Raw genomic sequence first — 288,358 nt, 5'->3', positions numbered from 1 at the left:
CTTCCCGGATGAAAAGGTTTCTCGACGATGATGAAGTCCAGAGGAATACAGCCAGGTGGGAAATGCAGAGATGGCTGGCCTGGTACCTTCTGTAAGCAGATGTTCTGGGAGGATCCCTTCACTCTCCAGTCGGAGAGAGAAGTAAGAGCTAAGAGTCAGAGCAAACCCAGAGATGAATGGGTTATACCAGTGATAGAAACAGGAAGTCAGAAGAAGTTGGATTTGGAGAAATGACAAATTCTGTTTATAGATATGCTGAGTTTGAGGTACTACTTATTAGAACTATGCTAAAATAAATTTTAAGTGAGAGCCTGAGGGCTTTTCCTATGAGTAAAGTACTTGGACTTTGCCACGCCTACTCTTACTCCCAAGCTGAAATCAGAAATGTTTGTTTTATTCAGTTATTTCAGTCCTGTCCAACTCTTTGTGACTCTATTTGGGGTTTTCTTGGCAAAGAAACTGGAGTGGCTTGCCATTTCCTTCTCCAGCTCATTATATAAATGAGGAAACTGAGGCAAATAAGGTTAAGTGACTTGCCAAGGATAACACAGCCAGTAAGTATCTAAGGTCAAATTTGAACTCAGGTCTTCCTGACTCCAGAAATACATTTGCACATATGAGAGATGGTAGGATGAAAATTTTTATTTCAAAGTAAAATTTTAATATCTGCTTGCAATTATTTGTATTTAAAGTGCATTTGTACAAATAGGAAAATTATACTAAATTATTAAAAATCCTAGTATTAATTGACAAAACTGGTCATTTGCACCTGGTCCTTCTAGTATTAGTGATAGCTGGAACAAATGAATGAATGAAAAAGCACTTATTAAGCACTTAGAGATACTAAGAGCTGGGAATACAAGTTAAAATTTCATTTTACTGAAGGTCAGGGCACTTAAGTGATTTGCTCAGGGTCCTATGGATAGAGAGTAGCAGAGCTAGAATTTGAATTTGCCCTATTGGACTCTGGGTAGCACAGTGGACAGAGCACTGGGCCTGGAGTCAATAAGATCTGAATTCAAATCCAACATCAAACACTTACCAGTTGTGTAATCTTGAAAAATATCTTAACTTTATTTGTGTCAATTCTTTCAACAGACCCAGTCTTCTTTCTAGAAAGTCCAGTCTCCCAGAAGTCCCAGGGAAACAACAGGGAATACAATGATATAGCATCCTTGGAATTACGAGATTCCTGGGGAAGAGGCAAAGGAAAAGGGGTGGCAAATCAATTAGCTCTGGAGGAGCGATGTAAGGTAAAAGCCTACTAGACAGAGGTCTAGGCTGGAAATCTGGAACACATGGGTTTGAATCTTACGTCTGATCCCTATTACCTTTGCCACTTTGGGCATGTCATTTCACCTCAGTTCCCTTATCTATAAACTCCACTACCTCCCTCCCTGGGTTGTTGTAAGGCTCAAATGATAACATGGATATAACGGGCTTTGCAAAAGCATAAAGTGCCACCTAAATGGCATCTGCCATCTATCTACCTCTAATGGATCAGGATAAGGACCATGGATAAGGACTGGGCTGGAGGAAAGAAAGCAAAAGCATAGGAATTATAATACCATGGTAGTCTCATGGTCCTTCTAGCTCAGTATTTTGTTGGCTCAAAACAAGATAATATAGAAGCTCCAAGGGATATAACATCCTTCTTAATATCCTACTAACCTTAATGGTAATGGACTGCCTCGCTTCTCTGAGTAGACATTTGGGGACTCCGTCACTCAGAAATTTGCTCAAAACTTTTTGAGTTCTCTCTGTGTTGCCTTCTATTTCCCTTCTGTATCCTGGGCTGCCTCAAGAGATCTTTACTGTGTTGGACTAGCTCAAGACTTCCGGTAGTCCAAACTAGGTGCCCCTTAAATTTTATCACACCAGAATCTGCTATCTCACTTTCCCCAGCAACCCAAGACACTAAACTTACTTCTCGCTCAGTTTTGGGGACCATTCCAAAGCCGTGAGGAGAGCAGCACTCCCTTCACACCCCCTGATCCATTGAAGCTATTGTCAAAGATAGAATCCTGGCTGAATAGATTCTGGCGAAAGCCCAATGCATCTATTTGTATTGATTTCACATCCTTACCTTCTTGGTGTTTCAAATGAGGGTCAATGAAGAGTCACATTTGCTCCAAATTCCTAGATACCATAATAATAGGTGCAGGATGAAAGCACGGAGAAACTAGGGGTTATCATTGACTCTTCCTTCTCCATCACCTCCCCAGTGCAGTTAGCTGCCAAGTCTTGTGGATTCTACCTCCAGGGCATCTCTTGCACCTGGTGTCTACCTCCCCCGCCCCATTCCTTCCTTAGCACAGACTCTCATTGCCACCTGTCTGGTCAATTGCAATAGCCTGAGAAAAGTGCTTCCTGCCTCCTGTTGTACAGGTCTGGGTGATTAGGCAAATATAAGAGGGGAGCAAAGGGATAATGAGATCAGGAACCAGGCTGGGTTGGTAGTGAAATGTCTGTAGACTGCTGAAATACAAAAGGCTAAGATGAACAAGGGGGAAAAATTGTTGTAGTAGAGATTCAAGACCACATCAGGAGACAAAGAGTGCCCAAGAGACCACAATCTAATCATTCGTCTGGCTTAAACAATGATGTAAATCAGGAATTCTTAACCTTTTTTGGTATTGTGGCCTCCTTAGGGAGCCTGGTGAAGCCTCTGGACCTCTTCTCAGAATAATGTTTTAAAATGCATAAAACCATTATAAAGGAAACCAAATTATCAAAATATAGTTTTCAAAAAAAAATTTAAGTTCATCCACCCTAGATCAAGTCTTATAACCTTCCTGGACATCTATAAAATTAAGAGGGCTGAGCTAGATTATCTCTAAAGTCTGTTCCAGCTATAATCTAGGATACTATATTTCTCCAAAGAATCTTTTATGGTCTGTCATTCCCTGTTGCCCCACCAACCCCACTCCAAAGCCAGGGTCCACCATTTCCCCTCCTTAGTCAGTCACTGCCATCAGACTGTGGGCTGATATTTCTCCACTCTCTCCCTCACCTCCAGTCCATCCTTTATTCTTTCTTGCGTATGGATCTAGTCACTTGCTCAAAAAATCTTCACTGGCTCTCTATTGCATCACTAACAAAGTCCTTTGCCTCACATGGAAGGCCCTCTATGATCTAACATCATCCTGTCTTTCTACTCTTCTCTCCTAAGATTGCTCTCCACACACTATATTCCAATCTAACTGAAGCACAAAAGACAAAAAACAACAACAAACATATCCTGTACTTTTCTGCCTTCATACTTTCTCACATTGTTCCCTCGACCCTGGACTTAGACTACCTTCCTTCCTTCCCTACCAAATTCCCTCCATCCTTGAAAAACTCAACTGTCACCCCAATCCCCCCCACCAGTAACAAGCTTTCTCTTTAGACATCATTTATCATTTAACTTATATTTCCCCAATGCTTTTATCAAATAATTTCACACATTACATTATCCGTGTTGGTGCTTTATCCCCTCAGGCTATGGTAAACTCTGTGAGGGCAGGGACTCTATCTCAACTAAGCCTGTGGCACAGCAGACCCTTAACAAATGGCTGTTGAATTTGGATTTGAACTTGAGTTACACTTGGAATCCCATCCAGTCCAGAGGAGGTGGAGTCAAAGACACAATTGGGAGCTCAGTGCCCAGTCCAGCTTCCAATACAGTGAAGGCTGTCACTTTATGACAAGGGAGCCTGAGCTACAAGAAGAACAGACAGATGTGGGGACTGAAAGGCAAGAGTAATAGAGCTCTGTGCTCAAAGAACAGTCTTTTTAATCCGAGGCCAGGAAAGAATTTAAAAAGAAAAAAAGAAAGAAAGAAAAGTCGTGTAAGTTCTGGAACTTGGCCGTGAGGATCTCCACGCAGGCGCACGCCTGGGCTTTTTCATCAGTGGTCCACATTGTACTGCCTCTCCTGGCAGGATTTTTGGCTCGGATTGAATGCTGGCACACACACACACACCCCTGTTGGCTCCCCGCAGACCTTCCCCGACTGTTCTCTTGTGAGTTTATAAGCCTCGGCCCAGGCCTGATTAAAGTAGCGGGGGCTTTCCCTAAAGATGCCTATAGGGGATTTAAGTAGTTCTAAAACAGCCTAATTGAGTGATCTCTTGTATTCCTCCCTAAACTATGCATTTCCTGTTTACTGCTCCTTCCAACCCACACAGGGCCACTTTCAGCCACGTGGTGTAAAGGTCTGGGTAAGCCAGGGACTAAGTCAGGGATGGCTAAGAGATGCAGCTGGGGGTGATGGGATGGGGTTATGATATTTGCGCTGGACCCTGTGGTCTTTTCCTTTTAGGGGTCCAGTGTAAATCCCATAACCCTATCACCATAGCCACATCAGCGCTGACCTGGGAAAACAAAAGACCCAGTGGCTCCTATAATGAGCCCGGCTCGGGAGAACATGTGACTCCTCCTGCGTGAGAGGGCGGCATGCAGATTGTTTCACCCTGAGATGTGATGATTGCCAGTTATTAAGCCTGTCTGGGGATGGGAGAAGTGGGAAACAACAGGAAAATGGAGATAAATGACTCCAGAGGAGTGAGGATTGTGGAGGAAAAGCAGCCCATTGCTGGGAGCATAAACACCACTTAATTTTTCCAAATCATTGTCACTGGAGATAATAAACAATTAAATGCTGGCAGGGGGTGGGATCCAGAGCTGAAGCCACTGAAATCCATCTGGAGGAAATATTTGTCAAGACCCCTCTCCCCCACTGGCCTCCGTTGCCTGTGCTGTCTTTCTTAATAGCTTTCCCAGGCCCAAGTCTCTGATGGCACAAGGGGCATGTATTCTCTAAACCCTTGGGTTTGAAGTACCCCCTGAATCCCATGGGTTGGACATGGGGAAAGCAGGGAGACTGCTAACCTTCCACGGATTTTAGGCACTGACTTTCAACTTGGAAGAAGAAGAGAAGGCGGAAGGGCATAAACACAGGAAGTTTCAGACAACTGTAAACAGAGAGTGGGCCAGGGTAGCTTCAGGATGCCACAGCTTGAGGTGGGCAGCACTCTGTGCTTAAGGAAGATGAGGTTATTTAGCACTGCCTCCATGGAGCTGACATTCAGGTCACCTTATACAGGCTGCTGCTGCCCCCTGGAGGAAGAAATGTGCCCAGTTTGCCAGTGCTGTTCCCTGAATTCCCTCAAATTAGTTCTCTTTCTTAGGTCTATTAGATCTGTGCTATCTTTTGGCATAACCAGTTGGAGCTATGATTTTTGAGACAGGTATTGGTGTATTCACATACTGCAGGTTAGTCATTTTCTCACCTGGGCTATTGCAACAACCTCCTAATTGGACTCCCTGCTTCTAGACTCTACCTCTCTCCAATTCATCCTCCGTATGTAGGCCAAATTAACATTCCGAAAACACAAATCTGATAGTGTCACTTACCTACTCAAAAATCCTCAGTGGCTGCCAATTGCCTTTATAAAAAAATTTTTTTTAATCCTCTATCTGATATTTGAAGCTCTCTTCTATCTGCCTCCTACCTACCATTCTGGTCTTATTTCATATTATTTCCCTTTCAGCGTTCTCCATTCAGTCAAACTGGCCTACTAGTCCTTCCCCAAAACCAATATTCCATCTCCCTCCTCAGTGTCTTTACAAAGTGGGTCTCCCATTCCTGAAATGCACTCCTCACTTCCATCTCACAGACCATTGATTCTTTCAAAGGACAGTGCAGATGTCACTTTGTATACTAGTTCTTTTCCTGATTTCCTCTCCCATAATCAGGGCTCTTGTCTTGCTCAAATGACTTTGTGGATACTTTTTATTTCCTTACCTGTATCTATGTTGTGTCCCTTCCTCCCAACGAAATGTAAACTCCTCAAGAATAACGACTGTTTTGTGTTTTTGTCTTTGTATAATCAGACACACAAAAAGAGAGTGGATAGATGGTAGATAGATTGATAGACACATAAATGATGGCTAGATACTAGTTAATGATAGACATATAATAGATACAGAAAGATGACAGAGATAGCTCTAGACAGATAAACAGTTGGTAGATAATAAACTGGTAGATGATAGGCACAGACAGATGATAGATAGATGGATAGAGAGATGACAGACAGGTAGATAGATATATAGAATAGAATCAGATAAATAGATGATAGATACATACATGCATACATCATTTAAGTGCTCACCATATGTTAGGGACTTTACTGAACACTAGGGATACAAATTCAAGCAAAAAGTACAGTCCTTACCCTCAAGGAGCTTACATTCTAATGGGGAAAACAACATATAAAAGAGAGTTATGAAGGGGAGAGGGTGGAGAAGGAAGAGGATCTGCCCATAGGCAAGGCTCTGGGAAGGAGGTAGAAAAGTTTCAAGAGCATGGAACAGAGTTAGGAGTGAACTGAGCATGGCCTGGGTACCTCACAAAATGGAGGTCCAGACAAGGGATTCATCCATCAGAAGACTGGCTCCAGGGGACAAAACTGCTGATGAGAAGGTAGAAAAATCTGTAACCCTTGCCTTGCTCATAGTAGATACCTAATAAATATTTATTAAATTGAATTGAGTTGAGAGTAGCATGGGATCCTAGGTTAAGTTTAGACTGCCAGCTAAGATGGCAACATATTAGAACCCATATGAATCTAGATCCCACACGAACATGTCCAATAAAGCTCTAAAAATACACTGGAAAGAACAATAAGAAAGAAAACCAAAGAGAAATGGCCACAACCCCCTTTATCCAGTATAAGACTACACAAAAAGACTCCAAGGAACTTGCGGTAAGGGAAGGCATGTGGGCAAGCAGCCTGGATCCACAGCAGGGAAAGGGCCAGACTAGCATGCATATAGCCACTTTAACAACAAACATAATAAAAACCATGTGAATATATCAATAGATGCAAAAAAGCTTATGACAAAATTCAATACTTATTTCAGTTAAAAATACTAAAAAGCAGAGGAATAAATAGATCCTTTCCTTAATATGTTAAGTAGTGTCAATCTAAAAGTAATGGTGCAGGGAAGAAAGGGAAAAAACATTATAACCTACAATGTGCTAGGCACTGGGATAAGCCTGTTTCAAATATTATCTCATTTGGTCCTCACAGCAACCCTGAGAGGTAGATGTTGTAATTATCTCCATTTTACATCTGAGGAAACTGAGGCAAATGGAGGTCAAGTGACTTGCCCAGGGTCACACAGCTAGTAAGAATCAGAGGCTAGATTTGAATTCATGAAGATGAGTCTTCCTAACTCCAGGCCCAGAGCTTTATCTTCTGTGCTATCTCATTGCCCTCAGAGTAAATATCATACCAATCAAACTATCAAAGGATAACTTTAAAGAACTAGAAGAAAAAATAAGAATGAAATACATGTGATGGAAAGGAAGGGAAATAATAATTTTAAAAAAGTGGGGAGGAAGGAGGCCTAGCAGTACCATATCTCCAACTATACTACAAAGCAGTAATCATAAAAATGATTTCATCATAGTTAAAAATAGAAGCTGATCAGGGGAACAAATTAAGGACATAATATGCTGAAGCAAATAAATGATAGTGTTTGATAAATCCTAAGACCCCAATGACTGGGGTAAAGACTCACTAATCAATTAAAACTGCTGGGAAAAGTGGAAAGCAGTCTGGCAGAAATGAGGTAAAGACTAACAAACAAACCATTTACCAAAATAAGCTCTAAAAAATTCATTAAGTGGAGAATCTGAAGCCTCAAGGCCCAATGTGGCCTTCTAGGTCCTCAAGTGCCTGGCCACACTTGAGGACCTAGAGGGACACATGGGGCCTTGAGGCCACAGGTTCCCACCCCTCCCTAAATAGACACATGACTTAAAGGTATAAAATCACATCAAACAAATTAGAGGAGCAAGAAGGAAATGCCTTTGCAACTATGGATGAAGGAGGTGTTCATGACCAACAAGGGATAGAGAGAATCAAAGAAGATGAAGCAGATGATTTTAATGACCTAAAATTTAAATTTAAAAGGTTTTGCTTAGGTTTTAACCATCACAGTTAAAATCAAAAGGAAAATAGTTTAATGGGGGAAAAAACTCTTTTCAGTAAGGTTCTCTGATAAATACTTCATAAGGTATATATAAGACTTGATTTAAGTATATAAGAGCAAGAAACATTCATTTTCCAATAGGTAAATGGCCAAAGGATATGAAATAGGCAGTGCTCAAAGGAAGAAACCTAAGCTATCAATAGGGAAAAAAATGTTCCATATCACAAGTAATTAGAAAAATACAAAATAAGATAAGTTTGAATTTCATCTTCCTGTCCATCAGATTGGCAAGGATGACAAAAAAAAAGGAAAATGATGATAATTTAAGGAAATACTGGAAAACAGTCACACTATTGGTGGAGATAAGAATTGGTTTAGACACTCCGAAAAACATTTTGGAACTATACCCAAAAAGTCACTAACCTGTGCATACCCTTTGATCCAGCAGTACCAATACTAGGCTAATACCCCAAAAGAGATGAAAAAAAGAGTAAAAGAGTTTATGTGTATAGAAATATTTATAGGAACTCTTTTGTTATACCAAAGAACTGGGTAACAAGAGGGTGGCCATCAATTGGGGAATGGGTAAATAAATTATGGTATATGAATGTAATGGAATATTATTGTGCCAAGAGAAATGACAAAAGTAAAGGTTTCAGGAAAACGTGGACAGATTTGTATGAACTTACGAAGAGTGAAGTGAACAGAACAACTTAAGAAATCTGATCAAACCAAAAGTCAATGAAGACTCCAGAGGACCTTGGATGAAGCATATTACCCAAAGTAATCTCAAAATACAGAAAAATAAATATGTTTTCAGACATGGTCATCGTGTAGATTTTTTTTTCTTTACCTGCTACAAGGCTTTTGTTTTTTTCTCTTTTTTAATTGGGGGAGGGGGAATGGTGAGGCAGGATACTTGGAGGAATCAAACAATCAATAACTAAATATTTATTAGGGACCTACTATGTTCCAGGTGCTGTGCTAACTACTGGAGATACAAAAAGAGGCAAAAGGCAGTCCCTGTCCTCAAGGAGCTCACAATCTAATGGAGATGACGTGAAATCAAACATTTACTGAGCAAGCTATATACAGGATGAATAGAAAATAATTAAAAGAGGGAAAGCACTGGAAGGTGAGACTTTAGTTGAGATTTAAGGAAGCCAGGAGGTGAGTAAAGAGGAACTAGGAAGAGCGATAGTAGTGATGCTTCCCCCTCCCCCAAAAAGAGGACCATTGAAACATTATTAAAAATACACAGAAAAAATAAACAGAAAGAAAAACAAACATGACAGATTTGAAAGTTATCTGTTGAATTTATTATTACTAAAAGGAAAAGCAAGTTGCATGTAATTGAGATTTTGTGTTTGAGATTGAATTTCATGTACAAAATATGGAAATGCTTATTCTGTAGGGGTTTTTTTAAGTTCAGAATTTTTTTTTAAATTAAGAGATTGATTGGACCTGAACACATACAGGACTGTGTAGAGATGTGTCTAGACTGCAGTTAATATGAAAAAAGATCTAAGGAAACAGTTGAATTGACTGAAAGCTTAGTACAACAGGACAAGGGAAAAGCTAGTATAGCCATTTTCAATACTTGATCCAATCATATCACCTTCACACCTTGGTAGATGGTCATCATTAGTTGCTATGCCCCCAAATCAACACCTGGAGACTTGCCTTCTCAAGGTGAGCCTCTCTGTTCACACAAAGTCTGTCATCAAATTCTTACCTGAAGCCTTTTCATCTTGGTAGGGGCTGTCAGAGTTTGGGTTTTCCTGGCATAAACCTTGACATTGCTGTGAGGCTTCAGAGGAGGATTTAAGGGGTGGGGAGAATGTGACCTTCAGGTAATATAGCCAGTCCTGCTGCTCTCTGCCCTTGTCAGGCCATAACTGGAGTATCCAATCACCTCAATTTAGGAGGGGCATTGATCAATTGCAGTGGATACAGAAGAGGAAAGCAAGGACATCAAGTGGACTAGAAAGCAGGACATATAAAAATTGGGTGAAGGAATTGGGGATTTTTAACTTGGAGATGATAAAACATAGGCAGGATGTGAGTGCTATTTGTTGAACACTGGGGAACTGCCAGCTATGAATGGCTAAGAAAGATGCGGTGGTTATAATGACTAAGATGGTGAAAATAGGTTGTGAAGATGGAGGCTGGAAAGCAGGGATTTGCATGAGCTCCCACCCAGATCCCTCTAAATGCCTATAAAAAATGGCTCTAAACAAATTCTAGAACTGCAGAACCCAAGAAATAGCAAAGGGAAGCAGGGCTTCAGCCCAGGACAGCCTGGATGGTCACAGGGTAAGGTCTATCTCATGGAGCTGGGAGCAGAGCAGAGCCCAGCATGGGCTACGTCTGGACCAACCAGACTGGGAACCAGGTGAAACAGGCCCTAGCACCCTGAATCAGTGAGCTGTGGCAGTTACCAGACTTCTCAACCCACAAACGCCAAAGACAACAGAGAAGGTTAGTGGGAAAAAACTGCAGGGACAGAGTGAAAGGAGTTCAGCCCCAGGGGCAGCAGAGGTGGTGCGGCTACAGAACTGCAGCTGCAGTTGCTTCCAGCCCCAGGCCCACCTGGTGGGAGTAATTAAGTGGCATATCTGAGCAGGAGTGCAGAGCCAGCTTAGATCTGAGTCTGGTCCAGGTTGGCGGTTCTTGGAGGAGGAGTAGTGCTGGTGTGGCAGAGCTTGCTGTGTAGCTCTGAAAACAACAGTGCGGCCCCTCAAGCTTGGGACAAAGTACTCTATACTCCACAAGCAGTCATACCCCAATGAAAAACTCAAGGGTCGAGTAGTTGGCTGGGAACATGGCCAGGCAGCAAAAACGGACTCAGATGCAGACTCAGACTTTGGAATCTTTCTTTGGTGACAAAGAAGACCAAAACATACAGCCAGAAGAAGTCAACAAAGTCAAAGAGCCTACATCAAGAGCCTCCAAGAAACACATGAACTGGTCTCAGGCCATAGAAGAGCTCAAAAAGGAGTTGGAAAAGCAAGTTAGAGAAGTAGAGGAAAAATTGGGAAGAGAAATGAGAGTGATGCAGGAAAACCATGAAAAACAAGTCAATGACTTGCTAAAGGAGACCCAAAAAAATACTGAAGAAAATAACACCTTAAAAAATAGACTACCTCAAATGGCAAAAGAACTCCAAAAAGCCAAAGAGGAAAATAATGCCTTGAAAGGCAGAATTAGCCAAATGGAAAAGGAGGTCCAAAAGACCACGGAAGAAAATACTACCTTAAAAATTAGATTGGAGCAAGTGGAAACTAGTGACTTTATGAGAAATCAAGATATTATAAAACAGAACCAAAGGAACGAAAAATGGAAGACAATGTGAAATATCTCATTGGAAAAACCACTGACCTGGAAAATAGATCCAGGAGAGATAATTTAAAAATTACTGAACTACATGAAAGCCATGATGAAAAAAAGAGCCTAGATATCATCTTTCAAGAAATTATCGAGGAAAATTGCCCTGATATTCTAGAGCCAGAGGGTAAAATAGAAATGGAAAGAATCCACCAATCACCTCCTGAAAAAGATCCCAAAAAGAAGACTCCTAGGAACGTTGTTGCTAAATTCCAGAGCTCCCAGATCAAGGAGAAAATACTGTAAGCAGCCAGAAAGAAATAATTTGAGTATTGTGGAAACACAATCAGGATAACACAAGATCTAGCAGCTTCTACATTAAGGGATCGAAGGGCTTGGAATATGATATTCTGGAGGTCAAAGGAGCTAGGATTAAAACCAAGAATCACCTACCCAGCAAAACTGAGTATCATGCTCCAAGGCAAAATACGGATTTTCAATAAAATAGAGGACTTTCAAGCTTTCTTGATGAAAAGACGAGAGCTGAATAGAAAATTTGACTTTCAAACACAAGATTCAAGAGAAGCATGAAAAGGTAAATGAGAAAAAGAAATCATAAGGGACTTACTAAAGTTGATCTGTTTTGTTTATATTCCTACATGGAAAGATGATGTGTATAATACATGAGACCTAAGTAAGACCGAGGGCATTGGGTGAGTTGAATATGAAGGGATAATATCTAAAAAAAAAAATCAAATTTAGGGATGAGAGAGGAATATATTGAGAGAGGGAGAAAGGGAGAGATAGAATGGGGTAAATTTTCTCACATAAAACTGGCAAGAAAAAGCAGTTCTGTAGGAAGGGAAGAGGGGGCAGGTGAAGGGGAATGAGTGAATCTTGCTCTCATCAGAATTGACCTAAGGAGGGAATAACATGCACACTCAATTGGGTATCTTACCCCACAGGAAAGAAGGAGGAAGGAGATAAAAAAGGGGGGATGATAGAAGGGAGGGCAGATGGGGGAGGAGGTAATCAAAAACAAACACTTTCAAAAAGGGACAGGGTCAAGGGAGAAAACTGAATAAAGGGGGTTAGGATAGGAAAGAACAAAATATAGTTAGTCTTTCACAACATGAGTATTGTGGAAGGGTTTTACATAATGATACACATGTGGCCTATGTGGGATTGCTTGCCTTCTTAGGGAGGGTGGGTTGGGAGGGAAGAGGGAAGAGAATTTGGAACTCAAAGTTTTAAAAACAGATGTTCAAAAAAAAAGTTTTTGCATGCAACTAGGAAATAAGATATACAGGCAATGGAGCATAGAAATCTATCTTGCCCTACAAGAAAGTAAGGGAAAAGTGGATGGGGGGGAGTGGGGTGACAGAAGGGAGGGCTGACTGGGGAACGGGACAATCAGAATATATACCATTTTGGAGTGGGGGGGAGGGAGAAATGGGGGGAAAATTTGTAATTCAAACTCTTGTGAAAATCAATGCTGAAAACTAAAAATATTAAATTAATTAATTAATTAATTAATAGATGAAAATAGGTTGTAACTTTTAAAGAACAGATTTGAGGAGACTAGAGATAAAATCAAGTCTCTTACCCATGAGGTTTGATTAGTTCTGTCAAGGAAGATGACTCATTTAGTTCTTTGGAAGCTTTTAAAGTTTGGAAACTATTTTATCTATCTGGGTCGACGTTCTTCTCCACCGTAAGAAAAGAAGGTCTACTTGGCCTCCTAAGGCCCCTCTCTGTTAATGATAATAAGGGAGACTTGGTGGTTGGTTCTGAATCAGATAGGAATTTGGCAGTCTTGGAACATCAACACCTCCATCTACTGGTCAAATACCAGAATAGCATCCAGCCTGGCAAGGAACCCCCCAGGAGTTGTTTTGTTTTCAAATTTAAAAAGGAAGGCTAGATTACATCTCCTCTTAAGATCAGAAAATTTGGGAGATGGAAAGGACCTCAGAGTTCTCATCTAGCCCAGTGCTTTTATTTTACAATTAGAAAAATAAGACCACCAAGAGGTTAAGTGATTTGCTCCAGATCACAAAGGGACCAAGAAGGGATTAGAACCGACACAGAACCTCTTGAGCCTAGTTCCAATGTTCCTTTTACTATTACAGTTTCTTATTATTGGAGTTTGATCTCCTAAGCCAGTGATCTCCAACTCTGATTATACATTGTTCCCAACAAGGTAATTGGTAGTAATGGTTTCCAAAAGATTCAGAAAATAAAATGGATTTAAATTTTTTAAAAACTATATATTATATTAGTACTTTGTGAGGGAAGGCAAGATGACACAAAGACAAATAGATGAAATAGGGCAGCAGATCACTTGAAAGATGGCCTAACCATCTTTTGGACAAAGTTCTGTTGATTATATCCTCTTTCACCTGTCTCCTCCTTTCCATTGCTGTGGCTACTACCTAATTCAGATCATCCCTTGTATTATCTCCTAATTGGTCTCTCTGACTCTAGATATTCTTTCTCTCTAGTTCATTCTTAATGTAGTTGTCAAAATGACCTTCCTCTCTGAAGAAGATGTGAGAAAGTTGGAACACTAATTCATTGTTGGTGGAGCTGTGAGCTGATCCAACTATTCTGGAGAGCAATTTGGAACTATGCCCAAAGGGCTGTAAAAATGTGCATAGCCTTTTACCCAGCAATATCACTTCTAGGGCTGTATCCCAAAGAGATCATAAAAATGAGAAAAGGATCTACATGTACAAAAATATTTATAGCAGTTCTTTTCGTGGTGGCCAAGAATTGGAAATTGAGGGGATGCCCATCAATTGGGGAATGGCTGAACAAGTTGCGGTAGATAAATGTAATAGAATACTATTGTGCTATAAGAAATGATGAGCAGGTGGACTTTAGGAAAACCTGGAAAGACTTATATGAACTGATGCTGAGTGAAGTAAGTAGAAGGAGGAGAACATTGTACACAGTAATAGCCACACTATGAGAGGACTGATTTTGGTAGACTTAGCCCTTCTCAACAATTCAAGGACCTAAAACTTTTCCAAAGGACTCATGATGGAAAATACCATCCACATCCAGAAAAAGAATTACGGAGTCAGAATGCAAAGTGAAGCAGACTCTTTTCTCTTTTATTTTGTTTTGTTTTGTTTTCTTTCTCATGGTTTCTCCCATTTGTTGTAATTCTTCTATGCAACATGACTAATGTGAAAATGTGTTTAATAGGAATGTATGAATAGAGCACATATCGGATTGCATGCCCCTTTTGGGGAGAGAAGGGGGAGAAAATTTAAAATTTAAAACTTATGGAAATGAGCAATAAAAACTGAAAATAAATAAATTAAACATTTTTTAAAATGACCTTCCTCATCTGTAAAATGGATATAATAATACCCATAGTATCTACCTAACAGAGATGTTGAATAAGAATGTGATAAGCACTGAATAAAGTGGATCATCACTGGAAGAAAATTTTTCAGTGGTTTTGGGAAATCCATTAGTGTTTTTAATTATCTCAGTTTTTAATTATTTTAATTATCTCAAAAATTCTTCTTTTAATTATCTAAAAAATCAAAATTAATTTAGATTTATTCCAATTTTTAGTACCTCATATATGAATTTTAGGAGTAGGATCACTCACTCTCCCCCCCCCTCACACACACACACACACACACACACACACACACACACACACACAGAGGACATATTATCTTCCCATGGGCACAACTTGTCTCCTAATTAAACTATTAGCTCCTTAAAGTCAAGGACTAAATGAGTATAAGCTGTCCTTTTCCCCAAAAATCTATGTGTATGAAACCTAAATCAAGCTTGTACTTGAATTCTTAGTGCTGTCAGTAGAGAGGATAACAAAAAGAAACGATAAACAGAAGAACAATGATGAAATAAACATATTTATTCTAATGGAAAGACGTTTAAAAAAAGAGTCACGGCAATTGTGTAGATTTGAATATGCCCATCAATGTAATTGTTTTTTCTGTGTATACTTAATTATTTTCCTTTTCAAAGATGTCTCATTTTAGGGTAGTGGCCTAGATAGTCAGAGTCTAGATTCATACATAGCACTTCATTATATTCCCCATAGGGGGCTAGCACAGTGCTATACAGGATGACAGAAGTTCAATAAATATTGGATGAATAAGTAACTCATTGAATGAATGAATGAATAAATAAATGAATAATGGGGTTGGAAGAAATAGAAATGTTTAACCTAGGAATTAGGACATACCTGGCTTCTTTGACCTTCACAGACTTCCCTTCCTAAAGCACTCACTGTCAGAGTACCGTGAACCTGAAAGTGACCTACAATCTCTCACCAAAAGCCTGAAGAATGATTCCCTGGACTAAACTACAGACACTCCTGTCCTTCCCCTTCCACATTTAATGTCCAACATGGACAATCTTAACAGTTAGCACTTACATAGCAAAGTATGCATATGTTATCTTATTTGAGCCTCACAACCACCGTGTGTGATCAGTGATATCATAATCTCCATTTTGCAGATGAGGAAACTGAGGCTAAAAGAGATTAAGTGACTTTTAAGAAACTTCATGCCCAGTGAAAGCCTATCCATCACATCCAGAATACTATTGTTGTTATTATTTTGTTACAAACATCAAAATTTTATCGATTTCTGCAGTCTGGCTTCCTGTCGACTTAAGGCTTCTGTCTCCAAAGTTACCAATTATTTCTCATTTGTCAAATCTTTCTCAACCCTCACATTCCTGACCTTCTGTGCATCATTCAATGCTGTTATACACATTCTCTTTCTAAATACTCCATCCTCTCTGGGTTTTCATAGCACTGCTCTTACCTGGTTCTCTTCTTACCTCTCTAACTATTCCTTAGTCTCCTTTCCTGGATCATCACTCATGTCAGATCCACAAACTAGGGATATCTCCCAGAACCCTGCACTGATCCTCATTTCTTTTCCCTCTATACTTTAATTCTGTAACCTTATCAGCTCCACTGGGTTCAATCTTCATCCCTATGCCAATGACTCCCAAGTCTATATGTTCAGCCTTAGTCTGTCTCCTGAGCTCCAGTCCCACATCATGCACTGCCTGTTAGACATTTCAAATTGACTATCTCATAGGCAAATCAAACTCAACACGTCCTGAAGAAAAGCTCGTTATCTTTATTTATGTTATATTTCTTTTGCTCATCCCTTTTCTGAGCTTCACTTTCTATTAAGGGTACCACCATCTTTCTGGTCACCCAGGCATGCAATCTCAGAGTCATCCTCATCTCTCTATTTTCCTTCACCCCACATCTCCAATGAGTTGCCAAGTCTTGTCATTTCTATCACCACACCCCTCCCATCCATCTCCTTTTTCCTCACATGGCCACCACTCTTGTCGAGACCCTCATCATCTCTCACCTACCCTAGGGTAATAGCTTCCTAATCATTCTCCCTGGATTCTTCTCTCTCTACCTTAATCCATTTTTCTGCACAGTCACCAAAGTGATTTTCCTAAAGTGCAAGCCTAACTATGTCACCTCTCTACCCAATAAAGTCCAGTGGTTCCCCTATCACCTCTGTGATTGTATAGAAACCTCTCTCTTTGGCATTTAAAGCTATTTATAGCTTGGCCTCCTTCCGGCCTTTCCAAATGTCTTACACATTAGTCCACTCTATGTGCCTTATGACCCATCTCCCATTTTTGTCTTATTGCAATGGCTGTCAATTTTCCTGGAAGGCATTTCTTCCTCAACTGGACCTATTAGAATATCTAATTTTCATCAAAATTCTTGAATGAGGCCTTTCCTATCCCCTCAGCTACTAGTACCTTCCCATCTGAGGTTACACTGTGTAGCCCAGGCATGATATAGATCCCCAGTTCCCACCCAGAGCTGGCTCCCTAGCCCATACTTTACTTACACTGTCAGGTCTGGCATTTCCAGGGAAGGATATACCACCCTGCTGTAAATGTAATCTTTCCTCAATTATAAGATGGAGTTTATAATAATAGCACCTACCTTACCAGGTGGTTGTAAGGATCAAATGAGATAATATTTGTAAAGCACTTAGTATGGCACCTGGCACATAGTAAGCACTTAATAAATGGTTGTTCCTCTTTCTCCTTAAAACTTAAAACACTCTCAGGATCCAAGGAGCAACTCTAGTATATGGGAGATATACTCCTACTATTTTTTGTTTTGGCTTCTGTTCCCCAACCAGTGTGCTTCCCATTTACATGAAATCCATCACAATAGCACCATTAACTCTTAAAAATGGTAAGACTAAAAAAAAAAAAAAGGTTTTTGCATGCAACTAGAAAATAAGATACACAGGCAATGGGGCGTAGAAATTTATCTTGCCCTACAAGAAAGGAAGGGAAAAGGGGATGGGAGGGGAGTGGGGTGACAGAAGGGAGGGCTGACTGGGGAACGGGACAATCAGAATATATACCATTTTGGAGTGGGGGGGAGGGAGAAATGGGGAGAAAATTTGTAATTCAAACTGTTGTGAAAATCAATGCTGAAAACCAAATATGTTAAATAAAAAAATGGTAAGACTAAAAAAGGAAGAATCATGATATTTACTTAATAGAAGTCAAAAGTAGAAATCATTGTAACTTTTACCCAATAGGAGGTGAAAGCAAGAATAATTGAACCTGACTGGCTACCCATAAACCTGAGTCACACTCTCCTTCACAGTGTCCAATGCACATAGTGTCCATGGGGGAGAAGATGCAGCTACTTATAGAAACTTTGCAAGAAAGTTGAGTGGAGAAACCAATGTAACTGGGGCAATTTACAACTCTGGACTTCTTGATGTCCTAAATCCATTCAGGAACAATCTATAATACTTTGCAAGCCACTGTGCCATGAGCTGTTTGTTCCCTTTCAGGTACTCACTCCTCCTGCTGAAAAAAGACACTCCTCTCCTGTCAAGCCAGTAAATTTATGACAAGCTCTTTTTGCTCACAGCTACCCTTAATAGGGTGTTCTGAAAGTGTTATGCCATTGTAGTGAAAAACTACCAAACCCCTCAAATCCTCCATTAGCAGGAGATTCTCCTTTGTCCAATCAGTCCCAAGCCATTTTCTAAGTACAACTCACAGAAAAATAGTTGCAAAGCTTTTTGAACCAGAGAGAGCAGAAGAGAGTCCTCTAAGAGTCCATAGATGGCAGTAGAGAGTATTGAGTTCAGATAGCTTCTCAGAGAGGCCCAGGATTCTGGTCCCTTCCAAACAGCCTCCAGCAACTGCAGAGTCTATCAGGCTTTAGGCAGTTGGCTCATCTCCTGTCAGTTCACTGTTTTTAGTCTTCTGCAAAGCAACTTGCCTAATCATCTCCTATGCTTTCTGTCTCCAATTCCTTCTGTGCTCAACTTTTCCAGTTTCTCCTTCTCCTTTCATTTTCTGCTGTTTTTTTCCCATAGCTTTGGTTTTCTTATATCTTCCAGTGCCTCCAATCAGAACCTCCTGGTGGTCAGTGACTCATCATATCTTTTGAGATAAAACTCAAAAAATCCATCTTCCTATCAGATAGAAACCTAAGTCCTAATGCAATCTTCTCAAGGTCCCCAAACAATTATTTGTTTTATAATTTTGTCATTTATATTGGTCAATCTCTTATACAAAGATGAAAACTACAGTTAGATCAAGCCTAGAATTGCCCATCTGTATTTTTCCAATTAAAGTGAATTCTAAATTACTTTCCTAAGAGATGGGTAACTAAGGCATGTAGCACCCAAGGTCTTTAATCTGGGTCAGGCAGTGGATAGAGGCTAGGCCAATAGTCAGGAAGACCTGAGTTCAAATCTGGCCTCAGACACTTCCTAGCTGTGTGACTCTGGGCAAATCACCTAACCTCTGCTTGCCTCAGTTTCTTCAACTGTAAAATGGGGATTATAAAAGCACCTACTTCCCAGGTAGATGTTTTCAGGATCAAATGAGACAATAATTGTAATGTGCTTAGCTCAGTTCCTGGCTTATAGTAAGTGCTATATGATTATAAGCCATTATTATTCAATCTGTAAGTTACCATCATAAGAGAGGAATGTGGGAACATTGTCAGTTTCAAAATGTGCACATACAAATGTTTTTAATAATGATGCGATTAAACCTCCTTAGTTAGAACTGCTTGGACAATATGATAGATCTGAATTAGTGACGTGTATGCATTACAAAATCTGCATCATTAAATGCAGTTCAATACTTCTCAGGTATACATAATAATTCAAAACAGGCTAACAGTGCTGCCAAGTAGATGTCTAAACTTATGGATGTATGTTGGATGGTTTTGCCATTTCAGACTTTGATTCACTCACACCCTAAGTGATGTATTTGAATATTATAAAGAACGCCAAACAGGAGTGGCCATTAATAGCTGGTAAAGGAAGTATTCACATCTTTTTGCTCCTTTAGGAGGTATTAAGAAATTTTTCCTTTAGTTTGATGGAATTATAGGGAGGCTAGATTTGGTTGTCTAAAGGACCAGCACATCCTTGACAGCATTCAAAAAGCCAGCTGGGTTTGCTGATAAGGACACTCTCTGAGGAGTCAGTCAAAAAAGGAGCTCTAAAAAAATAAATAGAAAGATAGATGAGTAAAGGAGAGAAATATAGTTAGTCTTTCACAACATGACTATTATGGAAGTGTTTTGCATAATGATACATATATAACCTATATTGAATTGCTTGCCTTCTCAAGGTGGGCAGGGAAGAAGGGAGACAGTTAAAACTCAAAGTTCTAAAAACAAATGTTAAAAAAATAGTTTTTACATGCAACTGGAAAATAAGATATATAGGGAATGGGATATAGAAACCTATCTTGCCCTACAAGAAAGTAAGGGGAAGGGGGTTGGTGGGGGAGGGTGATAGAAGATAGGACAGACTGGGGAGAGGGGTAATCAGAATACATGCCACCTTGGGGCAGGGGGGATGCTAGAGATGGGGAGAAAATTTGTAACTCAAAATCTTGTGGAAATGAATGTTGAAAACTAAAAATAAATTTTAAAAATTTAATTTAAAAAAGATAGCTGAGTAAAAATAAGAGACAAAAAAAGAAAAAAATTTAAAAGACAAAAAAGAAAAAAAGTTCTAGTAGTCTAGATGAGAGGACAGCTGCAAAGTTGAGTTGAACCATGGAAAGGAGGAGGCCCAGAGAATTCAGTGGAGGGATGTGTGCAACAGATATATTCTGCCCATGAGGAGTAGCATAAGGATACCAGGAGAGGAGAAAAAACAGTGCTGAGAGTGTGAGTTGCCTTGACCATCTGTATTACCTATGTTTGTGCTTCTCTACTAGTGTACTCTAAGTGTGTATCTACTCTTCTTTCCAATATTATGTGTAGTTGTAGAAGAGTGCACCCCAGGTTTAGGGAAGAATGTTTTGCTTCTACTGTTTGTGCTTTCAACTAATTGTGTCCCCTGGCTGACTATTAAAGGTAAGCATACTCATGGGGGCTAGTGGGCTATAGTTTTTAGATTGAAGACCTAAAGTATACTTTAAACCTGGGGTATCCAGTACAAACCAGGGGACCCAATATGCAAATGTAAGTTGAAAGGGTGGCCCAGAGGGAGTACTTCATGATTTTTTTTTAAATCCAGACATATGATTTCATTCTTGGAACCTCATGTTTGAAAAGTTTCCAATCTCTTTTCTTATTAAAAAAATGCCTAGGACTAAAAGCCTTAGAAACAACTGTGTCTTATCACCAGCACCTGCCAAAATGTAGCTGTCTGCACCAGGCATCTACAGCTAGCACGCCAAGAGTGGAGCCTACACTGAGATTGAACCCATGTTTGTAACTTCATTAGTACCATGGGATTGGTTGTATTTGCTCTAGTAACACATATCATATCAGTCCATGTCAGACCACTCCTCCCCCAGCAAAATCAGGCTTAATGCAAGTCTAAGCACGGCCCTATAACCATACCCTTGATACCAGAGGAAAAGAAGATATGGTTTTTAAGATGAGAGAAGTATTTGGTAGTTTTTATAACTGTAAGAAATAATATCCCTCAATGTTATCACTTGTGGCTCAAAAAAATATCACAGAATAACAGAATTTCCAAGTTGGAAGGGACCTCAGCAGCCTGCTAGTCTAACACATACCCATATGGAATCCTCACAACTATCTTACCTGATGATGCCATACTACCCTTTGAAGGCAATGGAAGGAAGAAAAGGAAGAAAATAAGCATTTATTAAGTTCCAACTGTGTGCCAGATACTATGTTAAGTGCTTTACAAATATTATCTCATTTAATCCTCACAACAACCCTGGGAGATAGGTATTATTATCCCAATTTTATAGATAAGTACACTGAGGCAGCCTGAGGTTAAGTGGCTTGCCCAGGGTCACACAGTTAATAAATGTCTAAGGCTAGATTTGAACTCAGGTCTTCCTAACTCCAGGCCCACCACTATACCACTATATCCACTATACCAACTAGCTGCCTCCTTTTTAGCATCTAGGTAATGAAGATGCTATAATGTGAGAAGGTCAGGAAGAGTAAAAAACAGATCTTTCCCTGTCACCACCAAGTTGAGTAGGAGGTGGGAGGTTCCTGGTGCACTCAAAATTCAGCTTCACCTGGGGAACTGCTTCTTTGGCCAAGAAAAGCATTACTGCTAGAGGTGGAATGGACATTAACACTAGAAATACTAAAGACCCTACTCGTCCAAGATGGACCAGCTAGTAGAATTCATGAAGCTGCTAAAACCTTGGACAAATGCCAAGCACAACTTTGTGTTCTTGCTTCCAACTGTGATGAACCCACGTATGTAAAATTAGGTGAGGCCTTATGTGCCGAACACCAAATCGGTTTGATCAAGGTGGATGACAACAAGATGCAGAGTGACTGGGTAGACCTCTGTAAAACTGGTAGAGATGGAAGGCCCCATTGGTGGCTAGCTGTAGTTGCTTTGTTATTAAGAAGGATCCAAGGAACCTCAGGTCAAAAATTTCATCGAGGGGCAGCTAGGTGGCACAGTGAGTAGAGCACTGGCCCTGGAGTCAGGAGGACCTGAGTTCAAATCCAATGTCAGACACTTGGAACATTTACTAGCTGTGTGACCTTGGGCAAGTCACTTAACCCCAATTGCCCTGCCAAAAACCAAAAAAAAAAATTTAAAAAAAATTTCATCGAAGAATATTTTAAATGCAAGAAATTAATCAATGCAAGCCTGGGTCTGATTTGAAAAATGAAAGTGACAAAAATAAAGACAATAACAAGGAAAAAAATAAGAGGAATATCTTTATTTGAATGAAAGAATGGAAAATAAACTGTCACAATAAATTTGCACTTTTAGTATGGTCGTTTTAAAAGTTTTTTTCAGTGCATAACTATTTTTTTTCTTTCAAAGTTTTTGGTGGGAATAAGGAAGGAAATAGTTATTTACTAAGAGCCTACAATGTTCCAGGCACTGTGCTAAGCACTTTACAGGTGCTTTATTTCACTTGATCCTCCCAACAATCTAGTAAGATAGATGCTATTATTATCCCTGTTTGCACAGTCAAGGAAACTGAGACAAACAGAAGTTAAATGTCTTGCTCAGGGTCACACAGCTAATAAGTGTTTGAAACCAGATTTGAACTCGTCTTTCTGACTCCAGGCCAGGTGTTTTATCTACTTGCCTTTCTAGCTATAATACATGATTATACACGGTAATTGCATTGGGAAGCTTCATACAAAGTTTTCTATAAGTTCCAGGGACAAAAAGTCATTATCAATTGGGATCAGAGAAGAGTTTATGGGAAGTATAGCATTTGGCTTGGGTTTAAAGGAGAGGCAAAAAGTGGAGGGAGTACGTTCATGAAAACATGAAAGCCATCGTCAAGTACTTGAAGGGTTGTCATGTGGAAGAATTGTTTAATTTGGCCCCAAGAGTTTGTTTTTAGGGATGACCTATATCTGGGACACTATTTTATCCTGGTACTGGTACTGGTAGGGTAATGCCGCGAGTTCCCACTAGAGGGCAGCCGAGGGAAAGAGACAGATGAGGAGTAGCTAGCTCATGAGATCCTTAGGCCAGCTCTCAAAACACGTGATTCCAAGACCAGAAAACCGTAGCAGTCGAGGATAGTTGCAGTTCTTTGGAGGGCAGTACAGAGACAGAAGGAATGAAATAACCAATTTTTTTTTAAATGTATGGAGGACATCAAGAGGGAAAGGGGGAGAGGAGGAAAGATTGCACGATGCATCAGCTTTGGTACTCCCTCTTCATCAGCACCCTCAATACTCTCTGCCCCTCTGATCAGAGGGCTGGAGGGTGGAGGAAAGAACTCCTCCCAAAGTATCTATTTAAAGAGAGTTCTTAGGACAACCGTTTCTTTACCTCCTACCAGATTTGGACTGGACTCCACCGTGCCACCTCCCAGATGGATAACTTCTTCCTCATCGCCTCCTCCCCTTTTTCAACTTCATTGTTTGTTTTCCTTTATTAGATTGAAAGCTCCTTGAGGATGGGGACTGTCTTTCTTTTTCATATTTGTGTCCCTAATGCTTAACACAGATCCCGGCACACAGTAAGTGCTTAATAAATGTTTATTGACTGACTGACTGCCTGAAAGAATAAAGCAAATCAGGGATAGTATATGGGTTTAGTGAGGAACACGCATAATGATAAGTTCTTTTCAATAAATATTTGTTAAGTGCCACTAAGTTTAGAGAATTGTGCTAAATGCTAGGAAAGTAACAAAGTTCAGGTTAGATTTAGTCCTGCTCTTGTAGATTTAACAGTGTATTAGTAGAACATAACCCATATAGTATAATTATAATACACGAAATACATGGAAGACATAACATTTGACTTGGGTTTTAAAGGCTGATTAGAAATTCAAGGGGCAAAGAGAGAGAGGGAAGACATTCATGGGAATGTGGAAGTTGTCCTCAAGAATTTGAAGGGCTGGCATATGGAAGAAGGACTAGACTTGGTTCACTCAGCTCCAAAGGGCAGAATTAGGAATACTATGTAGAAGTTTCTAGAAGCAGATTTTGGAGAGCAAAAGGAGAGTAAAAAGAGTAAAAAGAGTAAAAAAAGAGTAAAAGGAGAGCACTTCCAACCATAAGTAAAATGGGTTGCCTTAAAAAGCCATGCGTTCCCCATCACTGAAATTCTCCAAGTGGAGGCAGGATAATCACTTGTTATAAATGACGCTATAAAGGAGATTCTTGTTCAGGTACAGATTCTGGGATTCTATGGTACAAGGTTTGGAGGATGAAAGTATAGAATGGACTTGGTGGACTGAGAGCAGTCTGATAGTGTCAACTAGAGCAAGTCAGATATCATTCCAGGAATCAACATGTAACTTATAACCCAGAATCCTTCCACCAACCCCCTATGAATCCATTGCTAAGGAGTAGGTCAAGTTTTTGATCTTATCATGAACATAAAAGCAGAAAGAAAAATTATTTTATGAGACATTTATTTATCTTTTCTTGGGCATTCATGATATATGAGCAAACCAATCACTATGAAGATAATTAAAGCTTATGTGTTAACACATGTGTGTTAACATAGAGTGAAATAGGGAGATTCTATGAAAAATTTGATAAACTTCAAATGAAGAATCTCTCTCTATATATATATATACACACACACATATATAAGTATATATATACACATATTATATATATATATATATATATATATATATATACATATATATATATACCCCTTGTCTTTCAGTGGCTGCAAGATAGGTACAGAGGTGGATATCTTCCAATGGAAAGTAGAATTCAAATGCTATCCTGCCTCCAGATAGAGAGGTGATGAACTCCGAGCGCAAATGGAGATGATTTTTTTTTTGTGGCACATGGTCAATGAAGGAATTTGTTTTGCTTGACTATGCATGTTTGTAAATGGGTTTTGTTTTTCTTGCTTTCTCAATGCGTGTATATGGAGAGGGGATATGGGAGTGAGAGAATTCAGACTTAAAAATTGAATTTTTTTAAAAGGAAAATATAGTTCAAGATAAAGAAAGACTACAAGACATGAATACTTCCTTCAAGAAGAGAGTCAGAAAGCACTGGACATGGTGAGCTCCAAAAAGTATCACAAAGAGTGAAATTAATTATATCTTAATAGACAGGAAATAAATGGTTACTGATGGGAGTAATTTCAGAATCAACTCTGAGCAGGCACGTCTCCTCCCTGCAGGGAATTTATTTATTGGTTGAGAAATTCACAGGCCTTAACTATAGGAAAACATTCAATAAGAGCCATAAGGGGAATCTTCTATTCTTCCCCATCATTGACAGGGTCTTCTCATTTCGGTTGCTCCCAAAATGGGAGGTGAGTTAACTTCTGGGGACTGAATGAGATCACCATCCACACCCATTACTCCTTTGTATCAATTTCTGATGTTTTGGCTTCGGTTTAGGATTTACACTAAGTTGGATTTGCAGGGATCCTAAAACTTCCTCGGAATTAGGGCCAATGATAAGTGGAAGACAGACTTTTGGATGTGGTTCAGACATTATGAGCACATGGCTCTGCCCTTTGAGTTAGCTCACACACCTGCAATCTTCTAGCATTTAATTAATGACACGTTAGTGGATCTTCTGTCAACATTCTGTAACCTACTCAATCTCTTCCCAGTGTGAACAAAAGCACCTCCCACAGGTTCTCAAAGTACTTACTGAACTCCTCTGTAATGGTTTTTTACTGTGTTTTCCACCAGAGTCAAGTAATCTTCCTGGGATTTATGCTGGAGCCAAAAGGGTTACAAACTGATCCAGCCTATATGAGTCATACAGGACTGGGTTCCACCAGCTGGCCTGAAGTGTTTCTTACTGGTGGTGAACATTTACAAACAATTCATCTTGGTGTGCTCCAACCATTGGATCAAGGGCTCCCTTTTTTTCTGAGAAAAGGGGTTTTATACAGGTCAAGAATACCGTAGGAAGGTGCTTGCTAGTGCTGAAGAGAGCTTTCATAGGGGCCTCTTCGCCACGACCCTCAAATGCTAACTGTCTGTAATTTGTAGAAATAGATATTTTGGCAAAGACTAATAGGACAGACTCGACTCATAAGCAATCAATAAAAGGAAGATGGATCGGAGCCTGAGGCCGTTTACCTCTTGTTCCTGCATTACTCTTGCCAGTTAACTCCAGTGGAATAGAATTACAGCATGATGAACTAGGTGCTGTTAATCATCGAGACTGCCCTGAACGCCGGGCCCTACCACCTGCAGGGGGCAAGACATCCATCATAAAAGACCCCAAGAATTTAATATGCATTAAGAAGGTCTGAATCCTATCAGGTCATCATACCCCTAGGATCTGAATGAAGAATGCTTTTCTTTAATGCACAGTCACTGTTTGGAACTGAAAAAAGAAGAGGCCTGGATAGAACCATTATTTGTCCCCCAGTATAGACAGAGAAATTATAAATAAAAGGAAGTAGGTCAGGCTACAATGCTTCCAGGGGCAAGTCTTTCGGGTTTGTCATGATAACTTGTCAGACAGTCGTCAAGGGAAGAGAAGGACCAAGAATTTCATCCAGCAGCATGCCTGACTAGGCACATGATATCCAGTGTTATTTTCAAAGGCTGTGATCAATGCACACAAAGACATCCAGGGCAACTTAGTGACTCAGTGAATAGAGTGCTGGAACTAGGAAGACCTGAGTTTGAATCCTGCCTTAAGCACTTACTATCTGTGTGCCCCTGGGCAAATCACTATGCCCCTGTATGCCTCGGTTTCTTCATCTGCAAAATGGAATAATATTAGCACCTACCTCATAGGGTTATTGTGAGAAACAAAAGAGATAATATTTATAAAATGCCTAATAAGTCTTAAAGCACTATATAAATGTTTTTATTATTATGATAATTATATCCCAATGGGAAGCCAAGGGCACTCTTACACTAATTCATGATGGTTTCTCAACCATCATGTGAAGATTCACCTTATAACAGATTTATCACCTTCCCAGGAGAGCATTATTATACTAGTGGCTTTAGATCACAGGTGTCAAACTCCATGGCTGTGGGGACCCAACCAGATTAAAATGTAATTTTTTAACAACATAAATAAAAATACAGTATGACCTAGATAACGTTAATTTGTGATTTTCTGATCCTTTCTATTTAAATTTGACACCACTGTATAAATCATTCATTTCTCCAGAATGTGCATTTGAGTCCCACAGACCAAGTTGCCATCTGCTTCTCAGAACACATTGTGTTTCTTACTGAAGGTTTTTGGTGACATGGGTTTTCCATACAGTCTTTTCAGTTGAGATCCACAGTTCATTGCTACCTTCTTGAGAGGAATTCAAAAGAATCTAGTAATCTAATTATGTATTATACAAAACTCAATAGACACGGAGAGTAAGCAAACCAGGCCATTAGTATGTGTGTGTGTGTGTGTGTGTGTGTGTGTGTAGTTGTACTACACATTTGAAGTAAGACTGGCGGGCAGCTAGGTGGTGCAGTGAATAGAGTCTTCTAGTTGGAGTCGGGAATACCAGAGGTCAAATATTGCCTCAGGCACTTGCTGTGTGACACTGGGCAAGGCGCTTCACCTCTCTCTGCCTCAGCTTCCTTATCTGTAAAATGGGATAACTACACAAGGTTGTTGTAAGGACCAAATGAAATAACACATGTAAAGTGCTTTGCAAACTTTAAAGTGCTGTAATAAATAGCTGTTATAAGACTGAGGTCCATTTCCTGCCAATGGCAGAGTTTGCCAAGAAAACAATATAGTCTGACCTTGGAAAATCACCCTTTCTATGAACACAGGACATTCAAAGGGGAATCCAGTTCATTCATCAGGCTTTAAGGTGGGCATGGAAATGCAAAAGTGACAAGGAGATAGAAGGAGAAAAAAAATCCCTGGTGTGAGAACCTGGAGATCGGGTCTTAACAGTTTGCACATACTTTCCAGTATGCAGGCACTTCTGGGCTTTACATGATTGATATTCAGGGCCGCTTCCCATCACCTGGTGACTGAACACAGTGATTGATGAGCCAGAATTAGCATGGACCTGGGAAATTCACCTAATTTTTCACATTTCAAATCTCAATCCAATACACTCCCCTGAACTCTTACAGCGATATCAGAAATAATTCATCTCCTTCCTTGCAAGTAGGATCAGGAGATGAATATGAGGTATGAATATTGAAGAATCTTACCCAGAAGATAATCAGAGGATCATAACAACAACTAAGAGCTAGATTTAAAGTTTGCAAAGCATTTTACATGCATTATCTCATTTGATCTTCAAAAGAATCCTGCAAGATAAGTGTTGGGTTTATCTTCATTTTACAGGTGAGGATGAGAGGTTATGTAACGTGATCAGGGTCATGTAGCCAGTAAATTACAGAGCTGGTATTTGAACCCACTTTATCTGATCACAAATCCGGTGCTTCTGTCCATGCACTCTCTTTAATTAGGAATTTCACCAGAGACATGAAAAGAAGACCCAAAAGCCTTATGTTGGGTGAAGGTAGTAGGGAAGGAAGAACAGGGATTGTTGGATGGAGATATCGTCAACTCCTTGGACAGAGGTGATAGAAAAGCCAAACGCTATGAGTTGCTTCAGCACTTGCCAAAAAAAAAAAACAACAAAAAAAACGATGATGTGTAATTTGCAGCTGAGAGGTATCATATTGCCATTTTGGATATAGAGGAGCGGTGAGGGAGGGGTGGGGGGAGGTGAGTAGGGTTTATAAAGATGAACAGCTGACTTCTCCCTCCAATAATTAGGAAGTGGCTTCTACTGTGTGAAACCTTGTAGTCATTTTTGTGATTTTGGGATGACAATTTGGAGACAAGGGAACATTCAAGGTTCAGGAAGAACGTGGAAATATTGTAGAGATCCCTAATAGAGTTCCCTGATGAGGATATATCACTGTACATCTTGCTGGCCCCTAAGCAGGACTCTGGGGTCCAATGTGCAGTCACTGAGGCAGATGGGATCAGAACACAGTTCCAGAAGTTCTGAACTCTAGCCAATGAGTAGGTAGGTGATGGTGTGCAAACTGTCTGCCTAGACCTGACCAGCTACCCTGACAATAAAGATATCCTTCCCCATCCCCACTCTACCCCCCCCAAAAATAAAAGCATTTAGTTCTAGCTATTTCAAAGAGGAGAATTCAATGTTGAGAGATTTGATGATAGAAAGACCTTTCCCCCCATTAAAACAGTCAGTCAACAAGCATTTAATAAATGCTTACTATGTTCTGGAGAGAAAAAAACCAAGCAAACAAACATCCTTGCCTTCACAGAGCTCACTTTTTAATGGGAGAGACCAACAAATAGTTATGACTATACAAGATACAGACAGTGTAAATGGGGATAGGAGGTAATCTCTGAGGGCAGGTGCTGCTTGTTAATATAAGCATCTACTTGTTTATGTAAGAGTTATCTGCTTGAATAGACAAAAAGGTTACAAGCCTCTGAGATAATCAGAAGGAGGCAGGTTTATCCCCATAGACAACACAATAACTAGGATAGATAATTTGAGCTTGTCCAGGATATCAAAATTTACGGGGCACTGATAGCACTTAAAGTCCTTCACCCATATAGAAACAACTAAGCTTAGCATTGGGCTGGCAAGAATACTGAATTCAGTTAGGAAGTTACTAGATAGTGTATACTTCCTATTCCTCTCAGGCTCCCCACCCTCCACCCTCTTGCTATGCTCCAAGTGACCTTGCTCCTTCCCTTCCACTAAATTTGTCTTCAAAAGTTGATTTGTGTGTTTTGAACATTCTTGCACAAGTTAAGAAATTTGCCCAAGGAGTGAAAATGTTCATTATTATTTTGCCCACAGGTACAAGGTTTATGCTACCAGCATAGGTATGCATAGAGCATGGACCAGATTTGCTTACTGAAAGGCATCCTCAGATTGTGCCACACCCAGCCCTGGTATGGCTTCTGGTGAGGGGCAGTGGAGGAGGAGAGAGAAGGAAAGGAAATCACCACAGATCAGCCACTAGGCTGAAGATGGGGAAGCAAAGATTGGTGCCCCACAACAAGGGTGCCAGTAACTATTATGGGTCAGTGCACAATTGAAAGGGATAAATAAAGTGTAGCAAAGCGATAACTATTGTGGAATGGGTCCCTTGTTATGAAAAATGTGTCATAGTGGCCAAGAGTACATATGAATTTGCGAGGCTGACACTGATCTCCTGTTTGATGGCAGAGCCCTTCATTCTGTCTGGTGTGGCCAAGTAGGGGCCACTCACTATGTGAGACTCTGGGACATGGTTAGAGAAGCACATACGTAATGCAATAGATAGAGTCTGGAGTCAAAGAGAACTGAGCTACCACACTTACCCTGAATCACCCTGAACAAGTCATTTGACTTGTTGGTCTAAGTTTTCTCAACTGTAAAATGAGGATAATAATTAGCGCCTACCTCTTGGGGTTATTGTCAGGATCAAAGGAGATAGTATTTGTAGAGAGTTTAGCACAATGTAGGGCATAGGAAGTGCTTAAATGCTTGTTTCCTTCTTTCTTTCTTTCCTTCCTTCCTTCCTTTTTTTTTTTGGAGGGGGGAAGGCAGGGCAATTGGGGTTAAGTGACTTGCCCAAGGTCACACAGCATGTCAAGTGTCTGAGGCCAGATCTGAACTCAGGTCCTCCTGACTCTAGGACCAGTGCTCTACTCACTGCACCACCTAGCTGCCCCTCTTCCTTATTTCTTTCATTCTCTATTTCTTTCCTTCTTTCCTTCCTTCCTTCCTTCCTTCCTTCTTTCCTTCCTTCTTTCATTCCTTCTTTCCTTCTTTCCTTCCTTCCTTCCTTCTTTCCTTCCTTCCTTCTTTCATTCCTTCTTTCCTTCCTTCCTTCCTTCCTTCCTTCCTTCCTTCCTTCCTTCCTTCCTTCCTTCTTTCCTTCCTTCCTTCTTTCATTCCTTCTTTCCTTCCTTCCTTCCTTCCTTCCTTCTTTCATTCCTTCCTTCCTTCCTTCCTTCCTTCCTTCCTTCCTTCCTTCCTTCCTCTGTAACCCTTAAAGTCACAACCAGTGGGTTGAGAACCAACAGCCAAAAAAGTGGAACATATCATGGATGGCCCTTCAGATAATCCCAAGCTGTCCTCTGCCACATTCTTATCATTACAGTTGGTTAGTTATATTATTATTATAGTTATAGTTAGCCCTATAGTAGAGTGCTTCCAGGTCTGCAGAACTTTACAAGTATTATCTCATTTGATCCTCACAACAACCTTATCCAGTAATGCCATTATTGTCTCCATTTTATAGACAAGGAAACAAACATACCCAGGATCCCACAACTAACAAGTGTGTAAGGCATCTTTAGAACTCAGGTCTTCAGGACTCCAAGTCCTACACTCCACCCACTCAGGAAACTAGCTGCTTCCTTTTTAGAAGAAAGTTTTTCCTCATGATTCCGTATGGTGGCAAATCATGGAAGACCACAAAATCAGGAGAATCAAAATGTCAGCTGATCTCCTGACTCCAGGTCCAGCACTCTGCTCACTGCACCACCTGGTACCCATGACATTAAAAGAACCAGAGGTTGGGGCGGAGCCAAGATGGCGACTGGAAAGCAGGGACGTACCCAAAGCTCTCCCCCAGGACCCTCCAAACACCTATAAAAAATGGCTCTGAAAAATTCTAGAACTGCAGAACCCAAGAAATAGCAGAGGGAAGCAGGGCTCCAGCCCAGGACAGCCTGGATGGTCGCTGGGTAAGGTCTATCGCATGGAGCTGGGAGTGGAGCAGAGCAGAGCCCAGCGTGGGCTGTACCCAGACCAACCAAACCAGGAGCCAGGTGGAACAGGCCCTAGAACCCTGAATCAGTGAGCTGTGGCAGTTACTAGACTTCTCAACCCACAAACACCAAAGACAACAGAGAAGGTTAGGGGGGAAAAACTGCAGGGACAGAGTGAAAGGAGTTTGTGATTTGGCCACTGCCCCAGGGGCAGTGGAGGTGGTGCAGCTCTGAGGATAGAACTACAACTGCAGTTGCTTCCAGCCCCAGGCCCACCTGGTGGGAGGAATTAAATGGCATATCTGAGCAGGAGGGCAGAGCCTGCTCAGATCTGAGTCGCAGTCTAGGCTGGCATTTCTTGGGGGAGGAGTTGTGCCAGTGTAGCAGAGCTTGCTGTGTAGAAAAAGCTCTGAAAAAAACAGTGCAGCCCCTCAAGCTTGGGACAAAGTACTCTATACTCTACAAGCAGTCATACTCCAATGAAAAACTCAAGGGTCGAGTAGTTGGCTGGGAACATGGCCAGGCAGCAAAAACGGACTCAGATGCAGACTCGGACGTTGGAATTTTTCTTTGGTGACAAAGAAGACCAAAACATACAGCCAGAAGAAGTCAACAAAGTCAAAGAGCCTACAACAAAAGCCTCCAAGAAAAACATGAACTGGTCTCAGGCCATAGAAGAGCTCAAAAAGGAGTTGGAAAAGCAAGTTAGAGAAGTAGAGGAAAAATTGGGAAGAGAAATGAGAGTGATGCAGGAAAACCATGAAAAACAAGTCAATGACTTGCTAAAGGAGACCCAAAAAAATACTGAAGAAAATAACACCTTAAAAATTGACTAACTCAAATGGCAAAAGAACTCCAAAAAGCCAATGAGGAGAAGAATGCCTTGAGAGGCAGAATTAGCCAAATGGAAAAGGAGGTCCAAAAGACCACTGAAGAAAATACTACCTTAAAAATTAAATGGGAGCAAGTGGAAGCTAACGACTTTATGAGAAATCAAGATACTATAAAACAGAACCAAAGGAATGAAAAAATGGAAGACAATGTGAAATATCTCATTGGAAAAACCACTGACCTGGAAAATGGATCCAGGAGAGATAATTTAAAAATTATTGGACTACCTGAAAGCCATGATCAAAAAAAGAGCCTAGATATCATCTTTCAAGAAATTTTCAAGGAAAACTGCCCTGATATTCTAGAGCCAGAGGGTAAAATAGAAATGGAAAGAATCCACCAATTGCCTCCTGAAAAAGATCCCAAAAAGACTCCTAGGAACATTGTTGCTAAATTCCAGAGCTCCCAGATCAAGGAGAAAATACTGGAAGCAGCCAGAAAGAAATAATTTGGGTATTGTGGAAACACAATCAGGATAACACAAGATCTAGCAGCTTCTACATTAAGGGATTGAAGGGCTTGGAATATGATATTCTGGAGGTCAAAAGAGCTAGGATTAAAACTAAGAATCACCTACCCAGCAAAACTGAGTATCATGCTCCAAGGCAAAATATGGATTTTCAAAAAAATAGAAGACTTTCAGGCTTTCTGGATGAAAAGACCAGAGCTGAAGAGAAACTTTGACTTTCAAACACAAGATTCAAGAGAAGCATGAAAAGGTAAACAAGAAAGAGAAATCATAAGGGACTTACTAAAGTTGACCTGTTTTGTTTATATTCCTACATGGAAAGATGATGTATATAATTCATGAGACCTCAGTATTAGGGTAGCTGAAGGGAATATACATATACATATATATATATATATATATATATATATATAGACAGAGGGCACAGGGTGAGTTAAATATGAAGGGATGATATCTTAAAAAGTAAAATCAAATTAAGGGATGAGAGAGGAATATATTGAGGGAGGGAGAAAGGGAGAAATAGAATGAAGTAAATTATCTTGCATAAAAGTGGCAAGAAAAAGCAGTTCTATAGGAAGGGGAAAGGGGGCAGGTAAGGGGGAATGAGTGAATCTTGCTCTCATCGGATTTGACCTGAGGAGGGAATAACATACACACTCAATTGGGCATCTTACCCAATTGACTCAGGAAAGAAGGAGGAAAGAGATAAAAAAAGGGGGGATGATAGAAGGGATGGCAGATGGGGGAGGAGGTAATTAAAAGCAAACACTTTCAAAAAGGGACAGGGTCAAGGGAGAAAATTGAACAAAGTGGGATAGGATAGGAAGGAGCAAAATATAGTTAGTCTTTCACAACACGAGTACTGTGGAATGGTTTTACATAATGATACACATGTGGCCTATGTTGAATTGCTTGCCTTCTTAGGGAGGGTGGGTGGGGAAGGAAGAGGGGAAAGAATTTGGAACTCAAAGTTTTCAAAGCAGATGTTCAAAAAAAAAGTTTTTATATGCAACTAGGAAATAAGATATACAGGCAATGGGGCATAAATATCTATCTTTTCCTACAAGAAAGTAAGGGAAAAGTGGATGGGGGCGGGGAGTGGGGTGACAGAAGGGAGGGCTGACTGGGGAATGGGGCAATCAGAATATATGCCATCTTGGAGTGGGGGGAGGGAGAAATGGGGAGAAAATTTGTAATTCAAATTCTTGTGAAAGTCAATGCTGAAAACTAAAAGTATTATATAAATAAATTAAAAAAAAAAAAAAGAACCAGAGGTGGCTCTTCTATAGGAGATTTATGGAAAGGTGTGGATGAGAAGACCTGTGAAGGATTGGCCATCTACTCCAGGGGAGAGATTACCTAAACTGTTGAGATCATGAAAACATCAAAATAATTTATAACTTTCGCTAGCATTAAATATATCCTTCCATGGGGAAAAAAAGAAGTAAATATAACAAGATAAACATGGTATGCTTTGTCCCTGTCACCAAAGTTCAGGGGAAAAAATTCATCAAAAATGTCCTAAGTGGTGAATTGGCCAATAGATGGCTTTTCTTAAAACTGAACTTTGTAACAGGAGAAATTCTCTCCCAGTGAGTGAAAGCTCCTGAGCCAAGTTTAGGCAGAGGGAAAATTTTTATAGAATGTCAGGAATGAAGGGAGGGAAAAGCAGGGAAGCAGGGAAGTTGAATGAAGAAGGGGGGGATGTGTGAAGCATCAGAATCCAGATTGCTTTAAATGGCCAAGCCAAAGTTGACGAGAACTCAGGAACTGCCCCTCTGCAGAGAGGCCACTGAGCTCTCCCTTCCTGTCTGGCCTCTAGAAGCACAAGCCAAATATTACAAAACATCCTTTTCCCTCTAGCCAAGAATTCAGCTCTGGAGACCAGCCCCTTCACTGTCACTCCCTATGCCTCTCACTCCCTACTCCTTCCTCTGGATACCTCACGATCACTGGTCAGAGAATCTCCCTGCTTCCCAAGGAGCAATGAATATGGTGTAGAAGGTAGCACAAGGGGGAGAGACAACTACCCTCCACAACCCCACACCCCGGGAAAGCTGCAATCTCTGAGGTACGAAACCAATTGGAGAGTAGAACTGGGAAATTCTTGCTGGCACTGACTTTCTGAGAACCAACAATATACTAGGCAGACACTGTGTCACTAGAAGCCTTTTAAACACTGGGTTGTGGGTGTATTCACTGATAAGGGAAGGGTGCAGAGAGTGGGATAGAATCTGGGTTGTATTAAAACTGAGTCCAGGATTCTTTTTTTCTCTTTTTAATTTTTCTTCTTTCAGTTTAACTCTAATGCATTGGTCCCTTGGAGTGCAAGTTTTGTTTAGGAATTGGTGTGGGAAGTGTTTATTGAAGAATTCTGGGAAACAGATGTTGTCAAGGAGAATGGGATTTTCTGATTGCCTGAAATGTCAAGTGGCATTTGTAAATACTGTAAACTCTGTTTGTATCAGGGAAAAGGAATTGGGGTGGTGTAGTAAAGCCAGAGCACTGGGCTAGGATTCAAAAGACCTAAATTTGAGTTACAGCGATGACATTAACCAAGTCTGTGATGTTGGACAATCCGGATGTCCTTTTTTTGAGCCTCAATGGTCTCATTTGTGAAATGGAAGACACAATGGTGTGCAATGGAAAATTAGAGGACCTGGAAAATAGGAGACCTGTGTCCTAGTCTTGGTTCTGACACTGTCTATATAACCTTTTCGAAATCATTCATCCCTTCTGGGCAATGTGAAGTTTGAACTAAATGATCCCTTCTAGCTCTAACATTCTAACAATAACCTCTGAGATGACCAAGAAAAAAGGGGCCGGAGGCTCTGAAGAACTCCAGCAGTCTGAAAGGGAACTCATTAGGTCATTGGTACATCATCCAACATATAGCTAAATCAATAGCAAAAACATTTTACATCTCTTTTATCTCATTTGATCCTTACCAAAACTCTGTGGTGTATATGTGATTACTTTCCTCATTTTACAAGTGAGGAAACTGAGGCTCACAATGTAAGTGACTTGCCCAGGGCCCCACGGCTAGGAAGTGTCTCTGGCAGGATTCAAACCCAGGTTTTCCTGATCCAAGCCCAGAATTCTATCCACTACCTACTTCATATATGACTATGCTACTTACTCAGCATCATTGGAAATGGGGGCTTTGTGGGTCTCCCCACCGCCAACAGTGCTGGGCTGTGTGGTAGTGAACAGCTTGGGATCACTAAAAGTGTTTTCTATGATATTTTCCATTCTCTTGGAGGTTAGCCTTTAACTCACTAGTAGTCATGGCCCAAGGGTTACGGAGTAATATGGCAATTTAGTATCTAGACACACTTCATTCCCCTCTTGGCCATGGCGCCAGACAGAGAAAGCAGCTCTGCTATAAACTATAATGGAGAGAAAGCCAGTCCCAAAGTCCGGAAGTTTTTAAGTTTTAAGTCCTCATTTTAAGTCCTGCCTCTGACACAGTCAAGTCATTTAACTTCTCACAGCTCCGACCAACTATTTAAAACTGTAACTTGCTGCATTGGTAGGAGTTTCCTCACCAGTTCTGTGGTCTCTAATTAATTTACAGATTTAGTGCTACCAAGAGTTGGTTTTATGGAATTAGGCAAAATACTAATAAAATTCATTTAAAGTAACAAGAAGTCTAGGATATTTAGGAAAATAACAAAAAGCAATAGTAATGAAGTTGGGATAGCAGGACCGAATTTACCTGTATTATGAAGCAGCAATCACCAAAATGATTTCCTACTTGTTTGAAACTAGGAACACAGATCAATGTAATGGACTAGAAAAACAAAAAAGCAGGAACTGGAAGCAATCACAATATTCCATTGCTTGATAAACCCAAGGCTAGCGAAATAATAGGTCCAGAGAGGGAGGTGGGGGGAGAGAGAAGACAAGGATGTATCTGTACTGAGCCATCTGCACTCGGATTCAGTGCTTCTCACGACTAAGGACTTGCATTTGCGAGACAGAAGGTTGGGGTGAAGGATGCTTTCAGTGAGCATGAGAAAGGGCAAGACCGACTGACCCACAGCAAGACTGACTCCGTGGCCTTAGTTTCATCAGCACTGGACTTTAAACAACTGAATGGATTGCTTCATAACACAAACACTCCTGCCAGAATGAGTTGGAGATTAGCAGGGCCCCTGCCCAAGGGTAAATTTAGGCAGATTCCTGTAGCATTCCACATTGTGGTATCCCATTTCTCTGAGCTCCTACAACACTTTGTATTAGCATAGGATCATAGGACTTAGAGCTGGAAGAGACTTTTAGAGATCAGCTAGTCAAAACACTCTCATTTTGCAAGAAGAAAAAATTAGGTCTAGACAAAGGAAATGACTTGTCCAAAGTCACTCAGCTGGTAAATGGCAGAACCAGAATCATAGTTTTAGAGCAAGGAGTGACTTTGGATGTCATCTCTTTTAACTCCCTCATTTGTAGATAAGGACACTGAAGTGCAAGAAGGTTGTGATTTGCTCAAGATTTGGAACTCAAAATTTAAAACAATATGTAATTCTCAAGTAATTGGGAAAAAATGAAATATTCTATTTTTAAAAAGATCACAGGCGGGAAATAGCAGAATCAAGATTCAAACCCAGGACCTTTAACTCCAAATTCAGAGCTTTCTCCATTGTTCCATGCTGCTTCTCTGATTTAGCATTTAATCTAGCATTGCTGGCATAAATGGTTGTGGTAGAATGAAGAGAGAGGTGAAATTGAAGCTATGAGAATGGAGTTTGAGTTGTGGACCCTCCACGTGTTAGCCATGGGATCTCACATGAGTCTATAGGCCTCAGTTCCCTTATCCCTAAAATGTGGACAATATTACTTGCATTGAGTACCTCACTGGAGCTGAAGGTTGAGGGAAACTATATTATGGAAAAGAGAATCAAAAAAAACACACATAAATGAATAGCTTTTCTGCATATTACTAACAAAACCCAAGAGAAACAGAGAAATTCCATTCAAAATAACTACAAAATGCATAAAATATGTGGGTGTTAACCTAATAAGACACATGTTATACTTATATAAATGCAACTACAAAACACTTTATAAAAAAAGAAGATCTAAACAATTTGGAAAGACATTCAATGCTCATGCCCGGGCTGTACCAATACAATAAAAGTGATGAGACTACATGAATTAATTTACAGATTTAGTGCTACCAAGAGATTGTTTTATAGAATTAGGCAAAATAATAACAAAATTCATTTAAAGTAAAAAGAAGTCTAAGATATTCAGAGAAATACTGAAAAGCAATAGTAACGAAGTTGGTATCGCAGGACCAGATTTACCTATATTATAAAGCAGCAACCCTCAAAATGATTTCCTACTTGTTTGAAAATAGGAATGCAGATTAGTAGAACAGAATAGAAAAAGAAAAAGCAGGAACTGGAAACAATCACAATATCCCATTGCTTGATAAACCCACAGGAAGCAAACTACTAGGAGAAGCAATCCCAGTTCAGCAAGTAGAGCTAGGAAAACTGGAAGACAGTTTGATGGAAATTAGGTCTAGTCCCAGATTTTGCGCTCTATGCCACAATAAACTCCAAATGTATAAATGACCTAAATATAAAAGGTCACATTATATAAAAAGTTGGAAGAGAAGAGAAAAAGATACTTTTCTGAGTTCTAGTTAGGAGGAAGGGGCTCTTTTTTTCTTCAATTTTTTTAAACATTTTTATTTAAAGTTTTGAGTTCCAAATTCTATCCCTCCCTCCCTTTCCACCTCCTTGAGATGGTAAGCAATCAGATATAGGTTATACGTGTGCAATTATATAAAACATTTCCATATTAGTCATTTTGTACAAGAAGATTTGAATAAAAGAAAAAAGAAAGTTAAACAGTCTATATTCAAACATATCAGTTCTTTTTCCGGAGGTGGATAGTATGTTTCATCATCAGTCCTTTGGGATTGATTGTCTCAAATCATTGTATTGGTGAGAATAGCTAAGTCATTCACAATTCTTCATCGAGCAATATTGCTGTTACTATGTACAGTGTTCTCCTGGTTCTAGTCATTTCACTGTGCATCAGTTCATGCAAGTTTTTCCAGGTTTTTCTGAAATCATCGAGCTTGTCATTTCTTCCATTACAATCATATACCACATTAGCCATTCTCCACTTGGTGGACATGCCCTCCAATTTCCACACAAAGAGCTGCTATAAATATTTTTGTACAAATAGATCCTTTTCCCTTTTTTTGGATATCTTTTAGATATAGACCTAGTGGTGATATTGCTGAATCAAAGGGTATGCACAGTTTTATAGCCCTTTGGGCATAGTTCCAAATTGCTCTCCAGAATGATGAGATCAGTTCACAACACCAGCAGTGTATAGTGTCCCAGTTTTCCCACATCCCCTTCAACCTCTAATATTTCCCTTGTCCTATTAGTCACTCTGATAGGTGTGAGGTGGTACCTTAGAGTTGTTTTAATTTGCATTTCTCTAATCAATATTGATTTAGAGAATTTTTTCATATAACTTTAGATAGCTTTGATTTTTTTTTCATTGAGGAGAAGGCAGACTTGCTCAGCTTTTATATTACTTCTGTTTCTCTTCCTTGGAAAATAATCTCTGCATTGAAAAGTCCAGAACAAAAATGGCTGATAGGAAGTTGGAATCAGTATTTTAAATATCTTAATAACCCAACAGAACACACACACACACGCACACACACACACACACACGCACACGCACACACACACGCACACACACACACGCACACACACACACGCACACACACACACACACACGCACGCACACACGCACACACACACGCACACACACACCCAAAGTCTGCTTCTCCAACTCATAGTCACACTTGCAGATTGGGTCCACAGAGAAGCAGCTGTTGTCTCCAGTTTTAGGGATAACCCTATGGGCAGTTGGGGCAGCTAGGTGGTACAGTGGATAGAGCACCAGGCTTGGAATCAGGAAGACTCATCTTCATGAGTTCAAAACTAACCTCAGACACTTATTAGCTATGTGAACCTGGGCAAGTCGCTTAACCCTATTGGCCTCAGTTTCCTCATCTGTAAAATGAACTGGAGAAGGAAATGGCAAACCACTCCACTATCTTTGCCAAGAAAACCCCAAAATGGGGTCATAAAGAGTCAGACACAACAGAACATTTATTAATATAGCATAGTAAGAACAGCTGGTACAAAATTATGCCCCACCCACCCAAAAAACCGTAACTGCAAACCCTACCTCTCCAAAAAATATACACAGAATCTATGAGAAGAATTGTCTTTGTTTATCTTTCATTCTCTAAGAGGACCATGGCATCAGGAAGGTGCTGTCATGACATGCAAGTGAATTGGATTTAAGTGAAGGAGGGCTGTGCAGTTACCAGCCTCACTTTCCTTTCCAGAGCCATCTGGGTCTAGTGGCCTGATATGGATCAGGACAACTGGAGATGGCCCCAGATGCAATGGGAGCATGAGAGAAGTAGGCTCAAACTTAAAGTACAATGATAGTACTATGGCAAAAATGCAGACATGTGACAAAGGGTAACTCACAAGCCTGTAACGCATCGTCTAGAAGTCCTTTCTCTCTTTGTAAAGTCCTCTTGCAGCAACCCTGAGGCACAGTATCTCTGCTAGGTGGACCATTCAGCTGGGCTCCTAGAGGCAGTCCCTATCTTGAGCCCATCACCAGCTCTCTTCTCTGCTTCTGGGGGATCATACTTCTTGAAATGGCCAACTACGTTGGATTATTATCTTTCTGTATCCATGTCTGTCCTCCCATGGGTGTTTCTACTCCTGGCTAAATGCTTTCTCTCCTACTGGTCCAGTACCTCCTATGAAATGGCCTATGGGAATTAGGGGGAGTTTTGGGTGGGGAAACCTAGGCTCAGAGAAATTAGATGGCTTTCCCATAAAAATAAAGTTAGCATTGAGAGGTCCACAGATTGCTACGTTCGACCTCATATTTAGCTTAAGCATCTGATTTATTGACTTTCTCCTATGCCAGTGAACACCATCACAGGCTTCGACCTGTTCTCAGAGTGGTCCATCTTGGAGTGATAATGCCCTTAGCCTTGAGGAAAACTGTCCTCAAGTAGTGGGATAAGAAAGGGGGAAGGAGCCAAAAGAGTACCTATGTTCCTTTCTGGCGTAACCTTAGCACAAAAGGGAAAGCAGTGCATGTGAGCAAAAGGTAAAAAGAGGAGTCATTTTTAGCTCTAACATCTCTGCAAACACCCAGGGATACGTCCAACCAAAATATTTAGATAGATCAAGCAATGGAGGCAGTGCGGGTATATGGTACCAGCCTCTCATGATACAGTGAAAGGCAATTGTGAATGAAGGAAGGAAACAAATAGGGTTTTGGTTTGCAGGATCACAGAATTTGGAGCTAAACGAGACCTGAGAGATCATCTTCTTAGAGAGTAAGAAACAGGCCGCAGAAAGGAAGTGACTTGCCAATATCACATAGGTAGCAAGTGACAGAGTTGCGATTCAAAGCCATATCTTCTAATTCTAAATCCAGCAGCGTTTTGGTGCCCCTAGGGTCTGCCTTTCTCTTAGACTATGTCATGCACTCTACAAGTGTGGCTCCCCTCAAGAGAAGATGGCAGTATCTGTGTTTGCCCTTAGGTGTCTTGTCTGTCCATGGGCTGTGGGTTCTGTTGGTACCCTGCCCCAGAGACCTAGAACAAGCAGCATCATTTCAGAGGAATCAAAAATGATCCTTCGGGTCCAGTATATGCAGCATTATTACTTAAATATTCACTGTTCCAGCATATGCAACATTATTACTTAAATGTTCACCATTAAATATTCACTATGTCAAAGATGTGTCTTCAGGCTAAGGAACACAACTGGGCCATGCGCTAGACGAGCAGCACGGGGTCTTGGAAAGAATGCTAGACTTCAAGTCAGGCAGATGTGGGTTTAAATTCTGTCTCCAACTGACATACTTACTAGCTTGTACTTGGGCAAATCGCACAAGCTCTCTAAGCTACAGTTTCTTCAGATGTAAAGTGGGGGGTGGGCTGGGGTGCTAATATCTCTAATATCAACCTCCTAGGACTATTGTGAGGATCAAATGAACTCAAGTGTGTATAGAACTTGTCAAACTTTAAATCCCTCTATAAACATTAGCTATTCTTATTATTACAATGTAACACTGTACCTGGTACAGAATAGATGCTTAATAAACACCTTTTTCATTGACTAATTACTAATAACCTCTTTGAGCTTCAGTTTCCTTGTCTACAAAATGGGGCTGATAATATTTGCTCTACCAACTTGGGCAACTAGGTGGATTCCTGGAATCAGGAAAACCTGAGTTTAGATCCGGCCTCAAACACTTACTAGTTGTGTGATCCTAGGCAAATCACTTAACCTCTGCTTGCCTCAGTTTCTCATGTATGAAACAGGAATAATAATAGTACCTACTTCCCAGGATTGTTGCGAGGATTAAACATTTATAAATACATATAATATTTATAATATAATTAATTATATTATAATATATAAGTAAATATATTATATTATATAATAAATATAAAGTACTGAAAATGTTTAAGTGATATATAAATACTACTAGTAATAATAATACCAACTTGACAAAGTTTCTATGAATAGAAGTACTTTGTAAACCGCAAAGCAGTATAGACCTGTGAGTGTTATTGTCATTATCAGGTCCTATCTGAATTACTCCAGCCTAGTAGGGACTTGGCATGACCTATATACCACTAAACAGAGACCCCTATGAGTGGGGGGTAGAGCCAATATATCCCATTTCTGAACAAGACCTTCCTGTATCTGTCTTTAATATTAAACTGCATGGTAAACAAGCTCCCCTAAAATAATTATAGCTGTATTCTAAGAGTATCCATGTTTGTTAGTGATAAAAAGAAATCTTAATATAGTTTTAGTTGCTCCCATATTTGGCTAACAGATCACCCTGGAGATGGGTGGGGAAGAAATGAACAATAAAACCTGGGCTGTTCCAAGGACAGAAGCCAAAAGCTTTTTGAAAAACAATGAGTATTCCATTTAGTGCAATAAAAAATTGAATAAGGGCCTATTGTCAAGGTCTGTCTTGAAGATGCCCACCGCTAGACAAATTCAGTTTTAAAGGATCAGTTATAAAACTCTGGGGCAAACACTAAAGAACACATCATCACCACTTGTATTACAAATAGAATATACTTTATGCTCAAGCAGAACAAGACCCAACCATGGACCACACAAGACAATGAGGAACCCTCTGGGCTATAAACGTAAGGAGAGGGTGTGCTGGATGGATTGGGTCAGGAAGCCCTAAGCTCAAATCCTGCCTCAGACACTTGCTAGGTGTGTGACTCTGGGCAAGTCATTTAATTTCTCTCAGCCTCAGTTTCCTCAGCTGTAAAATGGGGATAATATTAACATCTACCCTCCAAGATTGCTGTGAAGACCAAATGAGATAATATTTGTAAATTGCTCTGAAAACCTTAAAGTGTTATAGAAATGCTAGTGATTTCCCCACTCCAACACGATTTTCATATTAAATATCCGCAGGGAAAATAAAAGAGTGAAAACCCAAACCAACTACAGATGAGCATCTGCAGGTTTCTCAGAACCTTCTCACCATCCACTTATCAGTCTCTCTCACACACTTCCCTGTAACTCCACAGAGGTCAGGTTGTTCTGACCAAGGTGTACTAGCCCTGAAAGCAGCACAGAGCTGAATTAAATACCAGCTCCTGCCCTACTGAATATGGGCAGAGTTCCTAATGTTCATTTCTGGTGCATAAACCCCAGTAACAGCAACATTGTGCAAGGATCAACTTTGATAGACTTAGCTCTTCTGAGCACTGCAATGATCTAAGACAATTCCAAAAGACTCATGATGGAAAATGCCATCCACATCCAAAGAAACAACTATAGAGTCTGAATGCAAATCGAAGCATACTGTTATCTTGTTTTTTGTTTTCTCTTTCTCATGGTTTTTCCCTTTTGTTCTGATTCTTCTTTCACAACGTGACTAATGTGGAAATATGTTTAATATGATTGTACATGTATATGACAGATTGTATAAATATACAGACAGATTGCATGCTATCTTGGGGAGGGGAGTGGGGAGGGAGGAGGAAAAATTTGGAACTCCAAATCTTATAAAAGTGAATGTTGAAAACTAAAAACAAATTAAAATAAATTTTTTTAAAAAGAAGCAGTCCTCGAGCTCCCAACAACAAATGAACACAACTGAAAAGAGTTAATGTTACATAGAATGCATTATAATTGGCTAGTCCACCAAGTAGAAGTATGGGGCACCTTCATTGGTTGATAATATCTATAAAAGGTTAGTATTTTTGTACAAAGTTGAAAAGTATGGGAGAAGTTACTTGATCAGTCCTGACCCAACCCAACCTGATCTTACTCTACACATCCTTTCTTAATGTATTCCTGATGGTATGATTGAATCAAGAGCAATGGACCACTCATATTGCTACAGTTATTGATCTGCCATAACCATGGGACTGATGACAGGATGTCCCTTCAGGTAGAGGAGCACCTACCCCATAGCACATATGGCAAACTTTGTAAGAACCAACTGGTGAATTCCAGCCATTGCCAGCTGTCTCCAAATATCTAGCTGCATCAGCTCACTAAGTCCTAGTCCATTGCATTAGTCCTATATCTGGATTGCACTTGCATTGTAAGTAGAAAATTTCACCATCTTAGAGCTTGGGTCCGTGAACTAGGAGTCTTTGCTCTGAGGACCAGCCTCACTAAGTTCAGAGAAGTTCATCCCTAGCATGGCCAAAGAGTGATGAATTTTTTTGACCATTGGGACTCTCAAAGACCAACCACTAAGATGTAGAGGGGTAGTAATCTGTATAAATGAAAAGAATGCCTAAGCTGATGAATCTACAGAACCTCAAAGGATGAAGGTAGGAGCTTTCAAAGATCTGACACATTTGTCATGTGCCTAATGTCTGCCATAGTATGTAAGCTCCTTGGAGGCCAGAGACCTTCACTTTTGTCTTTGTGTTTCCAGTACAGTACATACATACAGTACATAGTACTGTACATACTATACATAGTACTATATAACACTATACATAGTACTATAATAATACTATACATATATACTATAAGTTCAAATCTAACCTGAGACACTTAAATAGCTGTATGACTCTGAGCAAGGATCACACTTAACTTCTGTCTGCCTCCATTTCCTTAACTGTATAATTAGGAGGATAATAGCACCTACCTCCTAGAATGTTGTGATGATCAAAAGAGATACATTTGTAAAGTTCCTAGCACATAGTAGGTACTTAATAAATGCTTCCTTCCTGCCTCATTAACATTTTGTCCATCACTTTCTTAAGTCTAGACAATCAACCAAACAATAAATCAAGGCCTGATTTATAGCATTTGCTTATTTATGAGGTGTAAATCCTCACCCTGACAATTCAATAACTGGTTCTTGTGAACAGGTTAGAGCTGGCTGCAGCACATTCCTAGGTATAAGTCTAGTAGTTAATTGCTATGTCAAAGAATATGCAGAGTTTAGTGACTTAGGAGCCAGCTTCTGCACACCACTGCTTAGGTGTATCCTCTTCTCCAAACTAAGCCCAAGTAGAACCTCATTTCTAGTTTATAGCCTCAACTGTATTCTTCTGCTACTGTGGCTATTGCTAACATAGCAATGCACCTGACCCAGGATAACCTTGATACCTTCGAGGATGACACAAGACAAAAGTCTCAACATCATGAGCACCAGACCTAGGCTGTTCCCACCAACCTTAACTGTACTCTCCACAATCACTCATACCTTTCACTCCCATCACATATTCTGCTCACTACCATGTATAGGTAAGAGTGATACATGCATGAGGTACCAGCCCTGTTCATACTATCAATCTCAGCTCTATGTAATCTACCTTTTGGAACTTTACCAAAAGTCTTGGATATAGAGCATAGGGAGATGGGAGAAGAGCTACTTGTTTTCTCTTTCCTTTTCTTTATTTTTTGTTCTTGTTTGTTTCTTTTTCCAATTTTATTTTTTCCCTAGTTGTTTTGGGTTAGAGCAGATCCTTATAAATACTAAGAAAGTGGTCATCTATGACAAACTTTATAAAATATTTATTTTTTCAATCTGCATACTTTTTTATTTAAGAATGATTATAATATCCATGCCCACCAACCCTCACAAAAGGCTGCTAATTGTGGCATTATCTAAGGGTTATACTCAATGGACAACTGGAACTATTTAAATGGCATTGAAGAAGGCATTAAGAACTTTGCCACAGGGATTTTGTTGAGACTCTTTAGTGTAGGGGACTAATATAAAACAATACTTGAGTTTCCCCATATCCCCAGAGAACTGGCCAGAATTCGAGATATGGACAAATGTGCCATACATACCCCAGGTTTGCTAAGGAGAATGAATATTTAACTGGGAAAAGAGTGTAATAGGTATAATATGGGAAACCTCTACCCTGACCCTGACTTGTTAGACTGGGACACTTCTCCTGGAGCTGAGTAAGCCTTCCAGCGAGCAAGCTACTTCCAAAGGACATATGCAACCAGAATCTCCCCCAAAACACCTACAGTTGGAGGTCTTGTCAAAGACAATTGGGAACTGGACAGGAAGAGCTCCCATTTAATAGACTTTAAAAGGAGAAACGATTTCCATCCTCAGTTTTTCTCCTCCTGTCTGTCAAGGCTGTCAAGATACTTCCAGTTGATCTTTAGACTAACAGTAAGAGGAAAGGACAGAAAATCTCATTACCTTCCTCTCCTTCCCCATCTCTGTCTCCAGAATCAACGGCAGCTATACCCATATTGTAGCAAGCACATGGGCTGGGCTCAGTGAGCCTGAGCCTGGGCTCTAGTCTCTGGCTTCATTTTCTGCTTTGTGGTTTTTACCCTGAGCATGGACAACCCAAAAGTGATTCTAAGATGGGTATTTCTAGTCTACATAGCAGCCTCATGAAGGGTTGGGAGCCTTCTGAATGTAGGTGCTAGTTGTCCAGGCAGAGATGATATTTGAAACAGCTTCTTGAAGTAGATGATTGCCACCATATTAATGAGCCCAATCTATGCACAACTAGCTTTGAAATGCTTATTTAGCAGTCCCACATAGTGTTTCATATTTTAATGTCTTAAGTGTCAGTTTCCCAGGAAAATATAATGTATGATGAGTTACTATATCATGCTTTAGGTTTTTTTTTGTCAATGTACACTTCTAAGTCTTTTATATTTTAAGTTTCTTTTGTGGTGGAAGAAATAAATAGCTGTCCTATAACTGATCTGTTTGGTACCTTGAATATCATTCTAGAACAGAATCTGGTCATCTTTTAGGGCGAGACCTCAGTGATGAGCTGAATCTAAGCATGGAGAGATTTTCCCTGGGGCTCCAGCATGGGACCAAAAAGACTCAGAGAGCACAAGAAAAGCTTTATTCCCCTTTCTAAAGGCCAGAGTCCCCCAAGATTTAACTGAATTCACATAAACAAAGAGTAAGGGTCTCTAGGGGGAAAGGGTACCCTTCGCACCCTGGACTCGAGAGTTTTTACATATCACCTCTAGCTGAAGTACTAGGACCATTTACCTCTTCTCAATTAAGATTCTCTGGAACCTCAATACCATTGGAATGGTTGAACAAATTATGCTATATGAACAAAATGGAACATTGTCGCATAATAAGAAATGATAAATATGAATAATTCAAAGAAATTCAAGACATGAACGGATGCAGAGAAAAAAGCAGAACCAAGATAGCTAAAAGGCATGTTCACTACTACAATGTAGTTAAACACGGCAATAACAGTAACAATTCCTTTCTTTGTATCCTAAGTGCACTTGGCATATAGTTAGTACTTGATAAAAGCTTGTTGAACAAGCTTCTCTGATAAATGTCTCATTTATAACGTGTATAATAAACTGATTCAAATTTCTAAAAATAAGAACCATTCCCCAATTGACAAATGATCAGAGGATATGATCAGGAAACTTTCAAAGGAAAAAGTCCAAGCTATCACATATGAAAAAATGCTCTAAATAAGCACAAATTGGAGAAATGCAAGTCAAAGCAACTCTGAGATCCCCTTTTGCCCCTATCAGATTGTCAAAAGTGACAAAAAAAGAAAATGACTAGTGATGGGCTGCAGGAGAACAGGCACATAATTGCGCTGTTGGTGGCACCGTGAATTTGGACAGTCATTCTGTACAGCCGTCACTGAATTTTTAATACCCTTTGATCCAGAAATAAACTACTAGAACTATGCCCTAAAAAGATCAAAGAAAGAGGGAAAGGCCCCATAATTGCAAAAATATTTATGGCAGCTTTTTGTAGTGTCAAAGACTTGGAAACTAAGAGGATGACCATCAGTTGGGGAATGGCTGGACAAATTATGGTATATAAGTGTAATGGAATATTACTGTACCATAAGAATTATGAAAGGAACATTTCAGAGGAACTGGGGAAGATTTATATGACATAATGAGAATGAAATGAGCAGGACATCATCTTTATTTTGGAATATGTTCCTCCCCTTCCCCTACCGAATAATTTGTCTTTTGTAATAAAGATTTTTTTAAATTGGAAAAAAAAAATTTTTAAAGCCAACCAATACATCAACTAAGCCTGGCAGTGTATACAATATTCAACACCCATAGACACCCACCACTGCAAAGAAGGGAGGACGGTACATTTTCTCAACTCTTTCCCAGGGCCAGACTCCTTGGTCATTGTAATTATACAGCTATTTTTTTGTTGTTGACATTTTCATTGCCATGGTCATTGTGTAAAGTGTGTTTTTAAAAGAATTTACACACTTTACAACAAAGCATGCCTCTTCAAATTGTGAGGGATAAATTCTCTTTCATTCCCCATGAACAAATAGCACAAAAGGATAGTGGGGATTTGAACCATCACATCATAGACTTTTCTAGTTGGAAGGCACCTGAGAGATCGCATAGGCTAGCCAATACCTAAACAAGAATCCCTTCTGACAAATAAACTCCATCTTTTGCTTGAGGACTTCCAGTAATGGTGTCCAAGTAGACCATTCCTCTCTCAGAGAGCTCTAATTAGTAGGAAATTGTTCCTTAGATTGAGCTAAAGTGGGCTTCCTTGTTATTTTCCCCGAATGGTCCTCATTCTCTCCTCTGTGGTCAAGCAGAGCAAGTCTAGGCAATGTGGCATAATTTGGATTTGGAGTCATAAGTCTCAGATTCGACCAATTCCGCTTTGGCATGCTCTCCTGTGCCCTCACTATCCTGGATGCCCTCCTCTGGACATACTGCAATGCACAGGTATCCATCCTAACGTGTGCTGCCACAGACCATCACAATATTCCAGGTAGGTTTTGATCAGGGCAGAGGAGAATAAGACTTTTGGGGAGGCAGACCTAGAGGAATCAGTGAAAAGAACAGATTTGGAGTCAGAGGGTCTGGTTTTGCCACTTACTGTGTAACCTTGGACAAGTCACTTAACCACTTTGGGCCTCAGTTTCCTCATCTGTAAAATAAGTTCCCTTCCATGTCCAAATCTATGACCCTTTAATGTCTCTCATTCTGGATAAAATATGTGCGTCTCTTAAAGTAGCCTAAATTAATTTTTTTTTTTGGCTGCAACATCACATTCACTGCTAACTCGTTTAAAGCTAAATAAAGCTTTGGGTGACCTAAAGTATACCTTTCTCCTACGGCCATGTACCAAAATATTTCTGACTTTTTTTTCCTGGACTGAGAATTTTCTTTTTTGTATATAAAAGAAAAACCAAACCCTTAAAAGCAAATGATTCTATTTTGACTATCTTTTCAACCAGAAACAATTTTTTTTGGAATCTGGATTTTTTCAAGTACCTTTTCACCTGCATACTCAAGAAAATGTGGTGCCTCTATATCCCATAGGAGAATTTAGAGATGGAAAGTGCCTTAGAGGTTATCTCATTCTACTTCTGTATTTTACAAAGGATGAAATGGAGACTCAGAAAACAGAAGTGATTTGGCTATGATCATACAAGTGGGATTCAGATTCAAGTCCTCTGACCACAAATCTGTGGTGTGCTGGAGCCAGCTCAGGGACCAGGAAAGCCAAATTGTTAAATCTCTAATGTGAGCATTGACACCTCTAAAATCAGCAAAGCTACAAATTAGGATTTAATTTATTGTTTTCTAGACTTAAGAAAGTGATAGAGAAAATGTTAATAATGCAAATTAAACTGCATGCAATATTTTGGTGGCAGGAGAAGAGCTAGTTGTTAAACATTTACCAGCACCCTTGATCTAAATCTACTGCCCTTTCCAGAACATCAGGATGAGGCACAGGCAAAATTGCCAAGCACTGGAACTTGTTTTTCATTAGCCCCAAGACTGGCCCTTCTTTGCTCTTGTTTCCCTTCAGTGATTCTGTTGGCTTTAATGTTCTGTTCTTAACTGAACCTGATAGAAAAAGTCTCTATTTTTTACAACTGAAAGTTTTATTCAAAATTTAACATGGACATAAAATTTATGGGATGTAGCCAAAGTGGTACTTAGGGGGCAACTAGGTGGCGCAGTGAGTAGAGCACGGGCTCTGGAGTCAGGAGGACCTGAGTTCAAATCCAGCCTCAGACACTTGACCCACTTACTAGCTATGTGACCTTGGGCAAGTCACTTAACCCTAATTGCCCTGCCAAAAACCAAAAAAAAAAAATTATCCAAAGCAGTACTTAGGTGGAAACTTGTATCTCTACATGATTACATCAATAAAATAGAAAATGAGCAGATTAATGAATTGGGCATGCAACTAAAAATAATGAGACAAAGAACAAATCCCCAATTAAATAGTAAATTGAAAGTCCTGAAAATCAAAGCAGAGGTTAATAAAATTGAAAGAAAGAAAGCCGGTGAATTAATAAATAAAACTAGGAGCTTGTTTTATGAAAAAACAAAAACAAAATAAACCATTGGTTAACTTGATTTAAAAAAAAAAAGAAAACCAAATCACTAGTATCAAAAATGAAACACTTTTATTCATCAGCAGTGAAAAGGAAATTAAAGCAATTATTAGCAACTATTTTGCCCAATCATATGCCCATAAATCTAACAATGTAAATCAAATGAAAGAATATTTACAAAAATATAAATTGCCCAGATTAATAGAATAAGAAATAGAATATTTAAATAATCCAATCTTAGAAAAAGAAAATTAACAAGCCATAAATGAGCTCCCTAAGAAAAAATCCCTAGGACCAGATGGATTCACAAGTGAATTCTACCAAATATTTAAGGAACAATTAATTCCAAATACTATGTAAGCTATTTGGAGAAAATGGACAAAGGAGTGCTGCCAAATTCCATTTGCAACATAAGTATCATGCTGACACCTAAACCAGGAAGACCAAAAACAGAGAAAGAAAATTATACACCAGTTACCCTAATGAATATTGATGCAAAACTTTTAAATAAAATGCTAGCAGGGAGATTACAGGAATACATCACAAAGATCATACACTATGATCAGATGAGACTTATACCAGGTGTTTCAATATTAGAAAAACTATCAACATGATTGACCACATCAATAACAAAAACAACAAAAATCATATGATTACCCCAATAGATGTAAAAAAGAACTTTTGACAAAATGCAACACTCAAAAAAAAACAACACTAGAAAGCATGGGTAAAATAGAGCTTTCCTTAAAATGATAAATAGTATCTTTCTAAAACCATCATAATCTATAATGAGGATAATTTAGAAGCATTCCCAATGAGATCAGGGGTGAAGCAATGATGCCCATTGTCACCACTATAATTTAATACTGTACTAGAAATGCTAGCTATAGTAATAAAAGAAGAAAAAGAAATTAAAGGAATTAGAATAGGCAATAAGGTAATAAAACTATTACTCTTTGCAGGTGATATCATGACATACCTAGAGAATCAATTAAAAAACTAGTTGAAATAATTAACAACTTCATCAAAGTTGCAGGATATAAAATAAACCCAGATAAATAATCATCATTTCTATATATTACCAACAAATCCCAGCAGGAAGAGATAAAAAGAGAAATTCCATTTAAAATAACTGCAAACAATGTGAAATACTTGGAAGTCTACCTGCCAAGGCAAACCCAGGAACTATATGAACACAATTACAAAACACTTTTCACACAAATAAAGTCAGATCTAAACAACTGGAAAAATATTAATTGCTCATGGGTAGGCTGAGCCAATATAATAAAAATGACAATTCTACCTAAATTAATATATTTATTCAGTGCCATACCAACAAAACTACCAAAAAAGTGTTTTATAGAGCTAGAAAAAATAATAACAAAATTCATCTGGAAGAACAAAAAGTGAATAATATCAAGAGAATCAATGAAAAGAAAATGTGAAGGAAGGTGGCCCAGAAGTACCATATCTTAAACCTTATTACAAAGTGATAGTCATCAAAACAATCTGGTATTAAGAAATAGAGTGGTGGATCTGTGGCATAAACTAGGTACACAACACACAGTAGTAAATAACCATAGTAATCTAGTGTTTGGTAAACACAAAGATCCAAGCTTTTGGGGCAAAAATTGCTGGGAAAACTGGAAATAAGTTGGGCAGAAACTCAGTATAGACCAACATTTCACACCATATATCAAGACAAGGTCAAAATAGATATATGATTTAAACATAAAGGGTGATATCATAAGCAAATTAGGGGAATATAAAATATTTTACCTGTCAGATCTAAGGATAAGGGAAGAACATATGACTAAACAAGAAACAGAAATCATTATGGGATACAAAATGGATAATTTTTATTGCATCAAATTAAAAAGGTTTTGCGCAAACAAAACCAATGCAGGCAAGATAGAAGAAAAGCAGAAAACTGGAAAAAAAATTACAGCAAGTTTCTTTGATAAAGGCTCCATTTCTCAAATATATGGAGAACTGAGTCAAATGTATAAGAATACAAGTCGTTCTCCAATTGATTAACGGTCAAAAGGTATGAACAGGCAGTTTTCAGAAGAAGAAACCAAAGCTATCGATAGTCATGAAAAAATGCTCTCAATCACTATTGACTAGAGAAATGCAAATTAAAATGACTCTGCGGTATCACCTCATACCCTTCAGACTGGGTAATATGACAGAAAAGGAAAATGACAAATGTTGGAGGGGATATGGAAAAATTGGGACACTAATACATTGTTGGTAGATTTATAAACTGATTCAACTATTCTGGAGAATAATTTGGAACTTTTCCCAAAGGGCTATAAAACTATGTATACCTATTGACCCAGCAATACCACTACTGGGTCTGTATCCCAAAGAGACTTTAAAAAAAAAAGGAAAAAGATCTATATGCACAAAAAATTTATAGCAGCTCTTTTTGTGGTGGTTAAGAATGGGAAATTGAGGGCACTTCCATCAATTGGAGAATGGCTAAACAAGTTGTGATATATGATTGTGATGGAATACTGTATTGTGCTATAAGAAGTGACAAGCATGATGGTTTTAGAAAAACCTTGGAAGACTTGCATGAATTGATGCAAAGTGAAGTGAGCAAACCAGGAGAACACTGTATATAGTAACAGAGATATTATATGATGATCAACTGTAATTGACTTAGAGATTCTCAGCAATACAATGATCTAGACAATTCTAAAGGACTTAGGATGAAAAATGTTATCCACCTCCAGAGGAAGAACTGATGAAATCTGAATGCAGATCAAAGCCTACTTGTTTTTTGTATAACTTTCTTTATTTTTCTTGTTGGGTTTTTTGGGGGTATGTGTTTTCTTTTGCAACATAAGTAATACGAAAATATATTTTGCATGACTGCACATATATAATCTATATCAAGTTACTTGCCTTCCCAAAGAGGGGGAAAGGGAGTGAAGGAAGGAGAGAATTTGGAACTCAAAATTTTAAAAAAATAATAATGTTAAAAATTGTTATTACGTGTGTGAGGTAAATAAAATGTGAAGACTTCACAGGGAAGATACATATATATATATATATATATATATATATATACTAAAAAATGTTTAAAAATCAAGAAATAGGGAAGTGGAAAATTCTGAGGCCATGAGGGTCTGACGGCTCAGCCTCTGAGAAAGTTTACCCTGAAACTTTCTGTTCTTTCTTCTGGTTCTGGTTTAAAGATTTGCTCAGTAAGAATAGGGTCACTATGATCTGCTTTCCTTTACTGTAAAAGTACTGTAAGAGAATGGAGAGGGTCTCCCCCTCCCCTTAGCCTATTCTCCTTCTTTAGATTTATAGATGTCACCTCAGCTGTAATCATTAACTAAGGGAATGGGAATTGGAGTTTCTGTGCCTCAATTTCCCAGTTCTTTGTCTAGCTTTTGTGCTCAGATTGTAAGCCCACCTCCCAGCCAATGATGAGAAGGGTCAGAGGTGGGCAGGAATTCTCTTGTGTTAGGTATAATTATGGGTGCCTTGTCCCGTGTAAAGCGCCTCCCTTGCTGGATTTGTTCTAGCGGGGGATGCCCAATTCTCGAGAATTGAATAAAATTTATTTCTGTCCCTGAGATGGCTCCTTATTATAAATTTAATTGGTGATGATCTTTCATCCCACACACATGTAATTTTTTAAAATAGAATATCAAATATGAAAAAACCTAATATGACAGTAACACTACCACTAATGATAACACTAACAACAACAATAACAGTCCTACAGATAGTTTATTTACCTGGTATAATAAGATCACAGAGTTAAGATCTGAAAGGACCGTGTAGTCTGGTCTCTAGAAGCTCCACTAGTCCAACATTCCTACTTTACAAATGAACGACTATTTACAGAGTAATACCTTGATTTCAATGCTTAAATTACCATAACAATGCTTCAATAGTTCCCTCTAAGTCTTTGTCTATTCATTCTCCTCTAGAGAGACTTTTATTCATACTAAGATGTAAGTGATTGATAACAACTATAACCCTCCCACAAGTATTTTCCTGGGTTTCAAGTTAAAAAGATGAAACTCGGGGCAACTAGATGGTGCAGTGAGTAGAGCACTGGCCCTGGAGTCAGGAGGACCTGAGTTCAAATGCCGCCTCAGGTACTTGACACATGTACTAGCTGTGTGACCTTGGGTAAGTCACTTAACCCTAATTGCCCTGCCCCCCCCCTCAAAAAGATGAAACTCTAGCAACAATATTGGGCATGTAGCTGGTAGAAAATTTGGGGTGGGGGGTAACATATAGCTTTCTTAACTCCCCCAAAGTTATTCAGAATAAATGTTTTCTACACTGCGTACTTAAAATTCAGGCTCTGATTCCATAGTATTTTAGTCTTTTAGGAGGACATGGCACCAAGAATTCAAACTAGGAGAGTTTTACTCTTACTTCCAAACACAGGCCACTCCCCAAAATAAGTCTGTGGTGCATCTGGGTGCACAAATCCCAAAGCAAGGTGAAAATCTGTACTATTTGTTCTGTCCCCAAACTATCTATGTCTCTTGTCCTTTCGCTCTCACCTATCTCTAAGCAGCTCTGTCACCTCTCCCCAAACTGCCACTTGGCCCCAAACTCTTTGTCTTGTCTCCAAACTGCTGCTTATCCCCACAACTGTCCCAAATTCTCTCCCCTCATTCCAAAAGTCTGTCTCTTCTCCCCAAACTCTGTCAACTGTCCTCAAAGCAGCTCTCAGCTCTCTCTAGGTTTCACAGTCCTGGAAGAGAAACAAGTAAACCTCGTTTTTTGGTCTCACCTACAGTTAAAAGGGTTTTTTGAAAGGGTTCAAGGAGGCACTGACAGGAATAAGAAACAGACACAATACTGAGCCATCTCCCCTGGGAGAGTGAGAATAAAATACCCCGAGGCAAGGGGGCAGGCCTTGCTATGTCCATTGCTCAGCAGGGGCTGTCCTTGGATATGGAACTTTCCACGCCATGACTTTCTGGCTAATTATTACCATCTGCTTCATTTTGGGCAGCAGACCCTTTCCAGGGGCGGCTTGTGAGTTAATTTGCTGGAGATGCAAGAGGAATGCAACCAGTTATGTGTGACCAGCTGCTTGTAGCCCACACATTTTCCTAAGAAGAAGCAAGGGTGCTGCTGTTCGGATTGCTACCTGGACTTCTGAGTAAGTAGATTTTCTAAGCAACTTTCTTCCACACTTCTCTGATCTAATGCTCCAGGCCTCTACTCTGGTTTTCCAGTCTCACTTTCTGTTCTCTGGCATGCCTGGGAGAACAGTCAGTTCCTTTCCTCTGGACAGGCTAACCAGCATGCACTGCACGCTTCTCCTGTAGAGCTGCAAGCCAGAGCTACGTAATATGGAGAGGGAGGCCCGCGGTGTGATTCAGTCAACGAACAGCAATTTATTGCTGTAAGCAGATTTCAGCCTCATCCTGATGAAGCATTTTCTGGTCTTATGAATGATAAACAAACATTTCAGGGACACTTTCCAACTCAAAGAAACAAAAGGCCGTTCAGGTTGTAGGATCATAGATCTAGAACTGAAAGAAAATCTAGCGGCCATAAGGTATATTACAGGTACATGGTTATACTGTCTAGGGATTAGTGGGAGGAAATGAAAATTTTCAGGTAAGTGACACTCTGGTAAAAAAAAAAAAAAGGAGCAAGTAGGACAGACACTGAAGGATTTCCTGGATGCAACTGTCCTGGGGCCAATGGTTTGGAATTCCCTGCTCTTGTTGAAAGCAACACCCAGACTCTGGAGATCGTAAGTTTTAAGTGGTCTCTTCAGCATGCACAGACAAAAGAGTACTAGAATTTTGAGTCAAAGACTTCGAATTCCAGCTTGCTATCTGTGTGACCCCCGAGGAGGACGTTTAACCTCCTGGGCTTTAGTGTCCTAGAAGGTGCCTAGATGGTCATCAGCTATAATTCTATGGTTCTCTGACTCAATGACCTTATCAATCTCTGTCTGGCAATGTGATTGCTTTTTGCCAGTCCCATAATTAAACCACGTTGGTTTGCCAACAACTTTTCACCAAGAGCCCATGAGAAAAGCACTGTGGGAGACAGGATGGTGGTATAGGGAACAGGATTGCTTTGTGAGAAATTATCAAAAAAGCAACAGGAGAATACAGTGCAAGGATCGTCTTTAAGTGTTTGAAGAGTTGGCACCTGCAGGGGGATTAGATTGTTCCACTTGACCCCAGAGAGCAGAACTAGAAACAAAAGTTAGACATTCTTGAGGAGGATTTTGACTCAATCTAAAGAAAAACTCAGGGCAGCTAGGTGGTGCAGTGAGTAGAGCACCAGCCCTAGAGTCAGGAGGACCTGAATTCAAACCCAGCCTCAGATACTTGACACACTAACAGCTGTGTGACTTTGGGCAAGTCACTTAACCCCAATTGCCCTGCCTTCCCTCCAAATAAAAAAAAATACTTAAAAAAAAAAAGAAAAACTCCCTAATAATTAAAACAACCCAAAACTAAAGTGGGCTATCTTGGTAGGTAGTGAGTTCTCCATTGTTGGAACTCTTCAAGCTGAGTATGAGGAATGTCGTAGGGAGGATTTCTTTTTAGGTACAGGTTACACTAAATGACCTCAGTGGTCCCTCTGAACTCTGATAATCTGTGATTCTGTGGCTGGATTCTTGCCTCCAAAAACAGAATCACAGAATTCTGGAGATGCAAAGGATATGCCCACCCAATGACTCATCAGAGGTCATACGGTGAGTTAAAGGGACAACCAGGACTAGAATCATGGGGTCGTAACTGGAGGAGATGTTAGAGATCATTTAGTCCAGTCCCCTCATATTTTACAGATGAGAAAACTGAGGCACAGAGAGGCAAAGGGAGTTGTCATGGTCACACATATTTCTAGTCCTATGCTCTTTACACTGTACCAGGCTCTTTGTGATGCTAGATTCCTAATATGAATAGTTTAAGCCAAGGCTTATCTAATGGCTTGTGATAGACCACAGGCATTGGCATTGTGGCAGGTCATAATCATGACACCAGCAGAGAAACATTGTGAAGAAATGTGGGTTGAATGATGAGACAGATGGTTAAGTGGATTCCCAACTCATTGAACATTACCCAAAGAATGTCTACAGATCTCCTGCCTCTCTGAATCACAAAAGCAGATAATAATAATAATAATTGGAGAAGGAAACGGCAAACTGCTTCAGCATCTTTGCCAAGAAAACACCACAGATGGTATTGGTGCTATGGTCCATGGGGTCATGAAGAGTCAGGCAGGACTGAGTGACTGACTGAACAGCAAAAATACCACTACTCACAGGAGTTCACTTTTCTATAGGACTTTGTGCCGTACAGAGTACTTTTCTCAAAGTAGAACTATCCTGCTTGGGTAGTGGTTCAGGTGTTATTTCCAAGTATTATTCAATAGATGAGGAAGCTGAGGCAGTTACTTGGTGCAGTGGTTAGAAGTGCTGAGCTTGGTATTAGGAAGACACTCAACTAGCTGTGTGACCCTGAGCAAGTCACCTAGCCTCTCTCAGCCTCAGTTTCCTGACCTGTAAAATGGGGATAATAATAGCGCTTAACTCACAGGGAAAGAGTCTGGAAGGAGATAACATATGTACGGTGCTTTGCAAACCTCCAAATGCTACATAAATGTTGGCTAGTAAATAATAAAACCGAAGGAACTGGGAATGTTTAACTTCTAGCATTTGGCCTAGCAGATTCAGCATCACTCTTTAACCATTTGAAGAATTGTCTTGTAGAAGAGGAAGCTGACTTACTTAGTGTAGCTATCTAAGTCAGAGCATCACAGAGCAGAAGATGGTCCACACAGGAGAGGAGTAAATAAATGCCAAGGGATATAGATATAAAAGTAAGGATCAATGCTGAGTACTTTGGGTGGGATGTGGCTGGAAGGCCTGAATGTGAGTGAGAATGAGCCAGCTTTGGCAGAACAGATTCAATATTCATTCGACTTGGAACCAAGAGACTTGGATTTGAGTGCTGGGCTTGGCTACTTATTAGCCCTGCAACCTTGGATGAGTTGCAACCCCTTGATAAGTCTGTTTCCCTATCTGTAAAATGGATTTTTTTATACTTGTGATTTCATTGGTTATGGGAATCTCCCATTGAGGAACCTCTTCCACAGTAGACTGGCACCTATGTGGCAACTTATAGTCCTAGAGGTACAACAATGAATAGAGTGCCTGGCCTGGAGTCAGGAAGACTCATCTTCCAGAGTTCAAATCCAACCTCACTAACTGTGTTACCCTGGGCAAGTCACTCAGTCCTCTTTCCTTATTTGTAAAATAAGCAGGAGAAGGAAATGGCAAACTACTCCTGTATCTACGCCAAGAAAACTCCAAATGGGGTCACAAAGAGTCGTATGTGACTGAAACACCAAAAAGGATGAACAATAACATCGAGTCTTAGAGAGTTGCCAGGGGCACCCAAAGGTCAAGTGACTTGCCCAGGGGCACACAGCCAGTGTATATCAGAGGTGAAACTTGAACCCAGCTGTCCCTGACTCACTAGGAAGTTCTCTAGCCACAACTCCACCATGCCACTCCAATAGAGAGAAATACATCAATAACTGACTTTTATGTAGTGCTGCATGTGAGAGCACTTGCCACGGTCACATAGTTAATAAGTGACCAAGCTGAAGAAACCAGGATTCCTTCCAAGCTATGTGACCCTGGGTGAGTCATTTAACTTTTAACTGTCCCAGACAACCTTCTAAGACCATAAATTGCAGAGAAGGTGCTGATCTACATATGGAGAAGTACCTCACCTGAAGCTCTCCCTTTACTGATGAAATAACAGGTCCAGGTTTAAAAAAAAACCAAAAAGTCATCCAAAGTGCCTCCAAATTGGGACAAGGGTGGGGCGGGGTGGGGGGGGGGTGGTGCAGGGGACGAGGCGGGGAAAGCAGCACTTACGCAGATATGGATGACACTGAGCAATTGTTGCCAAAGCAGCCTTTGGCTTGGGTTTCCACTCCATTAGACCTGTCATTTTCCAATCCCATGAATCACATCTTGCTCCCACAGCCTCATGGGCTAATGCAGAGTCATCATTCCATCGTGGGCCCTGGCCTGTTTGCAGAGTGGCTGAACTATTCCAGCCTACTGGGGTCAGGACTACGCTATTTATTCTGTTCTGCCCACTCTTGGTGTTGCTTTTGTTCAAAAGTCCTCTTCTTAAGGTCAGATGCTTGTTTTAGCTAGAAGCAGTGTTCCTGTGACTTGGCAGGACTTTCTGGCTCCCACAAAGCTAAGATAAATAACTACCGTCCCTCCCTGTCCTCTGAGTACAGCCTAGAATACCAAACAATAAAGAATTTTTTACCTTGACTTTCCTTACACATTTGATTTAAAATATGCTTCCTTCTGATCTTTTAAACTCAACATGTCCAAAACCGAACCGATTATCTTTGCTGTTGTTCAGTCGTTTTCAGTCGTGTCTGATTCTTTGGGATTTTCTTGGCCAAGATACTGGAATGATTTGCCATTTCCTTCCCCAGCTCATTATACAGAAGAGGAAACTGAGGCAAATAAGGTTAAGTGACTTACCTAGGGTCACACAGCTAATAAGTGTCTGAAGCCAGATTTGAACTCAGGAAGATAAGTCTTCCTGACCCTTGGCCTGGCACTCTATCTAACCATACTAGCTGCCCCTTCATTACACCCCCCCCCAAAAAAGTTCTTCCATCTTCCTAGCTTCTCTGCCAAAGACATCGCCACCCTCTTAGTCATCCAGGCTCACAACCTAGCTGCTCTTCTTAACATCCAGTTTCTCTCACCCCCAAAACGCACATGGAGTCCCAGAAACAGGGAATGATTTTCTCAATGTTACACACACAAACAGCAATATAATATAAAGTTCATATAATAGATATGACCCCTGGGGTTTGAATCCTAGCCCTTCCATCCTTTTGAATTTAGCTGATCACTGTGCTCAAGGAATATATGATACGATGGAAAAAGCACTGTATCTGAAGTCAGAGGATCTCCCCTGCCATCTCCAGGACCTTGGGCAAATGACTGAACCTCTCTGGGTCTCAGTTTCCTTATCTGTACAATTAAGAGTATGGACTGGATGACCTCTGTGGTCACTTCCAACAATAAATCCTATGATTCTCTGACTCTGGGGACTTGGTTTCCTTACCTATAAAATAAAGAAATTAAACTGAAAGATCTCTAAGATCTTTACCAGATCTAAAATCCTATGATCCTAACTACTGGGTGATTTCAAGAGGCAACATGAAGCAGTGACCAGGGAGTCAGAAAGACATGGGTTAGACATCACTCCTGACAATTATTAACAGAGTAATCATGAGCAAGTTACCTTCCAAGAACCCCAGTTTCTCCATCTGTAAAATGGGTATGATATTCGTAATGCCTACCTCACAATGTTGTTATGAGGCTCAAAAAACACAAGGCAGCTAGGCGGCCCAGTGGATAGAAAACATGACCTGGGAACAGGAAGCCCTGAGTTCGAATCTGGCCTCAAGACACTTAATAGCTGGGCAAGCCATTTAACCTGTAAAATGAGAAAAATATGACCACAGTCCTGGCACTTAGTAGGTGCTATACTAACGCTTATTCCTTTCCTTTCAACTCTTGATTATCTCCCATTTATCTCTGTTCCTATCTTATTTATAGAGTTGTTTACATGTTCTCTTCACCCTGCTCCTCCAGGGCAGGTATAATTTTTGGTTTTCTTTGTATCCCTAGCACTTAGTACAGTGCCTGACGCATAGAAGGTGCTTAATAAAATGTCTGTTTATCACTTGACTAGCTCTGCTGAATTTCAGAATCCCTACACACAATTATATTGGCCCAAGACAATGACAATAATTTTTATGTTCCTGATTCTATTTTTAAATGTACATGTTGTTTAAAATTAAGGAACACTCTCCCTGCCCCCCCCAATTTAAGAATTTCTTATGAAAGCAGGCCCAAAGTTCCTGCCAGGCCAGAGGCAGTCCAGGTCTGCTTTTCTTGGGAGTCAGGAACCTCTTGTATTAGTGGGTGGAGAGCAATGAATTTGGAGGGTAAGGACAAGGAGTGTTCTGGGAGGGCTGTTTTCCTCTTTGGCTCTGAAAGTAGGAGACACCCATGTTAAATAAACTGAGTCTCTTCCAGGTCACCAGGTAAATAAAAGCCATTTTAATTTGTTTTGTTGTTACTGTTTTAAAGAAACAGAAGTAGCCAGTATTTGAAGCAGGTATCTGTAGTCACAGAGTCCTGAAAGTTTGAGTTATGGGCAAATTCCATTCTGACAATGAATGGCCAATGAATGGTGTGAAAAAAAAATTTTTTTACATTTAATAGTATTTTATTTTTGTAAGATTTTGAATTTTAAATTTTTCTCCCTCCCTTCCCTCCCTCCCCCAAGAAGGAAGCAATCTGATATAGATTATACATGTACAATCATGTTAAACATATGAAAAGAAATTTTAATCGATAACTTAAATGAAAAGCCTACAAAGGCCAACCTATCACTGAACCACTATGTAGGAATAAAAGTAACAAGAAAGTGAATTATCGAAGTAAATATCTTGTTCTCCTTCTCCTCCCAGGGAATACACATTCATATTCTGGTCAAAGTGTTCACTTCAGCTGCCCCAGAGGAGGAGTGGTAGGCCCCCATATCTCAGATGCCCTCTGGGCAGGAGCTGATGTTCTTGACCACCCTCTTCCCCTGGTCTCACTCCTCCTCAAGTTCCCATGACACAGCTCTCTCCAGTCCTCCTCCCACCCATCAGATCTCAGTGTCCTTTGCTGGATCACTATCCACCCATGTCCCACATGCTTAGGTGTGGGTTCACTCCAGGACTCTGTCCTGCCCTCTTCTACTCTGTCTCTGCTCTCTTCCTTTCTTTGATCTTCTCCATTCCCATGGGTTCAGTTGTCTCTACTCAGACAACTCTCCCTTTTACACGTCCAGCACTCAAGTCTCTTCTAAACTATAGTCCTGTATCACCAACTATTGGGCATCTCTATCTGGAAGCCCCAAAGGAATTCCAAAACTGAACTCATTCTTTCCCCCCCATCCTGACATCCCCCCCGAAAAAAACATCAATTTTCCAAATTTTCCTATTTCTGTTGAGAGTACCATTATCCTTGCAGTCTCTCGGTTCTTAGTCTTGTAATCATCCTTGATTCTTCACTCTCCCTTACCTTTCATAACTAATTAGTTGACAAGTTCAGTGGATTTGGCCTCCACACTCTCTCTCCCATCTATCCCCTTGTCTCCTTTTATACAACTCTGACTCTAGTTCATCCTTCTTGCCTAGACTATTGGCCTAGCTTCATTAGTCTCCCTACCTCTGGTCTTTCTCCTCTCTTGTCCTCTTTTTCTTTTTTTTTTTAAGGGCATTAGATCTGTGATTTCACTGATATTGACTGAGGAAATTACTTCCACCAAAGCAGAACAGCAATGCTCTGCAACTTATAGAGAGCTGCCCAGGGACATCAAGAGATTAAGTGACTTACCCAGGGTCTTGAAGTCTGTGTCAATGTCAGAACCTGAATCCAGGTCTTCCTGACTGATGCCAGCTCTCTATTCACCAGGCTAGGCTGCTTCTAAATACAATCTATTTTTCACATGATTGTCAAATTCCCAAAGCACTGATCTGAACATGTCACTCCCCTCCTCAAGAAGTTTCAGTGGCTCCCTATTATCTCTAGGACAAAATTTTTTTTCAGTGGTTATAGATCTCTTCCATGAGGCTCTGTAATGTTTTAGGACTTAATACAATGAGCATAATGTCATCTACAAACAGGAACGTCTGGATTTTGTCACCATACACAGAAATTCCCTCTCCAACTTGATAACAATAATGATGATGACGACAGCTAGCATTTATATAGCCCCTACTACATGCCAGGCACTGTGCTAAAGGTTTTATAAATATTATCTCATTTGATCCTCACTACAACCCTAGGAGGTAGGTGCTATTATTATCTCCAGTTTACAGTTGGGGAAACTGAGGCAGACAGAGGTCACAGAGCTAGTGTCAGAGGTCACATTTGAACTCCTGACTCCAGGCCCAGAACTCTATCCTCACTACCAATTCCAGCTCAGGACTGGATCTGCTGCATGGTTAATGAACACCTTTTATGAGCGTACTTCTTTATGTTTTATGTCTTACTTAAGACAGCATTTTGTTCTACCATATCAACTGCTTTAAAAAAAAATCAGAGGGTCATTGAACAAAGTTGTCTCTGTTGTTAGGGGCAGCTAGGTGGTGTCCTGGAAAAAATGCCAACCCTGGAATCAGGAAGACTCATCTTCTTGAGTTCAAATCCAGCCTCAGACACAACACTTACTAGCTGTGTGACCCTGGGCAAGTCACTTAATCTTGTTTGCCTCAGTTTCATCATTTATGTAAGGAGCGGAAGAAGGAAATGGCAAATCACTCCAGTATCTTTGCCCAGAAAACCCCAAATTGGGTCACAAGAGTCTGAAAGGATCGAACAATCTCTGTTATTCTACCTCCAACCACTAGGGGGAGTGTGTGAGCAATAGCAAAAGCTCTCTAGCTGAAAGCAATAGCCGCTTGCCAACCCTTGTTAAAAATTCATGCATCTCTCTAAATTACTCCACTTCTACTGAGGCCAGGCTTTCAGCAAGGCTGCTGCAGGCCCACCACAAAGTATCCTCAGGCGAAAAGTAGCTGCTTTCTTCATAGCTCAGTTTTCTTAGCACCGTTTTTTCCCTCACATTAGATTCATCCAAAAGAAAAAAAAAAGCTAATGTCAAGGGCTTGAATAATCACCAATATGTTGCTAATAAGTTACATGGAGTCCCTCTTGTTCTCTAATTGGCTCTAAGGAAAATTATCAACTGTCTCTTTAAGGATTTTAGTTTTCACCACCACCACTGCGTTCTTACTCCACACAACCAATAAGCAAACAGTTCCAATGATATCCATCAAGCTTTTATAATAACAGTTTAGATAGCACAGAAATTGAAAGTAAGCCATTAAAGTATGACTTGCCTGAAAACCAACTGTAGGAACTGAAAGGAGACAAAGTTGTCTTTTTTCCTCTCCAGGCCTTCTCCCCTGAATCAGATGGGGGCAAGGGAAAAGCAGAAAGTAAAGGATTTTTTGGTAAATGGAAAAATGGTTTTCCCTCATGAGAGGGTTGGAGGAAGGAAAATTGAAGGAGGGGGTGTTATGAGACTGGTAATTCCCAGTAGCCTCGGGGCTAGTTTGTTGCTGCCTTACTTCTGATGGGTTTTGCTTGGTTGCTAATTTACCCGACTCAAATTGAGATTTTGAATGGTCTATACACCTTTCCCCAATCTGCTTCCCTCTAAGCCTTGGGTCTATAGCTTCCTTGAAAGCTCAAGGGAGGACCACCCACTAAGACCCTGTTTCCTGCTCTAATAATCAAGATGCAGTCCTGGTAGTCACTCCTTCCTCAGAGGTTCCTTAGGCAAAGTGGAGACTCCTCATATCCTTTTTAGAAGTCAGTTCAATGTCAAGAACAAAACTGCTGAAGCACGGGGAATTCTGGGTAGTCTGCCTGACTATAGGTGGATACCTGGCCCATCAAGTTTCCATGGTAACTACTAGAGATAACATATTATTCAAGGAGTCTTGAATAATTTTAATACACGGATAAGAGACACCTTGTTGGAAGAGAGGCTTTAAGGTAGCATTTTGGTCTACTGAATAACTGCTTTAAAAAAAACTAATGATAAGTCCTAGATGCGCCTATAGAACAGGGGTTCTTAACCTGGGGTCCACTCTAGGTGTTCATGAAATTAGATGGAAAAAATACAGTTTTATTTTAACATAATTGCCTTCCTTTGTAATCCTACGTATTGTTTTTTATGCATTGAAAAACATTATTGGGAAAGAGGTACACAGGCTTTGCCAGATTGACAAAGGAGTAAGAGACACAAAAAAAAGATTAAGAACTTCTCATATAGAGGAAGTAGAAATGGCCCTAAAGGGAATAAATATGGAAAGAATAGATGAATGAGATTAAGTGTGCATAGAGGAGATCTAGGCTGGAGGTGACCTAATTTTGAGGGCATTGATGGATTGACTCACAAGGTATCTGAAAGAGGGGAAGACACTAAATTCATGGAAAAAAGTCCTGGACCTTATTAATATTGGGAACAAAAGAGTGACCTAGAAAAAAACAACAACCATCAACCTTTATGCCTACTTCCTCAAGTTTTATGAGAATCACAAGGGCATCCTCAGTAAGGGCATTAGTAGGGATCAGACAGCAGTATTTTTGCAAGTGACATTCTGTACTAGTCCATATCTCTATTATTACACAAATGAATGAAAGATGTAGTACATACAAAATTCCCACTGTGACTTGTATGTAGTAAGTGCATAATAATTGCTTGTTCAATCAAATTGAATTGAAAATGGTCCAGGGGCAGCTAGGTGGCATAGTGAGTAGAGCACTGGCCCTGAAATCAGGAGGACATGAGTTCAAATCCAACCTCAGACACTTGACCCACTTACTAGCTGCGTAACCTTGGGCAAGTCACTTAGCCCGAATTGCCTCACCTTTCCCCCTCCCCCTTGAAAAAAAGAAAATGATCCAGTGGATTTTTTTTCTTTTTTCTGCTTTTTGCAAATGTTAGTAACATTATCTCAAAATACGGAAGTCAAAAGAAGCTGGATCATATTTTTCTGAAAGTAGTTCAGCTGTCCCAAGGTGGCATTCTTCAAAATGAAGGTTTAGTGGATGGATTATCAGAGGAAATTTAAAGCTTAGCCCCAAGCAGAAGATACTTGGCATAGACAATTGAATTAAAGCGCAGGCTTGTGCATTTTACTTGATTCCAATTCCTCCCAGTCCCGTGGGTTACAAGGCCAGAGGATAAAATCAAAGGATTGCCAGAGCTGGAAAGGACCTACCTTTGAAAGCATCTCATCTGATTCCTCCAATTATATAAATAAGGAAACTAAGTACCAGGGATTATCCTTAGCTGCTAGAACAGTCTTCCTTCTGACTAAATTGTAAAGGAAGCAAGAGCAGAACGTGAAGGGAAAACCTTTTATTTAGATGGCAGATGGCTTACTAAGTATTTACTGATCAACTGAGTGATCGATTAGACCTTTGGGGTGTGGTAGGATGGTTTTCATTAGAATCCTCCTTTTTCTCACTGAAATAACAGAAGGGTAAAGATTTGGATTGACTATTAAAAGAGGAAGATGTTATATAGGTCTGACTTTTAGCATCTTTCCATAGTGGTGTCTGATAGAACCAAAACCAATGTATGAGGTAGAATCAGAGCAATGGTCAGAGACTTCATTTCCCCAGAACCAGAGACTGGTTTGCATCCTTAGGGAGGGTCAAGGACCTGAGCAAAGCATATTGAATGGGTGCTCTCTTCTCATTTTTATACAAGTGACATCAGACAAACATCAAAGAAAATGTTAAAGGAGAAAAGAAGTTGAAATGCAGGCTGAGGAGTGTTCGGTAAAGTTTGAATTCAATCAAAGGGCCTGTACTTGGGGACCTAGAGGGCCACATGTGCTAGAGGCCACAGGTTCCCCACCCCTGGCATGGGGGATGGGATGAAAGGGACATAGTTATCAATTATTCTTAGCATCCAAAAACTTAGAATTAGATCTTTGAGATCATTTAGTTTGAACCCTTATTTTACATATAGCAAGTATATTCTGGCTCACTGTCCCAGAGTCAGATGAGCTGCACCTGTCCTTCAGGATGTTAGAGGTACCTTGAAGATTTTAGAGTGTCTCTTCTTTAATCCCATAATCCCCACCCCAGACCAACTGTATTTTAGGTGCCAGTGACTAGAGCCCCAGTTCCATTTGACCATGTTAACATCAATCAGTTCTTATAAAGAGATATTTACTTTGAAGATATAGCAAGAACAAAGGGACACACATTTCTCTCCAATATCTCCGCAGCACCTGCTGCTTTCCCTTATCTCACTTTGGTCTCTAGGTAGAGTGGGCTCAAGCTTAGCTTGGGTTTTACTTATCATTGGTCCTACCAACTTCATACCCAAATGTGGCATGGCTACCAGAGAAGTCTTTGTCTTAGCTACTGTTGGGCTGAGTCCCAAAGGTCATTTTTGAAGGTAACTATTACAGGAGCCATCAAATGCTGGGCTATCTGCAAAACCTGGATGCTACAATGCCAAAATCTCTAATTTTTTCACCTAAAAATAGAAAATAACAAGGACCTATTTCCAGAAGGTCATGTGGTTTGCAGCCTTAGTGGCCATTGACCAAAACACTCCTAATTCTGGCTATGCAGCCAATCAAAAAGGCATCTTCTAACCATGTGGTCAGAAGATTAGAACCAGCTGCACAATGTCTCTGCGTGCTCCATAGTCTCTCAAAGACATTTCCATTGAACAACATCGTCACTCTCTTTAGAGCAGGCACTTTAGCCTCTCCATGTGGGCAGATTCCTTTGGAAATGTTCTGCGCACATGCCAGTTTCTGCAGGGGATGAATGGAAGAAACCAAGGTCCGGAAAAGTTAAATGACTTGTCTAAGGTCACAGATTAAAACAACATTAGTGAAATCACAAATCTTTAGAAATATAATTTTGTACTCAATTAAATCCAGGAGATCTGATTCCAAATCTAATATTCTTTCCACTGTAGCACACTACTATAGGTTCAGCAGCCAGTCAATAAACATTTATTAGGTACCTATAATGTGCCAGCTACTGTGCTAAGTGCTAGGAAGACAAAGGCAAAAAACAGTCCCCTTTCTAAAGGAGTGGCCAGGAGGCAAAAATGAGGAGGGAAAGAATTCTAGACACGGTGGGGGCGGACCAGGAGATGAATTGTCTTGTTCAAGGAACAGCAAAGAGGCCAGTGTAACTGGATTGCAGAGTAGTGGAGAGGAGTCAGGTGTGAGAAGGCTACAAGAGTGAGGGGCAGGAGAGGTTGCGATAGGTTTTAAAAACCAGACAAATTTTTAAAAATTTGATCCTAGAGGTGATAGAAAGCCACTGAAGTTTATTGGTAGGGAGTGATGTAGTCAGAGATCTGTCTTTTAGGAAGATCACTTTGACCGTGTCGACCTGAAAGTTTGGTTAAAGGAGGCAAACAAGCTAGGTGATATGTAAATTCATATTGTTTATTCCTTTAAAGCTAGAGAAGCTAGCAAACTTGTATGTACAAGGAGTCAGAGCTCAAGTTCTGACTATCTGAACAAAAGAATAAGAAGGCTTAAATACATTTTAGAACACTCCCAACTCAGCATGTCTGTCACTCAAATTTATGATCTCCATATATGTTTAACCATGGTACGAGAAAAGGACTTTTCTTAACAGAATATGTTGTAAATACAATAAGATAAGAGAGTTGACAAACTGTCAATTGAAATTATGATCCAGGACATCTGTATTTTCTTTACCATTAACATACCATAACATAGTAAATGCCCATAAAATATTAAGATAAGAAAAAGTCACATTATTCAAGATAGTGTCTCGGGTTAAGGGTCTCATCCTTAATGGCCACAGACAGAGGAAAAGAATGCTCTTAAGTCAGCTCCATCTGGCCTTGTTGACATAGGAAGAGGTGTTCTCTGGGTTTACTCAGAGAACAAAGAAGCTGTTAGGTCCAGGGTCTTCTTCTGGTTGATTAGTTCAGGCTCTGGCGCTTATTGAAGTTATTAAATTGATATTAAATAATTATCAACAGCTGAATGGAGGACAGAGTGAGGAGAGATTTATATCTAGGAGACCAACAAGCAGATTATTGCAATAGTCCAGGTATGAGATGATAAGGGCCTGAAACAGAATGATGAATGTCAGAGGAGAAAGGGAGGCACCTACTCCTCCCCAAGGATAGTATTTGGAGCTAGAAGGGTCATAGGCTCACGAGGACCTCAGAAATACTCTAGTCCAACCCCTTCATTTTACAGATGAGGAACTGAGACCTAAAGAGATAGAATGACTTGCTCTATTAACAGTTAAGTGGAAGATCCAAAAATCCCATCCTGGGTCATTTGACTCTCCTAATCCAGCATTTCTTCCACTATCATATACTGACTCCATTGCCTGGTTGCAAAGGCCCCACCAAAGCATAAGGTATGGGTATAAAATTGATCCAGTCTCTCCCTTTCCCAGCTGTTCTGATCAGAATAGCACCTGAGCTTCTACAAAGGGGGCTGAAAGGAGGCAAATTCTCAATCTGAGGAGCCAAGCAGCCCTTTTCCTTAATGCTACCAAGCCTCCATTACATGCAAAATGTTGTTCAGTCATGTCCAATTCTTCATGACCCCTTCTGGAGTGCTTTGCCATTTCTGCCTCTAGCTCATTTTACAGATAAGGAAACTGAAGCAAACAGGGTTAAGTGACTTGCCCAGGGTCACAGAGCTAGTTAGTGTCTGAGGCCACATTTGAACTCAGGAAGATGAGATCAGATGGAGCCCTCTATGCACTGTGCCATCTAGCTGGGGGCTGGGTTTTTTGGATGGTGACTGTGAGAAACAGGAGTCCCTAGTAACAGAGGCATTCTGCAGCTGCCCGACAGCAGCAGAGTTCTTGAGCCAAGCTGGAAACCGCATGATTGTGCTGAAAGATGCCGGTGGCAGCCCACAGACGATGGCAGTGACCAGCAGCCAGGATAAAGGCAGTGAATGCCAAAACAAAGGGAAAGCAGATCCAGGAGCGAAGTCCAACTCTCATTTTACAGCTGGGGGAACTAAAGCCCAATGAAGTGACTTTCTCCAGACCAAAAAGGAATGAAATGAGAAAACCTAGATTAGAACTCAGTCTTCCGACCCTTAATGCAGGGACTCGTTGCACCGTATCACATCGCTCTAGGCTTAGCCTCTGGTAGCCTACCTAGCACCAGCTGCAGACGGATTACCTTCTAGCCCTTCTGAGTCTACAAGGGGCGGGATAGAAGAGCCCAACATCCTTCTCGAACTTGAGCAAGCATCATTGACCTGCCGAGCCCAGAAAGCACCCCTTCTTCCCCCCGAGGGAGATCTGATTTTCCAGCTGCGCCTTCCACTCCTTGTCCTCGGTTACGTTTGAGGAGGAAAGGGGAAAACAGAACAACTGCGCGGGCTTTGCTCCACCCGCTGGATGAGGGGGTATGCTGTGAAGCAACGCAGCTGTGAGGTGTTGAGTAGCTGAGTCCCGGACTTCGTGTTCGAATCTCTTCCCTGCTATTTACTGCCTGTGTGATCGTGAGCAAGTCACTTCAGCTGTGTGGCCCTTAGTTTTATCTGTCAAATGAGATAGTCAAGCTAGATAATTTCTAAGGTCCATTCCAGCTTTTAATTCAGGGATTCTTAACTTTTGGGAGAGAGTATCATGGACACTCCCCCCGCCCCAAATCTGGTAAAGCCTATGGATCTCTTCAGAACAGTGTTTTTAAATAATTGAAGGAAACGCTAAATTTCAGCCAGAGGTTAGTGAAAATAAAGATATAAATTTTTTTGTCCATCCAAGTTCTCTGAAATCTATTCGTGACCCCAGCAGGCTAATAACTCCCACGTCAATACTATATGTTTTCTATCATGACCACCCTCCCCAGCCGCCACATCACCCCCTCTGTTTAGTGGACTGGTTATCGCTTCGCTTCTCTGGGCATTCACTCCCGCCTTGGGTGATCTAGGCTTGGGGCGACTGAACGCTACAACTGGCGAAGTTGGCAGCGGTTCAGGCCATCTCCCGCCCACCAGACAATGCAGTTGCCCCGCAGCGAGGCAGCCAGAAGGTCCTGGGAGCCTTTCACTGGGGTTGGGGCAGGGCTCAGGACCCTGAGGAACGGCTGCCCCCTCCCACTCTCCCACCCTCTGCTCCACCCCCTCTTCCTCCCTCTAGTCTCCAGTCCCGCCTGCTGCAGGGCTAGACGAGGGGCCGAGCGGGAACCAACTTCGCACTAAGTTAAGAAAAGATGGGAGGCTCCTTCTCCCAGAACCCGAAAGACGCGGCTGGGGAGAAGCCCCAGAGACCCAGGGAGCCTGTGTGAGTCGGAATACCCTTTCTGTTTCCCGGAGCTTAGGGAGAGTCCGCCTCGTTCTGGGGCCCCGAGGGGGAAGGAAGGTGGCCAGGGCTGGTTCCCGAGGAGCCAGGCAGCGCCGGGACGTGCCCAGCTGCTGCAGCTGCAGCTGCCGCCGCCCCGCCCTCGCTGGGCGTCCGTCTATCGGTCCATCCGTTGGTCAGTGCTTCCAGCCTAGCTTAGGCACTCAGCAGCTCCCGGGGCCCCTGGAGCCACCGGCTCACTCTGGGGGTGAGGCTGGAGGGGAGACCTGGCGGGGTCTCAGTGCTGGTGGTTTTTTGGTGTCCTGCTGGTGTGGTGGGACGGCTACATATGAACTACCCTGGCAGGTCAAACTGAGCTGTAGTATGTGTGTGTTTGTCTGGGGGCGGGGGGGGGGGGGGGGGGCAGGTACCTTGCCCTTCGAAGAGGAGGCACAATGCTTCTAAACCCTAAATAGTCTGTGATAACCATATTTCATTATAAACTTTAGACCCTGATGGAGACCTGAGTTGAAGAAACTGAGGCAAACTAGAGCTGGTTTCCAAAATAGGACTCCAAATTTCAAATTCTTTTGACAACTGCACCATGCTTCCTTCCCTTGTGCAAAAGGCACTTTAATATACAATTATCCACTCCAATCCAACAATTATTTATTAACCACCTACTATATACTTATGATATTACTTTACTTTAATACAACCTGGAGAAGGATAAAGGGGAAGAAATAGTTTCTGACTTTGGTTTTGCTACCCCCCACCACCCCCCAGTTTTCTGGAATCCTATAGCTTCCAAGGGAGTAAAATCATGTTTTCCCTTGATTTGGAGGTACAGGTGACAGGGTTTTGAGGATTGACTTTGTTGCTTTCTACCTGTATGACTTTGGACAAGGGGCTTGACTTCTTTGAACTCAGTTTCTTCATCTATAAAATGAGAAGTTAGGTGGCACAGTGGATAGAGTGCCAGGCCTGGAGTCGAGAAGACTCATCTTCCTGAGTTCAAAACTGGTCTCAGACACTATCCAGTTGTGTGACCCCTGGCAAGTCACTTAACCCTATTTGCCTCAGTTTCCTCATCTGTAAAATGAGCTGGAGAAAGAAATGGCAAACCATCCAGCATCTTTGCCAAGAAAACCTCAAATGGGAGCACAGTGAGTAGAGCACCGGCCCTAGAGTCAGGAGGACCTGAGTTCAAATGCGGCCTCAGACACTTGACCCACCAGCTGTGTGACCTTGGGCAAGTCACTTAACCCCAACTTCCCTGCCTCCCCATCCAAAAACAAAAACAAAACAAGAAAACCTCAGGTGGGGTCACCAAGAGTTGGATACCACTGAACAATAACAATATTTTCCTTACCTCCCTGTGGTTATGAGGATCAGTTTCTCATATGCAGGTTTTACTGCACTAAGACTTTTTGAGCACCCTGCATATTGAGAAAAGCAGTATATAAATATGAGCCATTGTTATTTTACAAAGGATAATTTAAAAGAAGTGACTAGAAAGTAGTGACTGTGTGGTTTGGTGAATAGAATGTTGGAATGAGTTTCAGGAACATCTGAGCTGCTGGAGGTAGTTTCCACACAGGTCTTCAACATGATGACCTTTGACTAGAAAAGGAATATAGGGAAGAAGGTTTTCCTAACTATTAAAGCACCAGAAAATATAATGGACTTGCCAAGGAGATCAAGGAGTGGTGAGTTCTCCATCACCAGAGGCACTATAGGTATTGTAGAGTGGATTCATGCTTTGCTTAAAAGTTGAACGAGATGCATGTCTGAGAACTCCCGAAATTCTGTTTTGTTCAATCGTTTTTCAGTCGTGTTGGATCCTTTGTGACCTCATTTGGGGTTTTCTTAGCAAAAATACTAGCGTTGTTTGCCATTGCCTTCTCCAGCTGATTTTACTGATGAGGAAACTGAGGCAAACAGGGTTAAGTGATTCACACAGCTAGTAAATGTCTGAGGCAGAATTTGAACTTAGGAAGATGAGTCTTCCTGATTCCAGGCAGAGCACTCAATCTACTGTGCCACCCTATCTAATTGCCCCAAATTGTGACTCCAGGCCCTTGGACACCTAGATGCCCTAAGTTCTGCTAATGTGGTCTTAACGATGAGATGAGAAGGCCCTTGCTTGGCTTGCAGAGTTGGTGCTATTAAGTTAGGCAGTCTAGAAGAACTCCTGATGATTACAGTTTAATTCTCTCAGGAGATGAGTATTGTTTTGTAGCCGTTCCATTTTGAGAGGGAACATGATGTGGATTTATTAGCAATGATTTCAGTAACCCCAAAAGCCAAAATTCAAACTGACTTTGCATAAATGAGGTGGTGTGGTAGAGAGAAAAGCCCAGTGACCTTGGAGTCAGCAGAGGCCTGTGTTCAGCTTCCCTTACTCTGCCACTCTTTCTGACCTTCAGAGCCCTCATATGTAAAAGAGGCATAATAACTCCCATATGCCTACCTCCTAGAGTTGTTGCAAGGATCAAATGAGGTAATATAAAACACTAAGCAAACCTTGAGGCATTACATAAATGTCAGCTTATTATTATCTAGTAAGCAGTCTAGCCTGAAAATGCCTTCTCACCCTCGTGGAGAGAAAGATACTAGGAAACACCCATAAGAAAAAAAGTTGACTTAATTAGGCTTTTAATTTTTAGGATAAGTTAGAATTGTTTTGAGGGTTTTAGGTAGGTTTGGGTTTTTGGGTGACATTCACTTCCTTAGTGCTCTTCAATTTGATTCCACAAGTGGCTCCTACAAACATTTCGATGAGAAAATTTTATGGGCCCTAAAGTAATGGGTTCATGTCAAACTCATGACTTTGCAATGCAACATATTTTGAGAGAGGGAGAGAAACTGCACTATCACAAGTGGACAGCCTGTGTTGTGGTGGAGAGACTCATAATTATCTTTTCTAAGGAAAGTTTCCTTAAGATTCATATGCTATTGATGTGGAATTTTGAATGAGTTTTGAATACACTCCATGACCAAAACTCATTTCTGGAAGTTAAAAAATAAAACATCACTTTAGGATTTAGAGCTGGGAAGGACTTTAAGGATCATCTGGGTCTTTCGACTTACAGTTCTATTGCTTTTTACAAATTGCCTCTGGGTGTGTCACTTTTGACATTATGCTACTTTCTTTTGGGGAAACAGCCTTGCTTGTTTGCTCTTTGTAAATAAGGGCAGGGTTTATTGTGTATCTTGAAGCCTATTGAATTAATTCAGTGAGATCATGTTCTCACTACAGAGCTCCAGAAATAGACACACTGCTGTCATCTCTGGAGTTTCTCAGTTTGGTGAATTTGGTGATTAATTACAAAATCTGTTCTTCAGCATCTTGGTGGTAGATTTGAGATCATCCTCCCTCATATGGTTCTGAAAACCCCCTTCTCAAAAGAGCACACATCTAGCCTCAGGAATGATGAATATAAAACCCCAAAGTGGGTCTCTTTAACTTAACAAACATTTATAAGCATCTGCTGTGTGCAGGGCTCTATGCCAGCCAATAGGGATACAGAGCTGAAAACCTCTGGTTCCCTGGGCAACTTACATTCCACCTTCAGTGAACATTTGTTAAGTGGCTATTATGTGCCAGGCACTGTGTTAAGTGTCAGAACCACAAAAAAGGCAAAAGGCAGTGCCTGCCCTTGAGGAGTGCACAGTCTGGTGGGAAAGACAACATGTAAACAACTGTGTAAAAACAAGACAATATACAAGATAATTTGGGAGAAGTCTCAGAAGGAAGGCATTGTTGAGGAGTATGGGATGTACACATATAAATATAAGCAAGGGAAGGATTACTATATGGCTGCAGACTACTTCAGTGCACTCTACTTTCTGGCCAAATTGCCCCCATTTAATATCTTTCGCGTGTTCCATCTCCTGTGCCTTTGCATCGACTGCCCCCTTCCACACCTGGAATGTACTCTTTCCTCACTGTGCTACTTAGAATCTCTGATGTCCTGGAAAACTCTTTCTGCTGGTTCTGAGATTACCTTGGTTGTACTTTGTGCATTTTGTATCTGCTTGCATATGTACATATTGTTTCTCCTAGCAGAATGTAAGCTTCTTAAGTACAAGGATTGTTTCACTTTTGTCTTGATATCCTCAGCACCTAGGACAGTAGGACAGTGCCTAGCACATAGTAGGTGCTTATTAAGTACTTTTTGTTTGATTGAAGTACTTTAGAAAGATTTGAGGGGAGGGAGGGAGGGAGACAGAGAGAGAGAGAAGTAATACGAGCCAGGAATGGGGAAGTAAGGTATTTGTATCTGAGCATAACTTTTGAGGGAAGATAAAGATTCTGAACTGCAGAGTTGAGAAAGTACGTCTCAGGTGTAATGGAACACTTATGTGAATATAGGGAAGCAGAAGATGGGATATTGAGTTTGGGGAACCAGTAGTTCAAGTAACCTCAGTTGACTTGATAGGCAAATTGAGCTGGAACGTGAGGTGCGTAAAGAGTGGCAATATGAAATAAGGCTAAAAGGATAGATAAGTTGGAGCTAATTTGTGGAGGGCCTTGAATGCCAGGCTACATATTAATGTTTTACCTCAGAGACAGTAGGGAGCCAAAGAAGTTTTTGAGCGCTAGAGTGACATGATCAGGCCTGTGCTTTTGGAAGAACATTTTGGCAGCTCTTTAGAAGATAGATTGAAGAAAGAGATTGGACACAGGAAGTTGAAGCATGAAGTTTTTTCACTATATAGTCCAAATAAGGTGGGATGATGAGTGCCAAAACTAGGGTTGAGAGGAGATTCAAGGGGTTAGGTGTGAGAACAAGCTCTTGGGGAAGTATATTGTCAAAACCCAAGAAAAAGAGTTGAAAGACACCTCAGAGATCCACTAACCTCTCCTATATGTGAGCATGAATTCACTTTATAACATTCCCCAACATGCGGTCACAAGACTCTGCTTGAAGATTTCCATTGGGTCTCCAATGTGTCTGCTTGAGGAAGGTGGTGCCTTGACTCAGGTAGCAGTTACAGCAATGCCTGAGAGAGGATCATCACCATTATAGCATTCCTGGCATCTGCAAAGGATGTGATAACCAAGACCAGTTGGAATATGAATTGGAGCAGGCTTAAGAAGCACAGTACAAATAAATAGTCATAGAGCCCACCCGAATTGGCCACAAGACTGCCCACTGATCACTACTGGGAGGTGCCTGTACAAGGCAGCTGTCCCAGCAGGCAGTGCCTGCCTCTTTGCCCCTTTGTTTGGCACTTCTCCTGGCTCATTCCCACTACATTTCTCTGCATGACTGTGCTGAGAGGGGCCAGTTGCAACCTCTTTGAAGTTTGACCCCTGCTGCAGGTATTGAGGTACCTATAAACTTTCCCAGCTGCCTTTGCATAACCTCCCTTCCTCCACTGCCGAACAGTTGGTGAAGAAACATGACCTGGACAGAAGGAGACTGCATAATGCAAGAGCACTTTCTGCCTTGATATGCTACATAAAAAGGATTTGCAATCTCTATGCTATATTATTTTCAGTAGAAAAAGAGCACTAGACCTGGAGTCAGGAAGAGCTGAATTCAGACCCAGCCTCAGATGCTTACTGGCTGTGTGCCTTTGGACAAATCACTTAATCCCTGTCTGCCTCAGTTTCCTCAGCTGTAAGATGGGGATAATAATAGCACCTACATGCCAGGTTGTTGTGATGATCAAATAAAGCACTTAGCACAGTGCCTGGCATGTGGGAGGTTCTTGATAAAGGCTAGAATAGTGTATTAAAGATTTCCATGGTAACATCACAATGAATATTTAACAATTGGCTCCTCTAGGAGCTGGCCCTAACATACCCCTGGCACTAGCAGCTGGAGGGATCAGAAAGTGTGTCACATAGAAAGTTGGAGTGCTAGATCTGATGGTTGAAGGAAGCCAGAGATTCTTAGAGATGGAGATGAGAGATAAGAGAGCATTTAACAACCAGTATAAAAGACTCACTTCTAAAAAATGGAGAGAGAGAAACTTAGAATTGGAAGGGATCTTAAAAGTCTTAAAAATCATGTCTTAAATACTGATTTTCAAGATTTTAAGAATCTTAAAAGTGTTCTAGTCTCCTACCCAATGCGTGACTTCCTAGCATATAGTATGAAAAAGATACTTTAAAAGCTACCCTGTTAATAGAGGTTTAGAAGACAAATTCAAGCACAAAAGAGAGCTTGTGGCTTATTTAATACCTTCCTTTTGCAGATACATATAGCAGCCCAAGCCTTCAAATATTTCTGAAAGTGGAAGGATTTAATCTTCTCTCAGAGGAGGTTGCTGATATCCTGTTGGGACACATGGGGAGACTCGATAACACTGACCTCCAGGAAATGCCCCTTCTCAGACTCAAGGAACTATAGAATCCATTGTTTCTTTGTGAAGTGTTTTTTTTTAAGTCACTCTTGAGGCCTCCAAGTTGATTAAACTCAGAAGTCCGTAAGGCTGTTGAAGTCATTGATGCACCTGAATATTCAGAAACAATATTTCAAAATATTGCTTATTCAGATATTAAAAGTAAGAGAAGATAAAACTTTCCTCTTCCCAAAGCTCATGTGTAAGAGATATGAACATAGATGTAGTCAAGTAGGGAATTACTGAGTGTTTAAAACGTATCTTTTGGTATTCATTTTTTAATTTTTTTCTCCATTTTATTTTAAAAAAACTTTTAAAAATTTTCAACGTTTACTTTTATGAGATTGTGAGTTCAAAATTTTTTCTCCCTCCCCCCCTTTCCAAGATAGCAAACAACATGATATAGGCTATACATGTACATTTATATTAAACATATATCCACATTAGTCATGTTGTGAAAGAAGAATCAGGACAAAAGGGAAAAACCACAAGAAAGAAAAAACAATCAAAAAAGAGAAAATAGTATGCTTTGATCTTCATTCAGACTCCATAGCTCTTTCTCTGGATATGGATAGCATTTCCCATCATAAGTCTTTTGGAATTGTCTTGGATCACTGTACTGCTGAGAAGAACTAAGTCAGTTAGAGCTAATCCTCGAACAATGTTGCCGTTACTGTGTACAATGTCTGTTTCTTCTCACTTTATTCAGCAACAGTTCATGTAAGTCTTTCCAGGTGTTTAATACATATTTTAAAAATTAATTTGCTGATGAACTAAGGCAATTCCAAGAGACTCATGATCGAAAATGCTATCCACATCCAGAGAAAGAACTATGGAGTCTGAATGCACATCGAAGCATACTATTTTCTCTTTTTTTTTCCATTGATTTTTTCCTTCTTATGGTTTTTCCCTTTGGTTCTAATTCTTCTTTACAACATGACTAATGTGGAAATATGTTTAATATGATTGGACATGTATAGCCTATATCAGATTGCACTCTGTCTTGGGGAGGGAGACGGGAAGGAAGGGGAGAAAATTTAAAATTCAAAATCTTATAAAAGTGAATGTTGAAAACTAAAACTAACTAAATAAATATTTTTAAAAATTTAATCTGCTCTCCTAGCTCCAAACACAAAGAATAATGGAATTAGTAACTCATTGAGATCCATCACGGTGGAATCTAGGAAGACGTTTTCATTTCATCTAGTTCATTTGTTTATTCTTTTATTCATTCAATTTAGCTTAACCACTTGTTTACTATGTTACAAGCTCTGTGCTGGGCACTAGGGATGCAAACAATGAAACAGTCTCTGCCCTCAAAGGGTTTCTGTTCTACTAGAATAGAATTCATTCAACAAGTTTTGTCATATTTTTATTGATATCTATGGCTTTGTATCAAACCTCTACCCCCTTCCTCAGGGAGACATACCTTGCAACAAAGATCAAAAAGAAGAAGAAAGTAGTTCAGCAAAACCAACAAATAACTATGTCTGACAGTGTATGCAATATTCCATAGGCCTATTCCCTCACCTCTGCAGAAAGAGGAGGTAAATATGTGTATGTGTTTATACATGTATATATATATTATATATATATAGTATGTGATATATACGTATCTATGTCTACATATACATACACACATATATATGCATGCACATATATGTGCGTGTGTTTTCAACTCTTACCCATGACTGAACCTGGCCATTATAACAGCATTTAGTTTTGTTCTTTTCCTTTCTGTTTTTATTCAAGAAATATTTTTAAACTAAAGCTATATTATGACAAGGACCCTTTAATTGTACACACATGGTCTGTAGCTGCCTAGGCCAACATCATTTTGTTAATACATTATAATCAAACTCTTCTATGAAATTTTGACAGTTTACCCTCACACTGGCCCAATATTATCTCTGTGGAGCTCACTGCACCACTGTGATATTTCACCCAATGTATTATGTATAATGAGCCATGTTTCAGAATCATCGAATTTTAAACTGGAAGGGGTAAGAGGGACAGAAGAAGCATTTATTAAGTTCTGACTGTTTCGAGGCACTGTGCCAAGCACTTTACAGTTATTTCATCTCGTCCTCACAACAACCCTGGGAGGTTGGTACTATGATCCCCATTTTACAGCTGAGGAAACTAAGTCAAATGGTGGTTAAGTGACTTGCTCAGGGTCACACAGCTAATGAGTATCTGAGGCTGGATTTGAACTCAAGTCTCCCTGGAGTCTCAAGGCTCTGGGCATTTTGTAACCTAACAGCTATCTAGCTCCATATGCCCATTTTACAGATAAGGTTATAGAGGCCCTGAAAAGGAAATTTACTAGCCCAATCTCACACAGGTAGTATCAGCCAGGGTTCACATCCAGGTCCTTTGGCTACCAAACTAATCCTCCTTCCACTCAACAAACATGTTTCCAGAACCAGTGAACTTTGTGTGGAAAGGTATGCCTGTGACACAGAGTGGTGATCACCAAGAAACTGTCCAAGAACACTGGAGATCGCAGATTGAGAGCTGAAAGAGACCTCAGCAACCGTCTCATTGAACCCTCTCATTTTAGAGCCTTGGAAACCAAAGCCCTAACCTACCTCTCTGCTGAAGTATCTTCTATATTCAACTCAACCTGTCCAAAATTGAACTCATTATTTTTCCCCCAAACCTCCCTCTCCCTAACTTCTTTATCACTGCTGAGGGTGCCACCATCCTCTCAATCACCAGGGCTTGCAGCCTACGTGTCATCCTCAACACCTTTCTCTCATTCTCCCTTAACAATCTATAGTCAAGATCTGTCTATTTCACCTTTACACATACCCCCTTTCTCTCCTCTAGTACCGGACCCTCATCACCTCACACCTGGATTATAGCAATAGCCTGCTGGTTGGTCTACCTGCCACAAGGCTTATCTGCTGCTTTCCTACTCCTCTCTGTCCTCTACTAGGTTGTCAAAATTATCTTAAAGTTCAGATCTGACCATGTCTCTACTTAGTAAACTCCAGCAGTTTCCTATCACCTCCAAAATCAAATATAAAATCCTCTGGTTGGTGTTCAAAGCCCTTCATAACCTTACACATACACACACACAAGTTTTCCAGCCTTCTTATACCTTAATCCCTTCCTCTCCCCACAATGTACTCTGTGATCCAATGACACTGGTCTCCTTGCTGTTCCTGGAGCGAAAGTTTCCATTTTCAGACCCCAGGAATGTTCACTGACTGTCCTTCATTCAGGTAACCCTCTCCGTCCTCCCCACCCCCTTCTGGCTTCCCTAGTTTCCTTCAAGTCCCAAGTAAAATCCCATCTTCTGCAGGAAGCCTTTCCTGATCCCCCTTGATTCTATTACCTTCTCTCTGTTGGTAATTTCCAATTTTTCTTGCACACAGCTTGTTTGTATACAGTTGTTTGCACGTTGAGGGGTCCATTAGATTGTGAACTCCTTGAGAGCTGGGACTGTCTTTGCCCTTTCTTTGTATCTCCAGCAGTTAGCACAGTGTTTGGTACATGGTACATTATTAATAAATGTTTATTGACTGACTGACTTGCTGAGGCCTAGGGAGGTTTCCTGCCCAAGGTCACCCAGATGGTAAGAGGCAGCATAAAGCCTCACTAAAGGAAAGCTTCCTGAGAATGTTGTGAATTAAGTTTAAAAACAGGGAATAAGGAGGAAGGCTAGAAGCCCACATGGGATGAGTCTCTCCAAACATTGGTGAGGTTGGTCTTTCGGTAGTGAAAATTGCTGTTGTCGACACTCTTGCAGTCAATTTGGCTTGGTAGGACCTGTCAGAGTTTGTGCCCCACTGGCATAGACTTTGAGAGTCCAGAGTTGGTGATACATCATGAAGAAGCATCAGAGAAGGTCTTAAATAGAGGGGAGTATGTGTAAGCAGCTAGGTGGTGTAGTGCAGCACTTCTTAAACTGTGGGGGTCAAGACCCTGGGGTCAAGACAAATCTAGCAACAGTAAAAGGTTTCTGAATGCACAATGACCAAAAATTAATTAAAAATCAAAGATGTAATGAATGTAATGAATCCAAGGTGTTTCTGGCAGTGCTTGCCCAAGTTGCATTATGCAACTTCACTGCTGCCTTGCTTCTGAACACAAAGCATGCATATTTTGCACTACACATGCCCTCAGGCCACACAATGCCAACAAATGCTGCAGAAACTCAAAAAGGGGTCCTAAGTGAAAAAGTTTAAGAAGCTCTGGGTAGTGAGTGGATAGAGTGATGGATATGGAATCAGGAAGACCTGAATTCAAATCCAGCCTCAAACACTTAACTATGTGACCCTGGGTAAGTCACTTAACCTTGACCTCGGTTTCCTTATCTGTAAAATAGGGATAATATTAACACCAACGGTCATGGTGAGAATTAAATGAGATGATATTTGTATAGTGCTAAGGCACAGTGCCTAATCCCTTTCCCCCATCTTAAGTTCCCATTTTGTAGACGAGAAAAGTGAGACTTGAAATGGTCTGCTCCAAGATGACATTGTAATTGTTAGAGACAAGGCCATAATACAATGTTCTTTCTGTATATCATATTGACTCCTTATAAGGAAGTGCTTGGTTATGAATAGCATGGTTAGCACTGGTTCTAAGTTGTTTTGGAGGGAAAGTCTTTGGAAGCCAGGTGTCCAAGAGGGAAAAAGGTTCTGTATTTTTGACATGTCTTCACTAAAGGGAAGATTAAACAATGAATAAAAAGCATTTATTAGACACTCATACCATGTAAAGCACCATGTTAAGTGCCAAGGATACAAAAGGTTCAAAAGAAGTTGACATTCTAATAGAGGAGAACAACACATAGAGGGGGTATGGTAGCTAGCAAAGGAAGGATGCTGCTAGGGTAAGTGAGGGCACAGAGGAGGGGCTTGACGTGACCTTTCCAGTGGCAATGGTAGTATTAGTATGGGGATGGAAGCAGGGTGTGGATGCTACCCAATCAGTAAGCATGTATTAAGCGTCTACTGTGTGCCAGGCTCAGTATTAGACATTGAGGATAAAAAAACCAAAAGTGAAAGAAGATGAGGCTGGGATGGACAGATGGAAACATGGTCTGGCTAGATAGAGTAGGTAATGTGAAGGCGCTCTCACTGAGTTACCAGTATGAGAATTTGGCTTTAAGACATATTCAAATCTCAGAAATCCCATAAGGAAAGGCTGTGCTTGGAGGAAATAAATCAATTCCTCTGTGAGTTTCCCTCTTCCTCCTACCACCTGTGTTCTCATCATCACCAAAAAGCATTTAAGATCCCACTTGTTCAGGGTGTTGTGCAGAATTGAAATTTGTTGATGTGCAATTAAGAGACATGTGGAGAATGTGGGAAGAGATTTGTGGAACAGGCATTGAAAATAAGGCATGTGAGGAATGATGAAAAAAAATTGGATTATTTAAACCAGAAGGGAGATGTAGCTAAGAAGTCTGAAAATACTGATTGTTAAGTAAAGATGAAAGGTGCTTAAGAAGGAAATGGGAAATTGTGCCTCTCCATTTCTTGTAAAACCTGCATTAAAATGGTGACTTGAATTGGGTGACTGGGATAGACATTATGGCATGGAGGTTCCTCTTGTTTCTGAAAGTCTCTGCCAGCAAAGTACAATTGACAGTATAGGTCCTACTAAGTTAGAAGTACAGGCCTAGGGATGAACAGCATTTGTCATCCCAAGACCAGCCTAAATTTAGAGATGGGCATCTCCCAAAGATTGGCCACCAACTGATGAATGGGAGGAGGAGGGGGACATGCAGTTCATGAAGCCACCTTCTGAACAGGGGTCCAGAGCAGATTTCTGTGGTGCAGTAGGAGAACCTGACCCATGGAATCACTGATCTTTCGAGGTACCAAATTATATTTAGGTTAGATGTGAAAGACAACTTCATGATTTTAAAAAATTGTTGAAATAACAGAAAAAGTTCATTATTTGTGAAGGTCTTAGATACCCATCTCTCCAGAGTTAGTCCTGCCTGGTAAAAGGGAGATGGGCTAGTATTCCTTTAGGTCTCTTCCACCTTCTAGTTCAGTGACAATTCCTCATGTTTATCCCTGAAGCTGAAAAGGGAAGGGGGAGAAGGTCCTTTTGAGGTGACATAGTAGCAAAGTCCGAAAGGCAGAAGCACATCTGGGATGAGAATGAAGTATGGCCTGGCTAGGACCATAACCAAAGTGGAAGCCCCTGGAAGGAACTCACCACTGGGAGGAGGGGAGGAGGAGGAGATCAGCATGGTGGAAGGATATTTGGGATGAAGAACCCCACCCCCCACAATGAGGAAAATTCCTAGTATTGCTCAAGTCCCAGCTAAAATCTCACCTTCCCCAGGGAGCCTTTCTTGATTGTCTTTAATTCTAGTACCTTCCCTCTGCTGATTATTCCCAGTTTATCCTGGATATAGTTTATTTACACAGTTGTTTGCATGTTCTCTTCCCCATTAGACTGTGGACTCTTTGAGAACAGGAAGATTTTTGCATTTCTTTGTATCCCTAGTGCTTAGCTCAGTGCCTGGCACGTGGTAGGCGCTTGATAAGTGCTTATTGACTGAAATGGATTTTCTGAAATTGATGGGTACCCAGGGTGGATGATGGAGGTTGCTACAAGCAGAAATGGATTGGGTTGGTACTAATCAGTGCAACTTAATTAACAAAGCATGCGGTTGGCTCACTAAGGAGATATGCTACCTGGCCTTGTTTTGATTTTTCTTTCCCCTCTTTTCCTCTGCCTAGTAATGGTAAAATTAGATGTCCTAACACTAAGAGGGTCCAGATATGAGCCAGTGCCTGTTTATTCCCTCAAATGGGAACATCTCTTGTGTGTGGAAAACTTCCAAGAATGGAAAATTATAGAAAATAGATGTGTCTATAGGTGCTGGGAATACAAAGGCAAAAGACAACACCTCAAGAGACTTGCATTCTCTTGGAAGAGAACCGTGTATGTGTCTGTCTGTGTCTATGGGTGTGTATCTATATAGACACACCCATATATATGTATATATGTGCGTGTATACACACACACACATATATATATATACATACACACACACCTCTGTGCATATATATACAATATTTCAGTCTAGCTCTTATGTCAATCATACTGAAATCTGTTTGGTATGCTAGAATTGCCTCAGCAGAGGGGCTGTGAAGTATTCACACGAGAATTCCTATATATGCCCCCTACTGTAATCTCACTCTCTATTCTGATTTTCTTTATCAATTTTGGATGACCCTGATATCCTTTTAAATATGACAAATTCCTCCCCCCAGTTTGTTAGATCATCAGTTTCCATTCTAATTGAGGGAAGCTTTTGTGGATAATTTTTGAAGGCACAAAGTCCAAGAGTTGGTTGGTAGGAAGTTATCAGCAGTTCAGAGGGCAGAAGAGACCAGGAAGAGGCTCTGGGGGTCCCAGAGGAGGGAAGTGTGGGGAGCAGGAGAGAAAGGAATAGAAAGTGTATAATCTCTATATGTCAGTGACTGCCCTGGAGAAAGAAAGGAGCCAGTGGTAGGAGCCCTGCAGCTGGAGGGAATTTAGACCAAGCCAGGGGGTGGTGCAGCTTCACATAAAAACCTTGCTAGAGCTTGGAGAACATTTGAGGATGAACTTGAAAGAACTCCTTATTAGTGTCTGATCCAACTGCTTATCTGAGTGTCGGACTCCTACAGCCTAGTCTGACCTCCATCACCTTCCTAGGACACTTGGACGTCATTGTGCTCTCTCTAGTGACCCTGATTCCAGTCCTGTGCCACCTTCCTTCCTCCCACCTCATGTCCTTCAGCACCATGAACTTTATGCCTCTTACTCATCTTGGTTTGTTGAATGCAGATTCTGTCCCATCCTTGTCCCTTACTCTTTCTTCCCCTCCCTGCCCCTTCACAGGGAGGAAATCAACAATCACCTGGGCAGGGACTAATTTTGCCTTTCATTGTATCTCCTTAGCACAATCCCTTGTGCCTTAATAGTAACCCTAAGAAGGAGGTGCTGTTGTTACTCCCCATTTTATAGCTGAGGAAACTGAGGCCAACAGAGAAATGACTTGCCCAGGTTCACACACTCAGACTCTGAGGCTGGATTTGAACTCGGGTCTTCCCGACTTCAGGTCCAGTGCTGTGCATTGTACCACTTAGCTATTAAGCAGAGAAGGGGAAAGTACCAATGCTGGTCAGAGACATCAGAGAAGGAGGAAAGCCTATGGGGCTAAGGGATCCATGAAAGCTGCCTGGAGGAGGTTAAATTATGGAGCCTGCAGGCTCATCGAATTGGGTGAGAATTAAAAATTTTTGGCCAGAATTCTAGAGCTATCATTTCCAGTAGCAATTTGGAACTGAAATTTAAGAGGATTTCATCTTGTTAACGGCAAGTGATAAACAGATATGTTATACCATAAATTTAAATCAAATATCTTTTTATTGTGAAGATGAAGTGGCCCTTGACAGTTGGGTACTCCAAGAATCGTTAGCTTGTGTTTTATCTATCTCTTGTTAAGGGCACTTTGAACACTTTGTTCTGGCTGTGGAGCTCATCGTGTCTCAGCAAACAGATACTGTGGATAACATTTAGAGTAAAAAGGAACATCCCATATAAAGTAGCTCTGACCAAAAATAGAAACATGGATAATACATAAATATCTCTAGTGCTTTAAAGTTTGCACAGTGATTAGATATTTGTTGTCCCAGAAGTCTTAGTGTAATTTAAAACTTTTAATATCAGAAAACGACATTGAGATTTTGGGGATGCTGTGTATGTGAGTGGGGTGGTCTGGGGAGGGGGTTCAATGTCTATTGTCCCATCCTCAACAATAATCCTATGAAATAGGTACACAGGGAGCATTATTCCCAATGTACAGATGAGGAAATGGAGGTTCAAAGATTAAGTGACTTGCCCATTATCACACAGCTAGTTGGGGGTGGGGAGAGGTGTATTGAACCCCATTCTCCTAGACTCGCAATGCCTTTCATTATGGCTTAGGTGTTTCATGTTAGCATTGCAGAAGCCCTTGTAGTCTTTAACGTTCCTCCAATCTACTTCCCATTCCCTGTTCTGCCCTGCTTCCCCAGCCCCACCTTGCTATGGCCAGGATCAACACCCACCTTTGCCAGAATCCCTGGTACTGTGAGCTTCCCTACACTTGAAATTATCTCAACTCCAGCACTCAGCCCTCTGCATCGCTGAGTTGTACCCTTGTGGCCTTCTCTGCCCAGGCTTCCTGATACAGCCCCATTTTGGTTTCAGTGCTTCCAGCCCCTCAGCTTGTGGCCCTTCATGGTGCTATCCCTAAAGCCTCTTCTACAAAGGCCACTTTTCCCACAACCCCCAAAATGAGACTGACATTTCCCATCTCCTTCAGAGCTAATCTGCTCAAAGTAATCTCTTAGCCAGTGAGTTCTGTGGATTTTTTTTCTTCCAAGTTCTCTTCAGACAAAGTTCTTTCAGAGAAAGTGAATTTTGTGGCCTTTTCCTGCTGATAAGACGGAATGTAAATATTGGAGAAAACATGTTCATTCTGCTAGTACAAGGTTATTGTATGTTAAATGCCTAGCTTATTGAGGGTTTAGGACACAAAATAAATAGAGAACTCCTCTTCTATTGTTTTTGGTTTGGCTTATTCCTGTCTTTCAGGTTTGCTTTCCTGACAATTGTAAAATTATGTTTCTATGACTACATCAAAATTGTGCTTCAGTTAGTGACGAGAAAGAAGAAAACTAGAAAATCACAGAACTAATTTATTGGATGAAAGAACTGGTATTCTAAAAGATGTTGACAGGCTATACTATTGAACCAAATCTAATAAGATTAATTTGGATAAATGTAAATTACTATACATGGGTTCAAGAAATCAACCTCAGAAGTACAGAATTGGGGAGGTGTGACTTAATAACATTTTTTCTGGAAAAGATGACAAAAAAGAGGGCATGCTCAGACTCAACAGGGCAATATGGAAGGATGGATGGAAATAAGCATTTATTAAGTACCTACTGTGTGCCATGCACCATGCTAAGTGCTTTACAGACATTATTTTATTTGATCCTCACAACAAGCCTGGGTGGGCAGTTATTATCTCTATTTTACAATGAAGAAATTGAGGCAGAAAGAAGTCAAGTGACTTGCCTAGGGTCACACAGCTGGTAAGAGGTCTGAGGCTAGACTTGATTTCAAGTCTAGCTAGGTATCACAGTGGATAGAGTGCCTGGACTGGAGTCAGGAAGACTCATCTTCCTGAATTCAAATCTAGCCTCAAGCACTCTCTAGCTCTGTGACCCTGGATAAGATTTTTAACTCTTGCCTGCCTCAGTTTCCTCATCTGTAGAATGAGTTGGAGAAGGAAATGGCAAACCACTCCAGTATCTTTGCCAAATGGGGCAGAGTTGTACATGACTGAAGAACAACTCAACAACAATTTCCTGACTTCACACCCACTGCTCTAGCTGCTGCCTTTATATGGGTAAGAGTTTCCCAAAGCTGATGTGGCCTTAGGCTACATTGAAAGGCATAGTATCAAGAATGGGACAGTTGACAGTTCAAATGTATTGTCATGGTCTTGCTGGATCTTGGGTGCAGTGTTCATTTCTGGGGACTGCCTTCCTAAAACAGAATGACTGGAGGGTATCCAGAGGACAGTGACCCAAGATGCATAAAAAACCTGGAACTTGGAGCATGCCAGAATCCCTTAAAGGAAAACGTTCACAGGATAGAGAAGAGCATACTTTGAAGATACTTGATATTGTCTTCAAGTACTCGAAAGGTTGTCATACAGAAAAAGAATTCAATTTATACTACTGGACTCCAGAAGTCAGAACTAATATGGGTAAGGGAAATGACATACCAGTAAATTTAAGCTTGATTAAGGAAAAAAAATCTATACTATGAAATAATAATAGGTAACATTTATATAGTACCTACTGTGTGCCAGACATTATACCAATTATAATTATTATCTGATTTGATCTTCACAGAAACCCTTCATGGTAGGATGCTATTGCTACCCCCATCTTCTGTTGAAGAAATTGAGGTTAAGTGACTTGCCCAGGGTCACACAGCTCGTAAGTGTCTGAGACCAGATTTAAACTCACAAAAATGAGTCTTCCTGACTTCAGGCCCAGGACTTTATCCATGGTGCCACCTAACTTCCCCAAAGGCAGTGGGTACTCCCTTAATAGACAGTCTTAAAACAAAAACTGGATGACCATTTGTCAGATGTATTGTGGAACTGATTCTTCTTCAGGGAGAGGTTGTACTAAATGGCCTCTCAGGCCACCTCAGATTCCTAGGTGCTGTGATTTCAAGTTCACCAATACAGGTGATTGCTTGAGGACAACCATTCTGATTCTACTGAGGCAGAATGTGGGAGGGGGGACTGACTTTGGGAGAGCGCACTTTTGTTCTTTGGATTTTAGGATTAGACTGGATGAAAAGGCCAGAGTCAATTGCTGTCACCCAACAAACTGCATGTGTGTGTGTGTGAGACCGACAGAGAGAGACAGAGACAGAGAGTTCACGCAGGACCAAGTACTGTGTCTGTGTTTCAGCTGTTTCTGCTGAGCTATTTCCTTCCCTTTCAGAAAGGGTATTATGGTGAGCAGAGCAGTGGTACCTACCCTGAATCTATCTCCTCAAGGAGCCTAGGAACAAAGAAATAAAAGAGAAAGTGACAAATAAGAAATAGACAAATCTCTAATTGCTCAAGAAGGACTTGAATAGTCCATTATCAAAATAAGAGGTGCCTCAATCAGAACTGAATGCCTGGCAGGCACTGAATAAATTACAGAATCATATTTGAATTGAAATAATAAACCATAAACATGAGCAATGTGGTTAACGAGATGGAAATGAACCAATTTATGGAAAGAACTATTCTGGAAAAACTGGGTGATCTTCAGTTTTTGCACTTAGGGTATATACAGATCCTTCACAAATTGATCCTATGTGGGGCTCTTATGCTAATACTTTAAAAGATTTAGAATTTCATTGGTTTGCACATTTCCACGTATATGGACCCCAACTCTTCCACAGTTTGGTAGACAGTTGAAAGAGTTTCTTTGTTACCACACCACTCCAAATTCCAAATTCATCACCTTGTTGGAAGCCAGACTTCTGTCTATATTTAGAGAAACAGCTGGACATTGCCAATTCAGGAACTTGTTTTGTTTTGCTTGACTGTGCATATTTGTTACAAGGGGTTTGTTTTGTTCTTTTTTTAATGGAGAAGCAAAGGTGGAAGAAAAGAAAAACATTTTTATTTGTAGAAAAAAAATTTAATTTTTTTAAAGCATCTGCAGTAGCAATGCTATACTTAGAATCAGAAGACTAAGTACGAATAAAAATCAGCAAACAAAATTTAAATACTGGCTCCTAAACTTACTAGCTAGATGACCTTGGCCAAGTCCCTTAACCAACCCAAGCCTCAGTTTCCTCTTATGCACAATGGTATTAAAAACATTTGTTCCACTTACTCCCCAGAGTTGGTGTGAGGACAGTGCCTCACAAACCTCAAAGGGCTCTATTGAGACCCCTTCTCCTGCTCAGATTCTGTGAGATGTCACCAAGGCTCCTTATATAGCAATCTGTCCATTGCTAAGTCTCTAATCAAAGCCCTTCCAGCTTTATAGGGCCTTTGAGAGTGTGTGTTCCACTGTTATAGCCTTTGAAAAGCCAGGGCCACATTTTAGGATGACAGGTATAGACGGGACCTTAGATCGTCCTGTACAACCCTTCATTTTCAATGAGAAAATTGAGAACCAAAGAGGTTAGGTCACACAGGTACTCCTTTAACCCTAAATCCATCATGCTTTCCACTGGATTGTACCTCACTGGCTCCTCTATGCTGCAATGAGGCAACTGAGTGGAGAGAAAATCTTAGTAATCTTTTTTAAAAAATAGTATATATACCACAGTTTTAGACCACAATACAAAAAAACAAACAAAAAAATTACTAAGTATTTAATATAAACTCTCCACATGCCTATTTTAAAATAAGGGCAGCTATGTGGTACAGCAGATAAAGCCCTGGGCCTGGAGTCAAGAAGACCTGAATCCAAATCTGGCCTCAGACACTTGTTAGCTGTGTGACCCTGGGCAAGTCACTTAACCCTTTTTGCCTCAGTTTCCTCTTCTGTAAAATGAGTTGGAGAAGGAAATGGCAAAACATTCTAGTATCTCTACCAAGAAAACCCCAGATGGGATCATGAGGAGTCAGATACAACCAAAGAACAAAGCAACAAATTTAAAATAGTTCCCTAAGTAACTTTGGGTCAACTAGAAAATTTTAGAAAATAAGAACAGATTGTTTAAATAAGGCTGAAAATATAAGCAGTACATGGGAGATTTATGAGCAAAGCTGTTCTTAGAGGAAAATTTATGATGCTCAATGCCTACACTAACAAATAAGAAAGTGAAATACAGTAGACTATGCCTGTACCTAAAAACTCTAGGAAGAAAACATAAAATAAATCAAAGGAGAGGAAAGGAAATAAACATCAAAGCAGAATAAAATAGAAAATGGAGTGGGAAGCAATGAGACTAAAAAAAGTAACAAACCAAAAGTCTTCTGAAAAAAAGTTCATGAAATTGATGAGATACTGAACAAAATTATCGTAAAAAAAAGCAAAACTCACAAAATTAGAAATGTAAATGAGATCATTTTGAAAGCTTACATATATCTCTTCATATATATTATATATATAAATGTAATTCCACATTGTTCATGTCTATGGTTTATTATTTTAATTCAAATAAGATTCTGTGATTTTAGTCAATGCCTGGGTATAAAATTAGAAATGTAAATGAGATCATTTTGAAAGCTTACATATATCTCTTCATATATATTATATATATAAATGTAATTCCACATTGTTCATGTCTATGGTTTATTATTTTAATTCAAATAAGATTCTGTGATTTTAGTCAATGCCTGGGTATAGAGATTCAATTCTGATTGAGGCACCTCTTATTCTGATAATGGAGTATTTCAGTCCTTCCTGAGCAATTAGAGGTTTGTCTATTTCCTTTGTCTATTTTGTATTTGTCACTTTTTATTTTATTTCTTTGTTGCTATTCTCTCTCTCTCTCTCCCTCCCTCCCTCCCTCTCCCCCCTCTCTCCTCCCTCTCCCTCTCTCTCTCCCTCCTTCCCTTCCCCTCCCCCTCTCCCTTCCTCCCTCCCTCTTTCCCTCTCTTCCCCCCCATGCCTAGACTGTTCTCCTTCCTCATCTCTACCTTCTGGCTTCCCTGGCTTCTTTCAAGTCTCAGATAAAATCCCCTCTTCTACCGGAAGCCTTTCTTGTTCTTCCTTAATTCTACTGCCTCCCCTCTGTGGATGATCTCTAGTTGTTTAATATTATTATTATACTATATCCTAAATATAGCTTGCTTATGCATAGTTGTTTTAATATTTTCTTCCTCATTAGGCTCTGAACTCCTTGAGAATGGGAACATTCTTTTATCTTTCTTTGTATCCCCTGCCCTTAGCACACACAGCAAGTGCTTAATAAATGCTTATTAACTAATTATATAGCACCTTGTTTTACAAAGGTATAAAAATACATTTTATTCAGTTAAGTTGATTATGAAGTTTTTTTTTCCAAACATTAACCTAGACCCGATTATGTGTTAGGAAATTATAAATCTGAGTGAAGCCAGGGAAGCTAATGGATGAGAGATAGTGGAAGAAATGTTGGACTTGGACTCTCAGAAAGACCCAGGCCTAACCCCTGCCCCTGCCATGTACCAGCTGTACAACCATGGGCAAGTCACTTCATTTCTCTTAGCCTAAATTTCCTTCTTTGTAAAACAGGGCTGACAGGCTAGCTAGGTCAGTAGGTAGAGGGCTGGCCTTGCATCAGGAAGGCCGATGTGATCATTTACAAATCACTTAACATCTCAGTGCCCCAGGAAACTCTCTATGACCTTGATCTGCATGGATGGATGTAGTTTCTGCACCGGGAGTTCCCCACACTGAGGAAAGCACTGGTTTAGATCTCCCCTCTTCCTTCTTCAAGGAAATAGGGATAGTTGGATGGCCAACTTTGATAGACTTAACTCTTCTGAGCAGTGCCGTGATGTAAGACAATCCCAAAAGACTCACAACGGAAAATGCTATCCACCCCCAAAGAAAGAACTGTGGAGTCCGGATGCAGGTCAAAGCATACTATTTTCTCTCTCTCTTTTTTCTTCCTCATGGTTTTTTTCCTTTTTTTCTGACTCTTCTTTTACAACATGACTAATGTGAAAATATGTTTTAAAAAAAAGAAAATGGAGATAGTAATACCTGTAGCATCAACCTCACAGGGATTGCTTTTCAGAAGAGCATTTTGTAAATCTTGCAGAAGACCTGGGTTCCAATCCAGCCTCTTGACACATAACTGGCTATCACTTAATTCCTTAGTGTTCTAACTCTCTCACTTTTCTCAGCTATTCTAAAACTTTTTGGTCTCAGGGCCCTTCTGAACTTTTTTTTCCGGGGTGGGGGGGGTGGTAGTTGGCAATTGGAGTTAAGTGACTTGCCCAGGGTCACGTATCTAGTAAGTGGCTGAGGCTGATTTGAACTCAGGTCCTCCTGACTCCAGGGCTGTGCTACCTAGTTGCCCCTTGCATTTTTAAAAATGAGAGGATCTCAAAGAGTTTTTTGTATATGTGGGTTATATCTATCAATATTTAGCATGTTGGAAATTTAAATGTTTTATTATTAATATGAAGATAATTTTGGCCTCACAGACCCCCTGAAAGGCTCTTCAGACCCCCCAGGGTCTCTTGAACATGCTTTAAGAACAGATGCTCTCTACTGTAAATTGCAGAGAAGGTATGGACTCATGCTGGTAGAGGAAATTTTCTCACTCAGGAATTCTCCATGTCAATAAAATCACAGATCTAGACCTGATCGTGCTTCACTTGATGATTTTATCAGTTCCCATGAATTTAATTACCATCTCCATGCTCACGATTCTCAAATCTACCTATCTTGCTCTGGCCTCTCTACTGAATTACAATCCGATTCTCTCCTGCTGCTTTCAGACATCTTGAAGCACATGTCCAGTAGACATCTTAAACTCAATGTGTTTAAAACGGAACTCATTATCTTTCTTCCTGACCCTACCTCCCCGTTCCCAGTTACAGTAAAGGGCACCACCACCCTCCCAGTCCCTCAATCTCAATACCTAGATGTCATACTCTGATCCTTTCATCGCTCACCCTATGGTCAACCTTTTGCTAGGACCTGTCAATATCGGCTCCGCAACATCTCTTGAATATGAATCTCTCCTCTGACAATGCCACCCCTCTGGTGCTGGCCTTCATCACCTCATGACTGGTCTATTGTAAGATCCTGTTTGCTTTTAGTCTCTCCTCAATCTAATCCATTCTCCATTCAGCCACCAAAGTAATTTCCCTGATGCACAGGTCCAACAATGTCATTCCCTCCCCTTTCCCTCCAAATCAATAAACTCTAATGGCTCCCTATCACCTCCAGAATCAAGTACAGAATCCTCTGTTTGGTTTTCAAAGCTCTTTGTAAACTAGCCCCCTCCTACCTTCCCAACATCCTTAAACCTTACTCCCTAACCTATACTCTTTGATTCAGCAACAGTTGCCATTCCACAAACAAGACACTCCCACTCTCAGCTTTGGACGTTTTCTCCAGCTGTCCCCCGTGCGTGGAATGCTTTTCCTCCTCATCTCTGTCTACTGGCTTCCCTGGCTTCCTTTAAGTCCCAACCAAAATCCCATCCCAATGCCTCTTAATTCTAGTGCCTTCCTTCTTCTAGTTATTTCCAATTTATCTGGTATATAGCTAGCTTGTACATACTCATTTGGCCCCATTAGATTGTGAGTTCCTTGAGGGCAGGGACTGTCTTTTTGCCTCTTTTTGTACCCTGGATGCTTAATGCAGTACCTAACACATAGTAGGCACTTAATAAATGTTGATTGAAAGTGCAATATGAATTTCAGCTATGATGAGGATGATGATGATGGTAGTGGTGATGATGATAATTATGAAGACTAGGACAACTTGGGAAGACCAGTAACAGAGAGGAAGTTAGTTTTTTAAAAAAGCAGATGTCAGTCTGGCACTTGATGGAAATCTTTTTTAATAATTCCAAAAACATTAAAAAAAAGCATAGCACAGTTCATTTTGGGGGCAGCTAGGTGGTGCAGTGAGTAGAGCACCAGCCCTGAAATCAGGAGGACCTGAGTTCAAATTTGGCCTCAGACACTTGACAAACTTACTAGCTGTGTAACCTTGGGCAAGTCACTTAACGCCAATTGCCCTGCCTTTCCCACCTCCAAAAACAAACGAATGAAATTTAAAAAAATAATTCCAAAAACATAATTCCTGTAGTACAGGAACGATTTCTAAATATAGAAGTAAAAAAAGCCATAATATACTACCCAGTTTTCTTTATGAGCCAGATCTGATCTTTTCTAAACCCTGATGAAGACCACATTTAAAAAGAAAATTACAGGCCAATCTCACTTGTAAATATATAGATATAAAACTCTTAAATCAAATTTTGGCAAACACAAGTCAGAAATATGTTAAAAAAAAAAGAATAACTTACTACCACCAAGTAGAGTTTATCCCATGAGTACCAGGATTTAATATGAGGAAAATGGATTAAGGTTATTAATCACTTCAAATGGAAAAATAACAGAGCATAAGATCACATCAGTAGGTACCAAAAGTATTTGATAAAAGTCAACAACCATTCTTAATAAAAATCCAAATATGATAAAGAAGAGTTTTTTCCTTAACATGACAAATCATCTTTATTCAAAACCAAGAGTCAGCAATATTTTCATTGAAGAGCCTTTAGCTGTATTCCCGTAAAAAAAAATGAATCAAGGGTGCCCCCTATCACCACCACTATTCAACAGAGTATTTGGAAATGCTAGTGACTACAATTTGCCAGGAAAAAAAGAACATGAGATAAATATTGGAAAGGAAAAGATTAAAATATTTCTCCTTGCAGATGACATGATCATATGCTTAGAAAAGCCAAGAAAATTTACAAAAGAGTTACCAGAGATATGATAAATGAGTTTAGCGAAGTTTTAAAGATCTTAAGATAAATACTGTAAGATAAATGTCTGCAGATGCTGGAAATAGACCCGTGGAAGAGATCATGAAAGAGGTCGTGACTCAATTTGTAATGTGACAAGAAGCATTAAATAACTGGGTATTAATAAGTAACACATCTATATAAAGATAATTATAAAATTTTAATGGTAGAAATAAAAAGCAGCAAATAAATAGATAGTTTTTTTTTCCTGTTTCAGGAGAAAAATCTCAGAAAAGACCACAGCACTATTTACTCTCCAATCGAATTTATAGCATTCACTCTGTGATGATTAAAATCCTAAGTGGGGCCCATATAAAATTGGACAAAATAATAGGTAACATTTATACAGGGATTAAGTATATAAAGATATCAAATATTAGACTGAGGGGAAAAAGTTATTCCAGTTGAATGTAAGTTCTTGTAGGAAATTTAATTAATATATTTTTTTAATCCCAAGAACAGTACCTCATACATAAGAGTTTGTGTTATTGTTCAGTCATTTCAATCATGTCCAACTTGTGGTAACCCCATTTGGGGTGTTCTTGGGAAATATACTGGAGTGGTTTGCAACTTCCTTCTCCAGCTCATTTTACAGATAAGGAAACTGAGGGAAACAGGGTTAAGCGATTTGTCTAGGGTCACAGAACTGTTAAGTTTCAGAGGCCAGTTTTGAACTCAGGAAATGAGTCTTCCTGACTTCAGCCCTAGTTCTCTATCCACTTATGACACCTAGCTGCCTCTCATAATAAGAGCAGAAGTAGGGTATAATGCAGTGATTCTTAAAGTAAGACATTGAAAGCTCTAGGGTTTCTAGGGACCCTTTCAAGGGCTCCTGGGGGGAGGGGTCAAAACTTTTTTCATAATAATACTAAGATGTTTTAATTTCTAATGTGGTAACTATAGATAGATATAACCTAAATAAACAAAAACTCTTGAGGGATGAAAGGGCGGGGTAAGAATTCCTCAATAATTTTTAAGAGTGTAAAGGGATCCAGAGACCAAAAAGTTTGGGATCTGCTCCAGGTACGTAGAGCAAGGAGACCTGGGTTCTAAATATGCCACTGTCAGTTACCATGTATGACCATGTGAAAATCATTTGACATCTTGGGGCCTCACATCTGGAAAAATTGAGATAATATCTGTAGTACCTGCCTGACTCAGTGGAGATTATGTGTATAATGTCCTTTGTGTACTTTAAAGTACAATTTAAATTTATTATTATTATTAAAAATATAAATATATAATATATATTATTATTTTAAACTCTATTGAATTGAATGATAGGGGGTGGAACTCACCCATCTACAATTAAACAAAAAAAAGATAGTTGAGTTTTGTTTTGTTTCTTTAACCAAAATAGGCTGGTACTTATTTGGTTTCAGTTGGAAAATGGAAAAAAAATCAATTAGGATGAAGGTTTCAGAAACATTTGGATAAAAATGTATTTAAAATTTTAATCACTGATAAACCAGATAAAATAAAATAATGGGTAATAAATTATCATGTAATGAATGCTGTTGGGTAAAATTAGATAATATGGAGAAAAATAGATTTAGAACATTGGCCCACAGCTTTAAGGTGGGAGGAGACCCTAATAAATGATCAGGTTCCCCTCTTCCATTTTACAGATGAGGAAAATGAGGCCCAGACTTGCCAAGAGTCAGGACTCAAACCCAGGCCTCTGATGCCGCTTTGCCCACTGTACTGTACTGCTTCCTTTATTCCTCAAACTACAACAAATCTCAGATGGAGTGAGGAATAAATGAGAAGAAAATGGAAGAGTGGACTCAGAGTACTAGGCCTGGAGTCAGGAAGACTTGAGTTCAGATTGGGCCTCAGATACTTACTAGCTGCGTGACCCTGGGCAAGTCACTTAATTCTGCCTCAGTTTCCTCATTTGTAAAATGGAGAAGGAAATGACAAACCACTCCAGTATCTTTGGCAAGAAAACCCCAAATGGGGTCACAGAGAGTCAGACACAACTGAAAAACAATGAACAATAACTTATGTCCATCTTGGAAGGGAAGTAAGTACTTGACAACTGAAGCAACAGAAGAAACGTTAGGGACATTTTTGATAGGTTTGATGTTATGCATACATTAGTATATATTTAATGTACAATTTAAAATAATAAAACTTAAGACAGAGCAAAGCAGTGAATGGTAGGGGGGGAATAATCCTAAGGCAGCAAGGTGGTCCAGTCGATAGACTGCTGGACCTAGAGTCAGGAAGAGCTGAATTCAAATTCAGCCTCAGACACTTACTAGCTGTGTGACCCTGGGCAAGCCTCAGTTTTGTTTTCTGCAAAGTGGGCGTAATGATAACACCTACCTCCCAGGGTGGTGAGGACAAAATGAGATCGTATTTGTAAAGTGCTATATCAGTGCTAACTGTTATCATTATTATTTGGCCAGCAAAAACTAGAGTTTCAAATCTTATAGGAAATCAATAATAAAAATCTGGCTCTTAATGGACAAAAATTGTAAGGAAATGAACAAGTAGTTCGCAAAAAAAAAAAAATTAAACAAGTAGGAAATAAATAGTTGGGGAAATATTCAATGCCATTCCGAACTTTTTTAAAAAAATCACATTTAAACAATCATGAGGTACCACCTCAGACCTGTTTACTTAGTAAAAATAATTAAAAACACCAATGTTGGAAAGGCTGTGGGGAAGCAGATGAATTCATACACTGCTGGTGACAGTGCAGCCTGGTATTCCCCAAGAACCGCGGTGAGAGGAAGCTGCCAATGATAACTAGAATTTGAATGCTATTTTACAAAGGACTTTTTTCCCAGCAGTGCTGAGAGGTAGGGAGCATAAGGATTGCTATCTCCATTTTACAGATGAGTAAACTGTACCTTGGGAAGTTGAAGTGATTTACCTAAAGTCATGTTGCAAGTGAGTGGGACTTTTGACACGTCTACCAACCAATTTAACATCCTGTGCTTGGGTTAAAAGACAGTCACCTTTACAAGCATATGGTGAAGGACTGTTCAGCTCAAAAGGATTTGAGGTTTTTAGTAAATTAATGGTTAAATATACATCAATAGGGTCATAAGACCAGGACACAGAAACTGGACCTTTCGTCGATATGGGAAATGCATGAATGAGTAAACTTTATTGGGGCAGGCTGCTCCCTGCTCTGCGTGTCATAGTCTTAGAGAGTGACCTGGTGGATCAAGCGATTGTGGCTTGCCTGCAAGTGTCACATGGCATGAAGCATGCGCCCAAGTCTTCATGATGCTGAGGCCAGCTTTCTATCCATGCTACCTTGTTAATATGATGAGGCAGCTGAGAAAGCTACTGTCATCACAGGCTCCCATGAGAGGCAGAAAGAATGACATGATGATCCCTCTCTCTGCTGTCCTGGGATGACCACATCTGGAATATTATGTTCAGTTCTGGGCAGTATATTTTAGGAAGGACATTGATAGTAAGCAGGAGGACATCCTTAATTATATGTTGCCATTAAGATGAAGAATGTGCATATTGCCAAGAAATATGGGAGGTGCTGCATTGTTACCTCAGAGAGAGTAAAAGTATAGGAGAAAACACCTTGAGGGAACTTCTGAAGTCACCCAGGTAAATCCATTCATTTTACAGGTGAGGAAACTAAAGCCAGACCTGAAGGTGGGGTAAAGCAGAGCCAAGATTCCAACCCAAATCCAGTGAATTTTTCAACTGAATCATACAAAAAATGACAAAGAGCACACAGAACGAAAAAGTCTGTAAGACTACAAAGTAATGCAAATTAAAACAAATAAAAAAGGAATTCGAGAATGATTCATAGCTACAGTACCAAAAAAGGGTTTTATCATCTTACTCTGGCAGCACATCTTCCCATTCCCTCAGATGTGTGATCTGCAGTCTTGGATCCTCAGCCCTCATGTCCTTCTTCATTCAAACCACAGATGTAATAGAAACAAATAGCGCAAAATCCAAGATAAAAAGATAAAAAAGGAAGGGGTGTAGTGTAGTTGGAGTGACACATTCTGAGTCTCCTGCCAGAGATTTTTGTGGGAAAGGATGGAAGAGAATGTCTCCTCCAAAGGTCCCTCTTGCAACTGAAATCAAGGTGGCACTTCTCCTTAGGCTCATTTAGATGGAGAACGAACCTTAGAGCTAATCTGGTTCAACCCTTTTATTTTACAGATACTCAGTTGCACAACTGAGACCCAGAGAGATGATTTGACAGCTCAAGATCACATGGGTAATAAATAGCAGAGCCAGCATTTGAACCCAGGTTCTCTAACTCTAAATTCTGTGCTTTGTCCACTGTGTCAAGTTGCCTTCTCCACATTCTATGAAGCTAAATGGGGTGGACTAGGGACAGGGGAACTGAAGGAAGGCCAGGATCTTTGCTATATCTTTCCTCAAGCGTTTTCTCAAGTGGCATTGACTACTACCTCTGCTTCCTACTTAGATTCCTTTATTTTACACACAAATACACATATCTATAAATATATTATGCACATACATACATATGTACATATATGGATGTATATTCGTTATAAATTTAAACATTGACAAACCCCAACATTTCCAAATACAAAGAACAGAAAAAGAAGATTGTATATAAAACTGTGCATATTTTTGAAGTATTCATTTAACATGGTAGTAACAACACTGCCCTGCTTACCTGTATCCCCTTCAGAAATTCCTTCTTATCTCATCTATTTTTAATGCTGTATTGATGTGTTTTTCTTTCTTTTCTTCCATCATTATCCGTACTCACCCACTTCCTCCAACAACTCTTCCCACAAAATAAAAGCCTTCCCTTGTTAATAATTAATTATACTGAAGCAAAACAAATCTTTATGTTCTGTGTATATTTTTATATGTTCTTGTCTCTTTCTTTAGAATGTAAGCTTACTGTCAGCAAGGATCATTTCATTCTTTTTTTTTTACCGTCACCAGCTAGCATGACGCCTGGTATATAGTAAGCACTCAATAAATGCTCTTTGATTAGATTTGATTGATTGATTGAAGGCTAGCTGACCACTTATTGGGGATGGGACAGAGGGGATTCCTTTTGAAATTCAGGTTGGAGGAGGTTGTAATGGCAACCACACTGGCATAGGATAGCAGGATAGCTACTAGTTCAGGTTCTTTTATCTGCTTTACTGTTCCAGGGGTCAACAATCTTCTTTAATTAAACAGAAAAAAATACAGAGAAGAGAAAAAAAAGACCAACAGGGAGGGCTCTAATGCCTGAGTCAAAACAATACTGCTATATATACTTTACATTCACCACCAGATCGAGAGAGCCTTTACCTCTGAGCAGGTGGGGAGTTCTAAACATACTGCCACTCAGAGTCTCAATCAGGGAATCACAAGATCCTCCTTGTAAGCGAGCCCCCAAAGCGAAAGCCCATCTCTCAGAATATACACTCTTGCAGCTAATAGGCTCAGAGCTAGAACCCTCCTGAGTCAGTGCCTAATTAGAAATTAATAAAAAGTGTGTAAACCTTCCTACAAGCAAGCAAACTTCACTCAATGGGCTACACATAAGACCTATTGATGGGCGGGGAAGATCTTATTCCCCATTGACCTTACAGAGGTCGTGACCTCTTGGTTTCTTCTGGAAGGACTGCCACCTCACCCCTTATGGATAGTGTCCATCATTAGGATCCAGTGAAGAAAGCCCACCCAGTCAATAGTAATGAGCAAAAGGAAGCAAAGCTTCATATGTATAATAACAGCTCATACTTCTGTAGATTATCAGACAGGTTCCTCCCAACAACCCTATGAGGTAAACAGTGCAAATAGTTCTCAAATGAGTAAATTGAAGCTTAAAGAGATGGAGTAAACTAGAATTGTTAGCAATTACTTGATAGATTTTTTTTCTTTATTTCCCTCACTCCTAGTACACTGCCTTACACATAGATGCTTATTGATTTGATCATAGATTTAAAAGCTGAAATGCGACCTTAGAGGTCATCTAGTCTAAGCCCCCCCCTTATTTTACAGATGAGCAAACTGAGGCTTACACAGGCAAAGTGATTTATCTAGAGTCACACAGGTAGCAAGTGTCAGAGCTGGAATTTGAACCTAGGTCCCCTGACTCCTTTACCACCCTGCCTCTCTGTACAAGGTCACATAGCTAATAAGTATCAGAGCTGGGAATCCAGCCCAGGCCTCCTTATTCTGAATACAGTGTACATTCCACTGTGGTACTTTGGTGGAGAAAAAAAACAAAAAACATAAGAGGAAAAAATGTTCTTATTTTCTCCATGCTTCCCATTCCTCCTGTTGGTCGAAGATTTGACTTCACCTCTTAAAGAGTGTATTTTCTTACTCGGCATAACCTCTCAGATTACAAAATTCTTAGCTGCTTTTAAGAAGCCTTCTGTTCCCTTTCTTTTGTTTGTTGACTGCCAGCTGTTGCCACGGACTACCGTTTATTTCTCTCTACTTTGTGGTCATTCCCTACATAGGTAAAACCTGGTCCCACATTTAGCTACATATCCTAGCTGTTCTTTACAGGTTTCCAGGTCTTTCTTTCTCCCTCCTTTTTCAATAGTACCTGGCTCATTTTCTTCCTTTGTACCCCAAATCTTAGCCTTATATTTGGGGACTCTGATTTACATGTAGACTCCCCTTTTACCATCCTTGCTTCCCACCTTTTCAGTTACTGTGATTTGCACCCTCAATCCATAACCTTGGATTACATATATTATTATATTTATTATATATGATCCATAATCATCACCCACAAGTGTTCTACCTCCATAGTCCATAACACTTGTTTCTTCTATCTAACTCTCTACTGGACATCACCAAATGGATGTCTCAGAGGCATCTCACACTCAATGTGTTCAAAAAAGAACTCATGAACTTTCTCCTTATACCTCCCCTCTTCTTCATTTCCCTACTCATGCCAAGGGAACCATCAGCTTTCCAGTCCAGGAAGGAAGGAAGGAAAAAGAAAGGGAAGGAAGGAGAGAATATGGGAGGGAGGGAAGGAAAGAAGGAGAGAAGATTTGAAGAAGGGAAGGAAGGGGAGGAAGAAAGGATGGGAAGAGGGGAGAAAAGAAGGAAGGAAGAAAAGATTCCAACACTGGTGGGATAATAAAAGAAGTCTTGCAAGCTGGATTTACCCATCCCCCCTAGCAGCAGCTTTGCCTTTCACACAGATCTTCCCTCACAGAATGACCGCTTTTACACTTTTTTTTTTACAAAGTTACCAGACTGGCAGAACAGGGAAATGTGGAGACACAATATGTCCCTATTTCAGAAAGGCATTTGACAAGAGGCTCACAACATTCTTCTGACCAGGAGGGCTCTGTGATAGTTCACTGAGGTGAATTAAGAACTCGTGAAGCAATCCGGTCCCTAGAACAGTGACTGATGGGTGGATGCCAACTTGGATAAAAGTTCCTTCTGGAATGTCTCAGGACTCTGTCTTTGCTATTCAGTATTTTTATCTGTCCCTTGGAAGATGGCATAGGCGGAGTGTTAATCCCTTTGGTAGATGATATTAAGCTTGAGGGAAATCTCCAATACGATGGATCACGGGATAAGACCATGAAAGGCTGGAAAGAAGGGCCACATCTAACAAAAAGAAACTTTACAGGGATAAATGTAAAGTCTTGTATTTAGATTTGAAAATCAATCACACAAAAGCAGATGGGAAAATATGGCTAAACATTAGCAGTAAAAAAAGATATTAAAAACATTTAGGGAATTAGTAGGTTGCAAACTGACTAATGAACCTGAAATGGGATGTAGCAGCCAGAATACAATCTTAGGCTTAGTTTACTGAAGCATTGAGGAGGCAAGAATCTTCTGATTGGCTGTGCCATACTCCACATTTCTCCTATTTGTGGAATATAAGCAGAAGGTTTCCTTTTGTTGGCCTTTGTTCACAAAGCTGAAGGATTCATTTTTCTTCCCCAGAAGTTTGCAGATATCCTGTTGGGATCCATGGGGAGGAAAGGCAACCAGGAAAACAATGAACCTCCAGTAAATACTAAGCCTACTTAGCCCCAGGAAACACTGCAGAGTCCATTGTTACTTTTTAAAGATAGAGAGTCCTTTCAGTCCCTATGCCTCAAGACGTTCTGAAATCTGTTTCAAAGTATCACTTGAGTCCTAAAAATAACAGAAAATAAGATTCCTTTCCCTTATGATCTAGGACTAAAATGCAAGAAAAGTGAATATCAACGTTGGCAAATTCCTCACTGTGAAAAAAAAGGGGGGGGGGGGGTTGGATTGTAGGGCATAGGAGAAAAAGTTAGTTTCACTTATGCAGAAGAGTACCTGCCATATACTATGCACAAGGTATTGTGATTACATTTAGCTACTTGCCCCCTAGTGGAAAGAGAGAATAAAACAAATACAAGTAATTGTACAAGATATTGAAGGCTGTCTGGATTAATATTATTTCTCATTAACATCATTCATACATTATAACCTGACTGTACGGTAAAGTTGTGACATGTTTCTGTAACACTGTTGGGCCAATCAGAAGTTTAGTATGGTAGACTTGGGATCAAAAGACCTGAGTTCTAGTTTTAGTTTTGCTACTTTCTAGAATTATAGAATGTCAAAGGCTATCATCTGGTCCAATCACAACTTGGAAGGGAATATCTTATGCAATACATTGACAAATGGCCATCTCTAGTCTCCCCTTCAAGACCCCCAGTGATGGGAGACTCACCACTTACCAAGCAAGTCCATTCTATTTTTGGAGCTGTTTAATTACCACAAAAAAATTTCCCCCTATCAAGCCAAATTTTGTCTTTCAGCAATTTCCAATGCATACTGGAATCCTTCTCAGAACCCTAACCAAAGCTCTTAGTCCCCAGAGAGATTCCCTTTAACCATACACTCTTCTTACAGGAGGGCTAGCAGAGGGTGATTGGGTAAGGTGGAGGATATCTAGAATGATTCGAAGATGAGTGGATCGTGTTTGGTCAGGATGAAGACTGATGACTCTTTGCCATCTCTATTTACTGCCCAGTCCTTATCCCTGTAACTTTCTAATTTTTCCTCCCATCTCCATCTGCATCATTGCCCGCCATCTCTCTATCCCCTTATGTTTCTTTCTTTTTCTTCCTCCATCTCTCCATTGCATCTCTGTTCTTTTTCCCCTTCTTCTCACTACCAGTACATCCTAAATCCACTTTAGTGCCACCCTTGGCCCTGCCTTTCTCCCTTTGCCTTTATCTGTTTGGGGAGACAATGTGGTATAACAGTTTGCTGAATTTGTTATAGAGGATCTACTATACTAGGATCTAGTAAATCACTTAGTTGCTCTGGACCTCAATTTCTTCATCTATAAAGGGGGGAGTGGTAAGTATAATAGGTGGCCCTAAGGGTTCGTTTGAGCTCCACATCTTACAGTTCCTCAAAGTGGGTAGAAAGAACAAATGACCTCACACTCTGAAGTGTCCCACATTCCAGGCTGATTTTATGAACTCCACTAGACTCACACTATTGGCTCAAGGGTAGGAAAATCTCTGTTCCCTGAGGGTTTGGAGTGCTGATCACAATAGGGCCCAGTGTTTTCCAACCTATGAGTAACAGAGTTATTATATAAGGTCCATAAATTCACATGTACAGCAGCTATGTCATTAAATGACCCAGTATGATAAGAAAGAAAATGTACTGGCTGTTGACAGGATAATGTCACATGAAAGGGTATTGATTTTTCAAATGTTTGTTCTGATAAGAAAATATAAATGCATTTTAAAATGTTACCAAAATCAAAATCTCTTTTTTTTGGGGGGGGGTCACGCTATAGAAGAAGGGATTAGGGTAAGGTGCTATTTTTGTGGGGAAGATGGGGAGATGTGGACTGGACGATAATGTAGTTAGATGGATTCAGAAGCAGCGGGGTGAGGACTCAAAGATTAGTCCCTAACAGTGCTGTGGCAGCATGGGGCATGACCACTTTCCAATGGAGTAGCCCAAGGGATCTGATAGTGAGAGCAGTTAGAGGCAGTAGAAAAAGAGCGTCACATGCTATTTACCTGCTGACAGAGAAATGATTGACTCAGGTGCAGAATGAGACATGGTGTTTTGGACATGGCAAACGATGGAATCTGTTTTACTTGAATGCATATTTGTTATAAGGGCTGTTTTTCCTTTTTATTGGTGGGGGAGTGGGAAGGAAAGAAAATACATCTTTGTTCACTGAAAAATAATTTTTTAAATGGAAAATGTTGAACTTGGAGTTGGTCTAGACATAGGTTCAAATCCAGCTTTTGCTATTTACTGCCTTTGTAATCATGGCAATTTAACCTCTAAGTTTAAGTTGTATAATGGAAATAATACCTGTAGTGACTACTTCACAGTGTTATAGTGAAAATCAAACAAGGCATTGTGTGTAAAGTGCTTTTTAAGCCCTAAAATGCCTATACATTTTTGTTCAGTTGTGTCTGACTTAATGAGCCTATGGACTATAGCAGGCCAATTCTGTCCAAGGGGTTTTCTTGGCAAAGACACTGGAGTGGTTTGCCATTTCCTTTTCCAGGGGATTAAGGCAAACTGGGGTTAAGTGACTTGCCCAGGGTCATTTAGCTAGTAAGTGTCTGAGACTAGATTTGAACTCAGGTCTTCCTGATTCTAGGCCCAGCACTCTAGACACCGAGCCACCTAGCTATCTCAAAATGCTATATGAATTTCAGTTATTATGAGTGTAACTTGAGGGAGAAAATACACTCAGTATAGAGGACCTGAATAACAAGAAACTATTTCTCCAGGCTTCTCTTAGTTCATGCCCTAAGGTGGGTGCAACTTGTGTGGTTGCACAGTGTTCACATTTCATGCTCTTCCAGGGCCTCTTGCCTTAGGGTATTTGCCTTGAAACTCTGAGATAGACACAGGGCTCTTGTAAGTGATGAGGACACTCACCTTTGGATCCCCAAAGCATTTATTAGGAGTCTAAAAAACTACATGTAGATGGATAGTCAGATCTTGTTTTTAAAAAGCTATTAATAAAATGAGGAGTGAAACAAGAACATTGTCTATGTGATGTGGGAAAGGATTCTACTCATGCAATGTTATCAGGTCATAGAAAATAGGAGTGATTCCACAAAACTGGAAAAGGACAAATGTCCTAATGTTCCAAAAAAAGAGGAAGAAAACAAACTAGGCTATGAGTTGAATTGAATTTCTGGGAAAAGACCAAACTGGGTCATTAAAGAAACAGTTGATGAACATCTAAAAAGGTGGTTGCAAAGAGCCAGCCAGAATGGCTTCATCACAGACAGGCCTTCACTTCCTTTTTTGATAGGTTTAGTAAACTAGGAGATGGAAGACGAGATACTGTAGTATACTTTACCTAGCCTTTAGTGCCGCTTTTGAGAAAGTATTTAATAATATTTTTGTAGGGAGGATGGAGAGATGTGGGCCAGGTCATAATATAATTAGATGGATTCAGAACCAGTAGGATGGCTAGATTCAAAGACTAGTCTCTCATAATGCAATGGCAACATGGAACATGACCATTCTCCAATGGAATACCCCAAGGGATCTATGCTTGGCCCTGTGCTTTTTGATATTTTTATCAATTACTTGGATAAAAGTACTGATGATGTGCTTATCAAGTATGCAGATGACACAAAGCTAGAAGGGATGGCTAACAAATATACTGGATGTCTGTCTAGGCTCCAAAAAGAGGTTTTCAGGCTAGAGCATTGGGCTCAATCTAATAAGATTAAATTAAATAAGGATAAATGTAAAATATTACACTTGGGTACAAAAAATCAGTTTCGCAAGTACAAGATGGGTAAGCATGATTAGACATTAGTTGGTCTGAAAAAGTTCCATGCAAACTTAATATGCATCAGCAGTGTGATGCAGCAGCCAAAAAAAGCTAATTTGGGGGCTGGCCTGAAAGAGGATAGCTTCCAGGAATAAAGAAGTGGTTAGCTCCTTTGTACTTTGCCTTGGTCAGACTACCTCTGGAGAGTTGTGGGCAGTTCTGAGAACCACAGAAGGACATTAATAAGCATCTGGAGTATTTGGAGGAGGGTGTCTAGGATAATAAAGAGCCTTGAGTCCAGTCATGTGAAGATTGGATAAAGAAACTGGGGATATTTAGTCTGGAGAAGGGAGGACTTGGGGGCTGGGAGGAGAGATGATGGCTGTCTTCAAGTATTTGAAAGGCTGGCTTGTAGGGAGGGAATTAAACTTGTTCTGTTTGGGCCCCACAGGGCAGAACTAGCAGTGATGGGGTGAGAGCTGCAAAGAATCCAATTTAGACCAGATTTCAGGGGAAAAAAAAACATGCTAGCAGAATTTCAGAGGGCATGTGTTCCCCATCCCGGAAGGTCTTCAAGCAGCAGTATTCCTTTAGCATATGGATTGGACGAGCTGGCTGCTGAGGTCCCTTCCAATTTTAAAAGTCTGTGATTCTGTAAGTGTAGATCCTTTCTTTCCAAGCTGATGATAACTCCTCTGAATAATCCTTCCCTTAGAACAGCTAAGTGCCACAGTGGATAGAGCACTGCTCCTGGAGTCAGGAAGACCCGAGTTCAAATCCAGATTTAGAGAATTCCTAGCTGTGTGACTCTGGACAAGTGACTTAACCTCTGTTTGCCTCAGTTTCCAAATCTGTAAAATGGGGGTGATATTAGCATCTGTCTCCCAGGGTTGTTGTGAGGACCAAATGAAATATTTGTGAAATGCTGAGCACAGTGACACATAATAAATCATTCCTTTCTTCCAGAAAAAAAAAATTTCATAATAGGATAAAACACAATATAGAATAAGGTAAAAGTTAATAGTTTGCTTCATCACTTCATCAATCTAGAAAATTGGTCACTTATCTTGGAAAATCATTTTCCACTCCCTATGACCACTCCTTTCAAGGGCTCTCTTTTCCAGCTAATCAGTATTCTTCAGGGGAAGTGATTTTAACTAGACATAAGGTATTTATCATTCTAAATCTGGTTACCACCATTAATCCATTTTCTGGGGCCTCAGTTTTCTTCCTTTTTTTTTAACCTTTTTGCACACTTCCTTAAATGAAAAGTATTAGGCCTAAGAGAAAGGGGGAAAAGGATTGTATTAGAGAACATTGTTCCTTGAAAAGTTTGATTAAATGCTGTTATAGTTCTCGTCTTTCAGGTAAGTCCGGAAAGGACTTTAGACTGAGGAAAATATTTATTTTTTCATACTTTTGGTTGAACTCAAAAGGAGGTTTTAATATTTTTTCACACTATGTAAAATAAATACTATTTTGACCGCAGTCACTAGACTAAGGGTTGGTAGATCAGGACTTTGTTTCCCCATTATATACAATGAGAGAATCGGACTTGAGTCAAAGGTTCTTAACCTGAACCATGTAAGCTTGTTTCTGTTTTTTTTTTATTTCAATAACTATCTTAATATGGTGATTTCCTTTGTAAAACTCTGTATTTTAATCTATGCATTTAAAAATATTCTAAGAAGATGTCCACAGGCTTAATCAGACTGCCAAGGGCAATCCATGATACTTTTTAAAAAAAAGTTAAGACTCCCTGGACTAAATTATTTCTCTCTGTGGTCCCTTCCAGCTCTCACATTTTCTTGATTTCCCCATGAGCCAGAAGGTAAATTGGCTCTTGAACCACGTTGAATCAAGTCCAGAATCAACCCCACTGTTCTCCTTTGCAATTGGGAACAGTAAAGTCCTCTTTGATTTCTCTCGCCCTTATCTGCCCCTCCTCTTCCCTTTCTCTATATGTCAGAAGACCTTTGTTAGATTCCTTGTCATGTCCTTTTTTTAGATAATTCTATTTTTGTTACCATTTTGATCACTTGGGGGCTTCAAGTTATTAAAGAACCAAATAAAAAATAAGCTTTTGTTTGCTCCATCATATTGAGGCTTCAAATTATTAAAGAAGTAAATAAAGTGGTTCTTTATCTGTCCTATAACTTAAAATTCTTTGCATCAAGTTCAATAAGAGTGACATAGATAGAATGATAGATTTATAGCATGGCCTTACACCGTACTAATCCTTACCTTTCTACATCAAGTGATCCCATTCCATTCTGTTTCCTTCAACAGATTGCCCCTTCTGTCATCCCCACTGTCATTTATCTTCAATATCTTTTTGTCTGCTGGCTCATTCCCTTCTGCCTACAAACATGCATCACTTGATCCTTCCATCCCCTCTAACTATTGTCCTACGTCTCTTCTGACCTTTGTGGCTAAATTCCTTCAAAAGACCATCAGTGGATACCTCTGCTCTCTTACTTCTCACCCTCTTCTTAACCCCTCACAATTTGACTTTCAACCTCATCATTCCACTGAAACTTCTCTCTCCAAAGTTTCTAGGGTTCTCTTACTTGACAGATGCAATAGACTTTTCTCAGTCCTCATCTTTCTTGACCTCTCTGCAGCCTTTGAGTGTTGATCACCCTCTTCTCCTTGAAACTCTCTTCTCTCTAGGTTTTTGGGACACCCCTCTCTCCTGTTACCTATCTGATGGCTCCTTCTCAGTCTTCTTTGCTGGATTCCCATCCAGGTCACACCCTCTAACAGTAGATGTTTCGTGAGGCTCTGTCCTTTGACCTCTTCTCTTTTTGCTCTATACTCCTTCACTTTATGATCTTACCAGCTCCCATCTCTATGCTAATGATTCTCGAATCTACCTGTGTACCCTAACCTCTTTGTTCACCTCCAGTCTCGAATCTCTAATTGCCTTTCAGACACCTCAAACTGAATGTCCAGACACCTTAAACTCAATATGTCCAAAACTGAACTCACAATCTATACCCCGTGTTCTGGATGTTCAGAGCCCTTCATAACCTAACTCCCCTCCCCTACACATACCTTTCCAATCTTTTTACACCTTTTTTGTTCACTAGTTTCGGTTGTGTCCAACTCTTTGTGACCCTATTTGGAGTTTTCTTGGCAAAGATACTGGAATGGGTTTGCCATTTCCTTCTCCAGATCATTTTACAGATGAGAAACTGAGGCAAACAGGGTTAAATGGCTTTCCCAGGGTCTCACAACTAGTAAGTGTCTGAGGCCAGATTTGAACTCAGGAAGATGAGTTCAGGCCCAGACAAGCATATTGCTCTATCCACTGTGTCACTTAACTGCCTTCTTATAGCTTACTCCATTGCATACTCTTCAGTCCAGTGACACTGACTTCCTTGCTGTTCCACAAACAAGACACGCAGTCTCTCAGCTTTGAGCATGTCTCTGGCATTCTCTCTCATCCTCCATATCCTCCTTATGTCCACCTACTGTTTTCCTTGGCTTCCTTCAAGTCCCAGGTAAAATCCCATCTTCTACAGGAATGCTCTTCCAACCTGTCTTAATTCTAATGCCTTCCCTCTCATTTATTTTCTCTTTATCCTACAGCTTGTTTGTACCTATTTGTTTACTTGACGTCTCTCCGTTAGATTGTGAGCCGTTTGAGGAACAGGACTGTCTTTTACCTCTTTTTGTACCCTCAGCATTTAGCAAAGTGCTTGGCACATAGTAGGTACTTAATAAATATTTATTGACTGACTGGTTTTAGCCTTGATGAAGGTGTCCCTGAAGGATGAATTACGTGTAATCCAGGGATGCAGAGATAGCTTTCCTCAGGCAAGCATACAGTAAGCAGAGGAGGCTTCAGAATTTTGTCATATGATCTCAGCAAGTCTATTCCTGGCACAGCAAATGCAGACCCCAGAGAATATGTGTACAAGTTGGCCTTTCCTGAAGCTTCCAGAGTCATCTCAAGTAGAAGTATTGTTAAAATGAGGCCAGTGACTGATCAAAAAAGAAGGAAAAAAAATCTCTTCCAGTTAATTTAATCCCAAGCAGAGTCACAGTTCATCATGTACTCTGGTGCTATCACTGAAATGAATTCACAGAGATTTCATACAGGAAATCTAGTTCCTTAGGAGGCCTGCTGGATTGCCCCATAATGCAATTATTGGGCTAGAGAATGTTGTTTTGACAGTTGCTACTGTATGTAGGATTTAGGGAATGCGTTGTCTGTTTTTTATATGTTGGGCATTTCCTTCCTGATGGTACCAGGGAGTGTTGTATGTGTGTGCGCTTCCTTAAACCTCCTTTCCTCCTCCACCTCTCCATGACAAATATTCATTTTTTAAAAGGACACGACGGTAGCAATTATGAAATGGAAAGAGCCCTGGATTGGAGTAAAAAAAAAAAAAACCCTGAGTTTTTCTCCCAACTCTGCTATTACCAACTTGGCAAGTTATCCCTTTCTGGGCCTCATCTGTAAAATGAAGTCTTAGGAGTAAATAATCACTAAGGGCTCTTCCTACTCTGGCATTCTGTGATTGTATAGAAATGCCCAGGCAGGTAGTTACAGTCCGCATGCAGGTGGGATTTATGATAGTCATGTAACATCTGCCACCAGAGTAGAACCTGGGGTATCACAGAGACAGACCCAGGAATTGTCATAAGGACCCAGGAACAGGGAGAATCAGGTAATCACAGAACCTTAGTGTTGGCCAGAGGCATAGGTCATTTGGTTGTAATTTTGCTTATTCTATGGCACATGGTTCCAATGGCAGTGTTTTAGCCTGGTAACTCAGGGGAAAACACCCTCATAGTTACCAGAGCAGAGGAGGGCTATAGGATGTAAACAGTGGACTTTCAGCTAGTTCAAAGGATCTTCCCCAGCTAGTTTGACTGTTGCAGACCCATGTGCCTTGAAGAGGGTGCAAAGAAGAAAGGCGAAGGAATCTGCAGGTGTGCTTTGCTTTAAGAAACCCAGATATAAAACTAAACAATATCCTAACATCAAACGGTTGAATTAAGGTGTGGTTGTCTGCATTACAAAGAGTTCTGAAGGGAATCTTTTAAATAATGAGTTCTATATCTGTAAAATAATGGGGTTTGACCAGATGACATGAGTTCTCTTACAGCTCTAAATCTGTGACCCCAATTTAACTAACAATCTGAGGAAATTTCTGACCTACACTCCATTTGCAGCTACTGGGTCTGGAAGCTGAATCTTCCCAGAGTTGAAATCTGGCCTTGGGTAGTCATTAGCTGTGGGACCCTGAGCAAGTCAGTTAATCCTGTTTGCCTCAGTTTCCTCATCCATAAAATGAACTGGAGAGGGAAATGCCAAACCACTCTAGTATCTTTGCCCAGAAAACCCCAAATGGGGTTTAGAAACAACTAAAATGACTGAAACATTTGCAAGCAATTTGTAGCTTACCAAACTCTTTTACATGACCTTATTTGAATCCAACAATTCAGTTATGATTATTAAGATAGTCTTCCTTATGCTGAATCAAATCTACCTCCTTATAATTTCTGCCCATTGATCTTACTTCAGTTTAACTAAGTCCCTACAATATGCAAAAGTACCTGGGCTTGCCTAGAATCACACAACTAGTATATGAGGCCAGATTTGAATTCAGGTCTTCCAGAACCCAGGCCCAGCACTCTACCCACTGCACCACCTAGCTGCCCCACTAAGTACTTTTATCCAGGCAAATTCCTCAACCGAGAGACCGAAGAAGTGTCTCAAGTTTTTCAGACTCAGAATAATCTTAGAATTTTTGTAAGTGCTTAATTAGAAATCAGGAAAGACTAGTTTCAAATCCCGAGCTAGACACTTACTATCTATGTGACTATGAGGAAGTCACTTAGTCTCTCTGAGCCTGTTTTCTCATCTGTAAAAAGGGGATAATACTATCACTAACTCTTCACCTCCCCAGGTTATTATGAGGCTAATATGTATAAGGGACTCTATGCACTTGGAAGGCCTATGTTAATGTTAGTGATTAACATCACTTGGAACCTGATTGTGTAAAGGGGTTTAGTTGAATTTTCAGAAAGACTATTTTAAAAATTTGAGTCAAAAAGCAACAGGTTGATTGTTTGGACTCCCCCTCCCCCATTTTGCTAATATCCACAGATTTAATTTTTTATTTGTTTTCTCTTGTAGCTCTGGCTAACATTGAAAATATTGCTAGGTTTTTATGATAAATTGGTGGGGGTTTCATTTTTCAAATTAAAAAAGTATTGTTTTCTCTCCTATTTTCTGTTCCCCCTTTTCTCTCAACAGAAAAGTAGCTAGACAGATTTTGCTCAATTTCAACTAAGGGTGGGGTTTAAAAGAAAAAGCATCCTTCTACACTCACAACTATATAACCCTGAGATTTAGCAATTAAGCCTCTACTATGAAATGAAAAGTTATTGCTGTTGTTATCCTTGTTTTTTAGACTGTCTCTTTCTCTTACCCATTGTGGAAGTATATTGGCCACTAATAGGTTCAGCCCCACTACTGATTGGCATGAGCTCTGTTGACAACCTGAGTTAGTTCTCCCCCTCCTTAAATACCTTGGTAGCCCCTTTCCCGGTGCTCAGCGATATGGTAGCTTACCATATTGTTGACAGGGAAACTTTGCTGCTACTGCAACCCAGAACTGCCTCAGTCTTCCAGGTATCAGGGATTACAAGCTTGTACCGCCACGCTTGACTGAGAAAATTTTTTAATGAGAATTTCGTGAAACCTCTACGTAGTATTATAGGATTGTGGGAGTTATAACAGGAAGGAATCTAACAAATCATCTCTTATAAAACTTTCATTTTACAGATCTGGAAATAGACATACCACCACTTTCTCTTTAAACAATGCAGGGAACTAAACAATTAATTAGGGCTGAGAAGAAGATCAAAGGAGAGAGTGTGTTACTATCAGATTATGATCTCACTATTGCTTTAACCACTTAACCTTTGTGAGCTTTGGCTACTATTTATGTAGTGCTTTTAAGAGTTTAAAAGAGAACACTTTACGAATATTATCTCATTTGATCCTCACAAGAACCCTGTGAGTTGGATGCTCTTATGATCCCCATTTGCAGCTGAGGAAACTGAGGCAGACAGAGGTTAAGGGACTTGCCCAGGATCACAAATTGTGAGGGGGATTTGACCTTTGGTCTTCCTGACTCCAGTATTCTATCCACCGTGTCACCTAGCTGCTAGTTACCTTACAGGATTGTTGTAATGATCAAAGAAGACTGAGCAGGCAAGACACTAATAACATTATGTAAATGTTGGCTGTTACGATTGGTGGTATATTTTTGCAGATCACCTTCCTAATGCCTTATCTGGCATGAATCCTTATTCATCAGAGCAGAATGCACACAAGCTTATCAGCTGAGTAACAGGGTTTTCAGGAAGTGATTGTTCCGCTAGCCTCTACAAATGCACTTTGCTGCTTACTGTAAGAGACTAGATCTACGTCCATAGAACTAAGGATTTCAAGCAACATTTATCAAGGGATTAGGATGTGCAAAACACTGCACTCAGATCTAACAGAAATAGAAAGATAAGCAAGATAAAGTCTCCTTCTCCAAGGTCTTTCATTCTATGAGAGTAAGTTGTGTCCACAAATTGCTATATTAGAAAGTAGAATATGGCCAAAAATATAGTGGAAAGATTTGGATTTAGAGTCAGGAAGACCTCTCACTTCTAACAAGTAGCTTGTCACTTAAACCTCTGAATCTTGGGTTCCTCATCTGTAAAACGGGAATAATATAGTAGTACTTACCTAATAGGGTTGTTTTGAGGCTCAAAGTTTACAAAGAACTTTTTAAACCTTAAAGGGTTGTAAATGATTCGATGGCAGTTTTTATAATTAGTTTAACTGCCTGGAACAGCTATAAAGTGCTGTGTGAATTCCTAGAAAGGTAAGATAATATTTTTCCTGTGGAGCCAGTGAAGGCTTCATGGAGGAAGTGATATTTGGTCAACGTCTTGAAGAATGGGTAGTATGTCAACAAGCATAAATGGGTATGGGGAAGGGGAGGGTGCAGAGAATTCTAGGTATTGGAATGGTATTGAGCAAAGGGTCATTTTGGTGAGATGGACTTCAGTTTGGCTGGATCATAAGACCGGGAGGGTAGAGTGATACTGCTCCTAGAGTGCCTTGAATGTCAGTCCAGGGGGTTTGGAATTTATTGAGTAGGCTGAAAGGTCTCTATCAGAGAGGTGATAAGAAATCTGGTGGTAAGAAATATTCCAGGCATCGTGAGCAGTGTGGGTAAGGGAGATTTATCGGGCAGCTTTTGGAAGATGGATTAGACTAGTGACTTGGAGAAGGTTAGACGGTGATTGCCATTGTTTAGGGCAGAGGTCATTAGGGAGCTGTGGCGATAGTGTGATTGAAGATATTTCCCACCATTCAATAGGCCTCTGGTGGGGCCAGTTTAGAGAGGCAGGCCCATACCTTTGTGATGCCAATCAGTGATTAAAGAACTTTCCCACACTCTTTTGCCGATTGGGTGTGAAGCCCTCCGGCCCAAAAAAAGAGTTTATAAACCCAGAAGATAGCTATCGAGAACTGAGAATTCAGAAGTCAGAAGAGAAGCCAGAATTCAAAATTCAGCCCAAGGAGGAGCAAGAACTCCACAGAGCCCACAGAGCTGCAGAAGAGACAGCTGAGGGGAGAGTGGAGACAAGAGAGCTGCAGACCAGAGGACTGAGGGGGGAGAGGACACAGGCAAGCAGACAGTTAGGATTTTGTGAGTGATTATTTATGGGAAGGCCCTAGCAGGGGGGAAAGGTTACAGGATGACTTGGCTCTTTGCTGTAATACTGTGTTTTAATCTCCTTGTTGCTACATTGAGGTGAGCTTATTGGTTTTGGAATACAATTACTGCTATATCGAATTGGAATTACTAGTTCTGGGATTTGATTCTTTGGTGCCTAAATAAATGTTATACTTTTCTGCCTTCTACCTAGAGAGTTTTCCATACTTTGCAATTCTGAACCATACATGCATGTTCATGGTCATCCTCGAGGTCGTGAATCTTGCCTTACTGATACAGGAGCTAAACTAAGGCTTTAGTAGTTGCAATGGGAAAAGAAAGGAAAGTAGAGAAATGATAGACATTGTGAAACTTGAATTACCAGGATCTGAATCCATGGGTTAGAAAACCATAGACAGGAGCCTGTTTTTGAAAACTGATTGTTATAATGGGTGGGGAACTTCATGGAACAGCTTCCTAGATTTCTAGAGTGGCTACCTCAAAAATGTATCAACTTCTAATCCATGAGATAGCAAAAGAAAAATTGTCCATAGGCATTGATAAGAGGAATAGGAGTAGCCTTATGCAAGCGTTTTACAACCTGAAAGGTTCATCTAAAACTATATTCTTTGGGGGGGAGAAAATTGACTAGGAAAGAGGGATTTTTCTTCAGTTAATATTTATATGCATAATATTTCATTTTCCCCCAATTACATGTTAAAAATTTTTTTTTAAATTTTGAATTCCAAGTTCTATCCTTCTCTCTCTCTTCCTCCTTTCTCCCTCCCTGAGACAGTAAGCAACAGCACAGAGGTTTTTAACCTAGAATCTGTGAACTTTTTAAAAATATATTTTAGTTAAGTGTATCTACCCCAAATAAAAGCCCCGCTTCGCAACAAAAGGAAAATCAAATGTAACACACTTGTGTTGTTATGGTTGTCAGAAAAGATATGTCCTATTCTGCACCTACATTCCATCACTTCTCCACTGGGAAGTGGGAGGCATGCTTCATAAAGTCTTATGCAGACTTTGGGAAATTGCTTTGATTCAATATAATTGGTTTTCTTTGTAATCATATGTATTATACTTTATATATTTAAAAACATTAGAAGACTTCACAAAACTGCCGAAACTGCCAAAGGAGTCTGTAACAAACAAAGAAATTAAGAATCTCTGGGAATGTGCTTTTTTTTTTTTTCATGGCTCATGGCTATGCATGCAAGATGGGAAACATAGGTGTGAGTAAAAGGTGTGACTGGAATGCCTAGGCATGTACTACTGCCTCCAAAAAAAAAATGTTATTTGGTCTCTTATGTTTTATTTGTGTTTTGGAAATAAAGTTTAGTTGTTAAATTTTTTAAAAAATTAAGTTTAAATAAGTTTTAACTTTTGGGGTTTGGTGAATAATAATATCCTTTAGGATAGAGTATTCAGTAAATGTTTGTCTTTAAAATAAAGTTCCCTGGGCTCACAGCCTAATGAAATGTGTTTGGCATGCCTCTGATGGGGCACCTTTGGAAGAAATCAGACTTCATGTTTTTAATGCACAGCAAAATGGATGAGGGTGGGTTTTGACAGCAATTATTAAAGGGAAGCCTCTGGGGAGGAATCTCTGAGCAGGGAGTGGCTGGGGAGCAGGCCCAGCTGTTATAGCTATTTGAGGATCTGTTAACCTTCCTAGGAGAAGACAGAATTGAACTGTGGAAAAGAGGCCCATTTTTCCCTATTTAAGAAAGAAGAGAGAAGCCATCCCTTTCTGGGGCTTTATCTTAAGTGGAGGCATTAAGTAGTTGGAGAGTAAAAGACTTAAATCAAATTATAGTGACATTTCACTGATCCAGAGAAGCAGCAAGGAAATAAAAATAAAAAAGTCTACGGATGGTGAAGAGACATCCTAAGGTCCATGTACCATATGTAAAGCTCATACATTTATCCCAAAAGAGAGTAACGCCCCTCAGGCTCTTGCTAAAAGCCTCTTTATTCTTTTATATTTTTCATTTTATTTACTTTTATAATGAACTAGAAATTCATCAGTAAGCATAAACATACCAAGAAAGCTAGAAAATGGGGATTGTATATCAAATTGTGACTATTAAATAGAACTTGATTTTTAAAAGACATATTAAATTTAACATAGTAATGTTGACATTGCCTTGTTTGTTGTTTATTTCTGAACTTCCTTACCCTCTTTTGTTTTTTCTTATATTTGACTCTTTTATTTCTTTTTTTGGGGGGGGGGGATTGCTATCACTACTTTCTCAACCCAAATAAAAGCCCTTCGTCATAACAATAGTGTGATTAAGAATAACATTTATGTTGTAATGGGTGTAATGGGTGTCTGAAAATACATATCTCATTTTGCATCTACCTTGTATCACCTCTCCATTCTCCATCAGGAGGTGGGAGGCATGTTTCATTAACATTCTTATGAAGTTTTTTGTTGTTATTTTCAGTTATGTCCTACTCTTTCCGACCCTATTTGGGATTTTCTTTCTTTTTTTTTTTTTTTTAATTTTTTTTGTTGTTTTTTTGGCAGGGCAATTGGGGTTAAGTGACTTGCCCAAGGTCACACAGCTAGTACATGTGTCAAGTGTCTGAGGCCGGATTTGAACTCAGGTCCTCCTGACTCCAGGGCCAGTGCTCTACTCACTGCGCCACCTAGCTGCCCCCTAAATTTCTTTCTTTTTTATTTTTTTTGTATTTGGGATTTTCTTGGCAAAGATACTGGAATGGTTTGCCATTTCCTTCTCAAGCTCATTTTACAGATGAAGTACTAAAGCAAATGGGATTACGTGACTTGCCCAGGGTCACACAGCTAGTAAGTGTCTGAGGCCAGCTCACAAAGGCGAGGCTTCCTGACTTCAGGCCTGGTGCTGTATAAGATGAAGGCAGAGTCAGGCAACTGTTTGGGAAAAATAGAAAACAAAACTCAGGGTTTTACTTTGAGGTATGGTTGAATGAGTGCCAGGTTCAGAGTCGGAGGCCCTGGCTCCAGATACCAGCCTAGGAGGCCTTGAGTGTATTACTTACCTCTCTGGGCCTCAGTTTTCTAATCTTAACCCCAAAATCACTCTGGCTCTCATTGATTGGCCAACAATAGGTGCCAACCTAAGCCTCACTTATTAATCATTGTTCAAGCCCTGATTGGTTCAGAGTGAATGTGAATAGGAATTGTTTCTGTTTGGGCCACTCTTTGCCTCATTTCTAATCAAGCCTTTGCAAGATCTTTGCTTGCACAGGCCAAGGTCCCCCACTGCATCCAGGGCCATCTCCAGTTGTTCTAATCTATATCTGGACACTGGACCCAGACGGCCCCGGAGGAGAAAGTGTGGTTGGTAACCTTGCACAGCCCTCCCTCACTTAAGTTCAGTTCACTTGCAGGTCATGGCATCACCTCCCTGATGTCATGGTCTTTTTCAAGAACCCAGGAAAACAGCAGCAGCAGCTCTATCCACCATATCACCTACCTGCCCCTCTTTTGAGATTACATTGGGAAATTATTTGAACTGAGTTCTTTAATCTTTCAAAGTTGTTTTCCTTTACAATGCTTCAGTAATTGTATAAATGGTTCTCCTGGTTCTGTTCATTTCATTCTGTATCAGTTCATATAAGTCCTCCCAAGTCATTTCTTAAAGGTCAGTAACATTATACTGCATTCATATACCATAGTTTGTTCAACCATCTCCCAGTTGATGGGTACTCACTTTGTTTCTAGTTCTTTGTTACAACAAAACATGCTCCTATAAATATTTTTGTACATAAAGATCCTTTCTTTGTGTTTAATCTCTGTGTTGTATACCTCATCATTTTATGGCTGGGTCAAAGGTAATACATAGTATGGTGACTTTTGAGATACTGCCTTTCAGAATAGTTGGACCACTTCAGAACTTTACTAACAATGCTTAAACAGATCTGTCTTCTCTGTTCCTTTTCATTTCCTTCTCTCTAGACATCTTATAGCCTGTGCTACCCTGCAGCCTGGACCTAGGGTATCCTTTCCTCCTCTCTCTCCCCTCTCTAAACCTCCCCACCTCTACTCCCTGGTTCTAGAGCCACAAACCTTGATCAAATCAACTCTGCCGCAGTTCTAGGATGAAATGTGTCAATCTACTCCCCGATGGCTCTACCCATCCTTATACCTGTCCTGTTCGTGGTGCCCCTCCCTGACTGTACTTTGTATGTTTTTCCCCTGATTAGAATGGAAGTTCTGTTATTGCAGGGGCTGTTTTTGCTTTTATTGGTAGTAGTTTAGCCTAATATAATGCTTTTCATGGTTTTTTGTCTCCAGATCCCTTTATAACTCATAAAAATGATTGAGAGCCTTCCTAGGAGCTCTTGTTTATGTTAGTTTATATATATCCACCAATATTTACCTATTAGAAATTAAAATGTCTTCATTACTATGAAAATAGTTTTGACTTGAGGACTCTTTGAAAGGGTCTGGGGACTGTAGGGTGGCCTATTACACTTTCATAACCACTGGCCTAGTAGATACTGATCTAGCCTCAAAGCCAAAAAGACCTCCCATTCCAGACATGTATTTAGGGCAAGTCACTTAACCTCTGAATGCTCTAGGCAACTTTCTAAAGCAATAAACTTCAGGGAAAGGTGTAGATCTTTATGGTTTTCCTTACTCAGGAGTTCCTTATACTAATGGCATCACAGGTCCAGACTCTTTTCCTGGCACTTAACACAGTCTTGGTACATAATAAATACTTTTTCGTTCATTCATTATTGTTGTTATTGTTTTGTTCATAGCATCAGGAAAATGGTAACATGACTTGCAAGTGAACTGGATTTAAGTGAGGGAGGGCTGTACAAAGTCACCAGCCTCACTTTCTTCTCCAGAGTCAACCGAGTCCAGTGGCAATTTATAGATCAGGATGACTGGCTATGGCACCAATGCAGTGGGGGACCTTGGCCTTTTTAAGCTAAGGTCTTTCCTAGGTCTCAGTTCAACTAAGGCAACGCCCATTCAGTGACTAAGGCTAGGTAAGAAATGAGACAAAGAATGGCCTTTTTTACTAAGTTAAAAAAAATAAAAAACCAACAAAATTCAGTCTGGGAGGGAAAGACCCTCAGAGTTTCTGGTCAAAACAGAAACAATTGCTATTTACATTTACTCTGAACCAATCGGGGCTCAAACAAATGACTACTAAGTGAAACTAAGAGAAGCTTAGGCTGGGACCTATTGTTGGCCAATCCATGAGAGCCAGAGTGAATTAGGTTTAAGGCATGGTCCTTAAGAAAGAAATCTAACCCATAAACCCCAAGATATCTTGGGAGGTTTCAATGATCAAAATATACATTACTTTGGGTATAGCACCCACATGGAAGGGTATGATATCCTATGTGAACAGAGGGAGAAGAAGGAAGAAAGGGAATGGAAGGAAAGGAAAGGGAAGGCACAGGGAAGGGAAAGGGGAAGGGAAAAGGAAAGAAGGCGGGAGCTGTGCTGCCCAATTGGAACTAGCCAGTTGGGTCCCCAGTGGGGCAGCCCAAACCACTCACAGGTTGTTACTTAACCCCTGTTCTCAAAGGACCACAGCATCAGGAGGGCTAGGCGATGACCTTCAAGTGAACCAGAACCAAGTGAGGAAGGGCTGTGCAAAGTCACTAGCCTAACCCTCTCCTCAGGTATTCATTCATTAATTCAGTCACAACCTCTCAACCATTGTAATTTTCCTTTCTTTGTCATCTTTGCCAATCTGAGGAATATAAGGAAGAATCTGAGTTTTTAAATGTTCATATTAGTAATTTGGAGCATTTTTTTCATATGATTGTTGATAGCATTTATCTTTTTCCTTTGAGAATGCTTGGTATATCCTTTGATCATTTATCTATTAGGGAATGGCTTTTTCTTTTATATGTTTGTATCAATTCCCTACAGAATTTGGATGTCAGAGAAATTTGCTGGTAAACATTTTTTCTGTAGATACCTGTTTCCCTTCTAAGTGCATTGCCGTTATTAGTGTAACTTCCGGGTCACATAACAAGTAAAATGGAGGACTAGATATTTTCTCTCATCCTAAATAGGACCTTTTTAAAATTGGAATCATGTGCAAAAGATGTTGCTTTTGTTTTTTTTTTAATATTTAATTTATTTAATATATTTAGTTTTCAGCATTGATTTTCACAAGAGTTTGAATTACAAATTTTCTCCCCATTTCTACCGTCCCGCCCACTCCAAGATGGCATATATTCTGGTTGCCTCGTTCCCCAGTCAGCCCTCCCATCTGTCACCCCACTCCCCTCCCATCCCCCTTTCCCTTCTTCTCTTGTTGGGCAAGATAAATTTCTACGCACCATTCCCTGTGTATCTTATTTCCTAGTTGCATGCAAAAACTTTTTTTTTTTGTTGTTTTTTAACAACTGTTTTTAAAACTTTGAGTTCCAAATTCTCTCCCCTCTTCTCTCCCCGCCCACCCTCCCTAGGAAGGCAAGCAATTCAACATAGGCCACATGCGTATCATTATGTAAAACCCTTCCACAGTACTCATGTTGTGAAAGATTCACTATGTTTCGCTCCTTCCTAACCTATCTCCCTTTACTGAATTTTCTCCCTTGACCCTGTCCCTTTTCAAAAGTGTTTGTTTTTGATTACCTCTTCCCCCTGTCTGCCCTCCCTTCTATCATTCCCCCTTTTTTATCTTCTTCCTCCTTCTTTCCTGTGGGGTAAGATACCCAAATGAGTGTGTATGGTATTCCCTCCTCAGGTCAAATCCGATGAGAGCAAGATTTACTCATTCCTCCTTAGCTGCCCCCTCTTCCCTTCCCAGAGAACTGCTTTTTCTTGCCACTTTTATGCGAGATAATTTACCCCATTCTATCTCTCCCTTTCTCCCTCAATATGTTCCTCTTTTATACCTTAATTTGATTTTATTTTTTTAGATATCATCCCTTCACACTCAACTTACCCTGTGCCTTCTGTCTACATATATATATGTATGTGTGTGTATACACGTATATATACACCTACATATATACATACATAGATGCACACATATGTATATATATGCATACACATATATATGCATATTCCTTTCAGCTACTGTGATACTGAGGTCTCATGAATCATACAGATCATCTTTCCATGTAGGAATGTAAACAAAACAGTTCAATTTAATATGTCCCTTATGATTTCTCTTTCTTGTTACCTTTTCATGCTTCTCTTGATTCTTGTGTTTGAAAGTCAAATTTTCTATTCAGCTCTGGTCTTTTCACTGAGAAAGCTTGAAAGTCCTCCATTTTATTGAAAGTCCATATTTTGCCTTGGAGCATGATACTCAGTTTTGCTGGGTAGGTGATTCTTGGTTTTAATCCTAGCTCCATTGACCTCCAGAATATCGTATTCCAAGCCCTTCGATCCCTTAATGTGGAAGCTGCTAGATCCTGTGTTATCCTGATTGTGTTTCCACAATACTCAAATTGTTTCTTTCTGGCTGCTTGCAGTATTTTCTCCTTGACCTGGGAGCTCTGGAATTTGGTGACAATGTTCTTAGGAGTTTTCTTTTTGGGATCTTTTTGAGGAGGGGATCTGTGGATTCTTTCCATTTCTATTTTACCCTCTGGCTCTAGAATATCAGGGCAGTTCTCCTTGATAATTTCTTGAAAGATGATATCTAGGCTCTTTTTTTGATCATGGCTTTCAGGTAGTCCAATTATTTTTAAATTATCTCTCCTGGATCTGTTTTCCAGGTCAGTGGTTTTTCCAATGAGATATTTCACATTGTCTTCCACTTTTTCATTCCTTTGGTTCTGTTTGATAATATCTTGATTTCTCATAAAGTCACTAGCTTCCACTTTCTCCAATCTAATTTTTAAGGTAGTATTTTCTTCAGCAGTCTTTTGGACCTTTTCCATTTGGCTAATTCTGCCTTTCAAGGCATTCTTCTCTTCATTGGCTTTTTGGAGCTCTTTTGCCATTTAAGTTAGTCTATTTTTTAAGGTGTTGTTTCCTTCAATATTTTTTTCAGTATTTTTTTGGGTCTCCTTTAGCAAGTCATTGACTTGTTTTTCATGGTTTTCTTGCATCATTCTCATTTCTCTTCCCAATTCTTCCTCTCCTTCTCTAACTTGCTTTTCCAAATCCTTTTTGAGCTCTTCCATGGCCTGAGACCAATTCATGTTTTTCTTGGAGGCTTTTGATGTAGGCTCTTTGACTTTGTTGACTTCTTCTGGCTGTATGTTTTGTTCTTCTAGGTCACCAAAGAAAGATTCAAAAAGTCTGAGACTGAATCTGAGTGCGTTTTCGCTGCCTGGCCATGTTCCCAGCCAACTTACTTGACCCTTGAGTTTTTTGTTGGGGTATGACTGCTTATAGACCAAAGAGTACTTTGTTCCAAGCTTGAGGGGATGCCACGTTGATTTCAGTGCTATTTCTACACAGCCAGCTCTGCTACACCAGCACTCCTTCCCCAAGAACCGCCAACCTGGGCCTGACGCAAATCTTAAGCAGGCTCTGCACTCCTGCTCTGATCCATCACCTAATTCCTCCTACCAGGTGGGCCTGGGGCTGGGAGTAACTGCAGCTGTAGTTCTGTAGCTGCACCACTCCCACTGCCCCTGGGGCGGTGGCCAAACTGCAAACTCTGTCCCCTGCAGCTTTTCCCACTAACCATCTCTGTTGTCTTTGGTGTTTGTGGGTTGAGAAGTCTGGTAACTGCCACAGCTCACTGATTCAGGGCGCCTAAGGCCTGTTCCTCCTGGCTCCTGGTCTGGTTGATCCTGCCGCCACCGACACTGAGCTCCACTCCCCTTCGCTCTGTGAGCGATAGACCTTACCCAGCGACCATCCAGGCTGTCCTGGGCTGGATTCCTGCTTCCCTCTGCTATTTCCTGGGTTCTGCAGTTCTAGAATTTGTTCAGAGCCATTTTTTATAGGTTTTTGCAGGGACCTGGTGGGGAGCTCACACAAGTCCCTGCTTTCCAGCTGCCATCTTGGCTCCGCCCTGATGTTGCTTTTGTTAATGTAAATCTTTTTCAGTTTTGTATAATTGAAATTGTCCATTTTATCTACTATGATACTCTCTATCTAGTTCTTGGTCAAGAACTCTTCCTCTATCCAGAGTTAATGAAAACTATCTGCATATGACTTTTTATATCTAGGTCATGTTTCTATTTGAAGCTTATTGTGGTATGTTGTATAAAAGGTTGCTCCAAACCTAGTTTCTGCCAGATTCCTTTCCAATTTTCCCAACAGCTTTTGTTAAATAGCAAGTTCATACCCCAGTAGTTGTTGACCTTTGATTTATTGAACACTATGCTTCTATGTTCAGTTTCCCCTGGATCTTGTATAGCTAATCATTTTCATCGATCAACTTTTCCACTGTTTTAATGATTACTGCTTAGTAATATTTGTTCGACATCTTGGTAGGCCTCCTTCCTCCTCCTTTAGATATTTTTAAAATTCTCCTTTTCAATGGCATTTCTGATAAGTTTGGTGATTTGGTTTCCAAACATAGAGCAGATTCTTTGGTGACCTTCTCTGTTCCCAAAGGTTTACTTATCTCCATGGAGATAGCTTGAAAATCTAGTCTCTCTCCTGAGCTCCAGCCCTACATCATCAACTGTGCAGATGACATTTAGAACTGAATGGCCTCTAGGCATCTTAAAATCAACTGTCCAAAACAGAACTCATTATCTTTCCCCAAAAACCCATCCCATTAATCAACTTCTCTTTACTGTTTTTGACTAAGGTTTCACTCTCCTTCCAGTTTCCCAAGTTCACAACCGGTGCATTCCTTAGCTTTAGAGACTTTTCTCTTGTCCTTTTTTTTTATTTTCGTACTTTATTATTTAATATTTTTGGTTTTCAGCATTGATTTCCACAAGATTTTGAGTTACAAATTTTCTCCCCATTCTACCCTCCTCCCCACTCCAACATGACATTGATTGCCCCATTCCCCAGTCAGCCCTCCCTTCTGTCACCCCCATCCCCCTCCCCCCATCCCTTTTCCCCTTACTTTCTTGTAGGGCAAGATAGATTTCTGTGCCCCATTGCCTGTATATCTTATTTCCCAGCTGTATGCAAAAACAACCTTTTCTTTGAGCCTCTGCTTTTAAAATTTTGAGTTCCAAATTCTCTCCCCTCTTCCCTCCCCACCCACTCTCCCTAAGAAGGCAAACAATTCAACATAGGCCACACATATATCATTATGCAAAACATTCCAATATATAGTCATATTTCACTCCATCCTTTCCTGTCCCCCTTTATTCAGTTTTCTCTCTTGACCCTGTCCCTTTTCAAAAGTGTATGCTTTTGATTACTTCTTCCCCCTTCTGCCCTCCCTTCTATCATCCCCCCTTTTTTCCCCTTCCCCCTATTTTCATGTGGGGTAAGATATCCAATTGAGTGTGTATGGTATTCCCTCCTCAGGTCAAATCCGATGAGAGCAAGATTCGCTCATTCCCCCCACCTGCTCCCTCTTCCCTCCCAACAGAACTGCTTTTTCTTGCCACTTTTATATGAGATAGTTTACCCCATTCTATCTCTCCCTTTCTCCCTCTCTCAATATATTCCTCTTTTATCCCTTAATTTGATTTTATTTTTTTAGATATCATCCCTTCATATTCAGCTCACCCTGTGCCCTCTGTCTATATATATGTATATTCCCTTCAACTACCCTAATACTGAGAAAGGTCTCATGTATTACACACATCATCTTTCCATGTGGGAATGTAAGCAAAACAGTTCCACTTTAGTAAGTCCCTTATGATTTCTCTTTCTTGTTTACCTTTTCATGCTTCTCTTGATTCTTGTGTTTGAAAGTCAGATTTTCTATTCAGCTCTGGTCTTTTCACTGAGAAAGCTTGAAAGTCCTCTGTTTTATTGAAAATCCATATTTTGTCTTGGAGCATGATACTCAGTTTTTCTGAGTAGGTGATTCTTGGTTTTAATCCTAACTCCTTTGACATCAGGAATATCACATTCCAAGCCCTTCAGTCCCTTAATGTGGACGCTGCTAGATCTTGTGTTACCCTGATTGTGTTTCCACAATACTCAAATTGTTTCTTTCTGGCTGCTTGCAGTATTTTCTCCTTGACTCTAGAATTTGGCTACAATATTCCTAGGCATTTTCTTTTTGGGATCTTTTTCAAGAGGTGATCAGTAGATTCTTTCAATTTCTATTTTACCCTCTGGCTCTAGAATATCAGGGCAATTTTCCTTGATAATTTCTTGAAAGATGATGTCTAGGCTCTTTTTTTGATCATGGCTTTCAGGTAGTCCAGTAATTTTTACATTATCTCTCCTGGATCTATTCTCCAAGTCAGTGGTTTTTCCAATGAGATATTTCACATTGTCTTCCATTTTTTCATTCCTTTGGCTCTGTTTTATAATATCTTGATTTCTCATCAAGTCACTAGCTTCCACTTGCTCCAATCTAATTTTTAAGGTGGTATTTTCTTCAGTGGTCTTTTGGACCTCCTTTTCCATTTGGCTGATTCTGCCTTTCAAAGCATTCTTCTCTTCATTTGCTTTTTGGAGCTCTTTTGCCATTTGAGTTAGTCTATTTTTTAAGGTGTTATTTTCTTCAGTATTTTTTTGGGTCTCCTTTAGCAAGTCATTGACTTGTTTTTCATGGTTTTCTCACATCACTCTTATTTCTCTTCCCAATTTTTCCTCTCCCTCTCTAACTTTCTTTTCCAGCTCCTTTTTGAGCTCTTCCATGGCCTGAGACCAATTTATATTTTTCTAAGGCTTTTTATGTAGGCTCTTTGACTTTGTTGACTTCCTCTGGCTATATGTTTTGGTCTTTTTTGTCACCAAAAAAAGATTCTAGAGTCTGAGACTGAATCTGAGTGTGTTTTTGCTGCCTGTTCATGTTCCCAGCCAACTACTTGACCCTTGAGCTTTTCGTCGGGTTAGGACTACTTATAGAGTAGAGAATACTTTGTCCCAAACTTGAGGGGCTGCGCTGCTATTTTCAGAGCTAGTTCTACACAGCAAGTTCTGCCACACCAGCACTCCTCCTCCCCCAAGAACCACCAACCCAGACTGCGACCCAGATCCAAGCAGCCTCTGCACTCCTGCTCTGATCCACCACACTGCTTAATTCCTCCCACCAGGTGGCCTGGCGAGGAAGCCAACTAGCTGGAGCTCTGGAATCAGCCCCAGAGCTGCACCATTTCTGCATCCCCAGGGCTGGGGCCAACTGTGCATTCCTTTCACTCTGATCTAGAAGTTTTCCCCACCAACCTTCTCTGTTGTCTTTGGCATTTGTGGGTTGAGAAGTCTGGGAACTGCTGCAGCTCAATGATTCAGGGCCCTACGGCCTGTTTCCCCTGGCTCCCAGTCTGGTTGGTTCTGGCATGGCCCCCGCGGGGCTGTGCTCTGCTCCACTCCCAGTGACCATCCAGGCTTTCCTGGGCTGGAGCCCTGCTTCTCTCTGCTATTTTGTGGGTTCTGCAGTTCTATAATTTGTTCAGAGCCATTTTTTACAGGTGTTTGGAGGGACCTGGGGGAGAGTTTAAGCAAGTCCCTTCTTTCTAGCCACCATCTTGGCTCCGCCCCCTCTCTTGTCATTTTAGCATCTCAGAAAGCATATCCTTTGTCATTATAGCCAAATAACTGACCCAACTCCACATCTAGTCCTTTGTGTTTTTGATAATGTATTTTATACTACTTCTTATATACATGTTGATGAATGTTAGAATAGGAAGGTTGTTGGTGATTTTCCATAATCTTTTCATGTTTCCCATGTTTTTCCATTAAGCTGGATTATTCAAAATTGAATTCTTCCCAGATCATGGCTGTCTGTGATTTTCATGCCATGTAAGCTTTACCAGAATAATATTGGTATGACAGAGTTGAGTTCGTGTGCTGCTGCACACACTATGCCATTGTCTCATATGGAAGAGGAGGGAGCTGACCCAAGCTTTTCAAAGCCCTTAGCGCTTCTAGGTGGCAAAGTGGATAGAACCATGAGCCTGGACTAGGAGAGACCTGATTTCAAATCCAGTCCCAGTCAATTACTAGCTGTTTATCCCTGGGCAAGTCACTTAATGTCTATCTGGATTAGTTTCCTCAACTGTACAATAATATCACATACCTTTCTTATGAGGCTCAGATAAGATATTTGCAATGCACTTATCACAATACCTGGCACATAGTAGGTGCTTAATAGATACTTGTATCCTTCCTTCCTTCCAGTGGAGCACAAGCTACGGCCATGTCTGCCAGCTGGAAAGACTTTGAGTTTGGGCCATAAGACATGGAGGGCATAAGAAGATTAGTGTCATGGAAGTTTGGAGAGGCTCATTGCCAAAAGGTTGAACACCAGGAGTTAAAATGTTTCTCTGGGAACTCATGATAAAGACCAAACCACAAAATTGGTCTGGCTCAATAACATAAAGGTTTGTTTTACTCTGAGGTCCTTATAGTTACAGGTCATATTGATAAGTGAGTTTCTCTACAGCCATTTCTTTTATCTTAGTGGTTCCCTTTTTATCTTTCTCCCCTTTTCAGCCCCACCTGCCTTTTTCCGTCTAGGCTTCATGACTGACTGTTTTCATCTCAGGACTCTGGTGTTATATCTCCTGTCGTTACTTAGTTGGTGGGAGTGTCCCTCAGGAACACCCTGCGCTGCTTTTATACTGAGACTTTGTAGCTGCCCCTTCGGACTCCTAACTCCTCTCTGAATCTTCATTCATTCCTCTTCTCATGTCAGAAAACTTTGCATTCTGGAAAGACAACTTTTGTGTTTGAGGGTTGGGTTTTTTATTTTATTTTATTTTATTTTTTGGTGTGTGGTTTCTTTGGGGTTTTTTTGGCACCAGAAGGAGTATGTAGGGAAGATTGTGAGTGATGTGTGAAGACAGACCAGGACCTTTTTTGGGGGGAAAGGGCAAGTTTTCAGATGTTCTGCTGTAATTAACCTGTCCTGAGATAATAACAGTAGACACTTTGAGAATGTGATTTATAGTTCTTGGGTGACCTTTGGAGGTCACCTGTGTTGTACGAATATATCTTGCATGTTTCTTGTCTCAACTGGTTACACAGCCTAACTTGTAAGAGAAATGTATTATGACTTGAGCAGGAGGAATTTTATGAAAGACATGATTGAGGACTTACAATGTATGTATGTACAATGTACACGTCTGACTTACAATGAAGGTAGGTCAGTCATGTAGCAAAGAATGAAAGGACAGCTAGAGAGACAACCCGCTGGAAAATCCAAGATAGTAAAAGAACAACCGTGGAACCTTGAGGGGAAAATGGAGGAGAGTCACATAGAATGAAGAATCATGGAGGAGGGGTTCTGGCCTGTATCTCTGGAGAATTCTTTCCCACAATGATGAAATCACAGAGGTATTGAAGCATGAAATTCTTCTCTCAACACATTATGTCCTTAAACAGTAAATAATTGAATTCTTATGGCACAAACCTAATCTGCCAGCTTTTTGTTTTTGAAAGATCTCTGATCTTAGCCATTCTTTCCTATAAATCTTCCATACATGATCCACCCAGTCCCATGGAAGCCTTCCCCAAGAGAGAGACTAGAAAGAGAAAAAAGGTACAAGATAGAGTTCTAGGGACCTGGATGAGATCCAGCCAAGGAGAATGGCTGAGAAGGAACAGTTGTACAAGTCGGAGGAGCACCAGGAGAGAACTATATTAAGAAAGCTCAGGGAGAAGAGAATGTCTGAGAGGAGGTGTTGGTTGGCAGTGGCAAGTGCTCCAGAGAAGTCAGGGAAGATGAAGACTGGGTGAAGGCCATGAGATTCAGCAATTAAGAGATAGTTGGTAACCTTGGAAAGAGCGATTTCAGCTATGGTGAGCCTAGAAGCCAGGTTGTAAGAGGTTGAGAAACAAGTGGGAGATGCGGAAGCCTGTGGAAGGGAGGAGAGATAAATGATGCTAGCTTGAAGGGATGGCAGGGTCAAGTGAAGGGTTCTGAAGGATGGGGGAGTTGTGGGAATATTTGTGGTCTCCAGGCAAAGCATTCTGGGGAAATTTGAGGTTTGGGTCATCCTATGTATAGTGATTATACCTCTTAATCTGGTAGCACTGATTAAACTCTCTCTAACAACTCTTTGGCAGCTAGGTGGCACAGTGGGTAGAGCACTGGGCTTGGAATCAGGAAGACTAATCTTCATGGGTTCAAATCCAGGCTCAGATACTTACTATCTGTGTGACCCTGGGCAAGTCACTTAACTTTGTTTGCCTCAGTGTCCTTATCTGTAAAATGAGCTGGAGGAAATGGCAAACCACTCCAGTATCTTTGCCAAGAAACCCCAAATGGGATCACAAAGAGTCTGACACAACTGAAAAAAATGCCTCTACAGCAACAACAAAGACCTTTCCTTGTATCTACCAGCAAGCCCAGGACCCAGTGCACTCCTTTCAGTTCCAAGTTGCCACCATCTTACCTGTATTTCCTGAATTCTTGTTTCTAAATGGTCATGAGCAGGGCAGCTAGGTGGCACAGTGAATAGAGCACAGGCCCTGGAGTCAGGAGGGCCTGAGTTCAAATCTGCCCTCAGACACTTGACACACCTACTAGCTATGTGACCTTGGGCAAGTCACTTAACCCCAATTGCCCTTCCTTCCCCCCTCCAAAAAAAAAGGAATGGAAAAAAATAAATGGTCATGAGGAAGAATTTATAGATGCAGAGACTACTAAATGTATAAGGGATTTGAGAGATGATAGAACTATATTGGGGATCCTTGAAGAGTTTGGCCTTTGTTTCCTTTGATTAATTCAGTGTCTTTGATTGAGTCTTACTCGGTGCTAAACCCCAGGCCCAAACCCCTATCTATTAGGTGCTAAGCCTATATGGGTGTGAATTGGTAACCAAGGTGGGGACAATGAAGGGAGGTGTTAACACCAGAGCCAATCATAGGAGCCTAAGTTCTGGTCACTCAGATGACATTTGATGAAGTCTGAAACTGTGTAAAAAAAGAAGGCAGAGCTATTTGCTCAGGGCTCTCACTCTTGATGGCTGTTGCGGAGACTCCAGGCAGCTATAGCTAAGAACTCTCCAACTCGTAAGCCCGGATGTTGGGACTGTGTTAAACTCTGGAAGCTATGTATTGGGATTTGAATCTGACAAGGTCTGTCTGTTGATGTTTCTAATTTGTATTTGCTCTGAAGTTCAGGGTGCTGGCTTTTTCCCTTGAACTAAGTGAATGATATTTATATGCTGGATTAAAGTAAGATTGTTAACCCCTTAATGTTGCTTTCCTTAGTAAAGCAGATCAAAAGAACTTGGGCTTGCAGCGTTCTGTGAGCTGATTGTTGGTTTTACACCCCCCACAGCAGGTGCTAGCCGGATTGTTGAAACAAGAACCTAATCTCATCATTTTACACATGAGAAACTGAGGCCCAGAAAGAATAAAATTTGGCTTTTTCCCTTGATTGTTTTTCATCAAAATAGAATATAGTTTTTGTAGTGGAGGCCCTGTGGTAGAGTAGAAAAAGAACTGGATTTAGAGTCAGATGTGCCTCTTCCAAATCTAAAATCTTTCACTTATTACCTGTGTGACCTTGGGCAGTTTATATATCATTCCTGGGCCTTTTTTCTCATATGTAAAATGAAGGGCAGCTAGATGGCTCAGTAGATAGAGTTCCAGGCCTGGAGTCAGAAAGATGCGTCTTCTTGAGTTCAAATCCGGCCTCAGACTCTTACTAACTGTGTGACGCTGGCAAGTCACTTAACCCTGTTTGTCTCAGTTTCCTCATCTGGAAAGTGAGCTGAAGGAAATGGCAAACTACTCCAGTGAAGTCAGGGAGGGATTGTTTCTACTCTTCATTGGTTTGTCACCTCAGCTTCCTCTTGCAACAGGAAACGAAAAACCAAAGTTCTTACTTTTTTTCTCCTAATTTTTAATTCCATTTGAGAATGGGGCTGTAAAAGTAAATGGGATCCATCTCGCTTCTAGCAAAATTAATTTGTCTGTGGATGTCTTTGGAATTAGTTCTCTCCTTATTAATGATCCTCTAGCCTCAGGGGAAAGAGTCATTTTAGGCCATTTTCTCACCTGTTGAGGAGTCTCTGAATCTGAGTTTCTTGAGGGACTCCAAGACCCTATCTTTAATAGCAGGGACATCCTGCTAAGACAAAAATCCTCCTAAAACATCCTCAGCAATTGATCATCTAGCCTGTGTTTAAATAAGGATAGTAACAGCTCGTATTTATATAGTGCTTTGAAACTTGCAAAGTGTGAACATAGCAAGGGCTATTTGCTTGTTGAGTGATTTCTTGTAAGGAAAGAGGGAAATAGACATTCATTAAGTGGGGGAAGAGGTAAAGGGAAGAGAATAAGCATTTATATAGTGCCTGATAAGAGCCAGGCACTGTGTGAAGCAAGTTACAAATATTATCTCAGTAATCCTAGGAGGGTGGGTGTTATTATCTCCATTTTACAGTTGAGGAAACAGAAGCAGATGGAGGGTAAGTACCTTGCCCAGTGTCACACAGCTAGAATTGTCTGTGGTCATAGTTGAATTTAAGCCTTCCTGACTCTAACCACTGCCCCACCTAGCTGCCCCTCTCTCCCCATTAATTATTTCCTATTAATCCTGTATACAGCTTGCTTTATATATATTTGTTTGCACGTTGTCTCCCCGTTAGATTGTAAGACCCATGAGGGCAAAGATCATCTTTTGCCTCTTTGTATCCCCAGTCCTTAGCACAGTGCCTGGCTCATAGTAGGTACTTAACCAATGTTTATTGAATTGAATAGAAGCTGGGTATTTGAGCTTGTATCTCTTGGGTCCAGTATAATTTCCTCCTGTATTCCTTTTCTTTAACTCTTCAGTAGGAAAGGGGGGCGCTGGTGAAAAGGAAGAAAATAATCCTCCACATTGAAACAAGAAGAAAACAGAGGGGCTCAGCTGTTCCTCCTCTGCCTCCTGGAATGGAGAGGGTTTTATTTTTAACACTGCTTTCACTCAGGCTTGAAGCAGCTAACTAAACGAGCCAGAAAGAAAGTGATGGAATGAGGCAGAAGCCTTATTAATTTTTTTTTAAGTGAGAGAAATGTAAAACTGATGAGGCCCTGGAATACCATATTGATTCTACTGTGTAATTCAACACCTTTGACTTAAGACTTCAGACCCTCTCCAAATGCTGTTTTGTTTTCATTGTTTGTTTGTTTTAGAGGGGTGAGGGGGGAGATGTCAAATTCCTTCCGATCATCATTTATAGGGTATTTGGATTTTAGAAAAAGAAGGGTCCCTTGAGTCATCTTGTTCAACTCTCCCATCTTATAGATTAGAAAATGCTATTGATGATTTTCTGAATCCCAGTGGTTTTCGGGAAAGGTAAGGTCATCTAACATGTCTTTGGGGAATTGGGCCGCTCCCCTGGCTAGGGGAAGGTGGGTGCTGCCTGCATGTTTCAGTAAGCTTTCCTGCCTCAATTTACACTGTGAGCTTCCTCCTTTAAGAGTTGGATATCCTCAGGACTCTGATTCCTACCCTACTATCCCAACTTAGGACCTCTCCCCATTACCATCCTTGACCCCCTGGAGCCATTCTAGCTTTGGGGGTCTGGACTAAGGGAACTGATTAGAGGATCTGAGATTCTTAGGGTTTCCAGTTGACAGGGTTGAAGTAAAGAGTGACAACCTTTACATTTATTATTAGAGGTTATATTTTGTGAAGCAAGAAGTTGTTGGAATGAGGGAAGGGATTTATCCATTTAGACTTTCAACTTAATGGGAGATATATTATGGGGAAATGGCCTTTTTACTGTTGGCCCACATGGTCGTGGGGAATTATTATTAAGTTTGAGAGTGTGTGGGGCTGGAAACACGTGAAGTTACTGGATATTTCTTGCCCAGAACATGTTCCAGTCATACTCCATTGGTCATGTAGAGTTTGCTTGAAGACTTCCAGGGATGGGGAATTCTGTCTCTCAAGGCAGCCCATTCTACTTATGTTTAAGTTTAGTGGTTTTCAGTGGTGTCTGACTCTTCTTGACCAAATTTGGGGTTTTCTTGGCAGAGATACTAGAGTGGTTTGCCACTTCCTACTCCAGCTTATTTTACAGATGAGGAAACTGAGGCAGACAAGGTTAAGTGACTTGCCCATGGTCACACAGCTAGCCAGTGTCTGAGGCCAGATTTGAACTCAGAGTCTTCCTGACTCCAGGTCAGGTGCTCTATCCACTGCACCACCTACTTTCCATTCCACTTATGTCTAGTATTAATCGGGTTTTTTTTCCAACCTCTACCCTTATGTTTACATAGAAGCCTAAATTTCCCCCTTGAACTTCCATCCACAGCTCCTGGTTTGCTTTCTTGGGCCAAACAAAACCAGTCTAAGGTAGAGTAGTGCACTGAGCTCTGGACTTAAGAGTCAGGAAGACCAGAGTTGGAATTTTGCCTCAGATACTACTATCTGTGTGATCCTGGGCAAGATCACTTAACCTCTCCTACCCCGAGTTTTCTAATCTATAAAATGGGGAACAATAATACCTACTTTCAGGGTTGTTGTAGGGATCAAATGAGATTACACAAGGTGTCCCAAAAGTCTTAGTGCAGTTTAAAGCTTCAGCAGCTTAAAGTTTAAGACTATTTAAGCTGCTGATGCTTTAAACTGCACTAAGAGATTGGGGGACACCCTGTGTGTATACACATATGCAATAACAACATCGTGTGTGTGTGTGTGTGTGTGTGTGTATAGATATGTGTATGTCTATCTGTGATGTTTTAAAAGTTTGAGAGACATGGTTTCCAGGTAATTAATTATTTTATTAATAATGCTAGCTTATTATCAATAGACAAAATGGTCATTTGACTGTCTCTCTTGGACCAAAAGACAAATCCTGGTGGGTAGGCCCACAGTTTATATGCCTTTGGAAGAGTGAGTGTTCCAGAGGGTGGCAATAAACTATGATTAGTTAACAATTAATGAGAGAATGAATATTACAATGAGAGGTGGGCTTATTCCAACGAGTGTCTTGGGGTACATGACACCGAGCACCCAGATCTAGTTCAGATTTATCAATTTCCTCTTTACCCTCAGACAAAAGGGAGAATCCACATTTTCTCACACCTGAGTAAACACAATTGGCTGGAATCCACCCATTTGCCTAAACTTGGAATTTCTTTACTTGTCTTTGATTACATCTTAGCTTTACTGGCTGGGTAAGTCTTTGTCCAAGATTTCCCACACTGGTTGATTTCTGGATGAGGAAGTAGAAAAGGGGAAAAACCTTGGTCCTAATTCAATAATTAGCTATTAAATACAAGAGAGAAATAATCATTTCTTTCATATCTGTATATCTATAAATGCTAGCTATTATTACTACAGTAAACTGATAGTGATTAAAAGCCCTTCATAAACTGGCCCCCTTTTATCTTTCCAGTCATCTTACACCTTACTCCCTAACACATACTCTTTGATCCAGTGACACTGGCCTCCTGGCTGTTCCGTGAACAAGATACTCCATCTCTCAACTCTAGGCATTTTCTCTGGTTGTCTCCCATACCTGGAATACTCTCACTGACTAGTAACCTTCCTGGCTTCTTTTAAGTCCTAAGTAAAATCCCACATTCTTTTTTTTTTTAATTGAATTCCAAATTCTCTCCCTCCATCTTGCCACTCCCCCACTCATTGACAAAGTAAGCAATATGATATCAATTATACATGTGAAATCATGCAAAAATTTCCTGTTAGTCAAGTTGGAAAAAAATAAAAAACTAGAAACATAAAGTGAAAAAAGTTTGCTTCAGTCTGCACCCAGAGTTCATCAGATCTCTCTCTCTGGAGGTGGATAGCATTTTTCATCATGGATTCTTTGGAACTGTCTCAGATCATTGGGATGATCAGAGTAGCTAAGTCTTTCAGGGTTGATCATTGTTACAATATAGTTCTTATTGTGTGCAGTGTTCTTGTGGTTCTGTTCAGTTCACTTTGAATCAGTTTGTAGAAGTCTTCCCAGGTTTTTCTGAAACCATCCCACTTGGCATTTCTTATAGTATTCCATCACAATCACATATCACAACGTGTTTAGCCGCTCCCCAATAGATGAGGATCTCCTCAGTTTCCAATTCTTTGCCACTGCGAAAAGAGTTGCTATATTTTTGTACAGATAGGTCCTTTTCCCCTTTCTATGATATCTTTGGGGTACAGACAGAGTAGTCCTATTGCTGGGCCAAAGAATACCCATAGAGTTCTTTTTGGCATAGTTCCAAATTGTTCTCCAGAATGGTTGGATCATGTTTCCACCTTCTAAAGGAAATCTTCCCTAAACCTCTTAATTCCAGTGTCTTCTCTCTGTTCATTATTTTCTATTTATCCTGTATATAATATAGCTTGCTGTGTATATATTTGTTTGCTTGTGGTCTTCCCTCTTTAGAGTGTAAGTTCCTTGAGGGCAGGGGCTGTCTTATGCATCCTTTGTTGTCTGACTTTGCGACCCAGTTTGCCATTTCTTTCTCCAGCTCATTTTTACAGATGAGGAAACTGAGGCAAACAGGGTTAAGTGACTTGCCCAGGGTAAGTATTTGAGGCAGGATTGAATTCAGGCTATCTATCCACTTTGCTACCCAGCTGCCTGCGTGGCACATAGTAGGTTCTCAATAAGGGTTGACTGAACAGTGGGGGAGGTTTGCTAATTCCAGCCCTCGAGTCCAGTAACTCCACTGAGTGGTGAGAAGGTGGGGCGAGGGAAATGAGGAAAAGCAGGCTCAGAAAACAGGTTTCCTGTTGCTATGGAGCAGGAAAGGGGGGGTGGAATGGAGGCTCGATCTCTTCCCCCAAAACCCCCATCAAACTTCTTCCCACAAACGAATTACAGCCAGTCTCGGACCAGTCCATCTGGCCTAAGGGAGGGGGGGAATTTGCCGCCTTTGCACCAAGCCCCCAAGCTTCCGCCCGGGACCCCCCTGCGCGGTGAGTGGTACATCCCGAGGGGGAGGCTCTCGGAGGGAGAGCGCGGCGCAGCCCCGCCCAGCCCGGAGCGGGTCCCATATCTGGCAGCCAGCTGATTCCTCCCGCAGTTGGGGCTGGGGCGAGCCGTGGAGAAGTCGGGGCTGGAGGGAGGGGGGGAGGGAGGGATGAGGATGAGTGAGGGGGCGGCTTCCTCCCGCAGCCTCCGCTCGCATCCCTGAGAAGCGGGAGCCGCGGTTCTCTCGCCCGAGCTGGGCGCTGATTGGATCTCGGGGAGGAGAAGCCGAGCCCGGGGCTGGGGCAGCGGCGCCTCAGGGGCAGGGGAGGAAGCTCCGGGAGAGAAGAGGGCGGCGATCCGACGGTGTACGTCTAACCACATCCGCGCTGCCCCGGCCACAAATATCCACAGGCGGCTGTCACCGTTTCCCTCCATTTTGAAAAGAACAGGGGATTAAAAAAAAAGGGATTGCATCCCCCCTCACCCCACCTTTGCCCTCTTGGGGGGCCGGGGCGGGGACAGCCGCGCTCATGGCCTTCAGCCCGTGGCAGATCCTGTCCCCGGTCCAGTGGGCCAAATGGACCTGGTCCGCCGTGCACGGCGGAGGCGCTGCTGATGGCGAGGACCGGGGGCCAGAGGGAGAGGCCGAGGAAGAGGATTCCCAAGCCGAGACCAAGTCTTTGAGTTTCAGGCAAGTATGCAGCATCCCTAGTTCGGCCAGAGCCCCGGGATTCGAACTCGTGCCTTCTGCATCTATGTGCCGTATATTCTGTGTTCGTTTTGGTTTTTTTCCTCCCCTCCCCCCCAGCCTCCGGAATGCCCCTGGGTTCACCGTTCTCTCTCGTTTCTGTAGGTGGTGTTTTGCAGGGGTGTTTCTTTCCCTCCCCCCATCCCCCTGCTAGCTAGCTTCTTGAACACCCACCAAATCTGCAGCGCTTCTGTATTCTGTCCTCTCCCCCCCCGTCCCCCACCCCCTTTCTTGATCTGGTTAATGTCTCATTTCTGCAAGCTTCAGAGACGCTAATGAGCTCGAAGGCTTTCAGTCTGGTTGATTCATGGTTCTGGAACTTGGGAATCCTCCTTGGGGAGGGATCACCCCACCCCCACCCCCAGTGGATTCGGGGCCCGGGGTAGCTGGGTCACCAAGAAATGCAGCGGTGCTAATGAGGAAACAGAGGCAGGTTTTGGGCAAGGCTGGCCCGGCGGCTTCAGCGAGTGGCCATGAAATGGTCGCCTGCTGAGCCGCGGCCACCCAGCTGGAGAGGCAAGACAGGTGATTGACTTCTGATCTCCGAGCTCAGCGAGCCTGAGGCAGGTAGCGTTTGTTCAGGAGCAGGGACCCCGGCTCTGGTCAGAACTACGGTTGGCGTGCGGGTCAGGATGAATGATCGTGCCCTCTAGGGGAGAGACCCAGGCTCCAGCCCGGCCTGGCCTCGGGAAACTGCAAGGTTTCAGGTCTGTATATTGTCGTTTTTAAAATAGCCATGATTTAGGGAAAGGAGGTGTTGGAAAAAAGAAATACAGACCTAAAGTGGTGTATATGGGCTAGGGCTCCGGTGGATTAGCGTTCAGTGAAGGGGAATCTGATAGAATCCCAACCATCCTGAAAACCTGCCTGCATATACCCGCTGTGAATCTGCGATGGCCACGGGCTTATCTATCGGAGGAGGACGACCGGTAGATTTGACAGTCACACAGAATGCTGGAGACTCTGAGCTGTCTGGATGTATAAAGGCTGTGGAAGGATGTCCAAAATAGCATTGAAAGTGGTAATTCCTCATTTTTCCCCCCTCGGCAGCTCGGATTCTGAAGGTAATTTTGAGACTCCTGAAGCGGAAACACCCATCCGATCACCTATAAAGGACTTCTGTGAGCCATCCCTGGGATTAGAAGGACCTGGGGCCAAAACTCAAGGTAAAGAAAGAAAGATATCAATCAGCAGTCTTCTGCTTTGTTATATGTATTTATGTATTTTTTTTTCCTGGACTGGTTAAAAGAAATCTGTAGGAGGTGGGACAAGAAATTACGTGTCTCAGATACACGTGCCCTTGTTAAAGGGGTTGGATGGATTAATGCTGAAGCCACCATCTATTTACTTCGGGAGACAGATATTAAACACACTGGTTTATTGAAGAATTCGGGGGGAGGGGGTGAAGTTCAGATGGTATTTTTGTCAGTCCTTTTTATCTCCCTTTACATTGATTGAATTTCCTTTATGTGATCATCGTGTAGTTTGAGAAGTCATTTTTGCCCATACCCTTCCCCTCTGCCCTTAGAGACGGGTAAAATATGAGTGGTAGCTTACTGCAGATGGGTTCTGATCTGTTTTCATGAATTCTGCAGTGGAGATGAATGTTTTCCCAGAGGCACAGCTGAAAGCAAGGTGTTCTTAAGGCCAGAGTTGCAACTAATTTGACTTGGAAGAGTCTAAAGAATTTCTTAATAGTGCTTGTCTCTCACACATTAACATACCTCACACCCATCCTCATGGGATTATGGGAGATCCTCAATTTGCTTAGGAAAACCTGACACAAATAATCGTGGCTCTCCCTGACTCCCTGAATCCCTAATCAGTACACCTTGAGACTCCTTGACCTACAGCAGCTTCTGCTGCTGCTCCATCTAATTAGTGGAATCTGTTTTCGGAATGAAGGCTGTTTTGGTATTTACATCCCAGGATCTTGGGCTTTTAGAGCTGAAAGGGAATCTTAGAGATATGAGGTAGTCCTCACACCCTCCTTTTAAAGATAAGAAAACTCATTTTAATCTGAAGGAAGGGTCCTTTTATATGGCTCTGCCATCTTAACCCTTCTCATTTTTCACCAGAAAATCACTGGAATTGTCAACCTTGTATTATTTAGAGGCCAGGTATCCCCATTAGGAGGAGATGGGGGAGGGGGGTTATATGGTCCCTTTTCTTTTTTTTCTCTTGCCTTCCACAATAGGAGCATGTTATTTTATTCCAGGTAAATTGTTAAAGCTGGAAGGGTTATACAGTGTGAACCCCTCATTTAAAAAATTAATTTTTATTGACATCTTGTTTTTACGTCAACTTGATTTCCAAATATTTCTTTCCCCTTCCCCTACCAGCAATTCTTTTAAAAAAAATTTTTTAAGAGAAAAGTTCGCAAACTCACACATCAACTGAGTCTGAGTACTTGCAGGATTCCATACCCATACCTACAGATCTCTTCATTTTTACAAATGAGAAAAACAAGTCCCAGAAAAATGGAAAAAAATTGGCCGAAGTCTCACACAGAGCTAACCAATGGTACATTACCACCCACAGCCAGTCAACAAACATTTATATCTCTTACTATGTGCCAGGCTCAGTGCTAAGCAATTGGGGAGACAGAGAAAGCCAAATCACTTAGTCCTAGTAATTGATAGCAGCTCTGCTAGCAGGTTTGTTTAAAGGTTGGCTAAAATGATCTGGGGATTCCAGTTCTTAACATTATTCCTAGTTGAGAGTTGGCTGCCTTCAGTTCTCAGATTGGGAGGTGCCAGGTCCTTTCTGCTGTGTTTCACCAACATTTTGGGCAAGCCCCTTAGGGAATGGAGCCAGTTCATATCACTCTTTCCCAACAGCCCTGATCTCAGAAAGCTTTCACTATCATAAAACTCAGCAGCCTGAGTAGGATTCCAATGGAGAATCTTCCTAGGCTTTGCAAAACAAAAACAAAAAACCCCTCAAGGACCTGCAAAAGCTATTTTCTAGTTCCCTTTTCTGTTCCCCAGGAAGTATGCTAGTGCCTGGTAAAATTAAATAAAATCCACTAAGAATGGGGGGGCGAGGGCACGGAATGAGAAAGGAGAAGAGAAGTTAGCTTCTTTGAACTTCTGTTTGGAAGGGCCCTTACCTTACCATTCCTTCCGATAATGGTTTCACTGCCAAATTCTCTTTAATGGAGAGGGAAGTGTTGATTCACTTCTAACAAAGCCAAATGTTTGTTGGTCTTTCCTCTACCACTGACACTTCATTCTTAGTTTCTGACAGGTTTCTCATCCCCTCATTTTCACCTCTACCTGGTGAGGTCAGGGAGCCTTGTGTTATTTAGTTGTTGGGGTGTTGATATTGTTTTTACAGGGAAGATGAAAGGGAAGAGAGACTGGCTACCAAATACTAGGGAATCTCCAGATCTGGAGGTGTCTTAGAAAAGTGTGATTTCTTTTTTCTGCCTGGAGCCAGTTCTGTCCTTAGGAATCAGCGTGAAGCAGGAAAGGCCAGAGCTCTATTTGTTTGGCTTGTCCAGTATTGTAAATAACAAAGTACAACCAAAACCTAGATTCCAACTCCGGAGAAGCTATTAAGAGGCAAAAAACTGCCAAAGGATATTATTTCACATTGAAGTTCAGTTGCTCAGGCTATATGGATTTTCTTGCCACTCTTTTATTCAATTTGACCTCATTTGCATAGGAAGGTTTTTCCCTAACCCAGTTCTAGGGTTTGGAAAGACTTGCCTGAGAGAGTCATACTACAGGAGGTTCCCTTGGAAGACCCTAGTTGGGAGGGAGTAGATTCATTAGCAGCCCATGGTATAAATAAGATATTCTGATTGTCATCTCCTTTTCTTTAGGGTTGGGAAAAACCTTGGTCTATTTTTGCCTTAATATTTTTTGAAGAGGATTTCCTGGGGTGTTCTGCAGACACCTTCCAGAAGCAAGGATATGATATATTATTGCTTTCCAGAAGTTGTTAATAAGGCAGTGATAAAAATCGTCTCTACTTGGTGAATTCAGAGAGCCTTGTGTGGTTTACTAAACATTGGTTTTTAAAGATTTTATCTTTTTTTCATGGAAATTGCATCTAGAGACTTTACTTCTAGAGTGACATTTCAGCAGAAAAGGTTTCTGGCAGCGGCATAGTCTAAGGTGTCTAAAGGCAGGACAATCCCTAATAGTAACTAAATAGTAATAGTAATATTTTTCTTTCTTCTCTCCCTCCCACATCCCTCCTTACTTTGGTGTAGAGGACACCTAATAATATTTACATAGTGCCTATTATGTGCTAAGAGTTATATAATTTTTATCATCTCATTTGATCCTCATAAGACCCTGGGAGGTAGATGCTGTTTTTATCCTTATTTTACAGATGGGGAAACAGACAAAAGTTAAGTGACTTGTCCAGGGTCACATAGCTTGGGTGTCTAAGGCTGGATTTGAACTCAGGTCTTCCTGACTCCAGGCCCAGCACTCAATCCACTATGCCACCTAGCTGCCCCAGCCTGGTAAAGAATCTCTCTACTACGACAACATGACACCTGTTCTGAAATTTCTAGTCTTTCCAAGTTGGCCTCCTCAGGCACTGAAAATTAAAATGACCTTTAGTGACTTGGCTGGGGTCTCACAGTCTGTCTGCATCCTCGGTGAGGCCTGCTCTCTGAATCTTTACATTTGTATGGTGCTTGTACCTGTCATTATTCCACTAAAATGTAAAGCCTGGTGCAGACCTTTTGGCCATTATTCTTTCCCTTGCACCTCACTCTAAATCTCCCTGTGATAGAATGAGTGCAAGTTGTTATTTATTACCCCTGTTTTACATGTTAGAAGATTGAAGGATAAAAAGTAGATAGCTAGAGTACTCTGCTGCTGTTAGTTATCCTCAGGATTTCAGGAGTTGAGGAAACCTCCAGCAGGATTTAGGGGGACCAGACCAAGAGCTGGTGGTGGTGAGGTGAGGTGCATCATTGGAGGGAATCTCCAAGTCAGTGAGGTTACAGATCCATTTGGGTGTTTTACAGAACAGGAAACTAAGACCCAACACACTTGATTTGCCCAAGATCTCTCACACATATACCAGTAAGTATTAGAGCTGGGATTTCAACCCCCATTCTTCTGACTCCAAATCCTAGTAGCTTTCCCAGGCTCTATAAATTCCCAGCTTTCCCAGATAGACTAATTTCATCTGGAGGGTTTATACTGCTTCCATCCAGTCATCTCTGATAAAGAGGTTATTCGTGAAGGAGCATTACCTCCTTGTGAGGGAATTTTTGTATAATTATACTCCCCAGTGTTGTATCTCATTAGAGAAATTCACATGATGCAAAACTAGGGAGAAATTCAGACATGTTTTTGTTCAGGAATTTTAATCCAGCTAATAGAAGGTAGCCTGTGTTCATATTGTCCTCTCATATGAAGCACATTATACTCTCATATGAACTCCTTAGGAAGTTTTCTTAGTACTTAGTGAGGAAGTGCCCTTAGTACTTTAGAGTAGTCAGTTAACAAGCCCATTTCCAACAAGAGTTTTGTTGTTGCTGTTGCTATTCCTTGGGGATTGGAGAAAGGAGGAAATAATTGTGATAAGACAAAAGGTATCAATAAAACGTATTTGAAAATGGAAAAAAAAATATGCATGCAGGTTGTTTTTCCTTAAGAGGAAATAGCTTATGTTTTGGATCTGTCTTGTCTTTGTGATTGGGCCAACTTGAGGCTTCTTGGCCTTGGTCCTCCTAGTCTCTATGCTGCCTTGCCCTGTTCCACTGGGGTGCTCTTCTTGCACCCAGGTGTTTTTCTCCACTCCAGCTGCTCTTCAACTCTGGCTGTCTTGAGGGCCGCACAATTCCCTGTACAACATCTATCAAGGATTCCAAGAAGTTAATGAGATGTATGGCGTATTTTGTGTTACACAAAGAGGTCATATGGAGGGGAAGGAAATAGAAAATTGAGACTATGAAATCAAATTTTAAAATAGTTAGCCCCTATTATGTATTCATCACATAGATGATATGGGAGATAGAAATTTTTGGCACATTCTTTTCCCCCAGGGAGTTCATGATCTTGTTGGGGAGATAAGCTATAAATACAGGAAAAATTAAATACTTCAAAGATTCATGATTTTCTTGTTATGTGTACCCGCTCCATCCATATAGATTGAAATCGTTCTGTGGCTTAGTAAATAATCTTTCTGAGTAGATGTTGCCAAAGGAATCAATCACCTGTTGGCCATGTGCAATGGTTTGTTTAGCCAGTCACCAATTGATGGGTATCTGTTGTTTCTACTTCTTTGCTACTACAAAAAACTTATTCTGTAAATATTTTGGTGTGTATGAAACCTCTGTCAAGGATCCCGTTGGGTGGGTTGAGAAAGGGGTCCTGTGCCTAGCAATGATAACTCAGAGTATGGACATTTTAGCTATTTTATTTGCATAATTCCAAATTGCTTTTCAAAATGGTCCTACCAATTCAAAACTCTACCAACAATATTTTAATGTGCCTATCTTTCCACAACACCTTCAGCATTGACTCTTTCCCATCTTCCGTGAGGCAGCTACATGGTACAGTCAGTAGAGCATTGGACTTGGGAATCAGGAAATTTCTGAGTTCAAATCTGTCTTCTAATGGTGTGACAGATTCACTCAACTGCTTTGTGCTCAGTTACCTCATCTATAAAATGTGGATGATAACAGATAGCATCTACCCTCCTGGGGTTGTTGTGAGATCAAATGAGATTATATTTGAAAGGGCTTATATAGCACTATAGAAATGTCAGCTACTATTTGTTTTTTCATCGTTCATTTTCATTTCATTTATTTTTGCCAATTTGCTGAGTGTGAGATGAATCCTTTGAGTGGTTCTCATTTGCAGTTCTCTAATTTTTAGCGATTTGGAGCATTCTTTTATATGGTTTTCAATAGCTTGATATCCTTTTGAGAACTGTTCATGTCCTTTGAACTTTTATTGGGGAATGGGTTTTTATTATTTATTTCTATTGCTTATATGTCAAACCCATATCAGAGATATTTGATACAAAGGGTTTTTTTGTGCATTGCGTCCCTTACCTAAGAAGTATTGCATTAATTTTTTGTGGAAAACCTTTTTCAGTCATTAAAGTGATCTATTTTCTCTTCTGTCCCATTCCATTTTAAAAGTACCCTTTTTTTGACTTTACAAATGAGGAAGTCTTTCCATCTTAAGATAAACCTCATGAATGTTCAAGTAACTCTTAAAATCAGCAGTGTAGTTTTAGAAGTGCTGGGGAATGGTTTTTGGTCTGATGACATGTCTGCTCACCTGTCAGATCTTCATGTAATTTGTGGCCATCATTTAAGGCCCTAGTGAACAATGATTGAGCTCTGAAGATATCTAAAAATATAATTTAAAGATTAGTTTAGGGCTTGTAATTCTGTCTCTGAATAATAAGTCCTTGGCCTTACCTCAGCCTATGTATTGTCTCAAATTTAACTGAAATCTTGGTGAAGCATCTGTATTCACTCCCTTACACCCTATCTCAGTCTCAGTGATAATTAAGTTACCAGCAGCTGTGCTAATTGGATGGAAGGTTTTATCCTGGACTGCCTTGGAGCTGAAATGATTCATTCTAATACAATGGAATAAATGCATAAATGAAAAACAGCTTGGGGGCTGTGTGCCTAGCACTATGCTAATACCAAAAAAAAAAAAAACCAACCCAAAATAAATTTCTGCCCTCAGGGACCTTTTATTCTAATGTGAGAAGCCCTTCCTCTATTAAACTAGCTTTGATTCAGAATTTCTAAATCAATTCTAGGTGTAGCCATGTTGAATAGATTATTATACTTAGATCTTGAGGTGAGACGGCTGGATAGGGGTGAGGCACTCCCTCCTGAGTAGCTGACGCTGGTGGGTCTGGTTCTGGTTAGGACTAAGTAAGACTCCTGGACCCAAGCTCCACTAGAATCCAGTTCAGAAAACACTTATTCAGTGTATACACTACTCAGGGTACTATGTAGTGCACTGAACGATACAAAAACAGCTGAGACCTCAATCCTTCCGTCAAGTGTATAGTCCAGTGCAGGGATTCTTAACCTTTTTTGTGTTATGGACCCCTTCTGCTGGCTGGAGTCTACGGACTCCTCAGAATAATTTTTAAACGTATAAAGTTACAAAGAGAAACCAATTACATTGAAATGCAGCCCTTTCTTCTTAGGGATTCGGAAACTGAGGACCAGAGAGGTTTGGTGGCTCGAGGTCACACAGATAATAAATTACTCCAAATATAGAGCTTTTTTCTACTGTGCTACCTTGAATGTGGAAGGTTGGGGGCGGGGGGCAGGCATAAAGGAGAGAGGCATCTGGAAGACGCATATGGTAAATGCAAAGGAAGACACAGAGAGCTCTATCTACTTTCTTCGTTCTGTACAAGCTCTTGTCGCATTTTACAGATTCTACCTCTGAAATAACTCCTGAAAGTGTGCCCTCTTTTCTTTACTGCCAGTAACCTAGAATACAGTGTCCTAGGACCATTCATGCTGGGGTCACTAAGGACCTAAGAAATCGTTTAGTCCAAACGACTCATTTTACAGATGACAAAACCAAGGCCCAGAGATGGAAGTGACTTGCCTAAGATTATCATCCTTAGCACCTGCTTCTTAATGGAGAACTGTGCTAGGTGCTGGAGGAAAGAATTCCACAGGTGCCTCCTGTGATAGTTTTCTCACCAGGAGCTCCCTATGCTGTGAAATCACAAGTCCTGGATTATGTGTGTGTAGATGTATGTGTGTGTGCTAAGAATATCAGTAGGAAGGTTGACTCACATATCTCTTTTACATACATGTATAAAATATACATGTATATAAAAGACTAAGAATAATTCCATAAGCCAGCCCTTAAGGAATCCAGCCTTGTGGACACACTAAGACAGTGTCACTTCATTTCTCCTTCCAGAGTTTTGTCCTTATTTTTCATAATGTTTTAAGTCAGAAGTGGAACTAGACATCTACCTGTGACATGCAACTTTCTGTGCCTAGGTGATCTCAAAGATAGACACTTACTATTGAGAAAGGGCAATGTCACATTTGAAATTTGCAGACTTAGTGGCAGAAGACACAGACCTTTGAGAAGTTGCTAAACAGAAGACAGTGATCTGTGATTCTGTCCCCGCTTAGAACTAGAAGAAAGGGGTTAGATTTTAACAGCATTGAAAGAATTTCAGTGACTGAGTTAGTGGAGACCCTGGAATGCCTTTATCTCAGGGGAGGTTAAGAAGTCACTTTATCTGGAATTTTTAAAGAAAAGGTTAGTGACCCAACTTTTGGGGATGATAGTAGAGCAACTATCCATCCTTTTCATAGAGCATTAAAGACAAAACAAGCATCTTACTCTTAAATACATTTAATAAACTCCCTCCAGCCCCAAAAGTCAGTGGGTGATGAATTACTACCCCACGAGGGAACTAGATAGCAGAGTAAAGTATTCTTTAACTCATGGACTGAATGTTTTGGGAATATCCTCCCTGGTCCTCCCGCAAGGAAGCTTCATTAGAAAGAATATATAGAAAGCAAACCCCAAACTGCTTGAAACAAGTCGAGGGCAGAGACCAAGTCCTCTCCCTCTGTCCTCAGTTCAGTTTGATTCATTAAGCTTTTATTTTAGTATTTATTCTATTCAAGGGACTGTGCCTAGGCACTGAGAAACAAATATAGGATCAGAGAGCTAGAAGGGACTTCAGAGGTCTTTGACTTCAACCCCTTTGACAAAATAGGAAATTGGCTCAGTTACTTGCCCAAGGTCTTTGGACCTCAGCGCTAGCCTATATTAGAACCTCAAGGAGTTGCCAGAGTAATAGCTGAAGCTCTATAAAGTACAGCAGAGGCTCCTGCAAATTAGCAGTTTCCACTTGTGGGTTGCTATGACTCGCTATTAGCAATTACTTTTAAACTAATTCGTAGCTCATCCCTCTAGGCTCTTGTCTCTTCTTTAAAATCATATTTTGACTTGACATCTCTGTGGCAGAAACTTTGATATTACAAATGAATGAGCATTACCTATTACTACATGCCAATTACATCCCTAGGTGCTGGGGTTAAAAATACAAAAGCCTTTGCCCTCACTGAACTTCCATTCTAAAGGGGGAAGAAAACTTACCAAGAGGAAAGGTCAAGAAGGGGCACTTAAGGTCTGGAAAATTATCTAGGATGGTGAGTGGGGCCTTCAGGGATAATCTGACACACCCATCCAGGAACAATGACTGAGTCATTTTGATGATAGTTAATGGTTCCTAAATTGGAAGGGAGATAGAGGGTAGAGGACAAAAGGGTATGCTTGGGGAGTTAGGCTGGGCTTGGGGGAGTTGGCTTGGCTGTGATGGAAAGAGTTAGGAGTAAAGTGAAATATTGAGGTTGGGCCTTTATGGTCAATGAAGCTGAAACCTGAAGTTCTAGAAATGAGAGGGTCAGAACCTCCGGGGCTTAATCTTTGGCTCTTTGGCAGTCTGCTAAGTAGTGAGGAGATGGTCAGAGATGGGAATGCTGTAAAGCTTGGTGGGTACTGGCTTTTGGAATGCTTTTTTCAGACTGCAAGTAGAGAACTTTAATTACTTCCTGACCCGGGGGGAAGAGAGACTTCATTCAAAGGATAGAATAAAAGTTTCTTTTCACAAGCAAACTCTTAGAAAAAGCTGCCTCCTATACCTGTTGCCTCCCCTTCCTCTTTCCAGACTTTTACATTCTAGCGTCTAACATCTTCATTGAGTCAACTGGAACTGCATTTTCTAAAGTATTAGGAAAAAATTCTCTTGATTGTTAAATCCACGTGTCCTTTCTCAGCCCTCACTCTTCTTGACTGACTGCTTTTTCAACATTTACTTAATAGGTACCAAATTAAAAACAGTTTTTTTTCTTGATCTCTAGAGCAAGAGTGCGAGGTATTATGTGTAAAATAAACTCTCCTCTTCAATACTCTCCTTTCTGGCTGGACTTTCTGGGACACCCCTCTTAGTTCTCTTGCCTAAGCTCCTTGACTATGACTTCCTTTCTTCCTGGTAAGATAGAGGGTTTGGCATACATATCACATCCCCTAACTGTGGATGCTCCCAGTGGCACTTCCTAGGCCCTCATCTTTCTCTACACTCTCACTTGGTGACTTCATCTGTTCCCATGGACTTAAAGAATTTAAGAACTGGAAGGTGCCTTTTGGCTCAGCATATAGCTGAAAGGAATCACCATTACAGCATATCCCTCAAGGGGTCTAGATCAAGTGCCTTCCAGAGACAGCCCATTCCACTTTAGGACAGCTTTAATTATTAGGAAGTTTTTCCAAGTGTCTAGAGGAGGGCAACCAGGATGATGAATGGCTTGTCATAGATAGAGTCCATGCCATGTGAAAATCATTTGAAGGACTTGGGAATAACTCAGGGGTCATAACTGTCTTCAACAAGTCTTCAAGTGTTTCCTATGGAAGAGAGAGAGCCAGAACTAATGGGTAGAAGCTGCAAAGAAGTAAATTTAGGCTTGATTGTCTGGTTTGCTCATCTCTACGCAAATGACTCCTAAATCTAATCTCTCATACCTCTTCAACGGCTTTTTTGAGTTGGATTCCTAAGGGCAGCTCAAAGTCAATGAGTCCAGAATTATCTTTATCATTATAATTTCTCTTCCAAACGTCTCTCTTTGTGTCAGGTGCACTGTCATCTTTCTAGTCTCCCAGGTTCACAACCTTGGGGTTATCCTTCCCTCCTTAGTCTCCCTCACCTCACCTATACCATTGGTTTCCAAGTCTTGTCGACTTGACTGCCATACCATCTCACATCCATCCACTTCTCTCCAGCCTCATGGCCACCACTTGTGTTGAGGCCTTCATTAGTTCTCACTTGCCTATTCCAATACCTTCCTAATTCATCTCCCTATCTCAAGGATCTCACCTCTCCAGTCCATCCTATATGTGGTTGCCAAAGTCATTTTCCTAGGGGTCTAACCTTGTCTCCATTAATAAACTCTAATGACTCCCTCTTATTTCTAGGACAAAATACAAGTTGCTCTGTTTGGTCTTTAAACCCTTTATAACATGTCCGCGACCAGTCTTTTCCACCTTCTTCTTCATCACCCCCTTCCCACATTCCATGATCCAGCTGAACCCACCTCCATGCCCTTGTTCTGTTCTCATGCCTGCTATGTTCCTCACCTCCACCTCTTAGAATTCCTTATTTCCCTCAATTCTACACAGGAACTGCCTTCTCCATGAAGTCTTTCTCTAACTGCTGGTGGCCTGAGACCCCTAACTCCCCCTTACTCTCCTTGGCTTGTATTTATTTATCTTGTAGTTATATGCTTATTTCATATGCATGATATCCCCAATAAATGCACACTCCCTGAGGTCAGGGACTGTTTTTTTTTTTTTTTGTCTTTGAAGTGTCTGTTCCCAGCACAGTGCTCGGCACAAGTAGTAGGAGTTTAGTAGATGCTTGATCATAGAGCACTTAAGGACTTAGGAGGTCATCCGATCCAGTGCTCTCATTTTGTAGCTGAAGAATGAGAGGCACAGAGAGCTTCAGTGACTTGGCCCAATAAGTTTCAGATTTAGACCTAGGTCTTCCTAGCTTCTAATCTAGGACTCTGTACTACTGGTTCTCAAAGTGTGTTCTGGGGACCTCAGCTAGGTGGCGCACTGGATAGAGAGTTCTGGGCCTGGAGTCAGGAAGTCCTGAGTTCACATGTGACCTCCCACACTTACTGGTGTGACCCTGGGCAAGTCACTTAACAAAATCTATTTGCCTTAATCTATTGGCGAAAGAAATGGCAAACTACTCCAGTATCTTTGCCAAAAAAACCCCTCTGTCTCAATTTCTCCATGTAAAATAGGACAATTGTATCTACCCAACAGGGTTGTTGTGAGGGTCAAATGATATAATCTTTGTAAAGCAGTTAGCACATTGCTTGGCACATAGTAGCTGCTATGTCTATATAAATGCTTATTCCTTCCATTCTCAGCCCCCTTTCAGGGAGTCTGCAAGGTCTAAAGTGTTTTCAAAACAAGTACTAAGATGTTTTCATTTCTAATACCACACAGGTTATTTGTATAACCTACATGATCAAAAGCTCTTTGGTTGGTCCTTAGTAATTCTTAAGAGTATAAGGGGGTCCTGACACCAAGAAGTTTGAGAACTGTTGAACTCTGCACCATAATCCCTTATTGAATGATTGATTGTAGAAAGAAGACACTTAGTATGGTTTTGAAAACAGTTTAGACTTGGGGGGGGGCAGGGAGTGAGGGAATAAGCATGTGTACAGCCCCTGTTGCATGCCGGGAAAGACCCCTGTATTGGTCCTCTGGAGACCTGCTCTGTGATCTCTGTACTAGGTGGCTGCATGACCTTAGGGCAAGTCACTTTTGGGGGGGGGGGGCGGGCGGAGGGGTCTAACTTGCCTCATCTGTTAGAGAAAGGGTTTGATCCCTTCTTGAATCCAAAATAGTAGACTTTTTATATTTGGTTAACCCAGATATAACTTTTCGTATTGTTGTAAGTCTAAGACACTTCCCAAAAATCTGGGCAGTTGAGGTCTAGAAATTTGCAACATCATAAATGTAAGTTAACTGTCATTTTAGCCATGTATGTTGGGTCCGGAAATGCTTTGCTTCTCTTTTAATGCATATTCTTCCATTAAAGTCTTACTCCTCTACCTCTCTGTGGTGTGGAGGTAATCCCTGTGCTCTTCAGAGCTGTGCCCAGTGAGTCTATGCACTGCAGGTCCCCCAAGGTTCAAAAGGGGTTTTTGTGTGAGTCTGGTGACAGATTGTATATCTCTTGGTCAAGAACCAAGCAGCCTAGCCAAGTGCCAGAGGGGATTGTCACCAGACTGGCCACAGAGTAATTACTTTTTTAGCCAGGGAAACAAAAAAAAATAGTTTTTACTGTCATCTTTAGTTTTTTGTCACCTTCATTTTTCAGCTGTCTGTTCTGTCTTCTCTCTAATAAGCTGAGAGAAAAAAAATCAATCTGGCACAGTCAGTCATTAAACATTTATTGAGTCCCTGCTGTATGCCATGCACTGTGCTAAGCGCTGGGGATACAAAGACAGATAAGACAGTTCTTGCTCTCAAGGAGCTCACAGTCTAGTGGAGGAGAAAACATGCAAATGAGGATGGACAAACCAAATATGGACAGGAGAAATTGGAGCTAACAGAGGGAAGGCACCAGAATTAAGGGACATCTGGAAAGGCTTCCAGTACAAGGTGGGGTTTTAGTGGGAACTTGAAGGAAGCCGGGAGGTGGAGATGAGGATTCCCGACATGGGGGACAGACAGAAAAAATGCCCAGAGCTGAGAGATGGTGTCTTGTTTAAGCAACAGCCAGGAGGCCAATGTCACTGGATCTTACAATACTGGATGGGAAGGTGGGGAGACGGGCAGGTTATGAAGGGCTTTGCATGCCGAACAAGTTTTTATATTTTAACCTGGAAGTGAGACCTACTGGGGTTTATTGACGTTGTCAGACCTGCACTATAGGAAGAATACTTTTAACAGCTGAGGTTTGGGGGGAGGAAGGGAACAGCTTAGGATAGAGCGCTAGTACTGGAGTCAGGAGGACTCATCTTCATGATTTCAAATCTGGCCTCAGACACACTTATTAACTTTGTGACCCTGGGCAAATCACTTAACCTTGTTTGCCTCAGTTCCTGATCTGTAAAATGGGCTGAAGAAAGAAATGGCAAACCACTCCAGGATCTTTGCCAAGAAAACCCCAGATTGGGTCACAGAGTTGGACACGACTGAATAACAACAGAGGGAGTGGATTGGAGTGGGGAGAGACTTGTGGCTGGCAGACCAACCATCAGGTTATTGAAATAGTCCAGAGAGCCTGCACCAGGGTGATTGGTGCCAGTGTCAGAAGAGGGTATGTAGGAGAGATATTAGACAGTAAAATCGACAGGCTTTGGTAACAGTGAGAAAGACCGAATGAATGTTTCCAGCCTGGGTGACTGGAAGGATGAAAGTCAGAAATATGGAGCCCTATGTTAGCAGGGGAGGAGTTGTTGTCAGTTATTGAAAAGGGGTTTATTGAAAGCTTACTGTGTGCCAAGCACAGGCTTAGGTATACAAAGAGAGGGAAGTTTGGAAGAGGGAGGAGTTTGGAGAGAAAGATCGTGAGTGCAGTTTTTGACATGATGAATTTAAGATGTCTACAAGACATCCTGTACAGTCAGTACTAGAAATTTTCTGTGTTGAGTTTTTTGGCAACATTTTAGATAATGTGTTTGTACTTTTTTTTCCTATTTCAATTTCTATTTTATTTTTTTTTAATAATAAATTTATTTTTTATTTTTAGTTTACAACACTCCCACAAGTTTTTGGGTTCCAAATTTTCTCTCCCTCGCCCTCCTCCCCCCTTTCCCCCCAAGACGGCATGTAATACAATGTAGGTTTTACATACGCCTTTACACTGAATTTATTTACATTATAGTCCAGTTCTAAGGAAGAATTATAACCAATGGAATGAATCATGAGAAAGGAGAAACAAAACCAAAAAAGGAAAAAAAAAGACAGCAAAAAAGTTTGCCTCAATCTGCCTTCAGACTCCATAATTTTTTCTCTGAATGTGCATGGCGTTTTCCATCATGAGTCTTTTGGAGCTATCTTTGAATCTTACATTGATGAGAGGAGTCAAGTCTATCAAAGTTAGTCCTTACAATACTGAGTGTCTGTAATTGTGTATGATGATCTCCTAGTTCTGCTCCCTTCACTCAGCATCAGTTCATAGAAGTCATTCCAGGTTGCAGTAGTGTTCTATTACATTCATATACCACAACTTGTTTAGCCATTCCCCAATTGATGGGCATCCCCTTGATTTCCAATTCTTTGCCACCACAAAAAGAGCTGCAATAAATATTTTTGTACATACAGGATGTGTTTGTACTTTTGTTGTGCAGACTAGAAGAAAAAAATCATTAAATCTCAAGGGTTGGAATTAAAAAAAAGGCAGCTGGAGATGGGAGGCTAGAGGTCTGCCAGAGAAGTTAGATCACAGGCTGGATGAGTAGGTTTGAGAATCCTCAGCGTTGAGATAATCGAGCTTAAGCATCATTCCAAATCCATAATGCCCCACCTCTGCAAAGAAAGGAGGGAGGTTTATTTTCATCATAACCTTTAAAGACCATTTAGTGGGTTTGTGATATTTAGTAATGGAGGAAAAACCCACCCTGTGATTTAAGAGGAACTTTAAATACTAATGTATTTAATTATGTAAGATCATAAAATGAAGGGTGAGAAAAAAGGGCATAATTGGCAGATAATGCAAGGACCATTACTCTCACTTTCACTTATGACTCACTTGGAGTGGGTGATGTGATGCAAGTGCCTGGATGGGTGAGATTCTGGGATGAACGTTTGCTCCTGACTATATTTTTAAATAAATCTTCAACTTGGTCAAAGCAGTAGGGCTGTTCCTCACTGAAAATGTTACACTTGGAAATGTAGGTATCAGGGTATCTGTGATTTTCTAATTTTGAGTGAGCAAGCTAGCCAGTTTTAGAGGCAAGTGAAGGAGGAGATAAAATGCTGGTCATGGTATGATCCTTGCACTTAAGTGACCATTGATTAGCTAATATGAGAGTCTGGTGGCATAATTTCTCACTGTTGCAGGCAGACACCTGGAAGAAATCTAGTTCTAGAGGTCATTGAGTTCAGATAAAGAAACTGAGGCCCAGAGAGGTTAAATAATTTCCTCAGGATTATACAAATCAAAGTGTTAGAGTCAAGATTTGAATCCAGGACCTTCTCACTTCAGGTACAGTGCTTGTCCTGCTGAACTGTAAGAAATGGGAGGAGGAGTTTTGTTTCCACAGAACTAAAGGTGTGCTTCCCCGCCCTCCCCCACCCCAGCTTTAGCAGAGACCAGGCCTCAAGGTCAGTCAGGTGAGAGGTCAGAGGCTTGTACGCACGTGCATACTTTTTGAGAAGGCAGTCTAGTCTCTAATAGAGAGGCCAAACCCACTTGAACCAGTTCAAGCTTATCTAAGGTCTGGTCTTGGTCAAGAATCCAGGCCTACTGATTTGCATAATTTGCATATGTTAAAGAGGGAAAGTAGGGGAAGTAAAAGAATATAGTTTAATCCTAAACTAAGACAAGGAAAAATTTCACTTTTGCTTCTGTGTCCTTATTATCTTATTTATATAAACTGTATAACCTAGGAAAACTATGTAAAAAACAGACTGTAAACTAACCATGACTCTAGCAGGAGTGGAGGGAATGGTTACCCCTGCTCCTGCAGCTGTATCAGTGTGAGTGTTCCCATGAGCACTACACCCAAGCTCTCTTGAGTGCAATAAAATGCCTTCCTCTGCCCACTCTGGTCCTCAGCTCTTTGGGTGAGAATGGGCAAATCACATGGATTTTCCTAAGGTCAAGTGAAGGGAAGCAATAGGTGGCGGAAACTCGCCAGGCTTACTCCTGGATCTTGTCTTGAGGGGTGTTCTGTGATCCCCACTGCGGTGTTAAGAGGGCTACCACTCCGGATTCCCTTGGGGAACCCTGTGGTCTGCACAGCCTTCTTAAGGGGACATCACTTGGGACTTCCGGCCCTGTCTCAGGAGCCTTGTGATCTTACCGCCGCTCTAAGGAGCCATCACTGGGGTCTTCCTTAGGGTCTGACCCCTAGGAGGCCCTGTGATCACCACAGATTAAGGGGTGGCTACCACTTGGTCTTCCTCTGGGAGTCCTGTGATCTACACAGCCTTCCCTAGGGATTATCACAGGGTTCTTCCTTAGGACTTTGACCCTGCCTAGGAAGTCCAATGATCCCCAAAGCCGTGTGTTCTCAGAATTTGGGGAAGTCCAGTGATCCCCAAAACCACGTTTCTCACATGAACCAAGGCATGTCCCCCACTCAGGGGAACTAGTCAGGAATGTGGAGGCCTATATTAGTAGGGGAGGAGATATAGTCAATTAGTGAGAAAACATTTATTGAACAATTACTATGTGTCAGGCACAGGCTTGGGTTTATAAAGACAGGCAAAGAAGAGGTTTCTCAAAGCTAACTTTGGAACTGAGAAGACCCTTCATTTCATTTTATATTGAATCAGATTGCTACCTTTTGGGGCCTGTGTCTGTGCCTGGAAAAAAATCTTGACATGGCCTAGCTAAAGCTCTATGCGGGCTCCCTGAACACAGTAGATAACCTGAGGCCTGGAAGCCTGGGCTCCTTTTTACAGGTAAAGCCTTCAAGGGCCCAGAGTCTCTTTCCTGCCAGGAGCAGACATGGCAGGATGTTAATTAGTGGAGACCTCCCAGGGTAAAGCTGGGCCCACCTGTGGGTTCTAGAGACACATCTTATCTGTTCCCTTTTGAGGTATTTTCTCCTAAGGGAGAGATCCTGCTTTCCTACCCCTCTACTCCCCTTCTGCTTTTCAATTTTATGTGGATGGTTGGTAATTCTTGTACTTAGTGGTAATTATTTCTGATGGGATGAACAAGTTTGAACCATATAAGCTAAAAAGCTTCTCACAGGTTGACTTCCCCCATCCCCCTTTTCAGTTCCCATTTGTATATTGACCTCCTCCATTAGAATGGAAGCTCCTTGGGGGCCAGGATTGCCTTTTGATTATATCTGGGTGACTCATGACTAGAGTACTGGGCCCAGGAGTCAGAACATCTGAGTTCAAAAATAGTCTCAGATATTTATTAGCTGTGTGACTCTGGACATGTCACTTGACTATTTGCCTTAGTTTTCCCTATCCATAAAATGGGGATGATAGTAATAGCACCTACCTCCCTGGGTTGTTGTGAGCATCAAATGAAATGGCACTTGCAAAGTGCTTAGCATAGTGCCTGACACATAGTGGGCACTTCAGAAATATTCCTGCCTTAATATTAAAAGGTTGCAGGTAGAAAAGTCAGACCTGAAAGCACTTGGCTCTTTTTCCTTGTTTTTCTACTGGTAGATAGAGGAAAGATGCTGGGTAAGGGGGCATTTCTAAATTGCTGGCTGGGCATTTCTCTCCTTTCTGGAATTTGAAGCATAATGCTAAATTAATCTAAGCTGCACCAGATATTACTGACTAGCATTATGTGCATCCTTTCAACAAGCAGGAGAGCTTTCCATCCATAATTAATTAGTGCATTTGGCTTCTTGGGGGAGAGCAGTGGGGGGAACTTCTGGGTAGGTCCAGGACTAGACTCCTACTTCCTGACTTGTGGGTTCCCCGCCCTCCTGATCTGGACAATTTTTAGCTTCCTAGAGATGTAATTCTACTTTTTTGGAAGCAGAGTAAGTAGCTCAGAACCTCAGCCAGAAGTCTGTGTTTGAAATGGCTTCCTTCATTCTCCAAACTCCTCATCCTTGTCTTAAGTGTCCCAAATTCATCATAGGATTACAGGTAGCTGGAAAGGGACAGTACAGGCCATCTAGTCTAGTCCCCTCATTTTACAGGTGAGGAATTGAGAGACCCAGAGAGGTTAAGTGAAAGGGACTGTCACAAAGGTGGGAGGATTTGAACCTTGGTTCTTTGACTCATTCAGCATTTTTTCCACAGTACCTACCATACTGTTGTTCCTCTTTCTGTTCTAGAATTCAGATTTCTGAGGTCATGTATTTGGGGGCCAGAATCATTCTTTGAAATACCATTCATTAACTTCCTCAGGCCTGGCAGATAGATAGTGCCCAGCATTCTCTTGGTTTTCCTGCTGGACCCTATGTATACACTCTGGGAAGCTGATATTAACTAAAGGAACCCAGGGAAAGGGTTGTGGTTGTTGTTGTTTTTTTTATTTAGTGTTTGGTTTTTACAGGCTTATTTGCAACAGGTTCATATCTCTGTTGTGCCTAGATTTTTTTCATTGCTGTCATATCTGGAGCATCATTTTAGAAGTACTTACATAAAATATTGGAATGCTCCAGAGATGGTTTTATCTCTGTACTGACTCACCTCCGCCCCCATGTACTAGTCAGAAACCCTTGTTTTCCAGGTGAGGTGAGCTCTCTAGGGTGTCCTGGGTGGGGAGCACTAAAGTAGTTGTCCCCTAGGGAATGTGAATTATGTGGCCCACACCCTGCAAGTTCTGCCCTGTGCTGGGTGGAAAAGGCCTCCCTACAGCAGCTTGGATTTGGTCCTTCCCAGGTTGGTATCTCTTGTCCGTTCCAGCTGTGACATTCCAGCTAAGCACTTAGGCCACTGACATGGTCATAGGATTTAGAGCTGGAAGGGACTTCAGAGGACATCTAGTTAGTTGACAAAACATTTATTAAATGTTTATTCTGTTCCAGGCATTGTCCGAAGTGCCTTTGATAAAAAGAAAGGAAAAAACATAGTCTCTTCCCCCAAGGACTTCACATTCTCATGAGGGAGACAACACAGAAATAACTATACATACAAGATCTAGAGAGAGGAGAGTAGGTGAAAGGTAATCTCAGAAGAAAGCGTCTAGCAATGGCAGCAGGTGGCTTGGGGGAGGGAGAACCAAGAAAGGCCTCATATATAGGTGGAATTGGGCAGCTGAGTCTTAAAGCTGAATCCAGGAGGTAGAGTAAGTGGGGAGAACATTCCAGGCACAGGAGAAGCCCATTGCAGAGGCACAGAGACCATCGATGGGCAAGTGTCACAGGATTGGGGTCACATGGGGGCAGGAGGACAGTGTAAGAAGAATGAAGGAAGGGACCAGGTTGTGAAGGGCTTTAAATGCCAAACAGCAGTTTTAACTTGATCTTAGAGGTAATAGGGAGCTACTCAAGTTTATTGAGATGGGGGAGCAAGGTGATCTGGTTAGACCTTTGCTTTAAGAGAGATCACGTAGATAGCTGAGTAATAGGTGAATTGGAGAGAGGAGAGATTTGAGACAGGATGATCAGCATTCTGGCCTGGAGTGTTTTCACAGGCTATCCTCCATGCCTGGGACTCTCTCTCCCCCACCTTGTCTCTGCCTCCTGGCTTCGTTCACAGCCCTGCTAAAGTCCTGCCTCCCACAAGGAGCCTTTCCTTGTTTTCCTTAACCTTAGTGCCACCTCTCTGAGCCTGCTTCCAGTTTATCCTGTATATTTTCTACATAGTTCTTGGCATGTTGTCTCCCTAAGGGGGAGACCTTAGCCTTGAAGCCAGGGACTTTTTTTTTTACTTTCCTTTGCATTTCTAGTGCTTAGCACAGAGCCTGGCACATGTGGTAGGCACTTTATAAATGACTAACTGCAATAGGCCAGACATGACAAGGACCATCATTGGGTTGGTGTCTGTGTGGGAGGCAAGAAAGGAAACAGAGATGAGAAATAATTATGAATATATGAAATGACAAGTCTTGGATATTGATGGATTTAGGTATTGGATGGATTGAGTCAAGAATGACACCTAGAATGGGAATCTGAGTGACTGGTTGGGAACAGAGGGGAGGGTTCGGATGGAAAGATAAGAAAGTTCTGTCTTGGACATACTGAGCCTGAGATATCTGCAGGGACATCCAGTTGATGAGTTTAAAGAAAAATGATGATGGTAGGGAGCCATAGGTTTTTAGGCCTGCTTGAGACCCCAAACACCAACATGCCAGGTCCTGCCGAAAGAATTCGACTCAAACCTTATCAGCCAAGGGAAAAGACAAAGTTTGTTAGGGATTCATCATAATGGATTGTCTTAAGAAATCCCACCCTTTGTGATGCTTGTTTCCTCTAGCCGGCCAGATTCAGCACCTTCATGGAAGTAAGATGAAAGTTACACACACAAAGATTGTAGGAGGGATCTAGGGTGGTCCTGGGGTGATGGGAGGAGGGGTTTAGGGAGGGTCTTGAGGAGGAGTGTAAGGAGGAGCTTGATGGGACTGGGATGAGGTCAGACTCCAGCAACCAAGAGAATGAGATTAAGGGTGGGAAGTAGCTGAAGGCATGGATATTGATAGTATCAAGGGTAGGAAGTAGCTGAACAATAAAGGGCAAGGCTAGGGAGAGAAATGGCCTAATGATAATGAAAGGCTTATGGCCTCATGTAGTAGGAAGATTCAAGGAGAGTTCAAGGGGGTTCCCAGAGACTGTACCCTCATCACAGTAGAAAATGAAATGACAGAATTTTAGAGTTAGAAGGAACAACTTGGGTCCCAAAGATGGGAAGTTACTTGTTCTAGGTTACACACTAGTAAGGTAGTAGGGCCTGCCTTCAAACCCAGGCCCAGGGCTTTGGCCTTCAAATCCATTGCCCTTTTTGGTACTCTCTCCGAAGGAATATGTCCTGACTTTACTGAATCATGACTGCCAGAAATTCTAAGCCATTGACCTGAACAAAAGCCACTCTCCACCCCTCACAAAACGCCCAAAAACCAAAACCTAAACCAACACTGGGCATGTGATAGGTACTATATAAATGCTTATTCCCTAATTTACACAATTTTAGCGGGAAAGATGGGGCATTCTAAATGCCCTCTGGTAGCCAGCCTTCAAACAAAAGAAGCCAAAAGCTTTCTCCCTGAGAAGGGAGGAGGGAGTTCAAAGGAGGAAGAGGAACAGTGTTCGTGGTTCAGTGCTGTACTGCTGTTACTGGTCCAGCCCCCAGGGCCACACACATAGCACAGAGTAGGATTGTTGGTGTGGAACCAGACTGCCCTAGTCTGAAAAGGTCCAAGAAAACCCAGTCTCTTGATTGTTAAATGTCTATATTAAAAACAAAAAAGGCATTTCTCAAGCACTTAATATATGCAAGACTTTGTTTTCTGCACTGCAGGTGGAAAGCAAGTGAGATAGCCCCTGCCCTCAAGGAACTTACTTATACCACTTGAGAAAACTGAGGCTGCTCCAGGATGTTGGAAGGCAGTTAGAAGGGGGCCAGGTGGGGCAGGTCCATAACAGTATAGAGCAGTTCCAAAGTATATGCATAATAATAATAGCATCCATATAACACCTTAAGGTTTCCCAGGCACTTTACAAACATCTCATTTTATCCTTACAACAACCTTGGGAGGTTATTATCAAATTAGGAAGCTGAGGCAGACAGATTAAATGTCTTACTCAGGTTTATGTAGCCGGTGTCAGAGGCCAGATTTGAACTCAAGTTTTCCTGACTCCAGGTCCAGTGCTCTGTCTGCTGTGGCATCTAGCTGCCTCTAGGATCCTGTAGGAAAAGCAAGTGAGTGTAGTGAGCCCAGAAAAGAGAGAGTTTGGCTTTGATATGTGGGAAAACATCCTAATAGAGAAAAGGAGAAAAGAGGAAGGGAGAGAACAAGCATTTATTTATTCTTTATTTTTATTTCTTTTTAGTTTTCAATATTTACTTTTACAAGATTTTGAGTTCCAAATATTTTCCCTCTCTTCCCTCTGCAAGGTGGCATGAAATCTGTTATAGGCTATACATGTACAATCATATTAAATATATTTTCATATTAGTCATGTTGTGAAAGAAGAATCAGAACAAAAGGGAAAAGTCCTGAGAAAGGAAAAAAAAAGAGAGAGAAAACAGTATACTTCGATCTGTATTCAGACTCCATAGTTCTTTCTCTGGCTATGGATAGCATTTTCCATCATGAGTCTTTTGGAATTGTCTTAGATCATTATGTTGCCCAGAAAAGCAAAGTCTATCAAAGTTGGTCATTGTACAGTGTTACTGTTACTGTGTACAGTGTTTTGATTCTACTCACTTCACTCAGCATCAGTTCATGTAAGTCTTTCCAGGTTTTTCCGAAATCCACCAGCTCATCATTTCTTATAGAACAATAGTATATTCCATTACATTTCTATACCACAGCTTGTTCAGCCATTCTCCAATTGATGGGCATCCCTTCAATTTCCAATTCTTTGCCACCACAAAAAGAGCTGCTATAAATATTTTTGTACATGTGGGTCCTCTTTCCTTTTTTATGATCTCTTTGGAATATAGACCTAGTAGGGGTACAGGTGGTTCAAAGGGTATGCATAGTTTTATAGCCCTTTGGGCATAGGAACAAGCATTTATTAAGCACCTACTATATGCTGCATCGTGTTCATTGCTTTATGAACAGTATCTCATTTGACCTTCACAACAACCCTGGGAGGTAGGGGCTATTATCCTCATTTTACAGATGAGAAAATTGAGGTAAACAAAGGTTAAGTGACTTGCCCTGAGTTACACAGTTAGGAAATGTCTGATTTTGGATTTGAATTTAGGCCTTCCTTACACCAGGCACAGTGTTCTATTCTCTCCATCACCTAACAACCCTAGATAAGAGCTGTCCCAAAGTGGGATCTATCCTGTGAGCTGCCTTCATGTAGTTGTAAGATCCTTATCACTGGAGTCTTCTAGCAGTGGCTAGGTGATCACTTGACCAGGGATATTGTAGACAGGATTCTTTATTCGGGCAGAGGTAGTAAATATCTTCTGAGGTCCCTTCCAACTCTTGATTCTGTGATTTAATTTAAGTTTTCTGATTTAATTCTTAGTCCTGTCTTACTGAATTTCTCACTTCTGTCCTCCCTCCCCAGTCTCAGAAGCCTGAGGGAATGGTATCTTCTGTATCTGAGGCTTCTTCAGAAGTTTCAACAATGAAGGTGTAGGGGGTGTGATGGATAGTGGGCAGTGAGAACCGGGAATGGATTAATTCTCCTTTGGAGGAATTGTAGAATCTTTGTAATCCTACACCCTCATTTTATAGAAGAGAGAGAAAACGAAATCATTTTGGGTCTGAAGATTAATAGATGTAGCTGATGTGGCTAGTGCATTTCTCCACCCTTATTAGAGCAAGAAAATAGAAGTGATGTCATTTAGCTAGTCCTTTTCCGTACAGTACTTATTTAAACATGTTGTGGGCTTCTCTACAAAAAACTGAAAAACCCAAAATGGATCTGAATGTGAGACCTAACACCTCCCTCAATAGTTAAAGAGTGACACACCGAAAATACTATATAAAGCACATCGCGAAATAAAAATTCTTCATGCTGGGGAAAAATCATAGACTCCTTGTGCTAGAAAGGACCTTAAGATTACCTATCCTCATTCTTTCCTTTATCTTTTTTCATAGAAATTTAAAGTCAGTATCAAAGCTCTCACTAACAGTTTTTGAACTTGGGACAAGCAGCATAAAACATACTCTCAAATTAACTTTTAAAGGCATTGGGAGCGTGGGGGTGGTGGAGGTGTCTGCTTCCTCTTTTAGTTATTCCTGCTAACTAGGTGCAAAACCCTTCTATTTGTAGCAATTGATGGACAGCAGGTAATCATAAAGCCTTCTAAATTTCGGCGCCTTGCAGCAAAATTCAGGTTGCCCCATCCCAGTTATTGCTTTGGTCAGTATTAAAGATAAGTTTCACCTAAGACCTACAGGAGCTAAGCGTTTTCCAGATTGTACTTTCAAAAAAACAAATAAACCCCAACAACTCTCATTTCTCCTGTATTGCTAGGAAATTTTTCCCTTCTTTGACACTGGAAGATAGAGTCAAGTTTAGGGGAAAAATTTAAATTGATTTCATGCCTCCCCTGTTCCCACCATTCATTCCATGGGGATACAAGAAGAGCTTATACATTTGAGAGTGTCTGGGGCTTTGACCTCATTTGCTGCCTACTTGGAGCTGAAATTTTCTTTAGAGGATTAAATGCCAGCCTTTCTCTAGTAATGACCATTTCATGGTCTTCATCTGTGCGTTCCCACCCCAATATTAAACGGTTCTTCCTTATCCCCTCCTCCCCAATGGCTCCTTGGTCATTCCTATAAAGTTCTCTTTCAAGTATAACATGGCTAGGTCAGTCTTCTAGAGGACAGGGGCTTCGTGGTAACTTGCAGAGAACCTTGATTTGCAAAGTTGTAAAGGCTAGTGCCAACTCACAGAAAGGAAGTGATTTGTTTCAGAGAAGAAGCAAAAAACAAGACGAGTAGATGTGACAACAGGAGAAGATGCCTGTCCTCAGATCAGTAGTTCAAAAGGAGACCCAGACCTAGGTTTAGGGTGGGAATGCCCTTAGAATTGTTGACTCCTCTCCTCTCCTGGCAGTTCACTTTTCTGGGAGGTAAACTTCCCAACAGTTTAACAAACACACACCTTTCTTTGAGAAGGTGATAGGGAAGGGAGAGGTGACTGGAGCTGGTGAGAAAAAGAGCCAGCTGTGCAGCAGATGATAGCAAGGAAGAATTGAAATTTCTTAGGAGTTATAAGGGAAAATTTCTGGTAAATATATTTTTTAAAGCTTTTATTGATTCCTTTTGTGTTTTTACACCAGTTATTTCCTATGTATCTATGATATTGATATAGATATCCATGTAGCTATATAAATATGAATACATAACTACATATAGATATATACATATCTATCTACATATCTTCTTCCTTCCAACTTCCTGTGTAACAAAGAAAAGTAGTCCAGCAAAAGCAACTGACAGTGTTTCTGATGAATATTTATATTCACTGGATCATATCAAATAACACTTCAGAGAGGTTTAGTGAATTCTAAAGTAACTGAGATATAATAGTAATAGCTAATATTTATATCATTTTCTAAGGTTTGCAAGCACTTTACAAATATTTTTCTTATTTATCCTCACAACAATCCTGGAAGGCAGTTGCTATTATTATCCCCATTTTATAGATGAGGAAACTGAGATAGAGGTTAAGTGACTTGCCCAGGATCACACAGCTAGTGAGTATCAGTGGTCACATTTTAAAATTTAGGTCTTCCTGACTCTAGGTCTAGTACTCTATGTACTGTACTACCTAGCTGCCGATTCAGAGTAGGAGTTGATTCCTTAGGAAGGAGGTGTGATCTGCCCCTCTCTCCCAGCTCTTTCCCCAGTGGCCTGGAGTCTCAGTTTCCTCATCCATACAGTTGGCATAATGATCCTCGCACTATCTACCTAATAGAGATTGTCATGAGGAAACTATGAAGTGCTCTAGAAATGTAAGCTGGTACATCTGAGAACCTTTACCCTATCATGACTGGTCCCTCTCCCCAGTTAAGTATTTGGTCATTCTAGGTAACAGAGAGGAGTTCTTTCTGTTAACTAGAATGACTATTTACATTAAGCATTAAGTTCTATTGTGGTGGATAATAAGTTGATCTGATAGGGAACCGACCAAAGTAGGGCCAGTAACACCTGAAGTGAGTGGTTGGATACCAGGAATATGTGAGAGGAAAAAAAAGGAACTGCTAACAAGGGGATAAGGTGGGAAAGGAACGGTGAACCTAGTGAATTTGAATTTAATTTAAGATCATTTACTAGGACAACTGTGGGAATCAACCCCAGATGCCTAGGGACACATCCTAGTTGAAAGGATTTATAGTTATAGGTGCCAGGGGTGGTAGAACAACCAGTTTGGAGAGTCAGGAAGGTGCTAGGAGAACAATCTGCCCAGACCTGCTTGGGGCCTGCCTGAAAGGGCCTCATTTCATCAAAGATTGGGGTTTGGATAGGAGTAGAAGCAAGAGATACACTACTTGGTATGTTGATGGAGTTAGGTGAAATAAAAAAGAAGTCGGACTTAGGATTCTGTAAGTACAACTTAACCTGTGTATAAAACGAGAATAGCCACAGCACCCACTTCCCAAGTTTGAGAATAAATGAGATAAAATTTGTAAGGCATTTTTCAAACTTGAAGCCATGTAAGTTCTTCTTCTTATTATACATTCTGTTCTCTGAGAGCCTTCCCACTATTGTCAGCAGGTCTTACTTAGCATTATGTTTACATCAAATAACTTAATGTATGTCTATTGTCATAGAAATCATAAAGCACTACACAAATGTCAGCTGCTATTAATGATGTATATTGCGATGGTGACAATAATGTCTTATAATACTAATGAGATGGCCAGCTAAGTATGTAGTGACCTGAGGCCTAGAGAAGAAACTGTCATTTGATGGTGGCAGTGGGAGGGTCTTATTGGTATGTCTTTATTCTCTTCAGCCTGGAATGTCCTTCCTCCTTACCTCAGCCTCTTAGAAATTCTAGCTTCTTTCAGAGCACAGGTCAGAGGCCATCTCAAATTTGAGGACTTTGCTGGTGTCCACAGTTGCTAGTGTCTCTCTCCTCCCACTTCCAAAATGGTGTATTTGCTTTGTAGATATTTTGCATTTGTTTTATATTTGGACATGTTTCCTCTATAGAATTGAAACCTCTTGAGGGCAGGAACTATTGTACCTAGCCCAGTGCTTGGCACAGAGTAGCTGGTTAATAAAGGCCAATTGATTGATATGAGCCCCCTATTACCAGAATTCTTCCTCTTTCTGGTTTTAATATCTGACATTACCTGAGCTTTGTGCAACTACAGATTTAATATAAACACATGGGCATATTGGGAAAGCTCTGCGCTTCTTAGGAAAAATTGATTTAAGTGAGTGAAGTCAGAACTCTCAGCCTCTCTCCATCTCTCCTATCTTAACTCAGTATCTTCATGCTTTCCCTCCTCACTCAAAACATTCAGGCCATCATCTGATCTCTCATCTTAATTTTAGGGTAGAATTCACTTATTTCCTTCAAGTCAACAAGTATTTATTAAGTGCTTAATATATGCCAGGCATTATGAATTGCTGGGAATGCAGACACAAAGGGGGAAAAATTCAGATCACTGGAAGAAACAAACATTTGTTAAGCATGTGCTATGCAAGGCCATCAGAAGCAGCCCGTGCCTGCAAGTACTTTGCATTCTCCTGATTTGGGGAAGATACAACAAGTAAGCAGACAAAATGTAATCTGAGAAGGAGGTTGCCCTGACAGCCGAGGGATCAGGAAGGGTTTTTTTCAGGAGTTGGGACCTGATCTGAGCCTTTAAGGGAGCTGAAGATTTTAAGAGAAAAAAGTGAGGAGAAAGCTAATTCCTGGCATACGGGTATGTTCCAAAACTAGGAGTCAAGAGCTGGGCTGCCTTCCATCTTAGTGGAACAGCAGGGAAGCCAGTTTGGCTGAAATGGGGAGTAAGGGAAATATTATGAAATAAGTCCGAGAAAGCAGGGGGAGACCAGACTGTCAAGGGTTCCTAATGCCAAGTCAAAGAATTTGCGTTTTATCCTAAGAGGCCACAGGGAACCACTATAGATTCTCAAGATTCTTTGAGAGGAAGGATACTTTGACAGTGTAAGGAGAATGAAAGGAAAAGGGGGAGAGTTTGGAAGCAAAGAGACCAATTTTTAGTCCAGATGACTTGTGGAAATCATAAACTTGGGAGGCAGGAAGAGTCCAGGCTGACTCAGAAGTTGTGAACTCAGGTGATTGAAAGTGGTGGCACCCATAACAGAAATGGGGAAGTTTGGGAAAGGGCTGGGGTTTAGGGGGGATTAGAATGAGTTCCATTTTGGACATATTGAGCTGATGTCCAATAGACAATAGTTAATTTGGATCTGATGCTCAGGAGATGCCTAGAGATAGCAATTGGAGCCATGGAACAGAAAGAAAAGAAGACCAAAGCCTTCAAGGATACCCACAGTTAGGGAGTAGAATATAGATACTAATTATTAAAGTAAGCTGAGGAGTGATCAAAAGATAGAAAGAATTTGGGATCATAGATGCAGAGATGGACAATCTCATTCAACCCCATCATTTTACAAATGAGAACAAGGAGAGAGTGGTATTAGGAGAGACTATCTAGGTGTGTATATGTAGTCATTATATGTTCAAAAATAAAGTATTGTTCTTGGGGCACGAGGTCAGGGGCAAACAGACAGACACACGCACACAGACATGCATACATACATATATACTGGCGTGTGGCTATGCAAAGTTTGGAGAACCAGATGCCTCATTTAAAGTGTGATAACTTTCCCTTGAGGTAGAGGTAAAAATAACTTACATTTAGCTAACAAAAGGCAATGGATAGAGGACCAGCTTGGGAATTAGGATGACCTGGGTTTGAATCCTGCCTAGGATATATTCGTGAGCCTATGAAGATTAGTGCCCCCAGGCAGCTTTCTAAGACTGTAAATAATAGGAACAGTGCTAATCTGTATTGGGTGAGGGAGTTTCCTCACCAGGACTTTTCTGTTACCAATGAAATCATGTGTAGGATCCAAATACATTTTTGTATGGTACTTCAGTTTTACCCACAACAGCTGTATAAAACATCTGGTACAGGTTGTCTTAAAGCTAAGGAAACCGAGACTGAGAGATGAGCTGAGAGAAGAATGTCAGGTCTCTCATCAGGAAGCAACATGACACAATAAGGAAGGAGGGGGTGCAGTGACCGTTGCCACCTGCATGGACCTGAGCAAGACACATCCCCTCCCCAGGCCTGATCCCTCACCTGTCTCTGATCCTTTGTCACTAAAACCTTGTTCTCTGTACTCCATGACCCAAAAAGAAAAGAGACCTTCACAGTAGCTGAAGCAGGAAAGGGTGGATGTAAATGAGAGTTCAGTCATTCTTGGGAAGAGTGCAAAACCTTTGAAAACATACATAAGTTGTTTTACCTGTGATTAGTGTTCAGTCTTCCCTCTGTAAATAATTTTGGTTTTTCTCTTAGGCCAAAAGAGCTCTGAATTTTTTGCTGAAATGTGGCCTGCTTTTAATGGAGCTAGGAAAGGCTTGCATAGACCTCTATTTGAACCCAAAGCAAATCTACAAATAATTAGAAAATAGGCCAACCTGGTCTTCTCACATTAAGAGTATTAGGGTACTATATGAAACCACAGGTTTTGGTTCCTGTGCTTTTTTTATTCTTCATAATGAGAATAATCTTACCTGAAGACAGGAAATGAGATAACATTCACTGTTTCCACTTTAAAAATGAAAGCCATTGATTGGGTAACATTCATGCTGTCTATTCACTGACTTTGGGGGAGGCTGTCATTGAAGGCAGAAGAACTACTCTTAAGAAATAGCAACCAATAGGAAGTGGACAAGTGGGAAAGGTTTTTTTAGTTCTTGCCTTGAATGCATCTCCTTGGGAATATAACCACCTGAGTTGAGGAGGCATAGGGCAAGAGAGTTATCTTTCTGCTAATACTATCACAGGTGCTGCTGAACTTAGCAGATTTTTGCCAGAGCCAGGAGGATCATCATGTTATTTTCAGCCCTTCATCATTCTCAGGGAAAGGACCTTTAGAAAATTAAGAAGTCTTTGTGTGTTGGGGAGAAGAGGAGGGCTGAGAATGGGCAGGGCAGGCTGGGAGAGACTGAGTTTGGGTGAATTGTATAATGGTGTTTTCAGACTTTTAAAAAGAGTTTTCAGCTGCAAAGTAGGAGGCTTTAAATCCTCCTGAAAATTGGGGTTGGGGAAGAATGGCAAAGCTGAGCTTTTTCTGCATTTGTATTCTTACTAAACCAGCGTTTGCTGTATGATGCTTGGATGTCATTCAGGTGCTTTGAAGGGAAGGATGTGGAATCAGAAGCTAGGTTCATAACCTAGCTGAATTATATTACCTGTGAGAATGAGCCCATCATTTCTTTCTTTCTGGCTCTTAGTTTCTTCCTTTGTAAGATGAAAGCTGTACTAATTACTTAGCTTCTTGTGTTCCCTTCTAGCCCTAACATACCTGGACATCCCAAACTTGTGATTTGTTACTTAGCACAGTTCTGGACATATCAACAGAGGCAGTAAAAGTGTGTTTAATGAAATACCTGCCTGATTTGAGTCTTTAACAATTTAACTTTTTTTCTTTAAATCCCCTTGAATTAATGGTGAGTTCTACAAGCCAAACAGCTCTCTGAACTAGCCCTTTCTCTTACCTTTCACAGGCTAATTTTCCTAGAGAACTCCAGGGAAAAGGGTTTCAGCAGTCCCTGAATGAGCATTGTGGACATACGTACCTGTTAATACTGTATATCGATCTGTTACGGGTTACACAGCCTGCTTCCCACTGGATCTCATTTGAGTCTCCTAACAACCCAGTGAGGTAGATAGTACCAATATGAGGAAATGGAGACTGAGAAATTCAGTGATTCATCTACAATAACATAGTTTAAGTGGTAGAGCAAGGATTCAAACCCAGGTCTTTTGACTCCAAGCTGAAACCATGCAAACAATAGATAATGTCAGGAGTTTGGCAAATTACAGCTTTGGTAAGTGACACTTCAACTTTTCGCTCATGCCTGGGAGATGAATGTGACCTGACCTCGGTGGAGAGGGGCAAATAGGGGTTTCATTGGCATCAGAAGGAGCACCTTAGGTTTTTTTTGGTTGTTGTTTTACTATCTTATGGAAATTTGTATGTTTCCCCCAAATGCTTTCCTTCTAGAAAGTGTTTCCTTTCATAAAACTGTATATATGGCTCCTCATGTTGGATATAGGAATGTTTACTTTTTTTTTTTTTTGCAGATGTTTTTAGATAATTGCCTGGGTCACTGAGGTTAACCTGCCAAGGACTCAGTAGTACAAAAAAGTATCTGTATCATAAAGATTGTTTTATAAGCCCCTGGGACTAGCTAGCTCTCCCATCTAGCTCATTTCCTCCCAGTTTAGGAATGGAGAAAGAGTAGATTAAAGAAGCTCTTAAGGCTACATCCCAAAGGCATGTAGGTATCCATAGACCTGACCTAAAGTCAGGGTGCCCTGAAGGGCTAGATCATTGAGATTATCACCTCAATTCTCCTAACACCAGTATGTCTTTCCTTCAACGGAGATGCATACTTTAGACTGGGGTGGGATGGGAAGGTCCATAAATTGTTTCATAAGAGTTTTCACTTTGAAAGATCTTTTGCAGACACCCACTTTTTGTTGCTATTACTAAAGACACTTCTCCCTTCTGCAAGTTTCTCAACCTCCCATAAAACAGGAGGATTGGACTGGATAATATCTAAATTCCGCTGTGTCTCTGAATCTGTGATCCTTTAAACCATAGTTTTCTCCAAGGGCAGTGAATTGCATGAAGGCTTTTGACTGGTGGTTTTTCATTTTATTGTTTTATTTTTTATCACCCACATTTCTTGATGTGTTCATCTCTCCCCGCCCCCCGCACTCCCCCCCCACGTCTTATAACAAAGCATAAAAAAGAGAGGAAAAAAATTAGCAAAATTAACCAACATATCTAAAAAGTCCATGCCAACAGCTGCCTCTCCCCCTACTTGTGCAAAGAAGTAGGGGTTTGGAGGAGGTGCCTTATATCTTAGAAGCCTTCCCCTGTTTTTTGTCTTTTATTTTCAAACTGTATTTCCTGTGAACACAGTTCAGACTAAGTATGAGACTCCAAAGAGGAAGGTATTGTTAATGAGGTTGGACAGAGTGGTTTAAAGTGATTAAAACACTGGGCTTGAATCAGGAAGTCTCATCTTCATGAGTTCAAATCTGGCCTCAGACATTTACTAGCTACGTAGCCCCGGGCAAGTCACTTAACCCTGTTTGCCTCAGTTTCCTTACCTGTAAGATGAGCTGGAGAAGGAAGTGAGCACTTTGCCAAGAAAAACCCCAAATCAGGTCGTGAAGAGTCTGCAACAACGACAAAAAATGGTCTTTCTCGTTATCTGTGTACAATCTTGAGCAAGTTACTTTGCCTCCTATGGAAAACCCTTTGCAAACCTTCAAGCTTTATATAAATTATTATTCTTATTATCATTATATTTTAAAGCCAAAGGGAAATTATCTAGGCCACCCTCACATCAGACTCCTCTCCTACAAAATTCTTAACAACCAGTTCTTCAGTCTGTGTTTGAATACTTCCATTGACAAATATAGCTCACAGCACCCCCAAGGCAGCCCATTCTATTTTTTTTTTTTTTTTTACAACTCTATGAATTCCTTGTGATTTCTACCCACTGGTCCTTCCTCTGCCTTCTGGTTTAGTCATCTTCCAAATTATAGTAACTCAAGTATCATGGTCCCAAGTAAACCTGCTCTTCAGATTAAACCTTCCTTAAACCCTTCAGCCATTGTTTATGTGACATGTTTTCAGGCTCTTGACCATCCTGGTTGTCTTTGTCTGGACATAACTCCAGTTTCACTGGCCTTTTTGAAATGAGATGCCCAGGTCTAGCCTGCAGAGTATAGTGAAGTGATTACTTCCCTTCTGAATACCAATTCTCCTTTTCTCATTTAAAAATTATTGATGACTTTCATTTTTACAGCACAAAATTTACTATTATATTTCTTCTCTCATCCAGAGAGCCATTTCATAAAACAAAGAATAAAAAAATTCAATTCATCTGAACTAAACAGTAAATTAATCAAATCCAACAGATATATTCAGTGTTCTCCATTCTTACTTTTTTTCCCCAACAATTATTTTATTATTTGATATTTTAGTTTTCAACATTGATTTCCATAAGATTGAGTTACAGATTTTCTCCCCATTTCTACCCTCCCCCCACTCCAAGATGGCATATGTTCTGATTGCCCCTTTCCCCAGTCAGCCCTCCCTTCTGTCACCCCACTTCCCCCACCATCCCTATTCCCCTTACTTTCTTGTAGGGCAAGATAGATTGCCTGCCCCATTGCCTGTATATCTTATTTTCCAGTTGCATGCAAAAACAACATTTTCTTGCTTTTAAAACTTTGAATTCCAAATTCTCTCCCCTCTTCCCTTCCCACCCACCCTCCCTAAGAAGGCAAGCAATTCAACATAGGCCATACATGTATCAGTATGTAAAACACGACTTCCACAATACTCATGTTATGAAAGACTAACTATATTTCCCTCCGTCCTTTCCTGCCCCCTTTTATTCAATTTTCTCCCTTAACCCTGTCCCTTTTCAAAAGTGTTTGCTTTTGATTATCTCCTCCCCCATCTGCCCTCCCATCTATTATCACCCCCTTTTTTATCCTCTTCCCCCTACTTTCCTGTGGGGTAAGATACCCAGTTGAGTGTGTGTGTTATTCCCTCCTCAAGTCAAACCCAATGAGAGCAAGATTCATTCCACCTTACCTGCCCCCTCTTCCCTCCCAACAGAACTGATTTTTTGGGCCATTTTTATGCAGGATAATTTACCCCATTCTATCTCTCTCTTTCTCCCTCTCTCAATATATTCCTCTCTCACCCCTTACCTTCAACTACCCTAATGCTGAGAAAGGTCTCATGACTTACATCAACTTTCCATGTAGGAATGTAAACAAAACAGTTCCACTTTAGTAAGCCCCTTATGATTTCTCTTTCTTTTTTATCTTTTCATGCTTATCTTGATTCTTGTAGTTGAAAGTCATATTTTCTATTTAGCTCTAGTCTTTTCACTGAGAAAGCTTAAAAGTCCTCTATTTAATTGAAATTCCATATTTTGCCTTGGAGTGTTATACTCAGTTTTGCTGGGTAGGTGATTCTTGGTTTCAGTCCTAGCTCCTTTGACCTTCGGAATATCATATTCCAAGCCCTTTGATCCCTTAATGTAGAAGCTTCTAGATCTTGTGTTATCCTGATTGTGTTTCCACAATACTCAAATGGTGCAGTATTTTCTCCTTGACCTGGGAGCTCTGGAATTTGGTGACAGTATTCATATGAGTTTTCTTTTTGGGATCTTTTTCAGGAAGCGATCGGTGGATTCTTTCAATTTCTATTTTACCCTCTGGCTCTAGAACATCAGGGCAGTTTTCCTTGATCATTTCTTGAAAGATGATGTCTAGGCTCTTTTTTTGATCATGGCTTTCAGGTAGTCCAATTATTTTTAAATTATCTCCCCTGGATCTATTTTCTAGGTCAGTGGTTTTTCCAATGAGATATTTCACATTGTCTTCCATTTTTTCATTCCTTTGGTTCTGTTTTATAATATCTTGATTTCTCAATAAGTCACTAGCTTCCACTTGCTCCAATCTAATTTTTAAGGTAGTATTTTCTTCAGTGGTCTTTTCGACCTCCTTTTCCATTTGGCTAATTCTGCCTTTCAAGGCATTCTTCTCCTCATTGGCTTTTTGGAGCTCTTTTGCCATTTGGGTTAGTCTGTTTTTTTTTTAAAGTGACAGGAGTTTCAAACATATACTCCTTAAAGCTGAGAAGCACCAGGCAGTTTTAGACAAGATGTGTTGATGCACGGGGAGGAATATGGAAGTGTGTTTTCATTAATAAGATGAAATGTTCAGTCTTCTCCACCAGATAAACTAAAGTGATTTTGCAATTCAATATTTTGCACAAAGACCCAGAAGAGGGGAAAAGAAAACAGCTTTCTGATTGTGCTTCATGTTGCAGATAACCTGGTACTAGATTTGAAGTCTCCAAAGCGAACACCATTGGATTTGTTGGATGCCTGTCATCAGTCCAATATAACCACATAGCACCACTGAAGGCAGCCCTGTGCCACTCCAGCATTGCACCTGTCACTGTGAAAGGTGTTTTGGCGGAGGCTAATTGCAGATCTTTTCATGCTTCTCTTGATTCTTGTGTTTGAAAGCTAGATTTTCTATTCAGCTCTGGTCTTTTCACTGGGAAAGCTTGAAAGTCCTCTATTTTATTGAAAATCCATATTTTGCCTTGGAGCATGATGCTCAATTTTGCTGGGTAGGTGATTCTTGGTTTTAATTCTAGCTCCACTGACGTCTGGAATATCATATTCCAAGTCCTTTGATCCCTTAATGTAGAAGCTTCTAGATCTTGTGTTATCCTGATTGTGTTTCCACAATATTCAAGTTGTTTCTTTCTGGCTGATTGCAGTATTTTCTCCTTGATCTGGGAACTCTGGAATTTGGCAACAATATTCCTATGGGTTTTCTTTTTGGAATCTATTTGAGGAGGCAATCGATGGATTCTTTCAATTTCTATTTTATCCTCTGGCTCTAGAATATCAGGGCAGGTCTCCGTGATGATTTCTTGAAAGATGATGTCTAGGCTCTTTTTTTGATCATAAATTATCTCTCCTGGATCTATTTTCCAGGTCGGTGGTTTTTCCAATGAGATATTTCACATTGTCTTCCATTTTTTTCATTCCTTGGTTCTGTTTTATGATATCTTGATTTCTCATAAAGTCACTAACTTCTACTTGCTCCAGTCTAATTTTTAAGGTGGTATTGTCTTCGGTGGTCTTTTGGGCCTCCTTTTCCGTTTGACTAATTCTGCCTTTGAAGGCGTTCTTCTCCTCATTGGCTTTTTGGAGCTCTTTTGCCATTTGAGTTAGTCTATTTTTTAAGGTATAATTTTCTTCAATTTTTTTTGGGTGTCCTTTAGCAAGTCCTTGACTTGTTTTTTATGATATTCTTGCATCACTCTCATTTCTCGTCCCAATTTTTCCTCTACTTATCTTACTTGCTTTTCCAAATCTTTTTTGAACTCTTCCATGACCTGAGGCCAATTCATATTTTTCTTGGAGGCTTTTGATGTAGGCTCTTTGTCTTTGTTGACTTCTTCTGGCTGTATGTTTTGATCTTCTTTGTCACCAAAAACAGATAATTGAGTCTGAGTCTTCGTCCTTTTTTGCTGCCTGTTCATGTTCCCAGCTAATTACTTGACCTTTGAGCTTTTTGTCAGGGTATGACTGCTTGTAGAGTAGAGAGTACCTTGTCCCGAGCTTTAGGATCTCCACTGCAGTTTTCAGAGCTACTTCTACAAAGCAAGCTCTGCCACAGCAGTGCTTCTCCTTCCCCAAGAACTGCCAACCAGGATTGTGACCCAGATCCAAGCAAGGCAAAGCTGCTTCTGTGCCAACAAAGCATTTCTTGCAGTCCCACACTGATCCGCCACTTGATTCCTCTGACCATGTGAGCCAGGGACTCCTGAAGCAGGTGAAGCTGGAGCTCTGAAAGCAGCTGCAGGAGCTTCCTGTTGCTGCTGCTGCCACCACCCTGCCACTCCAGGGCTGGGGCCGGACCTCTCTCACCCTGATCAAGCAGTTTTGCCACTAACCTGCTCTGTGGTCTTTGGCATGTGTGGGTTGAGAATTGTGGTAACTGCTACAGCTCAGTGATTCATGGCCCTAAGGCCTGCTCTGGCCCTCTCCCCATCTGGTCTGTCCTGGCACGGCCCACACTGGACTGCGCTTTGCTCCCAGCACCATTTAATAGGCCCTTCCCAGGCTCTCCTGGGCTGGAGACCTGCTTCCCTCTGCTATTTAATGGGTTCCACAGTTCTAGAATTTGTTCAGAGCCATTTTTTACAGGTGTTTGGAGGGATTTGGGGGAGAGCTTAAGTGAGGCCCTGCTTTCCAGCTGCCATCTTGGCTCCACCCCCCCTCTCCATTCTTACTCTTTCTTATTCTAGAAAAGAGAGATGTGTTTTCTCATATCTTTTTCAGGACCAAGTTTGCTTATCATAATTACACAAATGCTTATTCTTTTAGTGTGGCTTAAGACTGCATTAACTTTTTGGCCACTGAGTTCCATTGCTGGCTCATCTTCAATCCTAACCATGATGTTTTTCAGCTCTATAACCCTCAACACTTCACTTCGCATCTTCGAAACTCACTTTCCTCGTCTGTAAGATGGTGATAAAAATAACTTACACCATATACCTCAGAGGATTGTTATGAACAAAGTCCTTTATAAGCCCTAGAAGTGCAACTCAAACTCAAGAATTTTTCACTTCTATACTTGGATAATTAAGTTTTTGAAACTTGATACAAGACTGTCAAAAACCAGCTAAAAGTGTTTTGATGTACATTTGGTTGGAGAAACAAGCAACTTTATGGGGTTTTTCCCCGTAACAGGCATTTCTGGAAAAAGGCAGCATTCATTAGGGCCCAAATGAGGCCCAGTTATCCTAACTGAAGGACAGACTGAAGTAACGCTGCACTTCAGAGTAAGTAGTTGCTGTTATTATCATATTTTCTTTGCCCAGAATCTCCACCAGTTTTCACAAATGGCATTCAAACAAAACAAAATACCCATATTTCCCCTCTCCCTCCTAAAGTAAGTGTGTTTTTCAAAAGTTTTGAGCTTCCTGGCTCACATCTAAATTTTCTTTCTTCCTTCCTGGCTTTAATGGGCCTTGAATTTCAATAGTACTGCAAGTGAAGTTATTAGTCACAGGAGATACTTTTAACAATTAAAATGCCAGATCAAATTAAATGGGACCGTTGTTTAAACAGATTGCTTCCGTCTACACTCAACCATCTGTTTATGATCTGTACAGAAGAAGGCCTGAATCAGTGTCAGAACATTTTTTTTCATTTTTTGATCCTGATCTGTGATTTCATACAAGTAAAGAGCTTAATGTGGGGAGAAACACAGGAACTCATATTTAGAGTTATCTGGGTCACTGAGATGTTAGGGGACTGACAGATATTTACAGTGCTAGTATGTGTCAAAGGCAGGACTTAAACCCAGGTTTCCTGACTCTTAAGACTGTCCATCTATCCTCTGTACCATAGTTCCTCTCTTTGAGTGCCCATAATCTTTGAAAATCCAGAGCCATTTTTGGTGGATTTATTTTGTATATTCCTATGACTTTTAATTGAACTGACTTGTACTGACCTCTCTCAGCAGTTCCAGGCTCAGCATCTCTTAACTGCTGATTGAACATTTTCCACCTGGATGCCCTCCAATTTAACATGTTAAAAACAGAAATCATCTTTTCCCCCAAATGTATTCTTCCAGGCTTCCCTGCTTTTTGTTTATTTAATTTTTTTCAATGAATAAAAATCTATTTTCATTCTCCTTCCCTCCATTTGGGAAAAAAGGAAACCAAAACCCTTGTAACAAATACACATAATCAGATAAAATAAATTCCCAAATTGGCCATGTCCAAACAGCACGTGTCTCAATCTGAACCCTGAGTCTATCACCACTCTTCAGCAGGTAATTTGCTTGATCAAGTACCATGGAATTATGATTAGTCATTGTGTTGATCAGAATTCTTAGGTCTTTCAAAGTTGTTTGAATTTACAGTGTTAGGGAATAAATTTTTCTGTTTCTGTTCATTTCACTCTGATCAAATCATAGAAGTATTTCCAGATTTCTCTGAGTCTCCTCCCCTTTTGCATCATTTCTTATAGCACAAAAGTATTCCAGTATATTCTCATACCATAATTTGTTCAGCCTGCTTGATGGATGTCTTCCTGTTCTTTGTCATCACAAAAAGCTGCTCTGTCTATACGGTTCTTTCCCTCTTGCTTTTGATCTTTTCAGAATAGGAGCCTGCTGCCTAAAAGGTACAAACAATTTAGTGACTACATAGGCATAGTTTCAAATTGTTTTCCAGAGTGGCTGGATCAATCAGTTTACAACTCCAACAGTACAGTGCATTAGCATCCTTGTTTTCCCTCCAGTGTTTGTCATTGTCTTTTTTGGAGGGCCACTGTGTCAGTCTGATGGGTGGAATGTCAAAGATGTTTGCATTTCTCTATTAAAGATTTGTAGAATTTTTTCATATGGCTATTGATAAGTTGGATTTCTTCCTGCCTGAACATATCTTTTGAGCATTTTTCAGTTGGAGAATCTTCCTTTTTGTTTTAATGACACCATAATTTCCTAGTCTCCTACATTTAAAGCTTACATTTAAATCTAATAAATTCCATCTGACATTTATATCAACATTTTAACCTATAGATTGTTTTGGATTCTGTCATCTATTGTGTTACCATTCCCTCCCAGCTTTATGTCATCTGCACATTTTATAACGATGCTAAATATGCCTTTAGTCCAAGTCACTGATTTTTTAAAAATGTTAAAACAGCACAACTAAGAACAGATCTCTCGGGTACTCCACTAGAGACATGCTTCCAAGTTGATATTGAGCCACGAACGACTGCTTTGGATCTAGTCAAGCAGTCATAAGCAACAAGGCAAGATCCCAATTACTAGAACTAGGGTAGATTAGACAACCTGAGACACCTTCCAGCGCCAAGAATTGATGATTCCGTGACGGTCAAAAAAGAACCCTCATAGTTAGGGTTAACTTTTATACTGAGTTAGCTAAACAATAAAGTCTAGTATCCTCATATTTATCCTGCCTGGGAACTGGCTTCCAGCTCCAGGTAGGACTACTAGTTAAATGGCTGAAGTGATGGGGACCAGACCTTGCAAGACCAGGGATCTAGGTAGATCATGACAATGGAAACTTGGCCACCTTCGTCTTCCACTCTGGTTTAATGAATTCTGCATTACTCTCTTTTCCTAAGTATTAGAATAGAGTATTTGGGATGGAGGCTGTCTCAGGGGTAGGTACATGTGTGGTTGAAAGAATTTAAGGTTTTATTGAATGTTCAGCTTGTAGTTTGAGTTAAGCTTCTTTAGGACCACAAAAGGTACTGGCATTCTGTAGTGGCGGCCTTCCCTCAGGTTGAAAGCGTGAGATTCCTAGAAGAATGAGAAATGAGAAGCTTTCATTTACACATTGCTTTGCAGATTCACAACACACTCACCTCACAGATTAATAAAGCAGGCGGTGTATTATTATCAGTATTTTACACATTAGTTAACTGAGGCCCATAAGTTTAGCCCAGTCTTACAGTTAGTGCCAGCACTCGAATTGGATGTTTATATCATATTTCCTTGCCTCTCCAAATCCCACCCCAACCTCCCCAATTGAGAGTTGATTATATGTTCATTTAAGAAAGAGATCTTCCATCCCTAGAAATATGTTAATGAGTTGGTGGGTATTTTTAAACACTTTAAAGGTGTCTTCTGTAGTGATGGCCAAGCTAAGGTTTGAGAAGGAAAAGAGCAACATCCAGGAATAAGGTTTAATCCCTTTGGAACATGTTGGGTGGGGAAAGTTCACAATGTGACCTCTTTACCCAGCCATGGCTTACACTCTGCTCCCTTACCATTACTGATCTCGGAGAAAATGTTGTGCTAGTTATAGTAACTGTTTAATTTCCATTAGTCGATACTGTATCAGAATATGCACCATTGCCCCAATAAAGGCCTAGCAGAAAAGAGATCTGACTTTTATGTAAATTATCACCAAAAAGCAGGGTACATATCAGCCTGTTATCCTGACCTGGCTCAGAGGAGATTTCCTAAAATAAAAATAGAATTTACAAGGTAAACTGAAATAGAGATCAGTGTTTCTTGTTTGTGCCATTGTTATTGGCCCTTCCTGCTGCCCAGCCCCCAATATAATTTTGATTTATTTCCTAAAATTTGCTGGGATGTTTAGATTGGAAAGGGCAGTCAGTATACTTTTCAGTTTTTGAAGCTCCCATTATTTCAGGGCTGACTTGTAGAATGCGGGATGAGAAAGTAGGTAGAGCGTGTAATGCTGGTGTTTTTTAACACCCATTATTCCAAATCTGCTTGGACAAAAATTGATGACCCTAAAATTCTCAAGCAACTCCTGCAAAACTGTCTTTGACAGTTATGTGCCTTTGGCTTCTTTAAGGGAGGTAAGAATTCTTTTTAAAGGACTTTTAGGGCTGGAGGAAATGTTCTCACTATGCTTGGTGGTCTCTGCTATTGAATTCTTCAGTGTACTTTTGTTGTATTTTCTTACTATTCATATAGTTTTGGCATCATCACATGCTCACTGACATCTGACAAACATTCATTCTAGAGCCTCTCCAGGCTGTGCCTTAGGCAAAGGTTTGCTTAATCTTTCTGGGCCTCCTGTGCAAAAAGAATAAGTAGGACTAGGTTGCCTTCTAAGGTCCCTTCCAGCTCTGTGTCTATAACCCTACAACCACATTCAGGGTGGCATATGACAACCTCCATAACGTAACATTCACCACATAGGAATGCTCTAGACCTTGCTTTCTGAAGGAAAAAAGAGTGGGGAGGTGGAGCCTGCCTCTTCTTATAGGTGCCATTTTGCTGATATAAAAATCTGCTGATTTTCAGAGAGCTGCCATACACCTTAACAGGCTGTTTATTGTATTTTGTTTTAGGACTGCAGGAATTCGATGAACAGCTGGTAGCGGAAGTGTCTGAAAAACGTTTGCATGAGGCATGTCCCGGATCATCGGAGAATGAGGCAGCGCTACACCACCTGGCCCCTCTGGCAGACAAGAATGCTGATACGGAAGCTGACCTTGAAGTTGGCCAGGTTTCACCACTGATGCCATTGTTGTTGGATGCTAAGAAGCCTGAGGATAGCTCTACAGCAGCTTCCAATCAAGATTTGTCCTCAAATGATTCAGCAGCCCTACGAGAAAATTCAATGACAGGAGACGACATGGGACTGACTCGTGAGGCTTCCAGTGATGCTGAGTCAAAGGCCAAAACCTTGACTACAGAGTCTGTGTCCGGCAGAAGCAAGCTTAGGAAACCCAAACCAGTCTCTCTAAGAATGAGAACTACTGGAGGAGAATTCTCAGAAACTGACACCGTTGTGGAGGACCACCCAATCCCCAAAGCATCCTATCAGTTCAATCCAGATGAACTTGATGAAAACACAAATCCTTTCCTGATAGGAGGTTCTAAGATCCCCAATTCTCCTCCTGCGGTGAAGCAAACCTTAAGTTCTTCCAATGGAGATGCCAGTGATTCAGGGGTAGAGCTGCTAGAGGAATCCAAGGGTTCACCTTTGAAACTGGAATTCGATTTCACAGATGGCACTGAGAGTGCAGGAATCAAGAAACCCTTTCCTAGGAAACCTGCCCCCGGAGGCAGGAAGATGATTAGCAAGCTGGCTCTCAGGGCACAGAAAGAAGGAGTCAGCAAACCAGTCACTGCCAAAGGCTTGGAAAAGCCTTCCAGTCTAGCATATGAAGAAATTCCCCTTCAAAAAGCCTCCTCTAAACTAGATCCCAGTCAGGGGGATGACTGCAGCTTTAACCCCTTTGGAGGCAGCTCCACTTTGCAGAGCTCTCCACCCCTCCCAAAGGGGTCATATCACTTTGACCCAGATCACTTTGATGACTCCATGGATCCCTTTAAGCCTACAAAGACCCTAAGCAACTATGGGCCAGCTAACTTTTGTTCCTCAGATGGTAATGAACCTATTGAAATCTTAGAGTCTCAGCTGTATGAAGTACAGGGTGAGGAGGTGAAGAAAGGGACAGCTTCCCCCAAGAAGGCACAGTCCCGTTTGATAACGTGAGTGAGAGTGGATGGTGGGGTAGTTCTGTTCTTTGCTCTGTTTGTGGGGCCTGGCAGCCAGCTATATAACTTTTGGTGCCTATTTAACTTGGTAGGTACAGAAGTGACAGAGATGGATGCTTGGAGCTTTAGCCTAGAGTTTTCACTACTATGCCTAACATCAGATTAGCTATTGTGTAGAACGAGAGTCACCAGAGGCATTTTTGTAACTTACAGTTTTGTTTTTGAACAAAAATGGTTCTGTATGAACTTTTTTGTCTCGCGTCTCTTGTTCCGTTAAAAGAGACCAACAAGCAACACTGGTGATGGGCCTCTGAAACCCTGGGTCGTCTAGCAGGAGTCACTTGGCTTAATATCTAGCGTTGGAATAGTAGCACTGTGCTAGCCCTTTGTAGAAGCCTGCTTAAGATTAATGGCACAGGGATCTTCCATAATGTATAATTTTTGTAAGTGACCATAAGGTAACTGTTCAGAAAATGGATCAGTTAAATCTAGCTCAGAAAGATTTGCCATAAATCATTTGCTTATGTCTTAGATTTTTTTCCCCCCTATTGAATCTTGGATGGTCTTTCCAAGTACCTTTTGAATTATTAAAGTCTTTGAATATGTAGTCCTAGGCCATATCCACTGTCCAAATCCAACAGTTAATAATTTATCGCTTTGTGCTTTAGCCCTGTTTTTCAGAGGTAGTATTCTGGACCCTTGAATTAAGGAATAAAAAGTGGATGGGTGATAGAATTAGAAATCAAGTGAGGAGTCATTTCACATTGGTGTGTCTTGATGAGAAGTTGAATAGGGAATAGAGAAAACTGGGTGGTAGGAAGGCTTAGGCTAGAAGTCAGAACAATCCTGGTTCTATCATAGACGTGCTGTGTGACCAAGTCACTTCACCTGTATGGGCCAAAGTTTCCTTACTTGTAAAATGAGGGGGTTGGATTTAGATGGACCATAAGGTTCCCTCTAACTTCCATATTTCTGTGGGTTTCCAGAACTTTGGAGAGGGCAGAAGTGTGTGGCAGTGTCAAGGAATCACGTTGTCTTCAATGATGTAGCCAAATGCCCTGACTTGAGGCTAAAACTGGACTAAATGTCTGTGCCAGGTTTCTTAGGTTCTTTTATCATGCTATTTCCATTGGGTGTTTAAATAGAAATTTCAGTGGATTTGAGAGACAGGTGACCTTAGTTTAGTTCCTGACTCTGACATTTATTAGTTTTGTGATCATTGGGCAAGTTCTTTTCTCTGAATTCTAATTCTGTACTGTGGTGATAATAAATATGCTACCTTCCTTACCACGGTCCTTGCACTGAACAAATGAAGCCATGTATGTAAAGCGCTTTCTAACTCTTAATTGTCAGCTACTGAGTATACCTGTGTTCCTATAGTGCCTTTGACATGTACTTGTTGTGTGACCTTAGGCAGGTCACTTAACCTTTTCAGGCACCAGACAGCTCTCCAGTACTAGAAGTTACTGAGGAGTTGCTGTTCTCCATTGGTGGGAGGAGTTTCTACACTGGGAGTTCCACCAGACTAATGAAATCATAGATCTGAACTGAAAGGAAAAAATAGATGCATGCATGTGCACGTGCGCACATGCTTTTAGTGTTTCTTGTTAATTGGGCCCAGATCCCAGGATAAATGACAGGGGAATAGTTAATAATTGTTATTAATATTAATATACTGAAGAAGAGGAAAGACTGGGAGAAAAAGTCTTCATTTTAGGCTCAGTCAGAAGAGATCTATGCCAACAGGAGAGAAATTTTCACAGTTTTCCCTGTGACTTCTTCCTCAGGAAGTCAGGATACATTTTCAGGTGGTGAGAAGCACTAGCCACTGTTTTTTTCCACTCAGTAGATTTGGATCTCCCACAGATGAGTAAACCTCTTGTTGGGTTCTCCTGACTGATGGTTTTTCCATCCAGGACACTTACTTAGTAGTCATTTCTTAGAAATTTATCCTATTAAATAGTCTCCTGGCATGTTCTGCAAGAAGGGGGTGTCAGGTTCTGGATAATCATGGAGATTTTTGGTAGAGAAGACCTTCTTTCATACACTGAGCAGTGACTAAATCTGGGTCATTTGTACTTACGTAGTATAGTCTGCCAGAAAGACATGGTCAACAGTAGATTGGTAGTCCTGGTTCTGATATTTAAAATCTGTGACGGTGGATGGGCAACTTAACCTCTCAAAGCCTCAGTTGTTCATCCATACAAGGAAAAGGATCCAGTAATATTTATGTCCCCACATGCTTCTGCATACACAACAGGGTTGTGAGCAAAGATCTTCGTAAACCAAAGAAGGAACACAGAAATAATGAGTCATCCTGGCCCAGATTCTGACCATTTGCCATGTGACAGTTGATAAACTAGATGAAATTTTTATATTCTCTTTCTGTTATTTAGGTTCAAATGTAAACTTGGACTAGAGAGTGATACTGTTGAGGGTCCGGAGCGTTAGAGGCAGATAGGTGGTACCATAGCGCACAGAGCACTGGACTTGGAATCAGAAAGAGCTGAGTTCAAATCCAGCCTCAGACACTTAATAGCTGTGTGAACCTGGGCAAGTCATTTGACCTCTATCTCAGTTTACTCATCTGTAAAATGGGGGTGATAGTAGCACCTACCTCACAGTGTCATCACAAGAATTCAGTGAGATAATATGTACAGCATTTGCAAACCTGAAAACTCTATGCAAATGCTGTTTATTGTTACTATAACCATGCTCTATGCATTCAAATACGATACATTTGGAAGTTCACTTTATTGGCACAAAGCTATCGGCATAAATTTCATACCTTTGCTAGACTCAGTTTTAGAGTAGACATCCTGACTTTTCTAACACTGATCTATCATCCAGCCTTGTTTCTGTAGAGTTGAGATTTGTGATAATCATTCATTCTCCAGTGGTAACTAACATCCATGAATTTGGGCATCTTTTATATTACACCACACATCACAGAGAGAATTGCATTCTTTTGCATCTACCAAGCGAGAGAGAATATCCCAGTCTTTTTACATGATTTTTTTTCTCCATCTGTCTGTCTCTCTTTCCTGTCTCTATTCTGTTATTTTTTATTTTTGGTGCATCAGGACTACTGAACAAGTGAAATTTCTCTGTTTTCTGTTGTAAGTACTCTTCCATGGTTACTGTTGGTCCTGGGGTGGGTTGGCACTTTCTCCTCCCACTGTCCTTCTGCAGCATGTTGGCTTCCACCTCTTGAGTTTAGTCTGACACTGTGTCCTTTGCATTTCAAATTCCACCTCATTAAAAAGCTGAGCCTTGCAATTGTCTGTATGTAAAGGAATGGAAAGTGGCCTTTTAGGCTTAGCTGTGTGAGCTTGCTTCCATGGCATGGCACTTGTACATGTCCTGAAATCGGTAAAGAAAATGTTCCAGAAAGCTTCTTAATTGCCCCTGAGGTGGAGAAGACAGCCATTGTTTGGCCAGCTCTCCTGCTACCTGACATTGGAAGTCCGACTAGCCTTTGTGTAGAGGACAAAGTCCTGGATTTTAGGAGTATGCATTTCTGCTGAATCAACTTAACTTCTCTCACAACTTCAGGCACTGAGGTAACCATGACCATGACGGCTCTAGAGAAAGCAGAGCCCTGAAAATACAGATTTGGCACATCAGTCAAGTACATTCTGATAATTATGTGTATATTGGGTATGTCATTTAAGTGAAATAAAAAGGTTTTAAAAATCAGATGCATCCTTTTTTTTCTGAAATAAAAATACAGAAGCGTAATGAGATTGTCCAACAGTAAAATCCTGTGCTTTCTCAAAATAGCAAGTGCCATATTAAATTGTTTTCAGTTTCCCCAGTTCTGGCTGTACACAGGACATAGTGTTCATCATCTGTCTTGTTACTAATAAAACATGAATGATATTATATCAGGCTGCTCCATCATTTTTACTGTTACGCTGTCTGTTGACTATAATTCTCCTTCTTTGGTTAGTAAGTGGAGCCATGCTCAATTTTCTTATTCGAGTTACTTCTAAGGAATTTGTTAAACTGTAGTTTATATAGAACTTGTTTGAGAGCCATATTTTCTGATCCGTGTCAAAATCTCATTTGTTAGAAGCTGGAAAAACCAACTTCTCCAGGCTTGAGAATTTAGGAAATGTACTGGTGAAGTATAGTGTCCTGCAGCCATTTGAGAGTTCAGTCTTCAGTACTAGCTTGTGGAAGCAACTGAAGTATTTTTTCTTTAAGGATGAACCCACTGGTAGTTTCTTCCTCTTGCCCTTTCCCTATGGGAGAACACGTGGAGTTTGTGACCGATCAGGCATTTTCCATCTCTGATTTATTTTAGACCTTTCTTTGTGCAGTCTCATGCTTTAGCCTGTGTCTGCTGTACACACTTTCTTCCCCACACACCCCAGAAACTTGGAATATGATTCTAAAATAGGCCTATTTTTCTTTCCAGGAGTGGCTGTAAAGGAAAGAAGTATGAAACTCATTCACTTACTTTGGATGTGTGTTCTCAGGTAGGTCTAAGTCTAAGTCTGTTATTTACAAGTCTCAACAGAGCGTAAACTTTTTATTTGTGAATTGAGGCCAGTAATTGCCAATTCCTTCTAACCCCACAGTTACTACACAAGTCATAGAAACTGGAAAAGAAACATATCCATAAAAATATTTATATAAACACGTGTGTGTGTGTGTGTTTATTTTTTATGTATGTGTGCATGTTTATAAAAATTTTTCTGGGTGATTAAAGAAATTTATTTTCAGGCCTCCATTTCTCCCTTTTGCCACTCCCCTCCCCAATGGAGAAAACAAGAAAACAAACTAGTAAAAGACATTACATTTTGTTTATTTTGTAACTTGAATAGTTATGAGACAGTAGTGGGGCGGGGGTGGTAGTGGGGGGAGGGTGGAATGCAGAATGTGCCCATTGTCTCAATATCCAAGTAGTTGATGTTCCCATTACTTGAAGTATCTACAAAGGTTAATGAATGGGAAGATTCAGACTAGGTGTAAGTAGACTGTCTTTCTTTCAACAAACATTTATAAAGCATTTACTATCAGGTGCCTGGCATTATGCTAAGCACTGTATCAACCAGGATGATTTGCACCAGAAAAGTGACCTAAAAGGCATAATAATCAAGGACAGGTATGGACTGGAAAAGAGGAGGTGGGCAGATCATGTAGGGAAAGTAAGGCACAACAGATTTCTACCCACAGGTTTTTAAGAATTGTGGGAAGGTTTCCAGTGTATTGGGTGGGTCCTATATAGAGAATGTGATGCTTGGTACACCATGATCCTCACTGGTTGAAGTGGACCCATAGAAGAGTGTGTATTCTTCCTCTGACTGTCTATCTGAGTTTCCCTGTACAATCAAATCAGCATTGCCTAAGCATCTCTTTCTTTCTTTAGGACAAAGGAGCAATTATCTCCCAGATCCCAGATATTTCAAATAGGGATGGCCATGCCACCGATGAAGAGAAATTGGCTTCTACATCATCCAGCCAGAAACCGTCTGAGGCCGAGGTGAAAGGTGAGCCAGAAGACGACCTGGAGTACTTTGAATGTTCCAATGTTCCTGTGTCTGCCATAAATCATGCGTTTTCATCCTCAGAAGCAGGTATGGGAGCATATCTTCTATCATATTTAATAATTTAGAGCATTCTGAAAGCCTGACGCGATAGCTGCCTCATAAGAAGGTTAGAAGAATTGGAATCACTCGAGCTAATGGGGGTGAGGGGAAGAGACAACAGGAACAGAGGACTTGGGCCAACTCTTTTCTCTGGAGTAAAGAAGAGGGCTTGGAATCTCGAAATTGGAAGAGCTATCAGACAGCATGTGGACTCAGCCCCACATAAGGCATGGATCCCTTTTATAAGATCCCAGACAGTGATGATGATCATCCAGCTTCTACTTCTAGACCTCCAGTGACAAGGAGCTCCCGACTTACTGAGCTTGCCCTCTCTACTTGGGGATGCCTCTAATTTTTAGAGCTAAATGTTTTTCCCTGATTTGGAGCCTAAAACTCAGAATCATAACTGGGATAAGGCAACTAGAGCTTTGTCCTAGGTCATCAAATTTGTAGGGTGCTGAAATGTCTTTGCAGTCCTTCAGCTTCATGGACACAGTATGGCTTAGTACATTTACTTTCCCCAGCCCCTATCTTGTCCTTCTTCATCCCCCATCCCACTGTTGTCCTAGGCTTTTATCAAAAGGAGAAAGAGACAAATATTATCTTATGTTGTCAGTCCTGTTTTGTAGGGGTGGTGATGAGACTTAAGTGGTCGAGAAAGAGGGAGATCCTTTCCCCACCTTACCTTACTTTCCATACACCTGTATAGGCAATTCCTGGCACCCATCACTCCGTGCACATGGTGGATGAGACCTAGCTTCAGGCAGAGGATGTCGAAGGGATGGGACTTCCAGCCAAAATGTGGGGGTATTGAATTGATCTGAGTGGGTGGCCCTCCCTTGCTGATGCTGATGGTCATGCTTACTCAGTAGTCAACCAGAAGGAAGAGGGAACCACCATAAAACCCCTCCCCCACATGACTACTTTTGTTTATGAATGGGGAGGAGGTAGCAAAAGGTCACAACACCCTCTCAGGTCCCCCATCAACCTTGTACTACCCAAGGTACAAATATTGCTAGCTATAACTATTAGAGCTGTTTCCTATAACTGTGTTGGTCTTGGTTCTGTCCTCTGGGGTTAAACAAAACAAGACTAATCATTCTTCCACTTAATAATCTTCAAATACTTGAAGACAGCAATCATGTCCTCCTACTTTCTCCCCACATCTTCTCTTCTCTGGAGTAATTCTGCAGTTGTTTCTTCTGTGGCGCAGCTATCACCTCTCCTTCCTGGTTTCATTCCTTTGGAAATAATTTATTTGTCAAGATTTTCTTAAAGTTCAGGACCCAGAATTGAATATAGTAATTCAGATTTCAGACCAAGGAACCATGACCTCTTTTGTTGAGGCACTATGTTCCTATTACTATTGCCTAAGATCACATTAATTTATTTGACTGCCTTAATCATGTTACTGACTCCTTTGGAGTTTATAGTCTATCAAAATTCCCACATCTTTTTCATGTAAACTTAAATGTAGCTAAGTCTTCACCGTACTTCACTTGTAATGGTTGATTTTTTTTTTTTTAGTTCAACTGCCAGACCTCACATTTCCCCCTATTATGTTTGATCTTATTTGAATTGATCCACCATTCCAAGCCTTATATAGAGTTTTTCATTCTAATTCTGTCATCCAATATATTAGCTGCCCTTCCCAAATTCATATCATCTTCAGATTATATCATTCTTGGTAGAGGAAATAGAAGCAAATTAAGAATTGAATAGTTGGAGCTATTCAACCCTGGCTTCTTATTGTCTCCAAAACAGGCATGCCATCGATGCCCTCATCCAAGTTGTTGATAAAACATTGAACAAAACAGAGCCAAGGAACTTTCTCCAGATTGACCCTTATTCGTTAATTTTCACTCTTGGATTGTGTCTTTTAATGAGTTGCTCACTAGAACCTTCCTAACTAGATTATCATCAATTCATATCTTGCCATCCTGTCTGTTAGTATGTTTGAGAGATTTTGTCAAGGTATTTGCTGAAATCCAAGTATACTGCACCCTCCTCATTTCGTTGATAGCAGTTTAATAGCACTATCTAAAAAGGAAGTGAAATTGGCCCAGTTTGACTTTGTTCTTAATGCACCCATACTGTTGCTTCCCTTTCTAAGTACTCTTCAGCACTCCTTTACTAACCCATTCTGGTGTTTTTCTAGGAATCAAGTCAAGTTCCCTAGCCTACATATAGCCTGAAGAGTCTGTTTTCCTTATTTAGTAGATAAGAGAATATTTACCTGATTTCTATCCACAGGCTTTGTTTTTTCCCAAACTATCATTATTTATTTATTTAATATTTTTTAGCTTTCAGCATTAACTTTCACAAGAGTTTGAATTACAAATTTCCTCCCCAGTTCTACCCTCCCCCTGCCAAAATGGCATATATTCTAATTGCCCCATTCCCCAGTCAACCCTTCCTTCTGTCACCCCACTCCCCCGCCATCCCCTTTTCCCTTACTTTCTTGTAGGGCAAGATAGATGTTTATGCCCCATTGCCTGTATATCTTATTTCCTAGTTGCATGCAAAAACTTTTTTTTTTTTTAACATCTTTTAAAACTTTGAGTTCCAAATTATCTCCCTTCTTCCCTCCCCACCCACCCTCCCTAAGAAGGCAAGCAATTCAACCTAGGGCAAATGTGTATCATTGTGCAAAACCCTTCCACAATACTCATGTTGTGAAAGACTAACTATATTTTGCTCCTTCCTATCGTATCCACCTTTATCCAGTTTTCTCCCTTGACCCTGTACCTTTTCGAAAGTGTTTGCTTTTGATTACCTCCTCCTCCTCCATCTGCCCTCCCTTCTATTACACCCCCTTTTTTATCTCCTTCCTCCTTCTTTCCTGTGGGGTAAGATACCCAATTGAGTCTGTATGTTATTCCCTCCTCAGGTCAAATCCAGTGAGAGCAAGATTCACTCATTCCCCCTCACCTGCTCCCTCTTCCCTCCCAACAGAACTGATTTTTCTGGCCACTTTTATGCGAGGTGATTTACCCCATTCTCTCCCTTTATATCATCCCTTCATATTCAACTCACCCTGTGTGTGCACGCTCTCTCTCTCTCTCTCTCTCCCCATATATGTGTGTGTGTGTGTGTGTGTGTATTCCCTTCAGCTACCCTAATACTGAGGTCTCATGAATTATACACATCATCTTTCCATGTAGGAATGTAAACAAAACAGTTGAACTTTAGCAAGTCCCTTATGATTTCTCTTTCTTGTTTACCTTTTCATGCTTCTCTTGAGTCTTGTGTTTGAAAGTCAAATTTTCTATTCAGCTCTGGTCTTTTCCTGAGAAAGCTTGAAAGTTCTCTGTTTTATTGAAAATCCATATTTTGCCTTGGAGCATGATACTCATTTTTGCTGGGTAGGTGATTCTTGGTTTTAATCCTAGCTCCATTGACCTCTGGAATATCATATTCCAAACCCTTTGATCCCTTAATGTAGAAGCTGCTAGATCTTTTGTTATGGTGATTGTGTTTCAACAATACTCAAATTGTTTCTTTCTGGCTGCTTGCAGTATTTTCTCCTTGATTTGAGGAACTCTGGAATTTGGAGACAATATTCCTAGTGGTTTTGTTTTTGGGATCTTTTTCAGGAGGTGATTGGTGTATTCTTTCAATTTCTATTTTATCCTCTGGCTCTAGAATATCAGGGCAGTTTTCCTTGATCATTTCTTGAAAGATGCTATCTAGGCTCTTTTTTTGATCATGACTTTCAGGTAGTCCAATAATTTTTAAATTCTCTCTCCTGGATCCATTTTCCAGGTCAGTGGTTTTTCCAATGAGATCTTTCACATCATCTTCCACTTTTTAATTCCTTGGTTCTGTTTTATAATATCCTGATTTCTCATCAAGTCACTAGCTTCCACTTTCTCCAATCTAATTTTTAAGGTAGTATTTTCTTCAGTGGTCTGTTGGACCTCCTTTTCCATTTGCCTAATTCTGCCTTTCAAGGCATTCTTCTCCTCTTTGGCTTTTTGGAGCACTTTTGACATTTGAGTTAGTCTGTTTTTTAAGGTGTTGTTTTCTTCAGTATTTTTGGGGTCTCCTTTAGCAAGTCATTGACTTGTTTTTCATCGTTTTCTCTCATCGCTCTCATTTCTCTTCCCAATTTTTCCTCTCCTTCTCTTACTTGCTTTTCCAAATCCTTTTTGAGCTCTTCCATGGCCTGAGACCAGTTCATGTTTTTCTCGGAGACTTTTGATGTAAGCTCTTTGACTTTGACGACTTCTTCTGGCTGTATGTTTTGGTCTTCTTTGTTACCAAAGAAAGATTCCAAAGTCTGAGTCTGAATCTGAGTCTGTTTTCACTGCCTGGCCATGTTCCCAGCCAACTACTTGACCCTTGAGTTTTTCATTGGGGTATGACTACATGTAGAGTAGAGAGTACTTTGTTCCAAGCTTGAGGGGATGTGCTGTTGTTTTCAGAGTTATTTCTATACAGCAAGCTCTGCCACACCAGCGCTTCTCCTCCCCCAAGAACCACCAACCAGGACTGGACTCAGATCTAAGCTAGCTGTGCACTCCTGCTCTGATCTGCTACTTATTTCCTCCCACCAGGTAAGCCTGGGTCCAGAAGCAACTGCAGCTGTAGTTTCTGTAGCTGCACCACCCCCACTGCCCCCGGGGTGGTGGCGTGAGCTCCTTCAGTCTGTCCCTGCAGCTTTTCCCGCTAACCTTCTCTGTTGTCTTTGGTGTTTGTGAGTTGAGAAGTCTGGTAACTGCCACAGCTCACTGATTCAGGGCACTAGGGCCTGTTCCACCTGGCTCCTGGTCTGGTTGGTCCTGGTGTGGCCCCCACAGGGCTGTTCTCTGCTCCCAGCTCTGTGCGCGATATGCCTCACCCCACGACCATCCAGGCTGTCCTGGGCTGGATCCCTGCTTCCCTCTGCTATTTCGTGGGTTCTGCAGTTATAGAATTTGTTCAGAGCCATTTTTTACAGGTGTTTGGAGGGTCCTGGAGGGGGAGAGTCCTAGGCAAGTCCCTGCTTTCCAGCCACCATCTTGGCTCCGCGCCCCGTACCCACAGGCTTTTAAGAGTTGTAGGGAGGTTTCCATTGTATTGGGTAGGTCCTATATAGAGAATGTGATACTTGGTACACCATGATTCCCTCTGTTTGAGGAGGACCCTAGAAGAGTGTTTTTCTTCTGAATGTGTCAATCTAAGTTTTCCTCTACAATCAAATCAGTGTAGGCTAAGCATCTATTTCTTTTTTTAATCCACCAAAAATCTCTCCTAGGAGAATATATATTTAATAAATATATAAAATATTATATATTATTCTATAATTAATGCTATATAAAAATGCATAAATAAAAATAAATATGATTTGTCCAGGCCAAGTAGCTTGAATTTATTTCATCACCTATTACTCTTTCACCATCTCACTCATCTCAGGTTTCAGTTCCTTATTAACCTTTTTTGTTCAGTTCTCATTCTGGTGACCATTCATTCCAGAATCAAAGCAGGAATTAAATACAGGGTGGCCCAAAGGCCTCAAGGTAGTTTTAAGTTTTAATGGCTATAGTAGTACCTTCTCTGGGTTAACCTGTTTCATTCTTCCATCCATGCAGAGCAAGGGTCTCATCACTTCTATTTCCTCGTCTTATCACCTAATATAACTAAAAACCATTTTGCCATTATTGTAAGTTTCAGCCATATCAGGCATTGCCTTTCCTGACAACATGTCTGTCAACTCACTGTTTTCATATTTATTTTCAGTTATATGCCCGTGCCTATATTGTGTAAATGTTTCTTTAAAAACTTAGCTTACTGATGGGAGATCTCATTTACCTCCTTCATAAAGTTGCCAGTTCAGTTTCCCACCTTCTGTGCATTGGCGTATAAACATCTGAGTGTGGGAGGGGGCAAGTATGATTGAATTATTAGGCTTCTATAATAGTCCTGCTTTCAGGCATTGGAAAACCAAATTGTCCACTGCATCTTGAGACTTGTACCTTAGTGATTCATTATAAAGCCTAAGAATTTTCTTTTGTTGGTGCACTACAGAAAACACATTAAGCTTAAGTCACTCTTACTTGTTTGCTATTTAAAGTTCCTCGGACAATTCCGCATTCCATTTCTGAGATGAGGTTTGGAACTGTTTGTTTATATATGAAAATGAGTATTATAAATTACATTTCCTATTCAGCAACATAACTTTGTTTTCAAACTTTTATGCCCACAGATAAGGTTGGTGTTGGATAAATATATTCTTCCTGCCTATGAATAGAGGTAGCCTTGGCCCAGTGGTTAGAGCAGGAAGACCCAGGTTCAAGCCCTGCCTTTGACTCACACTGGACATGTGAGTCCCTTAACCTCTTACAGCATTCCAGGTGACTCACTAAGACCGAGAGTCACTTAGAAGGTGCCGACCTGATTCTTCACTGGGAGGCTTCCTTTAACCAGCAAAATCATAGGGCCAGACCCTGTCCTTATTCATGAATAGGTAGATAAATAGCTATGAAGTACTCATGAAAAAACCTTGGAAGGCCTGCAACATTGGGTTAATTCTCTATAGGGAATTTGTGGAAGGGCTTGGACCACAGTCATAAGACAGAAGGCCTGAAGCAGTTGTCATTTGCACCAAAGAAGAAAGAATTCACATCAATGAACTCTCAGATAGTCAGTGTCCCAAAAGTCTTAGGGCAGTTTTGAGCCTTAATTAACTTTACCATCTTAAGCTTCAATAGCATAAAACTTTTAGGACACCTGTAGATGCACACACTTCAGTGGCTCTGATTTTTAGAGAGAAGACTGAGAGGCAGTTGTGGCATCTAGTGCATAGAGGGCAATGGAATCCAGAAGCAGGGCCCTAGTGCTTCCTCTGGCTCAGTCTCTCAATGCCCCAGGCTTTGTTGATCTGTGTCAGTGGAGTAGGTTTCTACACTGGGGGTTAGTTCCCCCACACTGATAAAATTAGAGGTCTAAACCAGAAAGATTATATCTCAATATATGGATATAATATCCTGTTAGATAAAAACAGATCTGTAGTAGAGAACATTTAACCACATGTTTCTGTGTTTGTGTTTATTTCCTCACTAGATAGAGACTTCTTTCAAGATCAGCCAAATCCTCATTACTCCTGGGGACCTGCCTAGGTTAAAAAAATTTACCCAGGCTTGCTGATAAAATAATATTCATTTCTTCTTGCGTTTGTGTCTGGTTTTGATGTTATGAACACACAAGATGCACCTCCCCTGACCAACACTAGATGGCAGCCTTGCCTCTCCCCACTGCAGATGCTCCTAAGGGCTCTTGGCTAACCAACTCAACCCATTTCTTCCTTGGACTTTTCATCCCAAGTAGCAGAACTATACGATGGATGACAACTCAATTTTCTGTCTTTATTTTTTTAGAAATACATTTTATTGGTATATTTTGTATTTACTTAGCCTAAGTTTCCTTTTTTCCTCCCCCTCCCAGAGAGCCATCCCATATAAAAGATTTGTTTTAAATAAAAAGAAAAAGAAAAGAAAAACTGATTGATAGATACATCAAAAAAAATTGACAGTACAGACAGTTCTCACTTTGTGGAAATTGGCATTATGCAAGTTTAACTCTATGTAAAGAATCCTAAAAGAAATCTGCATTCCAAAAAAACCCCAGCAATGTTAACTTTACTGAATAGTACTGTGATTTCTTCTCCACGGCTGCCCCTTGGTTCTTTGCTCCACAGCCACCCACCTCCATCCCTGCCAGACTTAAAAACAAAAACAACCTCCACGTGAAAGCAGAAGAACAGACTTCAGAGAGACTGCCACCATGGATTGGACGCTTGGCTTGAGACCTCCATCAGAGCAGACCTTTGCCCTGTTCCACCCACCTGCATTTCTGGTGTCCTTTCCCTCCTCTCTTCTACCCTGTGTCTGTCTTCTGTCTGCTTGGGTACCACACATCATCTGTCCTGGCTCCTTGTATGTCACCCATCCTCTTCTGTCCGTGTCAGTGTCCAGCACCCACATGGCTGACCCTGCTCCCTAAGAGTTCCTTCTCCTCTTGCTTCTCTTGTTCCTAGCCCCCATGTGCTGGCCCTCTCTATTTCCCACATCTGGGGGCAGATTTGCATTATGTAAAAATTTCTTTAGGTAGAGGTCTTCACCCTGGTCCATTTATGTAAAGCAAGAACTCTTTGTATGTGCAGTGTTGCACATTCATGGGCACTTATACCCACCCTCCTCCAACCTGTAAAAGTAATGGGAGAAGGTATCAACTACTCAATTATAATCCACACCTTTTATTTCCACTTAATAGTATTTTATTTTTTTTTAGTTACATGTAAAGATAGTTTTCACCATCTACTTTTATAAAATTTTGAATTCCAATTTTTCCCCTCCCCAAGACAGCAAGCAATCTGATAATTTTATTTTATATTGCCATGTTATATCTTGGCCCTGATGAAACTGCACAGTTTCATCAGGGATGCTTGTAAAGCTGGAGCTCTTAGCCTTTTTTTTGTGTCATGAACCCCTTTGGCAATCTGGAGAAGCACATGGGATCCTCAGATTACAAAAGAAATCATATAGTTATCAATTTTTTAAAAATACAAATTCACAGACCTCATGTTAAGAACCTCTGTCTTAAAGGCAATTCTCCTTGAAGATGGAAAGGATGGATTCCCTGAAACACTAATAACAGTGATTTTCTGTATTTTTAGGCTTAGAAAAGGATACCTGTCAGAAGATGGAGAAGGATGGATCCAGTGCACCGGTATGTTCAGTTCTGTGTCATGATTTTGTTCTGAAATCTTATATTGGACTTTCAGACAACAAGGGACCAGAGAAAGGGACTCTTTAACCAATTCATCTTTTTTCCTGAGTGAAGGCAGAAAGGCTGGCCTAGGGGAAGCTTTCAGAGCTGGTCCTGTGTAGGCAGGTGGGGCAGATAAATATACTTCAGGAGAAGCTGTCTTCTAACAGATCTGTACATAGCTCTTTCAGGCCTAGATGATATGTAACCTCTTCTTGAGTGGTAGTCCTTGTGTTTTTTGAGGGCCCTCCAAGAAAGGCCCCCCAAAAAACACCTCCATGGAGAAAAAAACCTGCCAGTAACCTCTCAGTGTTCATAGTTAGCTAGTAGATGCTCATTGTTGGCTTCTAAATTGAGACCTGAAAGGGACTTCAGAGGCTGTCTAGTCCAACCCTTTAATTTTATAGATGAGGAAACTGAGGAACACAAATAAAGTAGCTTTCCCAAATTCACACAGGTAACTTGGCAGATCTTGGATTTTGAACCATGACTCCAAATTCCATGTTTCTCCATGGACCACACTTAGGTCCCTCATAAATGAGTCAGGTCTCATCATCGACTACTTACTTGTGCTAATTGGTTTCATTAATGGGAATAATTATTAGAAAAAGTCAGGAACTACAGAATATTCAGCAAAAGGCTGTACCTTCAATGTATACCTTTCCCAGTATCCCCAGTAACATGTGAGATAACCCCATCTCTCCTCATAATATTGGTCACAATTCAGTTTTCTAGGGTGTTAAGTTATTGAATTTAAAACTGGAAGGTAAATGAGCAGACATCCATTTCATCTCCTTCATGGATACCTGACAAAGCCCAAGTTTTTTACCCTCCCTCCATTCATTGTTCCATGTTGCCTCTTAACCCTAAATGACTTGCCTATGGCCACACAAATAGTGGGTGTATAACCTTGGTTATACATATATTCCAAGGAGCCTTATTTTTGTAGTGTAGTTGTCTGTTACAACTACAAGTATGCCACTCCTAGAATTATGGGAGACCTGTTCTGTCTTCAACAGGTGTGGGAGGTTGAAGTTCCTTGTTGTATACCAGAATAGGGATGGTTTCATTCTTTTCATTTGTACCTCCTGTGCCTAGAACATAGTAGGCACTTAATAAATGCTTATTGATTGGTTAATTGGTTCACGACAAGATTGGCTTATCTGTGGTCCCTGTAGTGTAAGATCCTAGAAAAGCTGGCTTACATACTTGGAGAGGGTACTGAACTTAATGTCAGAAGGCTTGGGTTCATATCTCAGCTCTGATATTTATTTGCTGTGTAATCCACAGGCAAGTCACTTAACCCCCATGAGCCTCAGCTTACCCATCTATAAAATGATAATCATAATACACTACCTACTACTTCACAGGGTTATTGTGGGTAAAGCATATTGTAGCTGTGTAAGTAGTTGTTGTTTTTATACATTCCACCAGCCATTGAGGGTCTGTGGCCCTGACTGAATACATACCATAGCTTTATTTTCATTTTCTAATCAGCTGTGATTGAATAATAATCTTAATAATAGCTGTTCTCTTTATTAGAGCCATCGATGGGTTAGCAGTCTGTGCTGAATTGTGGCTTTGGGACATTTGTCTGAGCCAGAATGATGTGAAACAAAGACCACTTTTACTTAACAATGGGCAGAAATAGGATGAAAGAACCGGCTGCCCTTGGCATGTAGGACACACACTAGACAAATCAGATAATACTGCCAAGAAGCCACTGTCTTCCTAACAGCTTGAACAAAATCAAAGTATTCATGCAGGATGCAGGGAGACCCCTCCTTTCCCATCCCGTGATGTCAGTGGGATGATGCCTTCTGACAGCTTTTATTATGATGATAGCACAAATTTGTGTAATGTTTTAGGGATTGTCAAGTGCCTTCCTCAAAAGGGCCCTCTGAAGTAATGGGAACAAATATCACTGCCCATTTTACAGATCTTTGAATCATAGAATGTCAGAGTTGGAAAGGACTTCAGCCCACTTAGACCAACCTGTACCTGAGAAAGAATCTCTTCCAAAGCATACTTGACATTGGTCATCCATCTCTAACTGAATATGTCCAGTGAAAAAGAACAGAATGTCATTGCTTTAAATACTTTAAAAACAGTTGTCATGTCCCCCCAGGGCCTTTCCAACCTATCCCATTCTTGCTTCCTTGGGCTGATCTTCATGTAGCATGGTCTGAAGCCTTCTGTCTTTGAGGGGGCCCTTCCCAGTAAGCTTTCATCTCATAAGCATCTTCCTAAAACAGAACCCTGGGGAGGCCTCTTAGAAACCATAGCTCTCTACAGAGACTCAAGTGATTATTTTTCCTACCTCACTATTGTCATACATGTTGGGAGATCATTTAGGGGTGAATTAAATACTAGACCCAGTTAATAAGCAAAACCTTCTGGCAAGTGTAATCAGGATGTGTGGGAGCAGACTGACCAAATTAAAGGGAATTACAACAACATTTCTTACTTGAGAAGTGTTTTTTAAGTGACTCCCGTTTTCCCATTGACTTACTGAGGACACTGAGGGTCTAAAAGGTTAAATAATTTGCACATGGGCTCAGAGCTACTTAGGTCCACGGTGATGTCTGAATCCAAATCTGCTGCTCTTTCTACCACCCCACAATGTCACAGAACTGGTCAGTAGCCACTGCCTTGTATCCACTCTACTGATTGGTGTTTCTATGTATGATCCTGACCTTAGGGACCAAACCATGCCATGGTATCCATAACGCTGATCATGGCACATGTTTCCTACCTGGAGAAGGAGGTGCCCAGGGCCTTGATAAATCATGCACTTGGTCTCTCCAAATGCATATTATCTCTGCTCCCTCCTATCTCTGTGCCTTTGGCATAGGTTGCCTTTTGTGTCTGGAAAACTTTTCCTTCCTTACTTTACTCAGTGTCTTGGAACCCCAAAGTTCCATTTAGAGATCAGCCCAAAGGTCACCTTTTTTAAAAATGTCTCCAAACCCTACCTCAAAAGACAGGAACTCAATTTTGCATATGTCTTGTATTTATATCAGAACATGTCATGACCCACAGCAGAATTAATAACAACAATAACAGTAAAAGCCAGTGTCATGTTACTGTATCTGGTCCTTGCAACAACCCTGTGAAGTAGGGTTCACTTTATTTTTACTGAGATGAGTGGTGCAAGCATTGTTAGCCCCTTTTTATAGATTGGGTAACAGAGACCCAGAATGTCTTATTTGTCTGGGACCGCAACAACTAATAAGAGGAAGGGACAAGATTCAAAGCTAGGTCTGCTGACTCCAAGGTCATTATGCCACTCAGTTTCCCTATTTTTCATGACCCATCTGTTCTGAGACTAGCTCTCTCTACACATGTGCACAGTAATAGACATTCTCCTGACTTTTACAGCTTGGTCAGCACAAACTCTGAGAGCAGAGCCCCTCCTTTTGGCCTTTCTTGGCTCCACTGACCTTACCAGTTAATTATTCTTGTGATTTCCTTGTAACTCCTTTTATCCCCTAGGGTTCCCAGGTCAGTCTGACATTAGTGTTAAGTATAAATCTCTTTTAGGCTTCTTTGAATCTATTATTCAGCTTCTTTCGTGCCCCACTTCCAAGCTAGCCCTAAATATAGTATATCCCAATGGTCATGTTCACTCTAGATAGATATATGATTAATTAGTGTGCTGTAGGACAGGCAGTTCCTGTATGTGCTGTATTGGAAAAGAGATTAGAGAGAGGCACTGTTGGAGTAAAGTAAAGATTTCACAAGTATAAATTTCTCCTTGCCATTCCTCTCCTCATGTTAGCCCTGCCATCAGTACAATCGTTTTAGACAATTAATGTCTATTCATCAGACCTAAATAATTCAATAGGAGTTATTTCAAGCATGGTAAGGGAGGTTGCAAGCTATTCAAGCCGGCACAAAATTGTGTTAGGCAGATGTATTTATTGAATTCACATTCAGTGTTAGGGTATAATTGACACCATCCAAGACCTCTGTTTTAGACAGGAACGTAATTTCAATAACTACATTTAAAGACTCACAGTATTTCCCCCAGTTTTTCCTTAATATCTGAAAATAAAAAGACCTCTATAGGGTGGGTGAGGAGCTCTGTAGATAGAAAGTAGGCCTCAGATTTTAAGTCTGGCCTTAACAACATGTTGGTCCTTTGATCCCATACAAGTCCCTCAGGGCCTCACAGGTCCAGTCCCTCTACATACCACCCCCTTCCGAATTAATATGACATGGTCTGTGTTGTAGTGAACTCCGTGGTTGCATAGAGCTCATCATTGTGGTCGTCCCCCCCCTTCACTGATGGGCGGTCCTCCTCCACACCTTTGTAGATGGTCTTCATGACTTGCTACTGGAATATATTGTTCACCTGGTGGCCAGCCTTCTGTCTCTGGGGCCTTACCCAAAGTCTTTCCAGTTTGACAGGACTCAGAGGTTGTGCTGCATGGTCATAGCCTTGGAGCAACTGAGGATTCCTCTGTTCTGTAATGAGCCAGGTACCTGAGGAAAGCTTGAGCATAGGCCATTAAGGACAGACCTATTTAAATCTGAACCAGTCTTTACCCTGACATTCCTTGGAAGCAGCATAGTTCAGCTAAAATAAACCTTGCATCAGGAGGCAGATGGCCTGGGTTGCTAGCTCATCCACTAACTTACTGGGTCACAGGATCACAGATTTAGAGCTGAAAGGGACAAGAAATCACTAAGTCTAGCCTCCTTATTTTATAGACAAAAATACCTAAGGCCCCTAGAGGTGAAAGGATGATCTTGGGCTTATCACTTTCTTTTTTTAAAGCTTTTATTTAGTATTTTATTTTCCCCAGTAAAAGCAATTTTTAACATTAGTTTTTAAAACTTTGGGTTCCAAATTCTCTCTTATCGCTTTATTTCTAAAGGTCAGTTTCCTTATATATAAAAGTAGGATCCACATATATCATTTCAGAGTTGCTAATTGATGGGATATTTTTTAAATCCTTTAAAAGCATTCCTATGTAAGGGATTATTGGGATATAACTCTTTTCCAAATAGTTGCTTAAGACCCTATAGAAGAATTTTTTTTTTCTTTTTAAAATAATGGTAGCCCAGAGATTAATTAGATGTAGCAATAAAATTCCCACACAGCTTTAGAAATGAAAAGGTTTCATTGGGAGGCTTATCATTTGAACTAACACAAGTTGACAGCTAGTCTTGGCCTAAAGAAATACATGGGCTCCCATGGAAAAGGATAAGTGACAGGAGTTTCTGGTTTCCCAAGCAAGTTTTTACAAAAATCATCATACATCTTTAGAAACCCCATTTTATTTGTATTTCCCCAAAAGGAGTATCTTAGACAGTAGGTGTGTCAGTCAGTGGTAAAGTGAAAATATTAGTACGCAGTGAGGGTACTGAAAAAGCATGACCTCATAAAACCAGAAATCACAACCTTTGTCACCTGCCAGCTAGATGACCTTGGGTTAATTCCTGAACTTCAGTTTCATAACAAAGGGAAAACTGGAACCTGCCCTGCCCACGTCATTGGGTTGTGGTAAAGACCAGGCAATCTGTTGTGGAAAGCTTTGAAAACAAGTGTGATGTACAGTCAAGGCATTTGGTTACTCCTGCTGCAATCCTAAGGGGAAGAAATGTAGAGAATGTATAATAAAATGCAAGTCTCTGGAAGTCAAGGACTTTTTTCTCTTTTGTTGTTATCACTAGGACTTGGCACATAGTAGGTACTTAACAAGTACCTATTGAATAGTTTAAGCTGGTGAGTGAGAACAGAACATCTTGGGAAAAGAACCTGAGATGAATTTCATGAGGGAACTTGATTTCCATGTTCCTAAAATGTGGAAGAGAACAAAGCTTAGGCTTGAGTCTAGCACACAGAGCCCTGCCCAAATAAAACTTGCCATTCACCCCCACCCCTTTTTTTTAAGAAGCCTGTCTCTCACTGAAATTCATGCCTCTCCCATCTTCCTGGACGGCAGTTTTAAATACAACTCGATCAGTGCCAGCAGGCACTTCAGAGCATGAGGAGATTGTAGAACAAAATGAATAGGCCTGAGCTGGACGCGTGGATTTCAATTTCCATCTTGATTGCAGCAGTGTCCCTTCTTAGCATTTAGCCCTACGGAAGCAAAGCATATTCAATAATTTTTTTTACCCTCTTGAGATTGGAACTGGGTCAGATGATCTCTGTCATCAATATAGAAAGAAACAGCTGATGGATGGGGCCTGAGGTCATCTCTGCCGCCCTTGTGACAAGGGCACCTAATGGTGGCATTAACACTGTCAGCAGAATGAACTTGGACCGACTGAGTAACCCTCGTTCTCCTCCCCTCAGGGACATTAGCAAGACAGACCGTGCTAGCATTTGCACTCTGCTTTTGCAGCAAACTGTGTTTGGGTCTGCTGTCTGGTAAAAAGTGATTCATTTTACCTTTATGATTATCTTGGTTGCAGTAGTTGACTTAGAAATTCAGTACTCCATATTCTTCAGGCGTGGCTGCCACCGTTTAGAAGGGACATTGATAAGATGGAGTGTCCATAGGCAGGCAGCTGGAATGGTGAAGTTCCTGTCCTATGAGGATCGGTTATAGGAACTGGCAGAAAGGAAGGGAATAAGTATTTAGATGTCCTGGTCACTGGGCTAAGCACTTTCAAACAGGATCTCGTTTGGTCCTTCCAACAACCCTGTGAGGTAGATTCTGTTATTATCTTCATTTCACAATTGAAGAAACTAAGGCAGGTTAAGTGACTTGTCCAGGGTCACACTAATAAGGCCCGTTTTAAACTGGGGTCTTCCTGACTCCAGGTCTGGTACGCTATCCACTGCACCGAAAATGTTCCCATTAATCATTTAATTGCCAAATCTAATGGCTTTTGCCCCACTTTGGCCTATCTGCAGTGATTGATGTCAATCAGCCCCTTCTGGATGCTCTCCTTTAAGGTTTTTTTTTTTGGCACTCCTCCTGATTCTTCTCCTGCCTGTCCAACCTCTCCTCCATCTCCTTTGCTAGTTCTCCATCTAATGTGCTCACCAACTTTGGGTGTCCCCCAGGCTCTGCTCTGGGCTCACTCTTCTATCTCACCTGGTGATCGCCTCAGCTCTCCTGGACTCTGTTGTGATCTCATCTGTGCAGATATTTCTCAGATCTATATATCCAGCCCTGGTTTCTCTACTGAGCTATATAGTGACACATCTCCAATAACCTCTTGGACATTTCAAACTAGATGTGCCATAGGTATCTCAAACACAGTATGTCCAAAACAGAACTCTTCTTTCCCTGCTTCCTCCCACCCGTGTGCCCTTCCCCTCTTCTAAATTCCCTTGTTAGTCTTGAGGAAGGACCGTCTTCCCCATTACCCAGGCTAAAAAATCTCTGTGTCATCTTTGACTCCTCACTCACCCCGCACATCAGTGTGTTGCCAAGTGTTCTCTTTCTGCTTTCACAGCATCTCCTTTTTCTATACTCAGCCACAAGCCTGGCTTCGGCCTCATCACCTCACACCCGGACAGCCGCAGTAGCCTGCTGGTGGGCCTGCTTGCCACAAGCCTCTTCCCACTCTGCTCTATCTTCCACTGAGGTGATTTTTCTAGAGCACGTCAGACCACATCTCTCTCTCTCTCTCTCTCTCTCTCTCTCTCTCTCTCTCTCTCTCTCTCTCTCTCTCTCTCTCTCTCTCTCTCTCCCTCTCTCTCTCTCTCTCTCCCTCTCTCTCCCCCTCCCTCTCCCTCCCTCTCCCTCTCTCCCCCTCCCTCCCTCCCTCTCACACACACACCCCACACCCCACACCTTCCCTCCCCTTAGTGAGCTCCAGGGGCTCCTTGTTACTGCCAGGATAATTATAAATCACTTTGTCTGACATTTAAAACCCTTCACAACCTGATCCCTCCCTACCTTGCTCTCCCTGGCCTTCCCTACTTGCCTCCTTATGGTTTATGTAATCTGGTGATACCACCTGGCTCTGAGGTCCTCTCACTCTTGTTTTTATTTCCCTGTCTTTGCACAGTAGCTAGCACATAGTAGACACTTAATAAATGCTCATTGACTGACTGACTTGGCTGCCTCACCCCATGCCTAGAATGCTTCCTCCCCTCAAGTCTGTTTCCCTGGCTTCCTGCAGGAGTCAGCTCAGATTTCCTGCACCTTTTGCTGAGGCTTTCCCTAGTCTCTATTTCATACTACTTTCATCTCTGTGTCTAAATGCTGACATGTTGTCTCCCTTGTTAAAATGGATACCTCTTGAGGGCAGGTACTGTGGGTTTTTTTGCATTTTTTTATGTCCCCCACACTTAACACAGTCCTTGGCATACATTGTCATTCAGTCTTGTCTGACTCTTCCTGACCCCAGGTACCATATTGTCCATGGGATTTTCTTAGCAAAGATACTGGAATGGTTTACCATTTCTTTCTCCTGTGGATTAAGGCAAACAGGTTAAGTGACTTACTCAGAGTTACATAGCTAGTAAGTGCCTGAGGCCCGATAGGAACTCAGGTCTTCCTGACTCTAGGTATCTACTGAGCCATCTACCTGCCTGTATTAGCAATTTCATCTTGCCCACCTGGCACATGATACTGCTAAAAACTAATTACTTTAGAAGGTTCAGGTAAAGTGATTGGGTCCATTTTTACTTTTCCCACTAAAACTGTATAATTAATCTTCCATACTGCAAATTGGTATCTCCCCTCAGGTAAATTCCAATATATCTATTCCAATGATGTATTCAGGAATGGGTACAATGACCACGGTATATTCTTTCTTAGGTAACTGTCCAATTTTCATCATTAGTTTGACTTGACCTGTCCACGACCCAAGAAAATAATACAGTGTTCAGAGAGGTTTTGGAAGATTTTACACAGCAGGAAATCACAGATATCTTGAGTAGGTTTACCCAAGGAACGGGAGAATCGTTAGTATCTTGGATTGTGAGACTCAGTGATGAAGGGACCTCAGGAGTAACTGTGGATAGTGCGGCTTGTCCTTATAAGAATGCGTAGTCCAACTATTTGTTATCTTTGTGGCTGAACATTTGGATGAATTGAAGTTACCTGGTGCACTACTACATAGATGATATTATGATACAGGGAGAAAATGTAAAAGAAGTGGAGAAGAGTTTGGCACTTTTCATTGAGCACATGAAAAGCAAAGCATGGGAAATTAATCCTGCAAACATTCAAGGACCAGTTCAAACTGTAAAATTTGGGGGTATACAATGGAATAAAGGACTGTGAGAAATTCTCCCACAAAACCAGTGGAAAAATTAAGAGATCACATCAGCTTGGGAAAGTGATCAGGGAATCCTTTGTGAGGGAGGCAACTCTGGAGCTGGGCCTTGAGTATGGGACAGATAGTGGAGATAGTTGGATTGCACTGTATTTTAGATGTCTATCCAAATTTTTAAAAAATTTGATCTCAAAAGGCATGAACTTTTGTTATATAGTCACAGGTGAAAAAAATGTCTAATTATTCAACAAAAGCTGATAAATGATATGTTAGACTAGAGTAGTAGTGCGTGACTGTAATCTCTAGAGGTTGGTAGATTGATTTGAGTTTGTGAGCTTGAGCTGCAAAAGGGCTAAAGAGGATTGAATATGCCAATATAGAAACCCCCGAGAGAAAGTGAATCAGAAGCCCAGGTTGGAAAAACGAGTGGAGCAGAGCTTCCATGTTGATCATCAGTGGGGTTGAGCCCATGAGTGACTGGGTAAGAGAGGGAGACCCAATCTCCAAAAAAAATTTTTGTAAGTGTTTCAATTACAGCTAAAAATAACAGTTGGATTATTGGACTTAGAATTAGGAAACATGATTTCACATACTGCCTGACATACCAGCTGTGTGATAAGAGTGTCCTTAGTACCTACTTCTCAGGGTTGTTGTGATGCTTAGTAAGATAATTTACATAAAAGTGCTTTGCATATTAGTTTTTAAATTTTATAATATTTTATCTTTTCCCTAACTACACTAACTTTTTTTTTAAATTATAAAGTAATACTGTTGATTGCTCAAGTCACTTAATCTGTGCCTGAATTTCCTTATTTTTAAATGGGGATAATTGTACAGTACTATTGTTGTGTGGCTCAAATGATATATACAGGTAAAAAAATTTTGGTAAATGTATATCATTGATATTGTGGCTATGATTGGGAGTTAGTCCCTCATTGACTTTAAAAATGACTTCACAATCTTTTTTAAAGATTGAGACAAAGGGAAGAACATCTTGTTAAGCACTTTGAGCCCACACGCTGAGAACATCTGAACTGATCCTCTTGGCATCTGATGTAGCTATTTCTAAGGGGAGACTACGTCAAAAGCTGGTCATACCATGTGTTCTCGTTGGCTTGCTAATAATTTCATAAAGGGAGACATCATCATATTGAAAACCTCAACACGGAGCAATTTTTTGAGGCAGATTTAAGCCTAGAAGCCAGTGGCTTGAGTGGTTTTAATAATAATGGGTTTTGTTTTTTTTTTTCCACAGGGTGTGTTTGACCTTTGCTCAACAGAGAAAGCTCCTGTGTCAGTGGCATGTGGAGATGAAAGTCCCCTGGATAGCATCTGTCTCAGTGAATCAGATAAGACTGCAGTCCTGACCTTAATAAGAGAAGAGGTAATGGCTTGGGTTTTGGATGCTTTGTTCACAAAAACCCTAGCCTAGCAGGTGGTTGTCATCCCTTTTGACCAGAATCACATGTGCCTTGAAGTTATAGGACTCATAAAGAGCTCCCTGTGTAATATCATAGAATAAGTGCTGGATTCAAAAACACTGGGTATGGGTTTGAATCTCTGGCTTTGAAATTTACTTATATCCTTAGGGGGAATGATCTAACTTCTCTTTGCCTCAGCTCTTCTGTAGTACCATAGCATTTTGTCTTGGTTATTGTCGCATACTTACAGAATTTCAAATTAATCACCATGATACAGGAGAAATAATGATGACTGTTGTCAGAGGACCTGGGTTCAAATCCTGCTTCTACCTAGGTGACCCCCCCCACTTCATCTATATTATAAACTCTATAATATGAAAATGTTGTACAAGATGATCTCCTAGGTCTCCAGATATATGAACCAATGATCTTAATCATAGGTAAGACATGTTACTTAAATCAAAGGATTAGCTGCATGAGAAGTGACACAAATGCAATCAAATGAATACATTCACTAATTCTTCTTTGTCACTTCGGAAATTAGCCAACATTTATTCTTTATTGCACACGCATACTTACATAGAAACATTCACATGCACATGCTTTATGCACACGCACAAACACATAGAGGAACTCCAAACTTCTTTAATTCTAGGCTTCAGATCCTAAGGAATTAGGTCCTTACTTTCTCAGGTCTATAATAACCAAAAATATTCATGGAAAATGCAGGCTGTTGTGTGTTACATTTTCTGCTTAGCAAGTTTTCTACACAGTTCTTAAATTTCTCTTTTTTGGAGGAGGATGAAGTGGGGATTTTTTGGTTTCACTAATACCATTCATCCATTTAGCAGAGGTGAGAATAATTGCAGCAAAGCATATCGCTGTCTACCTCTGATTCCACAAAAAGTTGGGCCCAACTGGCCCATAAAATGCTCAGTTTGCAACCCAAATTGTGTTTCTGACCAGAATCCTGCTTCACTCTGGTTTTTTTGTTCTTTTCCTATGATTAGAGCCCCCAAGCTTGACAGCATTATCACTGTTCATGCCTATTCTAGATCACAGGTCACAGCCTTAAAGTTATTTCCCCACCACCATCTGTACTCCCTTCCTCACCATCTCAATTCATTTCAGTTCAGCAAGCTTTTATTTATTCAGTGTGAGGCACTCGGCTGGCTCCTGAGGATGTGAAAGCAAAAATGAAAAACATTTCCTGCCTTAATAGGTAGGTCTAGATGGTCAGATTTGAGTTATGTCACCACCTCTCCCTCAAGGAATGATGAAGGACCTTGACAGCCACCGAAGTGGCCTTATTGGTCTAGGTAGGTCAGTTCCAGCAGTCATAAACAGGGATCTCTGTGTGTCATTGTCTACTCTGTAGCCCAGTTGGGGTGGCCAAGACTGGAGCTCTAAGGAACATACAATGTAATTATATAGATAGATGAATTATTAAAGTCTTTCATATCTTCTCACCTTATTTTGCAGAAGTGGGGTCTGTGGGTGTATAATATTGCATATAATGTCAAACTCTTGCAATGGACTGATTAGTTTTGTTGAACTGTTTTTCTTCTCTGTCTTCATTGTTATAAGGGATGATTCTCTGGGAGACGGGAAAGCATATATTAAGAAATATAGGTGATGAAAAACAAAAGGTTTTTTTGTTTTTTGTTTTTGAAAGAGAAGGCCTTTCAAACTAGATTTGGTCAATTTGAATATATGGACCTAACCTTGGGACTCTGTAATGTCTCTCCTACACTCTAGAACTTTGTCCTCCAGGGCTTGTGGGAGTGATACTCTACTAGGCTAATCTGCTTACCAGGTCGCCAGCACCATGTCCAAATGGCACTGCGTACTTCATGAGTACTGTGTTATGTGAAGTTAATAAAATATCAGTTTGACAGAGTGGAAATAGCACCTGATAGGTTGACTGGCATTCATAATAGACCTTGGAAAGTAGATATTCTATCTTCCAGGGGGCCTTCCAAATCCAGAGTCCTGCAGCACTTAAATAATGAATCTCTGCCCCGCTTACAGAAACAGAGTAGGATTAACTTCCTCAGCATACTTGTCATGCTCCAACCCTTAATACATCTTTTTGAAGAAAATTCATCTCTGACGTAGCACTAATGATCCATTAACCAGCTTGTTGGAACCTATACCTTCTTCTCCCTAGAAGTCACAGGGATAGAATACCACACTATCAGTCATCTAGAGAAAAGAACTGCTGATATTGCAGGCAAATGAGGTATTTGTAATTCAAAGGGATCACTAGCCACACTAAGAGCTAGGACTTAAGCCTGCTGTACAACTAGCCATAAGCTAAACTAGCACCAATTCTGATGACTATTCTTTAGTGAGTTCTGCTTTAAAATTGAATATTTCCCCAAAGAAGAGAATGATGCTCCTTTTGTTAAGCCAGGGTACAGGCACCTTAGAAAGGAGCCTTTGTTTAGCTAAGAAATGTAAGGGTCTAGCCTCTCCTTGGTCTCATCAAGATTATCCATTAAGAAAGAGCAAGACTTGTATACCCAAGTTCATTCTACTACCTAGCATGCCAGCTCTTCTTCTCCTTAGAGGAAGACTTCACTTCAGATGAGCTTCTGCTCATTTGTGTATCACTTCACCCTCTAGGTGACGAGTGGACAGCTATCCTACACCTGCTACAACAGGTAGATGGCCAGGCATGTTGGAGTGTTCAAGATTCTACAGTTGGTCACCCACTACTTTTTGTAGCTATGAAGTCTGCCCTAACATTTGGTTGTGTGTACCTGCAACACAAGCCAAAGATAATCTGGTCAAGAAACTAGGAGGACCTCTTAACCTGATTCCCTGATCATCCCTCTCAATGTACTTAATCACACACCTGCCACCCTTATAGGGCCAGGATGCCATACTGGTGGTCATATAGTTGATAACTTTCAGTTATCAAGTCCCAAAAGACTTGATTGTTCTTATAAGAGATATTCTGGCTTCATGGACTTCCACATCAACTTAGACTGAGAACTATTGTTTTTGCATTTATAGACCATTCTCTTCCTTGTGTTTTCAAATTAGATTTCACTTGTCCAACACCTACCACCTCCAGTCTGATGGGCAAGTCGAACATATGTAGTATAACCTAGGACTTTAGTTCTAAAACCATTAGTTCAAACTGCTAGCATGATTGGACCCACACTGTGCCCTAGTCTACTGTTTTGTTATACCATTTCTATTAATTCACCCATCAAAAACATTTACTTTTTTGTTAACTTCAGAGTCTGTCATCTGTTCTTTTCATCCTCTACTCACTGGTCTTGGTGAGGGATGATTATTTGAAGAAACTTGAAACTACCTAAACGTAGTTGCTTGCCAAGAAAAACCCCAAATGGGGTCATGAAGAGTCAGCCACTCCTGAAACAACTCAGCAAAAACAAGAAACCTCCAGGCCAGGCTGAAAACTACCAAGGATGATTGTTGTCCTTTGTTCTCAAAGAAGACCAAAATGACATCACTATGTTAGGGTCAAAGTATAGTGTCCAACTGTGGCTGATCAGATTAGTACAAGTTTGGAAGGCTCTACCACAGGTTGGGCACCAATAGTTTGTATAAACTACCAAGGCAGCATATGAATGGATAACCAGCTGCCACCAGATTAGATATGGCTGTCTTTTGAGAACCTCCAAGATGTTACGAAACCATTTGGCTTTCCTGCTCCCCATTCCCCTAAAAACCCACCTTGTTATTCTTGGGTTTCCTGCATAAGACCCATCTCGATCCCAGGTTTCACCTTCTAGCACTTTCCTATCTCTGTTTCCATCTACTTATTCATCATGAAAGGGCAGAAAAGACTCATGGTCCTGCCTGCTATCCTGGATTCTTGACAATGGCGGACACACTTCTGGTATACATAGTCAGCTAGTAAGACCACAGGCCAGAGGACAGGACCATTCCATGCCCTGATACAGGTCGAGATAGTCTGTCATCTGCATCCCTAAAAGCCCCAGCCCTTTGCACCTAGGAGGACAGATAGTGCAGACTGTGCACTGCTGTATAGACACCTTCCTGCAGAAAAGAAAGGACTGACTGAATCAAAACAGACAGTGCTCACTTAGAATATTGTTCTGATCAGGGTTTGCTTGATGCTGACTCTGGATCCCTGGGTATTCCATTCCCCCAGTGGTAGGGTATCCCTTGATGTCTCAACTCGACTTAGTGACATTGTTCCTGTTTTCCCCTAGCTTAAGACCGTTAACACTGTAGCCTCAGTTCCAGGACATTTTCTGGGTGTTTCTTCATGAGGGTGCTTCAGGGTGGTGGCCATATGGTCCTGGCAGACAGAAGAGTGATTAACTAGGTCTGATGTAGGTGCTTCTATAGACCCACACATGTTCTATTAATAACCATAAGATTAATATTTAGTTTTCAGTCAGCACTATCAGCGTAAGACTTTTTGTCTTAATACAGAGACTTGGAAGGGGTTTGATTTCTCTATGCTCATTTATGTTCCCACTTTTTAATTTCAAAAACCCAAACTTGTATCAGTAAAATGTATCAGAAGAGCTAAATCCAGGTTTTGTTTCTTTTTATGCTCTAGATAATCACTAAAGAAATTGAAGCAAATGAATGGAAGAAAAAATATGAAGAGACCCGACAAGAAGTCTTGGAAATGAGGTTAGAGTTTCCACAGAATTCTTAGGGAAGATAGCACTTTTGGAGGTATTTGTAATTTGGATTTGTGGTTAACAGATTGCATCGAGTTTGTGGACAAGAAGAGCTAATGATATGCAAGGAGGCAGATTTAGGTTAGCTTGTAAGGAAAAACTTCCTAACAGAACTATCTCAAAGTAGAATGGGATAGGATGTGTTCTCCTTTGAATGCTGAAGAACTTGGCTGTTTGCATGTGAGCACAGTGGTTGTGGGTAGAGTGCTGAGTCAGGAAGTCCTGAGTTTAAACCTAGCTTCAAACACTGACATGTCTGGTCACATGAGTAGCTCAGGGTTCATTTTAAACGCACTTAAATTTTTGTTCTGATGTGGGTTGCTTGATGCTGACTCTGGAAACCTGTGCATTCCATTACTCTGAGTAAGTCTCTTATCTTCTGTCTGCCTTAGTTTCCTCATCTGTAAAATGGGGATGATAAAGCAACTACCTCCCTGGGTTGTCATGAGCATCAAATGAGGTAATGTGTATAAAGCCTTTTGTAAACCCTAAGGCGCTCTGCGAATGCTAGTTGTGGTTCTGGATGTTGTGCTGGATCGGCCTGAATATCTGCGACACTCCTAAAATGAGATTTCTGTGGAAAGGCAAAAAAAAGAAATAAGGATCGTAGACACAGAGCTGGAAAAGACCTCAGAGGCCAGGTAGTCCAACCCTCTCGTTTTACAGATGAGAAAAATAAGGCAAGTGGTTTGCCCAAAGGTATCAGGACACCCTAAGTCCCACTGAAGCCAGAGCTGGTATTCTTTTCACCGAGCCACAGAGATTGCCATGCGCTGAAAACCAGGACCGTGGTTAGCCTGTGCTGGAGGCTTCTGCAAGCTGGCTGGGAAGAGCATTGCTGTCAGCCAAGAGAATCTTCTACGGAAGGAGCAGAAGGCTTAGACTGGAGCCTGGCTCAGCCATTCACCAGCTGTTGAGGATTCCGTCCCTCTCTCTGGGCCTGGGAGTCCTTATCTCCAAAATGAAAGTTGGGGCTCTCTGTATTTGTGGTCTCCTGTAGGTGATTATGCAGTCAAGGGCCATTTTGTGATTTGTGTTAAGTCAAAGCTCCATACACACGGAATGGCATTACCATGGCATCACAAATATATGTAAAAGATAATGCAGACTAATGGAAAACCATTAGGGCAAGACCTACTCTTTTATGTCTGTGCTTGTAGGGGAGAAAGATAGCATAAATAATTCAGATCCATAAAGAATTTTTTAAACGCATTTTAGTTTCAAATCCCTTCACCATCAACCAGACTTTAACCATAGGTGCTAAGAAAGGGCAAAACTGGTAGATTTCTGTTATCTCCTTGCCCTCTGGAAAAGTTGCAGTGAAAACTGAAATGGCCAATCCAACAAACATTTGTTAAGTGCGTACTATGTTCCCCTTGTTGTGCTAAGCACCAGGGATACAATTAATAATAAAAACAAATATAGTCCTTGCCCTCAAGGAGCTCACAATCTAATGAGGAGAGACTACACACAAAGAGAGGCAGGAAAACTTTGGGGGGCAGAGGAGAGAGCCTGAGGGTATTCACTGTGGAGGCTTCTTGTATCGTGGAGTTGAAACCTGCCAGAGCAGCAGGTGCAAATTGACAAAGTGGCTAAAGGCAAGTAGCCATGGAGAGGAGAAAGCCAATATCCTAAATAATTCCTTGGTGGTGGAGGGGGGGGGGGGCATGGAGAAACACTCCTGAGAGTCAAACTAGGGTCAAATCCTGGCTTAGAAGCTTACTGCCCTTGTGACTTTGGGCAAGTCCATTTCCTCATCTGTAAAATGATGGGACCGGACCAGATAACCTTTAAAAGTCCCTTCTAGGTAGTGTTTGAAAAACAAGCATTCACCAAAAATTTTACACACTGATGAGTGGTTACATAAAGATGAGTGAGCACAAAAAGCCTGTCAGAGAACATGGGCTTATTGGCCTAGAGCTAGAAGGGGCCTCCAACCACCTAGGGCATCCTTCATGTTACAGATGAGGAAACTGAGTCCCAGGGAGGTCATATACCTTGATCTAATTACTGTGGTTATAAGCATCAGATATGAGATTTGAATCCAGGTCCTCAGACCCAAAACTGAGTGCTCTTTTAGAGCAGGGCTCTTGTCAAGTCAGGGTGAGGAGTAGGGGAGAAAAGACAAGGGGAATCAGAAAGCTAACGTCTCAAGGTGCAGAACTGGGAGCAGGAGAAGCATATTGAAATTACAGTTAGAAATCCAACAAGGAGCAAAACCTGGATAAATGAAAAATTCTGTCATTCTGAAATTGTAACAAAAGGCTGTCTGTACAGTGGCGGCATAAATCTGAAATAACTTTGTATCTTACTAGGTCCATTCTAGTGACTTAGTTGGAGCTCAATATCTGTGCAAATTAGTATGTCATTTCACAAAACATCTGTGCTGACTATGTGCCTGGCCTGTGTTAAATATTGGGGGGGATTCAAAGAAAGACAAAAACAGATTCTGCTCTCAAGGGGCTCACAGTCAAATGGATGAGGCATTGTGCAAAACTGTACAATCAAGCTGTGTACAGGGTAGATGGGAGATCATCTCAGAAGGCACTCACCTTAGGGATGAATGGCAGAGGCTTCCTGAAAAAGGTGGGATTTTAACTAGGACTTGAAGGAGGCCAGGAGGCAGTGGTAAAGAGGAGGAGAGCATTCCAGGCAGGGGGGACAGCAAGTGAAAATGGCAAATAGAGTGTTGTGTGCAAGGAACAATGTCCATAGTGTGCAAACACAAAACTCATGTGATAGATTTGTTTTCTTTTTCTTTTTCTTCTTCTTCTTTTTTTTTTTTTTTAGGAAAATTGTGGCTGAATACGAAAAAACCATTGCTCAGATGATTGGTAAGAGGAAAGTTGCCTCACAAGCATGAGCCATTAGCCCAATGGGGGTGGATTTCAGATCAGCATGCTGGGTAGGGCAGAAACTACCTAATTCCCCAGTGACCTTGCACTAAATGTTCTACCAGTCATACATTAAGTTTTTGAGTTTTTGAGTTATAAATTCTATCCCTGTCTGTCCCTGAGACGGGAAGCAATCTGATATAGGTTATACATGTGTAATTGTATGAAACATTTCCATATTAGTCGTTTTCTACAAGAAGACTTGAAAGAAAGAAAAATAATATGCTTCCCTATGTATTCAGACAATGATGGTTCCTTCTCTGGTGGTGGAGAGCATTTTCATCAGTCAAGAGCCTGTCCCCTTCCCTAATGTTGCCCTCCAAAGGGACAAAAGCATTGTACTTCTCTCTTCTTTGAGCCCTTGTTGTTGTAAGAGATCACAGTTCTCACATAAAGCAAAGCAGGGACTTTTGAAAAGAAAATGTGGTGATACCCGTCCTTACAGTCTTTTCAGTATTTGTCAGTCTATCATATGGAACGGAGATTAGACTTGTGCTAAGGCAGCAATTCTCAAAGTGGTTCAGGGATCCTTTCAGGAGGTCTGAGAAGTCAACACTATTTTCACCATAATACTCAGACATTTTACTTATGGTAAATATTCCTAATATAGTCCATATAAACAAGCTTTTTTAAGGGAGTGGCAATCCTCAGTAATTTTAAGAGTGTAAAGTGGTCTTAAAAAAAAGTTTGAGTAGGAGCAGTGGGGTGAAAGTCACAGAAGTAAATGGGCAGCTTAATATTAGGAAAAACAGAGTTGCCCGCAAGTACAAGATGCACCTTCAAAGGTAGGGAGGTCTTAGAGGTCTACATCTCTTTTAACACTCAAGATTCTACAGTTCTGTGAAAAGTTGTGTGAAGTGTCCTTTCCACGTTACCAGATTTATAGACTAATTTGAAGCAAGAGGTTTCACGACAGCATCCTTACTTTGTTGCCTTATATTTACAGAGGATGAGCAGAGGACAAACATGAGCTCTCAGAAGAGCCTCCAGCAGCTGACCATGGAGAAGGAGCAGGCCTTGGCAGACCTGAATTCTGTGGAGAGATCTCTCTCTGATCTATTCCGGAGATATGAGAACCTCAAGGGAGTCCTTGAAGGGTTTAAGAAGGTGTTGAGCCTTTTTCTCTCTGCTTCCTTGTCACTCCTGGAAGGTTATCTGGTTATTCATTCCTAGGTGTTTCCTTCACCTTCAGTTTGATGTGGCCAGCCTCTTAAATGGAGGGCTTTGAATTGCCTTTTAATTCTCTTTTCATTTCTTACTTCTGTTATTGTTGATGGGCCACACTGTTGCAGCCAAGTTCACAGCTGTGAGTATAGCCTAGAAAAGATGCTCAGTGCTGTTTGTGACCAACCAACATCAGTAATGATAGCAAGAGCTCATCTAACCTGGAGACCAGTAGATGAAACAGCAACTCTGTATTTCCTGAGCATTAAGAATACTGTTAAAGTACAGTGACCAACCACAGTTCCAGAGGACTCACGATGAAACATTCTACACACCTCCTGATGGTGATGGACTCAGTGTAGACTGAGGTGTGAATTTTTGGACATGGCCAATGGGAATTTGTTTTGGGCCAATGCCTGTACCTGTTCATAACAGGGGATTCTGCTGGTTTGGCCTTCAAGGTCCCAAAGTCATTGCCACACCTCAGGAAGGTATTGGAAGAGTACTTGAGTGGAGGATTCATTGTATAATATTTTTAGGAGGAATAAAATTTAATTACTTTATACATTATAAATTAAGATGTGCCAATTAATTTAGTGACGTTTCTCTAGTCCTTATCCAGGAGTGTGTGCTGTAACAAGTATCTTGAACATTTAAGTCACTCAAGTATTTTTTGCTTTAATTTTATTTAATTCATGAAGTTTAATATGAATGAATGATAAAGCACTTGTTAAATGCTTACTCTGTGCTAGGGACCTGAATCTTATAGAAGAACCTGTTATGGGTGTATATAGCCTAGGAGAAGCAGTAACATGTTCTTTTGATTTCAAATTCCCATCTTGGAACAGAATGAAGAGGCTTTGAAAAAATGTGCTCAAGACTACTTAACTCGAGTCAAACAGGAGGAGCAGCGATATCAGGCCCTGAAACTCCATGCGGAAGAAAAACTAGACAAGTAAGAGTCATCGATAAACATGACTTTCCTGGTCTGGAATGTTATAGGAAAGGTGGAGAAGAGCAAGAATGTTTTGCAGCTGAGGGGTTTTGAATTGAGAATTCTTTTGCCCAATATAATCTTCCCTATTGAACTTGGTGTAAATACCTGCTTTTCATAGAGTGCCCCTATGTCTGGCCACGTGGGTAAGGGGTATAAATTCCAAAGAGTATGACTTTGAGCATGACTAAGCCTTCCCACTCTTATCCCCATGCCTGTTGCTCTATGCATTACTTTGAGAAAGCCATACATTAATTGATTTTTTTTAATAGTTTATTTTCCCCTTGCTTCAGACTATCTTTTCAGGGACACTTTTTTTCCTGTGTAATTGGTTTTGGATTGGCCACAGCTTTTAACCCTGAGCTTTAAGTCCTCAGGGCAATTGGGGGAGACATACTGAAGGAGGTGGCATTTGAATTGGGTTTTATGGGATGGGTAGGAATTCACCGAGCAGAGGTTCTTCAAGATGAGTTGGTGTTTCCTGTCTGTCTTTATCAGGCGTGTGGTAGGATGTTAGCTCTTCCAGGAAGGGTCCTCATCCTGTGAGTGCTGACTACTAAGGCAGTGGCACTTTAACTGTCCCCAGAGTCTAATCTCTGTGCATTCTTTTTTTCCTTTTCATTCAATTTCCACACCATAGAGCCAACGAAGAGATTGCTCAGGTTCGGACAAAAGCCAAAGCTGAGAGTGCAGCTCTCCATGCTGGCCTCAGAAAAGAACAGATGAAAGTGGAGTCTCTAGAAAGAGCCCTTCAGCAGAAGGTACAGGTTTTTCATTTGGATTATTGGGGTACAGAGGGGCTGGGAGGAGTTTCCTTACATAATGGTTTCTGTAGGTCCCCTAACAATTCACCATATGCAGAGTCTAGACCAGGAGTACTGAAGTTCATTTGTGGCAAAGCCTAACAACCTATTATCAGAATAATATTTTTAAATACATAAAATACGTGATATTATAAAGGAAATCAATAAATATATTAAAATATGATTATCAAAATATTTTTTCTTCAGTCATTCTCCTCCCCTTCCCCCCAAACAGTAAAAAATAGTTTTCATGAGTTTCTGTAGAAAGACAAGAAAATTAAGTGCTTGGTGGTCAGTGTACTAGTGGTGAGCTTCTTTCGAGCCAGTTCCATGGGTGGCAGATGATCCATCATTGTCCCGTTCTTGGGACTTTTCCTGCTTGGCTTGTCAAAACTTACTCCCCTGGCACAGTCTTTGAGGCCCTGGCGTCACCTTCACGTCAGAACAAGTCATTGCAGGATGTTAGTGGAAAATGTCAAGATTAGGCTTTGGGGGGAAAAATGAAGAAGCCATTCCTATTTTCTCCAAATGAAAATATCATGATCACCTAATTATCCAGTAGGTGATCTGGGAGGCCCTCCTCACCAGAAGCCCTGCAGAGGTGGGCTGCTACTGACTCCGCCATCCATTTGGGTCATTTCCATGATGTTGGCTTTCTAGTACCACCTGGCCATCATAACAACCACTGCAGCTGTCATTTCCTCCGTGTAGTATAAAATAAACCTGCATACATCTTTTGCTGTATCTGTCACTGTGCCCAGTGTTGGAGGGAGATGGGAAATTTAGATTCAGCCCTATCCCTGTCCTCATGGAGTGTACAGGGGGAAAATGATTGCTTTAGTAGATCATTTCACATAGAAAGTTCATTAGAGAGATACAGAGTAAAGTGCTTTGTTAGACATGAATGGGAAGGTCATTACCAGCAGGAGAGGAATCAGAACAGGCTTCATTGTTGAGGTGGCCTTAGAATTGGGCTGTAAGGGATGTTAGTAATTCAGTGGGAGTGGGAGGGATATTTGGGGTTTAGGAAGCAGTCTGAGGCAGAGAGCGGCCCCAGGTATGAGGCACTTTTGTCATATAGCCCGACCAAGGATGGACATCATTAGTAACATTCAACCAGATCTCACTGCAGGGTCACTAAACCCCATCCTGTTCCTCACAACATTGCCCTTGTGACATCATCTCACCCAACCATCATGGCTTATAATTTCCTAAAATGGCTTCCTTCCTGCCTCCCCTCTGTGTGGCCCTGGCCATATTCTCATTCATATATGACAACCATTCAGTTAGTGGTGGGATGTGCTCAGTTGTTGGGATAGGAGAGCAGGGCCTATTCAGCTAGAGTTCCATGGTTTCTGAATACAATCAGTAATTGCTGGGGATGCAAAAAGAGTCAAAAGATCATACTCTGACTCCTATCTTCTATTTTTCAGAACCAAGAAATTGAAGAACTGACAAAGATCTGTGATGAGCTTATTGCAAAGCTGGGAAAGACTGGCTGTTAGTCCAGCACCTCCTCCCTCAGCTGCTTCTTTGTGATTCCCAAGTATTTTTGCCTTATCCAGGAATAATCTCCCCATAGCAGAGAAGGGCACATGCTTACTGCTCCCTGTTCCGCTTTGCTGCAGACACAACAGTCCCCCACCCCACCCCACCCCAAAAAAAGACAGGACAACCCCCAGAGGTCTCAGTCCCTTTCTTGAATCCTTTTTCATTTGTTGGTAGTCAAGTTCAGCAAACCAGGAAGCTGGCTGCTAGGTCTGGCTTTCCAGTTTGTGGATTGTTGTGGTCTCTTGTTTCCTGAGGTCAAGGCCTCTGTGAAGCCTCAAATCGTAATTTTGAGTTACCTTCTGATTAATTCTTTTCTCTTTTTAAGATGACATGACTTTGTTCTTTTGAAGTTGGTTTTTATTTGAAGGTAGCATCTAACTTGTTGTTCAAGTCAGGAGAGGTTCAGTTTGGGTTCAGTGCTCCCTGAGTACACCTGATTGTTCTGAAAGATTTGAAGCTGTTCCCTGTTCTGGGAAACCGCAGAATCAGGTTGTGGGTCTAGGAGATGTCCTGGGAGGGTCCCACAGCAGGGATGGGCTTCTGAGCAGCTTTGGCTGCTTCTGTTTTCTTTTGAAGTTGGTTGTTTTCTTTCTCAGAGTTCACACTGAAGAATTCAGGAAGTCAGCAGGAATGAGATGTTCTATTAAGGAAAGAGGCCCTTGGTGGTTTCTATTACCATTCTCCTTTATTGCTATCTTATATCAGTGATTGGCCGGGAGTGAAGACAAGCATTCACTCCTTCCAATGTAATTGTAACTGGTTTGAGTTGGTGCCAGCTTTTCTCAATACATACACATGATGCAGACTGGTGGCCCTTTCTGGATGTGGAAATAAGATTTTTTTTATTTAAAGAAATCAATAACCTTTTCACTTGAACTGTGCAAGTAACACTCCCTTAGAAAAGATTTAGGTAATCTTAATCCAGTTAGAAAATAACTACAGGCTCCCACCACCACCATCTTGGGGGGAGGGTATAGGAAAAATTAGACACATTCTAATTTTTAATATTTTAGAATTGATATAACATTCTTCTCTAGAACTTAGTATGAGATTTTAACACTAGAAGGACCAGAATTGAAGAACAACTTGAAGGACCAAGCCTATGTTTTGCTTTATTTGAAAGACTTCCATTACCAGGATTTTTAACAACCACCTTTTGTTAAAACCAGGGAAGTTAAAAAAATATATACATAAATGTGCTCTGAGACTCAGCACTCTTTGTGTTACTGTTAGAAGAAAAACAAATTCTATGCTACTTTAAGAACTATAGGGGAAAAAATCTGTATTGACAGAATCTTTTTTTGTTGCCTTTTCTATAGACAGAAGGATCAGCACACGTTCATCTCGTTGGCTGCCGGGTGGGAGTGTTCAGTCCAGTGGCAGTGATTTCCCCTCCTCACTTAGCTAAGCCAAATCCATGCTGCCCTTTGACATCACTTGCTTTTGTTTGAACCTGTTACCTGCAAGCACTTCCTAGTGATATGTGCAGTATTTTGAGTATGTGGTGATCGTCATACTGTAATTTTAATGCTGTTGCATGATCCACCTTTTGCAGTGAACAGTGGAGGCCCTCCATAGATCTCCTTATCACGTACATTTCACATGAGTTCCATACTCTTCAGTCATAACTCAGTATTACTTTGAAGGCTGAGAATCCTATTCTATTAAAATGCAACTCCTGTAGTTGGTGCTTAGGTTGCCTTTTGAAAGCCTTTAGTATCTAAACACTCTGTGTAGTAACAAGGGAAAAAAAACAGCATCACTCAATTTAGGACAATCATTTAGGGTTCTGAAAGCAATTATTGGGGCTTAAGGAGATTTTTGCTGCACATTACAGATAATGAATGGAAAAGTTTCCAGGCAGTGGAATAACACATTGGTCTCTTCTTTAAGCTATGATTCTAAAATCCTATGTGGAAACAATCCAGGCATTTAGGAAAAGGGAAAGTTTACAGAACCTTTCTGCTGCTAGTCAACTAGATAGGAAGTGTAGATAGGAAGTGTCTATGTCTATTTGTTTGCTCTCAGTCTGTCCTACACATGAAGCACACGTAGCAGTTTCAGCTGGATCGTGTAGTCACGGTCTCTTAGTAGCCAAAGAGCACTAGTGCTATGTGTTAAATTGATGATGACAATCCCCTTTTTGGCCCACAAGTTAGCAGCCAGCTCCGGTTGCCATTGTATATAGACCCTAGCAAATGGAGGTGCAGTGCAGGAAATGGGAAAGGGCCCCTTTTTCTTAAAGACTAATATTTCAACTGTTGACTAATACTTACTCACCAATGCCCCAATAGCACTGAAATTTAGCACTTGGTAGAACAATCCCGTAAGTACCTTAGGCATCTGCCCAATCACGAAATGGCCTGGGCAAGATGAAGTAGGTTGAGTTTGGGTGCATAAAACAACCCTAATACACTCCCTAGGGTAATAACAGCCTCACTCTCACCTTTGCCATAGTTGAGGACTGAGAGCTATATTCTTGTAAGTATTTGAATGTCCAGTTGGAAAAAAAAAAAAGTTCTGGGTCCCCTCTACTCTGCCACCTTGGAGACTCTTTTGCAGTAGATTTTGGGGGTATTTTGGATAATGCTTGGGAGGTAGGACCAGTACTTTGTTCTTTGGTTCTCAAGAAATATATGGTTGACTTTGCCAAAGTGTAGCTATTTTTGTCTAAAATTATTTTCGTTGGAGCATCTGATGCCTCATGGTAGGAATTAGCCTTTATTTTTCCCCCATGGGGTCAAGGTTGGACAGTAGCTGTCAGTGATGGTGAACCTTCCAGAGTTTTGCTTTATTTGGAGAAATGCCTTGAAATCTGGCTGCATGACTGACCTACCCCCAAGCCCCCTTGTTCTGCACAATTGGCCTGGAAATTTGTAGAGATACATTTCTAGCTCTCTTTAACCCTGGCCCAAATTAGGAAGTTCAGAAACTCATGACAGTGAAAAATGATGAGGGTTTTGGAAGCATTCCAGAGTGTTACGGAATCCAATTTTATTTTTGGGTAAAGGCTCAGACTGAATTTACCCTTAATTCAGCTTTGTCTCCTTCCCATCTAGTCCATCCTGCCTTTGTCATTCATATCTCCCACATTGACGTTTAGAAACTATATATTCCCAATTGTAGTGATTTGAGTTCATCCACAAGCTCAGAATGATGCACAAAGGTGTGCTGGGCTGAATGGTTTCCTTAAAGATGGTGCCATACTTTCCCATTTGCTTTTATATACAGGGTGTTCCAAAAGTCTTAGTGTTATTTTAAGCTATAATAGCTGTGAAATTATATTTAAATATTTTTATAGCTATTAAATAACATTTAAGCCTTGATGTGTTGAAGTGTAAAATGGCACTAAGATTTTTGGGACACACAGTATAACTAAAATAGTTTAAAATCCCTCAACAAAATGTAAGCCCAAATCTTTACTTTTGATGGATAGGCCTCTTAATTAGAATGGTTGGCCTTTAGAATCCTTGTGGAGGAAAGGGGAAGGGGAGAACCCCAACACATCTTTTTGGTAGTTGCATTTTCTAAACCCATTTCTACTCTGTTTTCACAAAGTCCTTAAAATAGCTGCAGGTTGCAGTGACCTCTAGTTTCTTGAGGCCGTTCTCACCGTGAGCCCAAGGTCTTGCCCAGGATTGTGCCATACGTTTATGTTTTTCACCTCTCCTTTTTTTTTCCTTTTTTTGTTTTAAAAGAATGAAATTTTAAGCTTTTTTGAAGAACCCTCTTACCTTCACAGTATTAAGAAAGTTCTCATTGACTTTCTCAAACTGACAGCGTTACAATTTTGTGTGTTTTGTGGATCAAACATTATTCACCTCAGGTAATTACAGGGAGGAGTTTAGAAGGCCTGTGCCATGGGTCCATTAACAGGGGTAGAAAGACGCACAGTAGGAACTGAAGCTTAATTCATTGTTTCCTTAAAGGCGATAACATATTTTACTATTTGAATACAAGTAAATGATCACAGAATTACAGGCTTCCACATCTGTGGCAAGAGAAACAAACTAGATTTTGCCACCTGAGCCTCCAGGAGAGTCTCTAGTTTGAAAAAGGTGTAGAAATACAGTGAGCCCCCCTCTTCTCCAAAGCAGTGTTTTGTCAAATGTGGTTTGTCCCCAGACCTTTGAGCCAATCTAGCAGAACCTCTGCCAAGGCTGACTAATAATCACACACCTAGTAGAATGTGCACTAACAGGAAAACCACTCTTAAGTCACGTGGCCTATTCTGGTGAGTCTTCAGTCTCTGCTCTGGCTGAACGCATACAGGCAGTTTTGCTGGGCATGCTGGTCCTCCAGCGCAGTGCACTGGGCTTTTTATTTTAGTTTTTGATGAAACTCCTCCGTTGGTCTGCTTTGTTGAAATTTCTGCAGGGTTCACTTTGAGAAATACTGTTCTAGAGTTGGCAAAGCACTTTTGAGGGCAGCATTCTTCAGTGGTGGGTAAGCTCACTCCCTCTCTCTCTACCAGTAACAGTGTCTTAACAATCGCATATTCATAGGTTGTCATCCAGAGGCAATTCCTTCTTTTTTGTTTTGCCTTATCAGCCTGCAGTTAGACTTGAACAAGCAAGATTCCTACTGAATGGTTTATTAGCTATAATATGTTTATATTGGCTATAAGTTGACGTGTTTATGTGGTTATCTCGTGGATGCTAAGTGCACGATTTTACACCAGTGGCATTCTATAACCTAAATACAAGTGGAGGCCAGGCATAAAGCCAAGCCATATTTTGAATTGTTCTTTATTTTTAGAGCTATTAAAGACTATTGCCCTCTGCCTGAAGTGGCATCTAGAATCCAGTCTAAAGAAGTTCTCTGCCAGTCAGATCTGTGAATCAGTTTGACAAACATGTATTAAGTCTGTGTTGGTGGTGAGGAAGACCCAAAATTCAGATAGGTCCTACCCTCACAGAGTGCCCGGGCTAATAACTGTAACCTTCTGTATTTACTTGATAACTCAAATGGTCTTGTAGTGATGAGAATTGGAACTCTAAACCAACCCCCAAGTCTTAACTCAATTGAACCTGGAGTCTTCTCTTCCTTGTGGTAGAATCCTGATGCCCCTTTTAATTCTCAAAGGTGCCAGTACGTTCCTCAGTGTTGCTGTCAGCACGAGTACATTGCCAATAGATTTCCATATATAGTGACGTACGTGCCAATAAGTGACCATCCTAATTGCACACCTGCTTCCGCTGTGCCCCTGTGACTGCCATACAGTGAGTGATTGATTACCCTCCCATAGGGAGGAGTGAAAGCTGCTTGACTCCTACCAGGATTGCATTGTATATGTAATGATCATCTACATAAATTTTATATGTATAATAATTTCCCTTTTTATATGTCAGGTAAATATTTGTAAGAGTTATACTTACACAAATGAAATTATTATAATAAGTACTAATATATTTTTTTCATGTTTCATTGCCTGAATAAAAACTGTTTATCACTGTTGAGAGTTGTTGCTTTGCTTACAAGTTGTTTTATCTCAGAACATGACAATAATGATCCTACTTTGTTTTTTAATTAGCTCTATATTCCAGTCCCAATTAGAACATCAAAAGTCACATTTCTGTAAAGCTATGATTTACCAAACAATTTCCTCCCAAATACCCAGAAAGGTAGGTGGTTTCGGCAACACTATTCCCTTTTGCCAAATAAAAAGGTTGAAATTCACACCTTTAAAGAGACTTGTCCAGGGTCACATGGCTTCAATAGCCTTGGATTTAGAAGACCTCTGTGTTCAGAGCCTACCATTTACCTTGGGGTGCGGCTGTTGACTTCTGTTAGAGGTGGGTCTAAAGCCAGCACTTTTAGTTAAGGTTCAATGTTGACGGAATATGGGGGTTTACTTTGCCCTAACTGAAGAGATTTGCAACACAGATACATATTACTTCACTTCTTGGATGCTTAATGGGGTCATCAGAGACAGGGCATGATGATGGGGCATGGTTTTCAGAAATCCACCAGGTGGATTTACCCACTTTTTAATGCCCTGAGGTGACCAGGAAGCTGCCTTATGGGAGAATAGGGCCCAGTCAAGGTGCAGGCACAGCTTTGTTGGCTTTAAAGAAAATCACGCAGGCAGGCCATTAATGGTGGAAGAAGGAGAGGGAGTTGGCCTGATCCGTGTTATGGAGGAAACACTGCTGGACATCACTCCTTCCATAACTTCAGTGAGTCTCATGTTTCTCATTTGTAAATAGAACTTCACAGAATCTCTGAGCTTCCTTTCAGTTCCATTCTGTAAAGAGTCCATCCTCATAAACCCCTTTCTGCAAAAGGCCTTTCCCTAACCCCATGGTGTTTTCCAAGTCTGAAGGACTTTTACTCCCAACTTGGAATGAAGAACAGCATGAACTAGTATTTAGGGAAATATTCATGCCTTACAATGTTCAGAAATTCCCTCATTAACTATCTGGAAAAGACCATTCTCTTCTGACTGCTCCCACCGTCTTCAAAGCTCTGTGTGGGAGGACAAACTAGGGAGATGAGACATACTCAAATAAGGATAATACAGGGTGAAATGTAATCTGTGCAAAGTAGGAATCCTGGCAATGTGTCATGAGAAATTTGAGAAGGGAGAGGACGAGGCAGAAAGGGAGCATGTGGATGTGGCAAAGGCAGGTGTCACTAAGTTTTAGGAATGGCACAAGGTGAAGCAGAGAAAAGAGAGGACAAGTGATTGGAGGGGATGGAGTAAATCATCTGGATTGAATGTGGGTGAAGGCAAGTTAGGAGCAATTAGTCTGGACCCAGATTATGAAGAAACCCGAGTGCTGGAAGAGGGAATTTTGAGAAGGGGAAACAGGTTCACAGTTTAAATGAGTGGCTTAAATACTAAACAGTAAGCCTGTATTAAAAAAAAAAAACTACTATACTAGGCATTAGAGATACAAAATGAACCAGTCTAGGAGGGGTGGAGGAGATGACACATACATATATAAATATATACAAATGCAAACTGACTTGGGGGTGGGGAGGGCAGTTACCAGGAAAGACTGCGGAGAACAAAACATTGTGCCTAATCTGAGCCTTAGAAGAAGCCAGGGATTCTAAATGCTGGAGGTGAGGACAGAATGTGTCCCAGGCATGGGAGACATTTAGTGTAAATCCATGGATACAGGAGATGGTATATAAATAATGTAAGAAGTCTAATTTGGCTACGAGATGGCTCAGTGGTTAGAGTGCTGGGCCTGGAGTCAGGAAGACTTGAATTCAAAGCCAGCCTCAGACACTCACTGGCTGTGTGACCTGGGCAAGTCACTTAACCTCTGTTTGCCTCAGTTTCCTCATCTGTAAAATGAGCTGGAGAAGGAAATTCCAAACCACTCCAGTGTCTTTGCCAAGAAATCCCCAAATGGGGTCACGGAAGAGTCAGGACACGAAGTCTGACTGAACTGTAAAATGTGTGAAGGGAAATGATGTGTATTGAGTTTAGGAAGGTTGGAGCCAGATTGTAAAGAGCTTTAAATGTCAAACAATTTATATTTGATCCTAGAGGTAATGGAATCATTGGCGCCCACCCCATTCCCAGCATCCTTCTGATGCTTGCAATACCTACACCCCTCCTGCCTCCTCTGATAGGTGAGATCCTCCCCAGAACCTCCATTTGAAGAAATACCCACACTAGCCTGGCTCAGCTCATAGGTTTTATGGATTTTTTACCCCTTTAGGATGTAAGTTCCTTGAGGGCAAGAACTGTATTTTTGCCTGTATCTATATCCTCAGTGTTTAGTGAAGTGTTTGGCACCTTGTAAGTACTATTTTAATAAATTCTCTTGATTAGGAAAGCGATATGGTCAGAATGTTTTACTTTAGGAAATGCTAGTACTCTGGGAGCAGAACTGACTTTCCTGCCTCCAATGTATTGTTCTTTCCACTAACTTTAATTAATTTTAAAATACTGATTTGGAGTTTTTCTATTGGAACACTTGAGCTGAAATTCACTTTGGCATAGCTATAATGAAATGGGCTTTATACAGGGGCAGAAACTAGCTTACTGGCATGCTAAGAAGGTGTGCCTAAACCCAGTGCTGCCTGATCAGTTGTGGAGAAGAGATTAAGTTCCTTCAGAACCATTAAGATGGTAGACTCAAGGAGCAGCTAGGTGGCTCAGTGGATAGAGCGCCTGGTCTGGAATCAGGAAGACTTATGTTCCTCAATTCAAATCTGGCCTCAAACACTACCTGTGTGACCCTGGTCAAGTCACTTAACCTTGTTTGCCTCAGTTTCTTCATCTGTTAAATGGCAAACCTCTCCAGTATCTTTGCCAAGAAAACCCTAAAGGGGGTCACAAAGAGTGGGACACAACTGAACAACAAGCAAACGTATGCTCAGGTGGGATTTCTCTTCTGATAGGCTTAATTCTGACTTTTGATTCATCCAGCCTGCCATTTTACATGATGTACTCTGCGTGTAAGTTAAATAAATAAGGTGGCAATATTCACCTTCTCATATTCCTTCTCCAATCTTAAACCGATCAGTTGTTCCGTGTTTTGTTCTAACTGTTGCTTCTTGAGTGGAATACAGATTCCTGAGGAGACAAGATGATCTGGTACTCCCATCTCTTTGAGGAATTTGCCACGTTTTGTTGTGATCCACACAGTCAAAGGCTTTAGTGTAGTCGATGAAGCAGAAGTAGATGTTTTTCTGGAACTTCCTTGCTTTCTCCATAATCAAGTGAATGTTGGCAATTTGGTCTCTAGGCCCTCTGCCTCTTTGAAAACTAGTCTGTTCTCCTGTAATCCTCAATTCACATATTGCTGAAGCCTAGCTTGCAGAATCTTAAACATAATCTTGCTGAAATGTGAAATGAGCATAATTGTTCAGTAATTTGAATATTCTTTGGCATTACCCTTCTTTAGGATTTGGATGTCAATTGATCTTTTCCAATCTGGGGGCCACTGTTGTGTTTTCTAAATTTGCTGGCATATCAAGTACAGCACTTTAACAGCATCATCTTTTAGGGTTCTAAATATCTTAACTGGAATTCCATCACCTCCACTAATCTTATTGTTAGCAGTGCTTCCTAGGGCCCACTTGACTTTATTCTGCAGGATATATGGCTCTTGATCAGTACCAACACCATCATGGCTATTGGTGATGTTAAGATCTTTCTTGTATAGCTCTTGCCACCTCTTCTTAAACTCTTATATTTCTCTTAAGTCCCTACTATTTTTGTCTTATCATGTCCATTTTTTTGCATGAAACTTTCCCTTGGTATCTCTAATTTTCTTTTGAAGAGATCTCTTGTCTTTCCCTTTCTACTGTTTTCTTCTTTTTCTTTGCATTGCTCATTTAAGAAAGCCCTATCTCTCCTTGTTATTCTCTGTAATTCTGTCTTCAGTTGGGCACATTTTTCTCTTTCTCCTTTACCTTTCACTTTCCTTCTTTCCTCAGCTTTTTGTAAAGCCTCATCAGAAAGCTGTTACTTTCTTGCTCTTCTTTGGAATGTTTTTTGTTGCTGCCTCCTGTAAGATATTGCAAACAATGGGAGAACAGGGAGTGTTCTCTCAACTTTTAAGATTATGACCATCCAATTTTGTTTTTCCTCTTTTCTTTTTCTGGTTTTTGTTTAGATCTGTGATTTTATTCATAGTGAGAACTCTGATATGGAAACTGTTCTCCACCATGAGACAAAGTTTTTAGAATGGCCTTGGTTACAGAGAGGGTGCTTTTTGGTTCAAATTTCAGCCCTACCACTTGGAATTGGACAAAGTTGCTTCAGCTTTCTGGCCTCAGTTTCCTTATCTATAAATGAGGGGAGTTGGATTAGATGATCTCTGAGGTCCCTTCCAATAGGTGTTAGAGCAGAACCTGAACTCAGGTCTTCCTGGATGCCCTCCTTTCTCATCTCCACCTCCTGGCTTCCTTCAAGTCTCAGCTAAAATCCCACCTTCTATAGGAAACCTTTTCCCAGGCTCCTCAATTCTAAAGTCTTACCCCTGTTGATTATTTCCAATCTCTTATACACACATATACCCAAACACACACACACTTATATAGCTATATCTATATGTGCATGTATGTGTGTGTAAATGATGGGGTGATAGGAAGTGGAACTTGAATTTTCCCATACAATTCATCAACCCAGTCCCTGAACTTTCCCACTCATTTCTACCTAGATACTCAATAATTCTTTTAACTGCTGGGATCTGTGGCTCTCCCACCACTTAACTCCTTTCATTGTCTGTACCTGGACTACCCCAGGCTATTTGCCCCTCCTTAATCCTATCCAGATCTTCTCTTTTTCTGTATAAAAGTTCCAATCTTACCCCCATTAAATTGGGCAGATTCACTTAGAATCTCCCCCACTTCTATTGGAGTCACAATAAACTCGCTACTTTGACTGGAAGGTGTGAGTGTTCGAATTCTTTCAAGGCAGACCCCCCCCCATACCCTTGCATTTTAAAGTAAGAACCCCAAACTGCAACGTGTGTGTATATGTGTGTGTGTGTGTATGTGTGTACTTAGTTGTTTACATGTTGTCTTCCCCATTAGACTGAGCTCCTAGAGATCAGGTCTTTTACTTGTCTTTCTATTCCCAGCTTCTTGCACATTGGCTGGCAGGGAGGAAGTGCTTAATCAGTGTTTACTGACTCCAAAGCCTGTTCTCCCTCCTGCTGCCCTCCCCATCCCATGATGTCTCTCTTTTATCATACTCGGCAATATTATTTATATTGTCAGTAAGGAGGGGATCGAACTTAAATAAAATTAATCCAATATTAGTACTTATGTACAGAGAAGACTAACCCACCTTCACCCCACTCCCCCCCATACAGAGCACTAAATACAGTTACTTTTACAAATTTTTAAATGGTTTCAACCCCCCCCCCCCTCCCTCTTTGCTAAGGAGAAGCATTGCTTTGGTATCATCCATTTCTTTCTTTCCTTTTCCCTCTCTTCCATGAGTTGTGATGCCCACAGTGGAAGAATTTCTCAACTCAATTCTCCCTTCCTTTACATTTTTTTGTTTATTTTATTGTATATTAAGTATATAATATTCTTAATTTATTCCATACCAGCTTGATTTGCTACCTTTCTTGCCAATTTATTTAGCTGCTAGTCTTAAGGTGGGGTGACCCAAAGGCATCATCTTATCTCCAAAGCCAGGATAGCCTAGTTATTTCTCATACATTGACCTAGAATCCTCATTTAGCAATTGAGAATTTGAAAGTTCTCTCTGGCTTTACCTGGATTCTCTTGGGGGAAATATTTACTCTTAAGAACAACATTGGCAATTCCCATGTAGCCTTCTTAGTCTCCCTTGTAATTTCCCTCAACCCACCCCACCCAGGTAGCATTTACATTTAATCACCATTTAGCAATTCACTTTTAAAGCCCTCTGGGGCTCTACCTGAAATTCAGTTGATTTCCATATTTAAAGTGCCAGCTTAAGCTAATCTCCCCAGGATTTACCCTTCTAGTACTACTACTAGGTTGATTTGAATATCAAAGGCCCTTGCTAGGCTGGGTCCCCACTGAAATTCTGGGAAAAACAGTGGAAAATCGAATAATTTTCTACCTTCTAATATAATGCCTTATTTAGCTGAATAGGGATGAAACTAAAGTATAATATGCTTGGGTTCAAAATATTAACTCCATTAGTGATGAGGGCACAGTCTCTGGGAACCCCCTTGAATCTGGAATACTGTCTCTGGGAGCCCCCTTGAACTGTCCTTGAATCTTCCAACTAGATCTGGCCTTCCCCTAAGGCCATAAGCCTTAAGTTATCATTAAGCCCAAATCTCTGCCTACCTTTCCCCTTTATTGTCCAGCTACTTCCCACCCTTGATATTATCAATATCCATGGCTTCAGCTATTTCCCACCCTTAATCCCATTCTCTTGCTTCCTGGAGTCTGACCTCATGTCGTCCTCCTTAGACTCCTCCTCAAGACCCTCCCTAAAGCCCTCCTGTAGCCAGAGTGGCCTTTGTTTTCTTTGAGTGACTCAGCTTACCTCACTGGGCTATACCTGGGAGTGGAGACCTTCCTGTGTGACCTCTTCCGGGGCAGGAAGTCCAGAGACTCATGGCCTGGGAGCAGAGAACTTCCTGTGTGATGAGTCATGGGGCTGGCTGGGGGGAGGTGTTAACTCCAGAGCCATGCCCTGTTGGGTGTTAACCTAGTCTGCGCTAGGGGGAGGGGCCAGCTCAAGAACCAATCGGCTCTGGTCATTCAGGCGGCGCTTGATGATGTCAAAAACTCTATAAGAGGGGAGAGGACAGCTTGAAGATCCCTTTTCCTTTTCTGGTTGGAGCCAGAGATGCCTACAGCCGAAGCTGAGCTGCCGGTAGCAGAGCTGACCCACGTGGAGCAAGGAGTGCTGACCGAGGACTGGAGGCCACGGGGTAATCTTCTTACTGTAGAGGGGAAGCATGTATACGATTTTGCTTTATACCATCATGCTTCTCTGTGGCCTCCTGGTTACCCTTGTGAGGATGACTTATTGGGCCTGGAAACTTTTGATCAAAATATCAAAATGGGGACGCTGGTTTGTGGGCCTGTTACTGTGGAGTGTAAATACATGCTTTAGTTCTCCTGCCTTCTGCCTAGAGAATTCCTTATATCCTGTGGTTCCGAACCTTTCAGGCACATATGAGATTCTCTTTGAAATCATAAATTCTGCCTTCCTAATATACCTCCTCTAGTCACCCCAGACCACCCCTACAATCTTTGTGTATATAATCTCCATCTTGCCTCCATGAAGGTGCTCAGAGTCAATCTATCTCAGTAGATTGAATTTGGCCCACTTGTGAAAACAGGTGTCACTTTGTCTTTTTCTTTGGCTAAGAAGGCTTGAGTCGAATTCTTTCGGCAGGACCCAGCGTGCCTGTATTTTGGGGTCATGAGCACCCCTAGAAACGTGTGATTCACTACCTGTCATCATTTTTTTTAAACCTCTTCATTTTGAGATCACGAAAGATAAAATAGACAGTTTAAAGGACATGAAATTAAAATAGATTTGCATAAAGAAAATCAATACAGGGAAGATAAAACAAAAACTGTCAATTGGAGAAAAAAAGCTCATGTCAATTATCTCTTATAAGGATCTTACATCTAGTATATGTAGAAAATTAGCACACATCTAAGAGCAAGAGCTATTGCCCAGTAGATAAGAGGTCAAAGGATATAAACAAACAATTCTCAAAAGAAGATTTTCAAATTATTAACAACTATGTGAAAGATTGCTTCAAAAATAACTTTAAAATTTCACATTATACCACCTCACACCTATTAGACTGGCTAAGATAAAAAAAAAGGAAAATGATAAAGGCTGAAAGGGCTGTGGGAAAACTATACATTAACGCATTGTTGGTGGCTACGAGCTAGTCCAGCCTTTTGGAAAGCAATTTAGAGCTACACCGAAAAAACTATTAAATTTTGCATATGACCCTTTTTTTTTTCTAAATCATTTCAGCTTTACTAGCCTACAACATTGATCAAAAAGATGTGGCAACTTAAGGCCTTTTCATTTTAGCTTGATTGCTACCAAATACAGAGAACAGAGGCAAATTGAGACTCTAAAAATCAAGTGTACAAAAGAAATAATTTTAAAGTTGTGAGAATGGGTTAAGAGAGCCAAAGATTTGAGCTCTTCCTGAATGAGGTCTCCAAGATGTAGGGAAAGGTTCTTGGGCCAGTGTCATTGGTGGCTGTCATTGCTTGGTGGGTTGGTAATTCAGAGGACCAATCGTGCTTGTTGGGTTATGAGAACCTTGAATCTCTTCTTGATAGTGATACGGTGTCTTGAGTACTTGTCATCTGGGGAAAATCTGGCTGGGTGAGCTGAACAGGTCTGCAGGGTCTGTTTTCTTTAGGGTGTAGACCCGGTCCCCTTGCTCGTTGAGGTAATACTGCAGAAACATCTCGGCCAATTCACTTCGCAATCCGGATATGCCACGGAAAGACTCGGGCTACAACTACACTTCCACCTCCACCGTAGCCCAGGAGACTCCGCATATGACCCTTTGAACCAGCAATAACTGCTAGCAATAACTCTACACCCCAAAGAAATCAATGAAAATGGAAAAGGACCCATATGATGACATTTAGGGTTACCATAAAAGGTTGGGGTGCAAGGTCATCTCAAAAGAATTGGCTCAGGCTGTCTCCAAATCAAGTAAAGGCATGTATTTTGGGTAACACAACTAGGCTCCTCAACCCCTGAAGGGAGACCCCAGGTTAAGGGGGGAATGGTAGCCTTCTAAGGGAGAGGAGGCAGCCCCCAAAGAGAAAGGGGGCAGCTCCTCAAGGGCGAGGGTCCCCTTCAAGGGACAAGGCTGCTTAAGGGAGATAGGTCCTTACCATCAAGGGAGACCCCAGCTTAAAGGAAATGCACTGTCCCCCTTCTTAAGGGGGACGCCCTCTGATTAAGGAAGATGCCCCAGTAAGGAGGATGCCCCCTACCTTGGAGAGGCTAGGGAAGAGTAAAACCTGTCGTGGGTGGGAAGATGAGGTGACCAGAGACAGTAGTTCAGAGTTTCAAGAATATCTAGGCACGACATTATTCCATTGCTCAGCCCAGGGCCGAGGGGCCCCTGTTAGTTTCGATATTTTCTCAACAAGCCTACTTGGATCTCATGGTCTCCTAATGTGGCTTTAAATGGTACTGGAGATAATGGGCTTCTTATTGACCACTCTATTTGAATCTCATCACCATATGTACAAAAATATTTATAGCAACTGGTGGCAGAACTGGAAATTGAAAAAATGCCCATTAATCCTGGACTAAACAAATTACAGTATATTACTGTAATGGAATACTATTGTGCTATGAGAAAAGATGGAGAGGGTTTCAGAAAAGTCTAGGAGGACTTGTCTGAACTGATGCAAAATGAAGTGAGCAGAATGAGGAGAACAATTTATACGGTAATGGCAACATTGTGAAGATACTCAACCTAGAAAGACTAATAACTCTGATAAAAACAATGGTCAACTACAGTTACAAAGGACTCATGATAGACAGTCATCCACTTTCAGAGAGAGAACGCTGATGGACTCAGTGTTCAGAATGAAGCATATTTTCTTTTCTAATTGCTACAGAGAAACCTGGGAAGACTTGTATGAGTTGAATAAAGAGAGCAGAACCAGAACAATTTACATGACATTAATTTTGTAAAGACGAACAACTTTGGAAGAGTTAAGAACTCTGATCAGCACAAAGACTAGCCAGGATTCCAGAGGACTCCTGATGAAACTATTACCTTCTTCCTGACAGAGATGTGGTAGACTCACAGTACAGATTGAGGCATATGTATATATTATTTTTTTTTGACGTGGTCAATGCAGGGTTTCATTTTGCTTGACTAAACAATTATATATATATACACACACATATATACATATATATATATATATTTATATTTGTTGCAGGGTTTTGTTTTTTGTTCTTTCCCACTGGTGGTGGTGGTGGTGGTGGTGGTGTTAAAAGAGAAAAAGCAGATTTTTGATGATTAAAAAAAATATTTAAAAATCCAACAAGATATATTGAGTCTTAGCATTGGATTTGCTCAAACACAAATGTCACCTGTCAGACTGTTTCAAGATTAAAAGGGATTGAATCTTCATGCAGTCCCACTCTTTTCAGTTTATAAAAACTAAGTCCCATCCTTGTTTGTTTATTGCAGTTAGCCAGTATCTCCTGACTTCCATTTCAAGGCTCTTACTACCAAACCACACTGGCTCCCTAGCACTGGCGCAGTACTTAACAGCTTCAAAGTGTTTTACTTACATTATCTCATTTGCTCTCCCATGACAACCCAGTGAGGTAGGGAGTATAGATGGCACCTGGTCCCCTTAGCAACAGACCCCAAGGATGCTCAATGTTGAGAGTTCCTGTTCATAGAAATGACAGAAATAGAAGGGCTTATAGCATAGGGTCTGGGCAAGCCTGCCCAGCCAGCCATTCCCTGTCTCCACTGAATATCAGCAGCACTGAATCTCCCAAGAAGACATGTAGTCTAGTGGATTGGGGACTGGCCTCAAGAGCCAGCCAGGGAAGACCTGGATTCAATTTCCACCAGGAATTATCTCCAGTGGATGATGGCAGATATGCAAATACACACAGAATTATAATGCTGTCAACTTGAAGAGAGTGCACTGGGGTTTAATATATTGTCTGTGTGACCCTAGGGAAGTCAATTAACCTCTCAGTGCCCTAGACCTAGGCACCTCTATAAGACTGAGATTTCAGAGCAATTGCCAAGCTGCTTTGGGAGAGTGTCCTCACTTGGAAACTCATCACGCTGATGAAATCACAGGCTCAGACCAAAAAGAGAAAATAAACCCCAAAATATTGTTCTAGGCAGGGACCACTAATGGAGATGACAAGGTCACATGCCTGTACCTTCATCAATCAATGAATCCATAAACCTTCATTAAGTATGAGGTAATAATTATAAAACACTTAGCGCAGTGCCTGACACATAGTAGGCACTTTATAAACATTAATTATCATTATTATTACCTACTATGTGTAAGGCACTAAAGCTTACTTTCAAATGGGAGAAGACTACGCATAAAGGAGAGCTGGAAGGGGATGAAGGGCAAAGATGTTGGTGAGGGCCTCGGAAGTCAGGAGAGTCAGTTGACCTAAAAGTCAAGTGAACATGCCTATGATCTCTCATAAAATGAAGGTCAGGCTAGGGACTCATGGATCAGAGGAGCACAGGAATGGCTGAGAGTCAGGAAATACTGACTCCCTCAACTCACTGAAAAACCTTGGGCAAGCCACTTTAATTAATCAATCAACTCAATGGATAGAGTGCTAGACTTAGAATCAAGAAAAAATTGGAGTTCAAATCTTGCCTCAGTTTCCTTATCTGTAAAAGGGGGGATAATAGCACCTATCTCCCAGGATTGTTGGGAGACAATGCATGTAAAACACTTTGCAAATCTTAAAATGCTATATAAATACTAAATATAATTTAATGAAAGAGTTAGACTAGATGAAGGCCCAAGTTACCTTCAGTGCTAACAGACTATCAGATAATATTTGGATTTCCACATGAAATCACAAACTCTAGGCTGGTTATTTCAATACTCCAATGATAAGTGATTTTTGTCATTACAATTCAATAGCAACATGGAAGGAGGTCTCCAATGGAGTGCCCTAAGGCTCTATGCCTGACCCTCTCCTCAGAACTTTAATTGTAGCACCTAGGGTGAGAATGAGCGAGACAGTGTAGAAGGCACGTATAACCAACCACTCCCATATGTGATTGAAGTTAGACTGGAGACAAAGAAATTGAGAAAGTAGGAGTCTAGACTTACGGAAGAAGACAAGAGTTGTGGTAAAGACTATGAACCAGGTATCAAACTTCCTAGGGAGGAGAACGAGTGCCCTGGAGGTCCATAGATGACAGCTAGGTGTCACGGGTATCCACAGATGACATCTAGGATGGAGCACCAGACTTGGTGTCAGAAAGATCTGAGTTCAAATCTCACTTCAGACACTTCCTAGCTGTGTAACCCTGGGCAAGTCCCTTACCCCTGCTTGCCTCAGTTTCCTCATCTGGAAAATGAGATGGAGAAAGAAATGGCAATCTACTCCAGTAACTTTGCCAAGAAAACCCCAAATGGGGTCATGAACAGTAGCACACGACTGAAACCACTGAACAACAACAATCTTGGTATTGTTATGTGGGTTAAATGAGATAACATATATAAAGCATTGTACGATCCTTAAAGCCTAGATCAATGTTAGCTATTATTGTTATGATGTTGACAGGAGAGAGTGAATCTTAAAGGAGAAGAGGTGATGACTGCTGAGTGATAGTGATGGAGGGAGGGTCTGGAAGTGGCATAGGGAAGCTAGGATATGCGACTCTTCTTCTGGCCCTAGGCTTCAGTGGGTGTGAGGGAAGGAGCAGCAGCCGTGGAGAAGGTGGCAAGAGATGAGCTGTCTTCAGGAGAATTCAGTGAGTGCTCCAGAGGGAACAGTGGAAAGAGAGTGCAGAGGAACACTGGGGAGGGCTAGCGCCAAATTTACTTTTTTTTTCTTTCATTTTTTCATTTTGTAGTTGTGGAAGGGGGCAACGACATTCCGAATTGCTTTCTCAGCTGAAGCAGTGCTGGTCTCAAGCAACTCATTTGAGATGCAGGTCTCCAGGCCAGACTCCGCTTGAAAGAAGGGAGTGGCAGCTGGGTTGGGGGGCTCAAGGAAAGATACTTCTATTGATGTTAACACCTGGAGCAAATCCCAAGTCATTTCATGTTAGTTTAGCAGAAGATAGTGGCTGTTGTGGTGATTTACTTCACTTTTTAGTTACTGCCAGAAAAAAAAGAGGCTCATGGATCTCCAGCTGTAAGGTGCCTGAGAGGCCCTTAGCTCTACCTCTGCCTTTGGTGTTTGTGCTATTTGTGGCAGAAGCAAGACTTTAACCCCTGCTCCCCAGGCAAATTAGGCTAGTTTTCCTATGTTGTTGTTGAGCCATTTCAGACTCTCCATGACCCCACTTGGGTTTTTCTTGGCAAAGTGGCTAGAACGGTTTGCCATTTCCTTTTCTAGCTCATTTTACAGATGAAGAAACTGAGATAAATAGGGTTAAGTGACTTGTCCAAGATCACAAAACTAGTAAGTGTTTGAAGCCAGATTTGAAATCAGGTCCTCCTGACTGCAGGCCTGGTACTCTATCCACTGTGCCACCTAGGTGCCATTTTTTTTCCCATAAAAGGCATTAAAAACTTCCTAGAGACTTGATTGGCTCAAGGTACTAAAGGCTTTTTTAAAAAATTGATATCCCTTCCTGGTCACCTTAGGTCAAAATAGCCAAAAGGAACTTCAGACATCTTCTGATGCTCGACTGGAAAACCATGAGTAACCTAGGCAAGAGAACTTCATTCAGCCAATCAGCTCAAGTTGTCCTTAAAACCTGTCCCTAATTAGATGCCCTTCTGCTAAGGCTGTATAAATCTCCTTTTGTTCACTGTTGAATGATCTAGGAGAGTCTCTTTTCATTCCATTATCAAACTGAAACTACCAGAGGACTGGTCTGAGTTAGGCCCAGTCCACAAAAAACATGTGGATTAACATCCCTCATGGATTTCCACCCCCTCCACTAACCCCCAACAGACTTGGATGCCTACCCCTCCACTCTTGCCTTGATAGATAGTCTAGATGAGTTATAGATTCATTACATGGTGACCAGTCCTCTGGCAATGAATCCCTTCACATCCCAGGGAGCTGGTGTCTGGACAACAAACCACACAGTCTGTTGACAGCCTAGCCTCATGGGTTTTCTGTCTTCATAGGATATACCAGACCCCTGGGACATATTATAGCCTTGGAAGGCTTTGAGCTACTGCCATACTGGATAACGTGACAGAAAAAGAAGACTTTATTGGAAGCATAATCATTAGTTACCAGATATTCCATAGCCTGTTGTGATCTTGTGGTCAGATATGGTGATGCTGACAACATGACTTTTTGATGATTCGGGGCACCCACGAAATCCTCAGGAGTTCCTGCTGCCATACATGCTAGCTGCTAACTGCAGAAGAGACCTGGCCGTCTAGTTCTGTGAATGCTTGGCAAGGATAGTAATTAGTCCTAATAAACTCTGATTTTTTCCAGACACTCATTTCCTCCCTTCCTTTCAGCTGGGTTTTGTAACACATCATCACCAATTTCCAGCAAAAAATAAAATGTGTAAACAAGATGGTTAAAATGGGCTTGCTCTGCCTGTAATGAATACCACAATATGTGTGTCTGGCTAGTCACTAGAGGGCCCTCATGACCAGTCAGGTCCCAGGCTCTAATGAAAGGAATTTATACTGTACATAAACACTGGACTCTCAGACAAGTTGGGGAACTTTTCTGTCAAGGGACCCTGGTGTGTGTGTGTGTGTGTGTGTGTGTGTGTGTGTGTGTGCACGCACATATACCATTTGGAATAGGGGGTGGTGGTGAGGGGTAACAATCCAGGGCCACATGCAAATAAAAGCAACTTTTTTTTGATTGCTGTCGCTTTTTCTGCAGTAGCCATGTTAAAAAAGGAAGCATGAAGAGTTGGAGTATCTTTTTTCTTTCAGGTAACTAGTGCAACAGTGTATAGTCATTTAAAGTCACTTTAAAAAGTAAATAAAAAATCAAAAACTGAAAATATATTTAGTGATGAATAATTTAAAGATAGGTCTTTCCTAAAGAGCCATGTGATTGTGGACACATTTCTTCTCCCTCCATGGATTTGTAAGTTCCTATGTAACATGACTGCCTTGGTCTCTAGATAGTATCTAAGGGCTTCAGGGCTCATGTGCCATGTTTTCTAGAAATTCATTCTGCCTATCTGATGGAAAGTGGAGAGATAGAGGGGCAGGTAGATAGAGGGTGAAGGAGATGGGGAAATTACCCCTTCCCCCACTTTGTCCTTTAATCCTTTCTAGTTAGAATTCTGCCTCCCAACATGGGATAACCCAGCTTTGGGTGAGCTGTATTTAACACTCTACAACCTAGGTATCCAACGTCTTAAGATAAGGGGGTATGCTGGTAAGTGTTTGGGTGTGTTGGTATATATTTAACCACCTGGCTGGGAGTAGGGGGGGAGGAGGGAAGGGAAATTTATGCACACACACTTTCAAGTTTATTATTTATTAACACTTTCTTGGGGGGCAGAGGAGTGAAGATGGCAGAGGACCAGAGGACAAGCAGCAACCCAGTGGAACTCCCCCAACATTCCCTTCCAAATAATGCTTCAAACAAAATTTTGGAGTAGAAGAGGCAACTAAAGGTCTAGGTGAGACATTCTTCCAGTGTAAGACAATGTAGAACCTTGGCAGGTGAGGTCTGTGACACCTGGGTGGAGGCCTCTCCCTAGCCTCCGCACATGGCAGCAGCACCAGTAGCAGGCCACTTTCAAGAGCTCTTAGCTCAGAGGTGGTAAGGGGGTCAGACAGATGGTCAGAAAAAGATTACAGAGGACCCTTTGCTGGCATTGGGTGCAGCTGACACTGATTGTCAACTCTATTGCCAATATGCAGTTCTGGGTCACAATTCCAGGGATTCTAGTCAGTCACATGGCAGTCTAGTAAACTTGGACAGAGAAGAGTGCTAGTGTTTGTGGCTGCAGGAGAGCACAGGACCTGGTCACAGTTCCAGGGCCAAGAGGAGCACTAGCACTTATGGCTGTGGGGGAATGGGGGCCCTTCCTGAATAAAGACCAAAACTCAGACCAGGAGAGCAGTGATCACACCTTTCTTTGCATCACACCACCTTAGAAGCACTGAAAACTTACAGATCCTCAAAACTAGCTCTGAAAACAGTAGCGTAAAAAAACCTGAAGTTTGGGACAGTACCTTCCCACTCTCCTGGTGAGCAGAGCCTAATTTTAAGAGAAAGTTCAAAGTCAAGAAATAGCGTGGGAAAATGAGCAAACAACAAAAAAAGAACTTGACTATAAAAAGCTACTATGGTGGCAGGGAAGAACAAAACACAAACTTAGAAGAAGACAACAATGTGAAAAGCCCTACAACCAAAGCCTTAAAAAAAAATGCTAATTGAATCCAAGCCCAACAAGAATTCCTGGAAGAGTTCAAGAAAGAGATGATGATAGAGGAAAAATTGAGAAAAGAAATGAGAATGATACAAAAAAAATTATGGAAAGAGAATTAACAGCTTGGTTAAAGAGACATACACAGACATATGAAAAAAATACCTTTAAAAACAGAATTGGCCAAATAATAGAAGAGGAACAAAAATTCAATAAAGAAAAGAATTCCTTAAAAAACAGAATAGGTGAAATGGAAAAAGAGGCACACAAATTTATTAAATAAAAAAACTCCTTAAAAAGCAAAATTAGCTAAATGGAGAAAGAAGTACAAAAGCTCACTGAAGAAAATAATTCCTTAAAAATTAGAATTGGGCAAGTAGAATGTAATGACTTCATGAGACATCAAGAAACAATCAAACAAAATCAAAAGAATGAAAAAAATAGAAGAAAATGTTAAATATCTCATTGAAAAAACAACTGTCCTGGAAAACAGAGCCAGGAGAAATCATTTAAGAATTATTTGACTACCTGAAAGCCATAATCAAAGACAAAACAAACAAACAAAAAGACCCAGTACTTCATATTTCAAGAAATTATTCAGGAAAACTGCTCTCATATCTTAGATCCAGAGGGTAAAGTAATAATTGAAAGAATCTGCCAATTGCCTCCTCAAAGACATCCCAATATGAAAACTCTCAGGAATATTATAACCAAATTCTAGAGCTCCCAGGTCAAGAACAAAATATTGCAAGCAGCCACAAAGAAATAATTCAAATATTGTGGAGCCACAGTCATGATTACATAAGAGTTAGCAGCTTCTATATTAAAGGATCAGAGGGCTTGGAATTTGATATCCTGGAAGGCAAAGGAATTAGGATTATAACCAAAATTACCTATCCAGCAAAACTGAGTATAATCCTTTTGGGGGGAAAAAACCTGACATTTAATAAAATAGAGGATTTTTAAGCATTCTTGATAAAAACACTAGAGCTGAACAGAAAATTTGACATTCAAACACAAAACTCAAGAAAAGCATAAAAAGGTAAACATGAAAAAAATCACAGGAGACTTAATATGTTTAAACTGTTTACATTCTTATATGGAAGATGGCATTTGTAACTTCTAAGAACTTTATCATTATTAGGGCAGTTGGAAGGACAGAGGTCATAAGTGTGAGTTGATGATATTGGGATGACCTCAAAATAAAGTGTGAAAAAGAGGGATGCACTGAGAGAAAGGGGAAGGGAGAGGTAGAATGGGGAAATTTTCTCACATAAAAGAGGCATGCAAGGAAGAGTTTTTACAATGGAGGGGATAATGGGGAGGGGGAGTGGCAGGAAATGTTTGAAACTTACTCTCATCAGAATTGGTTCAAAGAGGGAGTCTGTTGATATAGAAATTTATCTGATTCAATAGGAAAATAAGAGAAGGGGATAAGAGATATGGGGGAATGATAAAATGGAGAGGGGATTAAGGGAAGTAATGGTCAGAAGCAAAACAGACTTTTGAGGAGGCACAGGATAAAAAGAAAGAACAGGATAAACAGAAAAAAATAGGATAAAGGGAAATATACATTTGGTAATCATAACTGTGAATGTGAATGGGATGAGCTCACCCATAAAATGGAAGAAGATAGCAGAATGGATTATAAACCAGAATCCAACAATATGTTGTTTGCAAGAGACATGCTTGAAACAGAAAGACACACACAGAATTAAAATAAATTCCTCAGGGTGTTTTTTTTTTAAACAAGAATAAGCACATTCTTAAGTCTAGAAGTCAATAAACTAAAGGGAGCAATACATGCTTATCTAGAAGGGTATAAAAATCTTCTAAATTCATAAAGAAATAAGAGGGCAAGGAGATAGGGAGGGGGGAAAGGATAAGGGAGATGTGTGGAAGGATGTGTAGATTAATGGGAATGGAATAAAGAGGAAACAACATATATCTAGAAGGGTATAAAAATAAGAGGGTAAGGGGATAGGGTGGAGGGAGAAGATAAGGGAAAGATTCTTGGAGGGGGCATAGGTTAAGGAATAGGAAGACAAAGTAATGGGTAGAAGTAAAATAGAGGAGTGAGGAAGGATATGAATAGGATGAGAAGGATAAGTGAAGAAAATAGGAAGGAGGAAAATATACAAGTAATTGTAGTTTAGAATGTGAATGGGACAAATTTACCCACAAAATGGAAATTGATAGCAAATTAAAAATTTGAATTCAAGAATATGCTTTAATTCAAGAATATTTTAGGAAATGCTATAAAAATGAGACATACACACAAACATGAAATAAAGGTCGGGAGTAAAACTTATTATGTAAAAAAGCAGGGATAGTAATCATGATCTCAGACAAAGTAAAAGCTAAAATCAGATTTAATCAAAAAAGAAAAATAAGGAAGCTGCACTATGTGTCAGCCATATTAATCAATAGTTTTAGACCACATAAAATAACTATATAGTATAAAGAAAGAGATTATACCTGTCAAACAGACACAGGAACTATCTATAAGAATATAAACATGAAATACCTTTTATACAAACAACATTACATCTAAATAATTGAAGTAATATTTACTATGCTTCAGTAGGTAAAGCTAATATAATAAAAAAATGATATTTTTACCTAACTAATCTATTTATGTAATACTATCCCAATTAAGTTACTTAAAAATTATCTTACTGAGTCAGAAAAAATAATCAGGGTTCATTAGGAAGAGCAGAGGGTCAAGAACTTAAGGAAACCATGGGGGAAAAGATGTAAAGAAACTAGATTCAGCAGTATCAGACCTTAAACCATATTATAAGGTGAAAGTAATATTAAAGTGTAAAATGGATAATTTTGATTATTTTAAATTAAAATTTTCCTGTATAAATAAAACCTGTATGGCCAAGAATAAAGGGAATGCAGAAAACTGGGGGAAAACCTCTCATAGACAATCTCACAGATAGAATGTGACTGGGTCAGAATATTCTTGTAGTGTAGGCAGTGATAAACTGGTGGATTTAGAAAAAAATGAAGACTTGGACTTATGAAGGAAGATGCATCTACCTTCAGAGAAATATATGACAAGTGGAAATAAGCATAATGTGGTATTGAAGAATTTTAATCAAAATTATGATGGCAAGGGAAACATAGGTTTCTAGGGGTGCTCATGACCCCAAAATACCGACACACTGGATCCTGCCGAAAGAATTCGACTCAAGCCTTCTCAGCCAAGGGAAAAGACAAAGTTTATCAGGGATTCGCCACAATGGGTTGTCTTAAGAAATCCCACCCTTTGTGACGCCTGTTTTCACAAGCAGGCCAGATTCAACCTACTGAGCCAGATTGAACCTGAGCACCTTCATGGAGGCAAGATGGAGATTATATACACAAAGGTTGTAGGAGGGATTGAGGGGTGGTCTGAGGTGACTAGAGGAGGGCTTTAGGGAGGATCCTGAGGAGGAGTCTAAGGAGGACAAGGTGAGGTTAGAGTCCAGGAACCAAGAGAATGGGATTAAGGGTGGGAAGTAGCTGAAGGCATGGATATCAATAGTATCAAGGGTGGGAAGCAGCAGGACAATAAAGGGCAAGGCTAGGTAGAGATTTGGGCCCAATGACAACGCAAGGCCCATGGCCCCAGGGGAAGACCAGATCCAGTTGGAAGACTCAAGGAGAATTCAAGGGGGCTCCCAGAGACTGCACCCCAGATTCAAGGGGGTTCCCAAAGACTGTGCCCTCATCAGTATTGTACTATGTATGTATGTGTGCATGCACATGTATATGCATTTGAGTGTATATGTGTATGTTTATGGATATCTATGTATATGCATACATATATGTGTGTTATATGTGTCTATGTACATAGACACATATATGTATATCTATATTTAATTGTAGCCTTCTGAGGGGTTGGGGTTAAGGGATGGAAGGGGAAAAATGTTAAAGGTGCACAGCAGAGGACAAAAGAAAACATACAAGGAAGCAAAGAAAAGCTGGGCAGGTTTGAAAATAATGTGTAGTATTTATTGTATAAGATTTTCTTGAAATGGAAATTTATTGCTTTATATTGAATCCTCTTCTGCCTTTCCGTGTACGTGGCAATGTTTTTTTTCTTTTCTTATTTTGTATTTAAGTTTAAAATAAATTCAAACATAGAAGTCAATAAACCAAGAAATCAAGCCTTGATTTGTAACTTACCCAGGGTCACACAGCTAATATCTGAGGTTGAATTTGAACTCATGTCTTCCTGACTCCAGGCTCAGCACTCAATCCACTGCAACACCTAACTGCCCTTGCTATGTGACTTAAAAGGAATCAATTCATCTTTCTCAGTGCCATTTTCTTAATCTGTAAAATGGACATAATATTTGCATAATCTGCTTCAAAGGGTGGTTGTGAGACTAGAAGGAGATAAGGGAGGTGTAAGCTCTCTGAATTTTAAGAACATTTAAGAGTCCCAGGTATTATCTACACCTATGGGAACCTCTCTGCTGTAGACACACCTGTGCTCTTTTTCTCCTAGCTGAGGGATATTCAGACAATACCCTAGAGAGGAAGTATGTTCTTAGGCAGGAGGGCAGATAGATGAGTTAGGTAGATTTCATTTTAGGCCAATGCAAATTCTTTAGGTGGATCAAAGCCTGGGCTTGTCTACCGCTCACAATCCCCACCCAAAACCGCCTGGGAGAACTTCCTGCCTCACGTCTCAGAGTGAAAGTGCCCAGAGGGTGTGTGTTTGGGGTGGGGGTGGGGGTGGGGAGGGAAAGGAAGAGAGAATTTTTCTAGCTTAAGGCCCAACCGAAAGCCCTATGGTCTTCCTAAAGCATAGAACCATGGTGGCGAATCTCTCAGTTCTATTTTTTCGGTTGTACAGTCAAAACTTGACTCTTCAGCATTTTTTGAAGGGGAGCAATGCACTCTTTTCCTCGTGTTGTAGGAAAGTTTCAGATTACAAAAAGATCAAGCTTTGGATAGGCATTCAGAGTTTAATGGAGCTAGGTTTGGAGATGCTCATCACCAGCTTGGGTACAAGGCGATGAATTCTTTTTAAACCACAATGCCTTTCAAATACTATCTGCTGAATCAAGATGATCTCTATTGAAGTCTATGTCAGTAGAAGGGGTGCCCACACCAAAGGAATTACAAAATGTTCAAGTATTGGAGAAATATCTCAGCACCTAGAATAGCTCCCAGCATCTAGTGGGAACAGGAACTGGGCCTAAGGTTTTACTGGTATAGGGAACTCCTTCATGAGGAACCTCTCCCTTTCTAACTTCTCAGCAACTTATAGATGAAGTGACTTGCCAAGAGTGACCCAACCAGATGTGTCAGAAGCAGGACTCAAACCTGTCTTCCTGACTGAAGCCAGCTCTCTTTCCTTGGCTCCAAGCATTCTCAGGTAAGAGACTGGCTTAGTAAAAATCCTGTTAACACTGTACAAGCTAAGTACAAGGTCACTGAATTCGACATGTTGCTTATCTATTAAAAAGCCTACAGTAACATTTAGGACTTGCTGTATCAAGCTCATCCTTTCTCTCTCTAGCCTTCAAGGGGCTCTGTAATTTGATTTTTGTCCTAGCTATCTCACGCTGTTTCCCACTACCTCCTTCATCCCTTCTCCCTCACTGGGCCTATCTCTTGACTGTCCATTAGATAGGCCATAATCAGACTGACTCATATTTCTAAAGCACTTCAAAGCTTACAAAGCACTTTCCTCACAAAAGCATGGTATTGTATGAGGTAAATAAATGAAATGTGAAGACTTCACACGGGAAGATGTGTATAATATTCATATCTATTCATATCTGTACTGGGAAATGTTTAAAAATCAAGAAATAGGGAAGGGGAAGATTCTGAGGCCATGAGAGTCTGATGGCTCAGCCTCTGGGAAAGTTTACCCCGAAACTTTTTGTTCTTTCTTCTGGTTCTGGTTTGCAGATTTGCTCAGTAAGAACAGGGTCATAATGACCTGTTTGTCTCTACTGTAAAGAATGGAGAGGGTCTCCCCCTCCCCTTATCCGATTCTCCTTCTTTAGATCTATACATGTCACCTCAGTTGTAATCATTAACTAAGGGAATGGGAATTGGAGTTTCTGTGCCTCAATTTCCTGGTTCTTTGTCTAGCTTTTGCACTCAGATTGTAAGCCCACCTCCCAGCCAATGGTGAGAAGGGTCAGAGGTGGGTGGGAATTCTCTGGTGTTAGGTATAATTATGGGTGCCTTGCCCCTTGTAAAGCGCCTCCCTTGCTGGATTCATTCTATCGGGGGATGCCCAATTTATTTCTGTTCCCATCCTGAGATGGCTCTTTATTAGCTTTTAATTGGTGAGGGTCTTTCATCCCACACAGTGTGGTAGGTAATGGAAGTGCTAATACTGTCATTTCACAGATGAAGAAACTAGTATATTCTCAGACGTTGGAGGAAGCAATCATCAGTCAGACATTTATTAAATGCCTGCTTAGAGATAATATTTGTAAAAGGTATTTAGCACAGTGCCTGGTGCATAGTAGGATATGTATATCTATATCTATAACTTAGCAATTTATATATGATGACAATTGTGTACATCATAGCAATTTTATATATATATGGCAATTATATGTGGTTCAGCTAGGTAGCACAGTGGATAGAGTGCCAGACTTGGAGTCAGGAATATCTGAGTTCAAATCTGGCTTCAGACATTTACTAGCTGTGTGACCTTGGGCAAATCATTTAACCCTGTTTGCCTCAGTTTCCTCATCTGTAAAATGAAATGGAGAAGCAAATGGCAAACCACTCTACCATCTTTGCCCAAAAAATCCCAAATGGGGTTAAGAAGTATGGGATGCATAAACACACAACAAATATACATATATGTATGTATATATATATATACATACATACACAAACACATATGTACACACATGTATGGATATATAAGCATTTGGCACAGCACAAAATATAGCAAACATAGCCGGCTCTGGCACTACCCCCACAACACACACACCAAGAGAAAAGATGGATTGTATTGCATAAAGTCATAAAGGTGGGAAGAAGGAAAATGCTGACAAAAGTGTCATATTTGCTATAGCATATGCGCTATAAATGCTTATCCCTTCCCCAACTACATCTTAGCGCTATACTAAGTACTAGGAGTATAAAGAAAGACCAGAAAGAAGTCCCTGCCATCGGAGATTATATTCCAGTTGGGGAGACAACCGTGTAAATACCTAAGTACCCACAAGCTATAATCAGAATAGAGGGAAGGTCATCTCAGAGTGGAAGCAATTAGCTGGGGAAGGGAAAGAGGGAAGGGCAAAAATGGAGAAGAGGGAATCAAGGGACCACCCAGACTTTGTTGTATTACTCCAAAGTGCCAGATCCTTCAGCACTGAGACTCCATGGTCTACTGTAGCCAGAGGGGACCCAGGGGTCTTTCTTCCATTATTGTTTTGCTTTTTGTCCTTCATTCATTAAGAGGACCAATGATATCACCAGGGTGATTTGCACGTGGATTTGAGTAAGGCAGGGTAGTCAATCTCACTCTCTCCTCCAGAGTCACTGAAGTCCAGTGGCTAGACAATAGTCAAGAAGGTTGGTGATGGGAATCAGCCACACTGAGGAGTATAATGGCTTTGCATGGTTGCAAGGCAAGAGGCACTGTCAAAGAGGATTGGTCTCTGAAGTCGCCCACTCAGTGGACCTTAAAGGGAGAGACTCCACTCTCTGGTGCTGTCTTTTTCTTCCATTTTCAGAGGGTGTTAGAACCCCTCAACCATCTCTGTGGAGGAGTGGGGAGGGGCAGTTCATTCTCCTCTATTGAGGTAGCACAGATGAATTGCTCACATATGGCAGCCAATACATATGCTGGCTCAGGTGATCTTAAAACTAGATCTTAAAGTCCTAGCTGCCTCTTCTGTTTTGTGTTTCTTTCCCGAATATAAGACTGAGCAAAAATCCCAAGATAGATAGTTCTTTCCTTGGAAGCAAACTTGTGAGTTCAAGGGTTGAGAGTTCATAGGTCCTCAACTGTACTTTTGGAGGAACCCCCAGCAACAATTACAGTGCTTCCTAGAGAAGATAATCACAGATGGAATGATGAGCCTAATGCCTTGGCCAGAAGATGCAGACCTGGAAAGATTTATTTGGACAGTGCAGAGCCAAGGTGAAAGTGAAATGCCTATTCAGCCCTCTAACAAATGCTTCATGCTGTGATGGTTTAAGTCTCAGCCTCCTGGGGGTGTGTAACAGTGATTACTATTGCTAGTTAATTAAGGTTTAATGGTCAATTTCTACTTGTTAGTCTTGTTTTTCATTTCTTTTGTGCGGTGGAATAGATTTTTGCTCTATACCCATCCCCACTAGCTTTTTAGGGGAGAGGGAGAGACCCTAAATGAGGACCAAACCTAGGTTATAAGTGATTTTTCCTCAGGACTTCCAGGTGGTGGAATAAAGTATCAGAGAGTTAGAGAAAAAGAACATAACTCTCCCTTATGAAACCAGGCTCCTCCAGGACTGAACCTAGAACAAGTATGTTGGTTCAGAGCTGCGAAAAGCCTCTTAGTGGGAGAAGGAGAGAGTAATTACCCCAGCTCTGCTGGATTCGGGACTGTTATCATCACACCTGCTTCACATGTCCCTGGACCAAGTGAGTACTACTGCCTCTAATGTTGAAGAAAAGGGAGAAGTTGAAGATGGGGGAAATGGGCAGTGCTTTAGTAAGCTTAGGGGCCATTTCTCTTTTAAATATACTGTTCTGCCACCTATCTCCTAAGAAAGGGGAGGGATTCAGGGTGTAGACTGAGATATGTATTTTTCAGATATGGACAATGCAGGAATTAGTTCTGCTTGACTAGGCATATTTGTTACAAGGGCTTTGTTTTTCCTTTTCTTTTTTAATGAGGAGAAGGTAGGAAGGAGGGAAAAAGTTTTATTAATTGAAAACAAACTTAAATTTTAAATTTAAATAAATAGATAAGCAAATGAATAAATAAACAAATTATTATACCTGCTGTTGGTGTCTACACTGTAGCAGAAACAGGGCAAAATGCTGGAAATGTTTAGCAACTAGCTTGAGGTGGGGGTGGGAGGGAATGAACCAACAACACACTTGTAAGTTTAATCTGTATTATTAGCTTTTTCTCCATCACTTTCTAAAGCCTGGACAATCAACAAATCAAATATCTCAAACCCTGTTTCTAAGGCATAAATGCCCACACTGACAATTTAACAAATGAGACAGCCCTCCTGGGCTAAGGGAAAAGATGGGGTTATAGTAGATGAAAGTCACAGAAGTGGGAAGAAGGGAAATGCTGACAAAAGTTTCCCTCCAGAGTCCAGAGCTTACTTCTGACATATTGATAGGAAAAACATCCCCTTATAGACTCCACAGACCAGAGAATGGTAGACCTGGAAATGGTAGATTTTGGAATATGGAATGGTAAGACCTAGAACAGACATTAAAACAGAAATCATAGAATTCCAGAATGGTAAAAGACCTTAGGATATGGGATATCAGAATGGTAAAGGGACCTTTAAATGAAGAAAATAGTGTGGCAGGTTTGGAAGGAACCTCAGAGAACATCTAGTCAAATCTTTTCCCTCTATAGATGGAGGAAACTGGAGCCCCGAGAAAGTGACTATCCAAAGTCACACCTTAGTTGCTATTTACTCATTTTAGTTGTGTCTGACTCTTTGTGACCCCATTTTGGGGTTTTCTTGGCAACGAAACTGGAATGGTTTGCCATTTCCTTCTCCAGTTCATTTTACAGAGGAAACTGAAGCAAACAGGGTTAAGTGATTTGCCCAGGGTCACATAACTAGTAAGTGTCTGAGGCCACATTTGAACTCAGGAAGATGAGTCTTTCTGACTCCAGGCCAGGTGCTCTATCCACTGTGCCACCCAGCTGCCTTTATTAATGACAAAAGCATGATGAAAATGACTTCTTGGCTCCAGATTCAGTGACCTTTCTACCATACAGTAATCCTTTTAATTATAATATTGCTTCAAATGATTCATGATTTCATCATTGCAGTGGCCAGTTCCATCTACACACATCATATCTTTTCTGTTTTTCTTTTTCCTTCAGTTTTCAACAGTCATTTTTTTATAAGATTTTGAGTTCCAAATTTTTCTCCCTCCCTCCTTGTCCCCCTCCTCAAGCAATTTGATGTAGGTTATATGTGCAGTCATGTTAAACATACTTCCACATTAGTCAGATCATAACCTTTTCAAACCTTAGTTGGCAGTTTCATGATAGTTGTCATAACTAAAAAAGATCCGTGCACTGTTGTCCAGCCTTCTGGAAATGAGCCTCTCTGCACTTATCTTGGCTGGTTCCTGGAGGACAGAGATTCAGTCAAATCACTGGACATGTGCTCAAAGCCTTTCTAGCTTGGCAAGATCTGCATAAGTCTTGGAGCAGTGGTGGAGGGAGGAGTAGGTTCAGCTTAGCTAACTTCCTACACAGCACTGGTCCAACCAAGATCATGTACAAAAGTGGCATCTCTGCAGGATGAATCCTTGTCTCAGCTTCCACTGGGCAAGGAACCCAAAGTTCCTCCTGAAGACCACTCCCTGGTGTTTCAGGCAGTAATGCTGACCTGGCTGCAGCCCTTGACTTGGACTTCTCTCTAATATCTCCCAAGGGCTAGAGATGCCATTCCCTTCACTACATGTCGTGAATGAGCCAAGTTTCTTCAGAAATGAAGGCAGCAAAGGGAAAATTGCTGAAGCTAGCAGACCTTTTTGAATGCCTCCAAAGGCAATCAAATAGCCTCTTTTTCAACATGTGGTTAGTGGGCCAGAACAAGTGTTGGACCGTCTATTCATACTCAGCCTCTCCAAGTCAGTTCCTTTACACATTGTCCCAGTTCTCCTGGGAGGAGCTCCTTAGCATCCTCCACATAGAGTTGCATCTGAGGCACATTTGCCAGACTCCCCATTATGTTTGTAAAATGAAATAGTTGGATTAGATGGCCTCTGATGTCTGTGAGTCTATGAGCCTATGGAAATATGGGATAAATACAAACTGTTGGGGAAGGGCCCCAGTAACAATCAGAGGACTAGTGGTAGCTCACATTGATAGAATGCATTACAATTTACAAAAGGTATTCAACACAATAGTCCTATGAGGTAGGCATTCCAAGTTTTCTTATCTCTTTTTATAGGTGAGGAAACTGGAACTGAGAGTCATAAACAGACATGCTCACCTTCAAATAGGTATTAATTATCAGAGGTGGGACTTGAATCCAAGTCTTCTGAATTCTAGTCCAGAAGTCTGTTCAGTAAACTTTGAATCTTCGAATGCATTGAAAGATGAAAACTCTGAGGTAAGATTTAATGAGGTATCATGGTTCCTAATCTAGAACAGGGGCTCTTATCCTGGGGTCCATGAAATTGTTATTCTTTTTAACATTTTGATAACTGTATTTCACTATAATTGGTTTCTATTGTAACCTTATGTATTTCATGCATTTAAAAACATTATTCTGAGAAAGGGTCTATAAGCTTCACCCCTGCTCTGAGGGATTTAGGGTAAGGTTTCATAACCTAGAGACACGGAAGTGGCATGGAGTTCGCACACCAATACAAAATAGAATGGATGAGGATAGAAATGTTACCATTAGACCCTATCCTCTCATTTTATAGAAAAGGCAATTTAGGCCCAGAGAAGGGTATGGACTTGCTCAAGGTTTCATAGTGACAGAAACAGGATTAGAATCTGTGGGTCAAGGGGTTGTACTAGGTTATCTATGAAGTCTTTTCCAGATTCAGGAGCAAAAGGAGAAGGTAAGAGGGTTGGGCAGAGCGAACCAATGAGAGAGAAATGGTGTTGTGGTACTATTGCCAAAAGAGCTTGAGAACTCAACTTAAGAAAAAAGGTACATAGTCTCCTCATAAGATGACTATGCTATTGACTTCATATATATTAAGGGTATTGAATTTCTTTCCTTCTCAATGGGTAGAGAAGGGGTGGAGGGAAGAAGAGAATTTGAAACTGAAAATAAAAATAAGAAAATAGGGGCAGCTAGGTGGTGCAGTGAGTAGAGCTCTGGCCCTGGAGTCAGGGGGACCTGAGTTCAAATATGACCTCAGACACTTGACACATTTACTAGCTGTGTGACCTTGGGCAAGTCACTTAACCCCAATTGCCCTGCCTTCCCCCCTCCGCAAAAAAGAAAAGAAAAATATTACCATGTCATTGTATCACATGGTGTTAAAATGCTTCTAAAGTATTGTAAAGCATCCACCCTCTTGCCCTTGCATTGTTTGTCTTCCACCCTTCTACTGGTGCCATTTGGATCATTGAACTCTACTCAGCAAAACTACTGTCTGGGTTCCACCCAGGTGTGCCTTGCCTTAGTTTTTAGCCCTGGGGAGACAGTGGGAAAGGGAAGACTCATAGGAAGTTGGGAAATGATTTTAAAGATCAAGAGGGTCATTTTGAATTAGATTTATTGAGAAGAGGGGAAGTTGATGACAGTGAAGAGAGGGGAGGGTCCTGGGTAGCAATAGTAACTGCTAGTAGAAATCAGTTTGACTGAATACTTAAGAAAGAAAGTTTGCTTAAAGGATGGAAACAATTTTGTAGGAGAACATTTACACAAAAACCAATCTAAAGAAAACAACTTACACACTGGAATCTGAAAGTCATTCAGTTCCCAGGGGCAATGATCTCAGAAGTTAAAAGGAGAGAAATCCTCTCCAACTATTAAATGTATTTTTAAATTGATTCCAGGAAGAGGACAGGCACTTATCCCAGGGGAGGCTTCTCAGCAGATGTTACTAGAAGACCTGAGGAGCTAAATGCCCAGAGAAGAAATGGGAGAGGCCACTATCGACAGAAAAGTTTTATCGGGTGTTGTTTTAGCTGATATAGCTATGCCCACCACTGAAATTGGACAAGGTTGGAAAGGTGAGGGACATGGTGGGGGGAGGGATGGACACACAAGGTCATGCTGGCCATTTGAGGTCACAAGGGAGTGACATCATTGGAAGAACTTGGTAAGCAGTTCCAAGGCTTTTGGAGAAGCAATCTTAGGAACGGAAAACAGCCATCCCGGACAGTTGCAGAATGCCATAAACAAACCCCAAGAGGGCTGTCTTTAGAAATGTGCCTGTCAGGATGATGACCAGCTCAAGGGGCAAAAGAGGCTACTCCAAACAAACAAGCAGTCCCTGGAGGCCAGCGGGGAGAACCAAAGGTTCAGAGAGAACTTGTTGTCTTGCCAAGAGCAACCCTGGCTCTTCCTGATACTCATTGGTCATTCCAGGCACACCTGTGCACACAAATGAGATAACGCATTTAAGGCATCCTGAAAGTCATAATGTGCTATTATATAAATGGCAGCAATTATTACTACTGTTTATCATCCTCAATAGCATCATCCTTGACACTAGAATTTACACTTGACAAACTGAATGTATTTATTAGAAAGATGATATGAGACAGGACAGGAAGCAGTACGGTGTAACGTGGAAAGAGCCCTGACCTGGGAGTCAGATGACCCCAGTGTTTGCCACTGATTTGCTATGTGACCTTGTAAAATCAAAGGAAGGGATTGGACTAGATAATCTCTAACATCTGTTTGACTACTAAGATTATACGAGTTTATGATTTGAGAGGATGTAAAGTGCCAGTTGCTGGTGCTTACATCAATTTGGAATTTTCATAATTAACAATATCTTGTACATTCAGAAAATCGTACATTTTACCAACTGCTTTCGCCAGGGACTCATTCAAGAATTTTGTTCTTCTGGGGCACATAAGATTATAGAAATTTTCTATTAACCAGTATCACTGGTTGATTGAATTGTCTATCAGCATAAAACAAATCACTTGTGGTTTTAATTGACTGTTATACCTTGCTGGCTGATGGGAGCCAGAGAAATGCTGGGGGATGAATGATGTAGCCTCCTTATTCTTTACTGATTTGATTGAAAGAAAAAAGGTCTGTGTGCCAAGGTATACAGAAAAAGGCATCTTTTAGGCCTAGGGTGGAAAACCATTGGGTACCCCAACATGGGTTGTGGCAATGCATAGCAATAACAGCTTCATTAACAGCCGTGAGATCTAGAACCATTCTGTATTCTCCGTTAGGCTTCCTTATGGGAAGGATTGGAATGTTGCAAGGAGATTGACAAGGGACAAGGATTTTATGCTTAAGGGATCTTTCAATTAATGGTTGCAGTCCCTCCCAGGCCTTGGGTTTAATTGGATATTGATAGCAATTGGGGAACACATCAGACTCTCTGAGGCGACTAAGGACAGGGGTGGCCTGAGCAGCTTTGCCAGGAATACTCTGATCCCAAACAACTGGCTTGACTGTCTCCCACACTTCTGGGGGAGGTCTGGTGAGCAGAGGGAAAAGAGACCTGCGAGGTTTAACTAGAGAAAATTGGCTCCCTAATTTCACCATCAGGTCCCTTCCCAACAAGGGGGCAGGGCCAGAGAGGGAGTGTTCAAACAACAGATCCTTGATGCCCGTGACCCGATGGGTCGAGGGGCATGTAGGGCCAGAACAACTAGTTAAAACAAGAGAACATAGCCGTGATAAAGTGGGTAACCTTACCTTCAGCCTCAATTTCGCCCAGGGCTCCACGAGAGAGGTGGAGAAAGTGGGAGCACTGCCAAGCACCAGGCTTTCCCCTCCTTCCGAGTCTTCAGAAGACTGGAGGACAGGGTACTGGGAGGAGGCTCTACCACTTTTCCAACCTTGGGGATAATCCTTCCTCCAATGTCCCTCCTGGTTACATGCTGGGCATGGTCCTGGAGGCGTGGATCCTGGAGGTTTCTTCCAGGGGGGCGCCCTAGAGGGGCACTCCTTAGACCAGTGACCCTCCTTGTGGCATTGAAAGCAGGTTTCCCCACTGCCCAAGTCACAGGGCTTCCTCCAAGAGGGCTCCCTGGAGGGGCGCTCCTTGGGTCTTTTCCTGGCCATGGCAGCAGCCAAGAATAGAGCATGTTCTCTGTCTCTAGCCCTTTTCCTGAGTTTTCTTTCCTCTGCTGCAACCAGGTCTCTATTGTTGAAAACTCCAAAGGCCATCTCCAGCAATTGGACCTGAGGTGTTTGGGGTCCCATTGCCGATTTCTGCAGTTTCCTCCTAATATCTGGGGCAGACTGATTAATGAAATACATGCTAGGTGGGATATAGGAAGTCCCACTTCTTGTGAGGTAGGGACTAGGAAGTGCTGGCTGAACTAGATTGGACTGCAAGGCCAGGGGATCAGGCTGACAAGGGAGAAATCAGTTGATACCTGAGGAGGGGTAGAGGTCAGAGGGGAAGATACCCCAGAGACCCAAGTGGGTGCTACCTCAGAGAGAGGGGCTAGGGGAGGAGATATTGCCATGGGGGCAGGGCCCGAGGCTGGAACCTGAGTAGGGATTGCCTTGGGGGTAGGTCCCATGGTGATAGATATTGCAGGGCCTGCAGTAGAGGCAGGCCATGAGGCCAAAACCTGAGTAGGGGTCCCTTCGGCTGGAAATTCCTTCCTCCTTAGTAAAGGAGAAGTTAGGAGTAACTGTCGGGAGATGAACAAAATAAAACAAGAAAACAAAATATACAGAAGGTACTTGAAATTTTCCCAAATTCCCAGCGCCGAAACAATTGAAAGGATCTGGCACATGCTTCTGGATGGGGCATCCATCCATGTCCTCCATGCCCCAGAAGCCATGCTTAGGTTCATGGCCTCCGACATGACCACTGGACCGAGAACTGCCTGATAGCATCAGGCTGAACAGGACAGGCTCCTAGCTATCCGACCCACTGGGACCACTGGACCGAGAACCACCTGATAGCGTCAGGCTGAACAGGACAGCTGTCCGACCCACTGGGACCTGCTGAGGTCAGGCCCGAGAAGCACATCCAAAATGCTTGGAGAGCAAGGAGGAGGATTGGGAGAGGGGGAGGCTCACATACCTTCAGTCTTGGCTGGAGAAGAACTTGAGATTAGCAGTTTTTCCCGGTCAGGGAACCATAATGAAGAGTGTTTGGGGTGAGGGGTGCTCGACACCCCAAAGTACCGACACACCGGGTCCTGCCAAAAGAATTCGACTCAAGCCTTCTCAGCCAAGGGAAAAGATAAAGTTTATTAAGAGTTAGCCAAATAGGCCTGCCCCAAGAGATCCCACCCCTTGTGATGCCTGTAAGGAAAACTAGATTGGATCTGACCACCTTCATGGAGGCAAGATGGAGATTATATACACGAAGGTTGTGGGAGGGATTGAGGGGTGGTCTGGGGTGACCAGAGGAGGGGTCTAGGGTAACAGAGCTAGGGTATAGATATTTTGATCAGGATTAAGGATGGGAAACAGGATTAAGGGTGGGAAACAGCTGGACAATAGAGGGCTGGGCAAAGTAGGCATTTGGGCCTTACGGTTATAGCCTCAGGCCAAGGCCAGATCAAGTGGGAAGATTCAAGGAGAGTTCAAGGGTTCAAGGGGTTCCCAGAGACTGTGCCCTCATCAGTTTGAGGAAGCCATTTGCACTCTCTAGTAGCACAGGTGCCCATGAAGTATGAATAAATGTACATAAAAAATAATCTAAAACTTGAAGCCCCCAAGAGAGTAATTTTTTTTATTTGTGCTGTACTAGGAAAGTGATCCCCCTTTCCTCAAATTTTGCATTCTATCTTGCTGTGTCCGTGTCTTGCTTTTATTTTACTCTCCCTGGTAACCTTTGTTATTTTGTGTCCTTGTCTTCCCCTTCCCTCTACTCTCCCATAAGACAGAGTTAGCTGTTAATTTTTACAAACCAAGAAAAAAAATGCTCAAAGATATCCTCAGATTCTTTCCTTTTTGGTAAAGGCAATAGATAGAAGAGATGGGCCGTGGAGGAAAAAGAAAGCTGTGGCTGTTTCATTAAACGACATTTTTCTGTGCATGTTTCCAAAACTAATCTCTAAAGGGGATGTAAGAACTCCATGCAGGTAGCGTAGCTGGAGGGTTTCAGTTGCACACCTGTGGTTGGCATAATAATGTTACCATTGCATGCTAGTGATGCTAACAATGCCTAAATTTGCTTACAAACTCCTCCAAATGGTTAGACAGGCAAAGGAAGCAGAGACAACTTGACTTACCCAAGGTCGCACAATCGATATGTTTCAGTTTCTAGATTTTCTCTCAGGTCTTCTGCCTCTAAAACCATTAGTACCTTTTCCATTATACTATACAGAGTCTCTTCCATAGCAATGAGAGACAGAGACATCCTTTTCTTCTGTTTACTAGTGATGATAAAGAGGATTTTTATTACTCCTTGATTTTATCAGTGTCAGTATTTTCTATGCCAAGAAAGACCGTAATATAGCTGCACCTTAGTAGACAGTCTTCATGAATCACTGTGGCCAAAAAAAAAAAAAAAAAAGAAAGAAAGAAAAGACAATCACCAAATGGCCAGCCCTTGGGAGATGAAACTCTCTCTTCATTTAGATAGATCATTTGGAATTTGGCATATTACTCTCAGATTTCAAGAAGCCTTGACTTTCTTCCTTTCTTGAAGTCCCTGATTTTTCTTTTTTCCTTCCTCCCTCTTTTCCTCCCTCCCTCCCTCCCTCCTTCCTTCCTTCCTTCCTGCCCTCCTTTCTTCCTTTCTTTCCTTCCTTTCTCCTTCCCTTTCCTTCTTCCTTCCTTCCCTCTTTCCTTCCTTCCTTTTGGGCTGATCAATGAGCCCAACCTTTATGAGAATGTGCAGAATACTTGGCTGATGCAATTCCCACACGGACTTTGGAACATGCAAACATTGTGTGACCAGTTTGAGTATATTAATCATGTGGTGAGGAGCCTCTTTGGCTGTGCAGGCAGATATGGGTTACAGTAACAGTCAATCAGTTGTTGACTAGTAGTTGACCAGAACCTGTCTCTTCTTCCTAATTTAACTTCCTCCTGCCTGGCAGCATTCTGGTGAAAGATGAAAGTTAATGCTTTAGAGGGAGTGGCCTCAAGCCCTCCCCATCCTAGGTTGTCATATAGCCCATCAATAAATATATGGCCTTGGTGCTTTGCCTCGGCCCTTGCTCTTTCTTTTTAGGTGAAGGAAACTAGAAGCTATAACTTTGTGAGTTTTGAAGGATCAGGAGAGAAAGCCGCTAGGAAGTCTAGGATTAGAGTCTGTGCTGCGGGTCTGCAGCCAGCCAGGCCAGCTTTGAGGCCCTGAGGGGTGAGGAGTGGCCTTCAGGATCCATCCATCCCAGCAGGAGCTCTTTCAGCAGCTATGCTACTACATTTGGTCATGAACTTGTTGGGGTCAAAGCTATGGAGGAAGTGTTAAATCTGGGCCCACTTTCTCCAGGGACCAATGTGGTCCAAAGAAGAGTGTGCCCTGAAGTGCTGGGAAAGAAATGTCTCTACCTTTGTGCTTGCTAAAGTAAATACCCCTTTGTAAAAGCTGATAGAGGTTAAGTGGTTTAATAGACCTGAGGAGTTAATTACTGATGGTTAACAGGGGAAAGACCACAACAGAATGAGGGCTCAAGCTGATAACATTAGAGAAGACAGCCCCAGCCATTCAAGATACATCTTCTTGGGGAAGATGTAGCCAGATTTGCTCCTTCCTGTCATCTCACCCAGGCCTGCCAGGTAAGGAGGGAAGATCTCAAAGGGGGAGAGGAGCTTCTTAGTGTCCCAGATTTTTTGGGCCAGTCATTTCTTTGTACTCCCTTGGAACACATTCTGTGCCTTCCTAAAACTCCGCCTCTACTAGCTGCCTCACTTGAGCCTGTCCCAAGCCTGCGGCCTTTCTAGTTTTCCAGCAACATATCGCTGCCTGAGTCCCCAGGAGGACTCCACTCTGAAGGTGAACTCTTAAGGATGAAGATAACCTATCTAAACTGATTCCTCAATGATTAGCAAACTCCCACCCCACCGTCTACTCCCTATCTCAGTAATTCTGAATCCCTAGCTGTCATTGTTCAACTTCTCCATCTTACACTAACTACTCCTTCATTCCCATTCCCCTGAACCCAACTCCCCCAGAGTCCTGTTCTAAAGAAACTTTATTGGGGGAATTGGATTCAGGGGAAAGGAAAGAGTAAAGGATTTTGTCCTTTCCACCTGTGCTCTTTGGAATGCCTGCTCCATAGGTAACAAACCTGTTGTCCGTCATCTTAAATCGTTTCTCACTCTTCCCATCTTCTCATGCTGGCTGAGATGTAGTTCCCTCCTAATAACACAGCTTCCCAGGCCACCCTTTCCAACACTCGTTGCACTTTCACTCATACCCTTTGACTCACTGGTATAAGGTGGAATACCTCTTGCTCCCTGTTGCTACTTCCAATCTATCCCTCTACCGCCATCACTCAGGAAGCTCTCCTCCTTTGAGGTTCAGTCAATCCATATTGATGATCCAATCAAGATTCTGGTAGCTGTTGTTCATGGACTTCCAAGACACTCTCCTTTCTTCAATGTGTTCTAGTTCAGAGTCTTTCTCTCCACTTTCTCACCCCTACCCTGCCTTACTCCCGCCCTCCTGCTAGAGGACTTTAACATACATATTGATTCTCCCTCAAATATGCTAATCACTCAGTTCTTGGACCTACTTGCCTCCCATGGGCTATCTTAGCCACACACAAAGATATCCTTGATCTTGCCATCACCCACAAATGGACCATTTCCATGTTCATGAGCTCTGAAATTCCCTTATCTGATCACAACCTGTTGTCATTTGATTTCTCCCTCTACCTTGCAACTTCAAACCCTGTTCTTCATCCTCACTGTGACGTCATCTCCCTTCTTGCCTCAGTGCTCTCCTGCACTATCCCATCTTGACCTCTTGGTGTACAAGTTCACCTGTATACTTGTGCTCTTCTCTCAAGTCCCTTGCCCTCCCATCCTATCACTGATTTTACCCTGACAGGCCTTTGCCTTGGATTATTCCAACCATGTTCTGCCTTTGCTCTGACTCACATGCTGCCAAATGGAGCTAGAAAAACCCATAAAACCATATTGACTTGGTTCACTACAAATTTTTGTTACATAATCTCAACTGAGCCCTCACTGTGGCAACATGATCCTTTTACACCTCCATAACTGATTTGCTCTCCCACTGTCCACAGCCTTTCCCAAAACTTTCCATCCCTCATCTAACCTCCCGTGGCTTCCCGTGGCCATTTGCCAAGAGATCCTTCTTCTCCCCTGTTCCTCGGCTCACATTCACTCAGATGCTTTCTATTGTTATCTCCCCAGTATCACATGAAGAGCCTTGCCATGGCTACATGCACACATGATCCCTTTCTATCCCATCTAATCCAGGAGATTGCTCCTTCTATCATACTCACTCTCTCACTCATCTTCACTCTCTTCCTGTCTGCTGACTCTGCTGAACCACCTTGAGAAGGTGATCTAAAATCAGTACCTACACTTCCTTTCTTCTTTTTCTCTTCTAAACTCTCTGCACCCTGGCTTCTGACTCCATCATTTGGCTGAAAGAGCTTTCTCCAAAATTAGCAATCATCTCTTAAATGTCATATCTAATGTCTTTTTGTCAATCCCCATGCTTCTCAACTACTCAGCAATCTGACACTGCCTATCCACCCTCTTTTGGATACTCTCTTCTCTCTAGGTTTCTATGAATATGCTCTCCTGGTTCTTCTTTTACCTGTCTGACTACTTCTCAGCCTCCTTCAATGTATCTTCTTCCACATCACACCCAACCATGGGTGTCCACCAAGTCTCTGTCCTGGGTTGTCCTCTTTTCCTTCGTTACCATTTTGCCTAGTGACTCCATGTGACAACAATGCTGCTTGCTGCTACTGTGGCTGTGTAAGGCCAATAACACCAGCACACAGAAGGGCTGCCAGCACAGGTTCTTTGATCTGCTTTTCTAAGGAAAGCAACTTTAAGAGGTTGACAATTTTACTTTAATCATTCGCTTAGTTCAGGAGGAAAAGCCAACACCCTGAATGAACTTCAGAGAAAATACAAACAGAAATTACAAGCATATATTATATAAACAGAGCAAATAACACAGAGAGATCAACAGACAGGCCTCTTATCTGTCTGACCAAATCACAATAGTTACCAGAGAGAGAGGCACCAACCTCAAGGTTTTCAAAGCTGGGAGGCTCCAGCAGCTCCCCAGAATCTTATCTGGTCAAATCACAGGACATTCTTCCAGTGAGTGAGAGGCCCAAACAAAATGCTGACCTCTGAATTTACATACCCTGTTTAGGGTCAAAGGGCATCACAACCATGAGACTCAAACCTTTGTGAATTAGGCTTTCTTGTTTCTTAAGCAGGTCATCAAAGACTCCTGGATTTAATCAAAGAAACAAAGGCCAGACTCATCAAAGCCACTTGATTACTTCTGTGCTCCAAAAGAGAAAACAGTAAAAAGTCCCACCTTAATTATCATTATACTCCATCAGCTTCCAAACCAATGATTTTTAGATCTATATATCCAGCCCTAACCTCCAGTCTTACATTCACAGCTGCCTATTGGACATTTCTAGCTGTTATGTTCCATAGACATCTTAAATCCGACATATTCCAAAAGTTTATTCATTATCTTTCTACCTAAACCCCACCTCTTCCTAACTTTTCCTATTTTTATGGAGGACACCACCATCCTCTCAGTCACCCATGCTCAGAACATGGATGTCATCCTCAGCTCCTCACTTTCATGTCCCATCTCCAATCTGTTGCCACATTTTATTGATTCTACCTTTGTAACATCTCCCCCACTGCCTCCCTGCACCCACCCCTCTGACACTGCTACCACCCTAGTGCAGGTCCTCATTACCTCATGCCTAGACTATTGCTATAACCTTCTGTTGGCATCCCTGCTTCAAATCTCTCTCCTCTCAACTTCATCCTCCACTCAACTGTCAAACTGATCTTTCTAAAATATAGACCTAACTATATCACCTCCCTATTTATTAAATTGCCGTGGCTCCTTATCACCCGCAGGATCAAATATAAAATCTTGTCTTGGACATTTAAAGCCCTTTGTAACCTGCCACCTTCTGACCTTTCTAGTCTTTTCACACTTCAGTCCCCTCCAACTACTCTGTGACCCAGTGACATCGGCCTCCATGTTGTTTCTCAGACATGAACCTCCATCCCCCAATTCCATGCATTTTCACTGGCCATCCCCCATTCCTGCAATTTCTCCTCATCGCTACCTCCTGACTTCCAGGTTCCATCTAGAAATCCCACCTTCTACAGTAAGATTTTCCCAATGCCCCCTTAATGCTAATTCCTTCCTTCAGTTATCTCTGTATATATCTTATTTATACATTGTTATTTGCATATTGTCTCTGCTGTAAGCTCCTTGAAAACAAGGGGCTATGTTTTTGTATCCCCAGGACTTAGCACATAGTGCCTGACACATAGTAGTTGTTTCATAAATGCTTATTGACTTGACTGCTTCCCTCCTTCCCTCCCTCCTTCCCTTCCTCGTTCCCTTCTTCCGTCTCTCCCTTCCTCTGTTCCCTCTCCCAGAAAGCAGCAACTAAGTTGCACAAAGTAACCATCCCTCGTGCAACTCAGCCAGAAATATCTCAGTTTCCTTTTTAGTGGCTGCCCAAACCTTCCTCTGGGGGTAGAATTCTACTTTAGGAAGAGCTGGCCAGGATACACTTGACCTCCAGTACTAATGAGCTGTGGCCAGTGTTCTGGGGGATCCTGATTCACAGCCCCCAGGCCTATGAGTCATACATCTCCGGGGATGAAAAGCTAGCTGTCCCCTTGGGTTTGCTTTGGTCACATATTTGGCCTTAACTATGTCTAACAACATCTGTTCTTTAGGTCCATCCCTTTGTGAAGGAAACTTACGTGCAGATGTTTTGTGCTTTGGACTGAGCGGATCAGAATTCAAATTCTGGTTCTGTTATTTACACCTTCTGTGACCTGGGGGCAAATTACATCCCCTTTTTATGCTTCTGCCTTTTCAACCACATAATGAGAGACATACGACTAGATTACTTCTAATATCCCTTCCAGTTATCAGCCCTTTGGTCCTATGACCCTGGAGCAGTGAATGCCCAGTGTCTCACTATGAATATTTCCTGGGTTATCATATGTCTTCCCAGGGGACATTTGGGAGAACATGGTGACCACAGCTGCACAAATATACCAACTATAGAAAAAAATAAAATAAATGAAGAGACCAACATTCTATAAATAAGTCAAGCACTCCTCTATGGTACACTCCCTTCATCCTTCCCTCCATACCCACAAGTCTACCGAGAGGAAGCAGAGCACCACAGGCCAAAGACTCAGCTCAGTCACAAGGCCTATAATAGATTTCCTACTCCTTAAATTCTTTCACATATTTTAGTCATTGACAAAGAGAGTGAGAGAGAATAAAGAAGAAAAAAAAAGAGATGAAAGAAGGAAGGGAAAGAGGGAGGGAGGAAGGAGGGAAAGGAGGCAGAAAGAAGGGAAGGAAGGGAAAAGGGAAGAAAAGAAGGGAGGAAGGAATGAAAGAAGGAAGGAAGAGAGGAAGGGAGAGAGGAAGAAGCTGGCAATAGGCTGGGTTTGATGAGAGACTTCTCCAATAAAGAAAGGGCTGGGGAAAGGGTCATTTTCTTATTTCCTGTTAAAAAGGTTTGAGAGAGGAAAAATCGTAAAAAGGCACCTGAGGTGAATGTAAATGAGTGCGGGCATTTTGGAAGGAGTTGTGGACTTGGGATCAGAAGATCTAGGGACTCTAGGCTAGTAACTGAACCTTTCTTAAGTCACATTTTTCTTCTCTGACATGAGACCATTGACCTTACAGGGATCTTGTGGAAAACATTTTACCAAGATTAATGCATTGTAGAATCATTATTAACTGAACCTCAGAGCAGAGTGACATAAGTGCGTCCTTCCTTCTCTAAATAAAGGAATTTTTCCAGTTGTTAGCATTTTCTCTCTCTTGAAATCACTTTGTATATCTTTATCTGTGTTTTTGTTGTGCCCTCTTATAGAATGTGAGGTCCTTAAGGGCAGGGACTGTTTTATGTTTGTGTTTGTATCACCAGCACTTAGCACAGTGCATACCACTTAATACTGCTGGCGATTAATAAATGTTTGTTGGATTTGGTGAACTGAATCACCAAACAACTCCTTTGTGTAGTGACTCAGTAGCCCAAGTAGCACCAAATGTCCTTCTCAAGCTTTGGGAGCTTCAATTCTCTCTCTTCCACTGATTTCTCACCAAATCTCAAATTCACGAGTCTCTTAGTGAATGCAGAGTTAACACCAGAGATGATGAAAACTTTAAAAAGAAAGACCTTTTATGTATCTTGCGGATATTTATAGATAAAAAAAAAAAATCAGGGTTCACCTGCTGGTTCCTTCCTGTTTACTTCAGTAAGGATGCTTAGCATCTCATTACACAATTCCTTTGACTTGACCAATGGAATAAGGAAATGATTGCAAGAACCACAACCAAAAGAAAAAATGGAGCTTGGAAGGACTTTAGAGGTCTCAGATCCAACCACCTCATTTCACAGAAGAAGAAACTGAAAAAGAGGAGCTGGCTTGTCCAAGGTCAACTGATGAGGAAGCATTAAAGCTGGGACTCAATCCTCTGTCTCTGACTCTTAGGTCAAATGCTTTTTTCCACTATACCTTGCTGGGGGGAGGGGGTTCTTTTCTTGAGGGGTCTTTTTCTTAAGGGTCCAAGGGTCTTTTGTTCAGGTAGAGAACTTCTCCTCCACCAGAATATATACCATTAGATACTAACCACTTTTAGTGAGATCCCACACACTGTCCATCACAAAGGTACTAGAAAAGAAAAGATAATTGACAAATGTAATTAAGAAGAGACAATAATACTTAGTGTGAGAACAATGTTGCTTAACAGCTGCATATCTAAATAAAGTAGGTGGAGTGTGCTGTTAGCAGAGTCACACAAATAATGTTCATCTGAGTTGGGTTTCTGCATTTTAACCAGACAGAAGGGAGGACAGGGGGTGGATTAGTTTTACTGCCACTGATAGAGGCAAATTCCAGAGACACATGGATGAATCATTTGGTGTACTCTCTAATCTCCCCTTCTCCCTAAATCCCTCTAAAAAAGGGAGCTTGGGGGTGGGGAGCTATCAACTCATAAATTTGGAATCTGAACAGATCTTTTTAGGTTCTAGTATGACTAATTTTGGCTTTAGGTCTTGAGCCTGCTGGTCTCTTCTAATGGATACTTTGTGTGTCACGACTCAAGATAGGTCCCTCCCAAGTCAATGTTATCTGGCTAACATTGAAGTTAGTCCAAAGGGTTTGGCTAATGTCAACAGCTAATCAAAGAACGAGGGCAGGACCATCTGGCAATTATGTCATTGCTGCAACTGCTAACTTCCCATGGGGTGTGTGTGTGTGTGTGTGTGTGTGTGTGTGTGTATGTGAGTGTGTGTGCGCACTCGCACGCGTCCTTCCCTATATGTGTATTTTACCTGGCCTAGACGCCTGGGTTACCCAGGACCCACTGAATTTCACAGTGTTTCTTGACTGTTTGGCACTTTGCTCACATGTTTCCTCATTTCAGTCCCCACTTCCCCAAATACCATACAGAATGGCTCCTGCCAAAAGACTATCGCTTGGACATGGTAAACATTCCTGTTCAGCTCTTTTCGTGGCATTTCTCTCTTTCTTTTTTTTTTTTAGTTAAATTTTTTTTTCAAAGAACAAAAACTGATTTTGTTTTTTCCCTCCCACCCCAACCACTTGAAAAAGAAAAAGAAAACCCTTGTAACAAATATGCTTAGGCAAGAAAAACAAATTCCCATCTTAGCCATGTCCAAAAAATGTAAGTCTCATTCTGCACCCTGTGCCCATCACCTCTTTGTTGAAAGATGGGTAATAAGCCTCATCATTGGTCTTCTGGAACCTTGGTTGCTTGCTCTGTTGCTTAGCATTTTTCAATCTCATCTTCTTCCCCTGATATTTCTCCCTAATCAATTCTTAAATTAAATTTTAGTCCCTCCTTTCAACACAGCTGTGATAATAATCAATGACCTGACTTAAGTTTTAACAACATCTTCATTCTATCCAGGTTCTCCTGACTTCAGTGCTTTGTCTGGTTGAATCCAAAATGGCTCTTTTCCACTTGTGATTATGGCCCAGGCACCTACTTCACAGGGCTGTTGTGAGGATTAAATGAGATAATATTCATAAAGTGCTTAGCACAGTGCCTGACACATAGTAGGCACTTAAGACTTGTTCTCTCTCTCTGTCTCTGTCTCTGTCTTTCTGTCTGTCTCTGTCTCTCTCTCTCTCTGCTTCCCTGTCTCTGTTTCTGTCTGTCTGTCTGTCTGTCTCTCTTTCTCTCCACCCCCCCTCTCTCTCAGCCTGTGTAGAGTTCTCATGGTGCAGCACATTTATAAGCTGCCTTTGCTGTTTGAGGATTTACTTGCATTAGTTTCTTTGCTAAGAAAGCATTTGCATTCTGTATCTCATGATTTTTTCAAACAGGAATAATTTAAAAGATGATCACATTGACAACAGGTTTTTGGAATCAGTCCAGCAGAAACACAACACTCATGCCACTTGGTGTAATGGTATGAATAAAGACTGTACTTTCCCTCTAAATCTGATGTAAAACCAGAATGTGGCCTATAATGTCAGTTTTAGTTTAATTTATTTTAATAATCATTGCTCTGTCCCGGGTACAGGTAGAGAGAGCAGTGATGATGGAAATGAACAAAAAATTTTATCATTAGAATAGAAACAGATTAAAATTTTATGAGAACAAGGTACAGTCACATTGAGGGAATCCTTAATGAGGGTATCAGAAAGGAAAAGCTTAGCTTTTGCAAATGTTATTGCATGATAAACCACATCTTTACCTTCATGCAATTGAGTGAAAGATGAAGACAATCTAAAATCCCTGTGTTTATTATTTGCTTAGTATATCCAAAAAACCATCCAACCTTTATTTGGTAGAACAAAATATCACCTTAAAGGCTTTTCTCTAAGAAGGCGTCTTATTCATATGTGGGAATTATACAGTTCCTTCAATATCTAAAAAAAATAAAATTAAGGGGTGAGAGAGGAATATATTGGGAGAAGGAGAAAGGGAGAGATAGAATGGGGTAAATTATCTCACATAAAAGTGGCATGAAAAAGCAGTTCCGTCAGAAAGGAAGAGGGGGTAGATGAAAGGGAATGAGTGAATCTTGCTCTCATCCGATTTGGCTTAAGCAGGGAGTAACATACACACTCATTTGGGTATCTTACCTTACAGGAAAGTAAGGGGTAATGGGATAAGAGGGGTGGATGATAGAAGGGAGGGCAGAATGGGGGAGGAGGTAGTCAAAAGCAAACTCTTAGGGACAGGGTCAAAGGAGAAAACTGAATAAAAGGGGACAGGATAGGATGGAGGGAAATACAGTTAGTCTTTCACAGCATGACTGTTATGGAAGTGTTTTGCATAATGATACATGTATAATCTATATTGAATTGCTTGCCTTCTCAAGGAGGGTGGGTGGAGATGGAAGAAGGGAGAGAATTTGGAATTCAAAGTTCTAAAAACAAATGCTAAAAACATTGTTTTTACATGCAACTGGGAAATAAGATATACAGGCAATGGGGTATAGAAATCTATCTTGCCCTATAAGGTAGTAAGGGGAAAAGGGATGGGAGAGTGGAGTGTGGTGATAGAAGGGAGGGCAGACTGGGGAAAGGGGCAATCAGAATACATGACACCTTGGGGTGGGGAGGAGGGTAGAGATGGGGAGAAAATTTGTAACTCAAAATCTTGTGGAAATGAATGTTGAAAACTAAAAATAAATTTTAAAAAATAAAAGAAGAATTCTAGAAAAGATGTATATGAGTCCTGGAAAGATAAACAACAAATATGACATTATTCAATAAGTCTCTGATTATTAACATGAAGAAAGATATTGCTCAAGAGAGGTATGGCCACTAAAATTATTCACAGCTGAATTAAGAAAGTCTATTGAGTAGAACAGGAATCCCAAAATTCTCCTCTATTCAGATGACAATGTATTAATTATAGTAAGCCTCTGGATATTGAAGTGTTTCCCAAATTTCAACCACAATCACTCAAAAGAGTTGGGTTTGACTATCCACACAGGAAAAACCAAGTGAGCAAAGAATTGTACAGTGATGATGCATAATTGAATGGACAACCTATAGGGCTCATCTGTATGTATCATTGTACGTATGCATGTATAACACACCTCCATTTATGTGTGTATGTACGTACTATGTATGTGCACATATGCACATAGCAATATAGACATGTCCATATACCTACATACATGTATACACATGTGTGTGTGCATGTGTGTATGACAGAAACTACAAATGGACAATGATTTGGGCCTGAACTAAAAAGGAGATGAGTGGGCTAGATTGGTTTTTGGGAAATTGCAAAGTTCTTTTAATAACTTTAAGCTTCTTCATGGAACAAAGGCCCATCATTTGAATACCAATATTCTTTTAGTGATGTTACATGGCTGTGAGTCATTAAAAATTACAGCCTGTCAAGAATGGAATCTGAGGATCATCCAAAGGACCAGGCAGAGGTCCAATGTGGTTGTAAGTAGGCTGCAATGCATTACCAACAAGGCAAAAGTGGTATGAAATATGTCATCAAAGACACATATGAGTGAAAAAGAAGTTAGACTAGTCATATGTTGAGAGTGAGAGATGACCAATGGATAGCCTAAGTGCCTCATTGGTATACTCACAATATTGAAAGATCTTGAGGAAGGTCCCCAGCAAATTGAATAGGTCTTCTTTCACAGATTTATAGGAGGACATGAACAAGATTGCAAAGGATGGGTAGCTATATATGGGTTGAGAGATACATTGCTGGAAGTAATACCCACATTGGTGAGATGGTAGGTCTATTGGTATATTAGTATTATTTTTAAACATCCAAAGTAATTTTTGTTAATAATTTTATATAATTATTTTTGTTTTTGTTTACTTTTAGTTTGGTTTCTTTTTTTCCTTTCAGAGAAAATTTATTTTAGAGGTGCTGCCTATATTCAGGGGCAGCCTATATTTAGACTAATTTGGTATTTTCCATGGTTCATCGAATCTTGCTATACCATGTTACTCTGAGTCAGTTTTATCACACATTTTTCTGTGATGCTACTGTCAAAAAGACATAGATTAAATATAAATCCTAAATGCATTTCTTAGCACTTTAGAAACAGTACTAGAGAGAATCCTTGTGTACTTCCAGCCTATAATGAACAATCATAACCCTTTGAATACCATATTCAGGACCTTAAACATCAGGGTCAAGGAATATGAGCTAGACAATAATACAGTATTGTATTGTATTGGAAATAATCGAACGATTAGACTCAAAGAATAGTGATTGTGTTGGAAGGGCGTCTTTAGTGGAGGGCCTGAGGGATCTGTCCTTGGTCCTATTCTGTTCAGCATTTAAAAAATCAATAAAAATTTATAACCCTTGTGTCATGTTGTTTCTAGACACTAAAGTCCCAGGTATACTTTGGGTAAATCTTACTTCTCTCTGGCTTTCACTTCCCAGCTACAGATAGCATGCCTTTCCAATTTGCAGATGACATGAAGGTAAGAGGGATTGATAAGACATTGCATAATAAGGATCCAAAATGAGGATTCAAAAAGATATTAATAGTCTAAAACAATGGGCTGAATATAATAAGATGAAATTTAATAGCAATATGTAAATGCAAAGTCCTGTACCTAGGTTGTTAAAAAAAAGTTACAAATACAAGAAGAGGCATTCATGGCTAAACAATAGACTGAAAAATATCCAGGTGTTTTAATGGACTACAAAATCAGTATGAATCAACAGTGTGAAATGGCTGCCAAAAAAAATCTTGGGTTGCATATGGAGAGAAATAGCTTTACTGTAAAAAGGCTCTGGCACATGCTCAGATCACCTAAGATGGAGGCAGCCACATGGAAAATGTCAGAGCCCTTCTTCTGAGAGAAGCCATCCTACATTGGCCTACTGTATGGCTATACACAGCTTTTTTCTATTGGTTGCCTAGTTAGAACTGTTTGTGTCTAAAACTACTAGACTGGAACAGTTTCACTCTCTGGTGGTTTCTGGAGGTCTTGTTTACCCTGTGCATGGGTACCATGCGCTAAGCTGGGTGTGGGAAGATTCCTTCTTCCGCTCCCTTCAAGACCTGTGATTTTGAAAAAAAGGCTTGGGGTTTGGCCTTTGTTTTGTCTGTCTTCTTCTGTTCTAGGTGCAGGGGGGAGAGACCCTGTCCCTGGAGCTTGAGCCATGGTGATCTGGGATCCTGGTTTCCAGGTCAGATGCTGCTACCCACCCAGAAGGGGATCCCTGAGAAGTCAGGGTCCTGGGACCACAAGCCCATGGTTGGTGGAGTTGGACAGAGTCTGGATTTGGAACTCGCTGAGATTAATGCTACATAGGAACTAAGCTAAACTGCGAACCTATCACCCTCCCTTCTCCGGAGACTAAGCAAGTGTAGGAGGGATTATGTCCCCGAGATCCTGGGGACTGTTTTGTGTTTGGTCTTGCTATGTCTTTGAAGTAAATATTCCTTTGTAAAAGATAATCTGTCAAATGAATCGAAGGTACTTGGACCCCTAAAATTGAGGGAGCACAATCAGTGGGAATTGAGTCAATGGAAACCACTTGTGTTGTGTTTGTCCTTCATTTGTGAAGAGGACCATGGCATCAGGGAAATGATGACATGGCTTGCAGTTGATTTTGATTTGAGTGAAGGAGGGCTGTGCAAGGTCACTAGCTTCACTTTCTCCTCCAGAGCCATCTGGATCCAGTGACCAGATACTCATCAAAATGACTGGAGATGGCCCAGTTTGCAATGGGAGACCCTAGTCCTTTTAGGCTAAGGTCTTTTCAGGTACTCACTTACAGTTAGGTAATGACCATTCAGTGAATAGGCCTCTTTAAGAAGTGAATCAAGGGATGGCCCCTTTAATTAGAAAAAAGAAAAAAAAATCAAGCAGGGAGGGGAAGACCCTCAGGGTTGCTGTTCCAAAGACAAATAGTTACCATTGACATTCACTTTTTGGGGGGGGTCCCCAGAAAGGCGCAAAATACAGCCATTAAGTGGAGCTTGTGCAGGGACCTATTGTGGTCCAGTCTATGAGCTTCAGAGTGAACTGGGTTTAAGGTTTTTGGAAAGACAGACAGACAGACAGACTTAGATGCCCTTCCAACCCTCTAAAAGTACTGGAGAACTGTAATGGAGAGATAGAAATGAAACACACCTGGCCTTGCAGGGGAAAAGGGGAAGATTAGTCACCATTACATCAGGGATTAGAGAGGAAATAGTCCTACTGTATTCTGCACTCATCAGGAGTCATCTGGCATATTGTGTTCAGTTCTGAGTACCACATTGTAGGAAAGAACATTTGTTAGCTGGAGGGCATCCAGAGGAGGAGCAAAGGAAGCAAGCATTTATTAAGCACCTGCTATGAACCTGGCACTGTGCTAAGCATTTTGTACAAATATTATCTCCTCATTTGACCTTCACCACAATCCTGGGAAGTAGGTGTTATTATTATCCCTGTTTTCCAGTTGAGGAAATTTAGGCAGATACAAGTTAAGTGACTTTCTCAGGGTCACACAGCCAGTAAATGTCAGAGTCCACATTTGAACTCAGGTCTGCTTTATTCCAAGTCTGCTACATTATCAACTATTCCACACTCCCCAGAGACTCTGGACCAAATTCTCAAATTCTTAGAAACATAAGAAACCTTTTTCTTAGCCCTTTTTGTAGGCCTACTCTGATCTTATCACTAATATTGGTTCTTGCTAAGGGTATGAACTGATTATTTTTTTCCCCAATGACCCTGCTATTAGCAGAAGAGTTAATCAGGGGTGGAGAACCTGTGGCTCGGAAGCCTCTAGGTCCTCAGGTCCCCTTTGACTGAATCCAAACTTGAAGTTCCCCACCCCTGCTAGATCAAACACCCAAGACTGGAATGAGTTCCAAATCTTAGAGCACTTCTTGGGGGTAAGAACAATACAAGGCAGTGAAGAAACACTTTTTTGCTTACATCTTTGGGTTATTTGGCTATAGTCAGACCATTTGGCTCATGGGTGTTGTTAGGATGTGAAGAACAAAGAAGGTTTCAGGTGACTGTTGTCCAACAATAGCAGATCAAGAAAAGGAATCATTTGTGCTAACCAGCTAAGTAAATGGGGTGTGGCATAATATGGATTTCTCAGCTTTGAGTTGTGAGGTGACTGACTGACTCTTCCCTTGGCTGTTCCCTCTCCCCGCCAGAGGTTGGGCCTTAGAAACACACTCTCAGACCTGACTCAAGTTTATCGTTTCATTCAACAAATTTAGATGCTGACTATGGGCAATACTCTATGCTAGGTGCTGGGGGAGATATACAAATAATTAAGATATGCTTTCCTTCAAGGAACTTATAATCAAGTTGTGGTGATAAAACATACATGAATAAATGACACAAATTACAGAGCGATAACTACATAGGCAAAGCACAAATTGCTATGAGATCGGAGTAGAAAGAATTAACTGCCAACTTGGGTTGGGACTTCCCCTATCCACCCACCCCGCCTCCCCTCCCTCCTCTAGCTCGGCCCCCCTCCCCTAGTCAAGGTTCATACAGATCTACCCAGGTTTTTCTGAAAACCATTCCCTTCATCATTTCTTATAGCATGCTAGTATTCTATTACATTCATATGCCATAACTTAGCTATTTCCCAATTGATGGGTACCCTCTTAGTTTAGCACTGCAAAAGAATTGTCATAAATATTTTTTGTGCAGATGACTCCTTTTCTTTTTTTTTGATCTTCTAGAAAGTATAGATGTAGTAGTGGTATAACTGTGTCACAGCAGTATATACAGTTTAATAGCTTTTTGGGCATAGTTCTAAATTGCTTTCCAGAATCAATGAATTAATTATTAAACATTTATTAAGTCAGGTACTGTGTTAGAGTACCAGAATGGCTGGACTACTTTACAGCTCCACCAAGAGTATACTAATGTACCTCTTTTTCTACATCCCCTCCAGCATTTATCATTTTCCTTTTTATCAACTTTGAGGAGGCCAAGATTTTTCACTGTATCCTGGGCCATTACCAGTCATCTTGACTTTTGTCCTGCCACTGGACTGACGCAGGAAGAGAGAGTGAGGCTGACAACTTTGTACAATTCTTCCTCACTTAAATCCAATTAATAAGCAAGTCAAAATGATGGGGTCATGGGACTCAAACCCCTAAAAGGAAAAGACCATGTCTTTAGTAATTGGACCCCTAAAAGGAAAAGCCCCCGAGCTTTCCCACAAATTTCAGCAGTCCAGATTCCTGAGGCATCCAGACCACCTCAGTGATTAATCCTTTTTAACTGCCCTTTCACTGGGGCTCTCTTGCTACTTATTTAACTCCTTCCATTGCCTGCATCTGGTCCCATCCCAGTCTACTTGCCACTCCTCTATCCCACCCAAATTTTCTCACAGTCTTTTTCTGTATAAAAATATCAGTTCCATCCTCATCAAATGCTCAGATTCTTAAAATCTGGCATGCTTGTATTGGCATCACAAACACTGCAGACTCACAAGGAATCTCACCCACCCAAATGGTGTTATAATACACTTGCTATTTGGATTGAATGAAGGCTTGAGTGGTTGAATTCTTTTGAGGCAGATCTACCCTGTACCCTTGCATTTTGGGGTTCCTAGCACCCCTCTACTACAACATGTTTTCAGGGGTTTTAGGAGTCTAGATCCCAAATATATGGTCTTTTCCTTTTGAGGGTTCAGGTCCTATGACCCCATCAAAGACACCAACTGTGAATTAAGGACAAACAGCAACAACTCCTATGGAGGAGGTGACATTTGACTTGAGCCTTTGAATGGTGTTAGGATGTCAAAAAGTGGAGATGAGGAGGCCTCCAGTAAGATGGCCAGCTCATGCCTACCTTTAAATCCCTCCAACTCCACAGAGAATCAGAGCACAAGGCTCCAGGAGCATTCTGCTTTCTTAGGCATTTGAAACACCAAACCCCTCTGCCCTGGACCAAAGCCAAAGGTGCTCGCTCAGGAGAAAGCACTGAGATTCTTGATAGAAGTGAAAAGCCTTTTGCTGTAAAATGAATCCACATGTGAACTTCCCTGGGATCTTCCTACCTCCAAGACCTGACTCTGCAATGATAAGTTACAGAGAAGGATATTTATGTTCAATGTAAGGAAGCACTTCCTAACAATGATCAGATGGAGTAATACCTAAGGAAGTAGTGGGTTTACTGTGACTGGTGGTCTTCCAGAGCAGGCTGGCGAGACACACACACACACACACACACACACACACACACACACACACACACAGAGAGAGAGAGAGAGAGAGAGAGAGAGAGAGATGGAGCATTTAGTGCTTACTATGTGCCAGGAGCTGATGATACAAAAACAATAAAACAAGATGGTTCCTATTCTTAACAACCTTACATTCTAATAGGGGAAGACAAAACATAAAAGGGAGTTGGAAAAGGGGTTGGAACAATTTCTTCAGCATCCAACTTTTCTTTTGTATTGTGACTTATGTCTGAACAAAGGGCTCTTAACCTGGAGTCCGTGGATCTTTAAGAGGTCTGTAGGAAGATTTCAGGAGGTCTTGTAAACTTAGGGAAATAATTGATCTGTATTCCAAAATATTTAATTTCCTTTATAATCCTATGTGTTTGTGAACTTTAAAACATTATTCTGAGAAGCTTCAACATACTGACAAATATAAAACAAAGGTTAAGAATATATAACAAATATATATATAATAAAATATAAAATAAATATATATGAATATGCATGTGCATACATATACAAATATACATATACATACATGTATGCACATGCTTGTATATATATTGTATATGTATACATATAAAACAAAGGTTAATAACCCCTAGTCTAAATTCTGGAGTAATCCAATGATATTCACAATCCAGAGAACACACACACACACACACACACACACACACACACACCCTTGTACCCAGGGCCTTCTCTCTTAGTGGATCAGCAGCTGACCATAAACAAAAGGGAGCCAAGAAATTATGGAGAAACCCCTTGACTGTTCTACCTTCTTCTGTACTTTATCCAAACATTCTCACTACTTTCCACAAGGATAAGCCAGTTTGAAAGTACACAAACTTTGTTTCTGATGCTTTTCCTGCTCAGATGCTCTCCAGCTATGAGTAGATGTTCCAGGTAGTCAGTCAGTCATGTTCAACCTCACCTGTGTTCCTGCCACCCCTAGGCCCCCATCCTTCTGTGTCAACACTGGGTCTCAAATTGGTTTTTTTTTTGATAGATCACTGCCAGGGTAAAGGCCAACCCCAACCAAGGCACTTCTGTTTGTAAGTGTAAAAACCCTTGCTTCCTTAAGGTTAATGCAAAGACTAACACTGCATCAGAGGGGAGTTTCCAGTGGAAAATCAGTGGTAATCAGGCAATATCAAGAAAGCTACCCAAAGGAGGGCCTCTAGCATACTGAATGGACCTCCCCTTTGGAGGATTTATAGGAGGACACGAACAAGATTTGCACAGAATGAGAAGATATGGAGCCATTGGAGGGAATACCCACATTGGTGAAATTACAGATTCATTGAAGTATTTGAAATAAGCATGCAAATATAGATATGGAATAGAATCTAACCTCACCCTATGACAAGCGGGAATGAGGAACAAGAAAAATCTATTTTGTCTGGACTGTCTACTACACAAATAAGAGAAGTGTGAACCTGGACAAATAGTGAGGAGAAATTGTAGATGGCTTTGAATGTCAGGATGAGGTATTTATATTTTATATTTTATTCAGTAAGCAATAGAGAGCTATTGAAGGTTTTGATTGTTTTTTTTTTTTAGTAGAGGAATGACATGTCCATAGTAATTTTTTTTCATGGACCTGTGATTTTAGTAGTCTAGGGAGCTTCTCCCTTTACCAATGCAGATCAGCGCCTTCTTTGAAAAATGTAATCTTGTCTAGGGGTACATGTTGTGCCGAAAAAAAGCGAGTGAGACCCGGATATAAATTTAGATGTGGATTTATTGAAGCACGCGACTGTTCGGAGTAATGACTCAAATCGAACAGCCCTGAGTAAAGGAAGAGAAGAGTATTTAAAGGGAAAGAACACAATTAGATTTCCATGGAGATGGGGACACAAACAGTGGGACAAGCTGAGGCAGGATTATTTCCGTGGAGAAGGGACCACAAACAGTGGGGTCCGTGGAGATGGGAGTACAAACAGTGGGGTTCGTGGAGATGGGAGTAAAAACAGTGGGGTGAGCTGGGGCAGGATGGAGAAAACGGGGGGGGGGCAAGGCATAACATACACAGTCAGCTCCCTTTCCCTGAAGTCTTCCCTATACTAAGGCAAACATTTATATGTAGTTCTAATTCCTGCTTAGCAGCCAATTAAAAGTCCTGTTTCTTCACCACGTAGGTATCTAACCCAACTGCCCATGCTCTGAAGTGGAGAACAAGGCTCTCCATTGTGCATCATCATGAACTTCCAGAGTCAGATCACCAAACCTCCCAGTATAATTTGGCAGCAGGCAGAGTACAGACTGCTCCCCTTGGTCAGCCCCCTCCATCTAACACCTGAACCCCAACTTGGAAATTCTCACTCTTTCTTTGGAACTCTCAGAGCTGTTCCCAGCCAGCTTCTGTACTGCTTATGTTCTGGTCCCTTCTCTGGCTATTTGTAGCTGCATCTTCTTTCTCCTACTCAGGTGTAAGCTCAAAGGTTGGGACTATGCTTTTGTAAAGGGACCCTAGCAGTGTTTTGTACTTGGGAGGAGCTAAATGGTTGGTGAATGAATGGAAGAAAAGGAGAGGAGTGGAGGAGGTGATCTCCAAGGATCCTTCTAGCTGTCATCCCGTGTTCTATGTGCTAAGATTCCTTCCAGCTGTAATATCCTGTGGTTTTCTGACTCTCTGAGCTCAGTGACCTTGACTTTAACAAAAATACTTTATATTTTCTGGAGCTATTGAGCTGTGGAACTGGCACAAGCTGCACAGCGAGCTTTGGCTTGGGGAAACATTCCCACCCTCACCTGAAGTGAAATGAGCATCTGTGCTCCCATCCATCATAAATTATTTAGCCTGCTGTTTTCTTTCACATTATTTTCCTTCCCCTTTCATACACTCCTGCTGCCCAGCTTGGTCCTCTGCCACCAGCTGATGCTTATTGTCCCACTTATGTTGTTTAAGGATGTCACCCTGGACCCTCCTTTCTGTATTGTTGCACCAGGAAGACCTAATGCCAGTTCAGGGGGTCCTCCAAGCCCTTCTGGCAATGAGTATTCATGCTAACATTTCAAGGTTTCATTTTTCCCATGTTCTCTTCAATGAAGACAATTCAGCAAATGGTGCAGATGCTAGCTTTCCATGCCGTCTCATAGTGTTCACTTCTTAGTCATGTCCTCCTACAAATCTGTGGAGGATGAACTCTCAATTCTAGTGCCTACCTTTTATTAATTATTTCCTATTTATCCTATACATAGTTTGCTTTCTATATGTATATTTTTTCATGTTATCTTCTGCATTAGATTGTAATTTCCTTGAGGGCAGGGGCTGTCTTTTGCCTCTTTTTGAATCCCTAGTACTTAGCACAGTGCTGGCACATAGCAGGCACTTAATAAATGTTTATTAATTAATTGATTGATTGAAGATATAGGTTCTGAAGGCTTCCAAGATATCTTAACAGTCCAAGTGAACCAGTATAGCACTTAAACCATCTATCTGTTATCCCCATTATCACCCCAATTTACAGATTAAAAAATCTGGGTCATGGAAAAGTCAACTGATTTGTTCACCCTCGCATAGCTATTAAGAGTCAGAGCAAAGACTTGGAGTCTTTTGACTCTGGGGCTAGAGCTCTATTAACATAATATAGGTATGCAAGCTCAGGAGGTCCAGGAAAGCTGCTAAACCAATGGAGAACCAGGGGATGTACTGGATTCTCTGGGCCTCTGGTCTCTAAAGAAGAGGCATGAACTTCAGGCATGACCATTGTGGCTGTTTCATCAAATACCAGGACCTTCAAGTGAGCATTTTGTACTATGGGAATCCCATGAATAGTTATGGGTACTTTAAACAAGCATACATAGGTGTGGGTTGGACTGGATCAGAGGGACTGCATGGTACAACTCTTCAGAGGGCAGCCCTGAGAACATTAAAGTAGGATTGGGAAATATTTAACAAAATAAAAAAAAATATAATAGAGCATAGATAATGTTAATATGTAGCTTTGTACTTTAAGCTTCAGACTTATTCTTTACTGGCTAGTTTTTAGGTGTTTTTCCCCCATGGGGGGCAGAGGAAGAGGCCAGATCCATTGTTTCATCTATGTAGGGAACTCTTAGTGTGGAAACTCCATGTACCAATGCGTTAGCTTTTTTTTTTTTTTTTAGTTTTCATGTATTTATTAGGTGGGTGTATGCTACAGTTTCCCCAAAGGTACTTGAGTGGCATTGCAGATGTATTAGAAAAGTCACAAACCTGTTGGAGGAGCAGAGGGGTGGGATTAAAATTTGCAATAACTAAGATAATAACTGACTGCGCTAAACTTTAAAAAGTATCTAAAATTTATAATCAGAGTGGTTAAGTGACTTGACCATGGCCACACAGCCAATATATATCAGATGCAGGATCTGAACCTCACATTCACAACAGTTTTCTCTCTCTACTACATCAGGCTGTTTCTATTGTTGTCTTGCTAGAATATCTAACTCATTCTGTTCTTTGATAGAATACCTAAATCATGATTTTTTCCAGTAGCAATGTTTAGTTGTGAGTCTTGGACTATAAGGAAAGCTGAGCACCAATCAGTACTTACAAATCGTGCTTCTAGAGAAGACTTTTTAGAGTCCCATGGACAGCAAGGAGATTAGGGAGGACAGAGCCAACATGGCAAAGTAAGGCAAGAACTTGCCTGAATTCTCCCAAATTCACCTGCAAACAATTATAAAATAATGCCTCAAAATGAATTCTGGGGTGGTAATATTAACAAAAGGATGTGGTAAAGCAGTTTTCTAGCACAAAACAATTTAGAAAGTTGGCAGGAAAAGTCTGTCTCACACAGGTAAATGGGGAGTCCAATGTAGGTGATGACCAAGTAAGCCAGCTGCAAGGCCTTGAGCCCTGGCTCAGGTCAGTGCTGAGGCTTCACAGCCCCAGTGCAACAGGTCAGCAGTGAGGCCCCACATCCCTGGTGCAAGAAGCTTGAGGCAGTGCCCCCTGCACCCCCTCCACAGAGCCCAACTTTGACATAAAAATTAAAAGCCACAAAATAGGCTGGAAAAATTAGCAAAACACCAAAAAAGAACCTGACCGTAGAAAGTAAACGATTCCCAAATCGAGATATCCTACCCAAATATCTCTCTTGAAGTCCAGTTCTACATTTTCAGTTTCCAGCTGGATGTTTCCTCATCTCTAGCATCTCAAACACAATATAATGTATTTATGCATTGTTGGTAGAGCTATGAATTGGCTTAACTGTTCTAGAAACAGTATGGGGCAGCTAGGTGGCACAGTGAGGAGGACCTGAGTTCAAATCCGGCCTCAGACACTTGACATATGTACTAGTTGTGTGACCTTGGGCAAGTCACTTAACCCCAATTGCCCTGCCTTCCTCCCTCCAAAAAAAAAAAAAGAACTATATTGATAATAGCACTAAGCTATACATACCCTTCTGTCAAAGACAAAGGTAAGTCTCAGAAATACAAAAAAAGGCATAGCAAAATTTTTTGTGATAGCAAAAAACTAGAAGCCAAGTAGGCGATTGAATGATAAATCATTATAGAAGATCCTCCATATTATGGTGTAAGCCCGGCCCTTCCTTTCACCCCAGCCCCCAGCTCCTGAAAGATCTTTAAACTCTCTGGCTTGGAATAAAGAATCAGACATTCCTTTCTGGCTAGGAGACTGAGAAGCCCCTCTCTGAGAATGCACCTCTCAGTCATTCCTCTCTGACTGATGGGCCTGAACAAAAGATAGAATACGCTCCTGAACAAAGAACAGGAAATATTTCTGAAGCTGCTTTTTGAGGACCTAGCCAGTTCTTACAAAAGTCACCACATGGGACAGGCTCATTGGAACCTCACCCATGGGGAAGATGCTTCACCTGGGGCTACATTCAGAAGGGACTCACCAAAGTGGCTGTAAGAGATGGGGTTAAAGCTTTGGTGTAGGTGGTGAACATATGTATGTTGTATGTTATATGTGTGTCTTTTTGTTGGTATTGCTGCGTTTGTAGATGCCTCTGTGTGTCTGTGTCTCTGCCTTGGCTGCTGCATTAACTGTGTTTGTTAGGAATTGTGATTAATGTGGTTGTGGGATTAATAGAGTATTTCCCATGTCTTTCAATAAAAAACCTTGTTCTGTTGGGAGTGTGCCTTATTGCCAGCGCGAATCCGAATCCGAACCTAACTTAGCTTAATCGAACAGTGATCAACAGAGAACACGTAAACAAACTGGTATATGAAGGTAATATGAGGCTACCATGCTATAAGGAACAACGTGAAGAATTCAGAGAAACCTAGGAAGACCTGTATGAACTGATGCAGAGCAACTTAAACAAAACCAATGCAGTAATTTATGCCGTTACTACTAGAGTTATGGAAAACTAGATGGCGCCATAGTGCATAGAGCACCTGGCCTGGAGTCAAGAAGACCCATCTTCCTGAGTTCAAATCTGGCCACAGACACTTACTAGCTGCATGACCTTGGGCAAGTCACTTAGCTCCATTAGCCTCAGTTTCCTCATCTGTCAAATGAGCTGGAGAAGGAAATGGCAAGCCAAATGGGGTCACAAAGAGTCAGATATAACTGAACAACTGGAGTTGGAGTCAAGGGACCTGGTTTCAAATCCTACTTCTGACAAGTACTACCTGAATGACCTCGGGCAAATCACTTACCCTCTGAGGACTTCATCTGTAAAATGAGGGAGGTCAACTAGTTGACCTCTGAGGTTCCCCTCTAGCTCTAAATCTATGATCTATGATCCTGTGAATAAAGGAAGCAGCATTGAAAGGCAATGAAAGACCAAATCACTATTAATTAGAGATGTGCCAATTAAAGCAATTCTAAATTTCTACCTATTCCGTACTCATTAGAGTGGCAAAGCTGAGAAAAAGACCAATGTTGGTGGAGCTGCGAGAAAACAGACACTATTAGTGAATCTGTGAATGGATACAATGATTCCAGAAAGTAATTTGGAATTATATACCAACATTTATTAAACCATGCATACCTACCCTCTGGCCAATGACACCGGTAGACCTACACCCAAGAGATCAAAGGAAGAGGAAAAGGTCTTTTGTGTATAAAAAGATAACTTTTAATAAAGCATCAGAACTTTGACAAATAAGGTCAGCATTCTTGACTTTAGAGGACCACTCATCAACGATCCTTTTTCCTCCTGGCAGAGAGATGGTGGACTGCAGGTATGGAATGGGGCATATGTTGTCAGACATGGTCAGCATGTTGAATTGTTTTGCTTAACTACACTTTTTTATTAAGAAAGAAGATTCTAATGGGGGAGGGGGTAAATGGGAAGAGAAAACAATGTTTTAAAAGGGCATCAATAAAATATTTTTTATATTTTTGGGTCTTTTTTGGCAGGGCAATTGGGGTTAAGTGACTTGCCCAAGGTCACACAGCTAGTACACGTGCCAAGTGTCTGAGGTCACATTTGAACTCAGGTCCTCCTGACTCCAGGGCCAATGCTCTACTCACTGCACCACCTAGCTGCCACCTAAAATATTTAAAAAAAAAAAAGAAATGAAAGCCTGTTGTAGCATGCTCAGTATATAATAACTCAAATTCTTACAATACTTTAATATTTAAAAAGCGCTTTCATCACTTACAACCTCAAGATATCTATAGTACAGGTATAGTACATTCCACAAATGAGGAAACTGACTTTCAGAGAGGTGAAAAAACTTGCTTGAAATCATAGAGTTGGTAAATATCAGAGCCAACGTTCAGACTCATGTCTCCTTGACCCAACTCCAGCATTCTTTCCACCATCCAACACTACCTTTCAACCACTGAAAAATTATTTTGCATGTATCCCTTCTTTTCCACTTCTATTACCACTGCCTTAGTTCAGGTACTCTCATCTGGATTATTGGGGTAGCTTCCTAACTGTCTTCCTGCCTCTCCTCTGACTTCTCCAATTTGTTCTTTGAACTCAGCCAGGGTCACCTTCCCAATCTTCCTTTGGTCATGTCGTTTTCCCATTCAAAGATGGCTCTTCACTTTCTAGTGAATAAATTATACAGTCCTTGTCATGGCATTCAAGGCAAGGCACTCTGCAGTCTGGTTCTTATCTACATTTCCAGCCTCCTTGAGCCCTCCTGTTCTCATCTTAACTGCTCGTGTATCTATGACTTTGCTGATGCCGGTCTCCATGTCTGGAATTCTGCTATGCCTCCCTTACTGACACAAAGCTCCATAGTGGAGAGAGCACTGAATTTGGAATCAGCGGTCCTGCATTAAAATCTTGCTTCTGATGCTGTGTGGCCTTTGGCAAGTCACTAACCTCTCTGAGACTCAGTTTCCTCAACTGTAAAATAAGAGATTTGGACTAGACAATCTCTATGCTAGAAAGCTATGAATCTATATGCTTCCACAACTAAATCTTGTCTTCTCCAGATTGGAGGTACCTAGTTCCTTCAGCTGAGCTTCATTAGTTCCCTCTCTGTCCTGGATGCCCTCCTCTGGATACACTCTGGTTTATCAACGTCCTTCCTAAAATGTGGCACCCAGAAACAAGCGCATTACTAGAAACGTGTCCTGATTAAGGCGGAGGTTAGGGCTCTTCATTCAGTGTGCCATGCATGCTCCTTATTAATAAAAGAGACACTCATTAAGTAGCCCGGCATTGAATGCTCTCTGTGTAAAATCCCCTGCCCTTTCTAATGACATGCCGAGTTCAGCAACAGACTCAGAAATTCAAACAGGCCAAAGAATTGGTGTTTTCTTATCCCTTTTCCCTTGTATTCCTTCTAAAAAAAAATAACAACCCAAAACAAACAAAACCACCTCCTTTTGTTATCTCTGGGAACCTTCAAATGGAGCAGGAGGTGGGGCCCTGAACTCTCATGCCAGCTCAGCTTTGGTACCTTTCATTAAGAGAGAGTTCTGGCTCTTTGTTCTATGGGTGTGATGAGAGAAGAACACACTTGTTCAAGCAAGGGAGATGGGGCTGAGATGGGGGTGAGGGGCAGGTAACTTGGTCCCTTTATAGAGTTAACTGGCCCCTGAGAAAGACCCCTTCTAGAAAGCTAAGTGGCTGTGATTTCTGTATTATTGAAGCTGGGGTATTGAGTTTATTCAGAACACCTTGTTCTGCATTACAACTTTCCATTCAACTCAGACCAATTCATAGACTCAAAGAAGTGCAGGGTAGGAAGGGACCTTAGATGCCATCTAGTACAATCCAGACCTGAAAAAGGAATGCTCTCTTCAACATCCATTCTCTGCCTAAAGACCTTCAGTGACAAGGAGCTCACTACATCTTGAGGCGGCCTGGATTGTTGCTTTATATTGGGTTAACCTCCCTCCTTGTAATTTCCACATATTTGTGCTAGATCTTCCCTCTGGAGTCAAGCAAATAGGGGAGGGAAGAAACACTTCTAAAGTGTCTACTATGCGGCAGGCACTGTGCTAAGCAATTTTTACAAATATTATCTCATTTGATCTTCATCAAGGTAGGTGCTATTATTATCCCCTTTCTACTGTTGAGGAAACTGAGTTAAATGACTTGTCCAGGATCACACAACTAGTACATATCCTGCTTCCAAGTGATAGCCCTTCAGATATTTAAATACAGCTATCACATCTTCCCTCGGTAGACATTCCTCCAGTTTAAATGTCCCTATAGGATTCAACCTATATATATAGGATTCAATCCCTATAGGATTCTGATAACATAATTTCCAGGCCCCTCACAGTCCTGGCCCCTCACCTCTAAATTGCCAATGCCTTTCTTCAAATGTGGCCAGAACTGATCACAATATTACAAGTGTGTTAAAAAAAAAAAAACATTTACAATAGGCCTTCAACTTGCAATGTATCATGTAAGGTACCACGAAGGATTAAAAAAATGAATGAATTCGGTCCTTGACCTCACAGAGCTTATAGTCTTCTCAAGTAGATAAGATATACACAAAAATATTATAATATAAAATAGAATATAATCAATAGATAGGAGAGGGAGTATATTAGATTGGGGTGCAGTAGGGGCCAGGAAGGAAGGCTTCATGGAAGGAAGCTCTGGAGCTGTCACTTGAAGGAGAGCTACAATTTTACAGGCAGAAACGGAGGTGATGGTGGATGGAGAAATCATTCTACTTACACGGGCTGGCACGAACAAATCCCACAGAGGCAGAAAAGGTTGGTACAAGTTCAGGGAACAGTGAGTAGTCCAGTCTGGCAGGAACAGTAAATGAGGGGGAGTAGTGTGAGATAATGCCAGAGAGTGATACTGGAATCAGATCAGGTGGTGGGTGGCTGTCAATGTTGGGTTAAAGAGTTTGGCCTTTTGTTGGATCATAGAATCCCAGAGCTGGAAGGAAGCTTGGAGGATCAAGTCTTGTGCTCCATGATCATTTGGGGTCCTATTAATATAAAACTCCTCCACAAAACCCTGGGACTTGAAGGGAAGAAGAAAAGGAGGAAGGGAAGGAGGGAGGGAGGAGAGAAAGCATTTATTAAGAACCTTATTAAGTACTAGACACTGTGCTAAGCATTTTATGAATATTATCCCATTTGATCTCATTAAAGGACTAAAACGCTCCTTCCTGAAGTGGTTCCCTTCCTTGAAGACCAGAGGGCCAGAGAGTCCTGTATAACCTCTGGTTTTAGGTTGGCTAGCAAGTGTCTCTAGCTCCCTAAGCATTTATGTCCCATTTATGAATGAGAAGAGCACTAGAGTCTGAGTCTCAGATCCATGACCATGGGCAAGTCTTACCTCCCCTCAGCCTTTCCTTCTTTGCAAATGGGAATAATAGCATTGGTAGGGTGGGCCAAGAACAATTCGACAGCCTCACCCTGCTTAGGCCTGTGATCCAGAAAGGGGTTGACTGTACCGGTGTAGAGGCAGAGTGAGGAAGTGGACTGGGCACGTTATTCAAAGTCTTTGAGTGTTATCTTCAGCCTGAAAAGGAAGAGAAAGGAGGGGAAAAAGAGCAAAGCAGCCTTGTTCTAAAAATGTCCCAAACCACAGGAAACTCTTAGATGTGTGGTATTTTTCTTTTTTTTTTTTCCTATCCTTTTCTTTCTTCTTTTTTTTTTTCTTTTCTTTTTTAAAAGTAAAATTTCACCAAACAGGTCTCAGACATTAGCTAATCATTTCCTGAAAGAATGGACCCTGTGACCAGAGTAACAGAGGACTAGCTCTAATGAGATTTTCAGAAAAGAAGATGAGTCCCTCAGAGGACCAGCAATAAAATCACATGGAAGAGCTGGGGAAAGGGGGGAAAGAAAAAAAAAATCCAACCCTCCCTGAATTCATCAGAGTTTCTATAAAGCAGGAACTTTCTTCCAGTCAGGAGATCTAGCTAATGCCTCTTCTCCAAGAGCCCATGTCCCTGGGGAGTGAGAGCCAGGGGGTAAGTGGAGGCCCAGCCTAGATTGACAACTGAATTTTGAGTTTGATATCTGCCCTGAGTAACCTGGTGGGGGAGGAATGGTGATGTCCTGTGGGTTTCAAGAAAAGGAAGGGCACTAGCTGAGAGCTGAGGTGTCAGCTAAATTGGGGACAGGGTGGAATGGATCCAGGGCAATTCTCAAAGTCTCTCTCTCTCTCTTTCTTTCTCTGCTTTCCCACACCCACAGAGAAGCCACAGGAGACTTGTTTTAAAATGATTTTCATGGTTGTGGGGTGGGGGAATAATGGGTGGGGGGAAGGCTGGTTGGGGGAAGGGGTGGAGAAGAGAAAAGAGAAAAAGAAGCCTTGAGCCTTATCAATATCTTTTATGAGCCCAGGAGAGATTCAGGGACCCCAGGAAAGGACATCTTTGATTATTATTTTAGTTAATGTAAATTTGAGGGCTATACACAACACATAACTCTCTTTGGCCTCTGGCCTCTAGGAAGCTTCTGTTTTAAAGGTTGACAAGACGGCTGAGTACATACAGTTATGGGTGTTTTGCCCAAAGCTGCAGCCACCCACACACCTCCTCTGCCCCCCTTATGCCTCTGAGTTCCTCTAACTCCACCAACAGTGCTTTTTCGTCTCTCTCTTTCTCTCTCTCTCTCTCTCTCATATAGTCTTTCTTAGTCTCTCTATCTCTCTCAATCTCTCTCTCTCTCTCTCTCTCTCTCTCTATTGCGGCAGTCTGGGGTTTCACTTTTCTTTTGCCTTTCCAATTCTTGGTTCCACTGCCAGAGGAGAGATGGAGAATAGGTACAGATTGATGAGGAAGCTGGAGAAAGCAAGGAGACAACAACAGTAATATTAATGATGATGATGATGATAACTAGCTGGAATTTAGATAAAATTTTTACAAAAAACTTCATATATGTTAGCTCATTTGATAAATTAAGGTGTAGAGGGAAATAAAAGGAAGAAGTAAAAATATAGCCCTTTGGTTGATCAAGGCTCTTCATATGACATTTCTTCAATTGAATTTATTAAGTACCTACAATGTGTTAGAAATCAGGAATACAAAAATAGATATGACCAAG

The 288,358-nt window shown here is 41.1% G+C and overlaps 1 protein-coding gene and 1 pseudogene across 5 annotated transcripts; one reads left to right on the top strand and one right to left on the bottom strand.

Annotated features, from left to right (window-relative positions):
- Window positions 1-56,328: 56,328 nt before the first annotated feature.
- On the top strand, window positions 56,329-225,747 carry TACC1 (transforming acidic coiled-coil containing protein 1). Of its 5 annotated transcripts, none has more exons than XM_036750883.1 (14): window positions 56,329-56,386; window positions 140,655-140,770; window positions 182,071-183,220; window positions 186,310-186,345; window positions 187,650-187,710; window positions 188,604-188,811; window positions 197,480-197,532; window positions 208,022-208,150; window positions 212,758-212,834; window positions 215,675-215,718; window positions 216,725-216,885; window positions 217,791-217,897; window positions 218,577-218,697; window positions 220,173-225,747. In XM_036750883.1, the coding sequence occupies exons 3-14, from the start codon at window positions 182,241-182,243 to the stop codon at window positions 220,242-220,244; spliced, it is 2,049 nt and encodes a 682-aa protein (XP_036606778.1). In that variant the 5' UTR covers window positions 56,329-56,386; window positions 140,655-140,770; window positions 182,071-182,240; the 3' UTR covers window positions 220,245-225,747. The 5 variants fall into 5 exon arrangements, with proteins under 5 accessions (XP_036606778.1, XP_036606777.1, XP_036606774.1 ...); XM_036750879.1 differs by lacking the exon at window positions 56,329-56,386 and adding an exon at window positions 139,121-139,547; XM_036750881.1 differs by lacking the exon at window positions 56,329-56,386 and adding an exon at window positions 139,122-139,547 and having other exon boundaries at window positions 188,604-188,724.
- Window positions 225,748-233,950: 8,203 nt separating this feature from the next.
- LOC118843309 lies at window positions 233,951-234,198 on the bottom strand (annotated as a pseudogene).
- Between the last annotated feature and the right edge of the window lie 54,160 nt (window positions 234,199-288,358).

This window comes from Trichosurus vulpecula, chromosome 3, assembly GCF_011100635.1.
Source record: "Trichosurus vulpecula isolate mTriVul1 chromosome 3, mTriVul1.pri, whole genome shotgun sequence".
Classification (NCBI taxonomy): Eukaryota; Metazoa; Chordata; class Mammalia; order Diprotodontia; family Phalangeridae; genus Trichosurus; species Trichosurus vulpecula.
The sequence above is the reverse complement of the archived record's forward strand: the minus strand, read 5'-3'. Positions and strand labels throughout refer to the sequence as shown.

Coding starts and splice junctions, on each gene's coding strand:
- TACC1 (XM_036750879.1), top strand. CDS start 139,387: ATGGCCTTCAGCCCGTGGCAGATCCTGTCCCCGGTCCAGTGGGCCAAA. Junction 197,533..208,021: donor AGGATGGATCCAGTGCACCG/GTATGTTCAGTT, acceptor TTTTTTCCACAG/GGTGTGTTTGACCTTTGCTC. Junction 212,835..215,674: donor CAAGAAGTCTTGGAAATGAG/GTTAGAGTTTCC, acceptor TTTTTTTTTTAG/GAAAATTGTGGCTGAATACG.